Source organism: Polypterus senegalus, chromosome 8, assembly GCF_016835505.1.
Source record: "Polypterus senegalus isolate Bchr_013 chromosome 8, ASM1683550v1, whole genome shotgun sequence".
Classification (NCBI taxonomy): Eukaryota; Metazoa; Chordata; class Cladistia; order Polypteriformes; family Polypteridae; genus Polypterus; species Polypterus senegalus.
In genome coordinates, this window is record NC_053161.1 from 35,105,666 (window position 1) to 35,340,771 (window position 235,106).

At 38.7% G+C, this 235,106-nt stretch overlaps 3 protein-coding genes across 7 annotated transcripts; 2 read left to right on the forward strand and 1 right to left on the reverse strand.

The window, feature by feature from the left end:
* Positions 1–24,966: 24,966 nt before the first annotated feature.
* ifrd1 (interferon-related developmental regulator 1) lies at positions 24,967–77,594 on the forward strand. 2 transcript variants are annotated; one of them, XM_039760948.1, is made up of 12 exons: positions 24,967–25,185; positions 41,229–41,333; positions 51,286–51,367; positions 52,531–52,655; positions 54,342–54,499; positions 55,425–55,475; positions 55,569–55,747; positions 56,079–56,187; positions 60,376–60,510; positions 62,858–62,986; positions 77,001–77,096; positions 77,232–77,594. In XM_039760948.1, exons 1-12 carry the CDS (start codon positions 25,152–25,154, stop codon positions 77,319–77,321), a joined length of 1,293 nt encoding a protein of 430 aa, XP_039616882.1. In that variant the 5' UTR covers positions 24,967–25,151; the 3' UTR covers positions 77,322–77,594. The 2 variants fall into 2 exon arrangements, with proteins under 2 accessions (XP_039616882.1, XP_039616883.1); XM_039760949.1 differs by lacking the exons at positions 62,858–62,986; positions 77,001–77,096; positions 77,232–77,594 and adding an exon at positions 61,663–61,756.
* Positions 77,595–95,370: 17,776 nt separating this feature from the next.
* On the reverse strand, positions 95,371–96,603 carry LOC120534544 (uncharacterized protein K02A2.6-like). The gene has a single exon (XM_039762141.1). It carries the CDS (start codon positions 96,601–96,603, stop codon positions 95,371–95,373), a length of 1,233 nt encoding a protein of 410 aa, XP_039618075.1.
* Positions 96,604–104,895: 8,292 nt separating this feature from the next.
* LOC120533876 (leucine-rich single-pass membrane protein 1-like) lies at positions 104,896–165,927 on the forward strand. Of its 4 annotated transcripts, XR_005634638.1 has the most exons (6): positions 104,896–105,026; positions 109,422–109,553; positions 127,709–127,792; positions 148,172–148,253; positions 148,951–149,127; positions 164,221–165,927. XR_005634638.1 is itself a non-coding variant. In XM_039760950.1 (5 exons), the coding sequence occupies exons 2-5, from the start codon at positions 109,427–109,429 to the stop codon at positions 164,397–164,399; spliced, it is 567 nt and encodes a 188-aa protein (XP_039616884.1). In that variant the 5' UTR covers positions 104,896–105,026; positions 109,422–109,426; the 3' UTR covers positions 164,400–165,927. The 4 variants fall into 4 exon arrangements, 3 of the variants coding, with proteins under 3 accessions (XP_039616884.1, XP_039616887.1, XP_039616885.1); XM_039760950.1 differs by lacking the exon at positions 148,172–148,253; XM_039760953.1 differs by lacking the exons at positions 148,172–148,253; positions 164,221–165,927 and adding an exon at positions 163,020–163,701.
* Positions 165,928–235,106: the final 69,179 nt, after the last annotated feature.

A 235,106-nucleotide genomic window follows, 5' to 3' on the forward strand; every position in this document is an offset into this window, starting at 1 on the left:
CCAAATGTCACCTCGCCTCCCCTCATCTCCCGCTGTCTCTGACCAAACATATGTGGGAGCCTGTTATGAAGATTAGGTCACTCCAGTTACAGCCATGTTCAGCCCCCTTGATCATCTGCCTTATGCTCCCTCGAAGCTCCTCTACTGCCTGCACCCTCTGTCATCCCTTTATTCAGGTCAGTCGGTCGGTCCCAGACTCATTTTTCTTCCTCTCCTGTCACCTACAGACTCCTTTTATACTGCCACTCCTAATTGATCATGAGACACCTAACTGACACACACATTTGCACGTGCCTTCACTATCAGCCAGGCACCCCAAAATGTCCCTGAAACGATGCACATTTGCACCTCTTTACAGCCTGCGCTTCACAGAGCATGATTATTTTATTTAAAAACTCCCCCGAAACTACAGACCCCTCATCACAGTCTGTCCTTGATTTATGACTATTAATTTCCCAGGAAATGGGTAATTCCGAGGCTGCATTCATCTGGGGCATCACAGCTCCACATCTGTATTCTACTCGTTTAAAGGCTGCATCTTACCCATACAATCCAATAGCTTATGTTTACACGTCAAACTAATTAAATATTACAAGTCTTACTTAACAAACTGTACAAAGCACTATTTTTCACCCTAAAATAAAAAGGACTCTGTTTCACCCCAATACACTTCTGTATGTACTGGCAGTTACAGCAGTAATGGAATTTCAAATTGTGCCCCTCTTATCTCAGATTTGTGGTTTCCTAATGTACCCTCTGTTGGCAGGAATTGTAATCTTCTCTCTATATATATAATCCTAAGCCTAAAACTGCAATGATTTTGTGCAACGATTTTATGTGAAGTTTTATGTCACTTTTTTGTCACGCTTTAAATCATTCTTATTTTAAAACCTACATATATACAGTTAGGTCCATAAATATTTGGACAGAGACAACTTTTTTCTAATTTTGGTTCTGTACATTACCACAATGAATTTTAAATGAAACAACTCAGATGCAGTTGAAGTGCAGACTTTCAGCTTTAATTCAGTGAGTTGAACAAAAGATTGCATAAAAATGTGAGGCAACTAAAGCATTTTTTAACACAATCCCTTCATTTCAGGGGCTCAAAAGTAATTGGACAATTGACTCAAAGGCTATTTCATGGGCAGGTGTGGGCAAGTCCATCATTATGTCATTATCAATTAAGCAGATAAAAGGCCTGGAGTTGATTTGAGGTGTGGTGCTTGCATGTGGAAGATTTTGCTGTGAACAGACAACATGCGGTCAAAGGAGCTCTCCATGCAGGTGAAAGAAGCCATCCTTAAGCTGCGAAAACAGAAAAACCCATCCGAGAAATTGCTACAATATTACGAGTGGCAAAATCTACAGTTTGGTACATCCTGAGAAAGAAAGCAAGCACTGGTGAACTCAGCAACGCAAAAAGACCTGGACGTCCACAGAAGACAACAGTGGTGGATGATCACAGAATCATTTCCATGGTGAAGAGAAACCCCTTCACAACAGCCAACCAAGTGAACAACACTCTCCAGGGGGTAGGCGTATCGATATCCAAGACTACCATAAAGAAGACTGCATGAAAGTAAATACAGAGGGTGCACTGCAAGGTGCAAGCCACTCATAAGCCTCAAGAATAGAAAGGCTAGATTGGACTTTGCTAAAGAACATCTAAAAACCAGCACAGTTCTGGAAAAACATTCTTTGGACAGATGAAACCAAGATCAACCTCTACCAGAATGATGGCAAGAAAAAGTATGGAGAAGGCGTGGAACAGCTCATTATCCAAAGCATACCACATCATCTGTAAAACACGGTGGAGGCAGTGTGATGGCTTCGGCGTGCATGGCTGCCAGTGGCACTGGGACACTAGTGTTTATTGATGATGTGACACAGGACAGAAGCAGCCGAATGAATTCTGAGGTGTTCAGAGACATACTGTCTGCTCAAATCCAGCTAAATGCAGTCAAATTGATTGGGCGGTGTTTCATGATACAGATGAACAATGACACAAAACATACAGCCAAAGCAACCCAGGAGTTTATTAAAGCAAAGTAGTGGAAAATTCTTGAATGGCCAAGTCAGTCACCTGATCTTAACCCAACTGAGCATGCATTTCACTTATTGAAGAATAAACATCGGACAGAAACGCCCACAAATAAACAGCAACTGAAAGCCGCTGCAGTAAAGGCCTGGCAGAGCATTAAAAAGCAGCAAGCCAGCAGCTGATCGAGCAAAGAGTAGGTAAAAAACAATTTTTATTTGTTTCCTATTGTATTATCATTTAAGCGGGAGTTTCGGAGGAGCGACCGCATCTCCTTGGGGTGCGTTCAGCCCCCCTCTTAACAGCACAAGCGGCAGAGATGCAAAGTGGCTGCTGCATAGCGCAGGCCACGGGGTTTGGCGAGCGAAGTGAGCAGGGGATAAGCCCCCTAGTTTAAATATCCTTTTCCATTTCAGATCCTGATTTTGTGCAGTTTGTTTCTACTCAGATATCATTATTTTTGAACACAAGCTCTACCCCTTGGTGTTTCAGCTTCTACTATTTGGGGAAAATAAAAGGCAAGATTATGTGTTACATTTCCCACCTAAAAAGAGATGTGGGCAAAGTCTTGCTGAAATTACTGAGATTTTCTTAGACTTGCATCAGGGATATGCACTGTCTCCAAAACCAGAACTTTGTAGGAAAAGGTTGATGTTGCAGACAGAGTTTGAGCTCTTATCATCTAGCAGACTGAGCCTTCTCTATTAAAGAACCACTACTGTTTCCTTGAACCCCATGTTCCCCACCAACTTATTGTGGCAGTCTGTGTACTCCTACATGATTAACCAGATTCGCACTCACTCTAGCAGTGTGTCTGTAGGTCATCAAAAGATAAATGACCAATTTAAGTTATTTTATTCATCCTTATGTAAATTTGAGTCATCCTCTGATTCCTCCTAAACAGACGTTTTTGAAAACTGTCATTGTCTTTGTGGAGTGTGCAGGTTCTCTGATGTCCCTGTTTTTCTCAGTTTCCTTTTGCCTAATTGCAGCACAACAAGCTTGCTCTAGCTTGTGTAAGTATGGTGCTGCACTCGCACAGCATGACACCCCATCCAGGGCTGATACCATCCTGGTAGCTGAAGGAACCAAGATAAGCCATCTTGCCACCTTGAAATGAACTAAGTGCATTGGGAAAGTACAGGAGGTATGCACGGTTTATGAACTGAGAATGAAACAGCCAAGTGGATGGAAAGTTGATATGGATAAGTCTTTTGTAATGCAAACAGGCCAGAGTCAATACACATATCAAGGAGAGGCTGACATATGTAGGCAATTTAAAATGCCCAAGTGGGAATTCAGCCTGAGAAGCAGTGTGAAAGAATACTACTGTCAGTGTCGAGTTTTCATCCATTGAAAGACTGTTAATATTTCGGCCTTGGCTGCAGCTTGTAATAATTAATGCAGTTTTCTTGACTTGCATGTGCCAATTTATTGCTCAAGGAGGTGCATTGGTCACTTGTTGATGCCGACTTCACACACTTGTAGCATTCTGATTAATGCCTGGAAGAGGATTATGTTAAATAGCCATACATAAAAATGCAAGCATTAGACCTTGAGGAGCAGATTGTGCTATCTGGTAAAGAAAGACCTGCTTCAGGTTTCAGATTGGCCTTATGTGAGTACGAATGTGGAAGAGTGAGTCCTATGATTGACTGGGGTCCTGTCTTGCACCAAAGCCCCCTGCAACCCTGAAGTGGATTAAATATGTTTAAGAATGTTTGAATATGGTATTCATCTCTCTTTAGTGCCTTGAAAGAGTAACAATTGATATGCAATACAGCATTAGCATGGATTTTTTGAGGCAGCTCTTACAAAGTCAACCCTGCAAAGAGAGATATTAGAATAAAAATATATTAGCTTCTATCTATTCGAAGGTTACTCTTTAGTCGAAAAGTGAGGAAAAAGTGGAACAGCAAAAGAGTCACAATGAAAAATAATCTTTTCAAATGAAATCTGTAATGCCCAGTAAAAAACATCGCTGGCATTCACATTCAGGTTTAGAGTCCTCTAGATGATTTTCATTACTGCTGCTTTTCTTGCCATTTATGCAGCATTTCTAGCTGTTTGCTGCTCACTCAACTGTGAAAAGTTTTATTAATAAAATGAATTATTTTGACTTAATACATTTCAGTAGTAATTCACCTGAAAGGCATAATGCTTGCTGCTAGACTCTCCTAAGCATGACGACTCCTGTCTTCTCTCAAGTCATTCATTAGCTACTTACAAATTAAATTACACGAAGACTACAAGAGATCTGGGAGCAATTGGCAGGCACATTGGTGTTTATCTGTAAAGTGACAAACTGTGACATCACCAATCCAGCGCATCCTCTTTTCACTTAACGCCTTTCAAAGGACTTTCGGAATCTTTCAGCATCGCTCAGTGTGGTTCAAAGAGAGGGAATGTTGGAAATTTGCTTTCAGTTAAAGATATAAAAAAGTTTACATTTCATTGTGACATTAGTTTTTACTCAGTTCTTGAGTTTCATATGATGAGATCCTCTTTAGGGCGGCATGGTGGTACAGTGATAGCGCTTGTGCCTCTCAGTTATGAGACCTGGGTCCTCCCTGTGTGGAGTTTGCATGTTCTCCCTGTGTCTGCGTGGGTTTCCTCCCACAGTCCAAAGACATGCAGGTTTTGGATTCTAAATTGTCCCTAGTGTGTGCTTGGTGTGTGGATGTGTGTGTCCTGTGGTGGGTTGGCCCGGGATTGGCTCCTGTGTTGGCTGGGATTGGCTCCAGCAGACTCCTGTGACCCTGTGTTCGGATTCAGCGGGTTGGAAAATGGATGGATGGATGGAGATCCTCTTTATGTTGGAAGGGCATCCCAGCCAGAAGAGGGGATGGCTACTTACCCGGACGGCAAGCAGACAGGCATCTCAGATGGGGAGGAGAAGGGAAATAGACCTGGAGCCAGAAATTATGGACAGTCCACCAGAAAGAGATGATGTCACTGGGGTTTTTTTATTCACCCAGCACACTAGATGGCAGCGACCCTGGATATCGGTGCCCATGGGGAAGACAGCAGGGCATGCTGGAAAATATAGCACCGGGTCACTGGGTACCGCAAGAGAGTGCTGTAGGGTAACTGGCTCCCTGCTGTAATGGACCTGCATATGACCCGGAAGTGCTTACATCGGACAGTGGCCCTGGCACCTTAATAAAAGGGACCACACTCCCTTAGCCAGGCGAGTAGGAGCTGGGAGGAAGAAAGACAACACTCAACTGGAGGAGGGCAGTGCAATGGTAAGAATCGGAAGGAGAGAGAAACCTGTATTTTTGTGATAGTTTGTGGTACTGGAAAAGGAATAGTGTTAAATAAATCATCCTTTATTTGCACATGGGTGTGTTCGTGTTGGGGGTTTAGGCCAGTGACACCCTGGAATCCTTCACATCATTTACAGGTCAAACATGAATTCTTGAAAGTTTAGCGGTAATCAAGAATTTAACACAAATCCACAAGTCAAAAACTGCTACTTTTGAGCTTAATGAGTAGCAGCACTCTGGTTTCCTCCCGCATCCCATAGACATGTGAGACTAGTTAATGGGTGACTCCAAACTAGACCTGTGTGCATGTATATGTACAATGTTGCAAGTGGGCCATGTGATAAACTGACACCCCATCCAGGCAATGTTTTCTACCTTGTGCCCAGTGTTGTCAGGTTAGGTTGCTGTATGTTGAGTGTTCTGAAGCAGCATGGGATTTTACGTTACTGCTGAGTTACTTTAACTCTGAACCTCTTTTTCTGTGGTCATGATGGTCTAAAACTTTATTTAACCTAGCATGAAGATTCCTGAGTGATAATCTGTAAGCTTATGGAGTTGAGGATCAAAGCATTCCTTATCAATATGGCAAAAAGTATGTACAGTTCACTACATTTACATTTATTTGTTTAGAAGATGCTTTTATCCAAAATGACTTACAAAAGAGGCCAACATGATCAAGTAAACATCAGTCTGGGAGAAGCATAAGTAAGTAAGCATCAGACTGTTTGGGAACAAATGTTACAGAACAGATTTTCAAAATGAATCAGAACAAGTGGAGAGCTCAAAATAAAATGCACATGAATAGCAGATCTTAGGTTACAAAATCAAGTAGGCTAATGTCAGCTAGACAGAAATTCATCAAACATCCAAATCTTCAAACACTCCTTAAGCACATTGTGGTACTCCGAATTTCAAACGGAGGTGGGCAGCTTGTTCCACAAGCTAGGAGGCACACACAAAATAAAGAGCAGTAAAAATCAATACAATCTGATAATGCACTCTACTAACTCAAATAACTCATATAAACCGTTTTCAACCTGCTTCCTACTGTTATAGGACTTTGGGGAGTCATCCATACCTCCATCAATCCATCCATCTATCTAACTCCTTAAAACCAGTTCAGCATCATGGAGGAGCTTGAGTCTATCCAGGCAGCATTTGACACAAGACAAGGGCTCAGTTGTAGATGCGGCACCAGCCAAATCACAGTGGACACGTCTCCCACTAACTTATACTAAGCTTATTTAGAGTTGTCAATAAATCTATCACACACATTGAGCGGTCAGAGGAAAATAGAAGAGCATGGAGAAAAGAGACGGTGTGTAAACTTCACAGGTTTTAAACCCATGAATCTGGAGCTGTGAGACAGCAGTGCTAACCACTGTGCCAGCAGACTTAACACTTCTTTTTCATGATGGCCTCATGGTAGTATAAATTAATTAACATTTTGTCATTTTTTGGGAGCCACAAGAATAGTGATGCATCTGGAGTTTGAATTCCAGTTATTTTAATTATTTTTATCAACATTGTACATTGTTATCCATATGTCTGTGTAAATTATTTTTACTGCTGTGGAGGACTGGGGGAGCCAATGTGGACAGAACATAACCTCCCCGGAAACACTAGATGGCTGCCCCCAGGGGGAGCTGCAGCTGTTCCTGAGCCCATGTGGGTGGTTCTTCTGCCACACCCAGAAGTGCTGCCGGAAGTAGGGCAACAGGCACCTGAAGCACTTCTGGGTGCCTTATATAAGGGACCAGCAGACATTACTCTGGGAGCCAGAGTCGGGTGGAAGGTAGACAAAGGTTGCCGAAGAGAAGTGGAGTAAAGAGAGATAAGAAAAGATTTATAAGTATTGTGCTTTTGTGCTTGTGTGACTGTGTTGTGCTTGTGGGAAACGGGATAGGTGTTTCCCACATGGTGAAGAAAATAAAAACGTGTTTGATTTTATCAGTGTGCCCCTAGCGTCTGTCTGTGATGGACTGGGGGGCTGGCACACCCCCTAGATCTGTTACAGTGTATTTTGGTTTTATACCAACATGCCAATGACAGATTAACTCATCCATCCATCCATTGTCCAACCCGCTATATCCTAACGCAGGGTGACGAGGGTCTGCTGGAACCAATCCCAGCCAGTACAGGGCTCAAGGCAGGAACCAATCCTGGTCAGGGTGCCAACCCACCACAGTACACACACAAACCCACACTAGGGACAATTTAGAATCGCCAATACACCTAACCTGCATGTCTTTGGACTGTGGGAGGAAACCGGAGCGCCCGGAGGAAACCCACACAGACACGCGGAGAACATGCAAACTCCACGCAGGGAGAAGAAGCGAACCCAGGTCTCCTTACTGCGAGACAGCAGCGCTACCACTGTGCCACTGTGCCGCCCACAGGTTAATTGGCAATTCTAAATTAGCTCTGAGTGGGCCTTCAGATGGACCAACCTCCTCAAGCAGGGGTGTTTCCCACCCTGTCCTGATGCTGACCACATATGTGCCACCCCTCTGCAGCCTTGAACTGGATTAAGTGGGTCTTAGAGTGCTATGTTATTATAACATTAGAGAAATCTATAAGAGAACAGGCCACACAGCCCAAAAAACCTTGCCAGTCTAGTTTTGATGGTCTATAAGTTTTTATGTTATGTTATGATATGTAATTTGTTCACTTTATGAAGTCACTTTTTTCATTCAGCAAAAAATTTAAATGAAATTAATAAGTCATATGAAAAGTACACTTAACTGCACAACTCAATGTCTGCTATGCAAACAATGTTATGTAAATGGTGTCCAAAGGATTGAACTTAAAGGGTAACTATTTAAAAAAAGCAACACATCTCATTGTTAATGGCAAACTATTAATAATGCCCACCTCAACAAAGCGGCCCATTCAATTAGCATATCATCTCTTAAACCCAATGCAATGTCTTGTCAATATGGCCAATCAGAAATGTCATTGTTACCACAACACTAGGCCATTTTCTTTTAAATTCAGTTTAACCAATTTCTTTTAACACACTTCCATTAATGAGGCCAGTGTACTATCTAATAATTATAAATACAGCAAACAAGAAGTGCACAGAAACACAAAAAACATAATGATGTACATAAATAGTGAAACATGCAATATATACAGTATATACAGTAGAGGTTGGGGCACATTTCGACTGTTGCAGGTTAGCTGCATTCATCAATTTTAAAATTTAAATTTGAAATGAAAATAATAAAATAACATAAATTAATAGGAAGTACTATACTGAGCCTTCCTCAAAGCTCCAGAATTGTGGACTCTAGCTCGCTCACCTTCAATCTGAACTCTATATGTTCTCCTCCTGACCACGTCAGTTTCCCCTGGGGGTGTGTCACGGGTGCTGGTCAAGTGAAACATGGGAGGAAGATTGAAGGTGTAACACAGGCACTAACAGACATCCATTTCCTTGTTTAGAACGCCATAGGATGATGGCTGATGTTATTTCCGTACACATACACCAAGCCCCGCCCCTTCCAACCTGGAACATATTTCAACAGATGCCCCACTGAAATTCAGCATTCATTTTGGAAGTAGCTTCCAGGAAGGATGGAGCTCCTGACCCTCACAAGCTTTAAAGAACATGATTGGAGGATTATACTAATTTCTTTCATTCTTTGTTTTTGGTCCTTACCCCCACTGGGATATTAAACAGGGATTCCCTAGGGACCCCGATTCTTTATCCCTCTGTTTTGATTTACTTTATCAATACATCATGTTGCCTTTTAAAAGCGCAGGCAATATACAGCCATGATTAAAAAACAAACATTTTGACTAACTAATATTTTGTGTGTACTTTGTAAAATGCCCCTGGTTCTGCGCAGTATGCTATATTGTCTTTCTTACATGATAAAGGTATTAGTACTGTACCCCAGTAATGAGTATACTCTTCCTGTATTAATAGAATATTTAAACTAATATGCTCTACAAAGATGTCATCTATTTAAAATCTAGTGAAATATGTCTCATTTTCAAAATACTTTCTTGAAAGATCAATCCAAATGTTTTCCTACAGTTTTGGTGACACTTATTCTTTTACTGTTTTCCATTATAACATTTATAACAATCTTTTCTTGCTTGCTCAGTCAATTATTTCCCTCATTCTTTTTCCATGGGGCACAATATTCATAGTTTGGACACATTCAGTACTTTGAAGTAGCAGTAAGACCCTAATGACAAAGCATCATTCTTTTGTTAGTGTCCTTGGCAGCTTCAAGAAATTAGCCAGCCTGCAACCACCAATGACAAAGCCTACCTTCGTTGTGTATGCAGGGTGCACAGTCCTTTCTGTTTTGTATTCCGCTAAGAAGATTTAACTTTATTAAGTCTCTGAGTGGCCAATGTGTGGATTTAAGAGCATTTAAAAGAATCTTTTTAAACTACCTTTGGCTGTTGGCGACTAGTGGACATGCCATACATTTAAATGTTGTAATAAATATTAATGGAGGATGTAATTTTATCTTGACTTTTCTAAAATGCAGAAAATAGTGGTGACACTCATTTTGGGGTTTTCATAATGTCTAGAACTGACTGGCCTTTAATTTTAAAAGTATTTCTTGACCTACTCATCTGAATCCTGCTGCTATTTAAAACTAACGCTGGCACAGTATATTAATACTTTAAATATGAATCACTCTCTCGAAATGTTAATTAAGCCTTTGTGTAGGATTTACTTGGTACATATTATTAAAAAAGTCATAAGCCACATATTTACTGTAGATGTTAAAATAACCTTCTGAAATACATGCCGCTACCCATACCCTAAAACCTTAAAAGATACTTCTGAAGAACATTGTTTAGATAAACAGAACATGCTTACTGTACTAGTTAAAAGATAAGGACAGGTAAAGGGGAATTAACACAACAGTACATTAAACAAGGAGGCATCTACCTCTACCTAGTAGTAATAGTAGCATTGTCATATGTACAGAGCACAGTGAAATTCATACTTGCATGTCCAACTACTTAAAGCAGGCATGTCAAACTCACTACCATTGGTCGGCCGCTTCGACTGCCATGCGTGTGTCAGCGGGCCGCACTGTAACAAATACTATTAAACTATTATACAAAGTTACTGTAGCTTTTTTTCCAATAAAAACTACTTTAAAAAATGTAACACTTAAAGTTTAAAGTTTAAAGAAAAGCAATTTATTTCCATTCACTCTCCGTACAACAGCGTACAATTAGAGTCTTAACCTCATAGCTAGGTCCTTATATTATTATATTATATTCATTGCTTATACAGGAGTCTTACAGTATGAGATCTATTTCTTTTGTCCTGACACTTGGCATCTCTTGTTAGTAACCAGTTTGTCAATATCAGGCTTGAAATCTTGTGCAGCTACAACTTTTATGAGGGATGAAAGGTGCTCGACAGTAAGTCTTGAGTGATGTGGGGTTTTGGTAGCTTTCATTAACGAGAACAATTTCTCACAAAGGTAAGTGCTTCCGAACATAGACAGTACTCTCGATGCCAAGTTACGGATCTGCACATACGAGGGAGGCAGGTAAGCATACAAGCCTGGCACACCAACTTCGTTGTATTTTGCCTTCAGAATCTGACTGCAGTTCAATCAATTCCATTTGGATATTCTCCGGCGCATTCTTAACGTTGTAAGAGAACAGCGCAAAGTCCTGTTCGTGTGAACTGAAATCACGAAAACACTCAGTGAATTCACTGCTCAGTAATTCAAGTTGGAAAACATCCATCCATTTTCCAACCAGCTGAATCCAAACACAGGGTCACGGGGGTCCGCTGGAGCCAATCCCACCCAACACAGGGCACAAAAGCAGGAACCAATCCCAGGCAGGGTGCCAACCCACCACAGGACACACACAAACACGGGCCAATTTAGAATCGCCAATCCACCTAACCTGCATGTCTTTGGACTGTGGGAGGAAACCCACACAGACACGGGGAGAACATGTAAACTCCATGCAGGGAGGACCCGGGAAGCGAACCCAGGTCTCCTAACTGCGAGGCAGCAGCGCTACCACTGTGCCACCGTGCCACCACGTTTGAAAACAAATCCTCCAAAAATCAAATTTTAATTTACTAAGTTTACTTCAAAGTTTATTTTGTAAAATAAGCCGATATGCAAAAAGCCACCTGACCTACACTAATTTTACAAACTCAAAATCACAAAAATATGTTAATAAACAACTCACCAACTTCTCGCGTCCACTTCAGATCTTCAGCTGTAATCTGTACTAACTGTTCTTTACAATACTAGCACAACATTACATAAAACTAGGGCAAAAAAATGTGAAAATATGCGGGCTATTACTACTCATGATGGTCAGTTCTGCCCAGTGGCCAGTCTCAGCAGCCCAGCCAGTAGTGTAACCTAGCAGAAGCAGCTCTAGGCTCGTGGCGGCCCTGGGCAGAGAAAGAATCGGTGGCCCTTTCGCCAGCCAATGTCAATATGGTATCTTATGCACGGCGGATGGCCATGTCCGTTGCGGACATTGCATAGCCGCCTCGTGCTCATGACACGCTTCTATATGCATGTGTCCGTAACTTGAAAACCAAGTGGTGGCCTTTGATATTCTCATTACGGCAGAACATTATAATACTACATATAGCTTACTGCTCCGACTCTAGCAACATTAGTACTAATTAACAAGAAACACAATGTTTTTTGGCCACATTGCTGTCAGCTATGTCGTTATTTTCTCTTTCTGTTTTATATTCAATATATATTGGCGTGGTAGCCCTTTGCAGGTGCACAGTTTGAACATGCCTAAGGCCGCCCCTGCTACAAGCTGCTGCAGCCTAGCACTTCAGTTATGACGTTGCGGCTCATTAACTTTGGTTAATGCTCGTGGTGACGTTTCATGTACCGTAATGCCATGGGAAAACGCGCTTTTGTCAGAAGGCAGAAGTAAGAAAAGCCAATAAGTAACGCCGAACATGCAGAATGATTCAATCACAAACGATAGTAATCATTTTGTTCAAGTTCAGTGCTAACTAGGATCTGTCATGCGGGCCGTACAGATTTCTGTTGCGGGCCGCATGCGGCCCGGGGACCGCGTGTTTGACATGCCTGACTTAAAGGACCTATCTCCACTGACAGGCCCATATCTAATAGGGGACAGTCTATGTTCACTTCAGACTCTCCAGTCCTATCATCTTGCTTGTTCACTTTCTTTTTACTTTACACTTTTTACCTGTCATCACACTTTCCTCATTCTCAGAATCGTATATGCACTACTTTGCAACTCCAAGATCAAAAGTTGCTTTTGACAAGGAGTTATTATAGGACCGAGTTTGTTTTCACCCCTTTTCTCTTTGTCATGGAAAAACAGACCTTCATTTTAGACAAAGGCATTCAAACATGACAGTTGTTTAAAATGAACACCAACCGCTACAGTCTGGCCGAATTAGCCTCTTGTTACAGTATTTTTAGATCACAGGACATGCAGAAAATAATCTGACTGCCCATTTCATAATAGATAAGATGGCATTTCTCTAGCATTTATTAGCCCCAGAGTTGTCCAGTTATGCACCTCCCCAAAAGTGATCAGCAAGGAGTGTAACTAAAAACTTCATTTGCAAACCTTCATGGGTAAGCTTATGCTTGTACAGTATGTATACCCAGGAAACGGATTATAGTTCAACTGAAAAAGATCATCAGGAAAAGAGAATTTTTGCTGTTTATACCTCTTTGTGCAAGATAGGGTTGATTACAGCTTGGCATGAGTGCCTTTTAATTCTGTGTAATTTAAGAAGACTTGAGGAACACAAGATAAGAGTGAGCACATGAAAAAGCAATGCATTTATGTATCTCAACAATAATCCCCTTGTAGACAGAACAAAAAGATTTCATTTGAGACCCTGTAATATTTTATATTTTGATAATTGTTTGTAAATTGTCATTTAAAAATTAGATAGATAGATGATAGATAGATAGATACTTTATTAATCCCAAGGGGAAATTCACATAATCCAGCAGCAGTATACTGATACAAAGAAACAATATTAAATTAAATAATAATAAAAATGAAAAGAATTAAAATAAACTTAATGTTCGCATTTACTCCCCCGGGTGGAATTGAAGAGTCACATAGTGTGGGGAAGGAACGATCTCTCAGTCTGTCAGTGGAACAGGACAGTGACAAAAGTCTGTCACTGAAGCTACTCCTCTGTCTGGAGATGACACTGTTCAGTGGATGCAGTGGATTCTCCATGATTGACAGGAGTTTGTTTAGTGCCCGTCGCTCTGCCACAGATGTTAAACTGTCCAACTTTAATCCTACAATGGAGCCTGCCTTCTTAACAAGTTTGTCCAGGCGTGAGGCGTCTTTCATCTTTATGCTGCCTCCCCAGCATACCACCGCGTAGAAGAGGGCACTCGCCACAACCGTCTGGTAGAACATCTGCAGCATCTTACTGCAGATGTTGAAGGATGCCAACCTTCTCAGAAAGTATAGTCTGCTCTGAGCTTTCTTACATAGAGCATCAGTATTGGCAGTCCAGTCCAATTTGTCATCCAGCTGCACTCCCAGATATTTATAGGTCTGCACCCTCTGCACACAGTCACCTCTGATGATCACAGGGTCCATGAGGGGCCTAGGCCTCCTAAAATCCACCACCAGCTCCTTGGTCTTGCTGGTGTTAAGGTGTAAGTGGTTTGAGTCGCACCATTTATTGGTTACTTAAAGAAAGAAGGGGTTTCCTAGAGGTAAGCCATTATAATTTTCTCCTCCTAGAGTTTTGGGAATGTGATTATTGATAAATGGATTATCTTAACAAGACATAGGAAAAAAAATGTAATTATAGGATCGGGAGATGAAACATAGTCAAAAATACAAAAAGTCTTTTGCCAAGGCAGAAACAGAACAAGAATCAGACACCATTGAACCAAATGGAAGTCAGAAAATCAAAAACAGAAAGGCATAGCAAAATGCAGCTAAATTATTTTTATCCAAACACAGATAAATTAGAATTGCATGCAGCAAAACTTATACATCACGCTGATAATGTTATGCAATGCAACCACCCATGGAACTCTGGAAAAGCTACCTAGGCAGCGCTGATGCTGTTGTTACAAAACAGTAGTGCCTGTCGGCAATCTAAAGTGGTGTCACAGCAAGACAATAACGATATTTCATTTTTTAAGTAAAGCAGATGGTGAAAAACTAATGTGAAAATTGCATTCCTTGGGTATAAGAACCCCAGTTTAGCTGCATGGGTCTGTGAAAAATATAATGAAACATACTCATAAAACAATAAGAAGAAAAACTGGACTCTATGCAGATATATTAGCGCCATTGTTTTTAGTACTCCTTCTCCCCCAAGGAAGAAACCTTGTAGGATGAGAGGTTTTAGATGTACTGTATGTGCCCGGAAAATGTTACTCAGATATACTACTAATGAAGAAAGTTGTATAAGGTTAGACAATGAGCTGGGTAAGAAGAGAGCAGACTAGAGATGAGCTGAACAGAGAAAATTAAATATAATTACAAGTTTATGTGCAGCATGAAACTACACATCTAGGACTATTCGATTATATGGATTGCAAAGCCACATTTTATTTGCTTTTGTTTATGGCACCAGTTATAATATTTAAAAATTAAGACTTTCTATTTGTAATAAACGATTAATATATTAAACTTTTTTCCTGCCTGTTCTTGACTGGCTATAGAAGGGTCTTGGGGGCTTTTTTGTCAGATCTACATAATAAATAGTATAAATTAGAGATAAGGGTCACTCTGGAACCCTACAACAAGAAAACAGACAACTAAAGAATTGTACCTTTAAGATCATTGAAGGTGTGACAATGAAAAAGAATGAGAAAGATAGCACTCTCTTTCTAAACTGTACTTTCTGTGGGATATAAAATCAGAAACATTTAACATCATCCTCTGAGAATACAGAAATTGGACAAATACTAAGCTACATACTAAGTGCTGGTCAAAGAAGAGGAATCGCTATGTTATGGCAGAAATTTTACTCTTACAGTATCACTTTTGTACATATGCTTGCATTCAAAAGTTTGTAATCACTCAGAAATTGTTACCCACAATGCTCTTGTCCAGTCATCTGCTATCCAATGCCTATGTTCTTTTGCCCATTTTAACCTTTTCTTTTTATTTGTTATTTCAGATATGGCTTTTATTTGGAAACTCTGCCTCTAAGGCCATCATCCCCAAATCGTCTTTTCAATGATGCAGATTATATTGGTATTTGGTGTGTTTTTAAAGAAAAAGACAACTGAGGACATGTTAGTTTCTCAAACTACAGACTTTGATGTACGTATTCTCTTGTAAAGTTGTGCATCTAGACTTCTGCTTCTTCTTCCATCCTTGTAAGATCCAATTTTCATTCTCTCAATACAATAGTGGTTACCTTTGTAAGAAATCTTCAATTTTCTGGCAATATGTTACATACCTGTAGATGTTAATGAATCTGCAAAACAATAGTAGACTGATGTGTTTCTTGAGAAAGAGGTTTCGTCTGGCTATTTTTAATCCAAAACTGAACTCAAGTAGCTTCCGAACCCAGGTAAAGATAATTTATGTGCTTTATTGAACAGAAAAACAGTTTCTAGCTATGCTAACACAATTAGAAAGGTTTCTCTAGTAACCACATTAGCATTTAAACATGATTAATTAAGGATGAGATAAGAGAGTTTACCAGTGGAGTAATGGCTGCTGAAAATGGAGCTTTGCAGATATACTGTTAACTAGCAAAATACCCGCATCGCAGCGAGAAGTAGTGTGTTAAAGAAGCAATGAAAAGAAAAGGAAACATTTTAAAATAACGTAACATGATTGTCAATGTAATTGTTTTGTCACTGTTGTGAGTGATGAGTGTTGCTGTCATATATATATATATATATATATATATATATATATATATATATATATATGCACACACACACATAAACATATATATATACATATCTATACATATACACATATATATACACACACACATATATACATACATATATATACATACATATATAACATACATATATACACACACAGCTATTTCAGATCAGTGCAATACGCTGCTTGTTAAAACGGATGACTCCGCTCTTACGTGCAAGTCTGCGTGGATATTATGAACTATCGTATTTGTTCAAGTTCTATTTAAATTTTAAATAGAAGGAATTTTTATTTAGTCGACAGAAATATCTTTGGTAGGACTGGTAAAACAGACAGGAATATTATTCCTGAATAAATCAACTCAAACCTTAAACAACTTATAATATTTTGCTCTCCATAAAAATATATCCTGTCTAAATTATACAAGTTAGAAATAAAGTAAACGTTAAAAGAACAAACATTCAAATTTCTTTACTCTTATGTAATTTTATATAAAAATAAACTTAGATTTTAAATATCCCAAAAGATTTTGCTCTCCATAAAAATATATCCTGTCAAAATTATACAAATTCAAATATGAACATGCTGCATAACAAAACCTGGAAATATAAATAAAATGTGTTCCTTTCAGCAATAACAAATCAAATCATTCAGTTGTCTTTGCTCATATGTCATTTTAGAGCTGGACGCCTGGCATCTTTTTTGGCAACAAGTTCGTTTCTGTTTGGTGTGAGGTTCTGTGTTGTGGAGATTCTCAGGATGGATTGCAGGTGCTCATCAGTGAGGCGACTCCTGTGTGCTGTTTTGTTAGTCTTTATCACTGAGAAGAGCTTCTCACACAGATATGTGCTACCAAACATGCACAAGGTTCGAGCCGCATGTAGACGGACTTTTTGTTCTTCAAAGTCACCAAAGCGCCGTGCAAACTCAGTGCGCTCAGTTTATCAGCAAAGTGCGTGTTGGGAACACCGTAGTGACGACTTGGTTTAACATTACTTGGCAACAGGGAAAGTGGGGCAAGGTGCACTGGTGCATTTGTGTCTCCCATAAAAGCAGCTTCACTTGAAATCACTTTGTGATTGTGCACGGTAAAACGTCCGCTGAAGTGTCAGATTCTTATTTAATTATTCTGCTTTCTGTATCTTCTGCATTGCATTCAGGTTACCCTGATGTTTTGTCTCATAGTGCCGTCTTAGATTAAATTCTGTAATTACAGCCACATTAGCTCCACAAATGAGACACACGGGTTCAGTAAACATATACTCAGCCTCCCATCGGTTTTAAAGGCTCTATTTTCAGAATCAACTTTTCTCTTCAGCATCGTGTGAGCTAGCTTGCAATAACTTGCAGCATCATAAGCTAGACTTGATTAACGCGTAAGTGTTCGCAAGGCAGCTGAAGCGCTGCATTATGGGATCTGTAGTTTATTGTGTTACCAGCGCTTCATATACCGGGCTTTAATAACAATAATACAGTATATAAAATGATCTCGGGGCGGATATAATTACGCCGGGCGGATGTGGCCCTGCCCTTGAGTTTGACACATATGGACTAAATAGAACTTGAAAAGATATATTTTTCAAATGTGATCGCAATTCAGATAGAGTTGACGCTACAGCCTGCATGCCTCAATAAGTCATCCTCCCTCGCTCTTACTTTTTACCGTTCATCTAATGAATACACTGAGTATGGCTTTACCAAAACAATCATTGATGGCGAATAAAGTATCCATTATTCGAGTATGTAGATCGGGATATATATATACATATATATATACCCGTGTATCGCAGCGGAGAAGTAGTGTGTTAAAAAGCTAGAAAAGAAAAGGGAACATTTTAAAAATAACGTAACATGACTGTCAATATACAGTATTTGTTTTGTGAGTGTTACTGAGTGTTGCTGTCATCAAGGATTTGATTATCATTATTTCTTTCAATCAGGTTCGTATTTGTAGGATGTGTTGTGTTCAAGTTACATTCCGTGTTTGTCAATCGCTGTAAAGATGACAGGTTTCATTCATCGATTCGTTTCTTACTGCATCAATAAACAGCTCGTCTTCTTCTTTATCTGAGACCTGACACACTGCATGCACGGGTGTTTTTTACACTGTCTTCCTTTAGCGGGACATTGACTTTTTCCAACGTGTGCTTTGTTTCCGCAGTAGCTGGATTTATGAATATGCTTGTATGTATCAGGCGCTTCATATTTTTGCTGCCTTTTCAATTGTGTAATTCGGTTTTGTTCAGCCTTTTGGAACTGTTGCTTTTGTCTGTGCACTTCGTCAGTTCACGTGAGCCGCTCGGTGTACATGCATCGAAGGTTCCCAGCTGTGCTGGTGCCATCTCGTGCTATGTCCATGGCTGTATTTAATGTTACCTTAGTCCTGGCACTTAAAACTTTCTCTCGCAGTTTCGCTGAGTTTGTGTCAAACACCACCCTGACCATCTCATCTTCCTCTCCATAAGCACAGTCCTTCACCCGTGAATATTTAGTGGAGTTTGCTATTGGATTGCCGCTGACGGACGGCCTTATATGGGCAGGCACTAAATTACAAGCGCCAGCGCAGCCTGTCTATGAACTTAATTTAAAGTGTAGGTTTACATCGTGCTTTGTTTCAAGTAGCAGAACTCATGAATATGGTTGTATATGTCACTCGCCGCTTCTTATTGTTTAGCTGCCTTCTCAATTATATAATGCATGTTTTCTTCAGCGCTTTTGAGGTCTTCCTGGTTTTCTATGTACTGCGTGATTACGTGGGAGGCGTGATGATGTCACACGAAACTCCGCCCCACGGCGTTCAAGCTCATCTCCATTACAGTAAATGGAGAAAACAGCTTCCAGTTATGACCATTACGCGTAGAATTTCGATATAAAACCTGCCCAACTTTTGTAAGGAAGCTGTAAGGAATGAACCTGCCAAATTTCAGCCTTCCACCCACACGGGAAGTTGGAGAATTAGTGATGAGTGAGTGAGTGAGTGAGGGCTTTGCCTTTTATTAGTATAGATAATACATTTTAAATCAGTCATTTCTAGCAATTTGCAACCTTAATACTTTGTTAGATACATTTTAACTCAATTTAATGGTATATTGATAAAAAAAAGTATAAAGTTGTGAAAAAAATGAATGAATTTTTCTTAGTGATTCCTAGCTTTTGGATACTCTGTAGCTGTAAAGGTTATTTTTTCATTATTCTCTTTACTAAAGCAATACTGTAAAGGTATCCTACGTGTTCCCTTTTTAATTTTTATTGCAGTTTAAACAGATGCAGCTGGCAATGTAAATGGGTTTCAGATTTTTGTGAACTGAATTGTAATTTGGTTGTTACTAAAGATTAGTAGACGTGAATGTACCTTTGCACTTCAGCCACTAGTCTCTCGTCAGAGTTTTTCTTTGTTCAATATTGTGTGAGTCACTTAGTAGTACGAGTATTTTGGATGTGCACAAAATCTCGACCCACAAAAACATGTCAAGCATAAATCAACCTTAAGAAGGCAAACTAATTTTACCTGCAATAGATTGAAACTATTTATCCTAACACCTCAGAAAACAGAAATGCTACAAAAGTTTTAAATAGTTGGATCATTAACAGGCTTTATGGGCAAAAATTGAAGAAAATTAGACCTTATACGATTCTGCTCTCAAAGATATAGGGAGAATTCAGAAATCAGTCAGTACAACCTTTGGATTTTGTTTGATTATTATCTTTTATATTCGTCCTTCTGCTATTAAACAAATTGAACTAATTTAGGGCCACAAAAACTGAAGCCTATCATATCAGAATTGGGTGCAAGGCAGAAAGCATTTCTGGATGGGCTGCCAAGTCAGTGCATTGTAGGATACATTCATTGATGACAGAGGTTTTCGAGCATCCAATTAACCTCAACACTGTATCTTTCCAAGGTGACAAAGGGAGACCATACTGTACATACTCTGAATAGAGAGTGACTGATCTGGGATTTGAAGATGGTTTCTAACTCATGTCAGCAGGTGAGCTTTGTGTCATAATGCCATAATATTATATTGCATATTATTAACCAAAGAGCTTGATATTTTAATAGCTTTAGAAGATTTAAAATTGAAAACCTTGCAAGCAAGCAACAGTAAACTGCAGTTGAGAATATGGCATCTGCTGTGCAGTTATAGCCTGATAATGTTATCTGTTTAGATATTGAACAAAGGTCAGATGAAATTGGTAGAAAAAACAGGTTCAGAATTCCCATATTATCCTTCCTCTAATTCATCTTTCGACTGGTATTTTCTAAAATTATAAAACAAACATGCAACTATGTGCAAAAATAATGCCTGCTTATGATCTATAACTCAGATAAAATGTAGTGAAAATGTGCAGGGCCTTTCAAGAAAACAGATTAATTAAAGAATTGAACAGGAGAGTGTCCTTCAGTTGTCTCCATATATCATGAACAAAATCACAGAATCCAGAAATCTCAAAGGCAGAAATGTTTAATGTGCTATGGAAAACACTGGCAAAGTCACATGCAAGGAGAGCACAGAAGAGTGAGAAGTAAATAAACCTTGAGGCCCCCTCTAGGGCTTCATTCACAAGTTTGTCTTCTGCCATTCAGGTTGGGTGACTCACCCTCTTAACACCACCCAGGCTCTCTCTCCCTTATACCCTGCCAACCCTGTTTCTTTTCTTACCTGGACCTTTTTCAACTAACTTTAATGAGTCTTCAGCTAACACATCCTCCTGAGATCACTTTCAATGTTAAGAATCTGCTTTGGCTATGGAGACACAAGGCTAAAGATCAGATCCCCCATCATCCCTACAACCCTGAGCTCTGTAGCCCTTAAAATTCATCCATGTCAGGTGTATACGTTAAAGGAGCAACATTGTTTTGCCAATCCCAGCAAAGGACTATGTTCTGCTTTAAAGTTATTTTTCTTTATACTATATAACACACAATTTTATACATATATATACTGTATTCATATACTATATATATTGCTGTTTTAGAACAAGTCCCACCTAAAATATGGTGAAGATTTGACCATGTGATAAGTTGTTTACCTGAAGTTTCCTACTCTTTCACAGTTGATAGGGTTATCTATCTATCTATCTATCTATCTATCTATCTATCTATCTATCTATCTATCTATCTATTGTGATCTAGATTATCTATCTATTTGCTCACTACTATCTATCTATCTATACCCTCAGACTACACGTCAGACACCAGGTAAAAGTCCAATAATGATATTTATTAGAATAATAATGTGTACAAAGCACACTCCTCTCCACAATACTCAAATAAACAAAAACAATAACAATTCCTCCAACTCCCAGACGCTTAGCCACCCTGCCTCCTAACTCAGCTCGTCTGTCTGGGATCTCCCAGAGTCCTTTATACTCCTTGACCCGGAAGTGTTTGTCCTTCAGTCCATGTGACTTTCTATCACTTCCGGGTCAGGTAAAAACTTCTCTTTTTCTTCATCCTGGAAGCACGTCATTTCTTCTGTCCATGTGAGTGGGACGTACTTCCGGAGTGTAGTGAAAATAGTCCCTGGGCCTCCCTGCAGCGACTCCTGGCGGCCCCCATGGTATCCAGTAGGGCTGTGCATTTAAAGACCACTGTCCATAATTCCCTGCTGGCATTTGGGGCACCACTATGCTGCAAGAAGGGCTCCATCTGGCGGCCTGGAGGTATTGGCCGGGGTACATGGCCGGCCATATCTTACACTATCTATCTATCTATCTATCTATCTATCTATTTATCTATCTATCTATCTATCTATCTATCTATCTATCTATCTATCTATCTATCTATCTATCTATCTATCTAGTAACTGCTCTTTAGTTGTCAATTTTTATCTATGCTTATGTAAGTTTGAAAATGTCTTTGTCTAATCAAAGTGGCTCAAGTAGAATGAAAGGTTCACTTGCCAATTTCCATAGATCTATTGAATTAAAATTGATAATATATATAATGAATGTATATGCACAATCAGTCAAACGTTCTTTGCAAGTTCTCCATATGTCTGCATATACTTTCCTTCTACATTCCAAAGACATACATGTTAGAATAACTGGCAACTGTGAATAGGCTCCAGCTGTAGGATATTTGCTGTTAATAAAATGCATTTGTTCTCACTGAAAATCTGCAAATTATTTACAGATCAGCTTCTGTTCTCTGCATTCTATCGAAAACATTGGAATGTGCCATCTTTAATCAAGTCTCTCCCTTTACTTCTATGAAACAGACTACTTGATTCTAATCGGTCAGGCTTCAAGAGGGCCTATTTCACTGAGACAGCTCTACCTACAATTTAAAACACATTACAGCTGTCCTTATTCTGCTAGATCTCACCTCTGCCTTCGATCCACTTTCAACCATGAGATCTTCTTTGCCACTCTCTCTGACCTTGGCATCATTGGGACTGCCCTCAGGTTGTTTTAGTACTAAAACTTGGGCAAATCTGCATGTCAAGGATGCACCAGGCAAGCATGAGGGTGCCCCAATGATTTGTGCTTGGCCTTCCCTTCTTCTCTCTTTACCCTTCCTCACTAGGCCTTATCATCCAGTCCCATGGTTTCTTTTATCAGTGCTATGCCAAAGACATGCAGCTGTATCAGTCATTTCCTTCAGAGGGCCATATGTTATCAGTTACAGTCTATGCATGTCTTACTGATATTGCAATCTGGATGAAGGAACACCATCATCAGTTTACTCTGGCAAAAAATAGACCTTCTTGTTATCCCTAGTCCAATTTTTCAGCGCCACATTTCTGTTCAGCTTGGCTCATTATTCGTAACCCCCAACAAGTCTGTTCACAACTTTGGGGTGGTGACTGACAACTAGCTGTCCTTCACTGACCATGCTGCAATGGATTCTCTGTATTACAGATACACTCTATATAGTATACACAAGATCAGACTGTATGTAACAGAATATGCATCTCAGCTCCTAGTTCAGGGATTTGTTCTTGTTAAGTCTGGACTACTGCAACTCTCTGTTAGTCGGAATACTAGCATGTATCACCAAGCCAGTACTGATGATTCACAATCCAGCAGCACATCACCCAGCTGAGGCTTGCATGCATCACTCTTCTTTTCAAATCACATAATTGTCTCCCAGTAATTATATATATTAAACTCAGATTATTCATGCTTGCCTAAGAGAAATCAACGGGTCATCACCTACTTATATGGCAATTGTGATGTCTTATGCTCCTTCTTGACCACTCGTATGCTAATGAATGGAGTCCTTTTATGTGGCATCAGACCTCATTCCACACTCCTTTCATGTGTGACAACATTTATTTCTATTGTACATTTTCATACACAGGATGTAGCTCAAAGTGCTTTACAAGACATCAAAATATAGCTACAAAAAGAAAGAAAAATTAAATTAGGTAAGAATAATAATAAATAAATAACATAAAAATCAATCAATACAGGCTTACATAAAATAGATACATAATTGCATTTACTTATTTGGCTAACACCTTTATCCAAGGCGACTTACAACACTTATGATACAATTGATTACATTTCTTTTGGTTTTCCAATTGGAACACAGGGAGGTCAAGTGACTTGCTCAGGGTCACACATTGTCAGTAGCAGGATTTGAACCCACAACTCAGGGTCTGAAGTTCAATTTGAGCCCTTATATAAATCTTATTCTAAGTCTTTAATTTAATAAATTATTACAATGATATGGTCAGATGGCTGCGAGGTCAGAAAACATTTTTAAAAATTCTAAAAAAAAAACCAAAACCATTAGGGGTTCCAAGGCCAAAAAACCTCTCAGCTCCCACTGACCCCGTGTAGCTCCTAGCTGGTGGAACGAGCTTCCCACCTCCATTCGAAATTCTGACTCCTTGAATGTGTTTAAGAAGGGTTTAAATACTTTCTTCTTTGGTGATTTTCCATGTAACAGTGCTGTTAGGTTTTGTGACCCTATGAATTGTAATGAGCTGGAATTTTGTTCTGAGCTCTTCACTTGTGATGATCAATTTTGAACCCTTGTCCTGCAAAACTTGTTCCCAAACAGTGCCCTCAGACTGATGTTTACTCGATTACGTTGGCCTGTTTTGTAAGTCACTTTGGAAAAAAGGATCTGCTAAGAAAATAAATGTAAACGGTTTTAAACACCTAATAGTTCAAGCCTTGTACTCCTGATCTGATCTAATTAACAGCAAACAATATGAGAACATTGTACTTTCATCCATTCATTAATCTATTCTTCCAGTCCTTCACAAAAAAAAATGTAAAAGATGAAAAACATAGTAATAACTATAAGCATTTTATGCAGAACATATGTGATTTTGAAGGAATAATAACGGGTTCATTCATTCAAGATTATTGTCCACCTGAGCAAAGGAAAACACACCCTACCAATTTGGAAGACCAAGGCACATTATTGCACTAGAATTTTTTGGGGGTTATTTGATATTACTTTCATGGACGAACCAGAATGAACATGCCAGAGGAACTCTGTTTATATAATACATTACATATTTTTCATAATATAGTACAAAATTTTAGCTGCCCTAGATTATGTGCGAGGAAAATTACAAAATGACTTAAGGCATTTTGCACGGCTTTTGCACGCATAACCTAATCAACATGTACATTTCATTTCCATTTATCGCATTATCTCTTTAGCAGAAGCAGTCAGACATATCTGTCTGTAACCCGCACGAGCCTCCTAAGCTGATTAGGTTTTCCAACTCCACATAGACACACGCTGTACGTCAGAACGCCTCCCTTCTTACGCTGCGCTCGTCTGCAGTATAAAAGAGCAGCGCCCGTCCTATTTGGCTCAGCCCTGGTTTTTGAGGGAAAATGTGTCGTTTTCGTTTGCAGATTTTCACTGGGATTGCTTTTTATTTTAGTCTGTCTAGAGTGCCGTTTGAAGATTTGTGTTTGGAGAAACGTTACAGTAAAAACTGGTCTTCCATTGGCTGATTTTTGATTAACGTGTTAACAGTTATTTTAATTTAATAACTAAAATGCCACGATCCAAGAAGCGGAATAACAGAGAAGGTAAGGGGGCCTCTAGTTCAGACCGGTTTTTCCGACCGACATTTGTGGTGTCTTCTGGGTATTGTAGTTTTCTGGAACGAATTGGCGCGTTTGGAGCGATTCTGATTTTATCGTAAAGGAACTACATTGCCCTACGTCTTGTGTGGTGTTATAGAAGGAATGTTTTAACACGTAGCGTTTATACGTGGTAACATGTTAATTGTGATTTAATTATAAATCTTTAAATATTGTACTGTTTAAAATAAGTAATGCAAAGAATAGATACGATATATGACAATAAAAGAAATGTGTTGATTCTAAACCTACCGTAAATCGCTTTATTTTGGTTGATTTAATTAAAGCTGGCAAATAACGTTGACAGGGTGAAATTTACAGTAGACTATTCGTGTACTGTATTACTTTAGGCTATTGATTTAAATATTGGTAGAGTAGCATAGAAGAGTATGTTTAAAAATGCACACCATAAGCTTTACGTTAACGGTTTATTAAAAATCATGAAGGTTATCCTCCTCCAACGTCAACAAATGTCACTGGACAACAACACTTTCTGATTGTTACACATTTCAGTGGATTTCTCGAAACGTGGTGTCTCTTCATGTTTGAAAGAATAAATCATCAGAGCAAACCATCATATTGTCGTCATTTCACTTTGAAGATGTCATTTTTTTTGCCAATTGGCTGTTGTGTTACGGTAATTCCAAGAAATAATGTTACACCAAGACAAAAACAATGTAAAATAGTAACATGGTAATTAAGTCTGTACCATCCCAACTTTGTATATGTAAAAAAAGTAAACGTATAACAAGTGCAATGTGATACCGTTTTGTTATGAAAAAGACATTTCTACACAAGTAGGTGGCTTGTTTACCAAACCAAACCCTGTCTGGGCACAAACTGAAGTCTCCTGCCTGGATCTTGGAGTTTCAACTACCCTGCATGGGGTGGGGCCATAAAAGGGGAGATTCAGAGAAAGGCTGGATTGGTTTGAGGCTAGGACACGCCCTCCATGCACTTGGGGCATCCACAGTAATTGAGACTTGGGGCCTGTCCAGGTGCCCTGGGTTTTGGGACAGCCCCAGAGTGATAATAATGACACACATATTAGAATAAGAGTTATAAATTATGCAGATCTATGTGAGAGAACACATGAGCTTTCTTGATAAACTCCAGTAAAGAGCAGAAAAATTCTACACTCAGTAGTTAGGCAAGGAATTCACTCCTGGAAGTGTAAGGCAGCAGCACAAAACTGTGTGCCAACCACTTTTTAAGGAACTGTGAGTACCAAGAACTCTACCACAATGCATTTGTTTAAGTACTTTTAATTCCTGCAGTGGTGTTCAGAGGCTAGAAGCAGCCCAGGGCAAGCTCCTTAATTGTATGCCCCCTAAGGTGAGGTGCTGTCAAAGCAAAAGGTAAAGAAGGCATATTAAATAAGAAATAAACACTCAATCTTTGGTTTGAATACCCCATATATGGATGCCCAGGGCCCTCAAACCTCACCGAACACACGCCATTGAATTCCTGCAACTTGTAACAAATACAGAATCCTATCGTTTTATTTTAACATGCGGCTTGTTTCGTTTTAGGATTGGGTAGGGTTTCTCTTGTGAGGTCTTTCCTAGAAGTCTGATCCAGAGCAAGTCATTTAACCTGTTAGTTTTTTGTTTTTTTTTTTTTAAATATAAATTTAAAGAGAAACCATAATTATAATGTACTCTTATCTGTTAGGTTGCCTTGAGTAAAATTGCAGTCCTAATAAAGTACAATAAGTTTTTTTTTTTTTATATTCTATCACCTTTTGCCAAGTTAGTTGTAGAATTTTTAAAGTTCTACAAGGAACCTGCAGTGGCTAAGCCTACCCCCAAAAGTGGACTTTATTACAAACACTACATATACAGTATGACTGTGATTAACTAGGAGTCCATACAGATTGCTTATCTAGCCTTTGCACTTGTCCCTTGGCTTACTTTTATACAAGTACGTAAGGCTAAAAACTATTCTACTCATGGAAATGTATGGGGTAATTTTGAACACAATATCGTCCCTTTTCTTTCACAGCTGGTTAGTGATTACTTGGTGTAAAACCAGTCATTTCATATATTGGGGGGGTGTTTTGCAGATTTATTTTACAAATGCACATGAACAACATTCCACATTTTAACAAGAGTGTTTGGTTTTTTTTAAAAAAAAAAAAAATGAAACATGAGATTACTGAAGGACTGGCGTGCAACAACAAAGTAAATGAAGGAAAAGGTAGTCCTAGTATTGTCATGTCTACAGGGTACAATGAAATGTTTAGCATGTGGAACACCTGACCTCTGTCCAACACCAGCTACCTTACTCTCAGAACTTCAATCTTTCTTGCCTGATTAGTAAAGTATCATGCACTGTAGAATTCACTGGGGAAATCTGGAGTCTCTCCATGTAGATCTTATTGTATGTTTTTGGAATCGAGAGCAAATAAAACACACATAACACTCTGACAAATTTACAGATTGTAGTAGGAAAGAAACCTATTAAGAAAAGGAGTTGAATAATGGTTACAATGTTGTGCATCGCCAAATGGAAAGTTCTAGTTTGATTCTTTGGGTTTGGAGAAGAGATATATATATATATATATATCTCTTTTTTTATTTATATATATAATTTTTTTATTGTTCAGCCTTCCTAGAAACTTCATTTTTACTTCACCTCCATAAGAGCAAGTATAATTTTTTTTTTTTGGTCCTCCATTAACCAGTGCCAAACTGGAAATGAGGTGCAAGCCAACAAGCACATGGATGTTATACTATTGCAGGCAATTTGTGACACTGAAGTGGAAAGTGATGATTATTAGTCAAGAATTTTTAAAAGTTGTTTTTCATTATCCAGTGATGCAGTTCTGATATATTAGCTAATTTTACACAGATGGCACAAAAAAAAAAATTCTAATTTGTAATATTTCTTGACCCCCCCCCCAATTTCCACTACCCCACTTCTATTCAAGGAACAATACATCCCATTTTCAAGTGCAGAAAGTTCAGATTGCTCATGTCAATCCTTAGTAAATATGAAATTTTCTAGGTACCATTATCAATGTATGCCAATATGTATCATAATTTAATTTTGACCAGGTGATGGCAGAATAGGTGACCAATTTTCCAGGACTCCAAAAATTGCAAAAGTTTAATTTGCATGAGTTCATTGACTTGCTGCTGTTTCAAGGTAGAATTATTAAGACTCGATCACACAGCAGGAGACCGCTGGATTCCTCATCTCACTAAAGATGCTGGAAAATAACAGCCATATTTCTTTGTGTTTTATTTCCCTTATTTCTTATTATAGCAATTTTTTTCCAAACAGCTTTTTCAGTGTTGGCAATGCTCATTTTAGATAGCTCAACCAGCGCAGACTTTCACATGCAGTCTACATCTTAGGTGCCTGTTAACTTGCTGTATGTTGCCTGAAACTATGGAACATAATGAAAAAATGATTGAAGTATCCTGGTTACATTTTTGCTTTAGGTGTAAAAGGAGGGGGCAGTGGAGAGTGAATCAGTTTACTTTAGTTCCATTTGTTATTCCTTGTCGAACTGACCCTGCTAATCCCCACCGATTCCTACTTTTTATCTAGCCTTCGAACTATCTATAGTGCACACTTCTTATGCCTTACAATCTAAGTTACTGTACTAATTTTTACAAATTATATTGTAATTGCCTGCTAAATTTGTAATGAACAAAAATAAAAAATCATTTTACAATGCTATAGTTGGCACATTCCATTGCTTTATTTGTAAACCAAGTAAAACTTTCCAGTAACTCTGCTTATGTAAAAGAAAAGATGGGGTAACGAACTCTGCATCTTTCAAAATGAAACTAAACCTAGAAAAATAAATGGAAAATTAAATGTTGACTAATGCCACAGTTTAATATGTTTGACAAATTGCAAGTGACTTGTGCTGTTGCAGGCAGTGCAAAGGATGACGGGCTGTTGCATTTATTTGATGGCTTCAGTTTTTTCTTTCAGGCAACATTACATGAGTCGTAAGTATAACTTGGTTTATGGGTGCAATATAAACAAAGTAAAATTTAATGTTTTTTAAAAAAAAAAAAACTGACCATCCTAATACAAATGTCCCTCTTTGCCAGTCTTCTCTTCAGGTCAACCACTTGCAATTCTCACAAGGAGGTCTTAATGGGTGTGGTCTTTGTCTTGGTCCAGTGACATTATCACAAACAAAAGACAAAGTTCCCCATGATTTTCCATTTTGCAGCTGTATTTTATAGCTGGGTAAATAAATAGTCCAGTACATCTGAGTCTGTGAGCACACATTTTCATTTAAAAGATGGACCTCCTAGTATTGGGGGTTCAGGAATATGGGCAAAGCTTTGACTCCACCTGAAAACCGCCAGAATCAAGCAGCTAAGTACACTTGACGTTTTGATTCTGAGATGATTTAACTTTGTATGTAGTAGTCCACAAATATAAGCCTGAACTACAATTGGTTGTTAGTGTTGCCTTAGCTGAAAGAAATCACTTCTGTAAAGGTCAAGTACTTCAGCCGTTCGACGTTTCTCCTTCTCGGTTCAGTAGAAAAACTAAAGTAACCTTCCATTAATTATGAACCACATCTTCACAAAGCAATTTCAAACAGTGTGTGGCACACACACACACATATCCTTACAGAGAACCTGTTGAAGTGAGGGACTCCAGTCATTGTCTCTTCCAGGTTTTGCCATCAGACGAGATACAGAGCAATGAAAATCGGGATTAAAAAACGCTTTTATCCAAAAGCAATCATGGCCCTGAACTCGGTATAAAACTGCTCCATATCATTCTGCCAATGTGCAATATAGACCTTAAGTCAACCAGTGCAATTTGTACATTTAACCAGTGCAATTTGTATATTTTGTAAAGTACTTTTATTACTATTTGGTTTTCTTATTTTCTCTGTTCTTGTCTTTAACTCTTATGCCTCACACTGAGTCGACTGCACCTTCAGTTTCATTGTTCCTTTGTAAAAGTGACAAAGATCTAAGTAAGTGCAAGTGAGCTATAAAGGATTCAAAGTGCAGCATGAATCAGTTTATAGGTCACTATTGCCACGTATACAGAGTACAGTGAAATTGTTACTTGCAAATGCTTGCTGATATCATGCAACAAGTCCCCTACTCTCTAGCACCATAATTAGTACAGTAAGTATCTTGCCTGAATTTCTGTCTTCCTTACCTGAAAAATCCCAGAACACATTTGACATAACCAAGCAGTAACAAATTCAATAACATACTGTATGGGGTAATGCATTCTCTTGCCCCTGCTTCTTCAATTATGACACTAACGGGAAAAATCATGAAAGACTGATCCACTTATCTGTCTGAAAGACCAGAAACGTGACGAGCATTTAGTCTGTGCTGAATGAGTAATATTTCCTATAGCATCTCTTTTAGATACAAATTTTAAAGAAACAAAATTAAAAACTTTTTTGCCTTTTATTATAAGAGGAATATGATCAATCCATGCGAACATCAGTTTGTTTTATGGGTGGTGTTGCCTTTTGGATATACCCTTTTACCTTATAGATATCCATCTCTATCTCATTTGCACAATCGTGCAATGTTTTCATGCAATGCTTATTTTTGTTCAAAACCGTGCATCATACAGTTTGCATCTATATATCAGTTTTTTTGTTTTCATAAGGAGAATACAATGATACACTCCTGTCAATAGAACAAGTTTAACGCACATACGTCAAACAAAATACCTTCTATACATGTGCTACGCAAAGAAAAGTATTAGTTTGTGTGTTAGCAGTTAACAAATAAAGCCTAGTAATGGCACACGCTCACAAACCATAAAAATGCATGAATATTCAATTGCCAGCAAAATCATGACTGGTGATTATGCATAGAAGTCCTATTCCTTCTGCATATTAAGTTAGTTTCTGGTGATACTTCAACAAGTAGATTACCATTCATTTTGTGTAGACAATTTCCAGTAGTTTTAGCATTTGCTAGAACTATAAATAAATCTCGGGGCCAGAGTTTTCACCATGTTGGAATATACATTTAAAGTCAGAAATTTACATACACTTGGGGTGATTTCTGTAAAACTCACTTTATAACCCTTCCACAGATTTCAACAAAATCAAACCAACTAACAAATTATAAATTTGGCATATTACTTAAGACCTCTACTTTGTGCAGGTCAAAAGTATTTTTTTCTAACTATTTTCACAGACCGGGCATTTCACTTAAATTGACGGTCACAGTTCCAGTGGGTCACATGTTTACATACACATTTGTTAATTTTTTAGTAGCATTGCCTTTAAATTGTTTACCTTGAGCCAAATGTCTTGGGTAGCCTTCCACAAGCTTCTTGTAGTACATTGCTGGAAGTTTACCCCATTCCTGCAGACAAAACTAGTGTCATTGGGATAGGGTTGTAGGCCTCCTTGCTCGTACACGGATTACGGTCAGGGCTTTGTGATTGCCACTCCAATACCTTAACCTTGTTGTCCAGCTTTGATGCAACATTGGAGGTATACTTGGGGTCATTGTCCTTTTGGAAGACCCATTTGTGACCGAGTTTCAACTTCTTTGCTGAGCATTTGAGATGTTGCTGCAGTATATCTAAATAGTTGTCCTTCCTCATGACGCCATCTGTTTTCTGAAGTACACCAGTCCCTCCTGCAGCAAAGCACCTCCACAACCTGTTACTCCCACCCCTTTGATTGGGATGGTGTTCTTGGGCTTGCAGGCCTCACTTGTTTTCCTCCAAACATAGCAATTGTCATCATGGCCAAACAGTTTGATCTTGGATTCATCAGACCAGAGCACATTTCTCCAGAAAATAAGATATTTGTCCCCATTGCCAATGCAAACTGCAGTCTGGCTTTTGTACGGCGGCTTTGCTGCAATGTCTTCTTTCTTGCTGAGCTGCCTTTCGGGTTATGTCCTTCTAGGATTTGTTTTACTGTGGATATCTGTTTCCTCCAATATCTTCACAAGGTGCTTCGCTGCTGTTCTGGGATTACTATTCACTTTTCATGCCGAAGTATGTTCTTTTCTAGTAGATACCATGCATTCCCTTCCTGAGCAGTATGATGGCTGTGTGATTCCATGGTGGTTATACTTGTTGTTTGTACAGATGAATGTGGAACCTTCAGGCATTTGGAATTTGTTCTTAAGGATGAAGCAGTTTTGTGTAGGTTTTTCCGAATTCTTGGCTGATTTTTCTCATTCTGTCAAATGAGTGAATTTGGTGGTAGGCTTTAACATACATCCACATGGCTATGATAAGCTAATTGTCTAAAAGCTTGACATAATTTTGTTTAAAGGCACTGTTAACAAAGTGTATGTAAACTTATGACCCACTGGAATCTGTCTGTGAACATTGTTAGAAAAAATTACTTTTGCCCTGCAGAAGGATGATGTCTTAAACGATATGCCAAGTTTGTAGTTGGTTAATATAAAATCTGTGGTGGGGTTATAAAGTGGGTTTTAAAGACTTCTCCCTAAGTGTATGCAAACTGAGATTTCATGACTCACGGTCCATTAGTTACTTAGAAATTACCAATAGACCCTCTGCTTGTGTGGCTGCTAACTACTGCCAGCCATGCTGTTCTTGTGGTGATCTTATGTAGCATTTTTCATATTTCTAAGAGTTCATAGGCAGCTTGTGACATTAAATCTTTGCAATGTGATTACCTGCCTCTGATGAGCCCAAGACACTTGGTGAGGAGCTGATCTGTTCCTTTGCATGTTTTGAGGTGCTAAAAGCATGTGCTGACCATCTGTCACATGTTTTGACTAGCATCTTCAATCACCTCTCGAGACAAACCTTCATTCTACCCTGTCTGAAGCCTGCTGCCATCATTCCTGTACCCAAGAAATTAGCCACTGACAGTTTCAATGACTATTTCCCAATAGCATCTTGCATCATGAAGTGCTATGAGATGTTGGGTTCACAATTTTAATACTAGATTAGTGGCCAGAAGTTTTGGTAGTGATAAAAATGTTGTGTTTTGCAAAATTTGCGGCTTAAGTTTTTATGGTGGGAATTCACATTGTTCTTATTATTGTGCAGTGTGATCAGATGCATATCATTGCAAAGAGCTTTATTAGCATACAAAGTTAACTTTTATTACAAAAACCCATTATAACTTATTTTGGCACTGGCACAAAATGATCAACTAAAAGTGTCCAGTAAGTGCCAGGACTGTCTCCTGCTGAGAAGTGCGCTACAGAATCGTGTTGCCATCAATGTAGAGCTTGCTCAGGTTTGGCAGCACATGGGTGTGAGTGGATCTGCACACAGTGAGGCGAAGAGTTTTGAACAATGGCCTTGTGTCAAGAAGGGCAACAGAAGCCACTTTCCAAGAAAAGCATCAAGGACTGACTGAAATTCTGCAGGATTGGACAGCATTATTTTTTCGGATGAATCCTTCTTCCGACTACTTGATTGTCTAGAAAAGGTGAATGCTACCATAAGTCCTGTGTCATGACAACAGTGAAACTTCCTGAGACAATCCGTGTGGGGTTGCTTCTAATCCAAGGGAGTGGGCCCACTCGCAATTCTGCCCAAGAAATCTGCCATAAATGAAGAATGGTATCAAAACTTCCAAAAACAACTTCTCCCAACAATCTAGGTGCAATTTGGTGATGATCTGTGTATTTTTCCAGCATGATGGAGCAAGGGAAAAGTGATAACAAAAGTGGCTTGGAGATCATAACATTGAGAGTTTAGACCTGTGGCCAGGAAAACTCCCCAGATCTTTATCCCATTGAGAACCTGTGGTCAGTTCTCAAAAAGCGGGTGAACAAGCAGAAGACAACAAATTGTGACCAATTCCAAGCACTAAAAAGGCAAGAATATATCGCCATCAGTCTGCATTTGGCCCAGAAGCTGATATCCAGCTTGCCAGAATGAAATGCAGAAGTTATGAAGAAGGGTCAACACTGTAGATATTGACTCTTTACATAAATTACACATATTTGCCAATAAAAGCCATTGAAACTTATGAAATGTTTATAATCGTTTTTCAGTATACCATATTAATATTAAAAAAAATTAATAAATAAATCTAAAAATGCTGAAGCAGCAGTGTTTGCAAAACATATTTGTGTCCCTTCCAAAACTTTTGGCCAATACTCTACTATGCCAGATATTTTAGTATATACTGTAAACTGTCTAATCTAGGATCCCCACACCACTCCCCCCACTCTTCTCCTCGTGGATAGGACTTTCTTATCAATTGTCCTCCATAGTGTTGATCAGTGAATTTTGGAATAAGAATTTGTCAGCGAATTTGCTGTGTTCGTGTTCGCCCTTTTGGTCTTCGAATTATTGACTGATGATTCAGCCAGTTTAGGAGAACTTTTCTCCCCCAGGGAGGCAAGGGTAGCGCAACATCCCCCTGAGCTGCAACAGCCAACACTGGATGGGACTGCCCCATGGGTATATAATGCTGATCATTTGCATTGCAGACTGGTTACAAAGCTTGCACATCCCTCACTACGTTCTTTCTTCTTTGATCTCACAGAGGCACAGTCACACAGTGGTTGGCACTATGAAGAGCACACGATCACAATCACAGTATTGCTAGTCTACTGGCTGACAAACTGCAAATTTGAACACTGGGAGAGGTTCTGGGTTAACTGAGAACTCTAGCAGATATAAACGGAACATGCAGATTTCATGGAAACCAAAGATGCTAAGACAGCTGGTGAACTACTGTAGCATCAGTATTCATACCATTTTTTTTTCATTTTTTTTTTAATACATTTTCCATAAAAATGCTATAAAATGTAAAGCCATAAAGGTACATTTATACTGTGTATAGTAGGTGAACTCAATTTAAGGAGCCTAACAGATAAGTAAATTAATGCAGGTTCTCAAATATTATTTTTATGAAATTTGTACTTCCAGCGTAAATTTAATGAGTTTATCTCTAGGTCGATCTTAGAGTTCCACATCAATATGAGAGAAGGAGGCACGTGTCCTACGCATATGTAGTTAGCAACGTGGAGAATGAAAACAACAATGCCGCTCCAAACACAGGAGACTCTTCTGGGGGGAAAAAAGATGATAATGAGAGATTTATTACTATCTACAAGCCATCTATATTTTTTTTTTGATAGAATAAAAAGTGCAAACCATCAGCACAGACAGAAAGACTTCAAAAAAAGTACAAGCCAGCAGTTTCAGTCATGACACAACACTTGAATTTTTTTTTTTCCACTCTTAAGGCTGTTTTTTACTTTTCTCCCAGGGCTGAGTATTTTTAAAAAAAAAACGTTTTCTGAAAAGCACACAAAGTAGTAGTTTATTACATAAATCAACATAAAATGACCTATATATTTATTTATTTTTTCAGACTGACTACGTTTTCAGCATTTCCCCTTTGTTTTGATGAAATATTAGTTTGCACGACTCTGACTGTATACTTGATTATTTGATCTCCTGGTGATACAGTGCTTGGCACTGCTGCCACAGAGCTCGGGTTTCCTTTTTGGCCACAGCATTCGGTCCAGTGTAGTTGGCAAACATTTACCTTGCCCTCAGGGACACTTTAAAAATTATTGTACCATTATAATCCAGCCAAATCTAGTTTAGTTAATTTATCCCCATTGACTTCAATGCATTTAGCTGAATTTGGTGACATTTGCGAACACTTCAATGATTTCTCTGAACTAAAGATGAAGCAAACACCGGAGAGTTCGCTCATCACTACTCCTCAGACAGTGAAGCTCGGCTCCCACTTTTCCTCAACTTGCTCATGCAGCACTGGTTCTCCCCAAGGCTGCATGCTAAGTCCATTGCTGTTTGCCCTCTACACTCATGACTGCAGTCCAGCCCATCCTAATAACACCATCATCAAATATGTAGAAGACACTACAGTGGTTGGACTCCACGCAGGGTGGAATTAGTCTGCATTCAGAGAAGAGATCCTGAAATTGCCATCTTGGAGCTCCACAAATAACAATAACAATGACACTGAACACCATGAAAACAAAGGAAATCATCTTTGACTTCAAGAAAAACAGCGTAGATCTGGTTCTCCTCAATAACGGAGATTGTGTGAAAAGGGTCCCAGTCTTCAAATTCTTGGGTACACCTCAGCAGCCATTAAAAAGGCACAGCAGCGATTTCACTTCCTGAGACTGCTTAGGAAGAATAATCTGGATCAAAAGCTGCTGGTGAACATTCACTGCTCCTCCATAGAGAGCGTGTTGAAATACTGTATCACAGTGTGGTACAGAAACTGCACTGCAGCAGATCGGAAGGGGCTTCATTGTGTCATCTGTGCAGCTTAGATGATAATGATTGGATGTTCTCTGCCCTCCATTCAAGACTTGTTTTTTTGCCCTGCCAAGGCAGCAGAAGTACAGTAATCCCTCCTCGATCGTCGGGGTTGCGTTCCAGACCCCCCCGCGATAGGTGAAAATCCGCAAAGTAGAAACAATATGTTTGGTTATTTTTATATATTTTAAGCCCTTATAAACTCTCCCACACTGTTTATAAATATTCCCTGCAGAGTTATACAGCATAATCCCTTTGTATTCTGTTGGATATTAGGTAAGATTCGTTGAAATTATGCATATAAACACACAGTTTATATACAGTAAAACCTAAATATTATTTTAAAAATATCGAGTGTCTCCGATATCACATATGTTACAGCCATTACGATAGACAGGCCACCAGCAATAAATACGTACAATGCAAGAAAAATAGTATACAGTAAATGTGTGTACAGTGACACTAAATGTATGTACATGTAGTAAGTACTGTAAGTAGAAAATTAATTATGGTTACTCACCAACAATGACACGATGACTTCTCCGATAACAATGAGTTTAATTTTACTGCACAACAAAGGAGAGCGTTACAGCTCTTCCAAAGGAGCCACTTCAGGCGATTGTGTAGCACTGCCATTGTTCTTCTAACCGGCAGTCTTCAATCCAAATCCCTAAAGCGGATTCCATCCAGACTACTGCCTTATTACATCCTCTTACAACTCGTTTTGCACCCTGGTTAAAAGGACACTGCGGCCGTAGATCTTATATTCCTTTCCTACTTTTTAAATAAAAAGAATCGTAGCCTTCAACAAATCCAAACGTTTACCTTTTCGGCAATCGTTAACCTCTTCCGTTTGCGCTTGGGCACGGCCCTTGAAGTAGTAGCAGATCGTTTTGGAGCCATAATGAAGGGCTTGACTATGCACAAAGATAAACGCAAAAGAGCACAACTCTTTACACAGCGAAACACGTTGATGCTGAATGAGCGAGACGAGACTTCCTGGTTAACACTGCATTCAGCACGCAGGAACTTAAATGCGTGCTCTGATTTGATTAGCTTCTCAGTCATCCGCCAATAGCGTCCCTTGTATGAAATCAACTGGGCAAGCCAACTGAGGAAGCATGTACAGGAAGTAAAAAGACACATTGTCCACAGAACCCGCGAAGCAGAGAGAAATCCGCGTTATATATTCAGTTATGCTTACATATAAAATCCGCGATAGAGTGAAGCCGCGAAAGTCGAAGCGCGATATAGCGAGGGATTACTGTATACATTTTACATCCTGGTTTTCACTTGTTTGACCTGTTGCCTTCTGATAGGACAGACAGACTCAGGGATTGTTTCTTTCTTGGAGCCATGGCTGCTGTGAATCTCAACATGCACTGAGCATTTGTTTCTGTGCCTCTGTCGCTGTCGCTGTCCCTCTCTTTTGTCCTTTTCCCCTGCCCCAGCCTTTTAGTTTGGATGTGTAAGAATCCTCTGTTTAATTGCAATCTAGTACAATATTGCTATTTGTTCTATGTTCATTTTTTTATGTTATTAGTATTCTTTGTGTAGTATTCATATCCTGGGTAATTATCATGATCAGTAATATTTTTTGTTTAGTAATACCACATTTGTTACATAGCATTCTTACCTATTAATTTAGTATTTTTATAAATTCATTGTATTTAGCAATTTTATATGTAGTACTTTATAGTGACTGTAAAAAATGTTTGTTTTCTTTTTCATTGAATCCGAAGGAGTAGGTGCTCTGCAATTTTGTTATACATGGTATAATGACAATAAAGGCTTCTAATTCTAATGGGTTGTAGCTGCATACTGTATCTTCAAGATTTCCAAAGTTCTGTTGTTGCAGATGGGAAGGTTCAAGAAAGGGGTATAACTCCAACACAAACTAAGTAGTCCAAGTAGCTGCTTTTTTTTTAAAGCTTTAAGTAAAATTCTAAATTATTTATTACCTGTAAATATGGCAATTGTGGAGTCTTTACACAATCTTTGATTTCTAATCAATTTATGTTACCTTTGATTTCAACTTGTCAATTGATGGTACCTCCAACTCCTCTATTTGTAATTTGACTAATATATTTACAATTGGCGATTGAAAGCACTCAACATACAAGATATAAGGCATTTCATCATTGCCATTGTGAATAATCTGCCTGTTTTTTAGCACCCTAATCTGGAAATATGTGGGTTTAAAGACTATAGCAATGTCTCTGTGGCTTTCTTATATTAAATTAGCACTAACAGACTTAAAATGGAGGCAATATTTTCACCAAAAGGCTAGGAGAAATAATAGTTTAATTGAATTTGTATAAGTGAAATTGGAAAGTTTAACGCACTGTATTTCAATTTTATATGTAATCTGAGTGAATATATTTTTTACTTACTCTAAATCCAGGAACCCAATAATTGCTTCCAGCTCCACAGCCCTAATAATAATAATTTAATTCTTCACATTTATACAATGCTTTTACATAGCAAGTGGGGAGCCACTTCATCCACCACAAATGTGTAGCATCCACCTGTATGCTGTGATGGTAGCCATTTTTGCACCAATACTCACATTAGCTATTAGGTGGTGAAGGGGTGAGAGATAGTTGGCCAGTTGACAGGGGATGATTAGGGGGTCAGAATGACTAGGCTGACGTGGGAACTTTGGGATATATCCTACCCTATATGAAGGAGATCCAAAGACCTCTCTTGGGACCACAGAGAGTCAGGGCTTTGGTTTTATGTCTCATCCGAAGGAGGCTCTAGCCCTCCTGTCTGGACTCTAGCGCTGAGCCATCACTGCCAGGCGCGTTCTGACAGAGAAGTTTTATTTATTCGTCCACGTGACTGTCGCAGATACTGCCACATTATACCTTTTTTAATTGGCAGTACTTGATAGTAGAAGAGATGAGGGAAAACAGCTTTGCGTCTTTAATTTTTAACTGCGCCGGGCTGTAAACAATGTGAAGATGACACCGCCTTCAGCGGCGAGGGGTCGTGAGAACAAAGTGGACGCTCGGAGGCATGAAATGTCTGGCTGCTCTGCCGGGTCGAGAGCTTCTCAATTTCGGGTGGTGTCCTCTCTTTTCGCACTGTTTGTGACACTTCGAGTGGAATTCTGGGAGAGTGGAAATCATTGCGAATGAGTGTGATCAGTGCCATCCAAGCAAAAGTCTCCTTGTAAATTGCACTTCACGACCACTTACTGTCCCTTAAGGTGAGTTTAGGTCACTAAAACCGTGCAACATTCAAGGTTGCTTTTGTGATTAATTAATTTTAAGAATTCTTCTTCTTCATGTTACGTTTTGGACTTGGGAATTGTTTGGACCGTCTGCCTGTTAAACACGGAAGGGCAGCGTCCACATTTCTCAAAATAATTTATCTCTTAAATCACAGGCACGTAGTGTAAGAAATGCAGAAATTTGCAGAATCAAATAGAAAATGTAATTTCTATACCACAGCAGTCGTGTAGCGCCTTTCACAAAGGATCTGCTACCGAGAGATGATCCAAATACATTTATGGTACTGTTAGTGCTACTTACTTGTTGTGTTATAGCGACTTTAAAATGTACTTTACCTGAAAGCACTCCAGTACTGCTCAGTGTATCTTTACTTCTTAGATGTTAATGTTTTACTGTTTAATAATTTATATACTACATTTTATTTTTTTCCCTTGCTGTCAGTGAGCGAAGCCACTGGGTAATCAGCTAGTATATAATAAAATATAGAAATGTATTGTTATGTAGATTTAATATGGGGTCAGAAAACTCTGCCCTCCTATATTGCTATTTTAAACAAACCAATCTTCTTTTACTGTTGCATCAGAATTCTAGGAAGGTAGCAGGCATGTGTCTCTTATGTTAGCTTATAGGGGGTAAGGAAGAACCTCCTTTATCTGTTTATGCATTCTATGTATCTTAGCAAAGAAAGACACAGATTATCAAATACCTTAACAGCAACTTGCTAAGAATGATTTTTAAATATTTTAACTCGGTTAAAATTAGTTATTTAAATTTTGAAATGCAACATTACTTCAATTACTGAAATACTAATTGCCAATTTAAAAATTGTATATAAGGCCCTCTTGTCCATCTAATAGGAGAGACTAGAAGTTGGGAGATCAAACTGTCCAGTCCTTTGTCTCCCCACATTTTCCTTCTCCTGCACCTTTCCAAGCTCTCAATCCAATCCAGCAGAGTTTGATGTCCTTTGGATACCATCTCTTTGGTCCTGGTGGTGGTCTCTAGCTTGAAGGCCCCTCTTTCTGTGTTAATTTCTAGGAAATCATCTTTCTGTATCTTGATTCTTCTTGTCCTGTTGGCATTGGCGGGTCAGCTGAACATCTGATATCCAATATCATGAAGTGGCTTTTGGTCACCAATCCTGTTGGTGACTATGTATCTGGTGGCTAATGTTTAAAACATAACATTTTGGCCATTTTTTTTTTTTTATTTTTATCCTGGATGTGGTCAGCTCTCCAGTGTTGGGGGTTTTTTTCCCCTCTTTGTCATGCTGGAGCGATTTTAAGTCATGTTGTCAAAGTGGTTGAGAATGGCATCAATGAAAGGTTCCATTTGGTTCTTGAAAGTCTCTGCGACAAGTAGGCTTGAGTTCAGGGCATGTCTCCAATGTGTACCTGATACATACGTACATGTGCAACATTTAATTTTAAAAAGAAACCACAGCCTATGCATATTGAAAAGAACATATTCTATCTAGAATGGTTTTTTGCAATTTTGTTTATTTATTTTGTTCTGTTTTAACAGGAGGGCAGCACAGAAGTGTTCAACCTTTCAGTGATGAGGAGGCGTCTGTGGAAACGCTCAGTCACTGCAGCAGTTTCAGTGATTCTGCCAGTACAGTGGAGGAAGGTATTATTGAGCGAAACTATTTTAGTTAAAGGAAATTTCTAATTAAACAAACAAAGTAATTTAATTGCTTTAATCCATTTAACCAAGAATGTATAGTACAACATCTTGCTTTTGTTTTTGAATTCCAATCCTAAATTTGACTATTCAGTTTTCAGAGATGTTTGGTCACATTTTCTTTTCTAAGTAATTCATTTTTGTTGCTCACAGGTTTGCTGTTCTGAAGGTTTCTGAAGATTAGAACACACAATTTCAGTGTGTTCAATTTAAGTGGTGCTTAGGTATTCAGCAATATAGAGTAACTGAATGTATGCAATGTAATTTGTATTCACTTTTTTTGCTGTATTTAGCAGATGTCATTAGCTGACTGGAATAAAATAAGAATGTACCAAATTGTTTTCTGCTAATACAGTTGCACTTGAAATTTTTTTTTCTGCATAAATATGACCTAAAACATCTTCAGATTTTCACTGAAGTCCTAAACGTAGATAAAGAGAAACCAGTTAGACAAAACTATTATACTTGGTTATTTATTAAGGAAAATGATCGAATATTACATTTGTGAGTGGCAATAGTATGTGAACCTTTGCTTTTCAGTATTTGGTGTGACCCCCCTTTGCAGCAAAGCAATAACTGCAACTAAACGTTTTCGGTAACCTTTGATCATTCCTGCACACTGGCTTGGAGGAATTTTTAGCCCATTCCTCCGTAAAGAACAGCTTCAACTCTGGGATGTTGGTGGGTTTCCTCACATTAAATGATCACTTCACTTCAGGTCCTTCCACAACATTTCGATTGGATTAAGGTCAGGACTTTGACTTGGCCATTCTAAAACATTAACTTCTTCTTTAACCATTCTTTGGTAGAACGACTTGTGTGCTTAGGGTCGTTGTCTTGCTGCATGACCCACCTTCTCTTGAGATTCAGTTCATGGACAGATTTCCTGACATTTTCCTTTAGAATTCTCTGATATAATTCAGAATTCATTGTTCCATCAATTAAGGCAAGCCGTCTTGGCCCAGGTGCAGCTAAACAGGCCCAAACCATGATACTACCACCACCATGTTTCACAAATGGGGTAAGGTTCTTATGCTGGAATGCAGTGTTTTCCTTTCTCCAAACATAACACTTTTTGTTTAAACCAAAACGTTCTATTTTGGTCTGATCCGTCCTCAAAACATTCTTTCAGTATCCTTCTGGTTTGTCCACATGTTCTCCTTGCAACCCTGCCATGCACACCATTGTTGTTCAGTGTTCTCCTGATAGTGGACTCATGAACATGAACATTAGCCAATGTGACAGAGGCCTTCAGTTGCTTAGAAGTTACCCTGGGGTCCTTTGTGACCTTGCCGACTATTACACGCCTTGCTCTTGGAGTGATCTTTATTGGTCGACCACTCCTGGGGAGGGTAACAATCGTCTTGAATTTCCTTATTTTCTATACAATCTGTCTGACTGTGGATTGGTGGAGTCCAAACTCTTTAGAGATGGTTTTGTAACCTTTTCCAGTCTAATGAGCATCAACAACTCTTTTTCTGAAGTCCTCAGAAATCTCCTTTGTTCGTGCCATGATACACTTCCACAGACGTGTTGTGAAGAGCAGACAGATAGATCCCTGTTCTTTAAATAACACAGGGTGCCCACTCACACCTGATTGTCATCTCATTGCTTGAAAACACCTGACTCTAATTTAACCTTCAAATTAACTGCTAATCCTAGAGGTTCACATACTTTTGCCACTCACAAATATGTAATATTCGATCATTTTCCTCAATAAATAAATGACCAAGTATAAACTGGTTTCTCTTTATCTACTTTTAGGACTTGTGTGAAAATCTGATGTTTTAGGTCATATTTATGCAGAAATATAGGACATTCTAAAGGGTTCACAAACTTTCAAGCATAACCGTATGTGGCTAGCAAGAAACTGCTATGCTTGCACCTGAGAGAGTGAATGTTTAGGGTGCTACACAAAAATGTTAGCATCATAATAGTTCAAAGACAAAATGTAAACCTGTGTTTGAGGGCTATTTAGTTGGTTTGACTGTAGAAATGGAAGAAAAGGAGCCATAGCAAACCTTGCCAATCTTAAGGTGATTTGTATAGGCACTACACTGGTCACGTGATCAAAATCTGCAGAACTTGCATGTCCTTCAAAGCAACAAGCCATGAACTATTAGCAGTTTCTGTGTTTGTTGTGACCAGCCATAGCATGGCTTCACATGAAGTTTATAAATCTGTTCTCTATGAACAAAGGAAAAAACAACAAAAACAAAAAAAAAACCTGAGATTTGAATGTACAAGGCCCTTAACTTAAAGCTTGCTACAGGGGTGCTGTACAATGGCTGACCCTGCTCTCTGACCCAAATCTCCTGTAAAAAGACAATTTCACCTTGGTGATTGATTAATAAAGTATATCAAATAAAATAAAAAAAATCTCAAATGACAGCCCTAGTATGCATGATCTTTGTAGTAAATTTCAAACAACCATGTGCAGTATACATGTAGCAGATGCATCATACCAAACAGACCGCACCTGGCATCAGTTTGTGCAAGGTGGCATGCATATACCCTTTCTCCTTTAGTTTAGAGTTGTGAGGGAGCTGTTATACAAGTAGAAAACCAGTTGAGGGATGTCTCAGTGATCGTGTAGACCAGGGGTAGTCAATTATGATTTAAGGAGGTCCAGATAGAGAATTTCCTCATGTACAGGTCTGCAGCATCATCATGATTAAGTTGCATTATAATTTTTACATTACAATTAATGTTTATATTTTGAAGTAGCATTGCCATTGTATCAACATCTGCACTGTGTGAAGTCAATGAACCAAATCAAATGAAAAAAGTTCAATGCCATTTCAACAATATTTATTTTCAGTGCAACTCTGGACTCTGGAGGGCTACATACAATTAAAATAAGAAAAAATAAATAACAGTAAAAGTAAGTAAAAGCAAGGTAACTTTGACATTCAACTGAGAATTAGAAATAATAAGTACTTTCATAATAAATTTTTACATTTCAACAAAAAAAAGACTTGGCCTCATATAAAAATAAAATATATAAGAGTCTTTAATATGTGCACAACTGAACAGGCATAAGCAGTTTCGCAGTAAATCTGAACATCTTTAAATAACTGAACGTATCTTCCCCTCCTTCTTTCCCACATATCCCACTGCCTACTTTCTCTTGTTCAATGAGAGAAATGAGCTCTTGCTTGGTCTGCCAGGATTTTAAATCTGGGCTGGAACGGTGTCAGTGCCATCCTCATGCATGTGTGCAGATTGTCATCACTGAATGTTTTTTTTGTGACGTCCCAAAATCCACGCATCTCTGAGGGAAGACTCGTTAGTGAGTTGTTGGCCAGTAAATTAATGTGTTAAAATCCTCGTTGACCAATTGTTGGCTTTAAGATCACTTATTTTCTGTAGCCTAACTGGCAAATTTCGTGGGTAACTTTTCTCAAATGTAATTTTGTGCTTAGTGTCATAGTGGTGTTTCACATTCCTGCTTTTAACCACTGCCACCATCTCCGAGCAGATGAGACACGGCAGTTTCAAGCTTCCTATGGAAAGTATGAACATAAAAACTTCGGTCCATTCCAGATTAAAAGCCCAGTTTTCAGTGTCAAGCTTCCGCCATTTAGCAAAAGCCATGGCACATTGACTGTTTCATTGCTTTTCTCTCTCTTGTCTTCTCATTCCTGTATATTTATCTCTCCATGTCACTGCTGCTGCCATGAGTGCCAGCTGTTTTCATGCAGAATGCAGGTTTTCCGCTCCTCTATTCAGCGAAGGCCCGCCCTACTCTGCCTGTGATTGGCTGACATTCTTGCCTTCACTTTGACCAATATCGGTCTTCATGCTTAAGCCCAACCAACTCGAACCCACGAAGGCAACAAGTACTGGCCAATCAGAGACACGTAGGAGGTCCCTTTCACTGAGTAGCGGTGTAGAAACACTGTCAGAAAAGAGTTGCCGGTAAAAATGGAATCTCCACCAAAACTAAATACTCAATGATATGTCTGGGTCCAGACCCGGACCGCGATCCATCTATTAGTGACCACACACTGTAGACCATCATTCAGTGCTGTTCTGCTTGTTTTTAATAGTCATTATTAGGATAAAATCAAAAGGAGCAAACAACATAGAGAAAGGGCAAAACAACAAAAAAGTTAAGCATTCAAAGCTATACCAAAAATTAGAAATATTTCTAAATGTCTTACCTATATAAATGTAAAACTTTTCTGAATGCAGAATAAGAGAAGAGAAAAAAGATTAGCTAATTAAATGAAATCGGTTATTATAACTTGAATCTGGTGAGAATGAAAATCTACAGCCACACTGGGACCCCAGTGACCAAGTTTGGGAACTCTATATTTACAGAATTCGTTGCAGTGGGTCTTGTGGAAAGTTAGGATATCTGCTTTCATTGAAACCTCGGAGGCAGCTGCACAGTGCTTTGGTCAGGTGGTGGTGGACAGCTAGAAAAGAGAGGCAGAGATAAATATTGGTTGCAAATTCATTGGAGAATATTATAATTCTTTGAATATCATGTTTATCGGCAGTAGAACTAAAATGTATCTGTATTCTATCTCTTATCTATCTATCTATTGGAAAAGTGTTCCAGATTGTTGGTGCATAATGGCACAAAGCTACTTACCCAGTTCTTTTATGCTCGGCTTTTAGAATAGTGACCGCTAAAGTAACAACTTGGAATGTTAGGGGGACAGGCATTCCAAAATATAGGATTATTTAAGGTATTATATACCATTAGCATAGGATACAAGTAACCACTGTAACAATGCTAAGACTGATGAGATGTACTCGAATGTATTTTCTTTTTCTACCAACACCTAAGATTTCAGTATCTCCTCTTTTAGCTTGAGGAAATTACTACTTAACCATTCAGAAATACAAGAGAGACGTTGGGTCAGAAGGCCCAGAGAATCCGCTTGGAGAGGTGCTGTAGTTTGTCATCTGTATAAATGTGTTGGCTCATGTTTTCTTTTGAGATAATCTAGTCTAACAGGAGCATGTAGATTGAAAATTCTTTCTTAGTTTAGGGCGTCCATGATGATTTATATGGTGTACCACAGGGTTCTGTTCTGGGCTTGCTATTATTTTCAATGTGTTAAATAAGACTGAAACCAATTTAAAACACTGCCAGAGAGGCTCACCTATTGACTAAGGCATATTATAAAAACACAGGTCTATAGTGTCTAATACTGCACTTGTGTGTAGTAGAACAAGAACAGAGAATTGGAGAATTCCTTGATAAGACTCATTAGATTTTGGAAGTCTGACGGTCAGTAAGAGACTGCATCACTCCTTGAAAATCAGCAGTAAGATGCTCAATAGATGAGAAAATATCAAAACTGGTATCTTTTACAATTTAATCCACTTGGGTGTGGGTGGGGACTTGCTAATCCATCACCTTTCTTACCTTGGCGAACAGAATGATCAAAATTGTAATTTGGAGGTCGCTGATGAGCCACATTTCACTGAGTGTTAGAAAAATTTCCTATTGATGATAAGATTGTTAATGTAAAAGTGTTACTGGTAATTTTTCAATATTTACCAAAACCATATTTAAGGTTCTGGAAGAGCACAGCTATGTTGAAGTGTTAGACAGCTTCAAATAACAATTAAGGTATTTGTGTTTAAGCAACATTGTCAACACTTTTTTTTGTTGAAATATGAGATTAATATATTGCACATTTATAGGTAAAGCCACAACAGAATTATCATGCCCTAACATGGATTTCTTTAACATTAAGGTTAGAGCTACAGTGGTGTGAAAAACTATTTGCCCCCTTCCTGATTTCTTATTCTTTTGCATGTTTGTCATACAAAATGTTTCTGATCATCAAACACATTTAACCATTAGTCAAATATAACACAAGTAAACACAAAATGCAGTTTTTAAATGATGGTTTTATTATTTAGGGAGAACAAAAATCCAAACCTACATGGCCCTGTGTGAAAAAGTAATTGCCCCCTTGTTAAAAAAATAACCTAACTGTGGTGTATCACACCTGAGTTCAATTTCCGTAGCCACCCCAGGCCTGATTACTGCCACACCTGTTTCAATCAAGAAATCACTTAAATAGGAGCTGCCTGACACAGAGAAGTAGACCAAAAGCACCTCAAAAGCTAGACATCATGCCAAGATCCAAAGAAATTCAGGAACAAATGAGAATGAGTAATTGAGATCTATCAGTCTGGTAAAGGTTATAAAGCCATTTCTAAAGCTTTGGGACTCCAGCGAACCACAGTGAGAGCCATTATCCACAAATGGCAAAAACATGGAACAGTGGTAAACCTTCCCAGGAGTGGCTGGCCGACCAAAATTACCCCAAGAGCGCAGAGACGACTCATCAAAGAGGTCACAAAAGACCCCAGGACAACGTCTAAAGAACTGCAGGCCTCACTTGCCTCAATTAAGGTCAGTGTTCACGACTCCACCATAAGAAAGAGACTGGGCAAAAACGGCCTGAATGGCAGATTTCCAAGACGCAAACCACTGTTAAGCAAAAAGAACATTAGGGCTCGTCTCAATTTTGCTAAGAAACATCTCAATGATTGCCAAGACTTTTGGGAAAATACCTTGTGGACTGATGAGACAAAAGTTGAACTTTTTGGAAGGCAAATGTCCCGTTACATCTGCTGTAAAAGGAACACAGCATTTCAGAAAAAGAACATCATAGCAACAGTAAAATATGGTGGTGGTAGTGTGATGGTCTGGGGTTGTTTTGCTGCTTCAGGACCTGGAAGGCTTACTGTGATAGATGGAACCATGAATTCTACTGTCTACCAAAAAATCCTGAAGGAGAATGTCTGGCCATCTGTTCGTCAACTCAAGCTGAAGCGATCTTGGGTGCTGCAACAGGACAATGACCCAAAACACACCAGCAAAACCACCTCTGAATGGCTGAAGAAAAACAAAATGAAGACTTTGGAGTGGCCTAGTCAAAGTCCTGACCTGAATCCAATTGACATGCTATGGCATGACCTTAAAAAGGCGGTTCATGCTAGAAAACCCTCAAATAAAGCTGAATTACAACAATTCTGCAAAGATGAGTGGGCCAAAATTCCTCCAGAGCGCTGTAAAAGACTCATTGCAAGTTATCGCAAACGCTTGATTGCAGTTATTGCTGCTAAGGGTGGCCCAACCAGTTATTAGGTTCAGGGGGCAATTACTTTTTCACACAGGGCCATGTAGGTTTGGATTTTTTCTCCATAAATAATAAAACCATCATTTAAAAACTGCATTTTGTGTTTACTTGTGTTATATTTGACTAATGGTTAAATGTGTTTGATGATCAGAAACATTTTGTGTGACAAACATGCAAAAGAATAAGAAATCAGGAAGGGGGCAAATAGTTTTTCATACCACTGTATGTAGATTATTTAATTCCAATATCGTAATTATTATTCTATTCTTTACATAGAGCACTGATGCTATGTAAGGTTGTTTTATAACTAACAAATCATTCTAAGTCACGGGATGGCATAATTTCCCCAGTGAATTAATAAATTATGGACCTTTAATCTTTTTTAAATGCATTCCTGGTTACATGTGACTTAATACAACACACAATTTTAAACCTCTCAACTGCTGGCTTGGACAGAATCTAAACATGTACACTAGTATTAAGACTGATTTCACATAGTCAAAACTGAATAATTACTTTAGCTGTATTGTCTGAAAGGATCTAGGTACCTTGCCTGTTTGGATGTAATTCATCTCTTCTGAAAAATCTTTCTTCCAGAACAATTTGAAATTGTTAACATAGGCAAGAGAATGCTTAGCGCTGAAAGTCTTCAACAAGGCATTGAGAGAAAAAATGTCGACTGAACACCTCATCTGACCTTCAGGTCATAGGATGCTTTCCTTGCAGTATCTTAAATATATGTGCTCCACAAAAGCAAGACACAATCTCCTGGCCAGAAGTTTCATAGTCCAGGTTTCCTACGTTGGAGCCCTCCAGAATTACCACAGAAATTCAGTGGACAGCTGGCAAAGAGTTAAAAACTTCAAAACATTTGCTCAAATGTAATGGTTTGTGCTTCTTTAGGCACTTAAGGTGGAGGACCACCTTTTTCATTTGTTTTCTTACAATCCACCCTGAGTAGGAGCAGGGGTAAAACGGACACTTAACAGCTTCAGGCACTGTCAGGGTGTGAACAAAGTCGGCAGGCAATTGCTGGAAGGAGAAGCTGGTTCTGGATGCCCTGCTGCATCATCTGTAGTTTAAGGGCTTTTAGGTGCCTATAGCAAGTGTGACGCTTTTGTATCTAACTCCAAAACTGTCAGGTCGTCTTCAATGTTTTGAATCTCCCATTTTACTAAATGATTTTCTGTGGTGTCCTGCAGACCACGAGAACAGAGGATGAACAATTAATGGCTTATATTAAAATCTAGAAGAACTCTGGTTTTTTTCAGGGAGATACCATCATTTGCTGCTACTTTTATTTTAAAATCTGAATATCCTGCAATCTTGTCTGTAACAGAGAAGGTTATTGGTAGCTCCTTGCTGTGAAATCAGCCCAGTTAGTTTTGGTTAGAAATCAGCCCTGACTTCGATCATCTGTGCTCCATGTAAATGGTCATTAGTCTGCCATAATGCATTATTTTACAATCAAATTCTTTTAAACCTTGGAAGTAAACTTGCTGATAGATGGAAAAGTATTACAAAGTCATTGCCAAGGCTCTAGACTTCCATAGAACCACAGTTTGTGCCGTAAAGAATTTTCGTAACTTGCATAATCATCTTTAGTGCAGCTCTTTGGCCAAAATCCACCCCAGGACAAGATATTGTGCATCTAATTCATTGTGACGGCAATCCTCAAAATCCTTTCAAGACACTGAGCAATAATTGGGGACAAGAGTGTTCACCCCAAGGCTTGCTTAGAATCTTGCTGTGCTAACCAATGTGTGGAGAAAAATTTAACTCTCTATTCCACCGTAAGTACCCCAAGTCAGTGATCAGGTTTGTTGGTGGGGTCTTTAGTGTTTTGTGACTTGGTTTCTTCAGTTTAGAGATGGTAAGTATGTTCAGAAAAACATGGCCAGCTATTTGTTGGACGAAGTTGAAGCACAGCTAGATCATGCAGCAAAATATGATGTGAATATAAACATGTAAAATAATAAACTAATTGCAGGAAATGTGTGTGCCTTTTGATTTGGTAGCTGAAGAGTGTTTTTAATTTTATAAACATGGCTAACCTAATGCAATGATCCAGATTATACCAATTTTAGTAACAGAAGTACAAACTCACAGTAAATTCTATACTTGCAGTATGCTGGATTGACCTTGGCAGTAAAAAAGTAGCCAATGAATCTTCAGTAGGTTCCAAAGAAACTGCTATACGGCTGGCATTATTGCATTCAAACTAACCTAAAAGGAAAAAAGTTGTACAGAGTTGGTAGAAAACGCACAGTTGTGAATGCCGAAAAAACATTGTACTGGTTATTGAATTCTTAGGATATTTTTTTAACTAAATATGTTCCAGCAATCCGGTTTTAATCATTGAGTATTTTGTTTTACCATGAGTACATTTACACTGAGTTTATTTAAAAGAAATTTTGAATTTTAAGAATATGGATACGTTTGCAGTTTATTTTGCATTACAAAGCACAGGTAGCCTAGGCATTAGTCCCTCAAAATGACATATCTATTTTTTACAGCTGAAGCTGCATCATGCATTTATGTATGTTTTCTGTGTTTACACCATAAAGATGGAGCATGTGGGTTTTTTTTTAATCATGATCTGCATTTGATATTTTTTACAAGAAAAATTATGTTCAAAAATCTTTGTCATTCCAATACAGTTTTTCATTTTGTGTAAAAACTGTGTTTATTTATTAGACCTTGGATTTAAATTAGCAGTAGAATCAGTTTAATGTCTCTACAACAAAGTTTTGATGCATGTTATTTTTGTCTTGCACCAGGAGGTGATACTTGTGAGGAGTCGACTCAGGAGGACTTTGAGTATAAGCTAAAGGGACTCATTGACTGTACAATGGATAAATGGCAAGTTCAGATTCAAAAAATTGTTTGTGGTTAGATAGTAGGTCATCCCCCTGCTGTATTTTATGTGTGTATCAAATGCTGACATTTCTCTACTGGGGTGTGATTTCCTGACAGGAGGTCTGTTGCGAGAGTACCATCAGAACTGTACAGTGCAAAATAAAACACTAAGTGATCACAACAAAAGCATGCCTTGTAGTGAGATAACTAGATATAGTAATATGGGAACGCAAGGGCAACTCTGGCAGTCAGTCCTCCATATATAATGGGTGTGGAGGAAAGTAGAGGGAAAGGGAGAATGTGAGTAAGCTGTGAACTCGCTGGAAGCATGCAAGCTTTTTCCAGAAAGTTCTTGGCACTCTACACAGAAGGCTAAAGTGGGCTGGCTAGATTTTTAAAACTTTCTTGTTTTTATTTGTGGGGAGGGAGCAGGTGGGTCCAGTATAAGGTCCCATACTGGAAGTAGTGGTGCAGAAAGTAGGAGTCCTGTTCCTGCAAGTGCAACTGAAGGGTTAGGGATGCAGTGATGCTGAAGCAGTGTTTTGTTAAATAGTCTCTTATTGGTATGTGAACCATCCATTGTGTGGTTTCTGGTTGTTTTTTTTTTTTTGGTCACTCGTATACAGGCAAGTGTCCCCAACCAACCATGCAGCAGCAAGTTATGCTACTCTTAGACAAAATTAAAGTATTCAATAAATTAATGAAGTTAATTAATGAAGTTATGTATTTAAAAAAAAAAAAAAAATCTAAATCAAAGTATTCCCTCTGGCTACATTAGTAGTAGCCATCCTTTGAATTAGTTGTTGGTTTGCCTCTGCAATAGCCTTTTTTTGCTATTAATGTAGTGGTTCCCTTGTAGAAATCCAAGCAGAGAGGAAACAGTACACACAGGCACTGCACTGTTAACCCCTAATTTCAATTTGAATAATGTGGGAGATGCAAAACCAGTACTAGTGCAATTAAAATCTTTCAATATTTCTTTTTTTTTTTTCTTTTTCCTGTCTTCTGTGAGGTAGCTTTTATTGGGGAGGGCTTTGAGAAACCAAATTGGAAAGAGCTGTGAAGACTTGACAGAACTAGGTTTTTCAGGTGAACCACTTTGTGAGGACAAGGAATAAAGAAGATGGATAACAGACCTTCATTTATTTTAAGCATCTGTTTTACAGTGCTAAGACAAGGCAGAGTGCCGTTGAAGGACTGAAAACTGCCATGGCAAACAAACTATTGTACGAGTTTATCCTGGAAAGGAGAATGACCCTAACAGACAGCATTGAGCGCTGCTTAAAGAAAGGTAATCCTGATTTTATATCTCTATATTTATCATAATGAAATCCTTCTTTATTTTTAATACAGTCATGCAATTGTGTTTTCACAAAGGGCATATTGATCAAGTGTTGTAGGAAATCTAAAATGCCATCCTTCAGTAATGGAAGAGCCGATTTAATAACACAAAAAAGCATGTGTTCTCTAACCACAAGTACTTGGTGAGCCTGATGTGAGCTGGGTTTCGTAATGAACTAATATATGAATTATCTGTGTTTCTGAAATTTTCTAAAAAAAAAGGGATTTGGCAAGTCCTAGGAGCAGAAAAAGATTTTAATTAACCTGTTAATGTGCCATAATTTCATATTCTGCAAAAGCAACACTGGTTGAATGGAATGTGGTGTTCATTTACCTATAAAGGCCAAGTATACAGAGAAACCTACTGCGTTTTAAAATCGCAACTACAATTTCTTCTATTTTCTATTTTTGCCACTTTCTTTCTTTTTCCAAGTTTAACCAGGGTTCCCACTATATTTTGAGTAGTTAGACCCCGATTTGTTTATGCAGTTGAAAAATACTTATTTGAATATAGGTTAAAAATTCTAGGTGCTACATGTGCATTTGTACTTTATGCTTATTTTATGTTCATGCTTTTGACTCGTGCACTGTTATTTAAAAGATACATGAAGATCTGAGTGAAAATGATACTTGAAAAACAAAAGCCTATACTAAAAGAGGATTCACTCTGCATACAAAGTGTTGCAAGAGCAGTTGCAGAAACTCTTTTTTTTTTTTTTTCTTTCTTTCTATTGCCTGCAAGGTATACAAGAAACCTAGAAAGTCACAAGTGATTGCTCAGACCCGTTAAAAGCAGTTATTATTTTTTTCACCAGGATGTATTAAATCTTCCATTTGTAATATTTACACATTGATAGCTAAATAGTTGTAAGCTCATTTCACCATAGTAATACTAAAGAAGAAACTAATAATTCATTGCTTCTCCCAAAAGTTATGCCATTCATTCATCACTTGGTAATTTTGGGATTGTGAGGAGCTGTTGTGACAGTAGTGAACACAAGGCAGGAACCAAGGTAAAGAATGTAAAATAAAATCTTTCTTTTTTTAATGTATTGTAGTTGAATGGAAAGAGCATGTTGTCTCAGGACTTTAGCTTGAATTGGTGAGAGAAGACTTCAGTGAGACAATCATTTCTGTTTCTAGGAGTGAGAAAGCTTAGATTCTGTAGTTATTTTGAGAAAAACTTTTAAAAAGTAGACACTTATAAGCATTGCTATGATGCATAATCCTATTGTTGCCTTTCTTCCCCAGCCACACCCCCCAAAATATTCCTTTATTTACCTCTACCACTTTGATTTCATGTTAGTCAGGTTGCTTTGCATACCATTTAACCAAGCTCTGCTGCTCCTACATAAACAGTTCTTTCTGTTGGGTGAAGAGGGTATTCTGTTTTTGCAGAACTTCTTGCATACTGGCTCAAACTGTTAACTCTCAGCCTGTACACACAAGAAATGATCCATTTTAATGACCACTGCTATCATGTTGCGTGTTAATCAGCACATGCAAGTTAAGAATTTCACTGTACTCATTGCATGTGACAGTAAACCCATCTACCATATGGCTGGTTTAGATAGTTTTCATATTTAGCTTGCTATTCTCCAGTAAAGAGATTCCTTTTTTTCTTTGTCCAATTCAGGTAAAGGGGATGAGCAACGTTCAGCAGCTTCCTTAGCTTGTCTTCTCTGCATTCAGCTGGGGTCAGGGATTGAAAGCGAAGACGTTTTCAAAACTCTTGAACCACTTATGAAGAATATTCTCATGGATGGATCAGCCCCCATACAAGCCCGACAGGCAGTAACCAGACCTCAAATGTTACTTTCTTTACAATGTAGTAACGTTTCTGTTGGAGAGGAGGAATGCCAATAGTGTATTGTTTTGATTTTTATCCTCAGGATGGCAGCAAAGACTGTGGGATGAAAGGAGTGTCCTATATTTTTAGGCATCCTTTTTTTGTTTACAGAATCGTGTCAAATACATTGCTATCATCAAAGGGATATATACTGTACAAAAGAAGTTTTGCATATAGTTGATAAGCATTTTGAGTTGCCGTAGGAAAAAAGTGACACTGTGTATGATGCTGGATTATCCCCAGGTGTGACAGCAATCGCTTTTATACCACTGTTGGGGATACCTAGAAAGAAAAGTCCTCCGGGTGTGATGCTCCTATGCCAAATGAACTTATTTTTATATACTGTACACAATTGTGAAGTTCAAATTATTATATTTTACATACTTTTGAGCTTTTTGATCTTCAGCTCTCCATCATATTTACATACTCCATCTCTATAGGGTGGTCCAGATCTAATTATGCAATTTTCATTATGCTATAACTTATTAAGCTTATTACATAGAAAATTACCCAAAAAATCCCAGACCATCAAGTATGCAAACTGACGACATGAAGAATCATCTTCGCGCCAAACTGGAATCGTCTCTGCATAAATCAGTCATCCAGACGATCTGGATCTACATAATTAGATCTGGACCACCCTGTATAATTTCTCAATGTGATTAACATTCCCATTGTCAGTGAAGCTTCAACCATAAGGCAATTAATAACTGATAGTAAAATTTAGTTGTCATCAACAGTAAGATGTTGAAAACAGTTGCCATCTATTAGTTGCAGCCCTAAATAACACTGGTGTGAAAGAATACAATTACTTTTTTCCCCCTTACATTAAATGGCACTTATTAACATTATTATTTTATTCCCTTTAAGTGTGCAACAAGTTTGGGAATTTGCAGTTTAGTTGCAGCTGCTGATGTTTTGGTAAGTTGCTGATTGTTTGCCATAATACCAAGTAGTTATTAGTTTGGGTGTTCTCATTTCTCTTCATTGTTCTTTATTGTGCTTGTACACTAGGATTTGTATGCAACTTTGGAGTGCTTTGAAAGTCTCTTCACTAAGTCGTATGTAAAGGGAGATGGAACTCCTAGTAACTTCAATGCCCAAACTACAGTACTCCACATCAACTCTCTTTTAGCATGGGCACTCTTGCTGACCATTTGTTCCAACACAGAAGTGAAAAAAATCCTAAACAAGTATGTCATTGTGTTTAGTCTTGTGAATTTCAGTTTCTTTTGGATCATTTCATCTTTAAAAGCAATGTATAAAGTCTAAACTGCAACACATATCTTTTGGGTGGAAGTGAAATAAAAAGTAGGGTTATTGAATCGCTTCCCCTTCATCAGTTCTGAGCCTTTTAAACAAGTCTGTTCCTACCTGCAACCCACATGGGGCACTTGTTAAAAGTGAATGAAGACGAAAAACATTTTAAATGACTCATTCTGATGATTTTTCTTTTCTAAATAGTGTATGTAGTTTAGTGGTGTAAGGTACTAGAAGATTAATAACTTGTATTTTTTTTTTTAGACACTTGCCTAAATTACCAAGTCTGTTGGACAGCGAAGATGTAAATATGAGAATTGCTGCTGGTGAAACAATTGCTCTTCTTTTTGAATTAGCCAGAGAAATGGATCCTGTAAGTAGTTGTGTGCTGTTTTTTATTTCTGTCAGTATTTAAAAAAAAAAAAATTGTGCAAATTTATTAACAAAATGAAATACAATTACGTTTTCTGTAGTTATGGTTCGCATTTTTTTGTTCTTTGAACTTTTCGGAATTTTAATTAAATTTGGCCCGGATATATAAGCGAGCCTGAGGATGAATTTTAGTAGTGAAAGCCTCCAGTATTCATAGTACATTTTCTGCATTTATCTGAAAACTTGTCAGCATATGCTGAGAAATTCCATTGAAGTCCTATAGTCCAGGTTATCACACAGGTTTAATTTCTAAGCTATAACAAGTGAATAAACATTCTTCATATTGGTCATTTAACTATGGTGTTTTTAGAATAACTGTTACAAGGTAAATGTAAATGTTACATGTTGTTGTTACAAGCAGACCTTAAATATTTAGAGGTTAAGTGAAATCTTGTTTGAAAAGGGTTCATTACTGTAAAATTAATCAATCAATCATTTATTTATATAGCACATATTCATACAAAAAATGTAGCTCAAAGTGCTTTACAAAATGAATAGAAAAATAGAAGACACAATAAAAAATAAACATAAGTCAACATTAATTAACATAGAATAAGTAAGGTCCGATGGCCAGGGTGGACAGAAAAACAAAAAACTCCAAAAGCTGGAGAAAAAATAAAATCTGTGGGGTTCCAGACCAAGAGACCGCCCAGTCCCCTCTGGGCAATCTACCTAACATAAGTCAAACAGTCCTCTTTGTGTTTAGGGTTTTCATGGAAGGACCTGATGATGATGGTCACGTAGACTTCTTCTGGCTTTCAGTCCATCCAATGTTGGAGCATCATGATTCTTTGAGTAGGTGGTGGTGGCACAGGCCGCCACCACAAAGAAACCGGAAAAAGAAACAGAAGAGAGAGTTGGGGTCAGTACAGATTTTAGAGCCACTGTGAATAGTTATTATGAGGAATTGAACATACAGAGTATCAGTATTAAGTTAAAGTGAAGTTATGAGAAGGCCATGACCATCAACCACTTGTTTCCTCTGTCTGGACTCCTTTGCATTATTGAAGCTGAATAGTTTATTGTTGCATTTGACATTCTATAAAAATATAAGTAAAAGATTGAGTTTATTTGTGAATCAGTCAAATACCTTATGATGAAAAATGCCAGTTTATGCAAAGAAAATGTATTCCTGTAAAATGCATTTTATACCATGAAAATTTAATTTCGTATAATCCACACTTGAACTAGCCTTATACTGGTAAACAAAATACTAACAGATTTCATGAAAGCATGCCTTTTATCCAAACTTAGGTTGTCCGAGTTTACCTGAATTTATTTTTTTTGCTAGTTCCAAGAGTAGAGTACTTATTACTAAGTACGAGTTCAAAAAGCAGAATACTAAAGAGGGGAAGCAGCTCTAAATTTTAAATCTATAAAATCCTATATTGAGCTTCTCTGTATTCAGCATTCCTATTTCTGAAGACAAAGAACATATGACCCCATCTCTAAAATTCTGTAAGGAGTTTGGGGGCACTAAAGTTTGGTAGCCAGACTTAAGGCACAATTCTATGGTTTAGTAAAGGTTTATTGAAATTCTGTTTTTAATACTGTTTTTAAAATTCAGGGATTAGGCATATAAAATTTTAAGTTATGGTACAACGTCTGAAGCTGATTTAGCCTTGTGCAAGCTTTCACTTGGAAGTGACATTTTAATCTTTTATGTGATTGGATTTGAGTTTGAGTAAAGTGTGATGAGTAAGTAGAGGTTTGACTGTGTCCAAAAATATGCCAATTATTGGAAATTGCTAAATGTTTCCTTTGGGAATCATTTTTGTGGATAATAAAGCTGATCACTCCACCCCATCCTCCCAACATACTCTTCTTGCCATTTGCCCTGTATGAATAGCAGATTTATGGCGACAATCTAAGGCTGCTGGACACATTTTACAGGTATACTGTACCGAAAGTAACACAAATAGAGCCTAATGTGCAGCATATTCACTGGCCATGGTGCAGAGCTAGCACTGCTGCCTGGTGTTAATGAACTCCAGGTTCGTGCTCTGGAGGATGTCCTCCTTTTTTCACTTTTAAAGTGGAGTGGTATATGAGGTACATTTATGTTAACTAACACTCTAACCACAATTTAATGGATTTTATCTTGGCACCTTTGGGCACAGTGAAGGAACAGCCAGTGAACTGGGCCCTAGTCTATATCTGTGCTCAATCCCACATTCACATACCCACATTTGCACACAAGACAAATTTAGATTTAGTCATCTCTGGAATGTGGGAGGAAAACTGGAGTACACAGAGAAACTGATGCAGAATTGGTCCAAACGAGTAATTTAATCTCTATATGGACAATGACTGGATACGAGATTTAAACAAGATGTTGAATTTGTGAGCCAATAGTGCTAACCATTGTACTACACTCAGAAGGATAATATAAGGGTTTAGTAGTATACCAATTTATTTAACTCAAAAGAAAATTTAACCTGTGAAACAAAGCTTTGAACTCAGTTTTTCTATCTGACAAATTGGTTGTCTAAAATTTTCCCCCTACTTTCTTTGGTGGAGTAAGATGGTAGGTTAGCCTAATATACAGTGACTGGAATTGATGGAATACAGTAATCCCTCGCTATATCGCGCTTCGACTTTCGCGGCTTCACTCTATCACGGATTTTATATGAAAGCATAACTAAATATATAACGCAGATTTTTCGCTGCTTCGCGGGTTCTGCGGACAATGGGTCTTTTTACTTCCTGTACATGCTTCCTCAGTTGGTTTGCCCAGTTGATTTCATACAAGGGACGCTATTGGCGGATGACTGAGAAGCTAACCAATCAGAGCAAGCAGTTAACTTCCTGCGTGCTGAATGCAGTGTTAACCAGGAAGTCTCGTCTCACTCGTTCAGCATCAACGTGCTTCACTGTGTAAAGAGCTCTTTTGTGTTTCTTTGTGCATAGTCAAGCCCTTCATTATGGCTCCAAAATGATCTGCTACTGCTTCAGGGGCCGTGCCCAAGCTCAAACGGAAGATGTTAACGATTGCCGAAAAGGTAAACGTTTTGGATTTGTTGAAGGCTACGATTCTTTTTATTTAAAAAGTAGGAAAGGAATATAAGATCTACGGCCGCAGTGTCCTTTTAACCAGGGTGCAAAACGAGTTGTAAGTGGATGTAATAAGGCAGTAGTCTGGATGGAATCTGCTTTAGGGATTTGGATTGAAGACTGCCAGAAGAACGGCAGTGCTACACAATCGCCTGAAGTGGTTCCTTTAGTAGAGCTGTAACGCTCTCCTTTGTTGTGCAGTAAAATTAAACTCCTTGTTATCGGACAAGTCATCGTGTCATTGTTGGTGAGTAACCATAATTAATTTTCTACTTCCAGTACTTAGTACATGTACGTTTAGTGTCACTGTACACACATTTACTGTATACTATTTTTCTTGCATTGTACGTATTTATTGCTGGTGGCCTGTCTATCGTAATGGCTGTAACATATGTGATATCGGAGACACTCAATATCTTTAAAATAATATTTAGGTTTTACTGTATATAAACAGTGTGTTTATATACATAATTTCAATGAATCTTGCCTGATATCTAAGAGAATACAAAGGGATTATGCTGTATAACTGTGCGGGGAATATTTATAAACAGTGTGGGAGAGTTTATAAGGGCTTAAAATATATAAAAATAACCATACAAACATATGGTTTCTACTTCGCGGATTTTCACCTATCGCTTCTGGAACGCAACCCCCGCGATCGAGGAGGGATTACTGTACAGTGAGATTCAGTCACTGGCATTGCTGCTGTCTGCCATCCATCCAAAGGTTGCATACCAGATTGATGTGGTTTAGTTTGATAAACTGCTAGTCAGATAAATGGTTCTTTGAAAGTTGGCCTGTAATTCTTAAATTTTGGCCATGGAAAGAACTGGGAGAATTTTCAGACCGACAAAGTTGAAGTGTACAACATTATTTAAATGAAGTACCCAGTTTTATGAAACATTTATTTTTCTTCCCTATTGTATGATAATTTTGTTGTGTAGTATAAAACAAAACTGGGTTCTGTGTTTTCATAACTAGCCTTTAGAATACATGTACAATACAGAGCCTTAAAGAGATGTTTGCAAGTCTTATTGGCAATGTTTTTAGACCTGAATTTGTTATTACTATACAGGAGTTTGAATTTGAGGATCTGGAACTTCTCTGTAAAAAACTCCGAGCTCTTGCTACAGATGGGAACAAGCACAGGGCCAAAAATGATAAAAGGAAACAAAGATCAGTTTTCAGAGATGTCCTAAGAGCTGTAGAGGCAAGTGTCATCTTTTGTGTGTGTGTTGTGTTTTTTTTTTTTCTCCTTCAGCCCCAAAAAAAGCTGTGATATCCAATGTTGTCAACAACTAACAGTGGCTGGATGCCAAATGTACTGCATATTACATTGTAATTTATGCATGATGTGCATTTTGGTTCATAAATCCAAATTATCCATGCCCAACAAAGAGTACACACATGATAACAATAATTGCAAGCTGGTAGCAGTCAGCCAGTACTATAATAATACTTAAGTACTTCTGCATATTTTGGAGGTAGTTCTGCTATGATAGTGATACGGCCTCCGCTTATGCCGAGCAGCTGATGATCCTGTCCCGACCAGAGAGCTGACAGAGCAAGTTGCACCCATAACCACCAGCTTCATGGCTGTCATAAAATGGTGGTTGATATGTCTAGTTCCTTTACTGAAGTGCTCATATTACAGATTTAGTGGATTTATGTTTTCAAAAAGGGGGAAAAAAGTGAAACTATTCACTAGAAGTAACATGCTAGTAGTTTCAGTTGAATAAATGCATAGGAATATTTTTGGTGAATTGGATGGTTTTTATTTATCATGCCATAACCTTCTTGATCATATGCTATCTGAGTGTGTATGAGTTGATTATTTTATTGCTTTACCCCAATACAGTGGTATAATGCATGTTTCACATTTAAGAATAATTTAATAATTCCTTATCCTGATTTGTTGAAATGAATGCATTTAATGTGGTATATTGCACTGTTAATGGATGAAACATTATAAAATGGTTACTTTTCTATCGCTACACTAAAATGTTATTGTTAAAATTGTTTCCAATAAGTTAATGGTTAGATTGCAAGAATAATTTACTTTTATGTAATTTTAAAGAATTTTTTTTGGTATGCATGTTATGTATGTGTAAGTATACTGTTGCGGCCAAAGTGTTGACACAAATATTAATTTTCACAAAGTGTGCTGCCTCAGTTTTTGTGATGGTAATTTGCATATACTCCAGAATGTTATGAAGAGTGAGCAGATGAATTGCAATTAATTTCAAAGTCCCTCTTTGCCATGAAAATGAACGTAATCGTAAAAAGCCCATTTCCACTGCATGTCAGCCCTGCCACAAAATGACCTGCTGACATCATTTCAGTGATCCTCTCGTTCACACAGGTGAGAGTGTTGACAAGGACAAGGTTGGAGATCACTCTGTCAAGCTGGTTGAGTTAGAATAGAGAGGTTTGATTGTGAAGAAGGCTTCAGGGTGCCCAAGAAAGTCCTGCAAGTGCCAGGACCGTCTCCTAAAGTTAATTCAACTGTGGGATCAGGGCACCACCAGTGCAGAGCTTGCTCAGGAATGGCAGTAGGCACACAGTGAAGCGAAGACTTTTGGAGGATGGCCTGGCGTCAAGAAGGACAGCAAAGAAGCCACTTCTTTCCAAGAAAAAACATCGAGGACAGACTGATATTCTGCAAAAGGTATGGGGATTGAACTGCTGGGGACTGTGGTAGTCATTTTCTCTTATGAATCCCCTTTCTCATTGTTTGGAGCATCCAGAAATAAGATTGTCCAGAGAAGAAAAGGTGAGCACTACTCTCAGTCCTGTGTCTTGCCAACAGTAAAGCATCCTGAGACTATTCATGTATGGGGTTGCTTCTTATCCAATGGAGTGGGCTCACTTACAATTTTGCCTAAGAACACAAGCTTGTATCCAAACATCCTTAAAGCAACTTCCCCCAACCATCCAAGAACAGTTTAGTGACAAACAATGCCTTTTCAAGCATAATGGAGTACAGTGCCGTAAGGCAAAAGTGATAACTAAGTGGCTCAAGGAACAAAACATCAAACTTTTGGGTCCATGGGCAGGAAACTCCCTAGACCTTAATCCCATTGAGAACTTGCGGTCAATCCTCAAGAGGTGGGTGGACAAGCAAAAGCCCACAAATTCTGACAAACTCCAAGCATTGATTATGTATGAATGGGCTGCTATTAGTCCGGTTTTGGCCCAGAAGTTGATAGACTGCATACCAATGTAAATTGCAGAGGCCTTGGAAAAAGAGCCAACACTGCAAATATTGACTCTTTGCATAAACTTGATGTAATTGTCAGTAAAAGCCTTTGCAACTTATGAAATGCTTGTAATTATACTTACCAGTATACCATAGAAACATCTGACAAGAAGATCTAAAAACACTGAAGCCACAAACTTTGAGAAAACCCAATACTTGTGTCATTCTCAAAACTTTTGGCCACGGCTGTAGTTTTCAATACAAACCTTTTTATCTTATGATTTTAATTAATATTCAGATGTATTATCAATTGAATACCTCAGCTCTTGTTTTTTACTTTAATTATTTTTATTTACAGGAAGGTGAATTCCAAGATGAAATTATTCGTTTTGGACCAGAACGCATGTACATAGACAGCTGGGTGAAAAAGAGGACATATGATGCCTTTAGAGAATTTGTTGGGTCAGGAATGAATTACCATTTGCAGGTGACTCTTCCTCAATGATATTTTGTTTTTAGTTCAAGAGTTTATATAATGGCTGTAACCGATTCCCTGTAGTCTTTGATCTTTATAATATTACCATGACACAAACACACAAGCAATTAACACTGTCCACTACTCAAAGCAATTATTTGTTTTACTGGACACACTTTAAGAGGCAAAATGATCTGATGTTTCTGGTCCGTTTTGACATATGTAGAGTAACAGACTGAAAAAGTAGAAGGTTATGCTTGAAGAGAGTAATGTATTATCATAATGCAATTCAATTCCTAAAATAAGTAGCAATCATGTTTTAATTCTTTATCAGATATCGAGTTTTCCAAAGGCATAATGACTGATGCGTTTTACAACACTCAAATGCCCACTGTGGTTCTAAACAATATTATAGATTGCTACATTCTAGCTACAATACTCAGCCTTGTGTACCCTGAATGGTTGGTTGTTTTTTTATATCATTAGTGTAGCCTAATATATAAACCTAATAGACTAGAAAGTTATTTTCATAGGCTGCATGACTGTGGCATAACAAGTGGAATAAAGTTCTAACAAAATGGAAAATTATTTAACATATTGATATAATTTGATTTTACTGTGAGATGTTTTTTTGTGTATCTGTTTATATAGTTTTAAATACAAGTTTACATGGTGACCGTGGAGTTCTTTTCTATTGTGACAGTCACCTGTTAGGAAGAATTTTTGACTATAATACACCAGAATCTCTTGAGTTTCTAGAGGTTCACTGCAGCTTTGGTTTCTTGTTGCCACAAATCTTGTTCACTGAGTAGCCAATAACGTACGCCTAGTTAATTTATTTTGGATGTAAATGGTAGTTAACTCACCTGCTCTAATTTAGAACTTTATTACATTTTTACTTGTAGATAAATAGTACCTTATTTGTTACAAGGGGAAATTTTAGGTTTTACAGAAGCTAAAAAATATAGAAATATTGTAACAAATGACAACTCCCCTGAAATGCAGAGAGATTTAGAAAAAAAGAAGAAAAACATCTGACTAGAGATCTGTTGTGCCTCCTTGAGGAGACAGTTGGAAGGTTGTGGCACTGGGTGGGTCCGTGCCCAAATCTGTCCCTCACAAGTGTAATGGAGCCAAGTCTGTTAAGTTGGTTAGCTTTGTCTACATTTCCTTCCAGCGCTTGAACCCAGGACCACTTAAGTCCAATAATTATGCCCAATCCATTTAAAATATCCTTTGTTCTGGGTAAATTTTGTTTTCTACTTTCTCTCTCTCTCTGTATGCTTCCATCCCTTCACTGCACTTATTCTTCAGCACTCATTGTATGCCCATCAGAGCCATTTCATCACTAGATTTGAAAACTCTTATCATTTAGGAGACTTTAACTCCTTAGTAATCCAGGTCTTATTTGGAAAGCTTCATGTTTTTGATGGTACAATAGTGTTGAAACAAGTAAATGTAGACTGTGATGCAATGACTGAGTCCCACAGTATCTCGTCAATGTGACCTGAACATCACTTCCCAGTCTGTCCTTTGGAAACAGTCATTCAGAGACATTTTGCTGTTGAGTGTTCCTCTTCCTCACTATCCTGGTGGAAATGGGTTGTCCTTAACATTTGTAGCTGAGGGTAAGATGCATCAGATTGTGCTCAGAAGTGTCCAGTGGTGCCAGAGACTCATTTTAAAGCATCTTTAACATATGAATATAGCAGGTCAAGCTTATGTCCATGAGTGAAACATGTTGTGTGTGTTTTTTTTTTCCCTTCAGCTTTTGACCAATGAAACCAAAGTAATAAACAAACCAAAAGCTGATTTGGTCCAGTTTTCTTCTGTGCATTCACCACAAGATCAGTTTATTTCAATAAAATATTTGTAATGAATAAAAGTAATTTGTTAATACCACAGAAGATGTTCAGACAACTAATATCGTTGAGCCTTGATAAGTTGTTTTAGAGGCATGTATCTACTTGTATAAGAACGGAGTTCAAAATAAGTGGGTTAAAAATAGGTTAGTAATACATACGTACATCTTTTGCAAAGGTTTTTTTTTCTTTCTTTCTTCTTTTCTTAAATTGGATTATCATGTAGTTGGGCCAATGACAGAGTTGCTTCCTAAATTTTAATATCACAAAAAAGGGAATAACAAAGTCCCCTGAGGTGAAACCTGTTTACACACTCTAAATTTTTATATTTGGGTAAAGTTTGGTGTAGTGTTTGTGTGTGTTTTTTTTTTAAAACTAGCTTGCAAGAGTAAAATAATTAAATTGGTACTACTTGTGTGTCATGAGTGTTTGGCAAGTCTGGTTATTTATCCAGGCCACACTATGTATTTCTGCTTTAATAAACAAACAAAGCAAATTTTTCACATGTTCATTAAGTGTTTAAGATCAGTATTTAAAAAATATGATTTTTTTTTCTGTCTCTTAAAAGACAAATGACCCAATATCAAAAGAATATATTTCAGACATCATATTTTATGAAAATGTTTCATTAATTTGTGTTATCTGATTCTTACATGAAAGATTAAAAATCATCACTTACCAATTTGTAGCAGTTGAGGCTGATCTAGGACAAATTCCTGGGGAGTCAAAGGATAAATCTATTTAATGTAATGTTGGATGATAAAGAATTTTTGAATTCTTTGGAAGTTTTCATGGTTGCTGCAAGATTTCTTTTAAAAAGCCTGCTATTCCCAGTTGAATCAGGCTTTGTATGGAGCATATTTGAAGTGCAACGAAAACTTAAATACAGTAAGAAGACTTCATGAATGCATGCCTTTGCCTTAAATATATACTGATAGAAAAATGAAGCACATTAATTTCTCAAATAGCAATTAAAAACCAAGAATATAGGAAAACAAAATGGTACAACAACAAAACCAGGTAAACAGTAAATGTAAATATCAATGATCACCTTCCATTCCTCCAGTATCTTGCATTACCACCTCTTGTAGCCACCTCTGCTTGACAACTCTGGCACATAGAGCCAATGAACTTCTGAATTTGCAGTTGTAGGATTTTAGACCACTCTTGCAGAAAGACCTGAACACCTTTTTCTGCTCATTGGCAGGCAAAAATGTCACATCTCTGGGTATTGCGACCCAGGGATTCCCAAATGTGCTCTGTGTGGTTGAGGTCAGGAGTCGGGCAGGCGAAGACCTGCGCAGCAGCATTCATTCCTCAGGACCATTGGAAGTATTGCAGCAGTCTGTGGCTTTGTCCTGCTGTAGGGTTAGGTTGTATAGGAGCAGAAGGCCTCTGAGAAGTTCATTTTTCTCTAAAATCAGCAGCATAAAAGCTGTCCCACATTGTCTTTATTTTCCTCTGATATTGTTTCTTCTGGAATTTTAACAGCAGTACAGTTGCTGATCTGAAATTCTCTCATATGCACTAGGATGTGTCAGTCCTGCTTTGGTGTGGTTATTTAATGGCGACCTGTATGCTGGAACCTTGCCTGCAGTCAGGATACAGAGAAGCAGCTAAATCCTGGTAATATGTGAACACAATGTAACTGCTTGCAGCATGCCACTGAACACTCCCCACCATGGTTTTGGGGATATTTGAGGCATTATGGAAGGCACTTTCACTGGCTAAGTGCAGCTTTTGTCTTTCTCTGACCTTAGCATTGAGTAAATGGTGGTTTGTGTTTTTTTTTAAATGGGGCCTGATCAGACATTCCACCTGGTGTTTTTTGGGTAAAGATGCACTTAAACTTTTGTGTGTTCTTTAAATGCTTCACTGCTCTTGCTGTATGGCTGGAGAGCTAAAACAGGTTGACAATTTTTTAGTGAATGTAACTGTAGGTTGTATCATTACAGAAAATGCTGCATTACCTTTTTCTGTCCGTATATGTGGAATATTATGCAGATGAAAATTCTAGAATGGTTAGTGAACACATAGTTTACAAAGAATTATTTTTCATTTATTCATGAGCATGTTCCAAATTGTGGTTGCCATTCTCTTGGTTTTACTTGAATTATATTTTCCCCATTTGCAATAAGATGCCTATTGAAGTGGTATCTATTATATGCTGAAACTGAAACCTATTGGTTACTCCTTTTTTTTAGTTTAAAATTGTAACGTTATTTGGCTTCTTTCACAACTTTTTAGTTTTGTTTTTTTTTTTAGTTTTTTGTTTTTTTTTGTTTTTTTTAACATTTTGTAGTTTGCTCCAGTCATGGTTTGAAATTTTATATTGTATAAAAAGCTGTTCCTTTTTCTACTTAACCTCATTAGTGTTGATCCCAAGCATCACTCGGGCTGTAAAAACAGAAGGCTGAAATTTGGCAGGCTCCTTACTTACAAAAGTTAGGCAGGTTTCATTTCTAAATTCTGCGTGTAATGGTCATAACTGGAACCTACTTATGTACATATAGTGTATATGGCCATATCCTGGAGGTCGGTCACCGTGTGAGGCAGAGTTGCGTCCCACGTCATCACGCCTCCCACAGAATTGAGTGCCTGCCGATTATAAGGTAAATTTTCGCAGGTGAAGGACTGTGCTTAGCATATTCATAAGTGCAGCTACTGCGGAAATTGGCACGCTTCCCACATAATTGACTGCCTGCCTGCTAGTGAGAGAGCGCGACACACACACACACAGGCAGCGCGAGAGAGAGCTGGACGCATTAAGGTAGGAAGGCAGTTAAAGAATGCACTGGTCTTGATTTTGTTTTTACTTCTGTTTCCAGTGATCTGTTCATAGTGTGCATTGTTGCAATGTTATTTTTCTTGGTGGTTAAAACTCATTAAAAGTGCTTTTAGCCAGCGGTTGGTAGCGCTATAGCGCGAACTATTGCAGTGTTAGTTTTCTCTGTTGTTCAAGGTTTTCTCAGTGTTCAAGGTTTTCACATTGTTTACTATTACGCTGTGCATTCTATGGTATAATTTATATTTGTGCTTAAAACCTAAAAAAAATATATATTAACATATAGTTTATATGGTCTGGAACAGATTAATTGTATTTGCATACAATCCTATGGGGGGAAATTGCTTCGGTTCACAACCAAATCAGTTTACAACCAGAGTTTTGGAATGAATTACGGTTGTGAACCGAGGTTTACACTATACTATAATGCTTGTTAAACATCTTAGATTCGCGAGTAGTGATATGGTGGTGAGATGTCTATCAAGGTGATCACTGTAATATTTATATGTCATTGAAATGTATTATTAGGCATGGTTTAGGCACCTATGTCCTAAGGAAGGCACCAGAAAAAGGGACCTCAAGGTTACTATTATGGAAGTTAATTTAGAGCACGGATGCCGTGAATGTCAGAGCTGTAATAGATAAAGTTCCCCTGCACACTTTAAAAGAAAGTCTCGTCATTTCAGTTTTCACAATTTGTGAAAACAAGACATGGTTTCAGAATAGAGGACAGTCATGGATTTTGTTGGAGTTCCCTCGCCACAATTTGACTGGGATTCTCTTAACCTGCCGGGAGAATGAAAAAAGTTCTGACAGCACGTGGAGCTGATGTTTTCTGGCCCGCTAAAAGGCAAAGACGAGAGTGAGAAATGCAGCTACCTGCTCCTGTAGACTGGGGGGGGGGAAAGGAAGACATTTTTAACACATGGACTCTCACTCAAGAGAAAGCCAAGGTACTGAAAACTTCTGACCATTTTGAGGCGTTTGTCATGCCTAAGACAAATACGATATTCGCGAGATACAAGTTTAATGAGAAGACACAGGGTATAAATGAGACATTTGATCACTTTGTAACGGAGTTAAAATTGCTGGTGAAGGACTGTGCTTATGCAAACGAAGATGAGATGGTCAGGGATAGAATAGTGTTTGGCACAAACTTAGCAAAAGTGCGAGAGAAACTTTTAAGTGCCGGGTCTTCACTAACATTAAATAAAGCCGTAGACATCGCAAGATCGCACGAGATAGCACAAGCACAGCTGAGAACCTTCGATGCATGTACTCCGAGCGGTTCACGTGAACTGACTGTGAACGCAGTACGCAGACAACAAGCAAAAGCTCCAAAGAGCGCTGAACGAAAAACGCGTTACACAATTGAGAAGGCAGCAAAAGAATATGAAGTGAGTGATGCATACAAGCATATTCATAAGTGCAGGTACTGCGGAAACAAAGCACACGGTTGAAAAAGTCAATGTCCAGCTAAAGGAAGACCGCGTAAAAAATGTGGTAAATTGAACCACTTCGCTAAAGTTTGCAGGACAGGAAAGGTAAACCCGTGTATGCAGTGTGTGATGTCTCAGATAAAGAGGAAGACGAGCTGTTTATTGATGCAGAAGAAAAGAACAACCCTCTGAATCTGAACAAGCCTTTGTAGACCTATCAATAGGAAAGCAAGGTGTAAAGCTTAAGTTTAAATTAAGTTCATAGACACGCTGCCGCTAAATATTCGTAGGCAGATCCACAACTTAATACTGGGAATGCCTGTTAAACATCTTAGATTCACGAGTACCGATTTGGGTAGTGAACACTTCGATGAATGAAACCTGTTATCTTTACAACAGTTGACAAACACGGAATATAACTTGAACACAACACCTCCTCCAAATACGAACCTGATTGAAAGAAATAATGATAATCAAATCCTTGATGACAGCAACACTCATAACAGTGACAAAACAATTACATTGACAATCATGTTACGTTATTTTTAAAATGTTTCCTTTTCTTTTCATAACTTTTTAACACACTACTTCTCCACTCGAAAGCAGGTATTTTGCTATTTTTAATATTTTGATTAGTAGACATTTTTATGTTCTGTTTCATTTGAACTCACATTTTGTTGACATTTTGACTCTGGGCTCTTTTGCATACCACGCACCTGTAAATCTACTAAACAAGATTTACTATTATTCTATAAAATTAATTGTAAATGTGAATTTGTTCAATATATCTTACAGTATATTTCTGTTGACATTTTTAGCTAAAAGAAAAAATGTATAATACTAGCCCTGCTTGGAACTGGACTGGCATCCTACCTTGAGTTGGTTTCTGCTTTGAAACCATGCTGCTGTCATATAATCTAGTATGGTGCAACACTAGATTGCATTCTCTAGATGTTGTATGGAAGGTTTCACCTAATGGAAGGATAAATGGATAGATATACTCTATATCATGCCACCCGTGTCTGAGTTTTCATGTGGTGCATTTCTCTGAATTCTCTGGTTTCATGCTGCATATCCAAAGAAGTGCTCTAAAGCTAATTGGTGGACAGATAAAATGAGTGTGTGTGTATGTATGTATGTGAGTGTGCTCTGCACTTGAGAGTGGCATCACCGGAATAGACACAGTCTTCCAAGGACTTTGTAATGTAAAAGCAAATTTATAAAGTTAAATACATGGATGTATGGTTGAACATTTATATATTTTTTTATATTCACGTAGTCATTGACATTTTTTGAATATATTGTCTGTTTATTATAAATATTGCCAAGATTGGGAATAGATTATAGACAAGCATCTTTATCTATACTAATAAAAGGCAAAGCCCTCACTCACTCACTCACTCACTCACTCACTCATCACTAATTCTCCAACTTCCCGTGTAGGTAGAAGGCTGAAATTTGGCAGGCTCATTCCTTACAGCTTACTTACAAAAGTTGGGCAGGTTTCATTTCAAATTCGCCTAATGGTCATAACTGGAAGGTATTTTTCTCCATTAACTGTAATGGAGTTGAGCTGCAATGACGTGGGGAGCGGAGTTTCGTGTGACATCATCACGCCTCCCACGTAATCACGTGAACTGACTGTCAACGCAGTGCGTAGAAAACCAGGAAGACCTCCAAAAAGCGCTTAAGAAAACATGCATTATATAATTGAGAAGGCAGCGAAAAACAATAAGAAGCGAGCGAGTGACATATACTACCATATTCATGAGTGTTGCTACCTCGGAAAGAAAGCAAGGTGTAAACCTAAACTTTAAGTTCATAGACAGGCTACTTTACGTTATTTTTAAAATCTTTCCTTTTCTTAGCACAAGCACAGCTGAGAAGCTTCGATGCATGTGCTCCATAACGCGTTAAAAAATAATGCATTTAATCACACTTTGCATTACAAGCACAGGGGAGCTTTTGTCAATGCATGAGTTCCTGGTACACCGATTACTTTGATCAGCGCATTCCCGATTCATTTTACCCTCGCACCACCTTAGTTTGAGAAGAAGTATGAAAAAATATGAGGTTAACACAGAAAAACATCACCAATTCAAGCTTTATGAATAATCGATTCGCCATCAATAATTGTTTTGGTAAAGCCATCCTCCTTCCATTTTATAATTTTTCCGCCACTAGCCATGATTAAATGAACGGTAAGAAAGTAAGAGCAAAGCGAAGGTGACTTATTTAGGCAGGAATATATATGACAACAACACTCATGACAATGTTAATCATGCTACGTTATTATTAAAAGGTTTCCTTTTCTTTTTCATTACTTCTTTAACACACTACTTCTCCGCTGCGAGGTGCAGGTATTTTGCTATATATATAATATATGAATTACCTCCAAAGAGCTGAGACTTTGATATCATGAGCGTGTGTACAAAAACTGGGGTCTCCTGCCCAGCAAAGTCGAGCAGCCAGCGCAGCATAGCTGTGCCGGCCTTTGAGACGCTGACTGCGCTTCTGCCTTAAGTCAAAGTGAGCACTTTTAATTTTTTTCTTCCTCCCCCTGTGCTATAGCCCAGACAAGTGCAAACACGGGACCTCTTTTATACACCACGGCAAAATAATATTAAGGCGATTCACACTTTCTTTTGCACGTATACGATTATGAGGTCCTCAGCTCGGATTATGAAGATACGCACAGGAGTGAAGGACTGACAGTGCCATCACAGCCGATTAATGGCGGGGACGTCTCACCAGTCTACACAAGACCCACCGCGACTGTACCTAAAAGGCGATCATAACGTCAGTGAACACATCTCTCTATACTATATAAAAGAAAAAGGCAACTTTCCTTTCTTTACACCTTTTTTCCTTTTATCCCAAACCAAAGCCTTTCTCTCTTAACACTGCAGAGGACACAAAACTAATTTTCTTTAATTGCCGGTAAGGCACATTACCAGTGGCACAAATTTGAACGTTCACATAGAAAATGTAATTTCTATACAACAGCCGTCGTGTAGCGCCTTTCAAAAGGGATCTACTACCGAGAGATGATTTTAGCTGCTGTTAGTTACTTACCTGTTGTGTTACACAGTCTTTAAAATGTACTTTACCCGCAACCACTCCAGTAGTGCTCAATGTACCTCCATCCATCCATTTTCTAACCCGCTGAATCCGAATACAGGGTCACGGGGGTCTGCTGGAGCCAATCCCAGCCAACACAGGGCACAAGGCAGGAACCAATCCTGGGCAGGGTGCCAACCCACCGCAGCTCAATGTACCTGTACTTATTAAACAGTAAAACATTAACGTTTTAAGAACTTATAGACTATATTTTATTATTTTTCCCTTGCACTATGTGACCAAAGCTATACACACACATATAGACACATACAAACATACACACAAGTATATGTATGTGTATATATACTGTATGTACGTGTGTGTGTGTGTGTGTGTGTGTTTGTGTATGTATGTGTGTGTATATATGATGTAGATAGGTATGGGTGTGTATGTGTGTGTCAGCAGCAATCCAAGCTGTGAGAAAACAGTAAAAAGGAGGCGTGTCAGACGTCGTGGTACATTTTCTGATGCAGCTAGACGAAAATAACTTTGATGCTGCCACCAAATACACAAAACAATTACTTTGACAATCATGTTAAATTATTTTTAAAATGTTTCCTTTTCTTTTTCATAACTTCTTTAACACATGACATCGCTGCGAGCGCGGCTATTTTGCTATCTATCTATCTATCTATCTATCTATCTCTATATCTATCTCTATATCTATCTCTATATCTATCTCTATATCTATCTCTATATCTATCTCTATATCTATATATATATATATATATATATATATATATATATATGACAACAACACTCATATCAATGACAAAACAATTACATTAACAATCATGTTACGTTATTTTTAAAATGTTTCCTTTTCTTTTTCGTACCTTCTTTAACACACTACTTCTCCGCTGCGAAGCGCGGGTATTCTGCTAGTTCTTTAATAAACCAGTTAGTTTTTATTTATTTATTTACACAATTGAGAAGGCAGCAAAAGAATATGAAGTGAGTGATGCATACAAGCATATTCATAAGTGCAGCTACTACGGAAACAAAGCACACGGTGGAAGAAGTCAATGTCCAGGTAAAGGAAGACAGTGTAAAAAATGTAGCACATTGAACCACTTCGCTAAAGTTTGCAGGACTGGGAAAGGTAAACCCGTGCATGCAGTGTGTGATGTCTCAGATAAAGAGGAAGACGAGCTGTTTATTGATGCAGAAGAAAGGAACAACCCTCTGAAGCTGAACAAGCCTTTGTAGACATATCAATAGGAAAGCAAGGTGTAAAGGTTAAACTTAACTTACGTTCATAGACACGCTGCCGCTAAATATTCACAGACAGATCCACAACTTAATACCAGGAATGCCTGTTAAACATCTTAGATTCACGAGTACCGATTTGGGTAGTGAACACTTCGATGAATGAAACCTGTTATCTTTACAACGGTTGACACAAACGGAATATAACTTGAACGCAACACATCCTCTAAATACAAACCTGATTGAAAGAAATAATGATAATTAAATCCTTGATGACAGCAACACTCATAACAGTCACAAAACAATTACATTGACAATCATGTTAAGTTATTTTTAAAATGTTTCTTTTTCATAACTTTTTTAACACACTACTTCTCCGCTACAAAGCGCGGGTATTTTGCTAGTCCCCAATAAAGCTCACTGCTCAGTCCTTTCTTTTCCTTTTCCTCTTTTTTTCTTTGCTGCCTCCAATCCTCTCCCGCAAGCTCTGTCCTCTGCCCCCCAATAAAACACAGAAAAAATCACTTGTAGAATTAAAACCAGATAGGATGTATTCATCATTAAGGATACTATAGTCATTTTTGTATTGGTAGCTTATTGAAAGCTCATGCATTTTGAGAAAAGACTTAATTTTTAAAAATATTTCTGTTTGACTTGTAAATTGTTGAAGCCAAAGTCTTCTTGGTTTAAGCTGTTTAAGACCAAGCATTCCTGTCATGTCTTTGTATAGGAACTATTCTATCTGCCTTTCCTGTGTACTGTTTTATTCTTCATGATGAGTAAAACTACAGTGGTATTCAGCTGGCAGCTCTTTCTCTTGAGTTCAGACCTGCTGACAGTTTGAATCAATGGCCCAAGAAAGCAATCTGCCCAGTCGTCCAAGGTGGACGGCTTTAAAGTGAATGAATGATTGTTTGCATAAAATTATTGGGTGCACTTTCTTGTAAAACCAATACTATTTTCTTACTAATGTATGTATAGTAACATGTAAAGTATACTGTAAGCATGATTGTTGCACATTTTGAAATGGAAATAAGCATAAACTATTTTTTTAGGTAAATAGATAAAATGCAGTTGTGAAAAGGAAAACTTGAATTCTGAACCTCACCTTGCTCCCAATTTAACCCACAGTGTCTCCCTCATCTTCACATACAACTTGGACCACAAGCCTGTGTGAGCTGTCCTAATTCATACCCATCCTGAAATATATGCTTATGTCTAAAGTTGCCATTTTATGTAGTTCCTTTTTCTTGATTTTGCTTGTAACTAGCACTGGTCAACAATGCTTAATAGGAGTGTCGCTATGTATTATGGTGAACACCCACTTAGAGTACACTTATTAAATGGTTTCTGCTTTAAAACCAGAAAACTGAGCAACCTTTTCATGGTTATGCACAAGAACAATATTTAAATATATCCAAGTAAGGAGGAGTTTTTCATTATTTATCTTTAGTGGTTCACCTGTCTGATTTAGAAGTGATCATGGTCCAAGTATACAAAATGTAGCAATAAGCTGTTTTAAGATCTTATCAGGAGTGCCTATTCTCATTTTGACGATCTTAATTAAATATGCCTTTCAAATGAGCAGCTCCCCCCCAACCCCAAAATTTTGGAGGCTAGGGCTGTAACACACTAGTATAGCTTAGTCTAAACTAAAGAAACTGCTTCTAGTAAGACGGTGTAGGGGAGACTTGTACACGACGGCCATTCCTTGCAGATATAGATGGAGAGAGAGTGAGGAATTTAAATGCATTTTAGCATATGAAACATCTCTGTAAAATACTTATGATGTTCCTTCTCAGTGTTTGTTATATAAAAATCTTGGAAGCCATTTTTTTTGTTTCTTGGACTGTCTAATTGTAGACAAGTATAATATTTTGTACAATTCAATATTTGAATGTACACTGTTAAAATGACATGCTCAAATGGGCTTAATCTAATTTACGGTAAATGTGGGCTGCAGTCTGTCCCGGCAAGGTACAGTTAGGTCCATAAATATTGGACAGAGACAACTTTTTTCTAATTTTGGTTCTGTACATTACCACAATGACTTTTAAATGAAACAACTCGGATGCACTTGAAGTGCAGACTTTCAGCTTTAATTCAGTGGGGTGAACAAAAGGATTGCATAAAAATGTGAGGCAACTAAAGCATTTTTTTAACACAATCCCTTCATTTCAGGGGCTCAAAAGTAATTGGAAAAATTAAATAACTGGAAATAAATGTTGATTTCTAATACTTGGTTGAAACCCCTTTGCTGGCAATGACAGCCTGAAGTCTTGAACTCATGGACATCACCAGATGCTGGGTTTCCTCCTTTTTAATGCTCTGCCAGGCCTTTACTGCAGCGGCTTTCAGTTGCTGGCTGTTTGTTTGTTTTCCAGAACTGTGCTGGTTTTTTCAGATGTTCTTTAGCAATCTAGCCTTTCTATTCTTGAGACTTATGAGTGGCTTGCACCTTGCAGTGCACCCTCTGTATTTACTTTCATGCAGTCTTCTTTATGGTAGACTTGGATATCGATACGCCTACCCCTGGAGAGTGTTGTTCACTTGGTTGGCTGTTGTGAAGGGGTTTCTCTTCACCATGGAAATGATTCTGCGATCATCCACCACTGTTGTCTTCCGTGGACGTCCAGGTCTTTTTGCGTTGCTGAGTTCACCAGTGCTTGCTTTCTTTCTCAGGATGTACCAAACTGTAGATTTTGCCACTCGTAATATTGTAGCAATTTCTCGGATGGGTTTTTTTTCTGTTTTCGCAGCTTAAGGATGGCTTCTTTCCCCTGCATGGAGAGATCCTTTGACCGCATGTTGTCTGTTCACAGCAAAATCTTCCACATGCAAGCACCACACCTCAAAATTAACTCCAGGCCTTTTATCTGCTTAATTGATAATGACATAACGGCGGACTTGCCCACACCTGCCCATGAAATAGGCTTTGAGTCAATTGTCCAATTACTTTTGAGTCCCTGAAATGAAGGGATTGTGTTAAAAATGCTTTAGTTGCCTCACATTTTTATGCAATTGTTTTGTTCACCCCACTGAATTAAAGCTGAAAGTCTGCACTTCAAGTGCATCTGAGTTTCAGTTAAAATTCATTGTGGTAATGTACAGAACCAAAATTAGAAAAAAGTTGTCTCTGTCCAAATATTTATGGACCTAACTGTAGTAAACGGCTGTAGTCCATTGTAAGGCACATTTGCTTACACACCCGCATATCCTCGGACCAGGCAAGAATCACCAGTCATCATAATCTGTAAGTCTTTGTAGGTACAATGAAAACGGGAGAAAATGCATATGGACACTGGGAGAGGACGTCCACTGTGTAGCTGTGCTAGGCCCTATACTACGCTGTATATGTTACATTACTACAACTTTTACTATCACTGTGCCTCCCTAATTTGGAAATTTAAAAATAGGGGGGGGGGCGTGTAAGGACTTTTGAATTTTAAATATACATGCCACAGGTTTGAGGTTTTATATTGCATTGAACTTTTCTTACAGGTTGAAGCTTTGCTACATTAAGCTTAATATGTTCTTAGAAATTGTTATTTGGTGTTTTTTTTTTGTGAACTTTTTTTTTTTTCTATCTATCTATCTCTCTCTTATTACAGGCTAATGAATTCATAAGAAGTATATTTGAGCTTGGACCCCCATTGATGGTTAATGCTACAACATTAAAGGCAATGAAAATCTCCCGTTTCGAGAGGGTAATGAACATTTTGACATTTCAGCAACTAGAATGCTAGTTTACTTTATTTTAAAATTGATTGTACCAATTGCACCCGTATTTTACTTTTTTCCTCCTTTTAATCCTATTTTTATTAATCCTTGTTCTTTAACAGCATTTGTACAACGCAGCTGTATTCAAGGCCCGCACCAAAGCCAGGAGCAAGTTTAGAGACAAAAGGGTGGATTGTGGTGAATATATTTAAAATGTGACAGACTGAAGACGTTTATGTTGTTGCCCACCCAATGAAGGAGGAAATTCAAACAAAGTATATATTTATTCAAAATCTTAAGTATTTGTTTATATAAAGTTGAATTTTGTAGATTGCAATTTTTATAATTATGATTTCTCGTATCTCACCTAAAACTAGTCTGTATATTGAAAGTAGAATACATTGCCCAGTTGTTTCATGTTAGTTTATCTGCTTTGTTTCTGTGAAGACTTTAATGGCACAATAAAAATCTTCTTAGCAACCTGATTGGTGTTTGTCTGTTACTTTGGTGTTTCCTCTAATAGCCCCAGGTTTATAGTAAATGTTGTGGAGCATAGCTTGTCAAAATAAGACATTCTTCTTGTAGGCATCCTATAGATTTAATCAGAAATGGACATATAGTATGCTCAGCTACATGTATCAATAGGGAAATATTTTTTTTAACTCATGAAAACTACTACCTGTATTGTGTCTGTGCATCCCAATAATACAATAATCCCTTCAAGATTCTGCATGAGCAAGGCCATCTGCACTTGATAGCTTTGAGGAGTTGTATATTTAGCACATAATTTGGTTCACATCCATTCTCCCTGAACTATTTTTGGGTAGTGCATGGAAAAGTAATAAAGTATATTTAGAAACCTTATTAAAACTTTAACCCAGTATTCTCAGCAAATTGTAAAAGTTAGTGGACCAAAGATTTTGTGTGTGTATATATTTTGTGGAATGGGCCCTGGACACAGACGGACATCGTTCGTTCACCCAACATGTATATTATGACCACCACTGTATACAATATTTACAATAAAGTCAGTGCACATCCCAGTGCCTCCAGCACCGATTTCTCCCAAAGTCCAGGCCTCACAGTCCTTTGTGCCTTTCTTCTGGCCGCCTCCAGTCCTCTATCCAGCTACGTCCTCTTCCACCTGACTTCCGCCCTCGAATGCAGGGAGGCGGCCCCTTTTATCACACCCCGAATGGGCTCCAGCTGCTTCCCGGCATTCCTCCGCGGACACGCCCCAGTGTGGCGGAAGTGCCAACTGCACACCCGGAAGCCCTCCGGGTGTCCCCTGTCTTCCCAACAGCACTTCCTGGTGTGGCGTAAGTGCTGGGGTCCAGGTTTCTTCAGGCACCGGGGCGCCACCTGGTGGTGGCCACAGGCCCCTACAGGGTTGGGCTTCCAAGCACCTTACCCAAGGTCACCAACAAAACCAAGGCGGTCGCACCCTCGTGGTTGGGAGGAGGCATCAGCCCTCCTCCAGTCCCCTCGGGTGTCCCGGCTGGGCTCCACCCCTAGCCCCCTGTGACCGTGCCCCACTGCCAGCAAAGACCCGTCCGGAGTGATACATCCCGAGAGGGCAGCACGTCCCCAGAGTGGGTCCTACTCCGTACCCAGAGCCCACCACAGCACCCTGGGACGCACCACTTCGGCACCCCTTCCGAGGCCTTCTTGCCCCTCTGGTCTGCACTGCTCTCGCTTCTCCAGTCCCCGCCAGCCGGGGCACCATCCGGTCACCGGTGGAGAATCCTCCCATGGAGCAGCCCGTTCCAGGAGGGCAGGTTCCCAACGGGGCAGGTCCAATGGCTCATCGGGGCCTCAGACCTGTAGATAAACAAAAGGGAGGGCCAGAAGCACTCTTTACACCTGCAGCGCTAATCCCAATCTCTCTCTCCCCACCATCGGTAGCCCCCGACTTGCCTGTTCGGTGCCTCCGCCGTGGGTTCTGAGCCCGTCCGTTCTTCATTGCCAGGACTGCTCTCGCAGGTGGCTCCTTCACCCGCCCAGGATTCTCCATCTGCCTCCGCAGAGGACGGCCCTTCACCAGATGTGCGCACCCAGCAACACGTCCGTTCCTGTCGAAGGAACCGGCGTACACCCTTCGGCTCCTCCTTCCTCTCTTGGACGCCCTGACGGTCTGGGTCTGAGCACAACAAAAGCTCAAATCCAGCCCCGTCTGCGTCCATGCCGACAGACGGGAGACAGCCGCAGGCTTGGAGCGCAGGGCGCTAGGACCCGGGGTACTCACCAGCCCTTGTCCTGCCAGCCCCTGTGATCTCGCTCTGCGGGCCGCCTGCACTGGCGCGTCCGCTGTTGGAGAATCGCGTACTTGTTGCCGGTCATCGTTATCATGGCTGTTTCCGGCGACTTCTCCCCTATGCTGTACAGGAAGGGCAACACTCACCTTCCCCGCTGTACTCCTCTGACCAAAGGCTCCAGCGTCACGCCGTTCCTCCGCGGCCTGCAGCGTCCCAGATGACACGATTACCCATCCCCCTCAGCTTCTCCAACTCCACGGAGAGAGCATGTAGCACTTGTAATAAAGGCGACTCTGCGGGCTAAAGGGATTCCTCCGGCTCGCGCAGAGCCACCAGCGAAAACGGGGAGACAGACGTCTGTGGGCTTACCTGTCCGTCAGCCGCACACATCACCTGCCTCCTGTGGGCCACTCCCTCTGGCCCAATCGGGTCTCTCTCGGGCATAAGACTGACATTCCTTGGTCCCGCCTCTATGCAGTCATTGGCGGGCACACCAGCCAATCCCGTGCCTGTCAGTGGGTGGGGCTTCCGGTCCACGGCCATCTTGTCTCCCCTTCTCCAGGTGCTGTGGCGTGCCTCCTGGCAGCCTCGCAGCTGCTGCGATTTTTTTTTTGAGCTGCAGGGGCTCCAACTTCGCAGCCTCCTCTGCTGCCGACAGCCTGTGGACCGGCGTGCTCCAGCCACGGACGCTGATCCGGATCGTCCCTGCCTGTGGAAAACAAGGCAAGTTCAATCCCGAAGGGCTGATTACCGCGGGACAGGGCACTTACCTCCCAGATCCCGTCACTCCGAGGCCCCTGCCTCGGTGTGGCCTTCTGCGTCACAACGCCGGCCTGGCCGTCCTTCGCGACAGCGCGACTCTCGGAGCCTGCTGCCTCTGGCAACGCCCGTTCTCCTTCCTCCGCACCGGGGAAACATGACCATACAGCGGACCGGTGGTGGTCCGTTGGGGAGAACCGCTCCCGCGGAGTTGTGCACGCGTGCGCTCCGTGGCGAGTGTGTGGGGTCCACTGCTGCGCCGGGCCGTCCGCAGAAAAATGTTTTCTTACTGCAGGTCCCTGTCTTGGAACAGACAGAGTATCCTGCCGGCTATGCCACTGTGGAACGGGCCCTGGACACAGACAGACGGACATCGTTCATTCACCCAACACACGTTGTTTATGACCACCACTATATACAATATTTACAATAAAGTCAGTGCACGTCCCAGTGCCTCCAGCACCGATCCCCCAAAGTCCAGGCCTCACAGTCCTTTGTGCCTTTCTTCTGGCCGCCTCCAGTCCTCTCCCCTTTTATCACACCCCGGATAGGCTTCAGCTGCTTCCCGGCATTCCTTCCGCGGACACGCCCCAGTGTGGCGGAAGTGCTGGCTGCACACCCGTAAGCCCCCTGGGTGTCCCCTGTTTTCTTGCCCCCCAGCACTTCCTGGTGTGGCGGAAGTGCTGGGCCCCAGGTTTCTTCAGGCACTGGGGCGCCGCCTGGCAGTGGCCACAGGCCCCTACAGGGTTGGGCTTCCAAGCCCCTTACCCGAGGCCACCAACAAAACCAAGGCGGTTTAATTGAGGAATAGGCTAAAATAGTCAATTCAGGCCAGTTATCAAAATGAGAATCACCCCAAACTGAAGAAGCAGGCTTCAGGCCTGCATATGTCCATCAAAAATGAGGTAGGTTTCTCAAATTTCAGGGAAAAAAATTCTTAAAAGGAAATCGTGGACTCATAAGACCCCTGGTCTAAAAACAAAACAATGTTCCTTTTTATATTTGAAGGTTTATTAAACAAAATTCTGAAACAAAGTAAAAAATAAGTTGAACAAACCAGTCTGTAATCCAATAACAAAATTCTAGTAAAATAGCAATAGAGCAAAACCCAGAAAATCAGAAAACAATAGCCAAAAATAACAGTTCACACAAGAGCCAAAAGACCAGTAGAAGTTACGCGACAGGAGCCTGGTCTTCTGGTCTACAATGTCTTTAAATTGCACTTCGGTAGATGTTGTTCAGGCCTTGTGCTTCTTTTACCAGTTTGTTGTTTTTGTGAATCCCCAGATGTGTAGCTCTGTACCACTTCCACATCCTCCTCCTGAATGGTAACTGGTCTCGGAAGCTTCTGGAAGTCCATCACCAGTTATTTTATCTTGTTGAAGTTGAGTTGTAGGTTGTTGTCACTACACCACAAGGCAAAGTCCTCCACAACTTTCCTGTACTCTGACTCCTCTCCATTACTATTGCAGCCTATAATGGGCAATTCATCTGAAAGTTTCTGTGGATGGCAAGCACTGCTAGGTATTGTGCTGAAAGGCTGTTGTAGAGGTGAAACGGGAGAGTTCCTTGAGGTGCTCAAGTATTATGCACCACCATTTCTGACACAGTCTCTCAGCCTCACAAACTACTCTGTTATACAGGTAGTCCATGATCCAGGAGATTGTGGGAGCATCAAGATTCAAAGCCTTGAACATTTATCCCAGTCTGTGAGGCAGAATGATTTATAAAGCATTGCAAATTCATAAAAAAATAAAAATTGAGAAAGCACATGTACATAAGTATTCACAGCCTTTGCCATGAAGCTCAAAATTGAGCTCAGGTGCATCCTGTTTCCTCTGATCATCCTTGAGATGTTTCTGCAGCTTAATTGGAATCCACCTGTGGTAAATTCAGTTGATTGGACATGATTTGGAAAGGCACACACCTGTCTATATAAGGTCCCACAGTTGAAAGTTTATGTCAGAGCACAAACCAAGCATGAAGACCAGGCACATCTTTCTAAAAACATTACCTTAAACTGCAAGGGACACTGTTAAAAATCATAAATAATTATCAGTCATGAGTTAAGTATGATTTTTTGAGGACATTTTCATTATTATTCATTGAAAAATAATTGCAGAAAAAGGCATGTTAATGGCAACCATCACAAAATTGATAAAGAGCTAAGTATGGATCCAGTGTTAGAAATTGTTTGAATTTTAGTTCAAAATTATTGTGAGGGATGGCCAGGATTATTACCTAGCCAGGTCACCTCCTTAATGGAAGGACACAGGGAGATGGCTTATGAGGGGCATTATCTCACTGGGGTGCTATCTGGCAACGATGCCTCCGATTCCCACAGGGATGTATTGGAATGTATATTTATTGGCTCAGCCCTGTTGGGTTCCAGGGGTGCCTCCAGTGGGTGCTTCAGGGACTGCTGTTCCCTATTATACAGAACTCCCGCCTTACCAAGAAGTGCTCACAGATCACACTTATGCAGCACTAGAAGTCAGATTTGGGAGTAAAAGGATAATGCTGGCCTGAGGAGACATATGCACAGATAGGTCAGTGGCACAGACTCATGGCCCAGTGTCTTCACTGGCCAATGGCTTGCCTCGCATTACTTCACACACTCCACAGTACACCGAGCTAAAGGGCACGTGATGCATCAATTCAATATCCCAAAGAGGGTCAGACACACTGCAATTTTTAACTTATTTCTTCTTAACTGAACAACCCCCACAATGCCTTTTTGGTTACATTTTAGCTTCCAACTACAGCAACTCCAAAATGCCAAAAAACACAAACATACAATGTTAATACACTACAGGGCACTATGGGCACAGGATGCTAGGATAAGCAGACACTTAAATTATATGCACTAAAGATTCAATTAATTAAGTGTAGAAATAGAACAAAATAAACTTAACTATATACGATTCATTATATTTATCAATTTTATCCACAAGACAACACTACATGTACACCCGATAGGGTACAAATATCACATCATATTACAAAAAATGTATTTTCCATTATCTGTATAAAATAATCACAAGTCATCCATCCATTATCCAACCCGCCACATCCTAACCACAGGGTCACAGGGGTCTGCCGGAGCCAATCCCAGCTAACACATGGTGCAAGAAACAAACCCCCGGCAGGACACCAACCCACCGCAGATAATCATAAGCTATGTATAAATATTACACATCATGTGACACCAAGGGAATTGTAACACCCAATATAAAAATAATTATAATAATTACATGAAACAGGGAACGAAATAATAGAGTACATTCAAATGAAAATGATCAATAGAAAATCAATACGTTATAAAAAATGTGACTATGACGTTCACCATAAAAGAAACATAGACATGAACAATGTGAGCCACTAATAGAATTAATCAGTTCATAATAGTAGATACTAGATCATAAACGGCGTAGCGCTGCTGCCTCACATTAAGGAGACCTGGGTTCGCTTCCCGGGTCCTCCCCGTGTCTGCGTGGGTTTCCTCCCACAGTCCAAAGACATGCAGGTTAGGTGGATTGGCGGTTCTAAATTGTCCTTAGAGTGTGCTTGGTGTGTGTGTGTGTGTGTGTGTGCGTGCCCTGCGGTAGGCTGGCACCATGCCCGGAGTTTGTTTCCTGCCTTGCGCCCTGTGTTGGCTGGGATTGGCTCCAGCAGACCCTCGTGACCCTGTAGTTAAGATATAGCGGGTTATATAGTGGATGAATGGATAGATAGATCATAAAGTTTACAACCATCTAACATCAGGAATATATTGAATTTCTGAGATTCAAAGATACAGTAGGTGTAGATTTGGCCAACTCACTTTGAGGATTCAGGGCATAGCAACCAAGTGAGAAAATTGAAAAAAAAAAATATAATCAAACGCTAAGCAAGTATAAGAATTCCAATGTCTACAGGCAATCATACAATTCAAAAATATTGCACTACCCTCTATACAAGGTGATCATAAATTAAAACGATATATAAATGCTAAATATTATACATGTACATAATGCGAGGTGAGACTTACCTCATCCGCATGTAAAAAATACTTAGAAACTCTTGACTAAAGTCCTAGTAGGAGGCTGCTCATTATAATAGCCAGTTTGGGCCATATAAACAAGTGCAGTTGCTGTTATAACAGATACGTTGTTTTTTCCCTCCTGAATTCAAACGGCATTACACCACAATACATAATTTTTGCAGCTAAATCAGATGCAAGACAGAATCAAAGAAAAATAAAGACACTTACAGCAGCATACTGTAGGTAGACAGTTGCAGAAAATTGCTGGATTGCTTGCTGACAACCAGACACGCTGAATTATAAGCAATGCTAAATGTTGCAATGTTAGTTCTGTATGGCAGTTAACTAAACGGTAACTTTCACTCTAAATCTTTCTTTTTGCACCTAAGCTGCCATGTTTCCTCATAGTTTAAACAATAAAGAAAGTATTTTGATCAAAGCTTTCTCTTGTAAATGTACTAGTTTCTACCTTTTTTATTTTTGGCTGTTTTTTGATTCTGTTTTTCCAGTATGTTAAAATATGAATTTAGTTTCGAAAACCAATTAAACACTTCCAGTGGTGCTTAAACTGCAAAAAATATTTTATTTGAAAATGAGACATTAGATGTAAATTTTTTATATAGAAATACAGGTATGAATACAGAATGAAAATGAGACACTAGATGTAGCTATTTTTTCCAGCATAAACTGATGCCATTTCTCACTTTTCTTTGCTCATCGAAAAGCAAATTTTGAGAAGTGAACAGTACAGCATATGCATAGGACACAACTACCCACGCAGAGGCTCGATGGAGCACTGAATTCGGCCATGTGTGTGATGTCATGCATGCACTCTAGCTGAGCCTCGGCAATACTACCCAACACTGGAAATTTCACAACAGACTGTTACTTTCTTTTATTTCTTTTTAATCCATTAAAAACAGTGTTGTATAAACCATTGTCTGGGCCAACAAAAAGTATTAGTTATTTTTAAAAGTTTGCTACTTCGGTATTCATTATAATGGGATTTGACCTGTATTTTGTGACTGTGGCAACTGGTTTTCACCATCTTGAGTAACTTTGTGTTGAATAGTGCTGGGTATTCTCACTGATGTCCCGATTTGATTCAATATTGATTTTATCTTGACTGAATTAGTGTGTACTGATATATTTGAAGTGGTGGCTTATTTAGAAATTAATTAACCCTGCATAGAGAATATTAATATAATCTGACAAATTTCAGTAACACTTTTTTTAAAGAGTGTCTAAATAGTGAATTCATAACATATGCATAAGCATGGAAGAAGAAATACTTAATTTAGTAATGAACAGTCGACATCAGTATTTGGAAGATGTAGAACAAAATATCATTGTTCTTTTAAAAACAACCAAACAACTTTTTCACAGCACTGCATTCATTCAAAATTCACCATAATTTAACTAACATATGCATCAGAGTCCATACATATTATGGTGGGGGGGTCTTTGTTTTAATACAATGCAATGGTATCTATTTTATAAAACATCTGTATCATCTTACAAATAATATTATTATAAAGTAATCAAATATTGCTTATTAAATAATGTTGTTCAATAACCTATTTTTATGTTATGAATCTCCATGTAGACATCCTTCAACTAAACTGTTAGCCAAATTTATTCCCCTATTGGACATTTAAAATAATCTTGAAAATTAAAGATACAGTGGGAAGACTCGTATGTTTCTATAATTCTGCAAGTTACATATATCTTCAGTTGCTCACTTGTAGCAGTAATGTATGCATGCCCAGGAGGAAGGACAGGTATCCCGCCCAGGATAATGGAAGGTTTCATACCTGGCCAGGAGGCCATAATAGAAGGACAAGGAGAACTGACTCACCAGGAGCAGGTCATTCCTCCACATGACAAGTGGCAGTGTTCCTCAGTGCTAAACCTGATTAAGACAGATAGAGGGTTGCATAGGAAATGGAGTCCAAAAACGCAACCCTTTTGGGGTCTTTAAAGAGTCCACCACACCTCATTTGCACGTAGTCAGAGTTGTGAGGCAGTGGACTATACTCTTGGAGGAGGAAGGAGAATTGTGTTTGGCACTTTACTTGTGTTATTATGTTTGTGAAGAACTGGTTGGGGCTCAATAAAACCATTTATTTAAGTAGGAAGTGTGTTTGGGCATTATTGTGTCGGAGGTTTTGGGCTCAGTGGCACCTGCTAGTGGTTTCATATCTTAATTAGATTCGGAAATGTGTCCTCACTCCTCAGACAAAAAGGAAGCATTTTAAGACGAGGATCTAGAGCTAATGCTTGTTGACAGTGACACTGAATGAATGGAGCTTAAAGAAGAAGAACCAGCCATTGTGACTGATAACATTGGTGTTATGGAGCACTTCAAGTCAGCTACTTTGTGTACACATTCACTTTTGTATCGCAGGCTGCTCTGAAAATTCCAACAATTGCACGCTTGTTTTGCCTGGTATGGCACATTGCAAACTTTTTCCACCATAGCAGTAGAGCTAGCCACATGCTTAAAGAGAAGCAATGTTTATTGAACTTGCCAACACAAACACTTGTTTTTGACGAAGTTAAACAATTAGTGCAATGAAAAATGCTAGAGAGGTTTTTGGAACAACAGTGAGTCATTTCAGCAGCTCTGTATATAGGCAGAGAGATTGCTCCCGGTGTGACTGTTATGCAGCTTGTTTTTTTTTTAATTTTATTGTAATCATTCCATACAAACAGATCAATTTTTACAAAAATAGGATTGAAAACAAATCAACCCCCACCCCTGAGAAAGAGAGCATGGCCAACAGAGTAAAACTTAAAGCTAGTAAAAATAAATAAATTGATGCATTTAATAAGCGGGTAAAGATAAATGGAGAAGAAAAAGAAATGTGAAGAGAATCTGCTTACTCAGTGCTTTAAGAGCTTATTCTAAAATATTATTGATTAGATCATGCCAGGTTTTGAAAAAGTTCTGCACAGATCCTCTTAGTGAGAATTAGATTTTTTTTCCCAATTTCAAATACTGTAGTGTATAACATCAGTTACCCGCTGTCTTAAAAGGGGAGAGTTAGGATTCTTCTAGTTGAGCAAGATAAGTCTGCATGCCAGTAGTGTAGGAAAGGCAATCACAGTTTGTTTGTCCTTCTCCACTTTAAGCCCATCTAGGAGTACACCAAACACAGCTGCTAATGGGTTAAGAGGTATTCTGAAACCAAGACAGTCTGAAAGGCATTTAAAAATGTTGGTCCAGAATGATGTTAATTTGGTGCAGGCTCAAAACATGTGACCCAGTGAGGCTGAAACCTGACTGCAGTGTTCGCAGGTTGGATCGTACCCTGGAAACATTTGGGACAATTTTAAACAAGACAGATGTGCTTGATGTATAATTTTGAGTTGAATAATTGTATGCTTTGTGCATATGGAGCTCAAGTGAATTCTGTCCATTGCTACCTTCCACTCCTTTTCTGATATGTTGAGTGAGGGATCATTTTCCCACTGTCCTGTTGGATCTTTGAAAGGGAGGGACTGTAAAATGGTTTTATATATTGCAGAAATTCTGTCCAAGTCCTCGAAACTGTGCAATATTTTTTCCAGCATAGAGGAAGGTGGGGGATGAGGAAAATCGGGCAGGTACTGTTTAACAAAGTTTCCAATTTGAAGATAATGGAAGAAATGTGTTGCTGGAAAGTTAATTTTGGAATGTAATTGTTTGCAGAATGCAAAGATGTTGTCTATATACGGATCTCTAAGTGATTTAATCCCAAATGTTTTCCAGATATTAAAAACTGCATATGTTTGAGAGGGTTGAAAAAGCATTCTCATGCAGAGGTGCCATAGATAAAAGCTTCTTTATCTTAAAATACTTTCTACATTGGTTCCATATTCTGAGTGAGTGAAGCACAATTGGGTTATTAGTATATTGGCGATAACGCATTTATTGGGGCACAAAGCAGGGAATATAAAGAAGTACTGCAGGGTTTTATTTCTAAGCCTGTATATGTTCATCTATTTGTGTCCATGTTCACGTTTTTATATGTTGTATGTTTGCTGCCCAGTAATAAAATTTAAAGTTAGGTAGAGCCATGCCACCTTCTGCCTTAGGTCTTTGTTGGGTCGCTTTTTGGATAGGTGGATGTTTTAAATTCCAGATAAATGAGGTTATGGTTGAATATAATTGCTTACAAATGATTTATTGATGTGTATTGGAATATTTTAAAATAAAAAGAGAAGCTTAGGGAGGATATTCATCTTAACAACGTTAATTCTTCCAGCTAAAGTGAGATGAAGTGTTGACTATCTATGCAAGTCTTGCTTAATTTTTTCTATACAGACGGCGAAATTTTGTAGATAAAGAGCTTTATGTTTACTTGTGATGTTTATCCCGAGGTATTTAAACTGTTCTGCAATGATAAAAGGGAAGGTGTCCAATATAATATTGTATGCTTGAGGATTCACTGGGAAGAGCATAGGTTTATTCAAATTAATTCTGAGACCAGAATTCTTTGAAAATTCTGTAAGTGCTGTTAGGACTGCAGGCACAGTATTTTGTGGATCTGATATATACAGTACCATATCATCTGCATATAGAGAAATTTTCTGTTCAAGTCCTTCTCTGATAATCCCCTTTATCTCATTAGCATTTCAACAGTGAACTGCCAGTGGCTCAGTGGCGCTTTCAAAAAGTAGTGGTGACAAGGGACATCCTTGTCTGGTACCACATTCTAGTTTAAAGTAGTCTGCATTAATGTTGTTAATAGAAACTAAAGCTTCTGGATTGGTATACAGTAGTTTGATCCATGCACAAATGTTCGGGCCAAACCCAAATTTCTCTAATGTAGTGAAAAGGTAGATCAATTCAATCATATCAAATGCTTTTTCTGCATCCAACGATAATAATATCTCTAGAGTGTTGGACTTTGTGAATATATTACATTAAACAGGCATCTAAAATTGGAAGCTAAATGTCAGCCTTTAATAAATCCAGTTTGATCTTGTGATATTACCGAAGGCAGCACTTTCTCCATCCTTCTAGCTAGGACTTTGGAGAGTATCTTAACATCATTATTCAGAAGTGAAATTGGTCTGTATGATGCACATTGTAATACGTCCTTATTTTGTTTAGGAAAGACGGTGATTAATGCTTGACGAAAAGTTTTAGGTAGAATTTGTTTGTCTCTAGCTTCTGTGAATGTTGTCTACTGAGTTTAAAGAAGACAACACACAATCTAATGCATGTCTGGATGCATTATCACATTATAGATGCCACAAATAGATACTCTTAGTGCAGAGGAACTGGATAAACCTTTGGCACTATCAGAATTACTAGATGCTATAAAGTCACTTCAGAGTGAGAAAGCAGCAGGCCGTGATGGCTGCCCTGTCGGATTTTATAAGAAATTATCCACTCAGCTAGCTCTTTTTCTGCTTCCTCCATAGTGGTAAAGATGTAATACTTATCTTGAATATCCACTTTCAATTTGGCAGGATACAAGAGGCTGTATCTGATATCGGCTTTCTGTAACCGCTGTTTAATGTTGTAGAAAGAGGCACGTTTAGAAGCTGTTGAGAGTGAGAAATCAGGAAAAATACGAATGTGGTTATTTTCAAATATAATCTCTTGTTTCTGTCTGAGAAGTGACATTACATTAAACTTAGATTGCAATCTCTTTAAGCACACAACAAGAGTCTTATGTTTAGAGGTATTTGATCCTCATATGCAGTATAGCTGCTTCTATCTCAGTGTCTGATTTAAAGTCCTCTACAATTATTTTTGAGAATAGATGCAGCTTGTTTGTCTGTAACACATCCACCACCGGTGCCCGGTTGTTTTTAATGTGTGATTGTTATGTAGGAATCTGCTGCCCTGGATGTTCAGCAAGTTACGGCTACTCTCTCCACTGACCTGACAGACATGACAATGCTTTGCTTAAGAGCTTTGTAAAGCCTAGGTACAATAACTACTCAATTGATTAATAGTTGGTATAGCATACCGTAGTTCAAAAACCTGCATTATTTCTCAAAAGCCCTCGTTTTCAACAACCTATAGATTCTGTTATATTTTGGGCATGAGACAAATTAAATTGAAGCTTAGAGCTACCGGTCATCTCTAGTGTTGTTTGTTTAGGCTCAATTTAATTGGATATTGACTGAGATAGATAGATAGATACTTTATTAATCCCAAGGGGAAGTTCACATTAGATTTTATTTATGGGTGACGTAGGGATAAATGATTTCTCAAATTTGTTGTGTTACAACAATAATTAATGTCTGAGCGTCACAGGTTACAAAGGAACACTTTGAAAACACATTAGATCTCAATGGGAAAAAGAAATCCTCCTGGATATCTATACTGATATAGACTGGGTAATGTGTTAGGAACGAACGGATGCCACATCGTTTGATAGAAATGAAAATGATCAACCTACAGAGCCCTGAATTCAAAGGCGCCCAAAAATCAGAGTGAAAAATTATGTGGCAGGCTAGTCCATTTTGCCAAAATTTAATTGCAGCAACTCAAAATTGTACGCAGCACTTTGTATGGCCCCTGTGTTCTTGTATACATGCCTGACAACATCGGTGAATGCTTCTAATGAGATGACAGATGGTGTTGTGGGGGATCTCCTCCCAGATCTGGACCAGGGCATCACTGAGCTCCTGGACAGTCTGAGGTGCAACCTGGTGGCATTGGAGGGACCAAAACATAATGTCCCAGAGGTGTTCTATTGGATTTAGGTCAGGAAAGTGTGGTGGCCAGTCAATGGTATCAATTCCTTCATCCTCCAGGAACTGCCTGTATACTCTCACCACATGAGGCCAGGAATTGTCGTGCACCAGGAGCCACTGTACCAGCATAGGGTCTGACAATGGGTCCAAGGATTTTATCCTGATACCTAATGGCAGCCAAGGTGCCTTTGTCAAGCCTGTAGCGGTCTGTGTCACCCTCCATGGATATGCCTCCCCAGACAATCATTAACCCACCACCAAACTGCTCATGCTGAATGATGTTACAGGCAGCATAATGTTCTCCATGGCTTCTCCAGACCCTTTCACTTCTGTCACGTGCTCAGGGTGAACCTGCTCTCATCTGTAAAAGCACAGGGCACCAGTGGTGCATCTGCCAATTCTGGTATTCTATGGCGAATGCCAATCGAGCTGCATGCTGCTGGGCAGTGAGCTCAGGGCCCATTAGAGGACATGGGGCCCTTGGGTCACCCTCATGAAGTCTTTCTGGTTGTTTGGTCAGAGACATTCACACCAGTGGCCTGCTGGAGGTCATTTTGTAGGGCTCTGGCAGTGCTCATCCTGTTCCTCCTTGCCCAAAGGAGCAGATACTGGTCCTGCTGATGGGTTATGGACCTTCTATGGCCCTCTCCAGCTCTCCTAGAGTAACTGCTTGTCTCCTAGAATCTCCTCCATGCCCTTGAGACTGTGCAGGGAGACACAGCAAACCTTCTGGCAATGACACGTATTGATGTGCCATCCTGGAGAAGTTGGACTACCTGTGCAACCTCTGTAGGGTCCAGGTATCGCCTCATGCTACCAGTAGTGACACTGACTGTAGCCAAATGCAAAACTAGTGAAGAAACAGTCAGAAAAGATGAGGAGGGAAAAATGTCAGTGGCCTCCACCTGTTAAACCATTCCTGTTTTGGGGGTCATCTCATTGTTGCCCCGCTAGTGCATCTGTTGTTAATGTCATTAACACCACAGCAGCTGAAACTGATTAACAACCCCCTCTGCTACTTAACTGACCAGATTAATATCCCATAAGTTTCATTGACTTTATGCTATACTCTGATTAAAAAGTGTTCCTTTAATTCTTTTGAGCAGTATATTATTTAATGTAAAACTGTTACATATATCCGCGTGTATACCTGAGGTTAAAACAAAATAAAAAACAGGACAATGTAACGTATATGATTTTGAAGAATTAAGATTGTGGAACTTTGTATAGAGAATCCATTTGATTTCTAGTCTGCACACTGAGAAGTACTACACTGTGTATGGCAATCCCCCTTCAACATAAAGGCTCTTGAGGAATTATCACTGACTTCACAGTGTCTGTTGTTATGCACCTTTTAGTGTTACTTATAGAACTTCCATTGTACTTTAGAATAAGTAGAAATCCCCAAGTGGCTATTCTGATACTCAGTTTATTGTACACCTTCATAGTAATAAGTGAATGCAGGGTCGAGCCATGGTTATTAAATCAGCAGAAGAATAAAATACAATTTATTTTTGTATGGCCCAAAGTCTCACAATCAATCCACATTTACTTGTGTGCAGTGGTTCAGGTTCAGTTTTATTGTTGCTAATGTTATCACATGCAAGACATTAGTTTATGCAGCTATGTTACCTGGCTTATTCCTGTAAATTTTCTAAGGCAATGGTTATACACCTGTCTTGGTACTTTAAACTTGCCTTTGATTATTCTTTTTGGGCCAAATGATGTAATTTGAAACATATTATTGTACAATATTTTCTTAGAGCATTGAGAAAATGTTCTGAGTCCAGAAGTAAACCAAATGCTCCACTTTTAATATGCTGTGGTAAGTTTTCATAACGTGATAATTTCATTTTCCCACATTTATAATACATTCCAGGTGGTTGATTGGTCCATTTATTTCAATGCACAACCACATTGATATTTAACATTCATGGGTTCTATAAAATTTCTTTAATAGATTCTTAATAAATGTGAATTATAATTAAACCCATTATTGCAATTTTTGAGCCAAGGCAAATATATATATATTTTGCTCTGCATGTTGAACAGAAGTGTTCTGTTCATAATAATATGTTTTGAGGTATATTTAGTAACAGCAGCTCAGTGAGTTTCTGAATATTTCTGCCTGTATTGTAGCAACTGCAAGTTTGTTTCTGTTATATATCCGTTTAAGTTGTGTTAAGTTTTAACACAAACAGATTTTTACAGGGTGATTAACAACAGGAACACTTTATTTTACAAACTGAACCAACCGCAAACACTATTATCCTTCTCACACACGTGCCTCTCTATTGCTTCTTTCACACACACTGCTCTAAACTGCACACCCCCTTATTTATATTACACATGCGCACATAACCATTTCCTTTACCATATAATAACATTTACAAATGAAGATGTATACATAACACTCCTCCCCCTTAAGTTTAACAGGTATTTTTTTTTTTTAAACATATTCTATATTCTGTTCACATTCCACCTCAAATTTTACACAGAGGTATTATACAGACAGAATACAGGATGAAAACTGTTGCCCCCAGTCCTTAACCCACAGTTCAAGGAATTATTTTGCCCTTATCCTGAGAACTGAATTCCTATCAAAACCTCAATGTATTAAGTCAGCTTCTTAATAACTGAGTCTTTGTGGAGGCCTTCTCTCCCTAAATGGATAGCGCTTCTCTTTTAAAAATGCAGAAGAATCTGCTTCTTCCATTTCAGGAATTGGTGCATTCCCTTCATCTAAATGAACACTGTCCAGAGGGGTGTTCTCAGTGTTGTGTACCTTGGAAGCATCTATCATAACTGAGCTGCTTTGGCTACTTTGAGTTCCTGAGGTAACTGCTTTTAGTCCATCTAATGAAAGTGGTGAACTTAAAATCATGGGTTCCACGTTTCCACTATTTGCCACACTGGCTTCAGCTTTCCTTGGATGATTCAAGTGGACTCGTCTAAGTTCCCCATTTACGTTGACTACAAAACTCCTTGGCCCTTGTTTTCTGCAAACATTTCCTCTAATCCATTTTTCTTTCCCCCCTTTCCAGTTTTTTACCCAAACTGCATCATTCTCTGAGATGTGATGTTCCATACATCCGGATTTGTCATGAATGTGTTTTTCATGGTTTTGTTTATGTGTTATTGTTTGTTCCATGTTTGGTTTTAGCAGGGAGAGTCTAGTTTAATTTCTCTTTTTAAAAACAGTTCTGCAGGTGAATGACCCGTGACTGAATGAGGAGTGCTTCTATACATTATCAGAAAGTTTGCTAAACGGTGTGATAGAGATAAACATCTGTGTGTCTTGGCACCTTCCAACACATCCTTTTCAAGTGCCCTTTTCAAAATGTGTACACTTCGTTCAGCTGCACCATTTGTAGCTGCATGGTATGGAGGAATCAAAGTGTGTTTAATGCTATTTGATTGTATAAATCTCCTAATTTCTTCTGATACAAACTATGGTCCATTGTCCGATACCAGCTCTTCCGGAATTCCATATGCTGCAAATAATATTCTCAAAGTTTCAATTGTCAGGGTTGTTGTTAGCCTAGTTAGAGGGAAAACCTCAAGCCACTTAGAATGGCTATAAATAAGGACTAGAAAATACTGTTGGTCTTTCTCAGCAAAGTCCACATGAACTCTCTGCCATACTCTAGTAGGCCATTTCCAATAGTGCAAAGGGGCAGGTGGTGGCTGGTTACGTACTTCACAACATGCATCACATTGATGTACTTTTTTTTCAATTTCACTGTCCATATTTGGCCACCATAAATAGCTTCGTGCTAAAGCTTTCATTCTGCACATTCCCAGGTGTGATTCATGCAATTCTTTAAGTAACTGCTCACGATACTTAGGTGTTATAATTACTCTGTGACCCCAAAGTACACATCCTTGCTCAGTTGAGAGTTGATGCCTCCAAATAAAAAAAGGTTGCAACAGCAAATTTTGCACCTTATCTGGGCACCCATTTAAAGTTAAATCAAGCACTTAATATTGGATCATGTTTGGTTTCTTTTGCAATATCAATACAGGAAGCTCATTTGTGTTAGACAATGTCCAAATGTCTGCAGTGTCTGCATCTACGTTTTCCCTTTGCTGCTGAGGTCATCTTGACAAAGCATCAGCATTGCTATGTTTTGCAGATTTTCTGTACTGAATGTCATAGTTATATGCAGACAGAATGACAGACCACCTCTGCATTCTAGCAGCAGCTAAGGTAGGTACTGCTGTTTTAGGACCTAGAATCGACAACAGAGGTTTGTGGTCTGTGAGCAATGTGAACCTTCGGCCATATAAATATTTGTGAATTTTTTTTACCCCAAAAATCAAAGCTAATGCCTCTTTTTCGATTTGGGCATAGTTTTTCTCACTAGAGCTTAATGTTCTTGATGCAAAGGCTATAAGCCTCTCTTCGCCATTTTCTACATGTGATATCACAGCTCCCACACCATATGGTGAGGCGTCACATGCTAAAAATAAGGGCTTTTGGGTATCATAATGGGCCAGTACTCTACTAGTGGCCAGCATTTATTTACATTGATTGAAGGCTGCTTTGCACTTTGAAGACCAGTCCCATGTCTTATCATTTTGTAACAACTCATGAAGTGGCTGTAATACTGTAGACAATCTAGCCAGAAACCTTCCATAATAATTGAGTAGGCCTAAAAATGATCTTAGCTCTCCAATATTTTTGGGTTCAGGAGCTTCAAGGATGGCACTCACCTTTTCTTTTGTTGGGTGCAAGCCATCCTTGTCAATTTGGTGCCCCAAATACTCCACACTTTCTTGCATAAAACTACACTTTGCCTGTTTCACTCTAATTCCATATTGTTCCAGCCTTGACAACACTGCATCCAAAATCTGTAAATGCTGCTGTGCTGTTTTAGCAGTAATTAGGATGTCATCCAGAAAACATGTGACATGTTCTAATCCTTGTAAAATCTGGTCCATTACCAACTGAAAAATGGCAGGTGCACTGGAAACTCCATATGACAATCTGTTGTAGCAGTATAAACCCTTATGGGTGTTGACCACCAGGTATTGTTTTGACTTCTCATCCAGCTCTAACTGTTGGTAAGCATGCGACAAGTCTAATTTGGTAAACAGCCTACCCCCAGCAAGAGTAGCAACCAAATCTTCTGCTGTAGGCAGTGGGTACTGTTCCTCTTCTATACTTTGATTTACTGTAATTTTATAGTCACCACATATTCTGAGTGACTGATCACCTTTTGGTACCACTACGATTGGGGCAGCCCAATTGCTGCTTTCAATTTTAGAAATTATTCCAGCCTTCTCTAATCTATCCTGTTCAAGTTCAACAGCTTGTTTAAGTGAATATGGCACAGGCCTTGCTTTATGGAACTTAGGACTAATATCCGGCTTCATTTTAATTTGTGCTTTGAAATTTTTGATTGTCCCTAGCCCTACTTCAAATATCTTTTTGTGTTTAACCAAAACCTCCTTTAGTGACAGTGGTTCAAGACTTTTAATTTGAAAAAGACTGGCCCAGTCTAATTTAAGAACTTTCAACCAATTTCGCCCCAGCAGCGCTGCCTTACTTCCTTTAGTAACAACCACCGGAAGCACTACTGACTGCTCCTTGTATTTTACTTCCACATCTGTCTTACCTATCAGCACAATTCTTTCTTCTGAATATGTTCTTAAATCCATAAACGTTTCTTCCAGTTGCTTATGTGGCATAAACGTTTTACACCATGTCTCTGATATTATAGAAACAGTGGCTCCAGTATCCACTTGCATTACTATGTTTTTTCCTTCCAGCATCACTTCTACATGTATTTCTTCAACTTTTTCACTAGCTGTGAACACCGTGCAGACTCCTAAGTCACTGTCACTAAGATCAATTTCTTCCTCTTTAAAAAACAGTTTGCTGCACCTTTATTCTCGGTTTTGTTTCTGCACACGTGGGCGCAATGACCTGTTTTAGAGCAGGAGAAGCATTTTTCGTTTTTGAACTTACACATCTGAGCATCATGCTTGCCTCCACAGCGATAACATTTGTTGTCCTTATTAAAGTCCTCCCCTCCCCTTCCGTTGTAACTTAATGCCGTTTTCTTTTTAAATGACATGGGGCGATATTCTTTTTGAGAAGACTGTTCTCCTGAGCGATACACATTCCGCACCAACTCCGTTTGCAAGGTGGATTTGCAAGCCAGTTCCTTCGAGTTTTTAGCAGCAAGTTCCATAGCTAGCGCCGTTTTACAAGCCTTATGAAAAGTTAAGTCTACTTGCGACAAAAGTTCTTTCTGTATTTCTTCACAGTGTATGCCACATACTAACTTATCTCGCAGCGCTTCTTCCAGAAAAGTCCCGAAATTACAACTCGCTGACAACTGTTTCAAGGCCACAACATATTCTGCGATACTTTCCTTTTCGCGCTGGTTTCGTTTAGAAAAACGGAACCATTCCGCTATAATCAAAAGCTGCGGTTTGTAATGTGCTAACAGCGCTTCTTTCAGCTCCGAGTACGTCTTTGTACTTGGAGTAGCTGGCACAACTAAATTCTTTAACAAGCCATAGGTCTTTGCGCCTATAAAAGACAGAAAAGCACAGACCTTCTTATCCTCTGGCATGTCGTTTGCTGTCATCCAGAGCTCCAACCGTTCCAGGTAAGAACTGAAGTCCTCCTTCGATTCTTCGTATTCATATATTTTTCCTATTTGAGCCATTGTTGCTTTTGCGTTGAGTTCTCTGGACCCGTCTCGTCGCCAATTTGTTATATATCCGTATTTTCTGTATACGTTTTAAAACAAACAGATTCCACAGGGTGATGAACAACAGGAACACTTTATTTTACAAACTGAATCAAACTCTATTTGCTCTCTATTGCTTCCTTCACACACACTGCTCTAAACTCCACACCCCCTTATTTATATTACACATGCGCACATAACTATTTCCTTTACCATATAATAACATTTACAAATGAAGATGTATACATAACAGTTCCCTTCGGGGTTTTTTCTACATATTTAGCAACAGGTTTTAAAAATTGATTTTGTCAGATTTTGTATGTATATATAGTATGGTGCAAACATTTCCCTGTCTTATTTGGTATGCAGTTTTTATATAATTTGGTCACATCAGATATGCAACAGAATGAACTTGATTGCAATGTTTGGTGTAAACAATTTTGAGTTTGAGTAAGACCAATAGTAGCAATAGGTTTGTAAATTAACTCATAAAGCTCCTCTGAAACGCAATCTTTTATCTGTTTACTCCAAATTAAGCAAATAATAAACCATTTCTGTACACTTCAAATAAGCTTTTAAAAATTTCTGATGCAACTAACAATTTGCAAGTTGAGGGATTTTTACATATAATTCAAATACATTACAACATCATCATAATTGTTGCCTTTTGTGTTATTTCAGAAAACCTTTATCGTACCCACGGTCTATCAACAAATTAGACAATTTGATGGCTAATTTCCAAATCCACACAATATTCACAAAATAACAGACAATAAAATAAAGAATTTCCATTTACCTTTACATGTATTATACAGTGTGGAATATTGTCAAGCAAAAGGTATTAAACTTGAATTGATCATAACCAATATACAACTTGAAACAGACGCTATGTATGGAAACAACAAATTTTAGCAGAACGATCCTCTGTCCTTCCACCTTAGCTCAATGCTCTATCTTTTTACTGTCTAAGACCCTTACCCTTCTTCACTTGTCAATGAAGCCTACTGGTCAGTAGTGTTGCTTGTCCACACTGCTTTTTGCTTCTGCTGGAGACCTTCAATTGCATACACTGGCATGCCCACAATATACATGACATATGTCATGTAATGTCCACAGCATCAGTTGTGAAATGCGTCAGATAACCCTCCCACAACCTTAATCTTAACCATAATGTAACCAGACATTTTGTGACAATGTTGAGGGCATTAGGTAACTGACCTCAGTATTATGGGCTGTAATTATACTCTGCTGGTTCAAGTGCTACTCTTTGCCTTAAAGGTTTTGCCAGAAGTATACAGAACTTTACCATAGAGTACTCGGTCAGGATAGTGTCATTATTGACAAATATTCCCCAGAAAAAAAAAAAAAGAAAACAGAGAGGTTGGCTAATTTTCTTTTCTTTCTACAATGTCACCAAATTTTAAACACATCAGTCAAAATGGTTTTGAGATTTTATGGTATTTCGTTTGACCTTTGCTATTTTGGAATATGACATTTCTTAGTGGATACCTACTGCCCTAGATGTACAATCTTTCAAGTTTCATTATTCGTTATTTTTAACTAAATAGTATTTTTGTTGAGTTAGTGAGTGACTGAATCAGTCAAATTTGCATTCTATTTATTTATAAAACATAGGCATAGTTGATACCAACCTAATCATTTCTTGATTTGTAACACTTTTCAGTGCAGAAGCAAAGGCCAAAGTGAGGCTGCTGAGATTTCTTTGATTATTAAATATGGCATTCCAGCAGTTTTAAACTAAGGCTGTACAAAAGAGTTTGGAGTTTCATCAAAAATTACTAAAGGACATTCCTATTAAAATTTAGATCCAAAACTATACTACATTAACCATAACATCTGAACCCAAAGTGTCTTTTCCAAACTAAATTGAAATGGCTGCTGTTGGACTGGTCAAACTTGTGACCACAGCTGAATGTGAAACAGAACTTTCTGCACTAAAAAGAATAAAACCCTTCTGGGAATTAAAAGTTCCACCATTAGATGAATCAGAACACACTAAATAACTTGATACTCATTTATGCTCATTTATCTGGAGAGTCCTGGCCTAAGAACTGCAGACAACTGAGCTACTAAGAAGCAGAGAAGAATTAATATAAGATTTTATGCTACGTAGTCACTATGAGTACTACAAGGTTTTCATTACCGTGTGAGCTGCTAAAAAAAATTCTGTGAAGAACACTGCGCTGTTATAGTTGGACATAAGAGTTCCTTTCCTGGTGGATACAAGTTTAAAATCACAAGGTAAGATAGCAAAAGAGTTCACATGCCAGAAGTGGCAATAATAGAATGTTCTTGTGCAGTAACATTAGAAGACTGAGATTTGGAAAAATGACTAGCTGTTCTGCTAGAACAGGGATTTTCAACCTATGGGGTGGACTTACGAGTGGTGCAAGGACACATGTCAACTGGAGCGCAAAGTTTGATTGAAAATTCAGTGTGAAATCTTATTTATCTTTCAAAGTCATTAATTCAATATTTGGCCTCTTGGGGGAAATCTCACAACAATGACCATTATCTGTTTTGCGATCGTTGGTGACCATTTGTTTGTGCGTACTGCTTCTAGCAAAGGACAACTCTGTAGATGGCTAAAAAGTTCATGGTTAAAAATGAAACAGTGGCTGGCCACAATAAAAAAGTAGGCAGCAGAAATGCTACTAATGTAACTGACAGCAACAAAGATATCAGGATAGTGGCAACGAATCTATTGCTGAACCCAACAATGATGAGCCTTCAGCATCACATGCAGCATTAACATCAGAACAGAGAATGCACTCTGTCAAAAGTGAAGCAAGCGAAGGAACTATGATGAACAGTACATAAAATATAGGTTTGCTTGTATCATAGTACTGTAAATGGCTAACAATGTCCACAATGTGTTATATGTTCTGAGGTACTTGCAAATGTCAGTCTGAACCCCCTTAAATTAACAGGACACTTGACCATGAAGCACCTAAACCTCAAAGATAAACCTGCTGACTTTTTTCGCCGTAAAGAGTCAGGGTTGGCAAGTCAAAAACAAACTACAATACCAGTTAAAGCACTGACGGCTTCACTTAAAGTGCAGAGACTCTAATTCAGGGGTGGGCAAAGTCATTCCTGGAGGGCCGCAGTGGCTGCTGATTTGAAGTCAAAAATGGAGGAGTAATACTCAGTCTTTCATTTTTTTCTCTTAACTTTCCTCCCAAGTATTTAGTTAAACCAAGTACTGCATAATAAATACACACAGGTGCAAATGGAAATTAGTTAAATTAAGAACTGCTGCTTTCTTTTGTCATCTGAATCTTATTGCTAATAAAAAGCCACTAAAAACCAAGGGAACAGTTGTTTAAGACTAAAATAAGCTATAAGGGTTCAAAATCTTAACGAGCGAAATAACCAAAATGAAGCATAAGTGTTGAGCAATAAGTGCTTCAGATTAAGCAAATGGATTGGAACAAACCCTGCAGCCACTGCGGCCCTCCAGGAATGACTTTGCCCATCCCTGCTCTAATTCATCCAGCAGCGATGGAGATTTCTAGAACTTAGCACAGAGACAAGTTTGCCAGTGATATTGAGAAAATACCACTATCCGATAACACAATTAGACATTTTCCATCCTATCGTACATCAAAAGCAGTACTAATAACGTTTACTAACAGTGAAGGACAATTTAACACTAGCTGTGTCCAGCATTGAATCCTGAATTCATAAGACGGTGTGTCAGAAACAAGCTCAACCATCCCACTGAATAAGGAAGTTCCTGGCTTAAATTATATGATGGATGTAAACAACCTGTTTTATGAAGTGTATGCATTGTGGACAGCAGATATTATTATGTGTACATCCTGATGTATTTTTTGTGTGGTTGAGGGGAAGGGGGGGGCTCGAGTCTAAAGTACGCACAATATGGGGGAAGCATTTTCAAAAAGGTTGAAAATCCCTGCTCTAAAGTAGTATTTGCATAGTTATCCCATAGGTGCACTTAACTTAATGCATTCTCAGCAGTTGTGGGAATTTTTTTCACTCCTTATGCTTAACAAGCAAAAGTGAATGTGGCTGATGTATTTAAACTTTTGGGTGTACACTGCCAGTTCCCAACAAAATCAATAGGTGATGCCAAAACCATTACTAATTAGACATTTTTCCAGATTATTAGAGTTTTATTTAGCATCTGTCTGATTATTAAGCTTATAAAATTCACAAACTTGGTTAATTCAATTCTATTCATTGGGAGGTGGTGTGTAAGGAATCTCTGTTTCACCTTCCAGCTGGGACGCCAGAACTACTATGAAGAGATCTGCACAATTTATGAATAAATTTAATAAATTGTCAAAAATCTTCTTTAAATAACTTTAAATTTCTCTGTTAGTGGTTGAACGTGGTGATAGACTATTTTTCAACAAATAACCCAAACACACAAACAATATAAAACATAAATTTATTCTTAGTTGACATTTTTCACAAGTATAGAAAAAGGCACCTAACTTATGAATTTTATTTCTCTGCTTAGTGGAACATTTTCACGCTTATAGAAGAAGGCACATGTCTTATGAATTCTGATCTTTCAGTTAATGTGGTCCATATGGATAAGTTCTTCAGCTAGTCATTAATTTTCTAGTACCTGCACTGTGAAAGTGTTTTTGATTTGCTCAAAGATAGTCTGCACTGTTTTAACATACAGTACAGCTCCTCTATGACTTCTGTCTTTAGCAATACAAACATGTGACTTTCGTGTGGTCTCTTTTACTTATTTATCTCACTTTTGACCATCATGGTAGCCAATTGTAGTTATGGTCTTTTTTCACTGGTCAAGTGTCAAGTGAAATCTCTGGATATCAAATTGCGATTGATCAATCTAAGATGCATAATTAGAGGGGCCACAGTGAAGAGAACTAACACTCGCGCTGAAGTTAAGAGTGTCTGGCAGCTGCTTCTTAAACAATGGACCTATGTCCCAAAGCAAGGCAAAATGAGCAATACCAGTCTGTCCTTCAACACTCATTACTGCTTTCTTTTCATTGTTATTTAAAACTGATTAAAAAAGTGCAATGTTTGTGCAGTGCAGTGGTTAACTGTCCCACAAGTCCAGTGTCCAAGGTTCAAATTTCAGATTTTGACATCTGTGTGACACTTGTTTGTTCTTCCTGTATTTACATTGAGTTCATACAGATACAACCCCCCCACCATATATGTGGTAATTTGTTCTTCAAAATTGGCTCTGTGTGAATAAGGGTGTGTGCATGTAAGGAGCCTGCAGTGGTCTGGCATCTTCTTCAGGGGTATATCCTGCCTTGTGCTCTGTGCTACAACAATTGGTACCAACTACTAAATTGGTAAATTGGCTGCAAAATGGATAGATGGAAGTATTCACAATATGTTATAATGCCCTATGACCTTTTTAGCAGATTATTAAATACATACAGTAGTTATATATTTCTACCAGTTTAAGAGCAATTTTTTATTTCACCCCCAGATGTGCTTCAAATTGTAAAGTTATTGGATCATAATTCTTATAGCCAGATGCACTTCCTGACGCCAGCCTGGTTGAGTTACATTTATGGGATGGTGACCCTATTCTAACATCATCTCACAAGGGTAAAACACTTAGCTATGTCATTATTTATAATTTTACAGAAGCATTTCATAAATGGATAATTATTACACTTTTCAATTCTTTTTCTTTGCCTGCCCTATGAAGAACTTCTCCCCATATTGGGAAAATAGCCCACACAGCCAGACATTTCTGTGCTTGCTTCTTTCCACACCCACATTATGGTTTGGAAAATGTTTCCCTGAGACAAACAAGTTAACATATTTTGTGTATTTCTATTTCTTGCAATGGCCTTATCTCTGTGAGCACTTTCACAGCTATAACCACTTTGCTGGCATACAGAAAATCATTACTATGTCACCATTTCTAACTTTAAAAATTTCCTCACAGTACAAACAGAGTAACTTTGCAAGATTGCATGGGAATGAGTTACTTTTAAGTGTACCACCATTGAAATTCATGTAAATATTCATTTTTCCAGTGTTTTACCTGCCTTTTACAGTGCAGAGTTACTGGGAATCAGTGCCTATCTAAGTGGTAATGGATGCAGTACCAATGCATGGCAAACACATTCACACAAATTGGCTCTCCTTGCCAAGATATGTTACTTACATTAATATAATTAGGCATTTTAGCAGTTAAAAGTATCCTCATAACTAGAATACAACCTGATCTTGTAGACTGGCTCGTCCCTTACAGCTCTCTACAGATAGCCCCAAAATTAGAAGCAATCACTCTTTCTAAGTTAAAGTAACACACCAGTTTTATCTATCTATCTATCTATCTATCTATCTATCTATCTATCTATCTATCTATCTATCATTAGTCACTTCTTATCTATCTATCTATAGGCATGCATGACTTTTCTTCTAAAACCTTCTGTGTAAAATTTGGCTTATGACTTTGAGTGGGATTCATGATTACATTACTTCAGCTCCTGATCCCGGGTTCAGCCTTGAACTCAGTTCCTCTGCTCTGCAGTGATTTCCTTCTACAGTTCAAACACACAGTATTAGAATGGTGGGCAACTTTAAATAGGCTTGACGTGTGTGGATGTGAGTGTGTGTGTGTCCTGCACAAAGCTGCTGTATGGCCATTGCTCCCCTTGAGCCCTAGATAGAAAGTGGCTGTTGTAGGAAATGGAGAGATGAATAAATAGTGCATTATTTAAAGCTCAACTTCTATTTCAGCCTTTATAACAGACTACTGCTTTTGCTATCTCCTTCATAATATTATTTAATTTTCCTAATGTAATATTAGGGAAAAAACTAAGACAGGCTCAGGGACTAAAATAAACCTTTTGCTAGTTCATTAATAAAGTGAAGACCGTGATTGTCTTTCTTCATTATGGTCTAGTGTGAAGTGATAATGTGAAATTTTAAATCTACATTTTTATAATCATGGTTTTGGAAATTACTATAGAAAATATGCTAGTAGTGACTGATTTTTAAACTAAGCTGAGTTTGCAGATGTTTGATTTTTTAACCTCATAAACATGAAATTATGCCATGGAGTATTCTTAAAAATATAGTTAAAAACATCTAAATATATATGCAGTATATACATATGTGTACAATTGACGGTGTAAGTAGCATGTCCAATATTTCCTAAAGCAAACAATGAAGGCAGCTTGTTTGTTTTAAGCTAGTCATTCTTGAATCTGTTAATCACATTTCAGTTATTGTATCATTTAAAATATAACAGTGCACAGCTCAAGAAACATGATGCCTTGGCAGAGCAGTGCATCTAAATATAGGGTTTTAAAAAGATCCCCACGCTAATGACAAGGCAACACTGACCTCATTTCTGCAGGCTCTCGCAGCTTAACCACTGATTAGGCAAAGAATTTTAATGAATTCATTGATTTTTTTGATTTAGGTAGCCTTCCTAAAGTTGGACATTGGCTGCTTAACATTCCGGTGAGTAACGATAAGATTATGAGGCAGACAAATACAGCTTTAATAATTAGACATCATTAATTACCACAGAATTTTTCTTAGGAGCAGAATCCTTAATTCTGGCATGTTATCAGTCTTTTAAAATGTGTATTTTTGCTTTCATTATTTTGAATTTTATTGTCAATTTTTTTAAACCTACGGCTTGCTGTAAAGCTGGCAAAACAATCTGAGTGCTAAGAAACAAAAAAGCAATGTGATTTAAAAAATGCATAGCTGTACAGATCGTAGCTTAAAAATCAGAAGACTTCCATGTAACTAGACTGCAACTATAGGAGATCCAAATGTGTCTGATAGTGATCAATATTGCATAATTAATTGAAAAATAAGTCAAATTACTAATTGATCATTTAATTCTACCATTTACAAAAATGTATTCTGAAAATGTGTGTCTATGTATGCTTGTAAAACTAGCTCCCATTGAAAAAACTAGCATTCTATGCACATGTTCTGAGCATAATATAAAATGCCACATAATGACATGCAGCAAAATCTTAAACTGCATATCAGATACCGCTTATATTATTGTTTTTGCATATTATAATTACATAACATTCATTCTCAAAGCTGCTTATGCCAGTTTAGGATCAAGGAGGGCTGGAGCATACCTCTGTTTTCTTATAATACCTTTGAAATGTAAGCATGAAAAATGTATTTTAATGAGTGCAGGCAAAATATGTTGTATTTTAATTCACTTGACTTTCTCAGTATTGCCAAAGCAGTTTTTCTTTTACATTTCCAAAAAAACTGCTCGGTAAGTGGTGTTAAAGAGCAAAAATCACTTGCAATACAATACAAAAAGGATTGTAATTTTACATTTACTTAACACCAGGCGCCTGCTGATTCACTATAAATAAGGCTTTAAGAAAACTTCCACTTCTTTTCTATGATTTCCTTTTAATAAATATTTAGTGCATTGGTACAATCTGTTGAAAACAATGAGGTTTGAATACATTTTCTTTGACTGCTGTTTGGGAGGGTGGCACAGTATTGCAGTGGTTAACACTGGTAACATCACAGATTCAATGTTCAAATTCTGCACTCAGCCTTGGCCTTGTAGAATTTGCTTGAGCTCTCTGTGTCAGAGTACATTCTTCTTCAGGTTGTCCAGTTTATCTTCCACATCTCCAGGATACTCAACTGATTTAAATGGGTTCCAGTGTGACAGTGGCGTAGCTCGAGTTCGTGCCACTCGGGACGGTGCGGGGCTTGAATTTGCCACCCTCCAACATATCTGAATATGTTAAACTATTTAAACAGAAAATTAAAATGACATATATAGAAAAATTAAGATACATTTTGCATAGATTTGTTCATATATAAAGAAACAGCAATAATTTTTTATATACATTTATAAGCATCAACTAGACAAGAATATAGTATGGATGTACTGATAAGCCCTGTTCTAATTATTAGTTTAATATAATTATGCTACGAAAACCAGAACCAAAGTAATAGGTGGGGATGTTTTCTGCGCAGAGCAAGAACGCATTCGGATTAATAACGAAACAAAATTATAAATTGTAAATTAGTTGTTTATCTTCCTAGAAATTATTATCGGTGTAACGTTTATGTTTATTTTTGTCATTGCCTCATACATTTCAACTGCTGTGTCTGATGCAGAAGGACAGTCTGAACATTATTTTTGAAGCATTTGTGGTTAAAAATCAGAGAATTTGACTTTTTTCATACATGAGTATTTTTCCGAACCCTGCTGCTTACACACGAATTGTACTGAGCCTTGTGGCCAATAATGCCGCCCCCAAAAATGTGCCACCCGGGGCAGACTGCCCCCTCCGCCCCCTCCCCCCAGCTACGCCACTACAGTGTAAGCGTGTGTGTGTTCAAAGGTGGGCACTGCAATGAACTGTTGTTCTATCTAGGGCTGTTTCCTGCTTTGTGCCCAGTGCTTCTTCTGACTTATAGGCTGTGGCTTCCTTCAAGACCTTGAATTAGATTAAGTTGGTTTCAAAATGGTATGGTAACCACGTGTACCTTAATTTAAAATGTTTGGGATAAGAATGCACTGTAAATATGTTGACAAATGTGTAACCCATATTGCTGCAAAGCCGACGAGTTTCTTTTCCTTTTCTGCCTCTGTACATACCTATATGAATGTTGGTGTTTTATTTAGTTTGTATTCTGTATCAGTTATTATTTGGTATTTATTACTTAAATAATGTATTAAAACTGGTTTATATCAATGTTCTTAAGTGAAAGGAGCCTTTTACAGTACACTGTATAAAACTAAATATACATATTATATGAATAGTATAAAGCAGCATATTAATAGCTATTAAACTGACCATTTCAAATTATTCTGTCCAATTAACACATGACTAAATAAAACAGCAAAGCATTGCATTCTGAAACTATTGCTCTGTCCGGTTTCACATCAGGAAGGGGTTTTCCTGCTTCTCTGGGGAGGTAAAGGCTATGAAGTCTGAATGGACCCTGTTTAAGACCTCAGTTGTAAGAGGTAGCTGCAAGGGGCAGTGGCCAAACCTTCAATGGTGCTTAACAGAGCAGAAAAAGACAGAAAAGGTCTTCCATTGCAACGATAGCTTGAGAATACTGAGGATTCTCTGAGACCACTGAGGCAGAAGCTACAGTGGTGGTCAAAGAGGAAGACTTTGCATAAGGGCAATTATGTAAGGACATGAAGAATGACGTTCAGACAATTCAGGAAGGGTAGGATGGCAGTGACCCAGGTTCTTCTCAGTAAGAGTGGGAAAGCATTGCCGTAATCTACCAATATTGTTGAGAAAGAGAAGGAACAGTGCTCTAAAGCCCACTGGATATGCCCTCTGTGAAGGGGGCTGCACCAGAAACATTGAGGAGCTGTGGCTAAAGTAGTTGTGGTGATTAAAATGTTCTGTGGTGGCAAGGCTGTGGGAGTGGTTGATATTGAGCCAGAAATGATTATGACATTGGATATTATAGTATTTTGGCTAACAGGCCTATTCAATGTTGCACAGGAGATGGGGACAGTGCTTCAAGACTGAGGTTGTGATCCCAATTTTTAAAAAGGGGAACAAGATGATGTATTCTGTTTACCAAATAATCAATCTCATCAGCTCCTGGAAAAACCTACTTTGAGTAACTGAAACAGAAACTCCTTTTGTTATTTCAACCTTGGATCAATACACCAATAAACTAACTGTTTATCTTTGCACTAGTGTCAGTATCGATACCAACTTACGTAACTCTGTACCAATACTGAAGCAGTACTGGAGCAAATAATGGATATCTGCCACACAATTGCATGTTTCCCTCCCTTGCAACTCTCCACAAATCAATACAAGAAGAAGAGGGAGTCCTGAGATGGGGTCCTGGTTGGAATCTCCAGCACATTTATATTAATATATATTGTATGTTCGAAGATTGGCTAATTGAGCCAGATCTAATTATGCAATTATGAAAAGGCAAACACATTGCACCCGCTGTTCGAATGACAACTGTCTCCCCACCATTTTGGAATGCAAAAAGGAATTTTTTTGTGAATTCTCTATGTAATTAACTTAATAAGTTATAGCGTAATGAAAATTGCATAATTAGATCTGGACCACCCTATACAGATTTCATAGCAGAGCATGGACGACAGCAGTTGAGATGACACTAATTAGTGTAAAGTGCTTGAAAACTACCATTTACTTCCAGTACTGAAATTATTGAAATACTGGTACCATACAGTTGTAAAAATTGGGTTTTTTGGTACTTTTTCAGTACCAGTATACCATGCAACCCTTTTTTGCACAGATGGTAATGGGTGTCTGTCAATTCTATCTCCCTGTGAAGCTTTTGATGGTATAATCTGTGGAGTTTTATGGGAGGTGCTCCACGTGTATGGGTTCCAGGACCACCACTGAGTGCCATTTGAGTGAGTGCTACATCAGCATACTTTGTGCTAAGCTGTTTAGCTTGGGCGCTGGACTCCATCAAGGGTGCATCTCGTCTCTTCTGCTGTTTGTTATTTTCATGCACAAAAAATAAAGATTACAGCAAGGTTTGGAGGGTATCCAGGGATGTTTGCATACAATGTTGTACTCTTGTCCTCATCGTCCTGTGATTTGTGGCCCACATTTTATTAACAGTGTATTTTTTTGCTTGCAAATGGAAAAATCTTATTTAACTTCCATAATAATTATTTAAATAACACAAATTTGATGCCACAACATTAATTAATAATTTGTGATGCAGAAAAAATATAAACATTACCTTTTGTATTGTATTTTAAAAATATATATACAATTTATATATGTATATTTTTTAAAAATTTATTTTATTTGAAATTAGTCTTCTTAGTAGTTATATTACATAACATTAAACAGATGGCTTAGTGGCTTCCATTTATTTCAGGTACAATGAATGATTTATCTTCTGAAATTGATCTTGACGTGCTTGATGAAGAAGGAAAACTTTATACAGCTGATTCCTTAAACAATTTAAACAAACTCAATGTATGTATTGATCCTCAAGAGCTATTATCAGGTCAGTATGGCACTTGGTAACTATGAAATAAGAACAATCTGGGTCAATGAAACAAAAGCCTTTAACATTTTTCCCCAACACTTTAGTATCAGCGCAAAACTAACAGATTTTTCTAGTAAAACATAGGTAACAAACTATTTAAATATTGTTGTCGCTACTCAGCTCTATTATTATGTATTTGATGCTTTTTGGTCAAACATACTCATTACAGTTTGTATGTAATTAATTGATTTTATGGCTTATTTTAGGACTATTTTTGTTTCAAAATAATGGGTAAAGGTGTATCAAAAATGTACTTTACTGGCTACAAGAAAACCTTAACTGTCAATCAGTGTTGAAAAGTCATTTAGCTCCATTGCTCCAAATGCTCCTTGACTGGTTTGTTACCTTTCACTTAAAATAAACGACTTGTTTTCATCGGTTCAACAGAAATGAGCAAATAGAAACATAGCAGGTCTAGGAGGTTTGTTATGATTGATCTAATGAGTGACAACTATAATTGTGTCCATTAACATGATAAAGAGCTCTGATTGCCAATATGCTCATATGGATAAGTAGATATTGAATGCGAATGTATAAGCAAATGCCATTTTTTAAATGTTTTTGAGAGATCATACAAATATGTATAAGAATTAGCATTTTGTCATCCCCTGCTTATTCCTTCATTTTCCAAAACCCACTTATTCTGAAAACAAAGGCCAAGGGGATCAGGGTGTCCTCTGGAAACTTCAGATTCAAAGCAGGAAACAACCCCAGACTGAAAATCAGTCACAAGGCATTTCACTCATACCATGCCAGCTGAAAGATACAAATTAACCTAATGCACATTCATATTTGGGATCTGGTGAGAAACCGAAGTATTGACCACAAAATTTATAAAAGGAAATGAACAGGCAAGATCCACCGACTTTAAACCTTGGCCCCTGGAGTTATGAGTTGGCAGCTTCAACTACTGCACCGTTGTGCAATCCACAAGAATCTCGCTTTACAAGTATATACCACTGTATAACAGCCATAGTACTAGGGTGTTGTACCATGTTAGCCATAATGAATGTAGTGAGATGTCAAGCAAAATGACACCTTTTATTGGCTAACTAAAAAGATTCCAGTATGCACGCTTTCGAGGCAACTCAGGCCCCTTCTTCAGGCAAGCTGTATAACAGCTGGTAAGACTTATAAAGCAAAATGACAACAAAAATGCTGAGCAGTACTTTACATCATGAAAAACCAGTTTCTATAAAAAAAATGTAAGTATTTATATTTAATATAAACAGCAGTATGGTGTATAGATAATAGCTGCTCTCTCAAGGCTCCTGGATCTTAGGTTTCAACAGTGGCGTAGCTCGAGTTCGTGCCGCGCGAGGCTTCAATTTGCCGCCCTCCAACATATCTGAATATGTTAAACTATTTAAACAGAAAATTAAAATGACATATAGAGAAAAATTAAGATAAATTTTGCATAGATTTATTCATATATAAAGAAACAGCAATCATTTTTTATATATATTTATAAGCATCAACTAGACAAGAATATAGTATAGACGCACTGATAAGCCGTGTTCTAATTATTAGTTTAGTATAATTACGCTACGAAAACCAGAACCAAAGTAGGGTACAAGTGATTGGTGGGGATGTTTTCTGCACAGAGCAAGAACGCATTCGGATTGATAACGAAATGAAATTATAAATTGTAAATTAGTTTTTTATCTTCCTAGAAATTATTATCGGTGTTTTTTTTTTTTATTTTTGTTATTGCCTCATAAATTTCAACTGCTGTGTTTGATGCCGTCACAGGAGGACAGTCTGAATATTACTTTTCAAGCATTTGTGGTTAAAAATCTGAGAATTTGACCATTCATGAGTGATATTTTTCCGAACCCTGCTGCTTACACACGAATTGTACTGAGATTTTGGCCAATAATGCCGCCCCCAAATATGTGCCACCCGGGGCGGACCGCCCCCTCCGCCCCCCCCAGCTACGCCACTGGGTTTCAATAATGCACTTGGTGATTGTGTCTGTGGAGGTTGCATGTTTCTCTGTATCAGTGTGGGTCATACTCCACGTTCCATTTCACTTCTTAAAGGCATGAATGTTAGTTTTATTGGTGATTCCACAATGTCTGAACTTGTTTTATTTTATAGTGGTAGTGCATCCATTCCTGCTAAGAAAGGCTACAATATTGAGTGTGTGGTGACCTGTCCAAGTTCCATTTTGATTTCTGCCAGCATAAGTTCAGGCCAATTGTGACACAAAATTTAATAGTGTTATGAGATTTTTTTTTGTCAGTGTAAAAATGTATATTGTTATTTTCAATTATTTAGAAGGCATGTACTGCAGGAGAAGAAATCCCACTATGTATTTTCTTTATCAGCAGACAGCACAAAGCCAGAATACATTCACAACACAGCAGGGTCATGAACTTTTGTCAGGTCTATGGTCCTCTTTGCTTTACATGTGAACACATATGCTATTTCAGTTAGTTTTAGTTAGCTGATTTTAGCAGCCGTGTTGGTTGGGAATGTCACTACCATATTGTATATGAACAGAACTTTCATGCATTTATACTCCACTTCACATTTTAGGTTTCTGCCCAATCTGCTTCACGCATGTGTGATGTCACTATCCAGTCTGTTCTCCAGACTCATCATCTAACCCACTATATCCTAACACAGGGTCACGGGGGTCTGCTGGAGCCAATCCCAGCCAACATAGGGCACAAGGCATGGAACAAACCCCAGGCAGGGTGCCAGCCCACCACAGGGCACGCACACACACACCTACACACCAAGCACAATTTGAGATCGCCAATGCACCTAACCTGCATGTCTTTGGACTGTGAGAGGAAACTGGAGCACCTGGAGCAAACCCAAGCAGACACGGGGAGAACATGCAAACTCCACGCAGGGAGGACCCAGGAAGTGAACCCAGGTCTCCTTACTGCGAGGCAGCAACGCTACCAATGCGCCACCGTGCCGCCCCAACTTGCATGTGTTTATGGAAAAAAAAAAAGTTTTCATTTCAGGGGTAGAATTACTGACCATAATGAGGATATTATGAAAATTCTTTGTTCTGCATAGATGCATGGTATGTTGTGTCTTTGCTGTTGGATTAAGCTTGTTATGCTCCTTGCTATGTGGGGTAGTTCAGGTACTGATAGGGACAACCCATGGGTATATAATACTGATCTGTTGCTTCACAGACTTTATAGGCATTCCTAAACACAAGCAGAGATGGGTCGGTATGGAGTGCAAACTGATCTTTGAGTCGTGGTGGCCAGAATCCCAGCCATGTGTTGGGTTCGTATATGGGAAGTGGGTATGGTCCAAATGCATGCGTAATTAATCACATAATGCTGTGACAATCAAAACAAACCTTAAAGGATCCTAGCAGCTCACCCCCATCCCGGAGTCAGAAAACACATGAGACCCTGTAAAATAATAATAATAATAATAATAATAATAACGGAAGATTTATTACTATGTTTTTGATGGAAGAAAAAAGTGTGAATCATCTACACAGATAGACTGGAAACAAAAAAGACATGCCAGCTTGGACAGGCCAGTCCCACGCTGCCACTTCAGACAGAGTCAATCAATACCCAAAAGACTGGATCTCTGACAGCAATGATACATTTTTTTTTTTACTTATTGCCATTTATTGTAGTTTGTTTGTGGGTATAATTCTGTCTACATCTTTTGCTGTTTGAGAAATGGTAGCACAGTGGTTAGCACAGCTGTCTCACAGCTCAGAAAACGTTTTTGGCCCCAATAATCAGTCCAGAATTAGTTGGCCGATGCTTCTCTAGCCCTTGTGAACGCTTAAAAGTCTGTTTGCACCATAATAATCCTCTCAAAACTAGTGCAATTCCGACTTCCCCATTGACTTTAAAGCATTTCGCTGAGTTCAGTGAAGTTGCTGAACATTTGCAAAGCGAACTACTCAGTGCTTGCTCATCATTATTATTCGGTGATTCTCAGCTGTTTTTGGTATTGCAGTCAATCAGGATTCTTCTTGGTGTTCTTCACAGCTTCCTTCTCTTTAATGAGCCTTTCCATGATTGATCAGTAGGGTGGTTTCCTCTTCTCCCACAATTTTCAGAACTTCTTACTTTGATTTATGTTTTGTCCAAAAGATCTTTTCCATATGCCACTAATCCACTTCTCTTTTGGATGCAGATTTTCTTTTCAACCAAATTTCCTCACTTCTGCTGTTAACCGAACTTTTCATTCAATTAGGTAGTTTCCCCTCACCTCTCTGACTACAAATAAATACATTATCATTACTCTGGATTATTTCTATAAACTTTAGAATGATTTTTGGTTTCTGAAGTACTTTTGCCTATTAGTTCTCCATAGTCAGTTACTTTTTAAATTCATTTTAATTCACTTGCCTTGTTAAGATGTGAAGATCTCAATTGTTTCTCTTTCATAACTAGGAGCATACTAGGAAGTGCAATTAAAAAGCTCGATTCACAAAGCATTTTATTACAGTTTCTCAGTAAGACTGCATGAGTTTCAGACTTGGAAGATCAAAAGCAGGACCAAACTATCTATTTAAACATATGCCATCATTAGCAAGAATTAGCCTCTAAAACCTATAGCCACCAGAGCTGCCTTCAGTCTACCCAACTCACATGTTAGAGGTCATTTTGAACTCTGCTTTAGCGCTTTGGAACTTTGCTATTCAAAGGGTCAGGTAACTATGTTCAAATGTCTAGGCTGTCCCGCCAAAGTTTAAGTGCACTTCAATCATTCGATCATATCTATCCTTTATGTTTGCAGAAATTTGCTAATTAATGAAAAATAAACAATTTCCTACACCAATGGACTGGCTACTGTGCTCTATTGTGTCTAAAAAAGTGTGGAATTGCTATTTTGTCACATTATTTACAGCTGTTTGCTTATTCATCCACAAGGAGGCATTTGTTCAAGGCAATTTGTGGACATTTCTATGAATTGTGATTTCTTTAGTTCTTTTTTTCCATTTTAGATGTATTGCAGTACCATATGATAGCAAATAGTTAAAATTGATACTAAGAGAATTTTCCACCCATGTTATATTTCAGTTCCTTGTTGAACTTGTATTAAAAATAACTGGAGCTCTTCAAGTCTGTTGGCAATGACGATTTAAATTTAATTGTCATTAACTTTTAGTTGCAGAGATAGTGGGTACACTTGTGTCTATTTAACTTTCATTTTAACATTGTCCTTTCTGGTCACTTAGGTCACACAGTCTTGCAAACAAAGAGTTTCATATTTTGCATAACCTATGACTTCATCTGCTAGGCTAGATTATCTCAGTCACTAGTTCATTAATGCTTATCAGTTTCCATTGTCTTTCCAAAAGTGTTGAATGAAAGGAATTTTGTGTTCATATTTTTACTGTTTCTTTAATCTTATCCCTTCTTTCCTCATAGACTCATTCCAGCATGTAACATTGAATGTCTTGGATTGTGGCACTATGAAGTAGGATAGCACCATATCAGTGACAGTGAGACATTAGAAATGTTTAGGAAATTAGGGATTACTTTATTCATGAATGATTTGAGGATGTGGGGGGAAAAACATTGTCTGGGGTAGCTGCTTTGGAGTTCTTACCTTCTAAACAACTTGCACTTATTGTGTTCACTAAATTGTACCATAATGTCCCTGATTTACTGGAAGTTGTGATGGAAGATTTCAGGTTTCAAATTGGCCCTAAAGGATAGTTTACCATGTAGCACAGTGTTAGGAACATGAAGAGAAAAAAAAAATGTATCAAAAAATTTATTGTATGTCTATTAATTTACAGTGTGATGAAATGGTGAAGAAAATAAAATAATGCCTTCTGCTACAAAAATATTACCTATCCTTCTTGGGCTGTAATTCTCAACAATTAATACTTATCTTTATTAACTGTATTTTTGTTTACATGACTTATTCAACCTAATTATTACTTTTGGAAGATGCATAGAGATATACAGAAGATCTGCCTCTCCCATACATTGGTGAAGAAATGTGTCTTTAATTCAAACGCACAGCATTGTGGGAATAGCAACTTCCCTGTTTACATTCAAAGGGTACTTTTCAAGAAGTAGCTGTTAATAATATTTTTATTAAAAAATTCTGCATGTTATGCAATGTGAGTTATGTGAGATTTTTTTTCTCTCTTTTCCATGGACTTTTTTCACAATTATGTGAATTAATATTATTAATTGTTATTATTAATTATTACTAATTATTGGCACTGGGCGGCACAGTGGGTTGCGCTGCTGCATCACATGTAGGATACCCGGGTTCACTTCCCGGGTCCTCCCTCCGTGGAGTTTGCATGTTCTCCCCGTGACTGCATGGGTTTCCTGAGGGTACTCCGGTTTCCTTCGCACAGTTCAAAGACATGCAGATTAGGTGCATTGGCGATCCTAAATTGTCCCTAATGTGTACTTGGTGTGTGAGTGTGCCCTGCAGTGGGTTGGTGCCCTGCCTGGGGTTTGATTCCAGCCTTGCGCCCTGTGTTGTTTGGGATTGGCTCCAGCAGACCCCCATGACCCTGTAGTTAGGATATAGCAGGTTGGATAATGGATGGATGGATTATGTATAGCATTGGTCACCTGTTCACCACATTCAGTTTGAATGTTCGATATTTAATTTTTCCACAAAACGAGAATGAAAAATTTTCTTAGCCACCATCATAAATTACATTGGGAAAGTAACATTTTTTTAAAAATATAATTTTTGGGTGGTGTATTCCTTTACTATAGAATGAGTTTGGACCTTTTCATTTTGTGTTGTACTTAAAATATAATGCACAGCCTGTCTGATTGTGAATGGTGATCGAGCTTGTGTTTAGTACAGCAGTTGACATTTTTAATTAGAAAAAGATCAGATGAAGAAAAATGTGCCCTCATTGTTCAGTAAACAATAGGTTTGTTAGTTTAACAGCCAAATGTGTCAATTTTAAATGTAAATTTGTTAAGCATGTTAGCCAAATATCTTTTCTTGATAAACTTATCAAAATTTTATTATGGTTGTGGCTTTATGTCAAGGCTTTTTCTCTTCTATGATGTATTTTGTATGGATAAATATTTTTGCACATTTTATTAGTTTAAAAAAAGTATGTTTTAAGGGAATTTTGTTTATTTTTGTATTTGTATGGTTACCGAACAATAAACCTTCAGAGTTTCAGTTAATAAAAAATGACAAGTAAAAAACAAGTAAAATCTGTGGTCTTCAGTTTAATTGTAAAAGTACCTCAGTAATATTGACCATAAGGCTTCAACATGGCTGGTTACTTAGGAGCTTAGTGTAAAAACAAAATTAAATAAATAAATACAAATTAAAAACATTAAAATAAAACAATTAAGAATTAGTACTGGAAATAAGAAACTTCTTGTAACATGAAATTGGCGATCATTATCGGCCCTAAAAATGTCTCACATTGTTCTAAAGAACTTAAGATATACCACTGACTTTTTATTTCTCTCTGTTTCATTTGTAGTTAGATATGAATTTATTTTATGCAGAGGAAGTAATCAGGGCAAAAAGGTAAAATATCCTTAAATTAAATAATTTTACCTCCAACAATATCCCTAATATTAGTAATAATTTAATATGTATGAATGCCACTTTTGCATTAAAACTCGATTCTCTGATTTAATCTTTTTTTCTCCCTCTTACCCACTGCACTCGGGTCCCAATACAGGTGCTTCGTTGTGTGGTGGGTGTGGCAATGCGTTATCCACGCATACTCCCAAACTCTCCTCTCTCTCTCCTCTCTTCATGCGCCTACTATGTTAAAAGGTAATTTCTGTAAAAAGGAGGCTACAAGTGATTACTGTGAAACCTTCTAAAAAGACAAGGATCAGTAACACCACCACCACCAACACATAGCCAATATTAAATGTACCGAAACATTGAAAAATGCATGTTTATAAGAATACTTTGAATGCATTACAACAAGGCTTGCCAAACTTCCCCTCACAGTCACACCAGTGCTCAGGGCTGTTTGGTGAGGCCGGCAAAAACAAAAAATATGTTGCTTTCTGGCACGAATCAGCCAAGTCTGGACATAGGCCAATATGCGGTTAATTTTAGCTAAAACATATAAGTTATCAAAAACAGGCTGGAAACTTATGTCAGTGGCTTTTAAAGTGCTGTCTGCAAAATGAGTGTCATGGTATTATAGTAAATTGACTTCTAAGCTACTGAGGTATGTAAGTCTGTTGTATTGTTAGACATTTATTTATAACAGCCAAGGTACAGAATAAACCTTGAGGTTATTAATTAAGAGCCAATGGGATTAAAGCCCAAGAAAAAGGGAGAATTTTATTAAGGAACAACAAGAATATACGTAGAACCATATGCAGCTTTCTTCACTGCATTTTAAACAGAGGTGCCTGCACTTGCATCTACAACCATTCTGCTTTTCCTTAATTCCCTTATTGTGCTCTACACTACTCTGTTACTGACAGTATTTACAAATGCTGCCTCATATGCAACAGTAACAATATTTACTTCTATATCACTTAATCTAGTCACTATTCTCTTTCTATTGCTTGTCACTTCTTCAAACTCATTCTAAGCTTTATTGTTCATTATGCAGCTCTCTCTTTTTAATTTACTTTCACTAGGGGGCTTTGCCCTCTGCTTGCTTCGTTTGCCCATCCCTTCCCTCCTGGGGCGATCTACGTTCCAGCCACTTTGCGTCAGGGGGCCAGGGGGGCTGAATGCACGCAAAGGAGATGCAGACGGATCAGCTGCTGGCTTTCTGCTGCTGCCGAGCTGCATGTTCTGCTTGTTGGGCTGCACGTCAATCGTTTATAAGCCAGTAGAGCAGCTGGCCTTTTGTCTCACTGCCTTGTCTTGCAGGACGTCAAAGTGTCTTCCGAGAAGATCATGTATTGACCCCAGATGTTTTTATTATAATAGATGTAAATATGAAGAGCCCACCTATGGCCATTGCAATCCTTTAATTCCATGTGGCCACCAACACGTTGCTTCAGTGCTGTCAGGCTGTCTACCATTACACGATCAATCATTATAATTGAGGAATTATTATTGATCGCTGGCTACAATGTGGGGCTTTGAAACGCAAATTCAACAACAATTGTAGTATTTTTCACATAAATACCTTTAGTAAAATAAGTGTGGTAATTGTAGCAAGCAATAATACTAACAACTGTTCGCTGTAGGTGGTCAGCTGTATCTTTCATTTTACCAAATTAATACCACTGAAATATAGTATATAAATTGTGATTTTCTTTGATCTCTTCAATATATTGATTATGTTTCAATTATTTTATAAAAAAGTACATTTCATTTTTAATGCTTTATTAATTATTTTATTACTGATGTTCCAACAATATGTTTTAATAACAAGAAAGGATATTGAATTTACACTCCTTAATATATAATTGTATTACTTATGTTTCGACAATTTGTTTTAATAAAAAGAAAGAAACTGAATCTAGACACTGCTTAATTTTTTGCTACTACTGATGGGACTCTATAGGTAACTTTCACTATTCTGATAATGTTAAATGTTATTTTGTGCATTTTGCAAAATACCCCTTTTCTTTATAAAATGCCCCTGGATTTCAGTCAGTGGAGCCAAGAAATTGGCACTGAAAAAAATATTTCTTTCAATGGTCTGCAAGTGTAATAACAGTATTTGATCTCCTTTGCATTTTTTACTGCTGGCTTTTGTTTTCTATAATTTAAACTGATTACATTACCAACGTTTCTTAAGAAATCAGAACTGCCTATGTGTTCAGAACTGAATGTCTATTCTGCATTGATCTTTATTAGTTCACATGTCTGACTTGTGCCAGCACAATTATTTAGGCGGGATTTTAAAATTATTACTCTAGTTCATAAGTATGTCATTAGTATTCTATACAATTCTCTGTTCCTATGTGTGCTATTATAATAACTGTACTGTATTATTCATTCCCTAATAAAAACAAAATTGCTTGCAGAATGCAAACCTAAAAGTATAAAATACTATTAATGATTATCATTAAAGTGTATTGTTCATGCAATCCACTATAGATTCTATTAACGTTTTTCAGAGACCTTTATATTTGATTGTTTATGAAATAATTGTCTTTAAAGATTCTGTAAAATATTTTCAGATGGGAACAATACAAATTTTTTGCTTTGTTTTTTAGACAAAATATCTTTTTTAATTTTTAAAAATGACCTGTTTAAGCTAATATACATAAAATATAAACAAAAATAATTATGAATTTAAAATGATTTGAAATGTATTTAACATGCAGTTACTTATTATCAGACAAGTACAAAGCAAGAAGGACAACATCAAAGCACAAAGATGTTAGCATTGTAAACAACATGCAACACGTATGTTTGTCACACAAAAAATATAGAAAGTTACCCAGGTTGGCAAGGGGTTTGCAGGAACAGAAGGGGTACTTGCCTGAGACAAGGGTTGTATTTCAGTAAATGACCCTACACTGGTAACTGGATAGACACTTCAAAAGCCAGTATGGATAACCTGCAATCCTGTTTAAAAGTTTAAAAGGTGCCTATGAAATAGTTACTATAAGGGAAATGGAAGAAGGAGATAGCATATGAGACTAAAGGAAAACAATGGGAACACTCCCAGATGGATAGGTGTTAGCAAATAGTTCCTACCTGGAAGTGGTTGAATCCTGCACCATTTTATGGAGGGTAGGCTATATTGGAGCAACGACAATGTTTATGCCTTGACTCTGAAAGATGGTCTAAGAACTTTGGACGTATGTGAGAAGACCTCAGGACTTTTGGAAAGGTATTTTGACCTTGGAAATGTTTCTAATGATTTGAAACCTTTGTGAAAGGTATTACAGGTTAGGCCTTAAAAGTATCAGTGTCAGCTTGGAATCAAGAGGTGAGTGGGACAAGAGTCAACTGGAAGGCAGGGAAAGAGGCGAGAATTTAATGATACACAAAACGAGAGAGAGAGAAAGAGAGACAGGCAAGTAGAATACTTTGTAGTGCTTATGACACTGTGTTTTGCACAGTGAAAAGTAGGAAGTCAGCTTTCCTCAAAGACCACCTCCTGAAACTGTATAACCTGGCCAGTGGGGCAACTAGGATTTGAGCAGGTTTGTCTTTAACTGATACTATGTCCTCTCATTGAACATCAATCTCTGAAGTGTTTTCGTATAATAAACATCAATTTTAGATCAACTGTTTTGAATTTGGCACTCTTTACTCTGGGTAAGATAAGATAAAACAGGAAACATTTGCATGATTGTCAGAGTTGGCTGGTGGACAGAGGTGGGTAGAGTAGCCAAAAATTGTACTCAAGTAAGAGTAGCGTTACTTCAGAATAATATTACTCAAGTAGAGGTTAAAAAGTAGTCATCCAAAAAAATTACTCAAGTAAGAGTAAAAAAGTATTTGGTGAAAAGACTACTCAAGTACTGAATAACTGTTTGAACATAATAAATGATTTATTTTTTAGAAATGTTGTAATAAGACAGACAAAAATATAAAACTACGTGCAAATTGTGCTATTTCCAAATAATAAAATATAAAAATAAATAACATCTTTACAAAATAAAGATGCACAAATAAGACAAAGTTCCAAATCTCAGTTTTTCACAACAAAGCTTTTGAAGCCAATACCTACAGTAGGTAACATGTATGTTTGAACAGTGCCAACTACTTACAATGACAAGATATACTGTACACTGACAGTATAATACTGCATATGCACTTTGTGGTGTAGCGGGTCCGCGGCTTCAAAAAAAAAAAAAAGACCAGTTTCAAATCCATAAAGCCGTGTCACTCTCTGTGGGCGCAATTGCATGACTACGGGGAGTTAATGAGGTAGTTGCAGCAAGTCGTTCTCAATTGCTTCATTGGCTTCCTGCGGCATGTGATTAAGGCCCGCGGAGACGGGAGTGTATATGTATTGGTCAGCACAAAAAAGAAGGGGGAATCAAAGAAAAGGAGAAAGGAAAAGAGCTTGTGGCTGCTGAGTCTCCACCGACTACGTGAGCAATTGGTGAACCAGGAGAATGAGAAGGAGGTGGGCTGAGATTAGGAGGAGTTAGTCTGCATTTTAACCTCCGATTTTTAACGGATTTATTGATTTTTTTATCCTTACTTTTCACAGTGATTTTTATGGATTTATATATTTTACTGTTTTTAGAACACAGCACCATTGACACTTTTGTTGATTTTACTTTTGTTTTGACTGGTTTTTAATAAAAGCACTTGAGCACTTTTTCCACCATCCTCTGGCCTCATCAGTGAATTACCCTCGTATGTCAGCTCATCTCGGTCATAACTATCGACGGTGTGGGTTCAGCAGACTCCCATGTGGGAAGAGGGAGTCTGTAGGGGACTGACATCATTACACACTTGCCCTCCAAATAGTACAGCTGATAGAAAATAACATTAGAACAAGGCAGCTTGTGCACGTACAAGAAGTCTCACTTTACCTTGACTGTCTGTGTATTTTTGGTTGAAACGTGTTTGTTCTTCACTCAGTGAAGTGATGGTTAAGCTTCTCAAGGTTCTTGTAGTGAAGCTGTGACCGTTTAGCAGTGAACAGGAGCCCCGCATGACTAAAAAGTCTCTCGCAGACGCAGGAAGTTTGTGTGTGGTCATGTGACTGCATGGCTACGTCTGATTGGTGAAACGAAGTCATGCGATTATTGTTGCAACGTCTGATTGGTGAAACAGTCATGCAGTAGATACAAAAAATATAGTGTAATGCAGGGGTGCCCAATGCATCGATCGCGATCGACCGGTAGATCGCAAAGGTAGTGCAGGTAGATCACATTGCATTCAAAAAAAATTTTTTTAAGCATTAGTCTATCATATATCCTCCCTATGGCATTTGCCACTTGATTGACAAACAGAGCAGCCAGTCTGAGATCTCTTTCCTTCTAACACACTGGTCATCCCGCACGCACGATCAAACGCACAAGCTACTGCAAAACTCCAGCTGTGATCTAGTTAGCCTTCCAATTCATATCGACTAAAGAAGGGATTTAAAAAAAAATGTGTTTGGGGAGGGTATGGGCTGGATGTGGTATTGGAAGAGGATTTTTTTTTTCACAATGTCACAATCGGAGTGCATTTGTCTGATCTGTCAATCTATCATTCCAAAAAAGGAAAATGTGGAAAGGCACTTTTGAACTGTTCATAAAAACTACGAAACTGACTTCCTCCCGAAAAACGATCTGAGAAAGAGAAAAGAGAGGGAACTGAAATCGCAGTTAATCGGATAGCTGTCATTTTTCACTTAGCTGAATTCAAAAGCTCCTTGACTGCATTATTTGGCTCTACTTATTTATGCGAGTCGGCCTTTTCCCACCTGACAATTATTGAATCCAAATACTGTAGTGACCATAAATGTATTGAATTGTTATTGTGCCATAAAGGTTATTCAATTATGCAAGATACAACAACATATATTTTATGTATGAAGTATACTCAGTATATATATATATATATATATATATATATATATATATATATATATATATATATATATATATATATATATTTATATATATGTATATATAGCACATTTTTAATGTAGGTAGATCATTTCGACCTGGTCATTTTAAAAGTAGCTCGCAAGCCGAAAAAGTGTGGGCACCCCTGGTGTAATGTATAAATGGAAAAAAGTAACGAGTCGAGTGTTGCCCAATGTAGCATAGTAAGAGTAGAGTTTCTTCTTCACAAATGTACTCAAGTAAAAGTAAAAAGTATGGTGCAGTAAAACTACTCTTAGAAGTACAATTTTTTTAAAAAGTTACTCAAGTAAATGTAACGGAGTAAATGTAACTCGTTACTACCCACCTCTGCTGGTGGAACCAATAAAATGATTGCAGCGCCAAATGTCCTTGTATAGAACAAGTCAGTATTATTGTGTAATTTACAGCACAGCTGTAATATTTGGGCTTGTAGGTAGTTAAAGGAAGGTGCTTCAGGCCCTAGGGAAGATGTCCTCTCTCACACTAACAGTTAAAACACATAGCCTCAATATGTATATTAATCCATCAATAAAAATACATTTCCTAAGGAAAGTGAGACTATATTAACTAAAAGAAAACAATTTATGATCATTTGGCAATAGGGAAAAGGAAAACATCTCCAGATGGTAGATATCCTATAGAAAATAAAGTAATAATAATACATTTTATTTATATAGCACCTTTCCATTGCTCAAGGCACTCCACAGAGTTTAAGATAGAATGGCAGGGTATACAGTATATAGCATTGATAGATAGATAGATAGATACTTTATTAATCCCAAGGGGAAATTCACAGACACTATTCCTCAAAAGCATACTAATAATTGGGCAAGTGTGACAGTGACAAGCATCATCCCAAATTAAATGCCATCTCTTAAGATAGATGGTTGCATAAAGCAGTCTGACAACACAACAATATGTTTAGAAGATCCTGTCACTCATCACACAACCTTTTTTCATGGTAGATTTTTCCTATAAGTCTGTGCCTGATCCATTGAATCAGTTCATTACTATCATCCTAAATTGCCTACTTGACATCTCTCTCAAATATAAAATACTAGTTGTGTAAGCCCATGTTGTAAAAAGTCTGGGGTCCTAGAAACTATTGAAATCGTCAGAAACAAAATAAAAATGTAGGGATGTCTGGTAATTGAAAGGAACTACTCTGGGCGTCTCTCTCCTAGGAGGTTTTGTTTTGCAGACGTGCTCACATCACTTGTCCTTTAGCGGCAGGAGGAAAAGGAAAAGGGATACCGTTTTGCCGATGTGCTTGCCTTGCTTGTGTTATTAGCGGCTAAGCGAATTTTCTGTTTCCTCTGAGGTGGAGTCCCTAGCCTGACTCCACCTCTCACTTCCGGGCCGGACAGATACACACACTTCCATGTGTGGGCATTTTTATATAAGATGATTGACATTGTCTGATACCTCCACTCCACGTTTTCAATGAACTACTGCATCCTTGGAAAACCAGCTTGCACAATTCTAGGCTGGATGTACCAAAGGGCAATTTTTCTCACCTCTTAAGCAATAAATTATTCCTTTGTCTTATCACAATGATATTCTTTTTAAACTGGATTAATGATTCATTTTTTGATGTTGGCTGCCATATAGCTTAAATCAAAAATATACAATTATATAGGGCCATGAAGATTATACAATGTTTACTCTGGAAAAAATTACATTTTGTAGAATAATCACTAAATTAACTTTACTTGGACTTTTATTAAGTTTCAAGAACCAAATGTTAATAAACACAAAGGGGACACCACAATATATAACGTATGAATAAACAAATACCTAGGCAGATGAATAAGTTATGTATGACTTTAATGTAAACATAGCAAATCCAATGCCCATACAAAAATTTACTGCATGATTGTAGAAGAATGTACAATTTGATATTCAATAAAATACATAAAATATAATAAAAAAAAATGTGGGTGTCAAGATCTTTGGTCCTCTTTAATCATTTAATTTATTACCTTATATTGTCACTTTTCTGGAGATGGGTCTGGAATACAGATTGAACTGGACTACAGTAAACCAACACAAGAAGGAGAAGTTAGTCCATTGCAGGGTCCACTAAACCATACTTTGTGAATTTAGCTTTTGCAATCAGTCTATCCTTATGTATTTGAGCCAGGGTCATGTGAAAAAATACTTTGCAAGTATGGTGAAACATACAAACTCCACTCAACTCACCCAGGCGGCACCCAAATATTGTGAGTTGACAACTTTAGAGCAAAATTACCATTTTTGTCTAAATTAGGGAAATGAAATATATGGAAAATGTTTCTCAAAGTCACTCATAAGTGTCTGTTTGAACAGTTACAGTGCATCCGGAAAGTATTCACAGCGCATCACTTTTTCCACATTTTGTTATGTTACAGCCTTATTCCAAAATGGATTAAATTCATTTTTTCCTAATAATTCTACACACAACACCTCCTAATGACAACGTAAAAAAAGTTTACTTGAGATTTTTGCAAATTTATTAAAAATAAAAAAACTGAGAGATCACATGTACATAAGTATTCACAGCCTTTGCTCAATACTTTGTCGATGCACCTTTGGCAGCAATTACAGCCTCAAGTCTTTTTGAATATGATGCCACAAGCTTGGCACACCTATCCTTGGCCAGTTTCGCCCATTCCTCTTTGCAGCACCTCTCAAGCTCCATCAGGTTGGATGGGAAGTGTCGGTGCACAGCCATTTTAAGATCTCTCCAGAGATGTTCAATCGGGTTCAAGTCTGGGCTCTGGCTGGGCCATTCAAGGACATTCACAGAGTTGTCCTGAAACCACTCCTTTGATATCTTGGCTGTGTGCTTAGGGTCGTTGTCCTGCTGAAAGATGAACCGTCGCCCCAGTCTGAGGTCAAGAGCACTCTGGAGCAGGTTTTCATCCAGGATGTCTCTGTACATTGCTGCAGTCATCTTTCCCTTTATCCTGACTAGTCTCCCAGTTCCTGCCGCTGAAAAACATCCCCACAGCATGATGCTGCCACCACCATGCTTCACTGTAGGGATGGTATTGGCCTGGTGATGAGCGGTGCCTGGATTCCTCCAAATGTGATGCCTGACATTCACACCAAAGAGTTCAGTCTTTGTCTCATCAGACCAGAGAATTTTGTTTCTCACGGTCTGAAAGTCCTTCAGGTGCCTTTTGGCAAACTCCAGGCGGGCTGCCATGTGCCTTTTACTAAGGAGTGGCTTTTGTCTGGCCACTCTACCATACAGGCCTGATTGGTGGATTGCTGCAGAGATTGTTGTCCTTCTGGAAGGTTCTCCTCTCTCCACAGAGGACCTCTGACAGAGTGACCATCGGGTTCTTGGTCACCTCCCTGACTAAGGCCCTTCTCCCCCGATCACTCAGTTTAGATGGCCGGCCAGCTCTAGGAAGAGTCCTAGTGGTTTCGAACTTCTTCCACTTACGGATGATGGAGGCCACTGTGCTCATTGGGACCTTCAAAGCAGCAGAAATATTTCTGTAACCTTCCCCAGATTTGTGCCTCAAGACAATCCTGTCTCGGATGTCTACAGAAAATTCCTTTGACTTCATGCTTGGTTTGTGCTCTGACATGAACTGTCAACTGTGGGACCTTATATAGACAGGTGTGTGCCTTTCCAAGTCATGTCTAATCAACTGAATTTACCACATGTGGACTCCAATTAAGCTGCAGAAACATCTCAAGGATGATCAGGGGAAACAGGATGCACCTGAGCTCAATTTTGAGCTTCATAGTAAAGGCTGTGAATACTTATGTACATTTGCTTTCTCAGTTTTTTTATTTTTAATAAATTCTCAAGTAAACTTTTTTCACGTTGTCATTGTAGAATTCTGAGGAAAAAAATGAATTTAAGGCTGCAACATAACAAAATGTGGAAAAAGTGATGCGCTGTGAATACTTTTAGTATGCACAGTATCTACTGTTCAGAAAATAAAACAATGACATTTTATTAATAGTTTGCATATGTGAGTGGGTGCATATGAATGTTCTAAGAGTGTTAGTTTACTTCCAATTTAAAGCGCCCACAGTATGTAATTCCATTGGTCACCCAAATTTAAGAGTCTCTCTCTGCAACAAAGCATGTACTGGTGACATTCTTCCTAAATTTGGAAAGTTTAAAATAAATTTAATTGAGAGATTAAGAGTGTAAGGAAATATAAATTTCATGACCTATCTCTTGATAAAAATATATCTTACTGTTGGAAACTGCATGTTGTGTTTGTCAGGAATCATTTGAAATTTGAATTTTAACTCTGCATAATTACAGTTAGTCTTACTGGGTGTAGACATACCTTTGTAAGTATATGATTTCATGTTACATCATAGCTTATGTTATTAAATGCTTATGATTTGTTCTATTGTTAGATCATTTATAAAGTGATAATTGTGATTCAGGTCTTAGCTGCATTTGTCCAATTGTCAGCCCAAGTTAAGTTTCAACTCGGGGCCTAAAAGAATAGCCACCTGTTCCTGTGGCAGGTCATCTGCTCTTGTCATATACTGTGCTCAGATACACTATGACAAGAAGTGCTCTTCTTCTTTATGCAAACTTGGCTTGTATACATTCCAAACTTAAAATGGCTCTGAACTGTACATCCTACAGATCACTGATTTTTACAAAATGTCAATTACTGAAAAATAACTATTTTATTTCAAAAATTTCAGATGAGCTCCCCAGTATCTCAATAGACAGTGTTTTGCAAGACACCAAAGAGAGTCCTATTGACCTACAGGAATGTACTGAAGCAGGTAAAACAACAGTGTTTCTATTCACAAAGGAAATGAGCAAACAAGTAAACTGGGAAAAAGTATTAAATGGGGGGAAAAATTGGGGAGCTGTTTGGCAGGTTTAAAAACATTTCACATACGATACCAGACAAATTTATCCCACTCAAAATTCAGAAGCAGTATGAGAATTCATCAGTGGTTCTTTAAGGACCTACTGTAAAAAGAAGCTGCAGAGAAATAAAAAAAAAAACAGCTATATAATATGTACAAGCCAGACGACTCCAGCACTAATTATAAAGCTTATCCGATAATTTAAGCAACAGTTCAAATTGGTGTTACAAAAGCAAAAAGGCACTTTGAGGGAAATATTGCAGAAAATGCAAATGATGACTCAAAGAGACTCTTCCAATAATTTAGTGGTAAAAACATGGTTAAGGAGGAGGTGAACTGCATTAGGAACATTAAATGTAAACGAAAATACAGTGAAATAGCAAATATTTACTTTTCTCTAATGTTTTCAAATGTGATGAATTCGTTAACTTTCCAACAGTAACAGGAAGGGGGTACTTAGTAATTTGGAAATTACAGAGAAGTTCTACTTGCATTAAAAAGACTGATATCCAATAAGTTGTTGTTTCCAGATAATATTTATCATAGAGCATTTAACGGGGTTAGTGAGTTACATATACTGTATAAACCTATGTTGTATATTTTTCAGAAAGCACTACACCAAGGGTAAATGAATACACTCTGAAAGCTAGCAAATGATGTCTCATTATATAAAAAAAGGTGACTGATCAGATCCAAGTAAATGCTATGTGTATCACAGGTAAATTAATAGTAGCAAGTATTAAGGAAAGAGCAAGCATCATATTGCAAGAACAGGTGTATTAGTGAGCAGCCAGCATGGATTTATAGGGGATTGTGTTTCGCTAATATGCTAGAATTCTATGAGGAAGCAACAGAAGCAAATAATCAGAGAAGTGGATATGATACTATTTATCTGTATTTTCAGAAAATGTTTTTAATATGATTTCACATAACAGACTAGTGATTGAACTAAAAGAAGTGGCAGTTCACAGTGCAGTGTGTGAATGGTGGAAAAATTGGATTATAAACACAATAAGCAAAGAATTATGGTATGAAGATTTTTTTCAGAATATGGTGATCTTAAAAGTGGTGTGTCTTAGGGATCAGTGCTGGGGCAGCTGCTATTTTTAATATACAGAAATGATCGTGATCAGAAATATAAATAGCAAGTTAACTCTGCAGATAATAGTAAGCTAAGTGGAATGGCAGATATATGTCCGGAATAAGGAAACCATTACAAAGGGTCACAGACAGAATTCAGACTTGTGGAAATTTGTAGCAGATGAAATGTAATGTAGGTAAATAAATTGCATTATATATGGGAAGTGAAAATGTTAGATCTTAACACACATTGGGAGGCTTGAAACTTTTTTAGAAGGACATAGGAATTGTTGATGACCTGTCACTGTTTACATACATCCAGCCAGTGTACAGAAATCATTAAAAAGGCTGACAGGTTAGCTATAGAGCCCAAAGTGTGAAGTACAAGACAAGGGAGGTTATGCCTAATCTATATGTGAAGTTTTGGCTATTTGAAAAAATTCAGAGAAAAGTGTCCTGGCGGATTCCTGCAAAGTTTGAGCTATAAGGAAAGGCTGAAGGAGTTCAGCTTTTTTATGTAGTTTAACCAATCCGAGATTAAACAGTGACATGCCCAAGGTGTTTAAATATGTGTGGGACTCTGTGACGATGCGGGTTCTGGCTCCACACTCCCATTGCTATTCGGGAGCCCTTCAACCCAACACTGTCGGTAATGTTACTGATGAGCTAGTCAGTGAAGGCAATAACAACTGAGCAAGGGGATGGTTGAAAAAAGTGCATAGTGCTTTTATTAAAAGACAATCCAAAACAAACAAAGTGTCCATAAAGTGCAGTGATTCAAAGTTCAAATAAATAAATAATCCATTCAAAGAAAAACGTGGAGGTTAAAATAGACAAAAAAAAAAAAAACAATCCTTTAAAACAAGGTTAAAACGTTCAAAGAAATAGGAAGCAGTCTTTAAAGACAACAACGATCCCGGTGCTTCTTTTAACTTGCGACTCCCCTGCTTCTCCCTGTCCAGGCTTCGCAACAGGGGAGCCACTCTCTCTGCAGCTGCCCTTTTCTCGACACTTACTCGAGACTGGAGACCTCCCGATCCCTGGCTCCGGTCTGGCACTCATCCCAGTCCCTGAGACTTGGTTTCCACCAACGGCCAGGTCGCTCACGTTGGGGACTCCAGCCACCAAGCCTCCCGACTTCCGCTGCCTTTCCACGGCCTTCTGCGGCTCGTCGCCTTCCCCTGGTCACTCCCGCTACGTAGTCACTCAGCGGGAGCAACAACAACTCAAACGCCTGGGTGTCGGCCTAACACCCAGCTTGCTTGCAACTGCCCACGAGCGCTCGTTCACTCGCCCACACGCTCCGTGTCTGTCTGTCTGTCTCTCGCTCTCTCTTCCTAGCTCCCTCTAACCTCCGTCCTCTTCCTCTTCCAACCGTCTCGCGCTTCTATTTAAGCAACAAAGGACCATAGCAGCTGCAGCAAATTAGCCACAGAACAATCACGGATGTGGGCAGTCCCTCACCTGTCTACTCGGTGAGAAACCTCGCTAAGCCGCTGCGAGAGCAGTGATTATTTATTTAAAATGGCCTTTGCTAAACGAGCTCAGCGAACTGTGGACCCGCTATACCACAGACTTGTCTGCTACTTTAAAATGGATCTTTCAACGAGAACCAGAGAACAAAGTTAAAAACTTGTTCAAGTTAAATGTCACACAAATGTTGAAAAGGTTTTCTTCACACAAAGTACCATGGGTATTGCAGTAGACAGTAGGGTTTTAGGGACCTTCAAAACTCTCCTTAGTATTATTTTTGAGAATCTAGGTGACTTGGATTGGTGACCTTTATTGAGCTAAATTGCCGGTCCATGCCAAAATTGTTCTAATGTTCTTAAACCCTTAAAAACAAACAGATCAATTGGTATTCATAATTAGGTTGAAACAATTTTGATGCTTAAAATTTACATTTTTAGGATATAACATTGCAGACATTATCAAGCTGAGTTTCTGATAATTATTAAGACTTTTCAAAAACAGAAGGCTTTGGGATAGTTCTCCTCTACTGCTTTATTGTTTTTCAATATAAGTTTAAGAAATAATGAATTATAAGCAATACAAACACAGACAGTTAATTTTAAAGGGACAGCCTATAGTAAGCAGTTGACACTAGTTATCTTAGAAATTCTGTTAAAGTCTTGCTGTCAATTTGAGGTAGAAAACAGGGTGAACTATTACAGCAGAACAAACGATGGAGGCTGATGGGCCTCTGTTGGCTAAAAATGGATTAAATGAAGGCGATGTAGCTTGGGTGGTTTAAACAAAGAAACTGGGCCAAGATCCATTTCAGCTTTTCTTTGCCGATTCTCAGTTACTGATTCATGAAAGTGACAGAAATGATTTCAACTAAAAGGAGCGACTGTTGGCTTGATATCCTAGGTGAAGGAGCACAGACAGAAACTCATGCAGGAGGTTGAGTAGAGCAATGCAAATGTCTTTCTTACAGTGAGAACTTCACAAAAAGAGTGAGCTTAACAGTTAAGAACACATATCAAGTGATGCATAAACATGAAGCAAGAACAATTTATTTTTGCTAATTCAACAGATATGTACTAAAAGCACACACTGACATTAGAAGAGGTGTTGGAAGTCGCACAGCCATAAATTTGGACCCCTCTGCATCTTTGCCTATGAAAAGGTTATGAATGAAAAGATTAGGATACAAATATATTTCAAAATATAAAGTTGTTGATGTTTCTTTTCCTTTAAATAAACGTTAGTCACCCATGAAATCAATATACCACTTATGCAATAATTTACAGATGGTATTTTCAAAAATCATAGCATACATAACAAGTTTATATGAAGAAACATATTAGCCTGCTTAGAACTGAAAAATAAAATCACGTTCAGAAAATTGTGCTCTGAATAAGAGGCAGATATGAAATATGAAAGAGATAACGTCAAATGATGTACTTTTGTTTTTTTTTCTCCTTTGATAAATAATCACTGCAGTGCAACCCTGATTATTTTGAAACTGATTCCTGGAGTGACTCTAGGCAGCTTGAAAGTGACCATTACATCCTTCTCAATTCACAGTGCATAATAATCCTTTCCTTTCTTATCTCATGCTATTCCCCCAGATATTGATATAACATTATTAAACAGGATTTTCAAAAACAAAGAATACAATATTTGGAATAAAGTATTAACCTAATTTCACCCACGGTCAGGTATATATTACATTTTCTATCATTTAAAAACAGCAACAAACCAATTAAAGAATTCATTCAGAATTAAAGTTTATGGAGAAAGATTTGCTTCCAGTTTAGCCATTAAGCATCTTATCAGAGTAGGTATAAAGTACCACGTTGTTATATGTTTATTATTATTCTTTTTTAACTTAATATTATATACATCTAAATGAGTGTAAGTACGACTTTAAATACATTATGGCAGAGAGCCAGGTGTATAGAATGCACATTAGAGATTGCTCCTCTTCCAGTTGTGCCACATACAAAAGTGATCCACGCACATTACCACTTACTTATAATATTTACTATTAGGAACTTTTTGAAAAAAGGCTGTAAGTATACCTGCCTTTATTTACCCTTTAATTGCATTATAAATACTTTACATAGTAGCACTGGAGTTGCATGGCTAATTATATGTTAATTGCAATTTTGTGACACTTAAAACGGATCCACAAAAACTTTGTACAGCATATAAAAAGCACATCAATGCAAAGAATCCAGTTTCACGTGTCAGGCTGGGTAGACTTGAGGTCAGATATGCTAGAACATAGTGCTCTCTGCTCAACAAAAAAGATTCATTACTTCAAAAGCACGACTTTCAAAAGCACACATTTTACAGATGCCGCTGTATATAACAGTCATATTTATGAACGTAATGCCTTTCTGTCTGTTCACTTTGTTCTCTACTGTCAAAAGCTGAAGTCATTTTATTTGAAATTTAGTGTCTAAACTGTTTCTAACACAATTTTGAAATATGTACAGAGCCTACAAATAATTTTAAAATTAAATTGGTAGAAGGTAATACCTTTAAAGTACGGAAAATTGAGTGATCAGAGTCACTAGATTTATTTTTACAGCACATAAAAATATCTGAAATACACCAGTGTAATATGTAAAGTTTTCATAAGGATAATCAGATTGTTAAAAATTACAGTATTTCAGAGTTTTCAGAAGGTTCACCAGAGTACTATTCTCTGGCTAATATTTGTCATTTGTGTGTAAAATGCCCAGTTGTTTTGTGGTTTATTGACAGCAAAGATAACGGTCCTGTCAGTAACTCTTTAATGATAATGGAACTCCGAGTTTTCATCAAAAGGATAAGAGCTAACTATTATAGCTGCTATATAGGGCTGGCATTTAGATAATGTGGTTCACAAGTGTAGATGTACAAGATGTACATTGTAAGAAAATTCAATAACTGTTAAGCAGGTAAGGATTATGTCATTGAGTGCGTGATATTTTTACAAACTTGGCAAGTGATTTATTGAAAAATTGTTAATAGCACAATGACAGAATCATGCAGGGATTGCTGGCAGTGTAGTCCTTCAGAGCCCGTGACAGATGTGTCATTCACTGGCACCCTAACCTATCACCCCTCAGAAAAAGTATATGACACCTATGACCTCTCAGTAGGCTCATCTTTGCTGAGAATGGTGTGGGTGAACATAAGCCACAATACTGGAGGTCTTTATTAGCATTACTTTAACATTAAAGTCCTAAATACCCAGTTAACACAATGTGCACTCTATATAGCTTGAAACCCTGCACACTCTTGCCATGACATAAATCAATCTCATACTGCTTACTTCATACTAAACAAGAGTTAGGTCACATCTGGTGACATTTTGATGACCCTTAGCAAACATTTATCAGCTTTATGGTTTACAGAGATCATTAATTGCCTAATCAGTAACAGCCTGTCCATAAACTCCAGGATATTCCTTTAACAAAAACAGGACCTAAGTCACATCATCTTCACATATTACTAATGACCACAAGCAGAAATATTTTATAAGTACTGTATGATATGCTGACTTAGTACCTACAAAGATACACATTTGGTTAAAACTTAAAAGAAAATAACTGGTATGAAACTATTTAAACAGTATATACAGTATTTTCCTATTGATAGGATTTCAAGTTAACTGAGTAGATTGCAAGCCATGAATAGACACATATTTCCACATAAATACAACACAAATTAAGTATATATTCTTCCACAATGGCTAAAACGTCCTCTTATGAGCAGATGATGGAAGACCAGCCTTTTCGCTTTTAAAGTTATTAGCAAAGTGGATGACATTGTCTTAAGCACAATATTTATTCATTTTTGTGCATTTTTGTTATATTTTATGTGTTTTAACTATTTTTGTTGTTCTTTTTGCTGCATCCTTAGGATATGAAAAGCACATTATACATAATATTATTATTATTATTCCCTCGTGATCTGTGACTGGGCTTCACCTTGCTAATAATTTTTTTTTTTGTATCAGTATACTGCTGCTGGATTATGTGAATTTCCCCTTGGGATTAATAAACTATCTATCTATCTATCTATCTATCTATCTATCTATCTATCTATCTATCTATCTATCTATCTATCTATCTATCTATCTATCTATCTATCTATCTATCTATCTATCTAATTAGTCAGTTTGCTTTTCTACAAAATCTGTCAATCAGTCACTGTCTGATACAATGGCTCCTAACTGCCCATTAACTGTTTATACTTACAAAATAGAGCTGTCCTTTGATTTCTGGCACTGTTTTCCTCCATTTGATTCTGTAAAAATTAATTCCTTTTCCTTAAGAGCTTGCCAGATTTAAAGTTTAGAGCTTGCACAATTGTACGCAATCCAAAATGGCAACGGCTGAATGGCACACTGCACAGCAAATTCAAAGGCAGTAATATTCATCTGTTAAGTCAGTAAACCTTCAGCTCTAAAGTAGTTCAGAAATGTTTAATGCACAAGAAAAAATGTCAAACTAAAGACCTTCTAGGATCAATCATGGTGTCCTCTTGTCATTGCATACTAGAGCTTTTAAGCCACCAGAACAAAAAAAGATTAGAAAGAAAGACAACTGTCATTTTTGATACAAGTCATATGTACATTGTAAAATAATATAGCATATATTTATAGAGTCGATCACATTCCTCAATAATTAAATGTATTCAACCTTTTAAATATTTTTATAATAATACATTTTTATTTCAATAATAAAAATACTGAGTTTTTTTTTAATTGAGGATATGCCAGTAAAATAGAAACGCTTATTACAAAATTAGTCAAGTCTGGTCTGTTACTTATAATGATGAATCCCACACAGATGTTTGTGGTTACATTCAATGCATATGAAGTTTGTTTGCTTTTAAAAACCCTGTGGGATCATGCATGGTGTGTCTTTTTGTTGAAAATCCAATGACTAAGGGAACTCGAACTGTCAATAAAAAATAGTTAAAAGGACAGTACAGCACCGTCCTCTTAACATTTCCTGATGAATGTAAAATTGAAAAGATAAACTTTATATGCAATTATATACAAAATGTCCATACATTGCAAAGTCAAGTCACCACAGCAAATGCCTGAGCAAGGTTTTAATGTCATAAGTGAAATACTCTTCTCTTGTATGCGAATAACAGCACCTCCAGAATAATTAGAGACCGACTATGTAGCGTCTTCTGATGGCATTAACATGACAGAGAATAAACAGATCTTTGTGTAACTAAGCTCATTTAGATCTTCTTACTGGAGAGTGTAAGCAATCATGATTAAAATAAAACAATATTTTTCTTACGTTTTATATAGTTGTATTTTCTCTTCAGCATGGGAGAAGATTTCCCAGTTTCCAATTTTCTTGGTTATGATTCTTGAAAAAACCTAAATCTAATGGAGACTAGCATTCCCTCTTGATACGTGGTCTATTCCAAAAATCCGTGAAGGCAGTGCACTTGTTCAAACAACTCACCAACATCTGGAGCTAAGGGTAGGAGCTGAGGAGAACCCAGGTTTCTGAAAAGTTCAAGACCTGGAAAGGCCAGTAATAATACCTCAACGCATTTCTGTTTGCTTTCTATTAACATTGTAGACACTTTTGACAGCATGATCTGCTATTAACTTTGAAGGATGCCCAGTCAGCCTCAAAGTTTAACTAAGGTTGTGTTGTCTGTGCAGATGATGAGGTAGAAGCTTCAGGTAAATAACAACAACCACAACAACATGTATTTATATATCACATTTTCATACAAATGATGTAGCTCAAAGTGCTTTACAGGATCAAGAAGAAAGACAAAATATAAAAAAAAAAATCGGCAATATTAATTAACATAGAAAAAAATAAAATCTGCAGGGGTTCCAAGGCCACGAGACCACCCAGTCCCCTCTGGGCACTCTACCTAATATAAATGATTTCAATCACTCCTCATGGTTTTCAGGCTTCACATGGAAAAACTTGATGATGATGGTCATGTGGACCTCTGGCCTTTAATCCATCAATGTAGGGACATCACAGTGCTTTGATGGGGTGGTGGTGGCACAGATTGCCACAACAGAAAACCAGAAAAAGAACAGCAGAGAAAGTAGGGGTTAGTACGAATTTCAGAGCCACCGTGAATGATAATGATAATTAAATGCATATACAGAATATCAGGATTAAACTAAAATGAAGCTATGAGAAAGCCATTTTAAAATAATGTGTTTTTAGCAGTGTTTTAAAGTGCTCCACTGTATTAGCCTGGCGAATTCCGATTGGCAGGCTATTCCAGATTTTAGGTGCACAACAGCAGAAGGCTGCCTCACCACTTCTTTTAAGTTTAGCTCTTGGAATTTTAAGCAGACACTCATTTGAAAAATCTAAGGTTACGATTTGAAGTGTACAGTAAGGTGACAGGCATTCTGAAATATAGGATGGAGCAAGATTATTTAAGGCTTTGTAAACCTTAAGCAGTATTTTAAAGTCAATTCTAAATGACACAGGTAACCAATCTAGTGACATCAAAACTGGAGAGATGTGTTCGGATTTTTTTTTCCTAGTTAAGATTCTAGCAGCTGCATTCTGCACGAGATGCAATCGATTGATGTCTTTCTTAGTTAGTCCTGAGAGGAGTGTGTTACAGTAACTTGAATTAAGATTTTAAAGTTACCCAGAAAAAAGAAATTATGCAATGCAGGTATCAGTAGAACATAAAATCCCTGCAGTGTCCTTTAAAGCATGTGGACAAACTAGTCAGACATAGGCTCAAGAGTTGGGGAACAACCTTGGTTAACCAGTTCAAGTGGCACTAAAACTTAACAAAATTTACAAAATATCAGCCTCTGCCATTAACAATAACAAAATCTTTCAGCTAAGGAAGAATTCCATCTTAACGCCTTCTCATCTGCTTTTCCGAGGGTCAATCTAAAAACGACAATATCTGTCAGGATTGGGGTATATATATCTCTGGACTGGGAAAGAGTGTGGCTTAGGAGGTATACAGGGTTGTACTCAGGCGTCGTCTGGCTGCAGTCTTATGGAGCTGCTAATGGAAAGTCAAGGTTGAGAGGTCCAGTGCCCCCTCTCGTCCCTGAGTGGTAGTGCTTACTTTCTCAGAACCCTGAAGGAGTCCCCCATGCACATGTGGGCAACAAGCAGTATTTCCAAAAGGTAATTAACCAGGATTATGAAAGTGGATGGGGTCATTGACAATGGTCAAAAACAGAGCCTGTAACTTGTTCCTCACTGCTCTTTAAACTTTGGGGCTATTTCTTGTCACAAGAACTTCTCAGTTATATTTACATTGTTTTGTTTTGGATTAGTCAAAATTAAAAGTAGAAGGCATTGTTTAGACCAGTGGTTCTTTTTACCTCTGGACCCCGTTTTGGTTGGTGGTGACCCCAGGCGACATTTTCCCCTGTAACACTTAATAATGGTGCACACCGATGAAATACAGTATTCTTTGTGTTTGTCATTTGCTTTGTGCTCTCTGGGATGAGTTACACAATTGAAAGGGTGGATGGCTGGGTCTCCTTCGGAGTTTTAAGCCCATTGGTATATGTCTGTTAAATCAAAAAGCAGGTCCACCTTGGTGCAACGAGCGTGACGATAAATATATTTAACTAGGCTCACCCGGCTTTTAAGGCGACCGACTTTTAAGTTGACCACTTCTTAAGGCAATTCAATATGTAGATCAATTTGATATTTTATACAAACTCATTAATTTGGTTATATTGCATTTGAGCAGTATTACTTTAATACTCGTAGTTTCTGTTATTTTTGTGATGAAATTTAAACTTTTTTCTATATTGAGGTCGCCCTTTTGAACCCCTGATATTTACTACGCGGTGAGGCATTTGTACTCCATCAACATTAATTATTTCCAGAGACATAATTTTGTCTATTTTTCCAGCGCATCGCACAAAAGCAAGGGAACGATGGGAGCACCAGAACTCTGCTCACATCATGTCGCTTCGTACTGCAAGCTGCAAGTAGTAAGTCTGTGATAATACCGCTACGCTTTCCACTCACGGGACGGAAGGACAATCCCGACCGCTTTTATATAGTAAGAAAGAAGAAGAAGATATCGCACAGTCTGGAGTAGAAAATCATCTTTTACCTGGAAAAACGAAACTACAAATCCCATCGCATTGCAAAATGGACGGGGCGTGTGTGAAACTCCATGCCTGCATAGCACTCACGGGACGGAAGGACAATCCCGACCACTTTTAAATAGAAGGATAATGAAGAATAGGGAAATCACCTTGGTGTTTTGAGCAAGCAGTTACTTCAGTGATGCATGAGATACTAAGCTACTGAAAGACCTTTTTTTTAATAAACCTGGTGACATATCAGTTGTGACTTGTGACCCAAAAGTGGGTCATGGCCTACTGGATGAGACACATTGGTCTAGAAAAATATAAAAAGTATTGTTTGTTGCATTTGAATTTGAACTTCAGTATGTACAGGTATAGTGTTCTTGCAAAAAACTGTATAATGGGAAGGACCAATGCATTTTACAAAAAAAACATAAAAGTGTAGTAAGAGTTCAAACTTAAGCATGAACTAAAATGGCTTAAATGTACAAACTGAGCCCAAGTATTGATTTCATGTTGTTAAATCTTTTAAACCTGTTGCTAAATAAATCTACGATATTAACCAAATATGACATACAGTACTCCATATGTTGTATATCAGTTCTGTGATACAAACTGCACAGCAAGTGTTTATAGTGGTAATATACAGGAGATGTGCACTCTGTGATGAAATATACTAGTCAATGTGTGTGCTGTACAGTGTATACTAACTTTCAGTAATCCAGCACTGTCCCTTGGTAGGTTCTTGTTGATTATTTCTTGCTTATTCATATCCACTCTTTTGACAACATCTATAACTAAAATGGAGGAATGGAATTACAAACAGTGAAGTCCTTCTGTTCATTTTCCTACTTTAGTTATCAGCCTGGCCAAGTGTAGCTGTGAGTGATGGCAGTCTGCAGTCATTCCATGTCACGCACACAATGCACGCGTTATGGCATTAAAGTAAAGAAGAGACTCTTATAATCTGATATAATGTTGATTTCTATAGAGTGCTGTGATAGCTCTCCTAAATAGTCTATGCTGGAAGTTATTTTTTTTCCTTTGAAATTAAAGAACAGCGATCACAGAAAGAGAATTTTAGTCCAGTAGAGCTAACTATGTCAGGGCTCACAAAGCACCCCAGTACTGAGGCAGCACCTATAACACCATTTACATGTCCTGCAGTGTCTCACACTCTCTCATATTCATGTTTTTGTAATTCTAAAGACAAAACAACCAGGCTGTAATTTTAATCCCTGTTTGAGTGCTACAACATGGCTGCTCCGTTTCATACCTCTCCTTTTCTACAGTTCTACTTACTACTATACTTCTACAGTTTTGTCTTCCTGAACATCTATTATCAACGTACTTTTAATGTGTTATGCACTGCATTAGGTTTGTTTTCCATAAACATGTCATTTTATTTTTTCAAGGTTTTTGCCAGAATTGGTGTCTTGTTTAACTTAAGAACTGTTTGTTAGGTAGTCAAAAATATATATTTTTATTGAAAGTGAATACATAATATATATCCCTCGATCCTGCACTGCATAAACAAGTTCAAAAATGGATGGATGGAAGAGAAAATAATGATTTTTTTTAACTTATGTTTTTCTGATAAACTCAATAGAAATACTGTATTGTTTTATTATCATCAATGTTCTGTCAGTGTTTTTTGTTTTTTTATGCTATTTAATTATTAAGATAACCAAACATAGGAAGATGGCAAAGACTAACCTTATCTCATCTCATTCTCAAAGCTGTTTAATCCAATTCAAGGTCTTGGCAGCTGGAGCCAATCTTGGCAGCATAGTTAGGTGACAATAAACAGCCCTAAACTAAGGGCCATCCCACTAAAGAACAAAGCAAGAACAATAAAACAGACTCTTGTATTCTTACAAAATCCAAGACAAGTTGCCATTGACATCTGTCTTTATATCTGAAAAATTAATTATGGTGTTTAATTAAAGGCAGAAATTGTCAAATTGTCAAACTTGCAGTGTCCAGTTCTTACCCATGATGAGAAGGTAGGCATGAACTAAAATAATATTGCATTTTATTCACAGTATATCACACTCTTCTATGTTCACTGCTTTTCATGGATATTCAAAATAGTACACTAAGAACAGAAGCCCAGAAGGAAATGCATGGAGTTAGATCAATGTCACAATATCATATCAAAATGAAAAACAAATGCCTAATATACACATTCTGGGTTAGAACAAAAAAAATTAAACAGTCATAGTATACATACTAAATTATAGAAGACAATAAGCAAAAAATTTGTTTTGTGATTTAGCATGCCATCATGAACACTTAGTTAGAAAAACAGTGTAAGCTAAAAGCCTCTCTGCAGATGCTTTCTAAGATGCCTTTTATAAGAATGAATTGCGTCAGCAGATCCAGTTACTTTAGAGGGTCCTGCCAAAGTTCTGCTGAAAGCTCTCTCAGTCATAGAGCACGGGTTAGATTATGGTAAAACAAGACAGCCAGCACCATTTGACCAGAGTGGGCAAACAGAACTGTAATGCTGGAGGAGATAACTGATGCAGTTCAGTGAAAGGTCAATTACAGGGGTACAGATTAACAACCAGATTTTGTATTCAATTCTGTGAGATATTGAGCCAGAGAACGTCCGCTGAAGCAGTGTAATGTCCTTATTGCTGCGGTTCTACGTGAGGGCTCTTGCAGCAGACATTTGAAGCAACTGCAGCTGTGATTACAGATCGGAATGAACACCTGCCAACAGAAACTTGCAATAGTCAGTGTGAGATCTGATTTAGACAATCAGATAGACAAGCTTCCTAGGATCAGAAAAGGAGAGGAATGCGTGAACATGAGGTATGTTGTGGTAATGGAAGTAAAATTTTCTGACAGATGGTGGCCGGTGCCATCACCCGGCCGCGATGCCTCTGAAATGGAAGGACAGGGGGAGAGGACTTCTGAAAGGCGCTATCTTCCCCAAACTGTTGTTTGGCATTCCCCCTTGGCTTTCACTGTCATGATCTGAAAATTACCCCAGATGCCGTTCATATGGACCCCAACTCCAGTCTATGAGGCTACTACAGTTGCATGAGCTACGAATTAAACAACTGGTGCCAGAAATCATTAACACAATAATAATTAATAGTAAGGGAGTCATTTGGTTGTATGTAGCTTGCACATTTGGTTATCTGTGCTTGTTTTGGAACCACTCTCTAAATTTCTTAAAGCTGCCATAGAACAAAAAACTACCGTATTCACGCGTGTACCACGTGCACATTTTTTCCCAAAAATTAGCATTAGAAAATCAGGTGCATGTCATACACGAGGAAATGTAATTCTGTAATATTTACTTCTTTTGCTTGGGCTCTCTCTCTCTCTCTCTCTCTCGCACTCTCTCTCGCTCTTGTTTTTGAATCAGTTTGGCCTCGTTATTCAGCATGGATAGTAGCAAGCATTTATGCTCCTTCACGGTGGGAGAGAAACTAAAAGTGATTTTGGAAGCAGAGAAGATAGGAAATCGGGCAGCAGGTAGCAAGTACAGTGTTCCAGAGTAATAAACGCTTCCTATACAATCACAATGCACGTCGTACACGGGGCAAAACGATTTTCGCAATTTTCTTTGTAAAAATTGGGGTGCGTGTCTTACACAAGGGCGCGTGGTACACGACTGAAAACGGTACTTTTTCAAAATCTTTTTATCCCCAGCCAAAAACATTATATTGACCAATACCCCTGCAGAGAGAAAGATCTTCTTCTTTCAGCTGCTCCCGTTAGGGGTCGCCACAGCGGATCATCTTCTTCCATTTCTTTCTGTCCTCTGCATCTTGTTCTGTTACACCCATCACCTGCATGTCCTCTCTCACCACATCTATAAACCTTCTCTTAGACCTTCCTGTTTTCCTCTTTCCTGGCAGCGCTATCCTTAACATCCTTCTCCCAATATACCCAGCATCTCTCCTCTGCACATGTCCAAATGCTGTAGGAAATTATCAATCCATCCATTTTTAGGCCAAGTTATCCATTACACTTTTATATAGATCTATAAGAAAGCATTAAATCAAAGTCATCTAAAGACTTTTTGCCAATCTACTCCTACTATATAATGCAAGATTATTTCACTTCTTCTTTTGGGGAGTCTTTCCATTACTTATTTCCCAGTGATTTGTCATATTTTTAAATTACCATGTTTTGTACACTGTTATCTTTTAGCTGTGAATTGTATTCTTTATTGCTTTGGAAGATGTTTTTTGATTGTGTTTTCTGTGAAATGCATTAGCAACATCATTATGGATAACAGGAAAGTGTATTGAGCAGCACTAGATAATAAACAAAACAAATTAATAACACACTCAAAGAAAATATAATTGAATTTCTTTCTTTTGTTATCCAGCTTTGCTGACTGCACATTATCAGGGGCATTTCCCAGACAGTTTATTTTTGTAGAAAACCTAAAAAAATTCATTATTATTGTATTAACACATGACCTATATATAAGCTATTTATGCTGTGTACATCAGTAAATGTAAGTGTAACATAATGTGATAATGAACATAGTGAGCTGTTCTTAAAGTACTATTTGATCAAAACACACAAAACTAACATATATTTAACCTTGCAACCATCCATTTCCTGATAAGTTTAGGGCTGCAGGGAGCTACAAGATGGAAATCAATACTAAATCGGGTGCCAAGCACTCACCAACACAAATTATTTTTAATAATGACTTAAAATTTATTTTTTAAGCGCACCAAAAAATCCTTTTAGATATCTAAGAAGTACATGGACTGATTGTTACCAAATTACATCACCCACCTGCCAATTTCTGTTTTCTTTAAAGATGCTATTACCAGTTTTCAGTTAACATATATGTTTATTTTATGAAAGAGTGAAATTGTGGCTCCTTTATCTTTTATTCAATTAGCTGTTCAGAGAGTGGGCTCCTAGTAAAGCCACTCAGAATCTGTATTATCTTGTTAAAATTCTTTGCTCTGATGGTTTCAAGCTTGAAAGGTTCATAATTACTTTTACAGAGAGTGGCTCAATAACTGCAGACATCTTCTAAGAAAATGCAAATAGCTTTTAATGAGATTTTATGCTGAAAGTATTGATTAAGTCACTGTAATGCAGATCATGTCTTATTTTGTCTACCAAACATGAACAAGTCGGTGCAGAAATTAAAAAAAAATGTAATTAATGAACTATTAGCTTGAAAAAATAAATAGCTTTTTAACTCACTTTACCAATTTTTTAAAGACGTATGCATAATGATACAATTGTTGGGAGCTCATTTCTTGGAATGTACAGTGCAGTATTCTTTTATTATTTATTTTACTGTTTGATTGTACTAGTCTTGCATATAAGTATTTGTAACTATTTTGCTGTGGAATGCGTGACACAAACCAAGGTCCATCCCAGTCCGGCTGTGAGCAATAGGAGAACTCCTACACTACATTTTGGTGCCTAAAAGGCCACCTCGCCAGCTCTTTGAGTAAACCAGAGTTTAAAGGTCTCAGATTGGATTAGGTATGTATGGGATCAGGCATTTGGAGGTGCAAAATCCTTCATACAGGCAGCCAATGAAATGATGCTGGTGTTGGTCAAATGTGCTCAACATTACTTTTCTTGGCTGCAATGATAAGTCCAGTAAAATGACACCTTTTATTGGCTAACTGAAAAACTGAGAAGGTGTCATTTTACTGGACTTATCATTGCTTCTATAATGGGTAATACAGTACAACACCCTACTTTTCTTTGTTAAAAGTTGACAAAAAACAAAAGCATGTATTCATTTTTTTAGCATTTTGCACAGATTTGAAAGTTTGAACTTGTGCTATATTTCTTAAATGATAAAAGACAGTCTTTATAATATGACTAATAATGTAAGATTTAATTGTGAATCTATGATGACACCTGTATGCTTAACTTTTGTTGTAATTTGCAGACAAGATTATTCCTAATATCCTCGACTTTTTTGCCGCTGCCAATAATCAGAATTTCTATTTCTTCAGAGGATACAGAGCCTTGGGGTTATCTGGTGCGATCAACATGTACAGCTGAGTGTCATTTGCATAGCTATGGCTACTTACCTTATATTTAGCAATGATCTGGCTTAACGGGAGCATACTGAGTGAGAAACATGAAGGAACTTGAATAGATCCCTGAATCACACCAAATGTTTTATCATGCATTTCTAATGTGCAGTCACCATGATTTACAAATTATTTCTTCCCTGTTATGTATGATTTAAAGCAATGTAAAGCACTGTCTGAAAGACCAACCAAATATTGAATGCAGTTAATGAGAACACTATGATCTGTGGAGTCAGGGCAATTAATATCTCAAATAAAGAACAGTCAACATCACTTTTACAAATGCCTGCACCTGCTGGATGTCCTGTATTACAACAAACTTGTGGGAGCCTGCCATGTGAACCAGTTAGTTAAGCATAACAAGACTGAGGAATTTAACAAACCAATGCCCTTGAGTAGGTTAACTTGTATAACACAGTCTAGAAACATATTAGATAGATAGATAGATAGATAGATAGATAGATAGATAGATAGATAGATAGATAGATAGATAGATAGATAGATAGATAGATAGATAGATAGATAGATAGATAGATAGATAGATAGATAGATAGATACTTTATTAATCCCAAGAGGAAATTCACATAATCCAGCAGCAGTATACTGATACAAAAACAACAAAATTAAATTAAAAGCAGTAAAAAGTGTCCAGGGAGCGATTCCACATAAAAGAAAGTGGTAGAAATGATCAGTGAAATAGAGAATAATAGAGAAAAAAGGTAAAAAGATAAAGTCATACACAGTTTGCACCAATCAACATAAAGATAAATGGTATAAATATTTAGCATAACTATATCTTTTGAACTGTATATCTAAAAGTCCCAAAATAGTTTTAACAGATTAAAATTATTTGGCAACATCTATATTTAAAACAGCACCTTTTTCTTATACAGGACAAAATTATCCATAACAGATTAGTCAAGTTTATTTTTGCAGGTTTTACTGCCGTAATTTTTACAGACTTTGGAAAAATTGAGGATGCAAGTGGAGAAATTATTCTAATTAAAGTAGAGATATTTAATTTATAATTTTATATTAGTCACTGCAGTAATTGACAGCACTGGTGAAGCAAATTAAAAAAGAAAAGTTGGGGTCCTCTCATGAAAACTGGAAAGCACAACTCTGCTTACTTCTACCAATCCTCACATCTCATATACTTTTCTTGCCAATTAGGACTGATGAACTGCCTCTATTCTTCTGTTTAAAGAAAGAACGTTTTGATTGGCCTATGCTGTTTTCCTGAAATTGTAGGTTGAAAGGTGGAGGTGTATGCTTTTATGTAAACCTGTGATGACTGCTCAGATGCAAAGATACTCTTAAAGTACTGTTACTCAGAGTAGAAATTTATTATTTGATGTATATCATTTCACTATGCACAAAATTAGTGTCACTGCTCTTTAGCAACTAGTAGGGAAAATAACTGAAACAGAAAATACACTGTCTTCTGCTTGTTCCAAGAAAATTAAAACATCCTAGTCTGATGGAATTATGACCCATAAACCGACAGCAGATTGGAGTATAAGTTGAAATATTGTTCTATTGTTACTGCATGATCTCTAAGGCTTATAGACTGTGAACGCTGGCCCGGACACAGACAGACGGACATCATAATTTCACCACGCACCGTTTATTTATACTAATATTTACAAGTCCACCGTGCAGTCACACCCCAGTGCTTCCAGCACTGATCCCCCAAAGTCCAGGCCACACAGTCCTTTTGCCTTTCTCTCCTGGCTTCCTCCAGTCCTCACTCCAGCTCCGTCTTGCTTCCTCCCGACTCGCCAATGACTGGAGGCGGCTTATGGGAACCCGGACGGGCTCCAGCTGCTTCCCGGCACTCCTCCGTAGACACGCCCCAGTGTGGCGGAAGTGCCGGCCGCACACCCGGAAGCTGTCCGGGTTCCCATAAAAGGGGCCGCCTCCCTCCAGTATAATATGTACATCTGGAGACAGCTATGAGTGACTTTTGCTTAAAACTGTCTAGAAACAATTAGATGGCTCAATAACTGTCACATTTCTAAACCAATCCAATGTCTTATGAATGTGGTGCTCAAAGCAGAAGTGGTGATTTTGAACTGCAAAGATCAGAGGTGCTCTCATTAACCTGGTTCAACAGAGAGCAAGCTTCAGTTTACAATACACCATCTACAGTAGAAAAGTCTCCAAAAAACCTTATTAGACATATAATTATGTGTGGATGTACAGAGAACAATTTGCACATTGCAAAAATAAACATAACCTGAAGCAAGGGAAAAAACAGATTATACATTGAGTCACACTCACTTTGTTATCTCTCTATTGTAAAAAAAAATATTGGAAGGAGACAAGATTTGATTTTCTTGGAAACACACTTAAACGTCATGTGAGAAAGAGATTTTTAATACGTTCTAGATGACACATCATTGACAAAGCGAAGAAGAAAGAGCATGGATAAACATTCGAAAAAGTTGTTTTATTTATTAGAAATGTGTTGTGTTGTCATGATGTAAGTCCAAACACGGAATCAAAATTCAATGCGATCTTGAAAAAAAGTTAATTCCAAATATTGTTTTTGCTAAAGTTTTAAAGTAAAAGTGAAAATAATGCATATGTAACAAGTACCATGAAACTAACAATCTCTTTAAATTGTATATCCGGTAAACCAAACCCTGAGGTGGGTGAGTCAAAGCGAGCAGGGGGCAGAGCCCCCTAGTGTTTTGAAAAATACCATAACGGCACCAATGGCAAAGGCATTTGTTTTTTTAATGAGTCATTGTTATAACAATATGATCGATTGCTGGAGGTTAGAGGGGTGGTCATGGAAGTTGTGTATGATTACATCGTCACTGCAACCATATACATTTCCATGTCATTGGCAACACATTGTCCCTGATTGTGAATACACCTCTGAAATCGTCTAGCATTTTTCTTTTTAAACTTTTGACTTATGGCTTTGACTTATTTCTTTCTATTATGACTTTACCAGCCTTACCCGACTTACCAGCCTTTTGTGGCCCACCTTATTATTTCCCACTCCTGTGTTCTTCAGATTCACACTTTGTGCTGTCTCTTCCCTTGTAAGTTTTATTTTGGATTTTCTGTTTTGAACTTCTACAGTAGTTTTAATGTTCAGGATTTACTACTTTGGATTTTGCTAACTTGTTGGCTTTGCCTTCTTATTTTGCTATTTAGTCAATTATCTGCTGTGTTCTTTTATTTGCTTTTAAAATTTTGAATTTTTGGAGTTTTGTTTTAGAAGCTATTTTTTTTAAATTTTGGATTATTTTTTATTCTGTTTAATTTATATAGTTAAATAAAATAACTTTAAGGATTTTTTTTTTGCAGTTTTGTCCTTTTCCATTGAGGGATTAATCATAATGCCTTTAACTAGTGAATCACATACTAAAATGTGGAAATTAAGAGGAGCCACATTCACGGTGTAAGCCAAGAAGCAATTCTTCATACAAAGAGTTGTGGGAATTTGAAACAAATTATTGAGTCATGTTAATGATGTCAAAAGTGTGACACTTTTAAAAAGTTACGTCTTAATATAGTGGGGCAGTTAACAACTAGACAAACGACTAAGATATCTCTTTTTGCTAATAAATGTTTTTATGCTCTTATGTTATTGTTTATAAATAGACGTGAAGTAGACTGAAACTGCCGGACAGAGATTTTTCTGAAGAATTTGTGATGAGAAAAATATAATGTAGTTTTATACAGTGTAAGCCTTTCCTTTTCTTAAATTTTATCTGCCAACAAAGGGGTTGATTTTGTTTTTATATGATGCACTTCTTTTTACTCTAATTTACTGAGCCAGAGCGACAATATTCCTTTTCAGTAACCGTGTCTCTGTATTTAGGGCATTATTTAAAGATATTGATGACACAGCTTCTTCATGTTTAGAGAGGTACTTCACATGAATGAGTGGCACTGTGCCACATTAATTAAATGTGGCCCTTTCCAATAACTGCATGCCCAAGAATGATTAGCTATTCACAACATTAATGGTGAGTGCCCTGCATTTTTCTCTTTTCATACATTTTCTTTTTAAATACTGCCTCATTACAACAGCACATCTGCATGAAAAACCTGAAATAACAAATTTAATGGAACTCGAAGCAGCCTGCTGTCTTTTAAGTCACACAACATCTACATGTAGAGGAAGGGACATAGGACATAACACATTTTAGGTTAGTGTCTTCTTTTACAAAATCATTATGATGATCCAAAGTCAAGAAGTTTGCTCAGAATGAGCCAAAATATCTAACTGCTTTACAGTTTATAAAATGTTTGGCGCTCAAGTAGCAGGTAATGTAGAGCACAGGGACTTTTCAGTCATAACAAAACAAAAATAATTTGAATCTAATATTGCATATAGGTAATACAATAATAAACATTTTATTTTCTCTATTTTGTAGACTCATTTAAACAGCTGTCAAGGATGACCAAAGAAAATGAACATTCACCACTGTGTAAATCTGAAACTAGTGAAAAATGGCTCAGTTCCTCAAGATGTCTGTGCATACTACTCATAGTTCTTGCAGTTGCTTTGGTGGCCAGTCTTCTTTTGTCTTGTTATGCTGTCATTTTAATGGGTAAGAATCGAAACATCTGTTATGGCTGCTTTTGTAATGCTTGCTATTTCTATATCAGTATGTCACTTCAGGTAAAGAGAAGCAAAATAAGGGATACACTTCCAAAACACTACAAGTAATTTCCCTTCTTATTTAAATTTCCTTCACACCATCTTTCTCCAGATTACATAATTCACATACAGCTTTCACAAGTCTGGGTTGATAAGGGAGTCCATCTCCTTCATCTTTCACCCAGTCATCTTCCTGTTAGGTGGAGATTTTGTGAAATCAGAAATCACAGAGGTGCTAAATACATTAGACTGACCAACCACTGAAACAATATCATTTTTTTGGAAAAAAAGTAGCAAACAACATAACCACTGGAGAATGTTGTAAATATTTAGTGTAAATGTAGAAAAAAACTAAATAAAGATTTCCACAATGTTAATTAACAACAAATATGTCTTAATCTTATATATAAACATCTACGTGTGGAAGTGTGTGTGTGTGTGTGTGTGTGTCTGTACGGCCCGGAAGTGAGAGGTAAAGTTGGGGTAAGGGCTCTACCTCCAAAGATACGCAAGCGAGGCCAGCACATCAAAACAAAACCTCCAAAGAAAGTCACTCGCTTAACCACTAATACACAAGCGAGGCGAGCACTTTGACAAAATGAAACCTAAGAAGAAGGACAGTTACTTAGCCGCTAGTGCACAAACAATGCAAGCATGTCGGCGAAACAAATCCTCCTAGGAAAGAGATACCCAGAGTAGTTTCTTTCAATTACCTGACATCTCTACAGTTCAATTTTTTTTTCCTGACAATTTCAATAGTTTCTAGGACCCCGGGCTTTTTACAGCATGGGCTTACACAGCCAGTTATCTGATAATTTACTTTGTTTTATATACATTGTGATCCAATAAACTTCACAAAATACAAAATAAAGATTTGGGGACCGTCCCCGTATATTGTCGTCAGACAATGAGAAAAGAATTGATTCAGAGTCTTTGAAAAAGCACAATGAACCCTGAACTGTTTTCAAAATGGCGGTTATATAGTAAGAGAAAAACATTTGACAGGAAACGATTGGCAAGGTGGTGAGGTGGCAACAGGAATCGGAAGTGAGGTGTTTTGTGTGTGCCAGAAGTGGCGTCATCAAAGGTGGCCGGAAGTGGCGTCATCACGGCCATTTTGGCACCCGGAAGTTGTGGTATTAGATTTCTTCTTGTTTTCTTTTGATGAGAAAAGAGTTCAGGTAGGTACCACGTAACAAACCCTTATCTCGCGATGTTTTACTCACCTTTAGGCTCTTTGACTGCCTCCTAATCGCCCATGTGTGACAACATGTAAATGAGTGTGCCCTGCTAAATTAACTTGCAGATTCAGCATGAAATGTTATGATTCACATCCCATACCTGAGCATGGCACTTGTGAAATATGCACACTGTTCATGTGTGTTTGTGGTTTATCTTCTATGTTGCCAAAGATGGGTTTGCTTGGTTAACTCATGATTTCAGAATGGCCTTTGTCTAAGTTATTGTGGACATGATACAGGCCTGCAAAGGACTGGTCCTCTGTCTAGGGCTATTTACTATTTTGTAACTAGCGTTTAATATGTATATAAGCCAGAATAAATATTAGACGATGACAATGTATTTGTTGTTAATTAACACTGAAACAGTCCTGATGTTATGTTTAATAGCATAGAGGTGCACTTGTTAGTAATGCTTCTGTAAGGGTTTGAATCAGCTGCCTGGTCATGGTCCGTATGGAGTTTACATGTTCTCAATGTGTCTTCATGGAAGTTCCTCCAGCCACTCCGATTTTCCTCCCACATTCCAAAAGAAGTGCATTTTAGGTTAATTGGTGACTCTATATCGGCCCCAGTGTGAATATGAATGTAGGTGTGCCTGCGCATGAGCCCCCCATGGACTGTCCCTCTGTCCAGAATTGGTTTCTGCCTTTCAGCTGATGCTACCTGGTTAGGTTATGGGTTCTCATGACTCTGAATTAAGCTAAACCACTTTGAGAATGTTATGTCACATATGATTTGTTTAATACCATCACCAAACATCTTTTCTTAATTTTTAAAAATGCAACAAAATAAGACATTCATCTGCTAGTTTTTTCAGTCTTTATATTCAGCATCATTCCTGAGTATGAACAAATGTCCAAGGTAGTCCTATTTTGCAAAGGTTAATAATGTTATCTCATGTATAAACATAAAATTGTTTTACTTACTTGTTGAAAACATTTATAATTCATTTTTTCAAAGATTACCTTCCAGTATGTAACTGTAATGTTTCAAAATGTAAAATGATACAAAGTTAAACTTAGGAAATCTGGCTGTCTAGGTGCAGATTGTCTACACAATAAGGATGATGGGTTTTGGAATACATAACTGAAGTATTGGTCCTTTCTCCAGACCATCAGTTAATGAAAGAAGGTGGGAAGACATTGGTGGATTTATGTTCAAATATAGGATATTTTTCACATTGTTGAGTATTTCAGTATTTATATAATATTTGTTTAGACAAATTCAGGGTGTGACATTAGAATCAACATTCCTTTTGAGTAACCCAAAAGACTGAAGAACCCTGCAAATTTTGAAATGTGTGCTTCATTTGGATAAAGTATTTAATTATATGTGTGCTGGGAAACCATCTTTGTGAGACGCAACTGTCAAACTGAGGGTTGAAGGGAATTTGCTCTCCATAACTAGGAGATGAAAAATCTTCTACAGACAGAGCAGAGAGTAACTGCACCATAGGAAGGATTACAGCAGGGGTCATCAAATAGATTTAACAGATATCCCACATCACAAAACCCTCACACCTTTACAAGGACATACTTTATCATTCATTCTTGGACATTCTAATCACTTACTCCTTCACATCACACATTAAGTTAACTCAAATCTGTCAAAATGATGTCTGTTCAAGAGAGGGAATCATCAAGCATATGTGACAGTAGGGAATCCATTCCTGGACGGGTTTATCCATTGCCGGGAATTCAGGAATCCCGCATGTCATGACACAGTGCACGGGCATCTCACATGTGAACAGTTTTAGAACGAGCAACACCTATTTTTAATAAAACTACTGCAATATGTTGACACCAATAAAAGACTAATCTTATCTACAAGCAGTTCATGCTGTCATATAAGTACATGTATCTAGTTCAGGGGTGCCCACACTTTTTCGGCTTGCAAGCTACTTTTAAAATGACCAGGTCGAAATGATCTACCTACATTAAAAATGCTATATATATATATATATTGTGGAGGACTGCCGGCTTCTTACTCTGGCCCTCACCCCCAGGAGGAGCTCTCCCGACAGCATGATCGTGCCCCGAGTTCCAGCAAGGCCTCATGGACTATGTAGTGTTTATACACAGCCCTGCTGGATACCTTGGGGGCCACCGGGAGTCGCTGTAGTGGGGCTCGTGGGCTCTTATGTGCCCTATAACCTAGGAGTACGTCATGGTCACGTGACAGGAAGGAACAACGTGCTCCCGGGTTGAAGAAAAGGACTGTTTACCCTGACCAGGAAGGAATAAGGAACTGTGGACTGATTGGGCAGGAACACCTCTGGGTCAGGGTGTATAAAAGGATTATGGGAAAGCCCTGAGAGTGAGCTGAGCTGGGAGGTAGAGGAACGAAGTGTCTGGGTGAGGAGGAGAGAGTATAATTGTTGTTTATCTAGTTTATGAGTAGTGTGGAGGGTGCTTTGTGCACGTTATTGTTAATTAATAAAAAGTCTCAGACTTTTATCCAGTGTCTGGAGTGGTACCTGAGGGTTGAAGAGGTGGACAACAGCGTTATCTGCGACTATATATATATATATATATATATATATATATTGTGGAACGGGCCCAGGACAACACCCATTTATTCACCACAATTACTATATACAATATTTACAAGTTCAGTGCACGTCCTTTTATACCACCCCGGATGGGCTTCAGCTGCTTCCCGGCACTCCTCCTTGGACACGCCCCCGTGTGGCGGAAGAGCCGGCTGCGCACCCGGAAGCCCTCCAGGTGTCCCCATTCTTCTTCCCCCCCAGCACTTCCTTGTGTGGCGGAAGTGCTGGGCTCCAGGGTTCTTCAGGCACTGGGGCACCTCCTGGCGGTGGCCACGGGCCCCTACAGGGTTGGGCTTCCAAGCCCCTTACCCATGGCCACCAACAAAACCAGGGTGGTCGCCCCCTCGTGGTCGGGAGGAGGCACTAGCCCTCCTCTGGTCCCCTCGGGCATTCCCACTGCCAGCGAAGACCCGTCCGTCGGAGCGATGCATCCCGAGAGGGCGGCACGTCCCCGGAGTGGGTCCTACTCCGTACCCAGGGCCCACCATGGCACCCTGGGATGCAACTCTTTGGCACCCCTTCCGAGGCCTTCTTGCCCCTCTGGTCTGCACCGCTCTCGCCTCTACAGTCCCCGCCAGCCGGGGCACCATCCAGTCACTGGTGGAGAATCCTCCCACAGAGCAGCCTGTTCCAGGAAGGCAGGTCTCCAACGGGGCAGGTCCAACAGCTCGTCAGGGCTTCAGTCCTGTAAATAAACAAAATGGAGGGCCAGAAGTGCTGCCTGGACACCCGCACCGGACGTCCCTCCGGTCTCTACACCTGCAGCTCTCTCCCCGCCTATCGGTAGCCCCCGACTTGCCTGTTCCGTGCCTCCGCCATGGGTTCCATGCCCGTCCTTTCTTCGGTGTTGAGACTGCTCTCGCAGGCGGCTCCTCCACCCGCCCAGGATTCTCCCTCTGCCTTCGCAGAGGACGGCCCTTCACCGGACGTGCGCACCCAACGACACGCCCGTTCCTGTCGGAGGAACCGGCATACACATCTCGCCTCCTTCTTTCTCTCTTGGACGCTCTGACGGTCTGGGTTTGAGCACAGCGAAAGCTCAAATCCAGACCCGTCTGCGTCCATGCAGACCGACGGGAGATAGCCGCAGGCTAGGAGGGCAGGGCACTAGGACCCAGGGCACTCATCAGCCCTTGTCCTGCCAGCGCCTGCGATCTCGCTCTCCTCGCTCTGCAGGCAGCCTGCACTGCCGCGTCCACTGTCGGAGAATCACGTACTTGTTGCCGGTCATTATTATTATTATCACGGCTGTTTTCGGCGACTTCTCCCCTACAGCTGTACGGGGAGGGCAACACTCACCTTCCCCGCTGTACTCCTCCGGCCAAAGGCTCCAGCGTCGCACCGTTCCTCCACAGCCTGCGGCGTCCCAGATGACACGATCGCCGTCCCCCTCAGCTTCTCCACCTCAAGGGAGAGAGCACGTAGCACCTGTAATAAAGGCAACTCTGCGGGCCGAAGGGACTCCTCTGGCTCGCGCAGAGCCACTGGCGAAAACAGGGAGATAGACATCGGTGGGCTTACCTGTCCGTCAGTCGCACGCGTCACCTGCCTCCTGTGGGTCACTCCCTCTGGGCCAATCGAGTCTCTCTCGGGCACGAGACTGACATTCCTTGGTCCCGCCTCTATGCAGTCATTGGTGGGCACACAAGGCACACCAGCCAATCCTGTGCCTGTCAGCGGGTGGGACTTCCGGTCCGCGGCCATCTTGTCTCCAGCCTCCACGCCCAGCCACCTGTGACAATATATATACACAGTGATCCCTCGCTATATCGTGCTTCAACTTTCGCGGCTTCACTCCATTGCGGATTTTAATTGTAAGGATATCTAAATATATATCACAGATTTTTCGTTGGTTCACGGATTTTTGCGGACAATGGGTCTTTTAATTTAAAGTACATGCTTCCTCAGTTTGTTTGCCCAGCTGATTTCATACAAGGGACACTATTGGCAGATGGCTTAGAAGCTACCCAATCAGAGCATGTATTACGTATTAAATAAAACTCCTCAATGATATATGATGTGCTTCCTGCGCGGTGCTTGATTGTTTGCTTTTCTCTGCCTCTCTCACTCTCTCTTTGACATTCTCTGCGCCAGACAGAGGGGGTGTGAGCAGACGGGCTGTTTGCACAGAGGCTGTTTACCTATAGGATATGGACGCTACTCTAAAAATGCTGAAAGACTACCTTCACATTGCTCCTTTCTGTTGCGGCTGCTTTATCGCAGTGCTTCGGCATACTTAAAAGCTCAACAGCATGTATTGATTTTTTGATTGTTTGCTTTTCTGTCACACTCTCTCTCTCTGACATTCTCTTCTCCTGATGGCGCTCCTTTGAAGAGAAGATATGTTTGCATTCTTTTAATTGTGAGAAAGAACTGCCATCTCAGTCTTGTCATGGAGCACAGTTTAAACTTTTGACTAAAGGGTGTTATTTCATGTCTAGAGGGCTCTAATAATGTTAACAGTGTGGGAGAGTTTATAAGGGCTTAAAATATATAAAAATAACCATAACAAACATATGGTTTCTACTTTGCGGATTTTCACCTATCTCTATTTTACTGTCAAATAATGTAAAGAGTATGCGACACGTGTTTCACCCTTTACGTTGCGCCATGGCGTGTGATTCGTTTATTTGACAGCATGTAGATCGGGGTAATTACATTCATGGCATTCGTAGTCTGAATCACAATCTGATTGTATGGGTGCATGTGGGATGACCAGTGTGTTAGAAGGAAAGAGATCTCAGACTGGCCGCACTGTATGTCAATCAAGTGGCAAATGCCATAGGGAGGATATATGATAGACTAACGTTTAAAAAAAAATTTTTGAATGCAACACTATCTACCAGATCAGATACTGATACACTTGTTCTAAACAACGCCCGCTCTTGCCATTGCTCTGAAACACCGCCATTTCAGCTTTTACTGATGCATCCAGTTTCTTGTCATCATTCTGTGATGGCAAATTTCTTGGCACAGATAATGCAGAAGCAACAGACTGACGCATTGCCATTTCAATTTGCCGTTCAAAGCTGTTGTCTGACAGACGTCAATGAAGTCTGCCCTGTCCCGGCATTCGTGAGCTGCCGAGTGCAGACTCTTCCCAGTCCACTGTACTCAGTCTTAGTCAGAGCCAGGAGACTGACGACTGCTGCTGGTTGACTGAATCAATCTGCAAAACACTACATTGTGGGCCAAATAACCGTGCCACTTAATTATTTTCAACTATAACTGTTATTTCTTGATCGATTTTTACACTTTTACACGCCATATATACAAGCTTGGCCATTCCTGGTTTCCCAGGAATTACAGCAGATTCATTCCCGGAAATGCAGGAATGAAAAATGTTCGGGAATCCCATTCCCTATGTGACACTGAATTGTTTCCAGTGTTTCATTCCAAACAGGCAAGCTCAATCATTTAAATTAATATTTTTGTCATATGAAAATTCATAATGATTGTAGCTTTTCAGTTTTTCAATAGTTTCAGAATCATGAGGAAACTGTGATATTTTGGTTGCAACTACCCAAGTGTAACTTGCACTATCAGCCCTGATAAACAATGCAGTAACCACAAATACTCAGTGCTAAAATTTTGTATTTTAAAATCAGTCAAATTCTTTCTAGAAAATTGATTCTGTTCATCTGGACATAGTTTTTTTTTCCAATGCGTTTCATCGCTCCTCCAAGTGACTTCCTCAGTCTCCGTTGACTGCAGGTTTCTCCAACCTTATAAACAGTACCATGGCCTAATGACTGAACTAGCACCATTGACTATCAATGGGCCATGTGATCAATGATATGCAAATTGTCCATTGATCAATGGCCATGAGTACCATTCACAGAGAGTTAGGGAATAGCTGCAGTCACCGCATTGTAAGATGGTGAAAAATGTACCCTTAGGCCCCTTCCTCGGTTCAGAGATGGTTGTTCCTTTTTCACGTAAATGGCCTCTTTGACTCCTCACTCAAACCAATGTTCCTCCTTTTCCAGGATCTGCACATCTTCATTACTGAAAGAGTGACCACTGTCCTGTAGATGTAAATAGACTGAGGAGTCCTGGCCTGACGAGTTAGCTCTTCTGTGTTGTGCCATCCGCTTCGCCAGTGGTTGTTTGGTTTCCCCGATGTATGATTCACAGCAATCCTCTTGGAACTTAACTGCATAAACTATATTACTCTGTCTGTGCCGGGGCACCCGATCTTTGGGGTGGACCAGTTTTTGCCGTATCGTGTTTTGGGGTTTAAAAGGCACCGAGACCTGGTGTTTTGAAAAAATGCATCTCAGCTGTTCCGATACTACTGACACATAAGGGATCGCCAAAGGTGTTCGCTTATGCAGCGGTTGTCCTTTCTCTCTTATGGATTGCTTAGAGCATTCTTTAGGTGTCTTCCCTGCTTTGACAAAAGTCCAGCTGGGATAACCACATTTTCCTCTGCTTCCCTGGCCGCTGTGTCTGTGGGTATGGTGTTTGCTCTGTGTTGTAGAGTCCTGATGACACCTATTTTGTGCTCTAGCGGTAGCGTTTCTCAACCTTTAAGTATTTGCGACCCGTTTTCATAACAGTTTTATCACGCCCCCTAATGTTTTTTTAAAAGGAGCTCACTAATACCAATTTGTTCTTTTTTAATTAATGATATATCATAGATGCATATTTTATTATACCTACTTAACTTTTATCGACATTTATCTAACTCTGTATTTATTTTTCTAATATCAGAATGTAGTTTAAGTTAATTTGTTTTGGTTTCAATAGATGTATTTTTCATATTTTCGATTCTTGTTTTCTTTTTTTCACATCTTTATGCCCCCCTATGGGGGCCCGCCCCACAGATTGAGAACCACTGCTCTAGCGGAAGGTGAGAGTCAAACCTTAAATACTGATCCGTATGCGTTGGTTTACGGTACATATCAGCTTTCTAATGTCCCTCATTGCTGATGGAATTTTCACAATCTATTAAAGCTAGAAAGCCACTTGGATGAGTGATGAAATGTATCAAAAGAAAAAAAAAACAATGTCCAGATGAACAGAATCAACTTTCTAGAATTTCCTTACCTGGATTATTGAGCATGCATTGAGACAGTCAAATTCTTTGTTTAATTTATTGATATTCAATTATGCCATTAATAACCTCTCTGCTCAAACAAATTAAGATATGATGGTTACTTTGACTTCCTCCATCATTTACCTTTCTTAAGAGTTTGTTGTGAAGCAGCAACACAAAATGACGAAAAGGGTCAAAGGAATCTAAAAAGATCCCAATACCTGACCATGGCCTTCACTGGCCTTTCTAGAGACAGGCCTTATCTCAGACAGCCTAATCCCAAACTCATCAGGTACGCTTTGAAATGGAATTACAACTTTTTGAAGCTCAATGATATGCTTTAAATATTCACAGTACATACAGTGCCCTTCAAGGGACAGGATAAAACATCTAACCTTCATCTTGAGAAGAAGCACACAGTGATACAGCATGTTGCCACACCCAGCACATGATGAACCACCTCAGGATCCCAAATTAGGACCCGAGTGCAGCTGTGCAACTGGTGACACCTCAGCACCACACTAGTTTGAAAGGAGTGGAGCAGTGTGAGGTTTTGTTTTACAGTGGTTGGAGTGCTAATCCTGCCACCAAACCCCCAAGACCTCTCTACAAGTTGGAGGACCTGCATGCAGGGCTAGATGCAGGTTAACATTATACCCAGGATGGAGCAATTGCAGGTTAAGGGCCTTACTCAAGGGTCCAACAGAGTGGAATCACTTTTGACATTTACAGGATTTAAACCAGAAACATTCCAATTGCTGCTGCAATCATTAGCCTTAGAGCCACCACTATATCAGATAAAATCATCATCATCATCATCATCATCCATCCCGTTATATCCTAACACAGGGTCATGGGTGTCTGCTGGAGCCAGTCCCAGCCAACACAGGGCGCAATTCAGGAACAAACCCCGTGCAGTGCGCCAGCCCACCGCATGGCGCACACCCACACACTAGGGACAATTTAGGTTTACCAATACACCTAACCTGCATGTCTTTGGATTGTGGGAGGAAACCCACACAGACAAGGGGAGAACATGCAAACTCCACGCAGGAAGGACCCGGAAACCGAACCCAGTTCTCCTTACTGCGAGGCAGCAGCGCTACCACTGCGCCACCATGCCACCCTACCAGATGAGATATCTTTTAAAAGTAAAGAATTTATTTAAATAACAAAACGCTGCACAGAAATGATGAAAAAATAAGGCAAAAAACATTTACCATAAAAGACAATTTGAGGTAAACTAAAAGGCAAGTTCAAAATGCTAATCAAAAAGAAAATCAACAAATCAGAAGCAAAATTCAATAAACTAGTAATAGCCAAAGAAAACAATACTCAACAATATAAAAAGCACACCGCTATAATTGGTAAACTATGAGGGACTCCAGCCTAAAGTATAAAGGGTGATAGTGGTCCCTGAGCAGTGACAAAATGGTAGTCCTATCTTTTGGGGGCCCATCCATAGAAAACAATGAACATCAGTAATCAGCATAAGTAGACAATACATAAATACTAAACCATAATTAAACATAACAGTTTTAACACAAATGACACAATAAAAAAAACTGTGTGACAAATAGTAATTTAGAAGCAAGGAAAATAGATTTAAGTCAGGGAATAATCCGTGGCTGAAACATAACACAGATTCAGTGTATTGGATTAGTCTGAGGTTGGGTGGAGGAAGTACTGAGACACAGACGGAAACAATGGTTGAAGATCCTTAGAAGGACTGTGTATTAACTCTTTTCCAACAGGCATCTGGATTACTTTCCACTGTTGGTCTTGACAAATGACCAATGAAGTACTTAAACCTCTTCAGTGGAATTGTAGGTCTCCTCAGTGTGCTGTTTATCTGCTCCTTCTTTTTCAACTCCAACCGTATACACTCTTCAGTGCAGTTCTATTTATGCCACTCCAGTATATATGGTTCTCCATCTTGCATATATTCGCCTCGTTATTTCCACACAAATCAGAGTTGCAACAGTATTTATTAATGTTCATACAAAATAAATTTCCTATATAATGTGGGAAATCCACAGCTACAGTGAAATGAAGCTGAATTAACTTACTAATCATGCAATACAAATTGACCAGTAAGCACTAATATACAAAAACATTTTTTCTAAAAATACAAAAATTATCATTCTTTCCTGTAGTGGAGAAATGTAGAATGAGGCTGGTGTGAATTGGGTAGACGAGTATTTATCATGCACTGGATACACACAGCACAAGTTAAGTTATTGAAAGTATACAAAAATTCTTTTTATATGAAACCGAGCGATTGGCACAGATCAGCTGAGTGACAGATATCCCTTTTTACACCCTTTCCTCATAACCCCCTCAGCATTGCCACAGGGTTAGGGATGATAAAAACTTGCCAGATCTGCCCAAGTGAATGAATATTCAGGATTACAAAATCAAAATAAATTGAGTTGTTCATTTGTTTGAGTCTGGGTTGTGTTTGAATCCATTTTTTTTTTATAGTTTCTCTAAAATAACTTAAAAATAATTACGGTTAGTAATAGTATGGAGCTTTTTTTTTTTTTAAAGATTTCACTATATTCATGGAAAATAAAACATTTGTTCATTTTTCAAGTATACTATTGTAGCCAGTCTAATATGTTGGAGCTGTTGCTTTATGATTTCTATTTTTAAGATTAAACGCTGTTTTTGAAATTCAAAAATGTTTTTTAAGCTTAAAAGAATTTTATTTATATTTTACAGTAATTACATTTTTGGAATTGAAATATTATATATGACCTAAATATTTGCAATGCAGTTTAGTACCATTTGAACAAATGTCACTAGTAGGTTTCAATATGTCATCTGACATCCGAGAGTGATTATCAGCCTTCTCCCTTTAACACTCTGACATGTCTTAAACATAACACAGTATGGGCAGTTTACAGGTTTATTGAAGCTCTGGATTATGTTCAACTAATCTAAGAATGAAGCTTATGACCTGTGTAGTCTTAGGACGTAACACACTGTTCAGTAATGTAATCAGAGCACCTTACAAAAAAATCTTGCTTCTTTTTAGGGACTGTTAGTTACACTGATATTATCCATTTTCTTCTATTGCACGATGGAATAAGATCCACAAAAAATAACCTGATAAACCGTGCCAGTGAACCATTTTTATTTTTTGATACATTATTACTGAATATATGCATGACTTCTCCTTCTATCATTAAATGAAGGAAGCATGCAGCCTGATTCAGAACAGTTATTTATTGTTCATTTGAAAAAAGGCAGATATGTTTCTGAGATGAAAATCTTTCTTGGTAATGCTTAAAGATGAACACTAAAATAATTAAGCAAATTAACTGCATTGGAAAATGCTCATGGATTTATTTGTCCACTTTATTCTCTGCAGTTGAACTAAGTTGTTTAGAGAACTTAGCTTTTCTTGATCTGAGGATCGGCACAAAAAATAAATATGCAGAACACCTGAGCGGTTATTTCAGTAAAATATATGTTCATTGAGCTGTCCTCAAACCTCGGCACCTGACCGTAGGCATGGCTGTGCATCTGCTGAACACTAAACACTAAACCTCATATTTTAATAGTGTCCCCTGACTCTGATATGTCCATTCAAGAGAAAAGAAAGCTCATAATTAAAACTATTTTACCACCAGAATATCCATCCATTATCCAACTCACTATATCCTAGTGCAGGGTCACAGGGGTCTGCTAGAGCCAGTCCTAGCCAGCCCACCACAGGGCACACACACACACCCTCACACACTAGGGACAATTTAGGATCGCCAATGCACCTAACATGCATGTCTTTGGACTGTGGGAGGAAACCGGAGTACCCGGAGGAAACCCACGCAGACACGGGAAGAACATGCAAACTCCACGCAGGGAGGACCCGGGAAGCGAACTCAGGTCTCCTTAATGTGAGGCAGCAGCGCTACCACTGCACCACCAGAATAAAGCAAGGTTCATATGGCCAATTTTGCAGTGAAATAATTATGTTACTTATCACTTGGGACATGAAACAATATTTTATTAATCAGGAGTTTTCAACTAATAAAAATCAGTTAGCATAGTTGAATATTGAACTCTTCAGTATTTATGCATAAAATTTTCACTATGTAAATGGTGGGACCCTTTATTCCACATGCGTACTACTCAAATTAAAGATTACTGGCACGTGTGACAGGCTGTCAGGTGTCATCATGATAATGAACAAACACAGAGTTCAGTTTGTTTTTGACAACCTTATCCTGCTTTAGACTGATTGCTTACTAAACTGGCCTAGTATTGTGATAAACTACTAGATCCTCGATGGCTACTAGTTCCCACCTCTGTGATGCACAACGTGAGTCTGGAAAATGGGTGGAGGTAAAATCTCATTCTTTTATTCTCTGGAACCTAGCCAGTGTGGGTAATGCAAGACTAACATTGTCTAACTCATTTAATCTAGTTGAGGAGTAGAGTGGAGTGGGTTTGGTTGGACTAGAGGTTATTCCAGAAAAACGGCATAAAACAGAAACAACCCCAGAAAAGTACAGCATTTAATTGCAGGGAATCACTCACATGCAAAATAGCACGGGACAACTGACTGAACTCATACATACATACATACATACATATAGTAGTGTGAGGCTCAGCCCAGTTGTGTATCAGCAGGTCTCCTAATTTATGGACAGGCCACGGTGGATCTGCAAGGACAGTATGTTTTCAGGCTATAGCTTAAAATGGCAAAATGGCGTAAGTTGATAGACATTATTGTTGAGTGGTGAGAATGAACAAGGTTTGGTGGAAGGAAGAAAGGAAACCAGAGGTATAAGGTAATCAACAATGAGGTGGTAGTAAGGAAAGTTGGTTGTATTTTGGTGGGAAAGTACATAAGGCATCCTGCCATGGACATAGGTTGCAGCCCTTGTGATAAGTAGGCTAGGGGTATTGTATCTATTAATTTGATACTTTGTACTTTTTATGGTTTTCCCTTCCTTGTCATAGCTTCTTTGTTAATAAAATGCTTTATGTTTTTTCTGCAGTTTGGTTTTCTTGGTGTCAGTCTGAGTGTTTTTGCCTATTGCCTACAGATGAGTGGGAGAAACTGTACTACTGAGCTACACAGACATAGCAACAATGTGCAAAGCTCCACACAGGCAATGACTGGGCATGGGATTCAAATCCAGCATGCTGAATCTGCGAAGCAGCAGTATTAACTACCATGCCACCGTGCTGCTTTGTTAGGATAAAATGATGTCTTTAAATGTGCTCTGCTGGTTCAGAATGTATCTTGAGTCTTTTTCAGGATGTCTTTCTTTGTCAAACCTAATATACCAAGCATGACTTGATGTTATTCTGTATTGTCAAGGGTTTTTTTAGCTCATTAAAAAACTGTTTTTGTAAAAGAAATAACTAAATAAATTCTAAAGTTTCCTTGTTAAAAAGCAGTTTCAAAAATTGGGTGAATATTGAATGAATATCTAAAGTGAATGAAGGATTTATATCACGTGTATGATAAAAGTGTTATTTTTCATGAAAGTTGCCTGAATACAAAACCATAAGTCATTTTTTAACATTGTCAAACCCACTGAACCCACTTTTAAATTTAATTTAAAACTAGAAACGATAACTCAAATATAAATGTAATAAATTAAGATTCACTTCTTTTACCACAACTCTATTTATTAATTAATTTTCAGAAATGGTTGATTCATCGGTGGGCTGGTGCTCTGCTCAGGGTTTGTTTCCTGCCTTGTGCCCTGTGTTGGCTGGGATTGGCTCCAGCAGACCCCATGACCCTGTAGTTAGGATATAGCAGGTTGGATAATGGATGGATGGATGGTTGATTCATTAAATTGTTGTGAGAAAAATTTCAAACAAGGACAAATGGTCACAGGACAACCTCACACACATCCCCATTCAGCCATCCTGAGGCAAATTAGTCACCATATCACACACCAGGTAATTGGGAGGAAACCAAAGTACCTGACAAGATGCCACCCACTAAAGTAAAATGGAAAACTGAATGATCAAACTGTAGAGATATTATTCATCCATATTTTAACCAATCAAGAATTAAAACTGTAAAGTGTATAATTAAAAAAGGAAAATCTGTTTTTTTCTGAACTATAAATTATACAAGAATTCATTTTCACCCTATTATTCATGTCAATCTTAGGCTTAACTTTTTGTGGGAATTTCCATTTAAGAACTCATCAAATAATAAGTTAATTTCCTTTCCAGTGGAAACTACAGAGAAAATGGATATCCTGACCAGCACTGCTTCAGAAGAAAAATACCTTGCAGAATTATCAAGATGGAGAGATATAATTAAGGCATTCATTAACCAGTCAAGAGTTACACCATTGGCCGTGGCAGATTATAAAGAAACACCATTTTCTCATAATTTAACTGATGACTAAATGCAGCAGTGAAACTAAATGCAGATTAGCAATTATAAAGCGGACGCTATAGGTCTTGAATTATCCTTCTTTGAAAGTTGCTCTGCCTCCGCTGTGCTTTGGATTTATTGGGATTGAGATGGAGTCAGCAATTTCACAGGGAATGATTACCTTTATTAAAAATGACACTGAATAGCAGTATTAGAGTTACACTGAATGGGTCAGTGTGTGTCTGAAGACAGCCACTAGCCCTGTGCCTTACACTCAATACTGCCACGAAGAGAAGCTTTTTGACTCAAAACTGCAACAGCTATTATGAGTCAACAAAGGGCTTGCTCAATTCTCATTTGTTTTTAAGGAGAAATCCTTTTTTTTATTTAAATACATACAGAAAGCAATTCATAATATGTAGCATTTTCTGTCAAAAAAAGTAAAAGTTAACACTTAACAAACTGTGTTGAAATCCAAAAGCCTGTATTAATTCCACATTCATTGCAATTACATTGCATTTATTTTGTTGTTATCTAAAGTGAATTAAAATGTTAAAATTGTTTACATGATTTTGTAAAGTATAATTGTTAGATGTTTTGCTCACTTTTCATTGAACCAGAAACCTTAAGGGTTGCACTCCATCACCATGAGCACTGAGTCTTCTTTACTTCTTTACTTTAAAAAAGCTGGTATTGGATGCTGTCTCAGTATTGACATCATGCATGGACATAATGGTTTGCATTGCAAAAGTTTTCAATTCACCTCAAATGTCCAGCTTTATGATGAGGAGAAAAGCTCGTCAACATTGAAGAAATGAGTCTTGAATCTGGCCCTTATGAAAAAAATTAGACTGTTGAACAACATATTTAGGTTAATGAAGGACTTTCATTGCCAGAGAAACTCATGAGAAGCGAACCACGAAAAGAAAGACACTTGCCAAGCTGAGAAAAAAGTTTGGACAAACTGCACTCCACTTAATATTGGCATTGAAACTGCATTATGCTCTTAAACCCATTTGTGAAAGAAACTGATTTCATAAAAGGTATAGAAACAAAAAGCAGAGGATTTTCCACTTAAAAAAAAGTATTTTGTTTGCCTGATTAAAAGGAAATATTGATCTCAGTATTTGGGCAATAGTAGAAGGCGTCACAAAGTTTAGTCCAAAATATAGCAGAAATCATTTGTGCTCCAACCTGAAAATAAATTTAGTTTATTTGGAGCCTACTAAGAGCAGATAAAGAGAAAAGTACTGTAGACATCCCAAACTTCAAAAAGCATTGACAGGTCTGTCCTGTACACATTAATGCTTTGAGCGGGTCAATATTATTAAAAGGAGGTCCAAATCTCTCTTTACAGTATACACACAATTTCATATGATTTTGCCACAACATCCATGAGGAATTATAGCTAATCTAATCTAATCTAATCTAACAAACCAAACCAAAAGCTGGTTTATACTCAGATAAATGATCTAATTTATGTACCGATAATATATATGTAATATTATCTTGCCTGAAGAAGGGGCCTGAGTTGCCTCGAAAGCTTGCATATTGTAATCTTTTTAGTTAGCCAATAAAAGGTGTCATTTTGCTTGACTTTTCACTACATTCATACTGGCTAACACGGTACAACATCCTAGTACTATCTAGTATTTTGAAATTTCATTTTCTTTTTTCTCTACATCCTCAAGTTGGAATATGTACATTATGTAATGCTATCATAGTTATATATAACGATATTTTCTTTTTGTATAAATATGGTATCTTAAAAGCTGCCTAATTAGCAAATACGTACTGAATACAGTATGTCTCAGAATTCTAATAAATTATTAATGCAATGTTCTGTATGTTGGTGTTGTGTAGTTCATTTCCAGGAGTTTGCGCCACCACCATCTATTCAAAGCACCGTGATGTTCCAACAGTGATGGATAAAAAGCCAGAAGTCTGCATGACCATTATCATCAAGAGCGTCCATGAGAACCCTAAATACAAAGAGGACTGTTTCATTTATGGGGACTAGGCAGTCTCGTGGCCTGGAACCCCTGCAGATTTTATTTGGAGTTTTTTTTTTTTTGTTTTTCCTTTCCTACCTTGCCATCGGACCTTACTCTTTTTCTATGTTATCTAATGTCTTATTTTAATTTCTTATTTTGTCTTTTTATTTTTCTTCATTATGTAAAGCACTTTGAGCTACTTTTTTTGTATGAAAATGTGCTATATATATAAATGTTGTTGTTGTTGTTCAGGCCTTTTTTGGGGCTGACATGAGACTTGGTCAATCTACACACAGAACTTGTATGCATACATGCCAACATGTTTATGAAATTAAGTGTACTGACATTTAGTAAATGTGTGTTTCTGTAGATATCCCTTATGTGGAAACTGCCTCTGGTTTACAGCGGGGTTATTTCCTGTCTTCTACTCAGTGCTTTTGAGATGGTGACTCTAGGTGATCCTGAAATTGAATTAAACGGATCAATTAAGGAAGTGGATGTTGGTCTTACCAATGCATGTCCACATTAAAATGCACTTTTTAGACTTCATTAACTTTCTTTCAAGAAACACTGAATTCTAATTTGCTTTGCGTTTCCTACATTTTACATTTTAATTTCTAAGGATATTCATTGACCCTTTTAACTGTATTTCTGAAGGTCACAGGAAGTGAAAACCCTTGAGCTGGCCATTCTTATATACATTAGCAGCCTTATTCTACTGCTCCTCTATTGTAGCCCAGATACTATAATTAAAAACCGATGAATACACTCACAAGAAAAACATTTAACATCTACTTAGTATGAAAACTACCATTCAAGATCAGTGTGAAAAGGAATCAATATGTACTTTACGAGTACAACAGACAGCCTTTAGAGAGCTTTGTATCAGATGCACACTAAATCAAGAGAAAACTCAACAGAGCCTTGTCATCATGACCTCAGAACACTTATTCTACCTGTCAAGAATGAAAAAACTGTTCTTTTTCACTTTATTTGATTTTCTGAATGAACAGGAACAGCCAAGCAGCACAAGGTAGTACTCAAACAAGTCCTGACTCCAATGAAATGAACCACAAGAATTTTCTTTACCATTCCAGCCTTATGAAACCAGAGCCGGCCCTCTGCTAATGTCCTCCAAAGAGCAGACAAACACTACATACATACAAATAGCAATAACACTAAATGAAGGGAAAAATTGAAAAAGGCGGAACAAACAAGAAAACGGTGTCCTTCTAGAACACTCGATGAAGAAGGTCATGAAAGCGACATCTTGCAGTTTCAGGAAAAACTTACTAGCTGGAAGTCTGGCTTTTAGATGTTGATCACTGCAGCAAGCAGGCCGAGAATGGCAGCGCTCTAAGAACGTACACGTGAGCCTCACTGCAGACTTGATCCTAATAATCACTCCAGTGACGTTAGGCAAATATGGGAGGCAACAGGCAAGCACTGCTATGATTGGTATATTTTAAAAATATAGTTCTCTTTGAATATGTCTTTCTTTGTGGTCGTGATGGTGGTTTGAGGGGTTTTGTTATGTGGAGCATTGATCTATATTCTTTTTTGATTTCTCGATTTAATATTTAACTCATTTTTATTTTTGCTATGTTTTATGGTACCTGCACTGCCATTTTAGTTTTCACTTGGGCCCCACCATCTTGCGGGTTTAATCTCTACATGCAATGCTCATTTGCTTTGGTCGTGGCCTAGGAGGTTATTTGATGACACTTCAACCATTCAAGGATCTAAAAGGTGACATCAAAGATTATGGAAATTGTTCAGGTAACCCCTGCTTTGCAACGTTCAATGTTTAGAAATAAGAAATTTTGATCTTTTGCTTGATGTGTGGTTAGCATTTTGCCTTGGTGGCTAGAGAATTTTAACTGTTGCTTTCCCTTTTGACTGTTTTTATCTACTGCTCCACTTAAAATATCAATTTTCCTGTGGCCTTCCATTTGCAATAATTCTGGCAGAAGAAGTGCCACCAGCTTAGAGTAAACAACAAAATTAAAGTTAAATAAAACAATCAAGTAACTTCACACTGCCACTACAACTTACTGAGAAGGTCAGTTGTGCCAACAACTGAGTGAATTTCATAAGAGCTGGACCACTTCTGTTAGTGAGGCCTTCTGGTCATTCACCATCTCAAATGAAAAATCAATAACTCAGTTGAATTAATTTAGATAAAAGGATAGAGATAATTATTATGATTATTATTTTTATAAAGAAGTCTGTGCCCAGAATCTGTCCCAGTCTTCTTCTGTACTGCACAGTTTGTAATAAGCACCCTTTCTTTTGGCAGCCCAACTAGATAATTTACTTACTGTTATCCCAGTTGGGATATTAAGCATGATAAAATTCCCAGCACCACCACACTCTCCTTCAAAAAACGTATCCACCTATTTGTATTCTAGTCTCATAACATGCTGCCAAAGCCTCAGTCAGGTTAGAGACCAGTGCATTCATGGTACTGGGAAACATCTTAAGGGAAAATGGCCAGTGGGCATGGTATAACACACATCAGTCCTTCTGCATATTAGGTGGCAGTGCCCAGCATATCCTTCCTCAGTGCACCCTCCAGCAGGATTAACTAAGAGCTGCAGTCCAGACAGGGAACTCTGTCAGCAGAGATGACTGGGGCCAAAGGAAGGAGTGCTAAAAAGACAGCATCAGTATTTTTTGTAGCTTCAGTCAGACACATAGGTACTTCATGACTATGTCATCATAACACCAAAGTACTCACAGATCAGTCATTAAAAGGGACTTCTATCCATCAACCAAGGGAGTTAGGAATTGGAAGTGGAGTGAAGAACAGGTAGGAAGTGGAGATGAGTGAAAGAGGGCTTGGAAGGTAGGAATGGGTTTGTACAGCAGTATAACAAGGCCTAATGAGGTGAAATTACTGTGACACTCTTGACTTAACATTTGATTTCCTAAAGCATCCTTATTTTTGCATATTCCCTTGCTTAATTTTGGATGAAGGCTCTGCTTATCAGTGGCCCAAGTGACCTCACTTCCTTTATTAAACAATTTGAATCCTCTACTTCATATCGCACCCAAGCAGCTCCATAACGAAGAGGACATATTTGATGTTTTAAATCTACTTGAAATGGGTTTCCCATTTGCAGCATAGAGTGACAATTCAATAAACTAAAAGGTATACTGAATGTAACCTTTACATTGTTTCTGATCAAGTTTATACTCAACAAGAGTGGCTCTATGCCTGTACTATAATCAACATCCATTTTTGTAGAAGGTCAAAAACATTTTATAAGGATAAAATTACATTTGCTCTCAGATACATCTATCAGCACTACTAATTATCTTGTACTACATCTATTATTTTAAGTTACACACTATCACTGTTGTGACAGCTCCACACACTACTAAAATATAACTGTGTAAGAAAAACAAAAGTTGAAAAACATGGCAGTTACATTTAACATAAAATGCAGCAATGTCAAAACTATATAAGCCTTTAATAAACACAAAAATAAGATTCCTCTAGCTGGCTATGTGCTGATCACCACTTTTAGTTTCTTTACTTCCTTTGAATAGTGAAATTGCAGCATGAGACCAGATAGATACATGCCATGTGTGAGTGTCATTCTGAGGACAGAAGCAGCACCAGTGTCCTTGGTTTGCAGTTTCAAATCTCTGAAGAATGAAGGGCAAACATGTGCCTGGGTTTGTTGGAGATAATAGAAGAGCTGCTGTTTCCATGTATAAGTAGCCAGCATGGTGAAAACAGTTTATTACGTCAGATAATTGCTCATGTTCTAAAATAACATCATCAAAGGCAAATATGGTTTTATGTCTCTGAGGAGATGGCAGCCAAAAGGCATAAGGGAATATGACTTTGAGAAAGGGAAAGAGAGACACAGAGAGAACATAAACAGCAGTCAATTTGACCTACGAGCTATTACAGAAGATATATAGGCAGGAAAGGCAGCACCCGCAAGGGTAGGGGTCACCATGGTATTAGAAATTAAAAAGAAGGGTACACTGGTAGTAACAGTGAATTGTGTCATGGCAGTGCAGGAGGAAAGGAATATCTGGGGACAGTTAAGTTCTGCTATTAATGCATTCAAGGAAATAGCAAGAGAGATAAAGGAGTAGTGTTGTAGAGAGCTGGCTTGTGAGTAAAGGATTTCCAAGTAGTAGATGGACACAAAAATTCCTGGACATTTAATACATTTTGCTTGATTTTGATTCTGTTTTGCAAAAAACAGAAAATGCTAAAAAACAGGCAATAAAACCTGGCATACGCACATTTCTATGCAATTTGTCCATTATAAATTACAATCATCTTGAAAATGTGCGTTTATAAACACACCTCAAACACTGAAACAACCATATATGAACAATGTTAATGGTAGCATGACGTGATACCTGCAGCCGATTCAGGTTGCACAATTAGTCCAGCTCCTCCAGGATGGCACATTCATATGTGCTGTTATAAAAACACAGACCAGACATCATAAAAAGGTTTGGGGCAGCCACCCATATAATATCCCTTGCTGCAAAATGTTTTTTAAATTGACAGCGATGTTCGCAATACTGAGTCCAAAACAGAACTGATTTCTTGGTGGTAAGATGGCGGCTGTAAAGGCCCATATAGGAAGTGACATCATCGAGGGAGCTGGAACCTGGCAAGATTTCTCGGGAACGGTCTGCAGGGAATTGAGAAAGACAGTTAGTGTACCTCGCTGCCCCCAGGTCGGATGTGGTATTACCATTACTTAAGCCCTTCAGCTTCCTCCTACTTGCTCGTGTGTGACAGTGCCATCACAAGAAGGTTTACTGTGTGTCCCAGCACATTCTCAAGAGCATGGAGGATATAGCAGGGATATTCCAAAAGGAGAGCTGGATAGGGCCATAGAAGACCATCAAATCAGCAGCAAGACCGGTATCTGCTGTTTTGTGTGAAAAGGAACAGGAGGAGCACTGCCAGAGTCCTACAAAATGACCTCTAGCTGGTTACCAGCGTGCATATTTCTGACCAAACTGTCAGAAACAGACTCCATAAGGGTGGCATGAGGGCCTGATGTCCTCCAGTGGGACCTGTGCTCATAGTCCATCACCATGCACCTTGATTGGCATTTGCCAGAGATTACTACAATTGGCAGCTCTGCCATTGGCACCTGTTCTCTTCACATATGAGAGCAGGTTTAAGCTAACCACATGTGATAGACGTGAAGGAGTCTGGAGATGCCATGGTGAATGTTATACAGCCTGCACCATCATACAGTATGACCAGTTTGATGGTGGGCCAGTGATGATCCGGAGAGGCATATCCTTGGAGGGCTGCACAGACCTCCACATGCTAGGCAACAGTACCCGGTTAGGTACCAGGATGAAATCCTCAGAGCCATTGTCACACCTTACACTAGTGCAGTGGGTTCTGGGTTCCTTCTGGTGCTGGACAATGCCGGCCTCATATAGCCAGAGTTTGTAGACAGTTCCTGGATGACAAAGGCATTGATGCCAGTGAGTGGCCCACATGTTCCCCAGATCTGAATGCAATTGAGAACCTCTGGGACATTATGTATCGGTAAATCAGAAACCAGCAAGAAGCATCACAGACTTTCCAGGAACTCACTGATGCCCTGATCAAGATCTGAGAAAAAATCCCCCAGGACAACGTTCGCCGTCTTATCTAGAGAATGTCCAGAGCATGCCCAGTTGTCAGGAGTGCATACAGTCACGCGGGGATCATAGACTGTACTGAATGGGTTGCTGTGATGAAATTCACGCATGTTTGGATCAGCCTGTGATTTAAAATTTTGACTTTGATTTTTGGTATGATGTTGAATCCAGCCCTCAATGGGTTGGTGATTTTGGTTTCCACTGACCGTTGTTACATCATTTTGTTCTCAATGAACTACACAGTATTACTCCTAAAGATTTTCCACTTGAATATTTTGTTCATCAAGATCCACTGTGTGATTTAAGCATTCCCTTAATTGTTTTGAGAAGTTTATTATCCTTAGAGAACCTGAAAGTAAAAAAAATAATGAAACACAAATCTCTTTTTAGCTGTGGTGAAATGGTATGCATTATTTTAGGCTCCATATTCATAACGCTTTTAGTAAGATTCAAACCACATGTGAACAACGGCTCTGTCAGTTTTATAAATTGTTAATACTAAAATGCTTACATTTTATTAAACTAAATTAGACTGCAAAGCCAGTGTTTCTAACTTTAATACCGTATCACAACAAATGCTTTGACAGTTTACTGTACAGACACTATTCCACTCTAAAATTGCTTAAGTCTGTGTTTGCAAAAAGAATCCCTGACACAATATAAACCTGAATAGAAAAATGGAACCATTGAAAATCAATAGAGAGATGGAATTGCATCAGAAAAATGCAACCCACCTGAAAAATCAATAGATAAATTCACTTGTCTGATGTGGCTTAAGAAGAAAACTTACACTTTTAGAATTTGATTTTGAACACACTGTAGGTAGCAATTATTGACCTTCAACTGGCATGGAAATGGAACAGCAGCTTACTACCTGCATGCTGCAAGATTGATCTTTTTTACAGAAATTCACGGAATTGATATTTATTTATATAAAACTTAGGTGGTCCTGTAGATCCAGTGTGATGGGTTCAGATCCATGGCCAAGTCATTCTATGTCTTTGTGGGTACATCTCTGGTTTTCCTCCTACATTGCTAAAGACATGCAGATGAGATTAAATGGTGACTGCGAATTGAGCTGGCTGTGTGCGAGTGGGCCTGTCTACTGTAGGGTTGTTTCCTGAATTGCACTCAGTGTTACCATTCATCCTGATGTCCCAAACTAAGTTATTATTTGTATAAGATTAACTTTTAAGAATATTATGTTGTAGTATAATTAAAAGATCTGATGAGTGTCATCAAATTTAAATAAGACGCAAAACACTTACTATAGTATGTATAAAGAGCGTAGACCAGTAGATTATTCTAATACTTTAAAACATTGATATTAACCTTGCTTTCTCAAAGTCATCTGATTAAACATGTTATGAAATTGTGACACTTTAAAAATCGAGGTGTGGTTTAAATCCTGTTCAGTCTATTTCAATGTAATGCTCACCTTACATCCTGCAATCATTTCACATCTCTGTTTATAAGAAGTGGATGCATCACAGAGACTATAAAATATGAGCATTTCCTTCTTTATGTGATAGTAATGCACACTTACTCTCACTCAGACATCACACACAAACGCATGTTCTTAAAGCTTCTGATTTGAATTGAGTTTTAGAATTTTGCACTATAGATATGGTGATGGATGGCTTGAAACAGGGTAAGGGCAGCAGACAACAAGTTTGTAAGAATGTAAAGTGAGCATACACAAGAAGAGGTAGCGTGTGATTATGCCAGTATAGGAGGAAAGACTTTGCTAAGGAGCAGTTAGCACTGGACGTGAATGGGATGGCCAGAAGGACTATAGGCACAGAGAGGGAGATTCAGCCAGGGTACCAGCATAGAAGCTGTTCTTCCAAGACACTAGAGGTCAGGCGATCAAGTCGTTGCCTGACCTTCCTTATATAAAAAAAAAAGTGCAGGGAGAAAGTTAAAAGATATAGACTACAACACATGGTCCTAAGTTGGCAAACGGGGATTGCATTGTCCTTTTAATTAGTTAGGCAATGAAAGGGCAACCTTAGAGAAGCAGCCCTTTTAAACGAATACTCCACCTCAAAATGATCATTTTTGTATCTGTTACTTACCTGGAATTGTGTGCTTTCATGGAAGACAGAGATCACACATTTGCAGAGTCAATGGGCATCAGTTGAAACACACCTTCAGCAACAGCAAACAGTGTCAAAGTAATCGATGGAAAAATCTCAAATTACTCGTATTACATAATTCAAATCTCAGGTATAATATCATATGCTGACAACATCCTAAACCCATGTATTCATGTTGAAAGTTAAATAGGCCTCTTCTGGAAAATGCACAACAGAGAAGTGCATTCAAGTAGGACTGGGATTTTTCTCAACCATCAATGCAAACAACATAGGGTAAGTGATTATTTTGGCTACAGGAGATATAAAAGAACTCTTCATTTTCCATATGGACAATTACTGAAGGAAATGCCAACTCTGTCACATCAGTAGGCAGTCACTGTAGCAGCTTTCTCTGTCCATAGTGTTTTTCCACACTAGCCTGCCATTCATGTCGTCTATTAATGAACAAGTGATCCAGCTGAATGTGGCCAGACAAACAGATAAGTTACTTCCAGAGACTTCACCTACCATCTCTCTGTTTGTATATTAGCTGGTCCACTTGGTCTTGCATTATTTAATCATCAAGTTCCTCTTCCACCATAGCCTTCCAATCCAAACTTTGAAGAGAAAGGGTGGCAGGTCAAATAGCCTCTAGCAAAGGGGTGGGCAAATTCCTTTCCTGGAGGGCTGCAGTGATCCAACCCAATTGGTTAATAAGAAGCACTTATTGTTCAAGTAACACGTCTGCTTAACTTTAGTTGTCTCACTCGTTAAGATTTTGCACCCTTATTGCTTATTTTAGTCTTAAACAGCTGTATTCTTGGTTTTTAATTGTTCCTAATTAACAATAACATGCAAATGACAAAAGAGACGAGCATTTCTCCATTTAGCTTGTTTCCATTAACACCTGTGTGTATTTATCATGCACTATTGGGTTTAATGAAATACTTGGAAGGAAAGTGAAGAGAACAAAGTGAAGGACTGAGAATTACTCATCCATTTTAAACTTCAAATCATTTGGATGATATCCTTACAAAGGAAAATGACTTGTCATGGCAAGTTAAAGCACAAACAAGCCATGAAATTAATTATTGGCAACAATTGTTTTCTAATTAAGCAATTGGGTTGAAACAAAAACCTATAGGTACTGTGGCCCTCCAGGATTGACTTTGCCCACCTCTGTTTAACTTTATAGGCCAATACTGACTCACATTCTGTTTCTGCAAGCCCCAGCTTTACATAGTATGGCATAATCTTAACATGAAATGTTCAACTTCTGTGTAATAATTACAAAAATTACCTTTAAAATCAGGACATATTCTCCACAAGTGAGTAGATAATGCTAATAGGCTGGAGAAGAGATATTTTAGAACTGGGTTTGCTAAATTTTAATGGAATCTGTGAAACATTAACAAGTGTTTTATGGAGATAAGTAAGTGCTTTATATGTTGTGTTTTTAACATATTTATCACCATCATGATTTTCTTTCTGTTTTTTTCTGGTGACCTTGTGTATTTAAGCCGTTTTTAGCTAACGGTCATATTTTGTTGTGGAAGATGTGGGGTGCCATCAACTCTTAAAACATTATCCCCTTTCTGTGCATCAAAGTCCTGTTCAGTGATGCCCAACTGCTATGCCACTTATCAGCTACTGGGCACAACTGTTTCTCTGCCCTGTTCCTTTGCTAAACACTCACACCTGTTAAAGCACTTCCCACAATGCTCCTAAAGCTGCTACTGTGATCCACTTCTTCCTGCTACTGGATTCCATCTGTGTGGCAGGGGATTACTTGATGCCATAGCAGTGGTACACCTTAACTACGAGCTTGTACCCAATCAACTGTGATCAACTGACCTACACCTCAAGGGGGGGGCATCTAATTTCAAACTCTTCTTGCCTGATGGCTAGAGCAATAAGCAAGACAGCAGAGCTGGCAGTCTTTATTTACTTATCCATTACCATATCACATATCATGCCAAAGCAGAAGCAAATAAGTGTGACAGATTACATAATATGACCTGCGTTCCAGCAGCAATTTAACGTTAGCAGCATCAGTCCATCATAATAGATGATTTCAACTTCTCTTTTCTGTTTTCAGGTGGACAGCCCTTGCAGTAAAGCAGTCCCACCTTGCTTGCAGCTGGCTGTCTTCCCCCGCTTTCAGGGGTCTGACTCTCTGCAACTGTCTCTGTCTTCTACCTTCACCTCTACCTGTGTTTGTTAACTCCCAGCTTCAGCTTGTTTGCAGTTTTTGTAAGGATGCTCCTCCCGCAGCTGTTTAGAAGGGGTCAGCAAGCACTTTTAACTCCCTCACAAGATGAGGGCCTCAGTTTGTGACCTTTTTTTAGACAAGCTACTAGATTCAGAGATCAGACAGTTGCTCTTAAGACCAGCGTGTAGCTCATGCATGTCATTTATTTAGACTTCCTCAAAAATCTTAAGCAGACTACAAACTCAATAATAATTGCAAGAAAATGCTTCACCGATCTAACAGAAAAAATATACCATCATCACCACACATCAGCACGTCTGACACTGAAGGAGCTGCAACTTATCACTCAGTGTCTTAATCCCCCATGTCAACTCCACTTGTTGTTAATTGTCATTATTTGGATACAGTTAAACTGCACAGAAAAGGCTAAACTAATAGAAGGCCAAAAGACAATTAAGAACATAAAACTATGGCACTAATTTGAACATTTCTAAAGCTCTTATGAATCTCACACTGCTGTGCTTTTCTAAATGCAGAGTTAGAGAAATAAAAAGGTGAGCTGAATAAACAATGAGATCAGTTAAAAGTAAAATGACTGACTAATTGGGAAACCGGTTTAAATAAAAAATCTTCAGCTACAGGTCGTTCCCAGGATGATAGTTGGAAACCACTGAACTAGAGCACACCGTTGAAATTGCAATGATTCCTCGGACATTGCCCCCGCACAGAGTATTAAGAAACTTACATATTTCCATATGAATAGTTTGGCTATTACTGCTTTTTTTCCCTCCTTCACTAGAACAGAGTAAAAATGATCTGTGCTCAGCCAAGAAAAATTAAGATGCCTCTTTCGCGCAGGATAGCTTCAGTTAATAAGCCTGAAGGTCACACCATTTTATGATCCATGCATAAAAAGCCAACTGTAGATGTTAAGAATTTTTATGATTAAGTGTTGTGTTTATTATTCTGCTCTGCCACAAGTAACCCATTTTTTAAAATAACTGTTGTGTCTTATCCTGGTCTTTTTTGCTTTATGCTTTATTCTTATTTTTGCAATCCTTATTTTATGTTAATAAATGGATTAGTGTTATTAGTTTTCGTTTTATGACTCCCCAAAAAACAGATCACTTTAATAAAGAAGAAAAAGAAATATTTTGCTTTTACGACTTCAGATTATGACCCACCTGCATTTCATATCTCCTTTAATTCTGTCTGAAATAGAAGTCCCATTTTCTATGGTATCTTAAACTGCAGGAGTTCTGAATGATGCTCTGTAAAAATAGTGTACCGATGGACCGAAGCTCTAGCCTAAAATTATGTGAGTCTGCAGTCCCTGCTGAGAAGCTGAGAGCTGTAATCAAAGCTCACCTATTGCAGCTCAGTAAACCGCTTCATGGCGAGACACCCATGGAATTGCATTACGTCATCACAGCACAACCCTGAAAGGGATATGCTTTAAGAGCTTCAGGTGTATTGTAGGGCATGAGTCATGCTTGTTGTATCTCAGAGGTCTGGCAATGTGAATCATCCTAAAATTTGATAACATTCAATTGAAAAATATACAGATAGGAGTATGCAATAGATTCAGAAAGTATTCAGACACTCTCCCTTTCTGCACACTTTACTGTGTTGTAGATTTAAATTTAAATGGTTAAATTTGCTATTTTTGCACATCAGTTTACTCTCAATAACCCATAATGACAAATTGAAAATAGGTTTTCAAAAAGGCTGCAAAGTGTATTAAAGATCAAAAACCGAACTATCTCATTCATGTAATTGTTCAGACCCTTAATTCAGTACTTCGTAGACGCCTCTTTGGCAGCAAATACAGCTTAGGTCTTCTTGGCTAAGTCTCTACAAGAGTTGCACACCTGGATTTGGCAGATTATCCATTCTTGCTGGAAATCCTCTTAAGCTCCGTTAGAGTGGATGCGAAACATATTTAAACTACCATCTTCTGGTCTCCCCGCACATGTTCTATGGGGATTGAGTCTGTGTTTTGACTACACAAGGACCGTCAGAGACGTGTCTCAAAGCCACTCCAGCACTATCTTCGCTATATGCTTCAGATCACTTTAATTCTGAAAGGTAACCCGAATATGGGTAGCTGGTTTGGCCTCACCTGTTTTACGTTCATTTGTTGAAATGTTAGTTTAATGTTATTTTTTATTATCTGTTACTGTGTGTGCTTCGCAGTTAGGAGACCCGGGTTTGCTTCCCGGGTCCCCACTGCGTGGAGTTTGTATGTTCTCCCTGTTGCGTGGGTTTTCTCCGGGTGCTCCGGTTTCCTCTCAGAGTCCAAAGACATGCAGGTTAGGTGCATTGGCGGTCCTAAATTGTCCCTAATGTGTTCTTGGAGTGTGTGTATATGTATGTGCGTGACCTGCGGTGGGCTGGCACACTGCCTGGGGTTTGTTTCCTGCCTTGCGCCCTGTGTTGGCTGGGATTGCCTCCAGCAGACCCCCGTGACCCTGGAGCTAGGATATAGCGGGTTGGATAATGGATGGATGGATGTTACTGTTTTCTATGATGTACAGTGCTTTGTGACTCTGTCTGCGAAAGGTGCTTTATAAATAAGTTTAAAAAAATGTAAAAAATAAAATAAAAACTGTCACCCCAGTCTGAATGTTGCATGCAGTCTGGAGCAGATTTCTTCAAGGATATCTCTGTACTTGACTGCATTCATCCATCCTTAAAACTTGACCAGTCTCCCTATTCCTAGCACTGACAAGCACCCCCATAGCATGATCCTGTCACCACCATGCTTCACCGTAAGGATGATATTTAGCAGATGATGAGCCATGCCTGGCCTTAGTTGGACATAATGACAAAAGAGACCAATTTTTGCCTCATCAGGCCAGATAATTTTTTTTTTTCTCCTCATTCTCTCAGAATACCATCATGCAAGAGTGGTGTCCAGCTTGCCATTCCACTACAAACATTTGATTGACAGAGTGGTGCTGAGATGACTGTCCTTCCTACAGCAGAAGACTTCTGAAACTCTGTCAGAGTGAGCACTGGGTTCTTAGTCACCTGCCGGACCACTTTCCTTCTAGTTTGGTTACTCAGTTTGGCTGAACAGCTAACTCCTGGAAGAGTTCTGTTGGTTCCAAACATCTTCCATTTCACAATTACTGAGGCCACTGTGCTCCTTGGAACAGTTAAAGCTTTACAAATGGTTTTATACTCTTGATCTATGCCTCACCACAATCTGATTGCAGAGGTCTACAGAGAGTTCCTTGGACTTCAGGTCTTTGTTTTTGTTCTGACATGCAGTGGAAATTGTGGGACCTTTACATACCCATGGGTGTGTACAGAACAATGCTCAATCAGTTCATATTGCCACAGGTGCTATAGTTGAACATTAAAACAAGCTAGACGAGAACAAGCCATTCAGTCCAACAAAGTTAGCCCGTCATATCCACTTAATTCTTCTAAAAAATGTCAAGTTGAGTTTTGAAAGTGCCTAAAGTCTAACTGTCTACCACACTACTTGGTAGCTAATTCCAAGTCTCAGTGGTTCTCTATGTAGACTCTAATCAAGTTCTAGACACATCTCAAGGAAACAGTAAACAGGATGCATCTGACCACAATTTGACTGCCACAGCAAAGGGTTAGCATACTTACTGTACATAAATGAGAGACTTCAGTTTTTGATTTTTAATAAATCTGCAAACCATTCTGAAAAATTGATTTCACTTTGTCACTACAAGTTACTGAGTGTAGACTGATACGCAAAATGCCAAATGTGTCCATTTAAAATTTAATTTACAACACAGTGAAGTGTGCAGAAAGTGAAGGGGAAGGTGAATCCGCTGTATTAGCAAGGTATGACTTGTGTGAAGATGACAATAAAATAAGAAGAAAAAGAACGGGAAGAAGGAGAGGAAGTGCTTATAAAACCTAACTGCATGTACTGTCAGAGAAAAGCACCCCGGTTTCTTTAGCATACACAGTGATCCACAGCAACCTGAAAAAGATCAAGATACATGCAGTGCATTTGACTGATTAGCGACAAGATACAATATCAGCAATCAACTGAGATCAGAATTTCAAAGTGGAGCACAGCAGTTAATCCCAAATCTGAATGAAAACTAGCAGACAACTGGCAAATGATACAGTTGCTCCAGATGATTTACTTTGTTTGTTTCATGTACTTTAAAAGGTAAGATATATTTTAAAATATTATGTGATCAAAACAGGTGCTTTTGTTGTTTTTTCTAAAGGCTTATTGAAAATTTGATTAGAGTGTCTGCATAAAGTAGAAAATGAAATGTACAGTAGAATCAGAATAGAAGCCACCAATAATTGACAGTGTCAGCTTGACCTGCTGAGCATGTTAATACACTTCACATTAATATTATATGTATTAAGTAAATTGTGCATCCATATAGATGTTTTATTCTCAAAACATTCTGACAATTGTTTTGATTTAACAGAAACCACAGCTTGCACCTCAATCATCTCACAATAGCACAATTGTAATGAAATAAAGGCATCCATTCGTTGCTAACTTGGAATTTAAATTCATCAATATGTCAAAGCTTTAGAGTAAAGTAGTCAAAATCACTCCAATAAAGCCATTAACAAAAAAATATTTAAGAGAGATTACAGTGCTGAGTGAAAGCTATGACTGGATAATTAGACAAGAAATGAAGTACCATGGGCACTATACTGTACCTGAACAATTCATACTTGCATAATCAAATGCTAAATCCTAAAAAATTGTCATAAAAATGAAATCTATTACTTGAAAAATTTCAAAACCATAAGAAAATGAATGTGTTTAGCATGATATAAGTTGTATTAGTAACATTGATTTCATTGCTTGGATTTTCTACCTGTAGCACAGTATTGAAATAAGTGTGTCTGGAAATTGAGTGAAATTTCTGAAGGATAAAATAGACTGTAAAAAAAATCCCAAAATTTTACTCTTCATAAAAGCTTACAAATATGTCTTTGCTAACTTGCACAGCAAAACACTGGATATAAAGGAATCATATATATATATATTGCGGACACAGACAGGCGGACATGTTGTTTTTCAACCACCACACGTTTATTTACAATATTTACAATTATTAAATTGGTCACACAGACCCAGTTCAGTGCACAATACACCCCCACAAACTCAGTCCTGGCCACAATGCCTCTCTTCGGGCCGCCTCCACACCTCCTCTGTGCTTCGTCCTGCCTCCTCCCGACTCCAGCCTTGAATGAATGGAGATGGCCCCTTTTATCCTGTCCCCGGATGAGCACCAGGTGTTCCCGGCATTCCTCGCTTGGCCACACCCCAGTGTGGCGGAAGTGCTGGCTGTCCTCCCGGCAGCTCTCCAGGTGTCTCCCAAAGTCTTCCCCCCAGCACTTCCTGATGTGGCGGATATAAATATATATACATGTATATATGTATATATATATATATATATATATATATGACAGCAACACTCATAACAGTGACAAAACAATTACATTGACAATCATGTTACGTTGTTTTTAAAATGTTTTCTTTTTCATAACTTCTTTAACACACTACTTCTCAGCTGCAAAGCGCAGGTATTTTGCTAGTATATCTATATATACATACAGTATATTGTTATAAGAAATCAAGGAAGTCCACAAAGCAAAGAGAGTTGGGAAATGACCCCATATAATGTCCAGTGGATGTTGCGAAAAAATAAAGCAAAACAATCAAAAACCAGAGTATTTGATAATATACAGATGAACCATGGAGGTGTTTATACATAAAATGGTGGTCGGAAGTGATGTAACAGAAAATGATATCACAGACTGTTGGATGGAAGTGACGTCATTGAATAGTGACCGGAAGTGATGTGATTATCAGGAGCCGGAAGCGGAAGTGACATTGACCAGCCATTTTGTGAATCCAAAGTGCAGGTAAGTACATGTAATCATTATTTCTCTTCTTTTTGTTCTGATGAGAGAGAGAGAGAGGTGTTAGTACCACAAATCAACCCTTCATCTTGCAATGTTTCACTCACCTCATGGCCTGTTGACTGCCATGACAGTATATACCTTTATATACTGTACAGTCACATATGCATGTCTGTGGTTCACCTTTCACACTCATTGGAGATAAGCACTACCCTTCCGGGACATGAAAAGGCACTGTCACTGACGGTATCTTTTCCTTTATCTCTCACAGCCCTGAGAAACCTACCACTGAGGGTAACTGTCCACACCCTTCCGCTCCCTCTGGTATAAAGCTGAGGTGCTCCTGCCATGGCTCATCACATTTCTGGGAGAGCAGAGTGCAGAACACTGCTCCCACCTGAGTCATGACCAGATTACACAGTCCTGAACCTGGCTGATTGCATTATCTTATTATTTTATGTTTTATTATTATTCTATGCACCATTGGGTGCATGTTTAAGCTGGTCTTGGTAAAAGATTAATAGTATCCATTATAGACCCTACTGTATTGCCGTATCGTATTATTGATTAGCCAATTGAGGTATTGAGCTACATAAGGTGTTCCATGTTAGTCAAACTTTAACTTTGCCCTTTCCAAAGGCAATAGACCACTCTGTCACGTGAACAGCATGATGGCATTTTAGTTAGCATTTTGCCTCACAGATCAAATATCCTGGGTCTGAATCCCAATCCAGATTGTTGTCTGTGCAGGGACTGCACATTCTCCACTTCTTTGTCATCTTCTCCCAAAACTGTGCAGACAAGGTTAACTAGTAACTCTAAATTTATCCTGTGTGAGTTTAAGTGTGGGAATGTGTTTGAGCGGTCCCTAGGATAGACTGAGGTTGGATGGCTCCTGCCTACTGGCTTATGCTGCTGAAAAAGGCTCCAGCTACTCCTGACCCTGAACTGAATTTAGTGGGTCTGAGAATGTTACACTAGGTAACTTGTCCAAGTGGAATGTTTCTTATTTCTCTCCTCCACTGTAAACTGACAGTAGCTACTTAATTTAGTATTCTTAGTTGCCTTCATATGTTTCCATAATTTTTCAGATTTTTTAGAACATTAAAAAACAAAAGCACATACAAAATTTTACATTTATCCATTTCTGAAAATCTTTTTCAAGTACCTGACCTTGGAGTGTCGCAGCCAATCCCAGCAGCCTAGAGTGAAAGACTTTGACAAAATTACTGTGTGTATACAGACACTGCATGATGTTATGTTATATTATATATTTTTTAATATTTTCAAATGTATGTATTCAGATGAAGACTGCCTACTAAGACAAATGCTATGTATCAATCAATCAACATTTATTTATGTAGCACATATTAATACAAAAAAATGTAGCTCAAAGTGCTTTACAAAATGAATAGAAAAATAGAAGACACAATAAAAAATAAACATAAGTCAGCATTAATTAACATAGAATAAGAGTAAGGTCCGATAGCCAGGGTGGACAGAAAAAACAAAAAAACTCCAAAGGCTGGAGAAAAAAATAAAATCTGTAGGGGTTCCAGACCAAGAGACCGCCCAGTCCCCTCTGGGCAATCTACCTAACATTAGACAAACAGTCCTCTTTGTATTTAGGGTTTTCATCGAAGGACCTGATGATGATGGTCACGTAGACTTCTGGCTTTCAGTCCATCAATGTTGGTGCATCATGATGCTTTGAGTAGGTGGTGGTGGCGCAGGCCGCCACCACAAAGAAACCGGAAAAAGAAACAGAAGAGAGAGTAGGGGTCAGTACGGATTTTAGAGCCACTATGAATAGTTATTATGAAGAATTGAACATACAGAGTATCAGGATTAAGTTAAAGTGAAGTTATGAGAAGGCCATGTTAAAGTAATGTGTTTTCAGCAGTGTTTTAAAGTGCTCTACTGTATTAGCCTGGCGAATTCCTATTGGCAGGCTATTCCAGATTTTAGGTGCATAACAGCAGAAGGCCGCCTCACCACTTCTTTTAAGTTTAGCTTTTGGAATTCTAAGGAGACATTCATTTGAAGATCTAAGGTTACGATTTGGAATATAACGTGTCAGGCATTCCGATATATAAGATGGAGCGAGATTATTTAAGGCTTTATAAACCATAAGCAGTATTTTAAAGTCAATCCTGAATGACACAGGCAGCCAGTGTAGTGACATCAAACTGGAGAAATGTGTTTGGATTTTCTTTTCCCAGTTAGGATTCTAGCAGCTGCATTCTGCACTCGTTGCAAGTGATTTATGTCTTTTTTGGGTAGTCCTGAGAGGAGTGCGTTACAGTAATCTAGTCGACTGAAAACAAAAGCGTGAATTAATTTCTCCGCATCTTTCAATGATATAAGAGGTCTAACTTTTGCTATGCTTCTTAAGTGAAAAAATGCTGTCCTAGTGGTCTGATGAATATGCGATTTAAATTTCAGATTACAGTCAACGGTTACCCCTAAATTTTTTACTTCCGTCTTAACTTTTAATCCTAGTGCATCAAGTTTATTTCTGATAACCTCATTGAATCCATTATTGCCAATTACTAAAATTTCAGTTTTCTCTTTATTTAGTTTGAGAAAATTACTATTCATCCATTCAGAAATACCAGTAAGACATTGTGTTAGTGTATCGAAAAAGTCGGAGTCATCAGGTGCTATTGATAAGTACAGCTGTGTGTCATCAGCATAGCTGTGGTAGCTCACGTTGTAACCTGAGATAATCTGACCTAACGGAAGCATGTAGATTGAGAAGAGCAGCGGACCCAGGATAGAGCCTTGTGGAACACCATATCGGATATCATGTGTCTTTGAGATTTGATTACCACAACTCACAAAGAATTTTCTACCTGCCAGGTAATATTCAAACCACTGCCAGAGAAGCCCACCCATTGACTAAGGCGATTTCTAAGAATATTGTGATCAATGGTGTCAAATGCAGCACTCAGATCTAAGAGGATGAGAACAGATACAGTAAATGGCCTCTGTCTGCATTTACCCGCAAGTCATTTACTACTTTAACGAGTGCAGTTTCTGTGCTGTGATTTGTTCTGAAGCCTGACTGAAATTTATCAAGAATAGCATGTTTATTGAGGTGGTCATTTAATTGCAAAATGACTGCCTTCTCTAGAATTTTACTTAAGAAGGGCAGGTTAGAAATGGGTCTAAAATTTTCAAAGGCAGAGGGGTCAAGATTATTTTTCTTGAGCAGGGGTTTAACTACAGCAGTCTTAAGACAGTCTGGAAAGACCCCCGTATCTAATGACGAATTAACTATGTCCAGAATATTGTCAATTAGCACGCCTGATATTTCTTTGAAAAACCTGGTTGGTATTGGATCAAGGACGCAGGTGGAGGGTTTCAGTTGAGAGATTATACTATGTAATTCAGGTAAATCTATCCTGGTGAAAGCATTTAATTTGTTTATAATGGAGTACCGGGGCTTTGGAGGTTCTGCAGTGTTGGGGAGATATACTATGTTATCTTTAATATCAATAATTTTTTGATTGAAAAATACAGCAATGTTCTCACAGGTTTCACTGGAAGTATTCTGGGGGCATTCCTTTGTGTTACCTGGGTTTAACAGACGATCAATTGTAGAAAATAAGACTCTGGGATTACTAGCATTGTTATTTATAATATTAGAGAAATAGCAGCGCTCTCAAGACGGACTGTGTTATTGTATTCTGTTATTTTAGCCTTCAATATCTCATAATGGATAGTTAGATTAGTTTTCCTCCATTTACACTCAGCTCTATGACATGTTCTTTTTAACTCAGACACTCTTTGGGTCTTCCATGGAATAACAATACTAGAAGGGACTAGCTTCGTATGTTTGCACTTCAATAAATAAAAAATAAAAAAACATAAGTTGGGAACAAAAAGGTAATGTTGGCATAGTAGTTAAGGTGTCAGACCTTGAGGTTATAGGTTCAAATCCCACTATTGACACTGTGTGACCATGAGCAAGTCACTTCAACTCTGCATGTGCTCCAACTGGACAAAAAAAAGTAAATGTAACCAATTGTATCTCAGATGTTGTGAGCTGCCTTGGATAAAGGTGTCAGGCAAGTAACAAATAAAAAGAACATGAATGGGTACATTCCCTGTAAAAATGAAGCCCTAAAAACATAAGGGGCTTTCATGTAGGCTGGATTTTTACATTAAACAAGGGCAGTCATCACAAGTAAAAGTGAAGTGTGAGCTTATGGGAAGTGTTAGAATTTCATTAGCACTGTACAAACTTGTGTATGTTTGCCGGACTCATGTGTAATTATACACTATTGGTTAAAGAGTATTTTTAAAACAAATACACCATTTTACATTTATGCTTTACACTTAAAAAATGTTCCTGCAGGCTTTCTATTAAATATTGCTTAACTATAGAAAGCGATATGCATGGTTACTTAAGTACACAAACATGTCAGTTTATTCCAGATTGTAAATTTAGACCTTTTTTTACTCCTGCTATAAAGGTTTTTTTTTATTTAGGACCAGCAGGGGGCACTGATCTGCCATTATACAACATGTTTACGAGACAATTCAAAGCAGCACTCTTTGAGAGAGGCGTTAGGCCATATCTGCCACTTACTGCCTTCTACAGCTTGGCTCCGTCTTGTGCGGCAGAATTAAAAGGAGTCAAGAATAATTAGTCTCATAGCATTTTTACTGGCGAGTGCTGCAACAAAGGGTTATAAAACTAATTAAGAACTGCACTTATTAGAAGAGGTAATCATTTAAATATCCATTGACTTTGTTAGCTTTACACTAGAAATTGTAGTGATATTTCAAACTAGATTTTTTACAGTATATTTGTTAACTCTGCAGTATAACTGTTTACAATATGTGATGGTTTTCTATAACAAAATAGATGTATATAAATGGAAAATTACAAATATTACAAAAATTACAAGATATTACAATTATACATATTTATGTTCAATATTTTTATTAGTATAATTAGTTAATACAGAGGTAATATAACTTGAAGATAGTAAATGTGATGCTTAAGAATATATATGAAACGTTTAACTTTAATCTCTTAGTTAAACCCCCCAGGTGATTGGTGATCTAAAACGAGGAGCTAATTTCCCAAAGTCCATTGCCCATACAGCATACCTAGTCTATATGAAGGTAGCATAAAACATGACCAAAATCAACAAGTCTGTAAAGGAAGATTTCACTTGAGTTAAGTGATTTTCCAAACCCAGGCCACAAAAAGATGCATTTTTTTATACTAAGATCAGTGGATAGTGTTTGAAACTATTTTTTGAAATAGATTGTGAGTTGCTACAATCTCTCTCAGAATTTAGTAGGATGCAACCCTAGACAATGCAGCAGGCTTCAGTCTTTTCTTAAAGCTTGGGAAAAAAGGTGCTTTTGAAATCAGTACCCATATAGGCCAGCATGGAGGCACAATGGTTAGATAGACCTGCTGCCTCCCAGCACCAGGGGTGCAGGTTTATATCTTTGTAGTTTTTTTTTTTGCAATATACAGTGACTGTAAAAAGTATTCATCCCTTGGGAGTTCTCACAATTTATTATTACACAGCATCAAATCACAGTGGGTTTAATTTGTCGTTTTTGACACTGATCAACTGAAAAAAGCAAAGTGTCAAAGTCAGCACAAAACTCTGGAAAGTGATCTACACTTTACATTAATTACACATAAAAATACCCAATAATTGATTGCATATTTATTCACCCCCATGGCAGCTAAATGTTTGTTAGCCAGTTATGCTTAACATGGCATTTAGTCTGATGTCCAATGAGCTTGACTTTGGTTTTAGCAGATAATAGAACCTTCTTCCAGCTGACTTGAGAGTCTCCCATCAGTCTTCTAACAAACTACCCGTGTCTTTTTTTTTTTTCCAACAGTGGCTTTCTCTTTGCCTCTGTCCCATCAAGCTGTGTCTGGCACCTGGCCGACCGTTGCGGTCTTTCCAATCTCATCCACTGCAGATTGTAGCTCCCTCAGAGATGTCACAGGTCTCCTGGTTGCCTCCCTCACTAGTCTTCTTCTTGCATAAACACTTAGTTTTTGTGGGCAGCCTGTTCAAGGCAGATTTACAGCTGTACCCAGGGATTCATTTGAAAGGATATTTGGTGACTTGGATATTTTCTTGTCTTGATTCTGTGCCTTTCAATCACCTTTTCTCCAAGTTGCTTGAAGTTTGTGCCCCATTTTATTTATGTACCATCTCGCTCTCTCAGGTCAGTAGACCAGATGCTTTTATGTGTTCCTAAGGCACGATGCAAACTCCAAGGTGATCAGCTTTTTCAGTTGCAGCTCCAAAACTCTGGAACAATTTGCCATTGCATGTTAGGCAGGCTCCTTCACTTGCTGTCTTTAAATCTTATTTAAAAAGGCACTTTTACTCCCTGGCCTTTAACCCAGTATGATATGTTGACTATCTGTGTACTTTTTATTATGAATCTCTTCAGCTCTTATGTGTTTCTGTTTCTTTTACATTTTGGTTATTGTTTGTCTGATATTTTGGGTTTTTATTGTATAGCACTTTGGTCAGCCTTGATATTGTTTTTAAAGTGCTTTATAAATAAATAAATAAAGTGTGATCAAAAAGTATGGTGAATGTTGATGCAGAGCACCATCCAAGAGCACTGCAAAAAAATTCAATGCAGGTTCTGATATGTCCATCTTAGATCCCAGTTTGTGACAAGTTTCAAATTGTTTTATACTGTCAGTCGTTTGTGAGCCATTGTTGAGTTCTAGTGTGTTTTTCAAGTTTGTCCTTAAAAATGGATATCGAGCAACGCATTAACATGAAATTTTGTTTCAAATTGCAAAAAGCTCAGTAAACTCATCAGATGTTAAAATCGGTTTATGGTGACACTGCACCGACAATTAAGACTGTTTACAAGTGGTTCGATTTCGTAATGGATCTAACTCGGTTGAAGACGAGAAAAGATCAGGACGTCTTTCAACATCAATAACTGAGGAAAATGTTGAAAAAGTTTCATTCTTCATCATGACAACTCTACTTGTCACACATCCCTTCTAGTACGACAATTTTTGTTGAATAAAAACATTATGCTGTGTTCGCATCCACCTTATTCGCCAGATCTGGCACCGTGTGACTTCTGGCTGTTCCCTAAATTGATAATGAGCGTGAAAGGCAAACGATTTCAATCCACTGAGGACATCCAGGCAGCCACAGCAGTTCAACTAAAGACACTCTTGATAGAAAATTTCCAGAACTGCTTCACAAAGTGGCAGGAGCGTTGGGATAAGTACATTCGAAGTATAGGAGAGTATTTTAAGGGTGACTAGTGGTTGTAAATCTTTTACTGCAATAAATGTTACTTTTTTAAAACATTCACTGTACTTTTTGATCACACCTCGTACATATATATATATATATATATATTGTGACAGATTAGGGCTTTCTCGCTCCCTTGAACCCTCAGACACCACGTTAGACACCAGATAAAAAGTCCAATAATTATTTATTATAATAATATTGTGCACAAAGCACGCTCCTCTCCGCAATTCTCCAATAAACAATACAATAATCCAAAATCACAATCCTCCTCTCCCAGACGCTTAGCCACCCTGCCTCCCAACTCAGCTCAATTGTCTGGGATCTCCCACAGTCCTTTATAGTCCTCGACCCGGAAGTGCTTCTGAGCCCTCAGTCCATGTGATTATCCAGCACTTCCAGGTCAGGTAAAAACTTCTCTTTTTTCTTCAGCCTGGAAGTATATCATTTCTTCCGTTCCCATGACTTGTAAATACTTCCGGGCTATACGTAAAATATAAATCCCTGGGCCTCCCTGCAGCGACTCCTGGCGGCCCCCATGGTATCCAGCAGGGCTGTGTATTACGACTCCTCTGTTCATAATCCCTGCTGGCATTCAGGGCACCTCTATGTTGCAAGGAGGGCTCCATCTGGCGGCCTGGGGGTATTGGCCGGGATAAATGGCCGGCCATATCTCACTATATATATATATATATATATATATATACAGGTAGTCCACAGGTTATGGACATTCGATCTACAACATACGAACGGGGCCGCAGCTGTGACACATGCGCCTCAGTAACTGCCGCTCTGTCATCTTCTGCCTGGAGACGCTGCAATCAGTGGCTGGACAGAGGCTGGAGGGTTGGCGATTTTGCTGCTCGCGCAGTGTAGCGTCACCTCGGGTGGCTCCTGGCGGCAAGCGGTTTCACTGCCCACATGCCACACACAACTGCCGGTTAATTCTAGGTGGGCAGCTGGTAATGCTGCAAGCAGTGACCCGGTTGTGGCTGAACGAAGGCCATTGAGGGTGAACGGGGCAGCAGGGGGTAGCATTGTAGTGTGCCTCGGATGACTGCCTGTTGAATGGGGGCATTGCTGGCAGCATACTGTAGTGGAGGTGACTGTGAGGTGGGCTGGTGATGAACCGCCCCTCGCTGCCCCCATTCATTCTCAACAGCAAGCCTGCTTGTACTGTTACGCACATAGCAGGAAGTTGTCTGTTGTCAGTATAGGGTGGCCCAGATCTAATTATACAGATCCAGATCGTCTGGATGACTTTGATTTATGCAGGGATGATTCCAGTTCGGCGTGAAGATGATTCTTCATGTCGTCAGTTCGCATACTTCTCGATGGTCCGGGATTTTTCAGATGATTTTCTATGTAAGAAACTGAAAAAGTTATTGCGTAATGAAAATTACATAATTAGATCTGGACCACCCTATACATCAGACGTGCTGACATCTGGTGCCTTCCTGCTGTGATAAAGTGCACAGTGCTGTGTAGAAGAGCTCATCTTAACCTTTTGTCTTCACCCTTCAAGAATGTCTCTGAAACACAAATCTGATGCAAATGCTAGTGATACCATTGAAAATAAATTAGAAATAATAGAAAGGTCAGAGAGAGGTGAAACTCCATCATTCATTGGCAGAGCACTTAGTTACAGTTGGTCAACAATAGCATTTATTAAAATAATGTACCTGTTCCAACTTACATACAAATTCAACTTAAGTACAAACCTACAGTCCCTATCTCGTACGTAACCTGGGGACTGCCTGTACATATAAATATATATATATATATATATATATATATATACATATATATATATCTTGTCACGCTTGGGTCACAGATTTGCACAGAGACACAGAAGGTCGTAGAAAAAGAAGGATTTTTATTCAGACACCGCAAACACATGAGCTTAAACGTGCTCCATGACAAGTCAGATATAACAGTTCCGCTAGGAGCAGAGAGAGATAAAAGCAAACAATCAATTCCAAAACTGACAGGCGCTGCGCAAGGCTTATAAGTCGGCGGAGTACCGCACGAGGCTTGTATTACGCGTTATAGTGCAAGGATAAGGAGCAATGTGTAGTCAGTGTTTCAGGGTTTGTGGTTTTCCCAGGGGCGTTTGTCTCTATTTGGGGTGCGATCAGCCCTCCAGCTCACACCCTCCCCCTCAGCTTTATTCACATTCCTGTGAATCAAGCGACTCTCTGTACTAGGTTCATTTAGTCGTGATAACACGCCTGCGTTGACGTGTTCAGAACCTGGTCGGTGCTTTACTGTGAAACTGTAAGGTTGTAAACCCAGAAACCATCTCATTAGACGAGAGTTTGTATCTTTCTGTCGGTACAACCACTGAGTGGAGCATGATCAGTTACCAAAGTGAAGTTTCGTCCCCACAAGTAATAGCGAAGCGCTTCGACGGCCCACCTAATTGCCAAGCATTCTTTCTCAATTGTAGAATAATTTCCCTAGGAAGTAATTTCCTACTCAAATATGTGATTGGATGTTCTTCTCCATTAAATATTTGTGACAGGACTGCCCACACCAAATGCACTTGCGTCTGTTTGCAAGATAAAATCTTTTGTGAAATCCGGGTTCCTTAGAACCGGGTAAGAAGACAATGCTTTTTTTAAATCGTTGAAAGAACGTTCGCAATTTTCTGTCCACAAGATAGGTCGGTTTTTTCTGCCTCTAGTAAGTTCTGTAAGAGGAGCAGCTCTATGTGCAAAATTTGGAATGAATTTTCTGTAGTAACCAGCGAGTCCCAGAAAGCGCTACTTGTTTCTGTGTCTCAGGTCTCGGTAAACAAGCATTTCTTCTATTTTCCTTAATTGTGGCCTAAGTAAACCCTTGCCCATAGAATAGCCTAAGTAATGAGTCTCGGACATGCCTAGTTTACATTTCTTAGGGTTAGCAGTAAGGCCAGCCTGTCTCAAGCTTTCAAGAACGGCTTGAAGCCGCTCTAAGTGTGTTTTCCAATCATTGCTAAAAATCACGACATCGCCAAGGTATGCCCCAGCATATTCAGAGTGAGGACGTAGGATCTGATCCATCATACGCTGAAAAGTTAGAGGTGCCCGTGAAGACCAAACGGAGTCTTGTAAATTCATAGAGTCCGTCAGGAGTCGCAAATGCCGTTTTCTCACAACTGCTAGCCTCTAAAGGCACCTGCCAATAGCCTTCGTGAGATCTAGCGTGGAGATATAGCTCGCCTGACCCAGTTTTTCCAACAGTTCATCGACACGGGCATGGGATAAGCATCAATTTAGAGACCTTATTCAAGCGCCTGAAATCGATACAGAACCGAACCGAACCGTCTTGCTTTGGGACTAATACGACTGGGCTGCACCAGTCACTTTTACTTTCACGAATTACACCCAGTGTCAGCATCTTTTTTACCTCTTCGCACAATATTTCGCGCTTCCGTATCCGAACGGCGCATCTGTACACAACATCAGGTTCAGTGGTAATTTTATGTTTTGTAATGTTAGTCTTGCCTGGTAAATCTGAAAAGACATCAGTGTTCCGTTCTATCAAAGATAACAGTTCTGTCTTTTGCGTGTCAGTAAGATCGTTACCAATGGTAACATCGGTCTGAGAAACAGCAGCCAAGGAAGTGTTAACCTCTTGTCGGTCGTGCCATTCCTTCAAGAGGTTAATGTGTAAAATCTGGAATGGTTTGCGCCGCCGGTATTCTAACCTTGTAATTTACGGACTCATACGCTCCTCAATAATGGCGGGCCCTGCCATTTAGCTAAGAATTTGTGTGGATCCGAGGGAACCAGTACCAAAACACGATCGCCAGGTTTGAACTCACGGAGCTTGCTGCGCTATCGTAAAGACGCTTCTGAGTTTCCTGTTCTCGTTGTTGGTGTTCCACAGCAATAGAGGAAAGCATAGAAATTCTGTCTTGCAACGAAATTAGTCGATCTGCAAAGCTTGGACCTTAGCTGCTCTCTCGTTTCCTATCCATTCCTCACGCATCACATCCAGGATGCCTGCGCCGCCTGCCAATAACAACTCAAGGGACTCAAGCCAGTGGACGCCTGTGGTGATTCTCGCACGCATACAAAACAAAGGTAGGACAGTGTTCCATGTTGTGGGATCATTATGAGCAACTCGCCTGATCATCTGTTTCAATGTTTTGTTAAATCGCCGGTTAAACCATTCGTTTGAGGATGGTAAACAGTAGTACTCAATTTCTTAATAGCAAAGCTGTCACACAATTGTTTCATCACGAGAAGTGAAAGGTGTGCCTGATCAGTTAAGATTTCTCTAGGGATACCAATACGAGTAAAAGTTTCACATAGTGCTTTGGCTACAGCCAAGAGTTGGCCTTTTCAGCGCAATCATTTCTGGATATCGTGTCGCATAATCAACCAACACCAGCAAATATTGGTACCCATCCTTAGTCTTAGGTAATGGTCCCACAATATCTAATCCCACACGCTGAAAGGGAACTTCCAATATGGGCATAGGACAAAGGGGAGCCCGAGGAGGCTTATAAGCAGAGACGATCTGGCAGTCTGGACATGAAGTACAAAATCGTTCAACATCTTTTCCCATATTAAGCCAATAAAATCGTTTTGATAACCGGTCTCTAGTTTTGTCGGCACCGAGGTGCCCCCCCAAGATGTGTGAATGTGCCAGATGCAAAACAGTTTCCCTATGTGCTTCAGGTACCACCAGTTGTTCAATAAATTCCCCCTCCAAATGATCTGGGATCACTCTGAAAAGGCAACCGTCCTTTTCTATAAAGTGTGGGTTTTCACACCCCGAATTACGCTCTTGGTAATAAGAGTCATTAGCAGGGCGAGCCTGTTTAAATGCATATTCTAATGAGCTATCAGTATGCTGCAAACGCACAAAATCTGATTGTTCGTTAACACTCGGTTTGTGTTCGAGGCGTTTGCAATCTGGGAAGATGTAGAAGGACCAGCCCATTCTGGAAGATTGTCGGGGGTGACCTCCTCCGTCTCGCTGGAGAGATCGGGTTCAATATCTAAGTTGGGCTCTAGATTTTCCCGGCCGCTACCAGTTCTTCGTCTTGGTTTTCTTCTTCTTCTCCCCCACTAAGTTCATTAGTGGACTGGACTACTGGTCCCTTACATTTATTAATCAGTTTCGAAAAAGGGCATTTCTCCGTCCTATGAGTAATGGCCAAGGGCACGAGTCCAAACGGCAGACCAAACCTTAAAGTGGCCCCTATAAGTTAAAGGAAGAAGTAAAGTCTGATAATCTTTAACATCACCATGTACACAGCGTATTTTTACAGTCTCACAGTCTCTAAGGCATTGTTCATTAAGACAGTCTCGTCTCACAATACAAAGGTCACTTCCCCGAATCTAACAATGCTGAGATTTCTCTGTCCCCCAATTTCACCGGGATCAACAAGCCATCTTTTCCATCCGGATATGTAATAGTTGAGCAACAAATCTCGGCCAGTCCAATCTCCATTGAATGAGCTGGAGACAAGCGACATTCTCTTGCCAAATGGCCGAGCTGATCACATCGGAAACATCTACGGTCGGCTCCGTTTCCAAATATCCTCTGCGACGCCCACGCGACGTGCTCTGTAGTGTCCACGGTCTGTCGACCGCTGTTGCCGCTGTCTCCCCAGAAACAGGCGTCCCATCTACGACTGGATTTCCCGGGGTCCTACCTGACCCCATTAGATTTTCAGGTCCTGCAGCTTGTCGATCGAAGCGACGAGAATGTCCTGGACGTTCGTTCACAGGTTGCGAAGCAGCACGAAATCCACCGCTCTTTCTCCAAGCGGACTGTGAACCCTCTAATCGTCTGGACATAATCGTTAATGATTTAATATCATGGCGTAGAAATTCATCTCAAGAACTTCAGGTATGCCGCCAGTAATATATTCACAACAACTGTTTCCATCACGTCTCCTTCAAACCAACAGTGCACTTTATGTATCAAATCTTGAATTTGCGCACGGATTGGGTCATCCATGTTTAGTTTCCAGTCTTTAAGTGCAAATGTTTTAGACTTCTGAAATAAGTCTTCGGCGGTATCCATCTGTGCAACCACTCCTGGTACCACTTGTCACGCTTGGGTCACAGATTTGCACAGAGACGTAGAAAAAAAGAAGGATTTTTATTCAGACACCGCAAACACATGAGCTTAAACGTGCTCCATGACAAGTCAGATATGACAGTTCTGCTAGGAGCAGAGAGAGATAAAAGCAAACAATCAATTCCAAACTGACAGGTGCTGCGCAAGGCTTATAAGTCGGCGGAGTACCGCAGAGGCTTGTATTACGCGTTATAGTGCAAGGATAAGGAGCAATGTGTAGTCAGTGTTTCAGGGTTTGTGGTTTTCCCAGGGGCGTTTGTCTCTATTTGGGGTGCGATCAGATAGAGCAGCTCACAATATATATATATATATATATATATATATATATATATATATATATATATATATATATATATATATATATATATATATATATATATATTTGCAAGGACATGTGCAGCATTTCTTATTACAGCTTATTGTTCAGTAACTTGCTGAATAACAGACAGTGTTTCTCGACCACTGGGTTGTGACCCACTTTTCAGTTATGTGCTGATACCAGTGGGTCGTGGTCTGCCACTGCTGGTAGCACAAATGGGTTGCTGTGGGTCACGTGTGGCTCGACAGAGGGTTTTGAGGGGTCACCCAAGCAATCGACAGCACTACACTAATGATTGTGCTCATTTCACTGAGGAGGACCCAATCTTGCTCTTCCTGTAGTGCTTGCTTCTCCTAGGTAGACCCAATTGGGGGTCATCAGTGAATGTGATAAGGTAAAACTGGGTCATGATACCATAAAGTTTGAGAAACACTGCCTGTTTGGAGTTTGTACATTCTCCCTCTTATGTTAGTTGCTGACTAAATGGGCGCTATCTAAGAGTGTGTGGGTGTGCACATTACGTCAATTTGCCATACTAATGTCTGGCTCCTTGTCCATGGTTTATTCTAGTCTTGACCCTGATGCTGCTGAGATAGACTTTGAACCCTTTAACGCTGAAATGGACAAGTACAAAGAAGCAGGGATGAACAGCCTGTTCTGAAATTATATTGAAGGACACAAAACTCTGTGAAATGCTTTGAATCCTTCATTTTAACACGCGTTTAACTTGAGAAAAACAACTCTTACATCTCATTGCATATAGATCTGTATATACCGTAAATATTTCTTTTTTTTTTACCAATCTTAATAATATTAAGTCTTTCTTAGTGATTTGTTTCCTCACATTTTTATTTTGCATCTCTAGCCCTAATACTGCAATAAAAATGAAATAAAACTGGATTTTTTTCTTCTTACCTTACAGACAGACACACAACCAAGAAAACGCACACTGTACACACAGAGGTTAGGTACATGACCCAGCAATGCTCCTACCAATGGTCATCTTAATAGCACATACAGTATCCTAGGAAACAGAATGAAAAGCTGTTGCTAGCAAACTGAATGTCTGTTGTAATAAGACCTCAAGGGGCTGCACCAAGGAACAACTAATTCTAAGACTATCCGCAAAGTTTTAAAATTCACTGAATGATGTGAATAAGAAAAACAACATACTGACCAAAAACTCAGCATATACCTGGAGACAAGTTGGCGAAACAGCCAAACATGATCATATTTTTTAATGGCTTAGCAACAAAGATTGCAAATAATAATTTGATTCAAAATTCCCTTTAACACTGGTCTGTTTCAAACTGACGTGATAGAAAAGTACATATTCCTGGTCTACAATATTCTGGTACCACCTATTTAATTTAAAAAATGCTCTTTCTTTCTTTCTTTCTTTCTTTCTTTCTTTCTTTCTTTCTTTCTTTCTTTCTTTCTTTCTTTCTTTCTTTCCAGTTATGGTACAGTAAACAATGAAAAGCATCTGAGCTCATAAATGAATGTGTGTTCATTTGGTACTAACTTCCACATGTGGCATAACACAAGTGTCATGTCCTAATTAGACAGGTTCACAGTCTTTTTGGGAAGTTACATGTAGATATAATACCTTATATTTGTCTATTTGTTCAATATTATGTGGATTTTTATTCTCTAAAATATGTTTGTTCTGTTTTCCTAATACAAAGACCAACTACTTTTTATGCCAATTTCACTAAAAAGTAAAAGTAAAAGCTTTATTTGGAGCTCTACTTCCAAACATACATCTTCAGAACCTGGGAAAGGAGCAGATCCATTGTAAGGCACACACACATACACACAGACTTATATCCAGTCAATGCTACTGCTCAATAGGTGTATCTGGTCTTGATGCTCTATTATTGTTCTTTTCATTATTTCAAGCACTTAGCTCATCTTCGTATACTGTGCTGGCTCCTTCATGAAACCACCATTCTTCTTTGCCTTACTCTCGAACTCTTTCTGAACTTTAAAATGTATAGTTTATCAGTTCCTGACATCAAATGAGCTTCCTCTAGCCATCTTCCCACAATAGTTTGGAACTGTTTAAACTTTCTACCACTCAGCTCTAGTTTAGATATCTAATAACATCTTCTGACCTGAACAGCACTGAGTAGTGTCAAAATCTCTTCAAACTTCTATGGAGTCTAGGAATTGAAGAGGGATAATTTTGCTTATCTCACAGCAAACATGCTTTCAGAAACCTCTTTGATACATGTGTCCTAAAGTTGGACAGTAGTGGCTTCCTGTTTAATCAAGTTATTGAAACGTAGTTCCTCTTATATCCATATCAGCCACCTACTTTTGCCTGCACAAAAGCAACCCAATAGAAAAAAAGAACATGTCCTGGCTCCTATTATTGTTTGTTATAAAGCACTTATTAATGGAGATTATCCATGTCTCACAAACAATAACTTGGAAAATAACAATAATTTTCATATACCTGTATATAGAAGGTCCAAAAATCATCGATCCAAAAATCAAGTTCTACGTGTGGATATGGTAAAGGATTTTGACAGATGAAATAAGAACTGTAAAAATAGCCTTGGAGCTATTAGTTTCATTGTCATTGACCCAGTTCCAATGATTCCACCTATCTAGGCTGTTATTCGTTTTTGCTTGAACACGTGAACTGTATATCATATTTAAATGCAAATCTAAAACTATGAATATTCAGACAAAACATCAATTTTGTTCTCAGTCCCACAGTGTAAATTTCCTTACAAGAGCAGCTTGCTTTGCCAAAGTCCTAAAGGCACACTCACCACCCATTCAGATTTAATTGGGTTCTCTTTGTCTATTCAAATTAGTAAGTACAAGTCACCTTCAGTGATCCTGTTATAATTTATCTCAGTTTAGGGCTTCAGGAAGAAGTGAATCCTCCTGATGACATTTTCACACACTCTAGGAATCCAGTCCTGCATGCCCAATATGGTTGCAGGGTTTCTTCCAACTACTTTCACAACCAGTGAGTCATTTTACCTTGAACTGATCTCATTTAGTTAACTAATCTTTTTTTCATCTCAGATTCAACATTTGCAAAAGAGTAGTATTGTGAAATTTACATTTACAAAAGAAATGTTAATATACTCAAATTTTTGCCATAGTTTTAAATTCTCAACCTTCTTTTGTTATTTTCCTATTTATATTTTCTGTGGAGTTTCATCCCTAAATTGAATCCTAATAATGATAATTAACAATGAAAAATGAGCACTTCTACTGAGCCCAATTAGTGGCTTAAATAAAGTGGAATGAAAATCAGTGGCATTTTGTGCGCCATGAGTGCTAGGGCACCTCCCTCCCTGTTTTTACCAGTAGGAAATTAGAATCATACACTTATTTGAAAGTAAATACTTTTTTATCAAATAGATACATTTTGATTGCTTTAAGTTAAGTGTAATGAATTTGTTGGATATTAGTTTAAAAATAAAAAAAAATAATAATAATGGATGGTTCTGTGTGATTCTGCTAATTGATCTGCACTCATGGACTCCCCGATGGAACTGTCAGTGTCAGATAAGCTTATTCTGGTCACATAAAATAACAGACAATTCAGGAAATACTGGAAAGAATGGAAATTTCTAGGAATCATCATCAAAAAGATGTGATAAATAAAATAGCTAAAAAAGTAACACTTTTTTGACATATTTCTGATTTTCTATATGCTCATTTGGTTAATTATACATAATAAATACTTAATCATATTATTACAAATCTTATATGATGAATTGACTTGGTCAGGTTAAATGTCTCTTGGTTTTTTTTTAACAGTGGAAATAGACTCCTTATCAAACAAAGAAGCCTTTGATCAACCAAAGCTATCCTTTACATATTTCATTAAATGATATTATATTCTATTTTGAGTTATTTTCCTGGATAGTTGTGATTTCTCTCCTTTGAGAAATTCTGCTTTGTCTACCCTTATGCTGCTTGATGACTGCCTGTCCTTCACACAAAGCTGCCCTTCCTTGTAGATGGCTAATGATGTGAAGAATTACATCTGAGCCCTGCACTTACAGGCACTCTTTCCACTCTTTTAAATAGCTTGTAACTGTGGTTGCGTATTCCAGCACTCGCCCACTTATAACCTGCATGGCATGTCTGCTTTTTTACATTAAGCACTGCAGTCTTTGTCAACAATGTATACAGTGCATCACTTTTTCCACATTTTGTTATGTTACAGCCTTATTCCAAAATGGATTAAATTCATTTTTTTCCTCAGAATTCTACACACAACACTCCATAATAACAACGTGAAAAAAGTTTACTTGAGGTATATGCAAATTTATTAAAAATAAAAAAATTGACAAAGCACATGTACATACAGTAAGTATTCACAGCCTTTGCCATGAAGCTCAAAATTGAGCTCAGGTGCATCCTGTTTCCCCTGATCATTCCTGAGATGTTTCTGCAGCTTAATTGGAGTTCACCTGTGGTAAATTCAGTTGATTGGACATGACTTGGAAAGGCACACACCTGTCTATATAAGGTCCGACAGTTGACAGTTCATGTCAGAGCACAAACCAAGCATGAAGTCAAAGGAATTGTCTGTAGACATCCGAGACAGGATTGTCTCGAGGTACAAATCTGGGGAAGGTTACAGAAAAATTTCTGCTGCTTTGAAGGACCCAATGAGCACAGTGGCCTCCATCATCCGTAAGTGGAAGAAGTTCGAAACCACCAAGACTCTTCCTAGAGTTGGCTGGCCATCTTAATTAAGTGACCGTGGGAGAAGGGCCTTAGTCAGGGAGGTGACCAAGAACCCGATGGTCAGTCTGTCTGAGCTCCAGAGGTCATCTGTTGAGAGAGGAAAACCTTCCAGAAGGACAACCATCTCTGCAGCAATCCACCAATCAGGCCTGTATGGTAGAGTGGCCAGACGGAAGCCTCTCCTTAGTAAAAGGCACATGGCAGCCCGCCTGGAGTTTGCCAAATGGCACCTGAAGGACTCTCAGACCGTGAGAAACAAAATTCTCTGGTCTGATGAGACAAAGACTGAACTATTTGGTGTGAATGCCAGGCATCACGTTTGGAGGAAACCAGGCACCACTCATCACCAGGCCAATACTATCCCTACAGTGAAGCATGGTGGTGGCAGCATCATGCTGTGGGGATGTTTTTCAGTGGCAGGAACTGGGAGACTAGTCAGGATAAAGGGAAAGATGACTGCAGCAATGTACAGAGACATCCTGGAAGAAAACCTGCTCCAGAGTGCTCTTGACCTCAGACTGGGGCGATAGTTCAACTTTCAGGAGGAAAACGACCCTAAGCACACAGCCAAGATATCAAATAATAGGCTTTAGGACAACTCTGTGAATGTCCTTGAGTGGCCCAGCCAGAGCCCAGACTTGAATCCGATTGAACATCTCTGGAGAGATCTTAAAATGGCTGTGCACCGACGCTTCCCATCCAACCTGATGGAGCTTGAGAGGTGCTGCAAAGAGGAATGGGCAAAACTGGCCAAGGATAGGTGTGCCAAGCTTGTGGCATCATATTCAAAAAGACTTGAGGCTGTAATTGCTGCCAAAGGTGCATCGACAAAGTATTGAGCAAAGGATGTGAATACTTACGTACATGTGATTTCTCAGTTTTTTTTATTTTTAATAAATTTGCAAAAACCTCAAGTAAACTTTTTTCACGTTGTCATTATGGGGTGTTGTGTGTAGAATTCTGAGGAAAAAAATGAATTTAATCCATTTTGGAATAAGGCTGTAACATAACAAAATGTGGAAAAAGTGATGCGCTGTGAATACTTTCCGGATGCACTGTATATGGTACCCATCACTCACACTTCTCTTTTGTTTGTTTTGTAATTGCTGTGTATCATTGATATAAGACTATAATAATTCAAATACTCTAGTTTTATTAAAAAAGAGAGTATATGCACTTAACATTAAATGATCAAATGGCTGACAAACCAAATTTTAAAAGAATGTTGTTACAAAAACAGCTTTAATGAGTTTGTTTAAAACAAAATATGTTACATTATTTTAGAATTCTCTAATTCAACAGTACACATACAATAATGTTAGAATTTATATTTTTAGTATTGATTTCAAGGCATATTTTTCAGGTAATGGCAAGTAAATTTCAGAGAACAAATATAGTTACATATTGTCACACGCGTGAAATTGGGATACAGCTAAAGGGCCTGAATAATAGTAATATTATACGTCAGGCCAGGGAGCAGCGAGATGCACTGACTGTCTCTCTCAATCCCTTGCAGAACATTCACAGAAAATCCTGAAGAGTCCCGGTGCCACTGATTACGTCACTTCCATGTTCAGCTAATAAAGCTGCCATCTTTGACACCATGCTTTCAGTTCCGTTTTGGACTCATACCTGTGAATATCTCTGTTCAATTTAAACCATTTTTGCAGTCAAGGAACAATATACAGGTGACTACCCCAAACGTTTCTGATGACTTTGTGTCATTATTTTGACAATATATATGTTAAGATAATCAGGTAGTCTATGATGGTATCATTCCTTATAAATCCTATGCTGAAACTCCCACAAAGTTTAGATTAGATTAGATTAAATGCACATTATTAATCCCAAGGGCAAATTTAGATGCATACAGCAACAGAAACATGAAAACAGGGATACAGTACAAATAATACAGCCAATCAATCGATAAATAAATATTGTGTAGATATTTCAAAATGAATTTAAAGAATACATCTGGAGGAAGTACTGAATTGCCTGATAGCAGTGGGCAGAAAAGACCCCCAGAGTCACTTATTAGCATACTGTGGTGAAATGAGCCTCTAGCTAAAAATGTGAGAGAGCCTCCTTGAGGGGATGGTGAGGATTTTTTATGATGTCATCCAATTTTGCCACCAACCTCTCTTTTCTACAACAGCTTTCAGTGTGTCCAGTGTTTATAACATCCCCACACTTGTTGCTACCCCCTAGAGAATCCCAATCTCAATCACAAATTCAATTCAAGCCCTTTTTTGCATTTTGATATTTCTGAATGCTGTTATGAAACTAAGCAGCTCCAAAGCATGTAGTCCCAGACACTTCTAATAATGCCCAACATATGTGACCATCAAACCCCAGGTAGTAATAAGCGCAAGCACCTAATTTTCTTAAAATAAAAGATTTATTATGTACAAAAATAAACCACCATAATCTGTGAAAGAACCTCTGGATTTATTGGGTAGTGGGCAGTTCCTGGTGGTGATTGTCAGGTGGCCCTGCCTCTTGTGGAATCACGTACAAAACACATGGAACATAACAAAGTCAGCTTAAATTCATTAAAAATAATGAAAATGAAGAAAGATACACATAACCAACATAAATGAAATAATCAAAAATGAAGAAAAGAGACATAAAACATAAATTTGAAACCAGGGAAGGAGCACTGCCTGAAAAACATGATGTAACCAGGACAGAATCCAATACAATTCTAAGTTTTTTGGAAGACTGCAAATGCAAAGACTAAAACTGTTAAGTTTATCTTTAGTAGGACAAATTTTAAACACAATATGCAGAGTCTAAAAGGGATAAACTGGGATAAGCTTTTAAGTGTGGAAACAGTTGAGGAACAGTGGAACAGATTAAAATTGTTTTGTACATCTCCAAAAATTGGAATTAGTATGAATTTAAAAAAACTGCAACGGATAAGCAAGGAGATAAAAAAGGAGCTGCAAAGGAACAAACAGCTATGATCAACATGAAGCACATGATATTATCTGTATTGATTTTCAGAAAGAATTTGATAAGGTGCCACATGGCAAGCTTAAAGAAGTGGAAGTTCAGGGTGTATATGAGTGTGATAGTGCTAAGAGTTGTGACCCTCAGGGGTCAGTGCTAGGTTGGTTGCTATTTTTAATATACAGTATATAAATGATTTGAATAGGAATATATGTAAAAAGCTGGTTAAGTTTGCAGAGGATACCAAAATGACTGGACGTAGATTGGCAGATAATCTAGAGTCCATTGAATCATTACAGAAGGATTTAGATAGCATACAAGCTTGGGCAGACTTGTGGCAGATGAAATTTCATGTCACTAAATGTAAAATATTACAAATAGGAAGTAAAAATGTTAGGCTTGAATACACAATGGGAAGTCTGAAAATTGAGAGTACACATTATGAGAAGCATTTAGTAGTCGTAGTGGACTCTACGCTATGAGCTTCCTGACAGTGTACAGAAGTTATTAAGAAGGCATTATTTCTGAAAAGGAGTGGAAGGTAGCAATGCAGAGAATTCACTCGAGCTCCATATGTGCAAAGCATACAATTAGTCAGTCAGTCAGTCAGTCATTTTACAACCCTCTATATCCTAACACAGGGTCACAGGGGTCTGCTTGAGCCAATCCCAGCTAGCACAGGGTGCAAGGCAGGAACAAATGCCGGGCAGGGTGCCAGCCCACCACAGAGCACACAATCCATCTTTAAATTATATGTCGAGTGCATCTCTCTCGTTTAAAACTGTTCAAAATGTTTCTAGTGAAAGATCCGACCTGTGAACATTGCGATCAAGTTCCAGCCTCATTGACCCACATGTTTTGGGCCTGCACCAAATTAACATCATTTTGGACCAAAATCTTTAAATGCCTTTCAGACAGCCTTGGTGTCACAATCCCTCCTAATCCACTAACAGTGGTGTTTGGTGTACTCCCAGATGGGCTTAAAGTGGAGAAGGACAAACAAACTGTGATTGCCTTTACTACACTACTGGCACGTAGACTTATCTTGCTCAACTGGAAGAATCCTAACTCTCCCCTTTTAAGTCAGTGGGTGACTGATGTTACTGTATATACTATTTGAAATTTGAAAAAATCTAATTCTCACTTAGAGGATCTGAGCAAAACTTTTTCAAAACTTGGTAGGATCTAATCAATAACATTTTAGAATAAGCATTTAAATTGAGGAAGTGGATTCTCTTCCCTTTTTTATTCTATTCTATTCTATTTATTTACTTATTTTTCCTACTATTAAAGTTTTACTGTGTTGGCCTAGCTCTCTTTCTCATGGTGGGGGTTGATTTGTTTCTAACCTAGTTTTGTTAAACTTGACTTGCTTGTATGGAATGTTATTTGATTTTAATAAATTCAATAAAATGTTTTTTAAAAAAGCCAAACATAACGTTACACAGCATGATGTGTGGAGTGCAAGTCCAAGGAGGTTATGCTCAAGCTTTATAATGTACTGGTGCAGCTTCATCTGGGGGGTATTCTCTGTATGTGGATTATCAGTTTAGCAGAAATTTATTCATAAAATTGAATACTGAGTTTCATTTTCTTTACCCAGTAACAATATTGGCGACACCCACCACTATTTTATACCAGCATTAATTTCATTAAAGTAATAGACCTATAATAAAATACTTATGTATAGGAAAGATTTAAAGGCGGTTGATTTAACACAGAAAATTGGGGTTTGTTTGGTGTTCTTTTGGAAACTGGGAGATTAAAATGAGGATGGCGGTGACTTGAGTAGTGAAAAAGAAACATTTGAGGAACAGAGAAAGAAGATAAAAAAAAAAAAACATGAGTACTATTCCAGAAGAAAAACTTGATATACAATGGTTTACATATATTTAGTGCCAAATTTGGTAACAGAATGCTCATAATAGCGATGGGCCTTAAAAAGTGGGCTATTATCTCTGTGTTCTCAAGCCTAGTGGTGGGTAACCAGTTTGCTTTAGTTCCCAATTTATGGCCCCAGTTACTAAGAAGAGCTTTGCTGTGTATATAGATACGTTTGTATAGCCACTGTGGATTATTCAAACTCAAAAAAATACACCAAGAAAATGTGTCCTTTCCTTTACCTTTTGTGATGAAAATTTGACTTGTTTGATTAAAATGATTTCAAATTGGTACCATCTAGTTTCAGTGTTGATTTATTGTTCAAAGAAAATAATGAGGCAATTCACATCACATGAAAAAAATCTGCTGTGGATCTGCTGGAGTCAGAAGAAATACATGCAACGAAACAAGCAAAACTTTTTTTTTTCTTTTATTCCCTTATACGCTTGCCATTTTCAGTAAATAGGCAGTTAAAGCAAAAATATAATTATTAACCTTAAGTCTGCAATTATAATTGACATATAATAAAGAGACAACATTTGAGATGAATGCCTAGCAAAGTAAAGCATCACCCTTTAAATAATACAGACACCAAAATACTGTTTACACTCAAGTCATGAAGCAGAAAAATGCATTCTTTACATAAATGACAATTTCTAAAGAAAAAACAACTGCTTTTATTAGAGAAATGAAAGACCAATTTAGTTCTAAGAAGATATGTCAACATGAGTAGTGAATTCTGTAATGTCCCAAATACCATAATATTTAAAAAGCGAATGATACTATTCAGTAACACAACTAAGAACTGTTAATTGCAAGATGGGAATATGTGTTTAAGAGGAAAATCTGTCATTGTTTGAGAAATGATAACTAAACCAAAAAGGTAAAAGCACAAGAATTGCTGTAGGGATGGACCACAGAAAGTATCTCCAATAGGTTGGACGCAACAGGCCATCAGCTGAGGGGCAGGCAGGGGGACGGGGTTTTGCCGCAGGGCTTTGTATTACAGCACCTGTAGCAGCATTTAGTAGTGTTATAAGGGTGATTCCAAGTTGATTTAAAATTGCTACAAATCATTATGCTGTATTACTATTAAAGCCTACAATTAGAATGGCCTCATCATAAAATGGAAGCTACTTATTACTTTTACAATCTCAAAAAAACTGCCAGTAGTCATTGATGTTGAACCATCATCTGGACAAGAGAGACTCTATAGACAAAATCATACTTCATTCTGTTTCATTGTGGCTCATCTCTATTACATAGTTTTGTTTTTTTTATCTCATTAATTTTCTCTTTATGTGTGCACAAAAAGTGCCTCAAAGCACATAACACTGAGTGTTGATTTCTACTACAAACTTGCAAAGTACTATACTTGTATCAGTCTCCTATTGTGTAAAGCAGAGGTGGGCAATGTCGGTCCTGGAGAGCCGCAGTGGCTGCAGGTTTTTTTTCCAACCCAGCTTCTAAATCAGAAGTCAATTATTGCTGACAAAGCACTCATTGCTTAAGTAACATTTTGATTCTTCATTTTAGTGGTCTTGCTTGTTAAGGGTCCCCAACCTTATTTGCTTATGTCAACCTTAAGCAGCTGCATTCACTGTTTTAATGGCTCCTTATTAGCAATAAGATGTAAATGACAAAGCAGCCAGCAGTTCTCCATCTTGCTTGTTTCCATTTACATCTATGTGTGTTCATCATGCACTGTTTAACAAAACACTTAATAGAAAAATGTGACAGACTGAAAATTATCTGTTTAAGGCTTCAAATCATTTGGATGATATCTTTGGAAAGGAAAAAAATCTATGATATAAGAACCTTGCACTGCAGACTAACAAGCCATAGAATTAAATAAGTTCTGAAATTTGCAAGGATTGATTTCAAATTAAGCAATTGGGTTGGAATGAAAACCTGCAGCCACTGCGGCCCTACAGGACTGACATTGCCCACCCCTGGTGTAAAGAGTTTGCTTTGATAAAAAAAAATGTAATCAGTTAATTTCAGACTTAGGGACGGTTTCCCAGACAGACATTAAGACTAGTCCTTGACTAAAAAGGCCTTTTAAAACAGACTAACTGAAGCCAGATTCCTTAGTCATGGTTAGAATTAGATCTAGACTTAGCTTAGTCCTGAATTAACTGAGCCGATAGGGCTACTTCAGTGGTAAATGATGGCTTAAATTAAACCTCCAATGAGGCAGGTTTAACTTCAAATTAATGTAATTTATCAAAGAAGACATATGGATTACTAGGACTATTTCAATGAAGATCAAAGTGTATCACCAGCTAGACAAGTTCTGGCTGACAGAAATGACCTATTAAAACATTTTGATGAAATTAGTTTTCAAGATTTTTTTAAATGCATAAACTACATTCCATGGAGATTATTTCACTTTTGGAACCCAGTCTTTCATCTAAACTGTGACCCCAAGAGGAAGACCAGTATCAGTCTGTCTGCAGGTGCTCATAACTTTAAGGTTTCTGGTATGTGGCACCTTTCCCTGAGAAACTGGAGATTTATGTGGTGTCAGTGAACCAACAGTATGTAAAGTCATTCACAGAGTATGCAGGGCCACTTGTGAATTGAGTGGACAATACACAAACTTCCCTGATGCTACAACCTTGGCTAACCACAAGGTAGAACTCCATGAATATGGCAAGTTCCCAGAAGTCACAGGCTGCAAAGATGGAGCCCATATTTCCATAAAATTCCCTCTGTTCCAAATGTTTAAGAATACAGGAACAGCATGAACTGAATGTAAATGTCCAAAGAGTTTGCACTCCCCAGTTACAGCTGTCAAACATTGTTGCTGATTTTCCTTAACTTATCTCTGTATGGTCAGTTATAAGAGGAGATCATAATAGAAAATTGCTTGGTGACAATGGGTATTCTCAGAAAAAGTTTTTCTTCACACCATACTTGCACTCAACAACTGAGCAATGGCGGTACAACCAGGTTTACATGCACACTCTGGGTCAAGTACAGCACATTTGGTGTTTGGAAGAGTGGTTTTCAGTGCCTTCGGTAACACTTTGGTTCAAACCAAGATGATGCTGCATTGACAATATTGCACCAGCTGTTCTTCACAACTATCTGAAGCAACATTGATGTCCAAATCCTCCAATAGAAGAGAATGACAATCCCAATGTATCACCATTTACAACAGACCACAGAGACGGACTTGCATCCAGAGATACTTTTGCATTGTGCCACTTCTGCTTGGATCAAATAAATTTTTACAAATAATGAGCGAATAAAATATATCTTAAAAATAAGTGTTAATCCTGTCTGTTACAAATATAGCCATAACAGTTAACACAGCCAAAACAATATTTATTTAACAAATATATGTATTTACATGACATTTCAGACAGATACATCACTATCTCCTTCATCTTCATTTCCAGTTCAACTTGCAGAATCTTCATTTTCATTTCATTACTTAAGCTTATGTTCGTAAAATTCAATAAGTCAGACTTTAGTGGATAGTGAGTCTTTTTTTCTGCTGACTAGTACTGGCAGACTGGCACCCTTGCATTCTGAGGATGTGAAGGGTAAAGCGCCTGGCAACTCTTCAGTTCTGTCCATATGACCTTCTCCTTGAAACAAGAAAAGTTGATATGTATAGTCAAATAAGCGCAGATTGCATGAGATGTTTCATATCAGATAACACAGAAGCAAAAAAAGGTTTGAAAGCATTGAAAGAGAAAGCAAAGTGAAATGTCTTCACCTATTTAATGTAGGTGTGTGTGTGATACCTCATCTGAACTGTCTAGATGGTCAACATCTGGGGCCTCATGTATAAATGGTGTGTATGCACAAAAATGTTGCATACGCCCGTTTCCACATTCACATCACAATGGATAAAAACTAAACTTGCTGTAAAGCCACGCACATGCTCAAGACAGCTCCCCCCATTACATAAGTACGTTTCCGCTCAGTTTGGCAAACTGCCGGCACCCAGTGTCAAAACAGTGCTACTGTTCCTGTATGGTTTCCCTTTCTTTTTTAGATTTACATCCATGAGGCTGGCTTTATCAAGTAAAATGAAATTAAGGGCATATTGTTTACTAGCAAAATACCCGCGCTTCGCAGCGGAGAAGTAGTGTGTTAAAGAAGCAATGAAAAAGAAAAGGAAACATTTTGAAAATAACGTAACATGATTGTCAATGTAATTGTTTTGTCACTGTTGTGAGTGATGAGTGTTGTTGTCATATATATATATATATATATATATATATATATATATATATTTACACACACACACATAAACATATATATATATACATATCTATACATATACGCATATATACATACATATATATATCTACATATATACACATACATATACATACACACATACATATACATACACACACATATATACACACAAATACATATATATATACATACACACACACATATATAAACATATATATACATATACATACATATCTACATATATACACACACAGCTATTTCAGTATCAGTGCAATACGCTGCTTGTTAAAACGGATGACTCCGCTCTTACGTGCAAGTCTGCGTGGATATTATGAACTATCGATTTGTTCAAGTTCTATTTAAATTTTAAATAGAAGGAATTTTTATTTAGTCGACAGAAATATCTTTGGTAGGAATGGTAAAACAGACAGGAATATTATTCCTGAATAAATCAACTCAAACCTTAAACAACTTATAATATTTTGCTCTCCATAAAAATATATCCTGTCTAAATTATACAAGTTAGAAATAAAGTAAACATTAAAAGAACAAACATTCAAATTTCTTTACTCTTATGTAATTTTATATAAAAAATAAACTTAGATTTTAAATATCCCAAAAGATTTTGCTCTCCATAAAAATATATCCTGTCAAAATTAAACAAATTCAAATATGAACATGCTGCATAACAAAACCTGGAAATATAAATAAAATGTGTTCCTTTCAGCAATAACAAATCAAATCATTCAGTTGTCTTTGCTCATATGTCATTTTAGAGCTGGACGCCTGGCATCTTTTTTTGGCCACAGGTTCGTTTCTGTTTGGTGTGAGGTTCTGTGTTGTGGAGATTCTCAGGATGGATTGCAGGTGCTCATCAGTGAGGCGACTCCTGTGTGCTGTTTTGTTAGTCTTTATCACTGAGAAGAGCTTCTCACACAGATATGTGCTACCAAACATGCACAAGGTTCGAGCCGCATGTAGACGGACTTTTTTTTGTTCTTCAAAGTCACCAAAGCGCCGTGCAAACTCAGTGCGCTCAGTTTATCAGCAAAGTGCGATTTGGGAACACCGTAGTGACGACTTGGTTTAACATTACTTGGCAACAGGGAAAGTGGGGCAAGGTGTACTGGTGCATTTGTGTCTCCCATAAAAGCAGCTTCACTTGAAATCACTTTGTGATTGTGCAAGGGTAAAACGTCCGCTGAAGTGTCAGGTTCTTATTTAATTATGCTGCTTTCTGTATCTTCTGCATTGCATTCAGGTTACCCTGATGTTTTGTCTCATAGTGCCGTCTTAGATTAAATTCTGTAATTACAGCCACATTAGCTCCACAAATGAGACACACGGGTTCAGTAAACATATACTCAGCCACCCAGCTTTTTAAAGGCTCTATTTTCAGAATGAACTTTTCTCTCAGCATCGCGTGAGCTAGCTTCGCAATAACTTGCAGCATCATAAGCTAGACTTGATTAACGCGTAAGTGTTGGCAAGGCAGCTGAAGCGCTGCATTATGGGATCTGTAGTTTATTGTGTTACCAGCGCTTCATATACCTGGGCCATTAATAACAATAATACAGTATATAAAATGATCTCGGGCGGATATAATTACACGCCGGGCGGATGTGGCCCGTGGCCCTTGAGTTTGACAAATATGGACTAAATAGAACTTGAAAAGATATATTTTTTCAAATGTGATCGGGCAATTCAGATAGAGTTGACGCGCACTACAGTCTGCATCCTCCCCTCGCTCTTACTTTTTTACCGTTCATCTAATGAATACACTGAGTATGGCTTTACCAAAACAATCATTGATGGCGAATAAAGTATCCATTATTCGAGTATGTAGATCGGAATATATATATACATATATATATACCCGCGTATCGCAGCGAGAAGTAGTGTGTTAAAAAAGCTAGAAAAAGAAAAGGGAACATTTTAAAAATAACGTAACATGACTGTCAATATACAGTATTTGTTTTGTGAGTGTTACTGAGTGTTGCTGTCATCAAGGATTTGATTATCATTATTTCTTTCAATCAGGTTCGTATTTGTAGGATGTGTTGTGTTCAAGTTACATTCCGTGTTTGTCAATCGTTGTAAAGATGACAGGTTTCATTCATCGATTCGTTTCTTACTGCATCAATAAACAGCTCGTCTTCTTCTTTATCTGAGACCTGACACACTGCATGCACGGTTTTTTTACACTGTCTTCCTTTAGCGGGACATTGACTTTTTCCACCGTGTGCTTTGTTTCCGCAGTAGCTGGATTTATGAATATGCTTATCAGACGCTTCATATTTTTTGCTGCCTTTTCAATTGTGTAATTCGGTTTTTGTTCAGCGCTCTTTGGAACTGTTGCTTTTTATCTGTGCACTGCGTCAGTTCACGTGAGCCACTCGGTGTACATGCATCAAAGGTTCCCAGCTGTGCTGGTGCCATCTCGTGCTATGTCCGTGGCTGTATTTAATGTTACCTTAGTCCTGGCACTTAAAACTTTCTCTCGCAGTTTCGCTGAGTTTGTGTCAAACACCACCCTGACCATCTCATCTTCCTCTCCATAAACACAGTCCTTCACCCGTGAATATTTAGTGGGAGTTTGCTATTGGATTGCCGCTGACGGACGGCCTTATATGGGCAGGCACTAAATTACAAACGCCAGCGCAGCCTGTCTATGAACTTAATTTAAAGTGTAGATTTACATCGTGCTTTGTTTCCGAAGTAGCAGAACTCATGAACATGGTTGTATATGTCACTTGCTCGCTTCTTATTGTTTCGCTGCCTTCTCCATTATATAATGCATGTTTTCTTCAGCGCTTTTTGGAGGTCTTCCTAGTTTTCTATGTACTGCATGATTATGTGGGAGGCGTGATGATGTCACACGAAACTCCGCCCCCACGGCGTTCAAGCTCATCTCCATTACAGTAAATGGAGAAAAACAGCTTCCAGTTATGACCATTACGCGTAGAATTTCGATATAAAACCTGCCCAACTTTTGTAAGGAAGCTGTAAGGAATGAACCTGCCAAATTTCAGCCTTCCACCCACACGGGAAGTTGGAGAATTAGTGATGAGTCAGTGAGTGAGTGAGTGAGTAAGTGAGTGAGGGCTTTGCCTTTTATTAGTATAGATAAATTTAGGGCACCTTGTTGTAATCAACCTGTAACAATACAATGGTGTATGAAATGGCCAAACTATTCCAAATACCACAGCTGCATTAGCATTGTTACTCTCAGTGCACCACTCAGAGTATTTTAACCCACTGTGTCTGAGTATGGAATCTCAGCTCCACAGCAGCTGATCGGAAAGCTCTACGGCGGGTTGTGTCATCAGCGTAGATGATCATCGGGATACAGCATCTAGCACTGGAGGGCATTTATAGCACACGCTGGCTTAGGAAAGCCACCAGCATCTGCATGAATTCCACTCAGCCATGCGCACAGTCTATGTGAATTTCTCCCATCCAGCAAACGCTTCGGAGCGTTTCCTGCACTGACCTCGAGGCTCAGAAACAGTTTCATCCAAAGAGCTTCAAATGCACTCAATCAGTCCATGAAGTGCTTGTATTTATAATTACAATTACTTCACTGTAAACTTGCACTACAACTGTAATATTGCAGAATCTGAGCCACTTCAAGAACAATTTGCACTATCTGCCTTATATGTACATGTGTATTGTACTTATGCTTTAATATTGTATATTGTTCATTGTTTTTATCATATTATCATTATTATTGTTATTTTATCATTTTATAGGAAAATAAGTTTATGAAGTATTTGCTTATTGAATCTCATTGTACCATACAAAAACAATAAAGAAATTCAGTTCAATTCAGTGGAAGACAGCGCATATTTACAGATGATGATAACTGGTTTCTAAGTTGATTTAGATTTAAAAGCGCTATCTTTTTGGAGCTGTGAGCTGTTAGAATACTTGGATGTATACTTGATATCATTTTTAAGATGAAATGCATTAAAGTATGTATATTACATTATACAGATAAATTGTTAATTTAAATAATGTATTAAACATGTGGGGGCATGGTGGAGTAGCAGTAGTGATGAGCTGGGGATTATTCTGGGGATTATTCCTGTCTCATGCTATATGCTTGTTACAACTGCCGTGACCCTGGAGGGTTAGATGGATGGATTACGAAGGTTTTTCAATGTTTCTTAAAAATTTTAAATTAAGGTAAATGCTACTGTATCTTGTGTAATAATCTTAAATTAAGACTATAAAATGTCAACAAAAGTTCAGAAGCAATGTCTCCATGACCAACAAGTTAACTTTGTGAGGTAGAATGTCTCAATCAAGAATTAAGGAGAAAGAAAGTATTCTCTCACCTAACAGGTCTGAACGCTAAAATAGTATTTTTACAGGAGACCCACTTATTAAGCAAATTTCATTTTCGGTTGCACAGAGATTGGACTGGCCAAATATTCCATTCTATCTATATAAAGAAACGTTTTGAAGAACTGGCATTACAATACAATACAATACAATTTATTTATTTGTATAGCCCAAAATCACACGAGAAGTGCCACAATGGGCTTTAACAGGCCCTGCCACTTGACAGCCCCCCAGCCTTGATTCTCTAAGAAGACAATAAAAAACTCCCAAAAAAAAAACCCTGGTAGGGAAAAAATGGAAGAAACCTTTGGAAAGGCAGTTCTACCTTTCCAGGTAGGTTGGGCTTGCAGTGGGTGTCAAAAAGAAGGGGGTCAATACAATACAATACACAGAACAGAACAAATCCTCAATACAATATAAAAAATTTAAAAAATTACAAGCATGGAGCATTAACAGTAGATGATATCACATAATATGATTTGGATTTGTTTAGAGACCTGGAGACCTCATTCATCAAGCTGCTTCCCCCATTTGGCAATTCCACATCTGAAATAGCGCTAATCCGATGAAAGGACCCCTCTTTCCCATGATTCCTACGATCCTCCATCAGGGATGACTTTACCTTAGGCAGGCAAAACAACTTGGCAGGTGGGCCGTGGCACGAAGTTCCACATTTGAGTACCGAGAAGAGAAACAGAATAGGTGAGGGTTAGTATCAAATTATAACTATCATGTTACTTATGTTTTAGTGCTAATGACTAATAACAGAGATTCAGTCTGTACAGTTAATCTGTGCATTCTAAGCTTACAGATGATTTGACATTTATTACAGGGCTTATTGTGCGACAATTGGTTACATGGAGAAGGAATTGGGGGTTGCTATGCTTGAAAGATACAGTGCTGGCGCAATAAATTATTTCATCGAATATAGCGCACAATTCAGCAAGCATCTTGCTAGAGGCAGGAACAATTCCTGGATGAGGGTGGCAAGAAAATTCCTGGATAGGGTACTAGCTCATCGCCACCACTGCACCACCATGCCCCCATGTTTAATACATGCTTTAATGCTTTTCATTATGCATTAAATTATATCCAGTATACATCTTAGTATTCTAAAATGTTCAGAGAACTGTAATATCATGAATGTAATGTATTCTGTATGGAGATCAGTACTTGCGTGCTCCTGTCTATGAAAGAGAAAGCCCATTTAAGAAGCACATAGTGATTCACACACATAGAATATGATGCATTTAAAGTGCTACATTAGTTATGATGGGATTTGAAAAAATAGTAAATTAAACATTGACTAAGATGAAATTTACAATGTTCTACTTTAATGACAAAATAAATTACAAGATTAAAGTGGAAATTTTGAGATTAAAGTTGACATTTTGACCTTTTTTTCCACTGTATCCCTATTTTTTTTTCTTTTCTCTGTACCCTCTCAGGCAGTGGGCTAAGACTAGCCTTTTTTCCCTTTGATATCTGACCATTTCTTTTTTATTTCAGGCACTGTGCAACTTCCTGATCTTGAACTTTTTACTGTCTGTGTCACTCTGTCACAGTGTATACCACTGCTTAAGCCAATAAATAGTAAGTTTTTCCTTGCCACCACTTTGCATTCATTGAAATATTTCTTTTTTCCCCATGCTTTTGCTATTGTCTTTTCACAAAACGCTGAACTTAAGGGACCATATACATTGATTTGCAAAGGGGCATAAAACTAGGAAGAGTTGGGGAGGGGTGACTGGCTCATGCACTCTGTCCGGAATTTATGGAGCGGAAGTGCATGGAAGTTGGCTGACACATGGTTCTTGTGCATTTCAATTTTTTTTTGAGTAAGCACATACCCACTTTTATCTGTATGCCATGTTTTAGGGAGAATTCTACACACGGCAATACTGTATACCCAAGGCCCTGTGGTGTTATGGGTCCACAGCCCATTTAACAAAGGCCGTTTCAGTTTTAAATAAATGATCACCACGTTCGTGGTTTCGTGAGGGGGCCTAGTGGTTGTAGAAAGCCGTGGGGCGATCTGCTGTGTGGCCGTTTCTCACCGAGTGCACAGGTGAGATACTGGCCACATTCGTGATTGTTCCCGTGGCTAATGTGCTGCAGCTGCTAAGGCCCCTCGCTGTTTAAAAGAAGCGCGAGTCAGTTGGGATGGAGATCACAAAAAGAAAAGAGAAGGAGACGGAGGTAATTGGGAAGCAGGTCAGTGCGAGAGACAGAGAGAGCCACGAAGAGCATGTGGGTGAGCGAGCGAGCGAACGAGCGCTCGCGGGCAGCTGCGAGGGCCTGGGTGTTAGGCCGACACCCAGGGCGTAGTAGTTGTTGCCGCTCCCGCTGAGCAAGCAGGTAGCGCGAGTGACCAAAGAAGGAGACGGGTGACTCTGCATGGTGCCGTGGATGGCAGCGGAAGTCAGGATTTGGGATGTGGTGTCCTCCACGTGAGAGCCTTGGCCGTGAGAGGAATTCCCAAGTCGCGGTCTGGAGGGAGTGGAACCAAAGCCAGGGATGGGGACGACTCCAGATCGATAGTGGGGAGAAGGGCAGCTGCAGAGAGAGTGGTTCCCCTGGACAGGGAGAAGCAGGGGAGTCACCAGTTTGCACCGAGCTTGTTGTTTTTAAAGACTGCTTCCTAAGGAACATTTTAACCTCGATTTTAAAGGATTGATTTTCTATTGTTTTTACCTCTACGTGTTCTTAATGGGTTATTTATTTAATGACTGAATTTTGAACTCACTGCACTATTTATTTGAACACTGTTTTTGTTTGACTGTGTTAATAAAAGCACTTCTGCACTTTTTGTACCATCCCCTTGCTCGATTGTTATTGCCTCCACTGACTAGCTCATCGGTGGCATTACCGACGGTGTTGGGTTTAAGGGCTCCCGAATAGTGATGGGAGCATGGAGCCAGAACCCACATCATCACAGGCCCCTGGTATGTTCTAGAATGGTTGCTGGCTTTCCATTATTCCTGTCATCCAACTGTTCAGTTTCTTTATTTGCAAATCCTCCGACAATCTTAAATCTCTCTTTTCAGCATCTGCAGTAGTTTTTTTGGGGTTTATTTTTATATTTTTCCATAACACTTGTATTGAATAGGTACTGTAATTTCAACCAAAAAATTTCACAAAGCAGTATGGTAATAAAGCCAACAATTCTTCCCTGAAGTTTTTCTTGTAGATGTGTGTTCATTTGCATTGCATTCATTACAAACTGATTTCCAGGCATTCCTCTTCTTTGATCCCACAGCTAATGTGTGTTGTTTATCTTTAATTATGAGGTGTCTTGAAACTATTTGCTTTAAAGGTTTTTCTCATGCTCAGTAAAGTTTTTGATTGCATTCTCTGCTCTGCTGTACTTGATTTCCTTGAATTTGCTTCTCTAGGTCCATACAATTCTAGGCTTTTCTGGATCAATTCCATGTTTTATAGGCAACATTGGTCCAGCTAATTTAGACAAGCACTGGTGGTTTTAAATAATCTTGTTTACTTTAGTTTGGGTCTTCCCAGTCCAGGTGTTAGTAATTGTTAATCAATCTATGTTTTGAAAAGCCACTTTTTAAGCATGATTTTCTATTCTAGATTAAGGCTTTCTCCTTTTTTAATTTATAAAACCATGATAAACTGCCTCTTAATGTCATGTGTATACAGTACAATAAAATTCCTATTTGCACTCTTAACAGAAATGCACTACCGCTTCACTGTCCTTGGCTGGTGGCCCAAACTTCACTCCGTAGGAGTGGAACTCATGAGTGAAATAGCAAAAGTCCCTTTGTATAGAGTTTAACAAAACTGATGCTACATTTTTTAAAGTGTTTTGATGGATGGAAAGAAAGGAACAAAAATGTTATACCTGTCATCTTCCTTTACCCATTAGTCCTATTTAAACTGTGTGTGCTGATGAAGACCTCCTCAAATTAGCTGCTGCATACACCTTATGTCTTATGGAAATTCTAGCATACACATTGGCTGGTGTAGGGGTTTAGATGAAATGAAAGCATAGTTTGGAAAACGATATGTTTGCTAAACACCTTTCTTCTAGAGGAGAATTTCTATGGTTGTGAAATGATTTCCAATATGTTTTGTAAAACCAATGTTACACTGTGTGCACAATTATTAGGCAATTAAGTATTTTGACCATATCATCATTTTTATGCATATATTCCAACTCAAAGCTGTATAAACTTGAATGCTTATTGGATTTAAGCATATCAAGTGATGTGTATTTGTGTAATGAGGGAGGGTGTGGCATAAGGAGATAAACACCCTATAGCAAGGTGTGCATAATTATTAGGCAGCTAGTTTTCCTCAGGCAAAATGGGCCAAAAAAGAGATTTCACTGACTCTGAAAAGTCAAAAATGGTAAATGGTCTTATAGACTTTTGAAATTGCTAAGATATTTTGGAGTGAACTGTCAAACATTTTGTTGCAAATAATCAACAGGGTCGCAAGAAACATGTTGAGAACAAAAGACGCAAATTAACCACACAGATTTGAGAAGAATCAGACATGAAGCTAACAGGAACCCGTTATCCTCCAGTGCTGTTATATTCCAGAACTGCAACCTACCTGGAGTGCCCAGAAGTACAAGGTGTTCAGTGCTCAGAGACATGGCCAAGGTAAGGAAGGCTAAAACCTGACCACCACTGAACAAGATACATAAGTTGAAATGTCAAGACTGGACCAAGAAATATATGAAGACAGGTTTTTCAAAGGTTTTATGGACTGATGAGATGAGAGTGACTCTTGGCGGACCAGATGGATCAGTAACGGGCACAGAGCTCCACTTCAACTCAGATGTCAGCAAGGTGAAGGTGGGGTACTGGTATTCGCTGGTATTAAAGATGAGCTAGTTGGACCTTTTTGGGTTGATGATAGACTCAAAATCGACTCCCGAAATCAACTCCCAAACCTACTGCCAGTTTTTAGAAGACACTTTCTTCAAGCAGTGGTACAGGAAAAAGCCTGCATCTTTCAAATAGACCATGATTTTTATGCAGGACAATGTTCCATCGCATGCATCGAGGTACTCCACTGTATGGCTAGCCAGTAAAGGTCTTAAAGATGAAAGAATAATGACATGACCCCCCTTACTCATCTGACCTAAACCCTATTGAGAACTTCTGGGCCATTCTTAAACAGGAGATTTACAGGGAAGGAAAACAGTACACCACTCTGAACAATGTTTGGGAGGCTGTGGGTACTGCTGCACAAAAAGTTGATCGTCAGCAGATCAAGAAACTGACAGACTCCATGAATAGAAGGCTTATGACTGTTATTGAAAAGAAGGGTGGCTATATCGGTCACTGATTTTTTTTCGAAATGTCAGAAATGTTTATTTGTAAATTTTGAATTGTTTATTATTCCCACTTTAACAGATGAAAATGAACAAGTGAGATGGGAAAATGTTAGTTTTTCCTTTAGTTGTGTAATAATTCTGCACACTAATTGTTGCCTAGTAATTGTGCACACATATGCATTCCTCTGACAATGTTCACACTCACATTTCCTTTATTAACATTAGGTTTATTAACATTTTGGACTGTATTTGTTCCATTTTAAAATTAATCCTCAAAAATACAACCTAATAATTGTGCAGGTCAGGAAAGTGTGGTGGCCAGTCAATGGTATCAATTCCTTCATCCTCCAGGAACTGCCTGCATACTCTCACGACATGAGGCCAGGAATTGTTGTGCACCAGGAGCCACTGTACCAGCATAGGGTCTGACAATGGGTCCAAGGATTTCATCCTGATACCTAATGGCAGCCAAGGTGCCTTTGTCAAGCCTGTAGCGGTCTGTGTGACCCTCCATGGATATGCCTCCCCAGACAATCATTAACCCACCACCAAACTGCTCATGCTGAATGATGTTAAAGGCAGCATAATGTTCTCCATGGCTTCTCCAGACCCTTTCACTTCTGTCACGTGCTCAGGGTGAACCTGCTCTCATCTGTAAAAAGCACAGGGCACCAGTGGTGCATCTGTCAATTCTGGTATTCTTTGGCGAATGCCAATCGAGCTGCATGCTGCTGGGCAATGAGCTCAGGGCCCATTAGAGGACATGGGGCCCTTGGGTCACCCTAATGAAGTCTTTCTGGTTGTTTGGTCAGAGACATTCACACCAGTGGCCTGCTGGAGGTCATTTTGTAGGGCTCTGGCAGTGCTCATCCTGTTCCTCATTGCCCAAAGGAGCAGATACTGGTCCTGCTGATGGGTTATGGACCTTCTATGGCCCTCTCCAGCTCTCCTAGAGTAACTGCTTGTCTCCTAGAATCTCCTCCATGCCCTTGAGACTGTGCAGGGAGACACAGCAAACCTTCTGGCAATGACACGTATTGATGTGCCATCCTGGAGAAGTTGGACTACCTGTGCAACCTCTGCAGGGTCCAGGTATCGCCTCATGCTACCAGTAGTGACACTGACTGTAGCCAAATGCAAAACTAGTGAAGAAACAGTCAGAAAAGATGAGGAGGGAAAAATGTCAGTGGCCTCCACCTGTTAAACCATTCCTGTTTTGGGGGTCATCTCATTGTTGCCCCTCTAGTGCATCTGTTGTTAATTTCATTAACACCACAGCAGCTGAAACTGATTAACAACCCCCTCTGCTACTTAACTGACCAGATTAATATCCCATAAGTTTCATTGACTTTATGCTATACTCTGATTAAAAAGTGTTCCTTTAATTCTTTTGATCTGGGGGATTACATTTCATAGGTAAGGCTGAACAATTATTTTGGTTATATTTGGCCATTAGAAAATCCTGTTTTATAATCTTAGCATTCAAGGTCACCTTACAATAAAATTAAGCAACATTAGTAAAATTAAAACAAGAGAATGTTAAATAAAGAAGCAATAATTAGCAAACAAATACAGATAACTGACAATAACAGTGGAAAATTCACAATTGGTATACCAGTTTGAAAAGATACGTTTTGGGGTCAGTTTTAAAATGTGTTATTGAATTGAGCTGACATATATGAGAGGGAAGAGAATTCCCGAGTTGAGGAGCACTATGAGAGACGCTTGAGTTCCCATAGTACTGAGTCTGATATGTGGTACAGAAAGTAGAGCTGCAGATGAGGACCTGAGTGAGCGAAAGGAGTGCAAATCTGTAGGAGATCAATGAGGTTGTGGAGAGCTTTAAATGTTCAGAGCAGTATTTTGTATCGTATTCTGTAGTTACCAGGGAGCTAGTGAAGTTGAGAGAGAGTAGGTGTAATATGTTCAGTGGATTTAGAACAGCAGGTTATTATCCTGGCAGCATAATTTTGAATAAGTTGTAAGCGATGGATACGTTTTTGTGGGATACCAGATAGTATAGCATTACAATAATCTATACGTGAGGTGACTCGGGCATTAACCAATACTTCAGTACTGTGTTGCGTAAGAACAGGACGAAGTCTAGAAATGTTTCAGAGATGGAAGAAGGCAGTCCGAGAAATGTTACTCATATAGGAAGTATTATTAATAATAATAATAATTATTATTATTATATAATAATTGCCATTATTAGTGTATAAATGGATATAAATAATTGCATGTAAACGATTCGCCAAAATCTGTTGTATGTAAACAATACTGCTTTAAACGTTATTGTTTTTTCATCAGAAAACCCGGTTTCCATGTCTACTTGTATTAGTTTAAATGGCACTTTTGCCACTAGCTAAAGGGCGGACACGCTGATGCAACGTGTCGACTGGGCAACACAGTGAATGTGTCGTCTATCTGTATATATCTATGGACCGAACGACAGGAGCACTTCCAGGTCAAGGACTATATAAAAGACTATGGGAGACCCAGCAAGCTGAGCCGGAGTTGGGAGGGTGTGTGACGGAGCTGCTGGGAGAAGAGGAGGATTTATTATATATTATTGTGTTTATTGTGGTGGAGGTGTTTTGGGCACTTTAAGGAAGAAAATTAAAATACTTCTGGGTGCTTTTAAACCAGTGTCTGCATCTGTCTGTTGGGTTTCACGGGGCTACAGCACACTCAAGCGTTCATACATTGGCAGGCCTTACAAAATTTTTAAGAGAGTGATGCTGAATTCTTGCTGGATCACTTGCAGATGCACACTACTTTTCACATCTCCCACTGGAAACACTGTTTATCTTCTTGGTTATGTGCTATTGTTGCTCGTCCAGCCCCTCTTATGGTCAAAGGTAAAAGGGTGTTTATTGTTAATAAGATTTTAGATTTGTATAGAAAGGGCACCACAGTTCAATATTTGGTGAACTGAACAGAATCGTTCCTGGGTTTTGGCTCCCAATTTTCATGCTAGTTGGTGTAACAATTTAATGCTTGGTTTTGCTTTAAAACCTTTTTATTGTGACCGGAGAGTGTGTCTTTGACAATGATTTACAGTATGTTGGTTATTTTTTGATATTATTTACTTTTTCATTGCACTGACACATCACATGGATGGGAAATGCACACAACCAAGCTCAGGTGTTCTTTTGATCAATTTCCCATCTACTGGTTTCAGCAGCACTTCAGTGCACCGCATTTCCCGATTGGTCAACATTGGTCAAGCCAGTTACTTCCGGGTTAAATATGGCTGTGTCACTGATGTTCAGTATCCCTCGGTGGGTAATTCTAAAGAAGAAACCTCTCTTTGTGAATTAGTTTGTGGTGAAAACTGTTGAAAATTAGGCAGCTAGGTGGCATTTAATTACTCTTTGTTTATCGATTGATATTGTGTTTGCTTTACCCAGAATTCTAAACTCACTGTAATCTCATGGAACTTTGTTCTTATCATTTATAATGTGATGTTTGTGAAAAGGGACCTTATTGAAGGTTTATGATTGCAACAGGCACACTGTTCCAGTTTGACAGAAGGTTAAAGCATGTAAAACAGAATTGCTAAATTGGTGGAAAAGAGCATAATCTATTGGTGAGAAGAACACACAAATAACTCACTAAATGTGGTAAACTGATAGAAAACATATATTATATGTATTATATATTGTACTGATCCAAGAGAAAGTGTGGGCATAAAGCCTGTCAGAACCTCATTAAGCCAGGTATAAAGAAATCTATGCTGTAGAGAAACTAACTCCTCTGAAGATAGACATACAATTGTTAAAAACCTCTGTGAAGATCTGAAAGACAATCAGCAATATCCCCTGGCGATGCCCAGGGCACCTTACAGGGCTGTCCTTCTAGACTACAGCATCCCTAAACATCTGTGGGAGTCCCGACTGGGAGCACGCCAATGGAGCACCACCACCTAGTCCACTGGGGGATTCTTCATCCCGACTGAACAATTTTCCGTTGTCATTTCACTATACTGGCCTCCTTGCAAGGTAAAGGGTAAGGGGTTCATCAGCCAGGATGCCTGTCCACCCCTCCAGTCAGTCACAATACATAATTTGATATGCTGTAATTTGTGTTAGGAGTGAAAGCTACATTTTACAATATATAACAAAGTTTGCAATCAATTGAAGATTACTGCTGCTGTTTATCCTACAAAGCAAGCATGCCAGCTTTTTATTCAAGCTAGTTTATCAAGGTCTTGAATGGGTTCAAACATATTTTTAAAATATAGATATTTTTAAGTATAACTGGAAATTAGAGAATACTTTCTTTAGGTGTCCCTGTTTTTTTGAAAATGTAGAAGTCTGTTACATTCAAAGTCTAATATATTTTATTTTTATTAATTAGTACATGAAAAGTTTTCAGTATTGTGGTAACTCCACAACCACAATAATGGCAAGAGTTGCATGCAAAAGTTGGATCTTTATTGTAAAAGAAAAATATAAACACTGTGAGAGCATAAACTGAAAAAGAAAAGAAAGAATAAAAATGGCAATTTTTTTCTGATTACTCTCAGAGGTGTTTGAACCTCTGAAGTAGGGCCAAGCACTTCCTTCCTCACTTCTCATCTCTTTTTCTCTTTCCCTTGACCCTGACCTTATCTTCTACCAAGACCTGACTACTCTTCTGCTATAAGATACCAATAAACCCCCTCCCTAAGATCACTTCAAGTAAATGTTCAGAACCAGTGAAGATTCAAAGGTTACCTGACATTTCCTACATAGATATGAGACTAGAACCCCAATGAGGGGGTCCCCATGTCTCTGTACCCCTCAGCTGTCATTCACCTTGAAATGCTTATCTCTATATTGTAGCTCTCCTGCTATGTATCCTCTAAACAAGGAATCTGGCTTCTGTTTTTATATTCTGGAACCACGTGCTGTCAGGCCAGGAGGTCCTCATTCTCCCTCAGAGAGAGTTTACTGCAAACAAGTGGTACAGTTCATTCTACTGGCACTGGCATTCAGACTATATTTATCTTTTTACTTGTCTCTATTTGGATCATTCCCTGTCCTGTTTTAGGCCACTTTCTCCCCAACATCACCTTGCCAACAGGGCAACCCATCATAATATGCTAAATGGTAATTATACATTAAGGAGAATAAGTTTTGCTTTGTATTGTCATTTAAACGCTGAAATTTCAAGAATTCATAAAGTGCATAAATGAACTGGCCAAAAGCTTTCAATAAAATATGCCCTTTGTTGTGCACAGGTAATTTGCTACAAACATAATTATAAAATGGTTCATAACACATTCCTTTTGGTAAAGCTTCATCAACCAGCTGTTGAGAAAAGCTCTAGACTGAATGACATTCAAAAGGGAAATAAATCTTGAAATGCTTCCTTAGCACATCTAACACATTTAGAGTAAAAAGAAGGCCAGGTAATGAGTCAAAGACTTAAAAAGCAGATGAACGAATGTTCATACTTCAATTGTTTGTAATGTGGGCAGAATGTATTTGCCACAGAAGTACCTTGCATTAAAATGTTTTGCTGTTAGTCACTCTCGATTATAAAATGACAGTCCATTTGCATGGAACTGTGAAAGCAAAAACATGTACTTCAAAGTTCAAAAAGTCCAAAAATATCAGTTTAAAGGTTTAAAAAAATAATGAAAAATATGGGAAAAATATGCTAACTCAAAAATGCATTAGGCTACAGTTTTTGGTGCAAAATCAGATAACATCCAACCATCCATCCATCCATTATCCAACCTGCTATATCCTAACTATGGGGTCATGGGGGTCTGCTGGAGCCAATCCCAGCCAACACAGGGCACAAGGCATGAAACAAACCCCGGGCAGAAACCAGCCCACCGCATCAGATAACATTAAATAGTAAATAAAATTTAATGTACTGCTTTGTGTGCTCTGAGAGGGGAGCTTTTGAGCTGTTTCTTAATTACCCCTCTCATCAAAAACAAAAAGACCAACAAGAATAGCAAATGACCTAAAAAAAACAATAAATCTGCAGGCCCTCTATATTCTCACTAACAGGTACTGTTCTCTGTCTATGGAGGCAATGCCTAAAGCACTTTTTACCTCATCATTAACACTCTCTTCTCACCTACTGTACCTTTTACACTTGATCTCCAGTTTTTCTTTGTCCCACCAGCTGAGCCCTTGTCCATCTCTCCTCTTGACTTCTTGTTTCAATGGCCCTATGGCTGGAAGGCCCTTTTAATATGGTCCATGACTACTTCTGGGGTCATGGCTGGCCTTTATTTTTGACCAAGGGAACCATTATATGCTCCCTGTATTGGCTCTTGTTTTTTTCCTGCAGTTTCAGATCTAATATTGGCCATATAGACAAGAACACCTCTTCTGTACTGTACTGACTGACATCCCTTATAATCTCAGCCCTGGCTGTCACCCTTTGATCATCTGGATCAAATACTAACTCTTAATCAAGTGTGAGATCTATCATTATAGTAAAAGTTACTAGTACATGAACTGGTTATAGAGAAAGTATAACCATTTTTATGACTAACGTGCCACAACATCTTACATCATTTCTCATTCATTTTTATTGACTTTCTATCAATTCATTGTGGTAATAGAACTGAGTTACCTAAGCACAGCTCCCAGGACAAAAGAGAAATGCAATCTGTCTTACATCTCTTCTATATGGCCTGTGCCCAGTATGCCTTCTACTGGTTGTGTAAATGAGGCATACTAACTAGTTGCTTAAGTCACAACAACAAGCGTAATTTCTCTTTGATAAGAATGTTGTAGATATTTTTTCTATGGTTGAGAAACTTTAATATTTCAAAAGCTGAATTTTCAAGATTCATTTGTTTGTGTTTTTCATTTAAAATCTTTGATGAAGATATTTTTTTTTAAATATATTTTTAATTGTGTCACACCACCATTTTAGAATTTAGCAGGTAGTTGATGGGTCACATAAATAAATAAGATAATAAAGCATTGCATGGTTGGTCAGAACCACCTCCTAGGAGGCACCATGATTTGAAAAGACACAGCACAATTAGTTCTTTGTCCAAGATTATGGATTTAAACTGTGAACAAGTATTAGTTTATTGATCAAGGCTGAGATTTTCTGGTAATAGCTTATAGCTTTTCACATTTTGATTGGATTCTCAGTCTTAACATTTTGTCTTTGGTTGAATTACTGTGCTCTTGTAAACAACCCGTTTGACTACAATGATGCTTAAATCCTCTGGTTTGATTAGCAAAAAGGTTTATAAATTAAAACCTCAAATCTACTGGGTTCAGGATCAGGATGCTATAACTAAAACTCTCAGTGCGGTGTTTTAACCAAATAAACTGGTCCAAGGAATCTTATCTTGCCACTGAGTTGTGGAAGCTGTTTTTATTGAATCATTTGCCCTTAAAGTATTAATATCTACTACCGTATAAGAACTGCATTCTTTGTAGATGCTATAATATCAGTTAAAGTGATCAAGGTGCACCATAACAACATTGCATGTACAAGAAAAGATTATAAGGCACTCCTCACAAGAAGGAATAGCACATTACAAGAACTCAAACTTAAAAACAATCACATAACGAGGTAAACTATGTGAGCAAAATTATTATATAGACAAGAAAACTGTGACCATCAGGTTATTTATAGACTAGTGCTGGATTTTATAAGAAAAAGCTACAATTGGAAGGAAATGGTGGCATTACATTTAGATATCAAATCAATGAAGAATTCAAAAAGTCTTTTTGATAAAATTTTTTTTACTTAAAACATCAAAGAGCAAAGAACCTCACTCAAGACTGGGGTAAGTGCAGTGTTCTACTGATATACTTTTTCCTTGATTACTAATTTTATGGTTTTCCCCTCACTCTACATTATCATTCAAATAGAATTAAACACTTAAAAGAATCACTACTGAGGTTGTTTTTGAAAAAGAAAAACGTAGTCGGTAAGTGTTCTGTCTCATTTACCTTTAAAAAACTTAATCAGAAAATGCCTTTAATTTATTCAATGCTGTCAGGCATTTGAATATGAAATAATTGCATTATCATGATTATTCAGATTTTAAAAGGCAACCTTCTAGTTACTTTCTCTTGTGAGTGTGTCTGTTATACCGGTGTCACAAAGGGATAGAAAAACAGATCATGCCTGATCCAGGTACCTCTTACTTATTTCACTGCACATAATTTATTATTCAGTATCTGTGCAGCAAACATTATATTTTTTCTTTGTTTTCTTCTGTCTCTTACCTTGAATAGCACATTGTTAAAAATTAATAACTCCTTTGAACATATGTCATGCTGGTAACACAGCCCATCCTTGTAAATCTAGATCTTTTATCATTAGCTGGATATAAACTTTCATCACTGTATTCTCATTTGGTCTGGGAAAAGGAGATTTCCATGTAATTTATTGATATTTACCACTCAAAATCTTAAAAGATTTTCTTTTTTTACTTTACAGTCGAAGACATGGATTACAAAAGAGGCCTCATAAATAGTAGAAAGCAAGACACATTGGAGTGGAGAAGGAGCTGCATGAAGTTTAGGTATAGAGTTAAACATTTTTTATATACAATCCCAATGCAATTGATTTGTGCCATTTAAGCACAATTCTTTATTTATATATATATATATATATATATATATTGTCAAGGATGTCTGGGGACACTGCCCGGCCGGGACGCCTGGATAGTCCCCGACATGGACAGTATTACTCCTCGGCCACGAGAGAGCAGCCGCCCGGGCTTATCTGGGGGCCACAAGGAGGGACCTGGGACGTTCCTGAGAGGACGTGGCCACCGCCAGGACCCGGATGGAACAGAAGGGATCCAAGTAGCAGGTGTTCCGACAGTAGATCGGGGGACGAGCACTGAGACCGCAGTACAAGCAGAGTCAGGGGGGCGGTGCCGGCTTGTATGTGACGGCACCCAGACCGCCCCGCGCCAAGAGGCGGCGGCGCTCGGAATCCGATCGAGAGGTGTGCAAACAGCACGGGGTCCCGCTTTAATTCACAAGGGGATCCAAGCTGTTGCAGCACTGCAGAGTAATGGGAGGACCCGGAAGGAAAGCGGAGAGGTCTCCCGACAGGGCAGAAAGAGAGAACGAGAGCTTGTGTGCTGTCAGAAAGCTCTCTCCGAGGCCATGGAGAGCGGTCCAACGCCACGCTGAACCGATACAGGCACGGGCGTTCCCGTCCTGTTTTCAAGCCCGGAGAACACCAGAAAGGCAAGGGGTGCGCCGGTGTTACAACTGTCATGGATTTGGGCATTTGTGGAGATGTTGTCCATATGCCCTGAGCTATGATGCCATTGGGTGGCGTCGGGACGACGTCTCCGCACCTGTGTCTTGTTTTTCAGCTCCAGACTGTGGCAGATGGTATGCCGGGACCCCGCCTTGGGAATCTTCTACCCCTCGCGGGACAAGCCGCTTTGCCGGATGGGCATCAGCTGGTGAGGGGGCAGTGTCAAGGATGTCTGGGGACACTGCCCGGCCAGGACGCCTGGATAGTCCCCGACATGGACAGTATTACTCCTCGGCCACGAGAGGGCAGCCGCCCGGGCTTATCTGGGGGCCACAAGGAGGGACCTGGGACGTTCCTGAGAGGACGTGGCCACCGCCAGGACCCGGATGAAACAGAAGGGATCCAAGTAGCAGGTGTTCCGACAGTAGATCAGGGGACGAGCACTGAGACCGCAGTACAAGCAGAGTCAGGGGGGCGGTGCCGGCTTGTATGTGACGGCACCCAGACCGCCCCGCGCCAAGAGGCAGCGGCGCTCGGAATCCGATCGAGAGGTGTGCAAACAACACGGGGTCCCGCTTTAATTCACAAGGGGATCCAAGCTGTTGCAGCACTGCAGAGTAATGGGAGGACCCGGAGGAAAGCGGAGAGGTCTCCCGACAGGGCAGAAAGAGCGAACGAGAGCTTGTGTGCTGTGAGAAAGCTCTCTCCGAGGCCATGGAGAGCGGTCCAACGCCACGCTGAACCGATACAGGCACGGGCGTTCCCGTCCTGTTTTCAAGCCCGGAGAACACCAGAAAGGCAAGGGGTGCGCCGGTGTTACAACTGTCATGGATTTGGGCATTTGTGGAGACGTTGTCCATATGCCCTGAGCTATGATGCCATTGGGTGGCGTCGGGACGACGTCTCCGCACCTGTGTCTTGTTTTTCAGCTCCAGACTGTGGCAGATGGTAAGCCGGGACCCCGCCTTGGGAATCTTCTACCCCTCTCGGGACGAGACGCTTTGCCGGATGGGCATCAGCTGGTGAGGGGGCAGCGTCAAGGATGTCTGGGGACACTGCCCGGCCGGGACGCCTGGATAGTCCCCGACATGGACAGTATTACTCCTCGGCCACGAGAGGGCAGCCGCCCGGGCTTATCTGGGGGCCACAAGGAGGGACCTGGGACGTTCCTGAGAGGACGTGGCCACCGCCAGGGGGTGCCCGGACAGTAAGGGAATCCTGGATGGCAGCACTTCCGCTACACCAGGAAGTGCTGCCGGAAATACTTCCAAGAAGACCCGGAGTGCTTCCAGGTGCTTTCCTGACACTTCCGCCACACCAGGAAGTGACGTCAAGGGGAGCACCTGGGGCTCATCCGGGCCATGATAAAAGGGGCCGCCTCCTCCTAGCAGGGGAGCCAGAGTTGGGAGGAAGGAGACGAAGCTTGTGAGGAGGAGGAAGGAGGTCAAAGAGAAAGAGAGAAAAAGAAAGAGAGAAAGAAGAAGAGAAAGAGAAAGAAAGCAAGAGAGTTAGTGAGAGAAGGCATTGTGGTGCTCAAAGGAAAATAAAGGAGTGTGTTTTATACATCCTGGTGTCCGTCTGTCTGTGTCTGAGGGTACGATTTCTGCAATATATATATGTATATATATATATATATTTACAGTGCAACCGGAAAGTATTCACAGCGCATCACTTTTTCCACATTTTGTTATGTTGCAGCCTTATTCCAAAATGGATTAAATTCATTTTTTCCTCAGAATTCTACACACAACACCCCATAATAACGTGAAAAAAGCTTACTTGAAAGTTTTGAAAATTCCTTAAAAATAAAAAAATTGACAAAGCACATGTACATAAGTATTCACAGCCTTCGCCATGAAGCTCAAAATTGAGCTCAGGTGCATCCTGTTTCCCTTGATCATCCTTGTGATGTTTCTGCAGCTTAATTGGAGTCCACCTGTGGTAAATTCAGTTGATTGGACATGATTTGGAAAGGCACACAGCTGTCTATATAAGGTCCCACAGTTGACAGTTCATGTCAGAGGACAAACCAAGCATGAAGTCAAAGGAATTGTCTGTAGACCTCTGAGACAGGATTTTCTCAAGGCACAAATCTGGGGAAGGTTGCAGAAAAATTTCTGCTGCTCTGAAGGTCCCAATGAGCAAAGTGGCCTCCATCATCCATAACTGGAAGAAGTTTGAAACCACCAGGACTCTTACTGGAGCTGGCCGGCCATCTAAACTGAGTGATCGGGGGAGAAGGGCCTTAGTCAGGGAGGTGACCAAGAACCCGAAGGTCACTGTTTCAGAGCACCAGAGGTCCTCAGTGGAGATAGGAGAACCTTCCAGAAGGACAACCATCTCTGCAGCAATCCTCCAATCAGGCCTGTATGGTAGAGTGGCCAGACGGAAGCTACTCCTTAGTAAAAGGCACATGGCAGCCTGCCTGGAGTTTGCCAAAAGGCACCTGAAGGACTCTCAGACCATGAGAAACAAAATTCTCTGGTCTGATGAGACAAAGATTGAACTCTTTGGTGTGAATGTCAGGCGTCACGTTTGGAGGAAACCAGGCACTGCTCATCACCAGGTCAATACCATCCCTACAGTGAAGCATGGTGGTGGCAGCATCATGCTGTGGGGATGTTTTTCAGCGGCAGGAACTGGGAGACTAATCAGGATAAAGGGAAAGATTACTGCAGCAATGTACAGAGACATCCTGGATGAAAACCTGCTCCAGAGCGCTCTTGACCTCAGACTGGGGCAATGGTTCATCTTTCAGTAGGACACCGACCCTAAGCACACAGCCAAGATATCAAAGGAGTGGCTTCAGGACAACTCTGTGAATGTCCTTGAGTGGCCCAGCCAGAGCCCAGACTTGATATCCGATTGAACATCTCTGGAGAGATCTTAAAATGGCTGTGCACCGACGCTTCCCATACAACCTGATGGAGCTTGAGAGGTGCTGCAAAGAGGAATTGGCAAAACTGGCCAAGAATAGGTGTGCCAAGCTTGTGTCATATTCAAAAAGACTTGAGGCTGTAATTGCTGCCAAAGGTGCATCGACAAAGTATTGAGCAAAGGCTGTGAATACTTACTGTATGTACATGTGCTTTCTCAGTTTTTTTGTATTTTTAATAAATTTGCTAAAACCTCAAGTAAACTTTTTTCACATTGTCATTATGGGGTGTTGTGTGTAGAATTCTGACAAAAAAATAAATTCAATCCATTTTGGAATAAGGCTGTAACATAACAAAATGTGGAAAAAGTGATGCGCTGTGAATACTTTCCGGATGCACTGCACTGTATGTATATATATAATAGTGTGGAGGACTTCCGGCTTTGTGTTCCGGCCCTCATCCCCAGGCCGCCAGGAGGAGCTCTCCCAACAGCAGGATCGTGCCCCGAGTTCCAGCAGGGCCTCATGGACTATGTAGTGTTTATACACAGCCCTGCTGGATACCTTGGGGGCCACTGGGAGTCGCTGTAGGGGGGCTTGTGGGCTCTTATGTGCCCTATCACCCGGGAGTACATCACGTTCACGTGACAGGAAGGAACGACGTACTCCCAGGTTGAAGAAAAGGACTGTTTACCCTGACCCGGAAGGAATAAGGAACTGTGGACTGATTGGACAGGAACACCTCCGGGTCAGGGTGTATAAAAGGATTGTGGGGAAGCCCTGACACTGAGCTGAGCTAGGAGGTAGAGGGGCGAAGTGTCTGGGCGAGGAGGAGAGAGTAGTATTGTTGGTTATTGAGTTTATGAGTAGTGTGGAGGGTGCTTTGTGCACGTTATTGTTAATTAATAAAAGAGTCTGGGACTTTTACATGTTGTCTGGAGTGGTACCTGAGGGTTCAAGAGGTGTACAATATATATATACAGTATATATATGTATGTGTTCTTAGGCTTCTAATAAATTCTTTTTTTTCCCCAAAAAGTATAGGCTCATAACACAAAAAAGAGAAAACCCCAACCTTTAATTGAGGTACATTTATTCATTGGGAAAAAAATCCCACAAATAATTTTTTTACACTATACATATATATATATATTGTTACACACATGTGAGTAGGAAGGAGCTGTATGGACTAAGGGAAGGTAATTCTATGCCAGGCCAGGGGGTGGCGGGGTGCACTAAACCTTCTTCTGTTGTCTCTGCAGTCCAAACATGGGAAAACCTGACTGATTCAACCTTGATGACATCACTTCCACTCTGAAGTCCAGAAAAACGTCATTTCCTGTTCCGCCATATCACTTCCGGTTCTGGCCTTTAAAGCCGCCATGTTCTCACTAAAACTTCAATTCAGTTGTGGACTCCAACCAATGCACCTCAGTCCAATTTTCAAACCCTTTTTAAGCCAGGGATGTTATACAGGTGGCTGCCCCAAGCCTTTTTTGAGTGTGTCTGTTTATTTCACAGTGGCATAGTCAGCAGGATGATGACCTCCTTGTTGAACTGTAAGCCGAACGCATGCTCATGAGAGACAGCTTATGGGCTCAAATACTTGTGTTCCAGACCAGACAAAGGAATGGTGCTGTTCTCAAGTTCTTTCTCCTTTTCTCCTGCAGACCTACAGAAGAACCAGCATTCTAAGCCCCCCGGAAGTCTCCACCTACCACTTCCTCTTCTGTAGCACCAGATCCCATCTCCTCATGATGTCACTTCCAGTTCTAAGACTACACCCAATTTCTGACATCATTTCCTGTCTGTTCCATATTTATAACAGCCACTTTGTAACCAACGTCAGTTCTGTTTGGAGTTCATGTCTGTAAAGACCTCAACTTCTAACCAAGGATATGGGGTATGATTATTTACTACTAGATGTATAAGCCCGGGGTCCTGGAAACTATTGAAATTGTCAGAAAAAAAATGAAATTTAGAAATTTCAGGTAATTGGAAGGAACTACTCTGGGCGTCTCTCTTCTAGAAGGATTTGTTTTGCCAGCTTGCTCGCATTGCTTGTGCATTAGCAGCGGGAGGAAAAGTAAAAGGGATACCGTTTTACCAATTTTACTGGTTAAGTGACTTTGTCTTTCTTTTTTTTTTTACAAAAAACTGATAAAGCAAAAGGTCAGTAAAGTTTGTTTTTAACTGAATGCATTTGATTAATGTAAACAACAGTGAATATATTTTTATTACCTGCTGCAATTATAAATGCTGGTTTCACATGACCTTCACTAGAACAAAGTGGATACAAAGTGGATAAAGATAATGGATAAATGATTCATTTAAAAAATGTATTAACCTGACAGATTTCTATACTTCAGGTAAAGTCATTAGATTTCACATAGTGTATTTATATATTAAATGTCATCTCAAGGCCATTTAGAAATGTAGAATCCTTAATACAGTTGTCCCTGTATAATCATTTTATAAGTGGGGTGCGGGAAGATTAGTTTTCTTGTTCTAGTCAAATAGTGGCGGAGACTGAATATGCAGCCTTGTGGTTAACAGTCTAATTTTGGCCTAGAGTGCACACTGGTTTCAACATTACCAACCAGATCGTCAAAACATAAAATGTAAGATTATTGGTTTTAAAATACCCAGTCACCCATCCATTTTCAATCCCATTTATCCCAAGTCCAAGGGTGGGAAATAACTGTGGATGGGGTGAGATCACTGGTAAAATATAGCACAAATCGATACCTACTTATAAAGAGCCAATTTCAGGTTGCTAATCATTCTGTCCTACATGCATTTGCGATGTGAGAGGTGTTATGATCAAAATTTATGTTTCTTTGTCAAAACTTTTCCTGCCTCTTTTTTGAGTTAAGTTTGGATCAGGCGCAAAGGCCCACCAATTTTTCTCATCAGTGGAATCTGTTTTTAATATACATCTACCTTGTTTAAAATAGAAGTTGATTATTAACTTAAAACAGCAAAATCGCCAGTGTTAGTTTTATCATTAGAAGAGTTAATTTAACGCTTAAAAAGCATTTGGAAAGCGCATACATGGATGACAATTATAAAGTGTATGTCTGCTTAAGGTTTAGATGCACATGATCTTACTGGAGGCTATAAACTAGTAACTTACTGAATTTAATAGTTGTGGTAGGTATCTTTTGAGGGAAACAAACAGTTGTGACCACTAGGGGCACACCAGCTCCCCAATCCCGACACAGACAGACACAAGTCCAGCACAAATTTTTACACTTCCCTTTCACCTCCCACCTGCACTGCACAGTATAAAGCACAAGCACAGTCAATAAAACAGCCACTTGGCACTTTGTCTTCTTTCTTCTTCTGCCTTTACTCCTATTTTTCCTCTGGCAAGCTTCATCCTTTACTGGCTCCCTGAAAATGAAGGAAGGTGGCTCCTTTTATGCTGCACCTGGGAGCACTTCAGGTGGAAACCCAAAGTAGGGATGTGCCAAACTGTAAGTCCCATGGAGCCCTGTTAGGAATTAGAGGCACCAGTGCAACCCAGGTGGGCTACCATCTAGCTCACTCCGGGGGGTCACTGGTATCCTGTGCACGTCTGCTCACCCAGTCCTTCCAGCATATCTGTCTTGTGGCCGTGAAAGGGCCCAGCCATCCATCACACAGTGCAAAATGTCTCACAAAAAAAAAAAACTTTTTGTTTTTTTTAGTGAAACGAAATAAAACTAC

Excerpts from the sequence above, each read along its gene's own strand:
- ifrd1 (XM_039760948.1), top strand. The coding sequence starts at position 25,152 with ATGCCACGATCCAAGAAGCGGAATAACAGAGAAG. Across the intron at positions 52,656-54,341 it reads TGAGCGCTGCTTAAAGAAAG|GTAAAGGGGATGAGCAACGT; the intron begins GTAATCCTGATT and ends TGTCCAATTCAG. Across the intron at positions 55,476-55,568 it reads TTGCAGCTGCTGATGTTTTG|GATTTGTATGCAACTTTGGA; the intron begins GTAAGTTGCTGA and ends CTTGTACACTAG.
- LOC120534544 (XM_039762141.1), bottom strand. The coding sequence starts at position 96,603 with ATGCAAGTGGATACTGGAGCCACTGTTTCTATAATATCAGAGACATGG.
- LOC120533876 (XM_039760950.1), top strand. The coding sequence starts at position 109,427 with ATGAATGATTTATCTTCTGAAATTGATCTTGACGTGCTTGATGAAGAA. Across the intron at positions 127,793-148,950 it reads ACAGGAATGTACTGAAGCAG|ACTCATTTAAACAGCTGTCA; the intron begins GTAAAACAACAG and ends TCTATTTTGTAG. Across the intron at positions 149,128-164,220 it reads TTATGCTGTCATTTTAATGG|TGGAAACTACAGAGAAAATG; the intron begins GTAAGAATCGAA and ends TTTCCTTTCCAG.